The sequence below is a fragment of the Pipistrellus kuhlii genome, unplaced genomic scaffold (genome assembly GCF_014108245.1).
Source record: "Pipistrellus kuhlii isolate mPipKuh1 unplaced genomic scaffold, mPipKuh1.p scaffold_m20_p_7, whole genome shotgun sequence".
Taxonomy (NCBI): domain Eukaryota; kingdom Metazoa; phylum Chordata; class Mammalia; order Chiroptera; family Vespertilionidae; genus Pipistrellus; species Pipistrellus kuhlii.
In genome coordinates this window covers 15,931,947-16,220,304 of record NW_023425573.1, presented here as the reverse complement: position 1 = coordinate 16,220,304, position 288,358 = coordinate 15,931,947, and the positions used below count along the sequence as shown (strand labels likewise).

General features: G+C 43.0%; 1 protein-coding gene and 1 pseudogene across 1 annotated transcript; one reads left to right on the top strand and one right to left on the bottom strand.

The window, feature by feature from the left end:
• Nucleotides 1-53,631: 53,631 nt before the first annotated feature.
• On the bottom strand, nt 53,632-281,302 carry TMEFF2 (transmembrane protein with EGF like and two follistatin like domains 2). The gene is made up of 10 exons (XM_036421949.2): nt 280,720-281,302; nt 277,982-278,091; nt 268,342-268,471; nt 262,892-262,918; nt 153,674-153,770; nt 103,708-103,856; nt 102,714-102,773; nt 59,761-59,884; nt 57,518-57,676; nt 53,632-54,024 (listed from the first exon to the last, which is right to left on the bottom strand). Exons 1-10 carry the CDS (start codon nt 280,886-280,888, stop codon nt 53,928-53,930), a joined length of 1,122 nt encoding a protein of 373 aa, XP_036277842.1. The 5' UTR covers nt 280,889-281,302; the 3' UTR covers nt 53,632-53,927.
• On the top strand, nt 190,104-215,251 carry LOC118709161 (annotated as a pseudogene).
• Nucleotides 281,303-288,358: the final 7,056 nt, after the last annotated feature.

The window sequence follows — 288,358 nt, the reverse complement described above, 5'->3', positions numbered from 1 at the left end:
GACCTCTCTCCCACACTGAGTTGGACTGTTCTAGCAATGCACTGAGGTTTGATGAAATAGGACAGCGGGGTTTTACCTAGCACCCTCTTTCCTGCTGGGTGACAGAAGGGCACCGTCTGAGGGAATGGAAAGCAGTGAGTGCCAGGACCTGGGTCCTCTCTTCAGCAGCCACACCACTGTTGGGGGGTCATCTTTATTTTGTTAGGATGGGAAGTTCTCTGTCCGTGAAACAAACAAACTTGAGTGAGGTCCTCCTTCCGGTTTGCTTGAGCAGCTCTGACAGAATTCTCTGAAATGTGGTGGCAGCAGGCCCAGGTGGGTCCCTGACACTGTTCCTCTCCTAAGCCCTTCCTAAGTCCAATGCGAGAAAGGCTCCTTTCTCCTTCACGCCTCTCTTCTCTCAAGGAGTGTTTTCTTGGGAAGACGGTTTGGATGAAGAATTGGCAGTTAGGGCTTCTTTTAACTCAGACCATGAAGTCATTTTGAAATAAACCACCATTAGAGAAGACATGTACTTGTGGAGCATGAGTGTCTCCAGCCAGAGCCTTTCTATAGACAGAGGCTATTAAACAACTTGGATTCTGCTGGCTGATCAGATGTCCTTGTGGAGGAACAAATAATTAGAAAAGTGCAGCATTATTTAACCTCCAGAACAAGCAACAACGTGGAGCGCATGATCTAATTCTTTCCTTGGTGCCGAACTGAATCTATGTCTGTACAGGTCATGCATGTTTTGAAATTTTCTAGAATTCTTGATATTTATCTTAGAATCTGAACATTGTTTCAGTGACTTACTTTTTGTATGTATTCCAGTGCAAATTTATTTCAGTGCATTGCATAATGTCTCATTTTGCACGAATGAAGTGTGAGGTAATATTTATTCCTATGTGTATGTTGGTATTAACTCATCTGCACTTAAAAAGTGCCTCATGCCCCAAAGTGGAATTGCTGGATCCAATAGTAATTCCATTTTAAATTCTCATCAACAACACACGGGGTTTCAGTTCCAATTTTCCCACATCCTTCCCGACACTTGTTATTTGCTCTTTATTTTTAATATAGCCATTCTAACAGATGTGTTTCAATTCTCTTCTTATAAAAAAAAAAAAATTCTCATCCATGTTTGTGCCTCCATTTCTGTCTTCTTCCCCCCTTTTCTAAAGAAGAAAGCCAGGCTTCTCCTGATAGTGGGCCTATACTGCCAATTGACAATGGGAGACATAAAAACCCACAGGTCCCGAACTTGAGTGGGAGATATCAGCACATATGGACACATGATATATCTTCCACTTGTCTCAAAACACATATTTCCTGCCCTTGTTCCTTGTAAAGGCCTGGAACAAAGACCAATGCCAACAGCTCTTAGCTCTCACTACAGTGGAACCATAACTTCTTGGGGAAGAGGCTGATTTCAGGTCAGGGACAGGAAATACACAAGATGAACATGAAGATTTTGTCGCACTTGAAAGTAAAATCACGGTCAACGACGACTGAGACCATTTCAAAGGACTCGAGTGTCAACACGAGTGGGTTGACCCTAAAGATGAACTCATTCCTGCACAAATGAAAACAATCTTTTCTATGGATTAAAACATACTAAATATATTAAAGAGACACTAAAATAAATAAGAAAGAAATATTCCAAAGTTACCTTTGGAGGAGTCTGTGGATCCAAATTCATTATTTTGAAAAGCTGGTAAGTAAATGAATAGAATCAAGCGTTTCTTCTGCTTCTTCCTATACTCTAAGGATGAATAAATCTATTGCCTAATGGAAGCCTAGCTTTTCCAAAAATTTCACACAAAAGCATGTAAGCACTTGCCTGGTTCAGATTTTTGTCTGAGAGAGAGGTTAATCTTGGCGGCAAAGGAGACTTTTTAAAAGAAGTTGGCACTTTACATGTTGCCTATTATTTCTCCTGACGGCTTATCTTCTTCTCTGGCTCTTGGTTCTGTGGAGTGAGATGAAAGGAAATTGGGAGCCCTCCGCAGCACTGTGTGCTTGGTTTGAGTCATCTTGATTTGGTTCAGATATTTTAAATATTTTCCTCTCTGAAACAGGGAAAGGACAGAGTGAGGCTCAAATAAGGGGCCAGCAGGAAGAGGGGCAGTTAAATTGCACTCTATAGTATTCAAGTCTCCTGGCTACAGAAATAATCCTATTAACAGTCTTGTCCTCTGACCTCATGTAGTCTGGATTCTTTGTTCTCTGTCTGTTGAGTGCACCTCTCTTCCAGTGAATAGTAAAAATCTGAGAAATTTGAAATGCCAACTTAAAAGGTATTTGCTTTGCTTGGAAGCCAAGGAAGAATTCTAAGGGTTCTCCCTTATGTCAAGTCCAGGAATGTTTGGATATTATTTTAATGATTAATACATAATTCTTTTGGTACGAGTTTAAGCTGCAAACTGCAGATGCCTCGTTATGAATCCTCATTTGAAGGCAAGTTATTTATTGCTTGTTTTAAATCTATTCATGAATAATTCTTACTGCTTCAGATTTATTGCATGGTGTCCGTTCATTCCTTCAAACACATAACAATTATTTATGAAATATGTATCAAACACCAGCTATATATGATACTAGGTATTGTACTGGGTCATGGAACTATAGAAATGGACAAGATCTACACATTCTCCCCTCTCTAGGAGGTTATAGTTTTACCCTATTTATTTTCACAACTTTTTCATCCCCTTTGTAACTGACCCTGTGTGTTCAATCCCCTCTGTTTGAAATGCCTAGACAGCTCTCATTTCTTAGTTATTTCCTGACTGGTGGACCTGGTTTGAAAGAAGTCACAGGGAAGATTTTCCTAAAGGAGTGACATTTATTTTTTAAACAATATATTTTATTGATTTCCAGAGAGGAAGGGAGAGAGAAATAGAAACATCAATGATGAGAGAGAATCATTGAGTGGCTGCCTCCTGCACGCCCCCTACTGGGAATAAAGCCTACGTATATGCCCTTGACTGGAATCGAACGGGGACCCTACAATCTGCAGATGCTCTATCCATTGAGCCAAACCAGCTAGGGCTGGAGTGACAAATATTTAAACTAGCCCCTGAGAGATGAGTAGGAGCTATCTGAGATGGGCTGACTGTAGAACTGTTATTGGTACAGTAGCTTTTCTTTTAGGTGACCTGTGATTTTCCAAATAGCATAATGGCTCGAAGTACAGGTTCTGGAGCTGAAGTGCTCTGGGTACATACCACAGCATCTGCTACTCTCTAGAGATGTGGCCTCAGGCAGGGGATGAATGAAGTTCCTTGCACTTCTCTGTCCTCTTTTGTAAAAGAGTAATTACATCACTCTCCATGGAAGCTGTGAGAAGTGAAGAAGTTAGTGCATATAGACAACTTCCTGTTTGATGTTATCCATTTTCGTATGCATGATGCGACTCTGCAGAAGCTTCCCTACACTCATGCGCACTCAGCCTTCCGGAGAAGGGTATTGCAGAGGGGAAGATGACCTTTATTTTCATCTGGCATCTAATGTTTCAGGGAAGAAGTCTGAGGTTAGCTTGTCTTTTTTGTTTTGTTTTGTTTTGTTTTTTTGTTTGTTTTTGTTACTCATTCTAGGTCACCTTCTTTTTCCTAATCAGTAAAATCATTTTAAAAAAATGTTTCATTGATTTCAGAGAGGAAGGGAGAGGGAGAGAGAGATAGAAACATTAACAGTAAGAATCATTCATCGGCTGCCTCCTGCTTGCTCCCTACTGGGGATCAAACCCGGGCCTGTGCCCTAACTAGGAATTGAACTGTGACCTCCTGGTTCATAGATTGATGCTCAACCACTGGGCCAGGCTGAATGAGCAGTAAAATAGTTTTAAAAATAGTTTTTTCATAGGTTTGTTGGTGATTATGAAATTAGAAAATGCTTTGCATGTTCCCTGCCACATATAAAATATTCAATATACCTAAGTTGTTATTATTGTCATCATTATTATTACTGCCCAATATCTAAATTAGTAGCATATATTTTAATGCTATGTCTTCCTTATTTTAATCTAATAAATACACCTATTCCTTTGTAAGTTAAGGAATTTGAAGGAAAGAACCCTCAATCTGGGTGAACTTGACATTTAAGCTAGAATTCAGTTTTTAGAAGAATCAGCTGGAGGGATATGCTGGCAGCTTAAAGCTTCATTTCTTAAACGGATTTGGATTGGAGTATTCTATTTCCTCCTCAAGGAAGATCAGTTACCAAGATGTCAGATTTCTGCTGCTCGCTCTCCTCTCCTTTATCTCGGACGTTTTCATTTCCTTTTATTTACCTTTTATTTCTGGGAGTGCGTGTCCAGTCCCTCTTCACATCCCAGGGTTAATGTTCTGCAGGCCAATTTGGTTTTCCACCGCTCAGGGCGAGGTTTGAAATGCCGCTGAGCCATTATTAGTCACTTCGCCTGCTTTACTTCCCCCAACGCAGTCCCTCCCTTTCAAAAACATCTCCCCGTACCTTAGCTTTCATTTTAAATATCATAAAAGCAACTCCGTGAAATGCTGGACTGTTTGTTTTATGGAACAGAGCTTTGTTAAAGCAGACTCTCCCAGCTCTCTCCTGTAATCTTTCTTTCTTTTCTTGCCAAAACTTTCCGAAGGACTTAGACTGTTTGTGTGGACTAATCTCTGAGAGAAGGCAGGTCTATTTCGATCTATTTGAACGAATATTCAGAGGGCACATTCTCCTTGGGTCTGTTTACTGCTTAGCTTGACGTTTTTCATTCCTCCTTTTATGTCTTATGATGGTAAAGAAAGATAATATAAATTCACGTCAATTGCTTGGTTACTGGTCCGATAGAGAGAGTGTAGGGAGATTGGGGCCTGGAGAGTTCCAGAAGGAGTAAGCCCTTCAGACCCCATTTTCCATTTTCCGTGTCTGGTTTTCCCTATGGTGGCTGGTCTCTCCAGGGTGCCATCGTCCTGGGCCTGTGGTCCGTCTGGAAGAGGGCTCTGAGTCAGGCGCTCTGCAGTTGGTGAGGAGCTGCCTGCCTGCGCTCGCTTGCCTGCCCTAGGTTTCCTGGGCATGTTCTCCGCCCTGGAATGTTCTTCCTTAAGCACCCTGACTCCAAGGCAAGGAGTTCCTCTTTTCTACAATTTCTCCCTTCCTCCCCTCCTCCTTCCCCTCCTTTCTTTCCTTTTCCCCTCCTTCCCTTCCTTCCCTTTTCCTTCTTTTCTCCCTTACTCTAACCTTCCTTTTTCTTTCCTCCCTCCCTCCCTCCCTCCCCCCGCCCTCCCTCCCTCCCTCCCTCCCTCCCTCCCTCCCTTCCTTCCTTCCCGCTTCTTCCTCCTTTTTGCCTTCTCTCTCTCTCCCCTTTAGGAAAAATTGCCCTTCAGTAAAGTATTCCATCACATTGGGTGGGGGAACCCAGTAACAGGACATTGGGATCAGCAAAATCCCTGCCTCTCTCTACCTCACATCATTGGCTCCATGACCCTGACACCTTGGTGCACGGGGTCCATGCGCAGTTGTCCCTCTGTCCCTGCCTCATGTCCTTACCACTCGTCATGGCTGGGGAGAGCGCTTGGCTGAGTGGGGGCTGAAATTCATATTTTTGCTGACTGAGCTGCCTGAGCTGGACCAAGACTGCTTTCCCAGGAGGAAGGGGCCCTCTCTGAACTCATCGTAAATGTGTATGCACTTGACCAGGCTGGGGCCGGTCCTGGAGGGTGGGAGGTTTGCGTTCTCGTTTGCAGGAGACTTAGATGGCTATTTTATTGGTGGCCTGGTGACATTAGGTGGTTTGTGCGCTGTTTCCTCGGAAGGAGATCACCAGTTCGCTCTCCAGGACCCGCTTTGCTCTGGTTCTGCCTGGGCCATCTCTGGGAGAAATCTCTGGACATGCTTTGCTTATTTTTCAGCCGGGATGAAAAAAACAGTTTTGACCCACTTTTCTGTTCTCATCTTTCTGAGAAGTCCTTACTTTATTAAAAAAAAAAAAAGTATCAATTTATTGAAAAACTTAAATAGACAGTCGTTTACTTTATTAGTAAATGATGATCTTCCCATCCTTATGCCCCAATTTGCTGAGTTCTTACCATACTGCCATAAATAACCACTTTAAAAAAATATATATTTTATTGATTTTCCACAGAGAGGAAGGGAGAGGGAAGAAGAGCTAGAAACATCGATGAGAGAGAAACATCGACCAGTCACTTCCTGCACACCCCCTACCAGGGATGTGCCTGCAACCAATGTACATGCCTTGACCGGAATCGAACCTGGGACCTTTCAGTCTGCAGACCGACACTCTATCCACTGAGCCAAACCGGTTTCGGCAACATATTTTTTTTTTTTGTTGTTAATCCTAGGATATTTTTTTCCATTGTGTTTGAGAGAGAGTGGAAGGGAGGGAGAAGAAGGGTGAAAAAGAGAGAGAGAACATCGATGAGAGAGAGACACATCACATCGATTGGTTGCCTCCAGCACATGCCCCGACTGGGGAGGGGTTCAAACCTGCAGCCCACATACGTGCCCCTGACTGGGCTCGAACCTGAGACCCTTTAGTGCCAAGGCCAACACTAACCACTGAGCCCACTGGCCAGGTTGGTAACCACTGTTAATAGTTATGTGCCCTTTTATAATTTGTTTGTGCATAATACACAAACAAACACAAGTATTAATTTTTTGTATTTTTCTCCCTTTTATTCTTTTAAATAAAAAGGATATACCATGTGGACCACATTTGAATTTTTGCTCTCATCTAACAATATCTTCAAAGATTCTTCAGATGTGAAAGCTGAATGGTTCCTCCTTCTTTTATCTAGTTGCATAATAGTTTATTGTATGGATAATTGTTTAACCGGTCTTTTCCAGATAAACATTAGGGATGTTTCCAATCATTTGTTCTCAGAAACAATGCTATAATGAATAGCCATGCAAGTTACTCATTTTGCACACGGGAAAATATGTCTATAGGATAAATAGCCACCAGCAGAGGAATGGTGCCAAGCATGTTTTGAATCTGTGATATTGGTAGGCATTGCCAAATTCCCGCCCACACGGTTTTACCAGTGGCGTCTGGAAAGGTGTGCCATTGTCTTCCTTGTGGACTTGCTAGAATAGTGTGCTCTTGAGCTCTCAGTGTTAGCCATGCTGAGAGGGGAGAGGGGCAGAGCAGCATCATTGCCATTTGCATTTCTCTGACTGAGGGAGATGGCTATTTCTTCATAGGACCATGAGCCATTTTTATTTCCCTTTCTGTGAGATATTGTGTATGTCCTTTTCCAAGTGGGTTATTGGTTATTAATTATTTAAATCAATTTTTAGGAACATTCCATATATTAATGTAGTTCTTCCTCTGGTACATGAGTTGTAAATACTATCTTTTGTTATCAGTTTGTTTTGTCTTTATTTTATTTTGGCAGGTAGAAATCTTTTGTTGTTGTTGTTTTAATGTAAGCAGAATTATGAATATTTTTATTTCTGACTTCTGGATTTTGAATATTTTGAAAGAAATCCTTGAAACTAAGTTTATAAGAAATGCTCCATTAACTCCCCCTATGATTTAATTATTTGCATATAAATTTTGATTGATTTGGAACTTTTCCTGGTATAAGGTATAAGTTATGGATATAATTTTTTTTCCTAGATGGCTACCCATCTTAATGCGATGTCAATTCCCACTGTTGCCACTTTTCTTCACACTTATTCTGGAAATAATCACCCAGCATTTGGACTAAAAAAGGACAACAGAGGTATAAACATATTAAAGATGGTTAAACAGTTACTATTTAGAGGTAATATGATTGTATACCTGAAGAACCCAAGAGAACAAACTAAAAAAGGGATACTAAAACAATCAGATATTAAATAAGATAATGCAGTAAAAATTTAATACCTATAAATCAATAGTGTCCATACACAAATAACATTGTTAAGATCTATTATAATTTGTAAAAAAAAAAAAAATCACATATATAAAAGCAGCATTAAAAACAAAATACCTTGGAATACACTTAAGTAAAGTATGTGCATGATTTATATTTTAAAAGTTTAGGACACTATTATAAAAGGCATAAAAAAAAGAAACACCACTGAACAAATTGAAAGACAGATCTCATTTTGGATAATAGTCATCAAAAGGACAGTATGCTAATAATAATTAGCATGCCAATAGAAAGACCAGCAGAATATATTTTTTAAAATATATATTTTATTGATTTTTTTACAGGGAGGAAGGGAGAGGGATAGACAGTTAGAAACATCGATGAGAGAGAAACATCAACCAGCTGCCTCCTGTACACCCTCTACTGGGGATGAGCCCTTAAGCAATGTACATGCCCTTGACCGGAATCAAATCTGGAACCTTTCAGTCTGCAGACCGATGCTCTATCCACTGAACCAAACCAGTTTCGGCCAGTAGAATATTTTTTTAAACGAACATATTGATGCAGAAGAATACTTGGGAGAATGAATGTGAAGAGCTAGGAAAATTCTGAGAAAGAAGACCCCCGAGGGGAACTAACACTAGCAGGTACGAAACTCATAGAGAGCCTCTAACACTCTTTCTGTATGACCAGTGTGTAAACAGAGCAGAAAGTCCAGAACAGACTCTAAAAAACAGTGGGAATTTTGTGCCTGATACAGGCCAGTCTCTCAACCTAGTGGGGAGAAGATAATGTTGGAACAGCTTGTTTATTTTCAACAGTAAGTTGAGAATCATCCGATAAACCATACAATTTCTAAAACGCATCACAACGGCCCGAGTCCTGGAAACATGAATGAGAGGGAGGATGCGCTTTGGGTTCTGACTAAACCCAGGACATCAGCAAAGAAAGAACTTGCTTCTGGGCCGAAGGGAAGCAAGGGGCCCAGTTCCATCTCCAGAGATCAGGATGGAATTTCCATGCGTGTTCCCCGTCCCCCAGGATGTGGAAACAGGGAAGGGGAGGACGCAGACTTTGCAAAGGCTTAGCCAGTTCGTATAGCAGGACACGGGAAATGGACATCAACTCCCGCCCCTGCGGGAGGACAGGGCAGCGTAGGCATGTGTGCTACCGCCAAGGGCAAAGACAAGGGCATCACTTACAAAACTGCTTTAAAAGAGCCCAGGTGGTACTCTTCACCACCTGTCCCACTGGGTAGGACATGTGCCTAATGCAGTGGTTCTCAACCTTCCTAATGCAGTGGCCCTTTAATACAGTTCCTCATGTTGTGGTGACCCCCAGCCATAAATTTATTTTCCTTGCTACTTCATAACTATAATTTTGCTATTTAGGCGACCCTGCTAACAACCCCCACATTGAGAACAGCTGCTGTAGAGCCTAAGACCATCGGAAAACACAGATATTTACATTACGATTCATAACAGTAGCAAAATTACAGTTGTGATACTTCATCAAAAATAATGTTATGGTTGGGGGTCACCACAACATGAGGAACTGTATCAAAGGGCAGAGGCATTAGGAAGGTTGAGAACCACTGGCCCCACGTCTTAGGGAGAGTGCCTCTTTCTGCTGATGCTGCCGCAGAAGAAGACCTGCAGGCCATGGCCGTGGCAGCTCCAGCCCCGGCGGCAGGAAGCGGGGAGGCAGCTGTGTGGGGGCTAATTGCTGTGATTAGCCCGGGAATCTTAGGGAAGGCGTTTGGCTTCTCATCTCCAGGTGTTATTCCAGGCGTGCTGCTTTATCGCCTTGCTTACCTAATTTCCCTTGCCCCCATTTCCAGGTTCAATTTGAATAGCATTTCTTCAGAGCTTCCTGAGAAACGGGGCAAGATGTGCTGCCGAGAGGAAGGAATTCAGGGTCTCAGAGCCATTTGATTCGGGGTGCAGTGTACATGCAAAGCAGGGCGCACAGCAAAGCAAAATGCTAATTGCGGCAGGGGCGGCAGCTGCAGGTACCGGATGGATGTCCCCTCTTGGTGTCCCGGACTGGCTCCTCGGGAAGACGGGGGCCTGTGGATGGTGTACACGGACTAAAAGCAAATCATTCAAAAGAATAAAAACCATCGAGCAGGCAGACCTACAATTACCCCCAGAAAAATGAGAATGCCACTCCCTGGAAGGCAGCCAGGGGGAGCGGGCACTGGAATAGTGGTAAAATATCGGGTCCAAAGAAAATGTGCGAGCGCTGATGAATTATGCTCCTGTTTGTTTTCTTTGCACATTGTTGCCCGGTGTAATAAGAAGTTGGAAAACCACTTCGAAGACCTGGACATGATTCAGTCTAAGTTATGGGAATTTTTCAAGATAACCCCCCCCCCCCCCCAACGTGGGCCCAGGATTTCATAGCAAAAAGGGATGCTTAGTTTATCAGTGATTTATTATGTTCTGCGAAGACTAGGTAAGCACGAAAGAGTTCATGGAGAAATGGAATTGCTCTCAACTAGCTTCAAGATGAAGTGGGTCTTAACTTACGTTGGATCGCCTATCCCAGAAGGTTTATGCCCAGCAAGAACACATTAGAGGAAATGGCCGTCAGTTCAGGCCAGCAGACCAGCTGAAATGGAAGCGACGAGGGTGAATTCAGCCTCTCCCACCTCACGTCAGAACATCCCGAGGCTCTGTCAAAGGAGCCCTAGGAAGTTGCGTGATTTGTGCTTATCAGGAAGGAGGGAGCAAATACTCCAAAAGGGCGCTGATTCTAAATACAATTTAATACATGGGATGTAACAACGCAATGTCCTGCTTTTGCTAACAGCTTAATATAAATGAAGAAGACATTTGAAATATGAATTTGACTCAATTCCGAAGATCATAAAAAAGAAAAGAGATGGGAAACAAAAAACTCTACAAGGTTACCGATAGTTAGCGCTGGGTCTGGTTAGCTTGCAGGGGCATTATCCAGAGAGACACTGCAGAGTCCCCAAGGACCAATGTGAATACGGAAGCAGACAAAAGCAAGGTCTCTGGAGTGGTTACAAATCCACTCTCCGTATCATCCCAGCTGGTAAAGGAGCTTTAGAGTAGGATCATTTGTTGAATATTTTTCTTCACAGGCTTCGTTACCTACTTCTACAACTCCAGCTGTCTAGCATAATGCCACCCATGATATGTAATATTTGAACTATCCCTTTGAGAAAAATAGCAACCCCTAAACACAACAGGATGTACTGTGATGAATTGGCATCTTCAGGGACTGGACAGAGCTGCCCACACCAACAAATGGTCAGTGAAGGTGGCAAAGAGGAGGCAGACTCTCTTCCAGCCTCTCCTCTATCTCTCCTCTCACACTCAGCAGAGGAAATAGAAGCTGCTATTTAGAAATAACTTTTACTTATTTTTTTAAAAATGTCTTTATTGATTAAGGTGCTACATATGTATTCATATTCCCATTACCATCCCCTCATGCCCTCACCCCCACCCCCACCCCGGGTGTCTGTGCCCATTGGTAATACTTATATTCATGCATACAAGTCCTTTGGTTGATCTCTCTCCCTTACCCCCACTCTCCCCTACCTTCCCTCTGAGGTTTGATGATCTGATAGATGTTTCTCTGTCTCTGGATCTGTTTTTGTTCATCAGTTTATGTTGTCCATTATATTCCATAAATGGGTGAGATCATGTGGCATTTATCTTGTTCTGACTGGCTAATTTCACTTAGCATAATGCTCTCCATGTCCATCCATGCTGTTGCAAATGGTAAGAACTCCTTTTTTACAGCAGCATAGTATTCCATTGGAGATTGACCCTGTGCTTAATCTGGGTTTTTGATCAAATGTATGCTTTTCCCTCTTTCCACAACACTTTCCCCTCACACTGATTTTTATTTTGAGCCAAACCTTATTCCTTACTTAGGTCTCCAGTTCCATGGAAACTCTTCTTAACGGCTGGGCCCGACCGGGGTTTGAGCTGGCCCCTGCCAATGCACTCTCATCACATGCTGTCGCCCCCAAACTTGGCACCCGCCATCTGTGTTATTTTAACTTCCTTTTGCGTGGCCTCTCTCTCAGGATAACGCTGTCCCCGTGGAGCAGAGCTCACTCTGTCTTGTCCACATCAGTATCTCCTACGCCCGGCAGTGGGTGTGCTCAGTAACTCAGTGCCCCAAACCTCACTTTTCTTCTGGCATCATCTCACCAGAACAGAGATCACTCTGTGTAAGAGTAAATTCATCTATTTAAAAAGTGCCATCTATCTTTTTCCTTCTGACATTAAGGTAGCTCTGCCTTAAATGCCACTCAGACCCAAAGAATCACTAGCTTGGTCTTTGCTGTTTTCAAATTCAAATACCAAAAATGAGGTAACATTGATTAAAAGTGAGTGAGTGAAAACCTCTTCCAAATGTGATGGGGTTTTCTGTCTGCTGAGAGGAGAGCCAGGTATGAAGGCATTGTTCTTGAATCTTTTGTCTTAAGTCTATCCCAAGGTCCTGCACAGGAGGCATCTTATTTATTTATTTATTTATTTATTTAATATATTTTATTGATTTTTTTACAGAAAGGAAGAGAGAGAGATAGAGAGCTAGAAAAGTCGATGAGAGAGAAACATCGACCAGCTGCCTCTTGCACACCCCCTACCGGGGATGTGCCCGCAACCAACGTACATGCCCTTGACCTGAATCGAACCTGGGACCTTTCAGTCCGCAGACCGATGCTCTACCGCTGAGCCAAACCAGTTTCAGCAACAGGAGGAATCTTAAGCTACGACCAGGAGCCTGTGAAACCAGAGTCGAGGGACAATGACCTGTTCTCCTGTATATGAAGCAGCTCTTGAGTTTCCGACTTGAGGGCTCCTGGATGACCCCTGATTTTGTTTGGCAGTTGGGTGCTGAGATTTCATCACTCTATTATAAATTCCTAGAGGCCTTGTGCATGAACTCACACTTGGGTGCGGTCCAGTCAGCCCACCCCAATGGGCCGATCAGAGCTGGGCCAGCTAAGTGGGGAGGGAATGTGGGAGGTTGGCTGGCCAGTCCCATCCCTGATTGGGGTGGGGGGGCCTGATCAGGGGCAGGCTGTCTGAGGGGAGGGGCCAAGGGAGTCATGGGGGGGCCAACCAATGACCTGCATTGCGCGTCATAGCAACCTGTCATTCCGTTGTTCAGGCCACTTGGCTTTTATATATATAGATTCCACAGACGCTCATAAGTTCTTCCTAGGAGGTTTGGACTAGCACCTATAGAGGCATGATGTGATAAACAAAGACAAAGATATGGTCCTGCTCCACAGAAATACAACCCAGATGCCACCTGCTACTCTTAAGAATCTCGGTTTGTCACCTTAAAGGAAACACCATTACCTGCCCCGGGAATGTCCAGGGAGATTGGCTTTATCTCATCATCCTGGGCTCTGATTTCTACAGATTATTTTTCGTTTCGTGGCTGTTCCTTTATCTCTGTCCTGGGGTGGGGGCAGAAAAAGAATTTTTCCTCCAACTTCATTAAGTTCTGACTGAACTAATAACATGAGACAGATTAATGGAAGAAAACACATATTTATTACATAGGTAAAAATAGGGGTCCCCAAGAATATATGAGACCTGAGGACACTTTTGGCAGTTGAGACTTCTTCTTCTTCTTCTTCTTCTTCTTATTATTATTTATTGATTTCAGAGAGAAAGGGAGAGGGAGGGAGTGATAGAAACATCAATGATGAGAGAGAATCCATGATTGGCTGCTTCCTGCACGTCCCCTACTGGGGACTGAGCCTGCAACCCAGGCATGTGCCCTTGACCAGAATCAAACCTGGGACCCTTCAGTCCACAGGCCAACGCTCCATCCACTGAGCCAAACCAGCCAGGGCACAGATGAGACTTATAAGCCATCTGGAGCTAAGGAGAAGTGGGCAGGGTGGGTGTGGTTCAGGACTTCAAAGGGTAGGAAGGCAATTCTCACGGAGATGAAAAAGGAAATGTTCAGTGAACAAATGTCTGCTGGGCCATATTTAACAATGAGACTCAGAGAGGACTTAGATCAATGGCTCTTGCTAGGTTCCTGCCCGTCTGTCACACACTAATTTATGTGAAGTTGTAGGTAGTTCCCTTCCTAGAGCAGGTCCTCTATTTAAATTTCTTTTTAGGTAGTTAGAGGAAAAGCTCAAGGTTTTTCCTGCATCTTTTTTGTTTGTTTGTTTGTTTGCTTGTAAATAACCAACTTAAAACAGTCAATATTCCCAAGGACATATATGTGTGGTAGGCAGTTAGACAGACACAAACGGAGTAGGAAGGATAGACTAGGAATATAACATCACCAGGCAGAAAACCCACTGTGTAGCCACACTGGGAAAACAAGAATCTCACCCCAGGGTAACCTCTCTTCTCTGGTATGTCACTGGTCATGCATGTTTGACCCTAACCTTTTCTATCACTGGTCATGTGGTTTAGACCCTCCCCTGACCTTTCCTCCCCTGGCGTGTCTCTAGTCATGTGTAGAACCCTTGGAAGAGGAACAGGGGGCTGGAGAACAGCTTCATATGACTCTCACATGAGCCCTTGCATGACCACACCCTTAAGTGCTAAGCCCGCAGGACAACGAGGTTCTGGCCGCATCAAATAATGTCGGGAACACAGTGTTGAGTTTGTTGTCTAGAGACACAGAGTTTTGGTCACACCAGAGATGACAGTTTGGCCTCAACTGCATTTCCAGTCCAGGTCCAGAAAAGCAACAAAACCAGATGGAGTGAAAAATCAATAATATATATATATATATATATATATATATATATATATATATATATATATATAATATATTTTATTGATTTTGTACAGAGAGGAAGGGAGAGAGATAGAAAGTTAGAAACATCAATGAGGGAGAGTCATCGATCAGCTGCCTCTTGCACATCTATGTGCGCAACCAAGGCACATGCCCTTGACCGGAATCGAACCTGGGACCCTTCAGTCCCCAAGCTGACACTCTATCCACTGAGCCAAACCGGTTTCGGCCAATAAAATGTATTTAAAAAAATAAAATAAAATAAAAACCTGAAGATGAAGGCCCCTGCTCTCTTTCTCTCACATACTGTGTTTTGCTTCTTTCTCCCAAATTCCAAGGGCCCTTCTTTCGCCTCTGTCACTGCTTTCCTGAGCCCACATAGCCCAGCTGGCTCCCTTCCTCCATGGCCACTTCTTCTACTCCGTCGACTTGCTAAGTAAATGTTTGCTTGGGTTCGAGTCTTGGCTCCGAATTCTTCCTTAGCCAAAAATCACGGATCCAGATTGCTGAACTGAAGTCCCATCATCGTGACATTCTGGTGCCGTCCCCCCACTGACACACTGAGGTGGCAAACTCCATTCCCTCTCCCTGGCATCAGCCCAGGCATAGGACACAGGCTCCAGGAGTCTTCCTTCCTCTTCTTAAAATAGCATTTGGAGAGCAGCGGAGCGTGGCAGCATTTTACTGAGGGAGTGAGTATGAGCAGGAAGTTAGATGGCATCTCACAGCCAGAGAGTCCAGAATGAAGCACTCCACTCTTCAAAAGTTTCCCAGCCATTCTCCCCACTCCGAATGTCAGCTAGTTGTTTTTTTGTTTGTTTTGTTTTGTTTTGTTTTGTTTAGCCTCTCCCTTTTTCCTCTCTGCACTGCCTTTCAGCAACTCCAAAGAGGAAATGATATTTTCTCCAGCTTGTTTATGCTGAACAACCTGGCTGCCTCCGTTTCCGACCCAGGACTGCGGGGCTTCCTCGGCGTGGCTGTGGTCCATCATTGTGCTCTGCTAAACAATGCGCTGAACTCCCTGTCTCAGCGCTCCTTTCTCCCTGATGATGTGACCTGTGTCAGTGCCACCACTCACTCTCCTGTTCCTCTGAAGGCACATGTGGAAAGAGCCACCTTGGTATCGATCACATTCCCCCAGCCAGCATGGCTCAGCAGTTGAGCATTGACCCAGGAACCAAGAGGTCACCGGTTGGATTCCGGTCAGGGCAAATGCCCAGGTTGTGGGCTCCATCTCCAATGGGTAGGGGGAGGGGAGGGTGTGTGCAGGAGGCAGCCAATCCATGGTTCTCTCTCATCACTGATGTTTCTACCTCTCTCTCCCTCTCCCTTTCCCTCTCTGAAATTAAGAAAAAAGTATTTAAATGACATCTTTACCATTTTTCTATGGAAAGTTGAGGCCTGGGGAGGATGTGGAATGAGGAGAATGTTTACTTGTGGAATGCTTTATTTCCACTCTTCAAGGACAAGGTCCAAGTCTTGTTCACCATGGTATCCCAGCCTCTCTTCCTTGCCCCCCCCCCCCCCCCCCCCCCCCCCCCCCCTCCAGAGCAGGCAGTCACTACGTGTTCATCCTGTGGCTACTTCTCAGTGTCCAGGAGCGCTGCTCTGGAGCTGCATGTGGGCCTTTCTTTACAGCTCAGCACCGCCTGACCCCTGGCCTCCAATAAGCATGGGATTCGAGTGTGTCTAGGGCACTGCTGCAGCATAGGTCTGCTCCTCGGCTTGCATCCTCCTCACAGCCTTCTCATGACATCAGAGGCCAGTGGTGAGGAGCTGCAAAGGGTTTTGGTCTGCAGACGGTGTTGTTCTCTTCAGGGGCAGCTGCAGCATCCAGAATGAGAGGAAACTTCTGAGTCTGTGCCACACGCAAAGCCTCAGCTGGTCCTGCAGGAGCAGCGAGCGCATGGGCTTGGGAGCCATGGCCATACTGAGGCCGGAGGCAGCTTTACCCCCATGGGCATCAGCAAGGGGCCTGCAGCTTCCCGCCATGGGCATCAGCGAGTGGTCTGCAGCTTCCTCCTCCATGAGCATCAGTGAGGGGCCTGCAGCTTCCTCTCCCATGGTCTCTCCCATGGGCATCGGCGACAGACCACCCTGAGCCAAGGCAGACAGCCACAGAGCAGGCTGTGATGCGCCGTCCAGCTCCCGGGAACCAGCTGCTAGAATCGCGTTTGACTTCCGTGTTGGTTTTTACAGTGTTGTCACCAGAGGTGGTCTGCTCTGTGTTTCCCAGCATCATGTCCTTGACAAGAGTTTCATCTCTTTACATCCTATTTTTCCCTCAGGTGAAATGATCTCTGGAAACCATTTTAACTTAAAGAAATGATTAGCCTGGGCAGAGGAGCTTTACATTGAATAGGGCATTTCTTTACTTCCGAAGTAGCTTCAGCGAGCAAACTGATGGCAAGGTAGCTGTTGGCCTTAAAGATGACATATTTGCATTTCCGTGCTGTGTAGTTTCTCAGGAGAAAGTTATATTATTTTCCTGGTCCTTTGGTGAAATAGTGTGGTCCCTCACACAGGTGGAACATGTTAGGGAAGTATTGGGGTCCTTCACTCAAGTGGAACATGTTGGGGAAGTATTGGGGTCCCTTACACAGATGGGACAGGTTGGGAAAATATTGGGGTCCCTCGCACAGGTGGAACACATTGGGGAAATATGGGGGTCCCTCACACAGGTGGGGCATATTGGGGAAGTATTGGGGTTCCTCACACAGGTGGAACACATTGGGGAAATATGGGGTTCCCTCACACAGATGGGGCATGTTGGGGAAGAATTTGGGTCCCTCACACAGGTGGGCCATATTGGGGAAGTATTGGGGTCCCTCACACAGGTAGGACAGGTTAGGGAAGTATGGGGTCCCTCACACAGGTGGGACAGGTTGGACGGGTGGGACAGGTTGGATCTTTCATCAATGGTGCCCCAGGTACTCCCTTACCTTCCACCGCCCACATTTTGGGGGGCAGCCAAGACTGCAGAACTGCGGTGCCGTTGGAGCAGGTTCTTTGTTGCATTCGCTTCTGGTTTGGAAACCGTGAGAACTGCTGCTCAGTGAAAAAGGCCAGGGGGCTTTGGCTCAGTGTTGGTGCTGCCACTCCAAGCAGCGACACTGCAGGTGCTCCGAGGAAGCTGTGGGGGACCCCACCCTTTCCTCCTGACCCCAGGGCATCAGTGTATGTCCTAGGCTCACGGTGAGCAGCCCGGATAATCCTCCCCCGGGCAGGTGCATTCTGGTGTGCCCCTGGAAAAGGAGACCTGATGGTGCTTCAATGGCCCTCGGTGAGCAGGCAGAGAAACACCTACAACAACAGCCTCTTGTTTGCTAAAGAGAGAGCATTTCCTGAGCCACATTAGAATACTCTTCAGCGACTTGAAGCCATTAGAGTGTTTATGATCCATTTATGATTTCGTTCCCTTGCCTTCCCTTTAATACATTATTTCATCCATTCAATAACTTGATCATCCTATGATTTGTGTGCTCTTTATTCAGGTGTTCTTTCATTCAGCACACACATATCAAGCATCTCGTCTGTACAAGTTGCAAGATAATTGATCCTGCCCTTCTCCAAAAACAAACAAAAAAGGAAATCACATAAAAAACTAAGTTGCCAACATCCATGGATTTAAAAGCCGATCAGGCAGTTAACAATGGCACGTGTACAATACTGGGTAGTTAAAAAGACCTTTATGCTGCATGCTTTTAAATTATTTTTATAATTTCCATATTTCTTCCACTTAGAGTATGCAACCTACACACTTTTACATGCACAGATCTTCATTTTTCCCTCTTGTAATTTTGACTTTGCCACCCTCGTGCCAACTGTGTTGTACTGAGCATTAACGTGACACTAAAGGTATATGTGTTTTCTGAAGATTTTTTTCAAGAAACGCATCTGATGGATTTTCTGTTGCCGTCATCATTCCCCCGCGTCATTGCGTGTTCAGTGTCGTGCCTCTTTCCTGGCCGCGTGCTCATTTCGCTCCTCTGGAGACCATCCGGAAGGCAGGGCAGATTGTAATTAGAACGAGAAGTGAGGATGCCAGACTGTGTTTCAGGCGGCACAGCAGCAGGAGACAAACAAAACATCCTGGGAGGGCCCCTAACTACCGCTTAAAGGATGGGCAAGGAGGAGCATCCTCCCGGGAAGAGAGCTGATTGACGTTCCAGGACGGACAGAGCAGCCTGCAGCAGCCTGGCCGTTCTGCCACAGAGGAGACAAGCATCCTCTCTCCCAGGTACCGTCCCCTCAGCCCCACACTCCGTGGCCCCTTCCAGCCCTGAAATTCTGATTCCAATTCTGTCCTCCGTGAAGGGTGTCACAACTTCTCCAGCACAGAGACCGTGTGAGTCACGGTGACATGCAGGTATGAACAGAACGATGGTCCAGCAACACCCAGATCTGCACACAGGGCGGATGGATGCACTGAGGCGACAGAGTGAGCTGTCACATTCGGAATGTGGGCTTTTTGGTAAAGCACTTGCATGTGTGTTATCATTTTGGTATCCTTACTGCCTGTGACCTGGGCCAGGTGATAGCATTTGAGTGACAAATGCACAAAGTCAGCAATAGAGCTCAGGGAGGCGGAGTCTCCACGCATGGGCTTCCCTCCCCTCCAGAGGGCGCCCTGGAGGCCTGAAGGGGGGCCGCCCACAGTGCACTTGCTGTCTGCCTCACTCAGCCATCACGGCTCCTCTCGGCCGTGTCCAGTGTAGCTGACTTTTTCTCATTGGTCTAGAAGTCTGTCTTTGTTGGTCTAGAAGGGCTGTAGATGCGATTGAGGAAAATCCAGGAGATCACTAGGATTTCTTCGGAGCCAGAGTGAAGGGGTCAGGAGAGAGCCACACCAGGGGAGTATTGCTTTCCCAACTAGTTTCTACCTCAGACATTTGGGACACACAGACCAGGTGATGGCAGCGTGTAGAGCACCCCTTTAACAAACCCTGAAGTCAGTGTAAAGCCCGTTTCCCAGTTCTGTGCATCTGTTTCCTAACCTGACAATTAGGATACTCACTTTTCATGTGTATTGTAGGAAAGAATCATGGCTACATGCCTTTCTGTATGTGGCATGTTTTATAAAGTGCTCTGACACACAAACCCCCCATCTTTCTCCCAAAGAAAGAATGCTGGCGAAATTGTGACTGCTAACTGGCCTTGGTCTCCTGATGGGGGAGTCTGAGCTAGCAGCTGGCTCACAGGGGAAGACAGAGGCCGTTACTTCTGAGGGACGTGGGATTTGAACAACCCAGAGGGTGGGCAGAAAGTGACAAGAAGAAAGTTGTGGTGGGGCAATCAGGACATTCTAAATGAAAGTGGAACACTTTTCCTCTGGAACATCAGAGTGTGGATGGGAGGAGGGAAAACCAGAGTCACAGGCCTGAGCCACATCACCAAGATGCCTCCGTGCCAGATTAACTGCCTGAGATGGAAGCATGGTCATTTTTAAGTAGGGGTAGGTCACAAGTAGATTAATGTTTTCAAAAGCAAACCTCATAGCAATGCATGTAACAGAAACTGACTAGGAGACTCACAAAACCCAGGGGAGGGTTTTGGGGCAGAAATTAGAACAGCAGTGGGTCCTGAGGTGCCAAGGAGAAGAGAAGTGGAGTCCCAAAAGTTGGAACTGACTGGGTGGAAACGTGGGGTACCCTGCACAGATTCAGGAATGAGTGGAAGGTTCTCGGTTAGCAGGGATAGAGACTGTATGTTCCCACTGAAATAATATCACAGTGGTCATGTTCCAGCTTTATTTTTAATGCACCACTTATCTCATGACCCCTAGCTAAGGAAAGCATGGGGAATGGCATTCAGGGATTAACGCAAGAGACCTGAGTGTTAGTTAATCAACAAAGTTCTCATCCAGTCGGGTGTGGGAGGCAGGAGAGAGTGAAGACGACGCCAAGGCTGGAACGAGGTGCATGAGGAGATAACGATGCTATGCGTGGAATTGGGAACTCAGGGGAGGATAGGGGGACAAGTAGATTGGTGGCTGTGGATCAAAATACGTCTCTAGCCAGGCTGGTGTACAGGAGTGCCCCAGGAGGTCAGTGAAGCTGGGGCCTGCAGCTGGGACAGATACCTGGGCTTTGGAGTAGTAAGTGGGCACCTTTGGTAAAGAGCAAGGATAAGAAGAAGAGAGATGGGGCCAAGGAGACCTTCGGAGGAAATAGACAAGAGTGAGGCTAATGAACCTCATGGGCAGGCTTTGTTACATGCGGAAATCAAAAGGGCACATGGAAATACACAGCTTCTCTGAGATCCTCGCATTGTGTGTGTGTGTGTGTGTGTGTGTGTGTGTGTGTGTGTGTGTTGGGGGCGGGCAGTAGAGGGAGTCAAATATGCCTGGGTCTCACATTTTAGAACAAGAGACCAGAGGTGACATGACCTGTAAGGTCCTCGGTTGCCAGGCCTGGTGTGTGTGTATGTGCAGCGGGTGCTGTTTTCTCTTGGGAAGAGCAAGGAGTGCTGGCTGCCCAGCTGTGCCCAGGGAGAGACTGCAGGTTTGTAAGATCGTGCTTCTCAGTTTTAGCCAATGGCCTCCCATTTGACTCAGAAGAAGGAGCATTCACTAAGGAACGAGCAATGACTCCTTTCTGGTCCGACTGCAGCCCTGGGCCGGTTCCTATGTAAAGAATTGCCTGGTGAGCAGGATGCTATGCAGAGGCTCAGAGGACTGAGCTTGCAGAAAGTGCTCTCAGGCATTTTTCTCAAGTCCATCCTGGCAGAGCCAAGAGTCCTGAGGGAAGGCGGGGTGCCAGAGGCTTCCCTGTTTCCTGCCAGCATCTTTGGGGAGTGGACCACTCTGGGCCTCCCTGGCCTGTGGAGCCCCCTGTCCTGGCCCCTTCTCTTCCTCCCCCCAACCCCCTGCCCTGGGGTGTTGAATGTGAAGACTAAGTAATGAGAGCCATGTCAGTTCTCCTGATTCCTGACAGAGATTCTGAACCCCCTCGCTTCCTTCCCGTTCCCTTCCCATTTGACTCCCATGGCTCTTTCCCCGTCCTTCCCCCCAGCGCCCCCTGCCCCCTGGCAGCCTCCTTAGCATCCTTCCCAAGCAGAGAGAGCCTTGCTCAGCAGAGTACCAGCTGGATTGGAAACTGGTCCCTCGGGCCCACGGCCAGTCCCTGAAAGCGTTTTCCTCGTATCCCTTGTTCCCCCAGAGAACGATCACTTCACAGACAGTCTCAGTGCCTGGCATTTCAGCTCGTGTCATCACCGCTGCCTTTTGCCAAGCCGCCAGGTGCCAGGAATCACGTCGGGGCGCTGGCAGGCCTGCTGGCCGCTGCCCACCCTGCAGTGCGCCCCATCCACGGCTGTCATCTTGGCCTCTGAGTTGGCGGTGCCTCCTGACATGGCACGGTGGTGGCCTGCAGTGCTGGAGTCCTGTTTGAGCTGCCTGTCACCCGGAGCTAATGAATTCTATTAGCATATCTGCCTGCCAGCCGGGGGGGCTCGGGGTGGGGGGGTAGCGGGAGCCAGGCGCAGTTGGCAGAGCTCAGTTCCTGCTTCAGAGAGCGCCTTGGCAGTGGCGGCTGGAGGCTCCCTTAACGGGCTGTGCAGACCAGGGATGTCTGGGCACTCGGAGGCTTACTTGTTGTAATGCACTCGAGCAGGGACGAGGGGATGAGAGATGACATTTTTTAACTGTGGGGCCCACCTCAGGCGTTTGAAAGGATAAGAGCCTTGAGAATGCCCCAGGCTCCCCTAATCTAATCTTACATTCCGTTCGGAATGAGGATGTATGGAAACAAGGTCTATTTTCCACATAGCTTTAAAAAAAATAGCTCGAGGTACTCATCTGATATTAATTTCATTTTAACCGTGATGACCAGTGATTGACATCATTGCTTTAATGACTGGGCGTCATTCCTAGGACGGCTGCTGGAGAGTGGATGGCAGCTTAATGGCCAAGACGACCCCTTCCCGGCCCTTCATTGAAATTCAGCTCCCCATTATAGCAAAATGCAGAATTATTAATAGCCAGCAAAGTGCATTTTTCTAGCAACAGAGACTTGAAGTGGATATATATTCCTGGCCAGTTTTATATTAGTGTTTAGGATAAGTGCGGGTCCAGGGTTGCTAGGCAACCAGTGGTGATTGTTATGCCCAATATTCAACTTATAGGTATGCTTTAATGAGTGTAATCTTCCAATTTAGTCTGAGATTAATTTTAAAATGTATAGCTTGAAATACTGTATGTTAATAAACTTAAATATTGCAACGTGGTATTAACGCTAAATGTGTGACAGGCACTGAATTCCAGAAAGGTTTCTTAAAACTGCATTAACTTGTGGTTGAAACTAAATTATTCTGCCCACCAAAATAACTTTTGAATAAATTAACAAATTAATTAGCATTAACCTCAAAGACTTTGTGAAAACCTGCATATTTCTGAGTAAAGGATTTCAGACAGAGCAAGTGTAATGATAAGAGCTATAGCTGCAAGTTCAGTCTTTGGCTGTTTTTTTTTAATTTAAGTTATTTGTCTCTTATATTAAATATGATCACTTTTCAATCTCTATTATCAATGAAAGAAATACATGGAGAAACTTGGACTTATTGTACCGAATGAATCATTGAGATTCTAATATTTATTTTGGAAAAGATAATCTACAACAGTTGAGCATAAGATTAAAAAAATATTTTTATTGATTTCAGAGAAGAAGAGAGAAGGAGAGAGAGATAAAAACATCAATGATGAGAGAAAAATCCTTGATTGTCTGCCTCCTGTGCACCTTACACTGAGGATTGAACCCACAAACCAAGCTTGTGCCCTGACTGGGAATCAAACAACAACCTTCTGGTTCATAGGTCGCCGCTCAGCCATTGAGCCACACTGGCAGGGCAAGATTTTTTTTTTTTACCCCAAGATCTTGGTGCTCAACATTCTTTATGATCTCATATTATTTTTCTTTCATTTGCTTATTTTTTTTGTTAAAGTATTATTTATCTGCTTCTATTTTTTTAAAGATATTTCTATTTTTTTTTTTTTTAAATATATCTTATTGATTTTCCACAGAGAGGAAGGGAGAGGGAATAAAAGCTAGAAACATAAATGAGAGAGAAGCATCGACCAGCTGCCTCCTGCACACACCCCCACTGGGGATGTGCCCACAATCAATGAACATGCCCTTGACCGGAATCGAACCTGGGACCTTTCAATCTGCAGACCGACACTCTACCCACTGAGCCAAACCAGTTTTGGCTGTTTCTTTTTTCTTAAAAGTAAATACCGTGTGCCTCTTGCTATGGCACAGAGCAGTTGACCTGTTGTTTATTTGACTTTTTGGAAATTGAATGAGTGCAATGAGATGAAGTTAAATATGCCATTGGCTATTGTAGACACTATTAGTTGCTTATTTAACAGCAAATTCTGCATGTGCTTCTCCATCCCCTAATTTTTTCTTCAGCACCTTGACTTCTTCATGCTCCTGGACGAAGCTGGACTTCCCTAGCCCCTGGGCATGGTGATCATGACTGAGGCAATCACAGTAAGTCCAGTCCCCTTGACTGCTATTGGCTTAGGACCAGGCATACGATGCCATTCTGGCTAAAGGGATCTGAAAAATATGAGAAAGAGATGTGTCCTAATTTCCCAATCTGACATTAGGATAGTATGTGATCATGTGGTATTACAACTCTGAAGGAGGCACACTGGTATAAAACCCTGAAGTTGACCAATAACAAAGATGTAATTGCTGAGTCACTGAATCTAGTTAACCTTAGAGCTTTGGACTTCTTCTTATCGGAGAGAATACATTTTCCTTTTTTGTGTAGGCAATAAACTTCCCATTTCTTGAAGCTGAGTAACTAACACTGCCTGGCACTACTTTTAGGTAGGATATTTGCTAAGACTAATGTTTATGATTTCTTTTATGTCTTTGCTCTTACTTTATTAAAATGGCAGACAATGTATAGTATTTTCCTTTGCTTCACCTGGTTGGCTCTCTATGGCATGTGTCCATGCTTGTCTTCAATGCAGCAATCAGAGGAACTGATTGACTACTTGTTCTGTTCATTAGTCATCAGTAGGCAAACCTCTCTTGCCAGAAACAGTTATAAATACAGTGCAATTCCTATAGTCGGAGGATATTCAACAAAATAAAACTATTCTTTGGGTGCACACTGAGAGTACATCTTTGATATACAGTGCAGGAGGAGGAAAGTCAGGATAAAGGGGGAGGAGAAAATTTAATTTGTATTTTCCGCAATGAAGCCCAGTTGGTAATTACATTTTCATAAAAACACATCGGCTCTCTCAGGGTCAATTTTCCTTTTATGTGTTTGCTAGGAAAGTGAGTGTGGGTCACAGTGGAGTACCCCAGGAGGTGAGCTGCGCAGGATGAGAGAGACAGCACCCGAAGATGGAGTGACAGTCAGAGCTTCAGCCAGAACTAGAGCTGGACCAACCAGGAAAGCCCATTCGTCTCGGTAAATAGCCCTCGATCAGTGGAGGGATGGATGGCTTGTACACTAACAGGACAGAGGCTCTGATCACAGCTCACTTTCCATTCCAACCACACTAAATTACTTACAAACAAATTTACAAAGCTAGTCCTCAAATACCAAGCTGTCCCCAAGCACTAAGCGATTTTATGCTCTGTAGCTTTGCACATGCTAAGACCTGCATATGAATTGCCCACTGTTCCTTGTTTTTTTAAAAAATATATATTTTATTGATTTTGTACAGAGAGGAAGGGAGATAGAGAGTTAGAAACATCGATGAGAGAGAGTCATCGATCAGCTGCCTCTTGCACACCACCTACTGGGGATATGCCCGCAACCAAGGTACATGCCCTTGACCGGAATCGAACCCGGGACCTTTCAGTCCCCAAGCCGACGCTCTATCCATTGAGCCAAACTGGTCCTGGCCCACTGTTCCTTGTTGACTAAATGTTGTAGATCCTTCAAAGGCCTCCTGGCCACTGATGGGTAGGTCATCACCTCCTGTGAGCCTTTTCTGGGTCCAACCCCTTAAAGATGTGCTCAGCCTGCTCTGTGCTGCTTGTATCTTGCATGGTAACATGCCCATCACACTTCATGGCAATGACTGGTTCCCACGTCTTTCCTCCTCATCAGCTTGGAGCTTCTTTGAGGAAGGACCATGGTTGGTTCCTCTCTCTTTATTTTTAATTTCTCCCCCCCACCCCCTTTGTATCTCCAATGCATGAAACAGAGCCAGGTATGTAACAGGCAGCCTTTATAGGATGCTAACATGGTCTTAAATGGGGGCACTGCAATAGTATTGTTGGAAATGAAGTTTCATAATTACATAGGCACATGCTCCCCCCCGCCTCAGACTACACAAGGCCAATCTGCAGATTCCACACCACCAGATACGTTGAACCCAGCCATTTCAGGGCATACTATAGGATTTATAACTATCAGAGCCATTTATCTTCTCCTTACTAAATATCATCTGGGAATTGTAGGCACTGAGAATGCCTGGTGATGACACAAAGAGGAAAGATGAGGCTCCAAAAAGTCACTGTTACCCTTCATGCTGTGAAAGGAAAAGTGAGACACGTCACAGCTACGGAGGGAGGCCTTGATTGCCTGTAGGGTTTCATGTCTTATTTCCCTCTGGCCCTGATGATGGAGATAATAGGGAAGTGAGAGCTGGGTTTTTACCAGGAGGTATAATTGGATGGGCCCCAAGGAGCTTCCCTTCAGCTTGTAATTAGGAGCCAAGGACTACTTGACCACTGCCTTCGCTCCTGCTGTTCCTGGGATGACCCCAGTGGACTCTGCCTTACGTAGTCTCTCCAGGATTTTGCTGAACGGTGCTGTTAGGCCTGAAGGAGCTGCGAAGTGAGTAAGAGAATATTGATGCCCTGCTATTTAATTGCCTTCTGAATCCATGGTAAATTTTTCCAGTGATTTTAAACTCTGAAAGAATAGCAGACTCATTGATTTTTATAATTCACTTATTTAGGGATTTCTATTATTCACTGCATTTGATTGATGGCTTCATGGCAAATAGCTGTGTGCTCAGCATATAGCAGCCCCCTGTACACTCACTCAGCCATAAGCAACTGGTTGAGATTCCTCGAGTGAAGGGAGTTAAGTGAAATTCCCACTTCGCTCCTTTGGAAGAGAAAAGGCTCTCGTGATATTTGGTCGTGGGCCCTGAGAGTTCTCAGAGTCCTAGTTTGAGATTCTGTGGCATTTGGCTCCAAAATGTCAAGCTCCCTCTCATGATCCAGAACGCAGTGGAGTCACTTGTCAAAAACAGTGGCCTGCCGTGTGTGCACTGTGACAGCTGAGTGCACCCCTAAGTCTGTGCCACTCGGACATAGGAGATGGCAAGTAGTGAGATGTTTTCATCAAAAACCAAAGCGCAGCCCCATAAATCCTTTCATCTTTTCCGTTGATTCACATGATAAAAGCTCCAGTCCTAAAAACCTGGACTGTCAGCGAGATATTCTTGACTAGATAGACTTCTTCCAGATCACAGAAATGGACATTTGTGATACCTATTTTTAACCCTTATACTTTGCCTGATTATAAGTCAATTAATTTATGTGAAAAGAAACTGGAAAATAAAAAAATATGTAAAAAAGGAAATTAAAATAATCAATCAAACCAAAACCAGAGATGGCCATTTTTAACATTTTAGCTAATGAGCTATTGTAAGTGAATACTTTTCTTCTTAGAACACCAAGCAGGCAAAGATTATTATTGGGCGAGGGTTACCGCTGATCCTAATGATGAGGTTTCTGTGTTTTTGCTGTTTATCTAACATCCACCACGGAGTGTAGAGACTGAGTCTGGGCGTTGAGTTGGGACATGGTGGCAAGTTGGTCAAGAGTGTGGCCGTTCCAGACACCAGACACCCTTCGCCTTCACCATCACCTGCTGCGGGAGAACAGGAAGTTTCACTGGAACCTCACTTCATAATTGATAAGTTCACAATGTAAATTCCAGCTACCTAGCCCAGTGGTCGGCAAACTCATTAGCCAACAGAGCCAAATATCAACAGTACAACGATGGAAATTTCTTTTGAGAGCCAAATTTTTTAAACTTAAACTTCTTCTAACACCACTTTTTCAAAATAGACTTGGCCAGGCTGTGGTGTTTGGTGGAAGAGCCACACTCAAGTCGCCAAATAGTTGCATGTGGCTCTCAAGCTGCAGTTTGTTGACCACTGACCTAGAGTAAAGTGAGGCTATGCACAGCAGAGCTGAAACAGATTAAGTCATGCTGTCTTGTTAGAAATGTGGCATCAGAATACTTACTCTTGTACTGTGATGACTGGTTGATTTTAAGTACAGATCATACAGGGTTAAAAAGTATTGCAATGGTTTTAGCACGAGATCATTAAGTGAATATGCTGATAGGCACCATCTTTATTGTCATCTAACCTATATTTTACATTAACTTCCTGGAGTGTTGGATAACCACTCTTAGTTATTTGATGAGATGAGCTAACCATTTCACACTCAGCTTTTTGGTATTTAAAAGACATGTAATGAGTAACATGTTGAAACATTAATTCCTTAGAAGAATATTATCTGCCTATTAGGATGAATAAAAAGGCAATGTTTATAAAATTACTATAGCTTTTAAGAAAAAATGGAATAAAATTATTTACAATACTAATTTTCTAATCATTGGTGAATAAATTCTGTATGAAAATAACCTAACAGATCATAATATAAATATTTGGGATTTTTAGGGGGAACTTTTTGCCACATGAGTTGTACTATCCTTTATCTTTATAATTAGTAAATTTATGGTATATGATATTTAATATCGACTTATATCATAATAGTTAATTTTTTATTATAATAAAGAAAAAAGTGACACCAATAAATCAAAGATGAAGTTAATCCAACAAAACTTCTAAAATTTTTTATGTCACCTAGCACTGTTCCAATTCTGAGAGAAGCACCAAAAGGTATTATAGCAAATTATTTTGTCCTTCTTAGTTTTCTCTTTTATAAAAACTAGGGGGCCAGTGCACAAATTTGTGCATCTTGAAAGGAACTGTGGGCCTTGAGGCTGTGGTGGGCACAGGGGCAGGTCTTGACTCATCCTCCATGCCCCTACTTGGGCCCTCCCACCGCAGCCTCCAGCCCCCTGTCTTTTGACAGCCCTGCTTCCACTGCCACTGCTCCCACATACTGACAGGGCCAGTCCCTCTTGCACCCACTGATGGTGCAGAGTGATTGGGGCTGGTACCAGCAGAGGGTGTGAGTAGGGCCAATGCTGTCAGTGGGTGCGAGAGGCTGCTGCTGCCCCAATCACCTCTCAGGAGCAGGGGGAGGGGGAGAAGCCCACAGGGGCAATTGGGGCTAGCAGCCGCCACTCACACCCATTGATGATGCTGAGCGATCAGGACTGGCACCAGGTGCCAACACCAGGTGCAAATGGGGCTGCCAGCAGCAGCAGGTGTGAGAGGTGGCTGCTGGCCCCAATCACCCCTCAGGATCAAGGGGAGATGGAGAAGCCCTGAGGGGTGATCGTGGCAGGTCCTAGGCACTGGCAGTGGGTGCGAGCGGGGCTGGTGCCAGCAGTGGGTGCAAGTGCCAGGTAGTGTGTGGGAGCAAAGAATTTTAATAACCATCAGAGACTTGCCCAGATGACAGCAACTGGCGCCCCACCATGGTCTGGCACCCCTGCTCACCTGCTTCACCATCCTGCCACGGCCAACTCCCTCCATGTTCTGCGCTCTGCCACTTGCTACCAATGTCCACCATTTTTCATGCGTGCCCCCTGGTGATCAGTGAACATCACAGCAACTGTTTGTTCCACTGTTTGGTCTATTTGCATATTAGCCTTTTATTATATAGGATGTAGATTTGCTTTCTAAATATCCATCAGTGATGCTCAGTAAATTGGACATACATTTTTCTAAAGTTTCCTTTAATCCCTTTATATTTCTAGTTTCACCCTTTCTTGGGGGGCTGATAACGTCACTTTTAGGTGTGCTCTCACTGCATAGTATCCTGCTAATTGTATTTGTCTAAGAACTGAAGTTTTAATATTTCAAGGAATAGCCTTTAATTTACACATTGGTGAATAAAGCCATAAGCTATCTACTTATATGCTTTTCCCCAGTAAACATTGATCATACAATATATTTCAAGCTTTGTAATTCTAAGCCAAAAATTTTTAAGGGTTTGAATCTATTTTGATCTTCTCACTTCCTTTACTGGTTCTTTAGGCTTCACTTCAGGTTAGATGTACTGTCACCGAGATGTAGTGACAGAAAAGAGCAGACACCTTGCTGCTGAGACATATCTGGTCTTGGAAATGTTCTATGTCTGAAACCCTTTTTCAGAAGCCATCAGCAGTCTTTCTCTTTAGCCCTGAGGCAAAATAAGCTGATGATAGGAGGAATGGTTCATAGTAATTCCTAACATTTTCCTAGAATTTTAGTAATTGGTAGGATCTCATTTCTTATGCATATACTAGAGGCCCAGTGCACAAAACTTGTGCACAGGTAGGGTTCCTAGGCCTGGCTGGCAATAAGGGCCAATCAGGTTCCCTGCCTCTCTGCCTCCTCCTTCCCTCATTTTCTTAGCATCTTGCTGCTGCCACTGGTTGCCTGCCATGTTCCCTGCCACTTCTTGTCATCAACACACATCATAGTGAGCTATCAAACTCCCTTCTTCTGGTCAAACTCCCAAGGGGACACCTTTGCATATTAGCTGTATATATGTATAATATATTATGTATATATACAAATATATATATATATACAAATATATATATATATATTTGTAAGATATATATATATATATTTGTATTCCTGTAAGAATAGGGCTTTCTGTGGGAGGAGTGAAGCAGAGAAGGGAGCGAAGCCCTCCATGGGCTTCACTCTCGTCTCTGCTGTCTCACTTCTCTCTCTTCTCTGCAGTGCTTGGCTTCCTTCTATGTTGTCTTCAGTCTTCGCTCCATGCCTGCATATGCAAATTAACTGCCAGCTTTGGTGTGTTAATTTGCATACTCACTCTGATTGGCTGGTGGGCATGGCGGAAGGACAGTCAATTTGTATGTTTCTCTTTTATTATTGTGGATAGATTTTTAAATTATTCTTTTCTAAGTAAATATTTTAATGCACATTCAGGACCCTCTATCACCCTTCTTTCCACTTAGGCAGCCCTGGAAGGGTGTGGGGCACTTTTCCCCTCATAAGCTTGGATGCTTCATGAGTGTCATGTCATTTACAAACTTGACTTCCCCATTGGTGGTGGTCTTCTTCTTCTTCCTCCTCCTCCTCCTCCTTCTCCTCTTCCTTCTCCTTCTCCTTCTCCTCCTCCTCCTCCTTCTTTCAAATTCTGTACAAAATTGGATCATCAGGGATACCACCATTAGCACTTTATCATCCAGAGAAATTCCTCTTCTTCTTTCCCTTTTGCCTTGGTCTATAGTACAATTCCCTCTCTGTGAGAAGCACCTTAATTGTAACTGGAAAAGCCCAGTGTGTGTGTGTGTGTGTGTGTGTGTGTGTGTGTGTGTGATGTTAGGGTGGAATTTGTCAGAGTTTTATAAAACCTAAATAAACAGTACTCGTTGGTTTCCCTTTGGACACATGCTCACATATTTCTCTGTTCTGTCCTTGACTAAAGTTTACTTTTATTATGGAGATTTTTCAAGCACACAAAAGTCAGAAGCAAAGAATAAATCACTGTGTATCCTTCTAACTAACAGTCTGGTTTTTCTTCTTGTTATAACTATCCTTTTTCCTAACTTTTTTCTTTTTTGGATATTTTCATGAAATCTCCCAATATTATATAATTTTATTTATAAATACTCAGGTTTCTAACAATAAACACTCAAAACAACAACAACAACAACAAAAAAAAAACCCAAAACTTTGCTTAGTACCTGGTTTAAGTTTCCAAAATTGCCTAAAGATGTCCCTCATAGATTATTAGTCAAGACTCCCCCTCATCTAAGCCACACTCTAATAGGAATTGCGTTTTTAATGTTTATGTAGGTGCCATTACCTTATCAAATTTAGAAATAAGACTGAGAGACTTGTTTCCAGAACCTCCTCTGGAGTTTTTCTGATGAGCATGAGTCATGCTGGCCAGCTGCCATGCTCCTCCCATCGTTGCTTAATAACAACAGGCCGTACATTGTGTCCACAGCTCCATAGCCCGCCCTCCAGTTCCTACGGAAGTCTTAGGTGGAAGCTGTCTGTCCTGGTGATTTATTTACATTTCGTTTGTCACTTTGGTCCAGAAGAATCTTGTGTTTTTTTATTGTTTGTTCTAATACCTCTGAACAAGATGGAGGGAGACTCTTCCTAAAGTCTTCTGCAGTGAAGACTAAGCCAATAACTAACAGATTCTCTCTACCACCACTTTCCATCTCAGGGACCTCCGCATTTGCTGGCTTCCTGACTTGTGGTACTTGAAGGTTTTGTGTGTTGGCTCTGGAGCCCTTGTGAGGTGTTTTTTGATTGCTCCATGGACCATTTGTTCTCAGTTTGTTGCCTATCTGCTCTGCATTCCTTCCCTTTGAGGGTAGCACGTTTTAACCTGAAATATTTGTATGGCTCTTGTACGTTACCAGTTTGACACGAGTGGCTTTCAATTCAGTGATGTCTATTTCAATGGGTGCCCACAGTTTTCCTGGCCTTCCAAGAAGGAGCTTGAACACAGTCTCCAGAGGGGGTTTGCTTACTTTGAAAATGTTTCCTACCCAAATATGTCCCTTCTACCCCCTTCCCTTGGAAGAATTGCAAGACCATGAGATGGAACTTGAGGCTGTCCCTGTCCCACTGGAATGCTGGCCATCAGTCCGAGGCTGGTAAAGAGTGATTCTCCCACAAGACACTGGGTTCCATGTCCCATCCTTGCCCAGGACTGCTTCCACGGCTGATTCTGGGGGCACCATCCCACCTCCTTCTGCAGCCGTGGGCCTGCCTGGTGGCAATTCCCTGGGAGCTGCTATGAAACTAACTTTCCACTCTGTCACTGAGCTGACTGGACAGGGTAGGATGTGTTTAGGAGTTCATTCAGAATTTAGGTGGAGCCAATCTGCCACTTATCATTATGTTTACTCTTTAACAACATGGATGATAGACAGTCAATATGAAGACACCTCACACATTGTTTAGATGACATAGAGCACCTGTGTCCAGTAGAAATGTAATGTGAGATACATTGGAAGCTAAAAGTTTACTAGTAAACTCTATTTTGAAAAATAAAAAGCAATAGATAAAATTAATCCTAATAATGTATTTATTTAGCCCACATAACCAAAATATAATTATTTCAGCATATAATCAATGTATGCATTATTGAGATATTTTGAATAGATTTTTAAAAATACATTTTATTATTATTATTTTTACAGAGAGAAAGGGAGAGGGATAGAGAGTTAGAAATATCTATCACTTGCCTCCTGCACACCCCCTGCTGGGGATGTGCTCTCAACCAAGGTACATACCCTTGACCGGAATCAAACCTGGGACCTTTCAGTCCGAGACTAACTCTCTATCCACTGAGCCAAACCAGTCAGGGCTTGAATAAATTTTTGAACTCCTGTGTGTACTTTGTACTGACAGCACATTTCAATTTCAAGGTCTCAGTCGCCACGTGTGACATGGCTACCATATTGGATAGGGCAGACCTATCTAGGGTCCTCCTTAGAAAACAGTCATTGAATGCTATAGACATATATTTAGGTGTTCTTTTTTTTTTTTTTTTTTTTTAATTTTACTGACACTGTGGTAGCACATCAGTGTAACAAACGCTGAAGGAGCCATTTCACCTGACAGGAAGAAAGCTGATGACTCTAACTAGCTGCATTACTCTAATGTACTTGGTATCTACCCTCTAATTAAAATAAGATTATCTTACAGCTTATGAAATGAAGATTTGGCATAATGGACTCAGAATGTGATGAAAATGTTTTCATTAAGTGCTAAGATACCCTGCAAGGCATGGCATTTTATCTCCAGTCTCTAATAACATTAATATACCCTTTTAATCTCCGAAGCATTTTAGACTTAATGGGAACTCTGTAAAGCATGCCAGAACGGTTAAGACTTGCAAGGCTACTTTAACATACAAGCACACACGATCCTCCATGAACTTGAGCAAGTGTCCGGTTCTTCGTGGCTGGAACGTACCAGGACAGCTTTGTTTACTCTGGAGCGAAACTCAAAGCCACATATGTACACAGAGGAAAGTGGGGTTGATGGTGGTTTCCGGGCTTTGTCCTCACCCTCAGCCAGGGCAGTGTGACGTGGCCGCCGGTCCCCCTGTGATGATGCTCTGTGTGTGTTAGTTGGCACCAGAGACCAAGTGATTGGGAATTTTATAATCACCTTTCTAAACGGTATGCGGGGAGATAGCAGTTACGGATGCTCCCCCTTCTCCCTCACTGCTACTGCCTGGACATGCACACTTGCTGCTTTCCCCGAGCAGAGGAGCTATGACAGAGAGTGAGTCCTATGTTGTTGCCTATATTGCTGCAGGTCTCATTTTCCATTCAAATCACTGAAAGCAATGGTGGGGAAGGGGTCGCTGAGAGTTTTAGGGAACTCACACTTGATGTCAAATAGAGCAATGACCTGTGGCAAGTCCAGGGAATGGAACTCCCTTTACTGACGATCAATGCCCACGTTGGGTGACTCTGTTTACTGTCTCAAATCTCATTTGTGCAATTATCCTAATGGACAGGGTAGGGTGGAGGGAAGCCCGTTGCTCAAGCCACTCGCGCGGGGTCTTCAGGTAAGTGAATGAGGAGAGTCGCTGCGGAGGTGTGCCCGCCATCGAGAGTCACTTCCAGGCCCCTCGCAGAGTCCAGCTCTGGCATTTTTGAAAACATGTTTTTATTGATTTTTAGAAAGAGTGAAAGGGAGAGGGATAGGGAAGATCAATGGGAGAGAAACATCACCAGTGGGCTGCCTCCCTCACCCCCCTCACTGGGGACCAAGGCCATAACCCAGGCTTGTGGCCTAGCCGGGAATCAAACCGTGACCTTCTGGTTCCTGGGTTGATGCTCAGCCTCTGGGACACACCAGCCAGGCAATGCCTGCATCTGTCACTAGTGCCTCGGATGGCGTCAGCAGCACAGAGGCCTCGCTCTGGGAAACATCGCCAAGTTCGGCAGAAAGACTATAAGGCTCTGTTGTCCCAACTCCTGGAGTCCAGCAGCTGACTGGTGCGAAGAGTGTTAGTCTTTGTCATGGTGTCTTTCCACTCCTCTGGTAACTGACACGGACTTCTGGGTCTCTCACTCCTTGTTCATTTTTTTATTGTCTCTGATGGAATGACAGTTCACTCTCTTTTCTGTTTTCAGTGGCCTTTGTACTCAGTGTGGAGCTCTTGTCCTCTGCCCCCACCCCTGCCCACATCTCTGTCTTGCCCTTGGAATCCTTGAGTATCCCTTTCCCCTTGGCCAGACACTTAGTCAGTTCCGTACGCACCTGCCATTCAATTCCAGCAGCTCCAAGCTAAGGTGTCTTGCCCGCTCCATCATCCTTGAAACCTACAGGGCATGGAAAGCCCATCACCTCAAGGGTGAGCATGGTAAGCAGACAGGTCAGCTGTGCCAAGCACAGGCTTTGAGAGACGCCTGGCATTTGAGGCTGTGGAGGAACAAAAAGAGGAAGCAAAGCCAGCATCTTCCAGAAACCCCTCTGTGCGCACATCATGAAGGTTAAGTTGTGCTGACACAAAGCCACAGCAGCAGGCCACGGCTCTTAAAGGCAGTTGTTTGATAACATCATTCTGAAAGCAACCAAACCCCACAGAGTTGGCACCAATGAAAGGATGCTATTTCGGCTCATTTTCCAAGCATCTGAACAGAAGCTGTTTCTTAAAACAAATGGTCCCCCCCCCCCATTTGACTAACATTTAGAGCACTTTTCCTCGCTACCTCAGAGCTTCACAGGCCTCGTTATCAAAATGCTCCCGGACCCATGCTGAGGGCACACATGCTCAGCCGGCCTCTCCTCCTTCCTGGTTTCCTTTGCTTGTCTGACCTGGGGCTGAAGCACTTTTTCACTAGAGGCAGGCCTCCAGGTCAGATGTCATTCCTTCCCAACTGTGGGACGCCATGGTGCTACAATTTGGTTCACAGGAATGAAGAGTTATTTCTGTGTTTATGTAGTCAAGAACTGACTGGTTCAAATTCTGGGTTTACTTCAATTTTCACAAAAATTTCAAGGTGTGGACAGGCAAGATGTCTTTCATCAGGCTCACCTGCAGTGACGATTACATATTGAAATTTGCAGGTCCGCTATGGATTAACTGGATCTGAATTTTGCAGTTTGGAGCTCAGGAATTTTTATCAAAAAACTTGTTCAGATGATTTTCATGCACACACACGCACACACACACACCAACAAACAAAACACACACAAAAACACACACCACAATAAAACAAAAAACATTGAGAGCCATTACTCTAGTTGCCAGATTTCCTTATTTTTATAATTTAAAATGCCTATGTGATGTTAGACAATGTGACACAGAGGACAGTAGCATCCAGTACACATTCTCTTAGCACAACTGCTCAAGCACATTTCAGCACATGTATAGCGTTCCCATTTGTGTACCTAATGATTTGTGTGAAACAAGCCATTCCGTGCCTATGAGGTACCTTTAAGAAATCCTCACTACTGCACTGCCCTTGGGCAGAACATGACAAGGGCGTTGTAGCTTCCTTCTTTCCAGGTGGTCATCCGCTGGGTAAACAAACGTTACTGAAAGTAACAGGATGCAAATGCGATTAAAAAGGAAAGTTTTATTTTCTTTGTTAATAGTATTGGAAAGTATCCCCAGGTAGCCTTTCTACTTAGGGTGCCCTGACCAAAGTGTGGCAACAGTGTGTATCAAAATGAGACAACTGGGTAACCACTGTAAAGCTTAACTAACTTGAAGTCCGTAAGTCATCCCAACAAAAGGCCAGATTTAACCTTTTATAATTATGTACATATATAGTTTTTTTTGGGTTTCAAAGTGGCTTGTGCACATTAGATGTAGGCGATGGACAGTATCGGTAAACTTATCTGAACTTCAGGGTAGTTTTAGACCATGTGGAGAAGAGCCCCCAGTATTTGGTAGGGAGTTATGACCCCGAGGGGTAGGATGAATCAGAGGAGAAAGATAAGACAGGGAAACCTTTTGGGAACACGTTATGGTCTGTTGGGCTGTTGGCATTGTTCTTCTTTTCTAGAATCTCTCTCTCTCTCTCTCTCTCTCTCTCTCTCTCTCTCTCTCTCTCTCTCTCTTGTTCTCTCTCTTAAGCATTTTTTTTTAATAGTATTACCAATCTGTTGCATAGTAGACCAGGGATAGCTGACCAAAGCTGGATAAATTAGGTTATCCAGCTTTGGAATATCTCTCAACAATATGGTATTTGGGGTTGGGAGACCCGAGAAGAGAAGTTGGTGGTCTAGAGTTGGGTTAGGGTGGATCTGGAGAAAGAGGTTCAACATACTTCTTCTGCTGACTATACAGGCTCCTGACTTTCCTAGGCCTTTTGTTAAACACTTGCATTTATTTTATTTTATTTTATTTTATTTTATTTTATTTTATTTTATTTTATTTTATTTTATTTTATTTTATTTTTTATTAAATTATTATATGTGTACATATCTTACCATTACCCACCCCCACTCTTTCCCCAGAGTTTTGTATCCATTGATTATACTTACATGCATGCTTACAAGTCCTTCAGTTGATTTCTTGTCTCCCCCATACCTCGCTACCCTTTCTGCTGTAATTTGACAGTCTGCTTGTTGCTTTACTGTCTCTATATCTATCTTTTGGTTAATCAGTTTATAATGTTCTTTATTATCCATAAATGAGTGAGGTCATGTGGTGTTTCTCTTTCATTGACTGGCTTATTTCACTCAGCATGAAGTTCTTCAATTCCATCTAGGTTGCTGCAAATGATAAGAATTCCTTCTTTTTCATGGCAGCATAGTGTTCCATTGTGTAGATGTACCATAGTTTTTTGATCCAATCATCTGCTGACGGGCACCTAGGCTGTTTCCAAATCCTAGCTATTGTAAATTGTGCTACTATGAATATAGGGGTGCATATATCCTTTCTGATTGGTGTTTCAAGTTTCTTGGGATATATTCCTAGGAGTGGGATTACTGGGTCAAGAGGGAGTTCCATTTTCAGTTTTTTGAAGAAGCTCCATACTGTTCTCCACAGTGGTTGCACCAGTCTGCTTTCCCACCAGCAGTGCACGAAGGTTCCTTTTTCTCTGCAACCTCGCCAACACTTGTCGTTTGTTGTTTTGTTGATGTTGGCCATTCTGACAGGTGTGAGATGGTACCGCATTGTCGTTTTGATTTGCATCTCTTGGATAATTAGTGACTTTGAGCATGTTTTCATATGCATCTTGGCCTTCCTTCTGTCCTCTTTTGAAAAGATTCTATTTAGGTCCATTGCACATTTTTTTAATTGGATCATTTATCTTCCTTTTATTAAGGAAGTTGTCTGTATAAGCTGTCTGTAGATGTTGGAGATTAAACCTTTATCAGTGATAACATTTGCAAATATGTTCTCCCATATAGTGGGCTTTCTTGTTGTTTTGTTGATGGTTTCTTTTGCTGTAAAAAAGCTTTTTATTTTGATATAGTCCCATTTGTTTATTTTCTCTTTAGCTTCCATTGCCCAAACAGTTGAATTTAAGATATTCAAGGCATTTGACCTCTTGCAATTGCAGGAGCTGGCTCAGCAGTCTCTAGAAGGCTGTGGACAAAGCACAATTACCTGGCCAGGGATTCAGACAGGCTGAAGGGGAAAATGCTGGGGCAGTTGGAGCAGATGCAGTCCTGCCATCCCTCATGCTGGTAGGTGCGCTAGCAGATCAGCAATGCTAATGTGTGTGCTACAGAATGCTGCTGCTTCCTTTTTCACATCCAACTTTCCTATGAGATTCATAGAACCCAGAACCAATTTGGACAACTCACCCTTAAGATTCGCTGGGACTACTCTCAGAATAAAAGTCTCTTTGTTATCTACTACTGAATAAAACATTACCCTAAATCTTGGTCACTGAAAATAAATATTTATTAGCTCATAGTTCCTGTGGGCCAAGGATCTAGGAGCTGTTTGCTGGAGGTTCTGGCTCAGGGTCTCTCTCAAGGCTGCAACCAAATGTTTCCTGCGACTGCACTCATCTGCAGGGTCAACCAGGAAAGCACTCATGTCCAAGGTCACCCTGTGGCAATCGGATGGCCTGAGTTTCTTGTCAACCAGGCCTTTCCACATGTGGCTGTGTTTTCCAGAGACAGTGATCCAAGAATGGATGAAGGAGACCAAGTGTTCAAATAGAAGACATTTAAAAAAGAATCTGATCTTGGAAGTGACATCTCATTACTTTTGCCATAGTCTGTTCATTAGTCAATAAATCTAGTGAACATTCAAGGACATAAGACCAGGAGTGGGATCCTGAGGGGTATTTGAGGCTTTGCACCACAACCTGATGTTTAGTATCCTTTTTTCTTATGCTAACTTGAACTGTTTCATTATGTAAAACCAAGTAAATTATCCTTAATATAGTATCGTTGCAATAGTCTAAGCAAGAGTTTGGTGTTCTGCAATATTAAGCACAAGTGAAAGACTAATACAAATGAATAATGATTTATGCAACAATAAAATATTATTGAATAATACAGTACCCTAAATATTGGACACTAAAAATAAATATAACTCAAAGTTAGTATTGATCATCTTGACAATATTGGGCACTAGTTCAGAGTTGGAAAAATGGGTTTTGCATTTTGGCCATTGCATTTATTAGATATACTAGAGGCCTGATGCATGAAATTTGTGCGTGATGGCAGGAGAGGGGGGGAGGAGGGTCCCCCTCAGCCCAGCCTGTTCCCTCTCCAATCTGGGACTCCTTGGGGGATGTCTGACTGCTGGTTTAGGCCCGATCCTGGGGATCAGCCTAAACCAGCAGTTGGACATCCCTCTCACAATCCTGGACCACTGGCTCCTAATCGCTCACCTGCCTACCTGCCTGGTTGCCCCTAACTGCCCCACCCCTGCTGGCCTGATTGCCCCCCCCCCCCCTACACACACACACACACTGCCTCTGAGGGCCAGCCTAATCACTCCCAAATTGTCCCCTCCCTGACAGCCTGGTGGTTCTTAACTGCTCCCCCCCCTGCCCCCGCTGGCCTGGTCACCCCTTACTATCTGCCCCCTGCCAGTCTGGTTGCCCCCAACTTCTCCCCTCTGCTGGCCTGGTTGCCCCTAACTGCACCCCTCTGCCAGCCTGGTTGCTCCTAGCTGCCCTCACCCATTGGCCTGGTCTCTCCCAAGTGCCCTCCCCCACAACTGGCCCTCCCAAGTGCCCCTCCCCACCGGCCTAGTCACCCCTCACTGCCCCCCCCCCCTCCAGCCTAATCACCCACAACTCCCCAGTGCATGAAATTTGTGTATGGGAGGGGGTCTCCTCAGCCCAGCCTGCATCCTCTCCAATCCAGGACCCCTTGGGGGATGTCTGACTACCAGTTTAGGCCAATCCCCTCTCACAATCCTGGACCACTGGCTCCTAATTGCTTACCTGCCTACCTCCCTGATTGCCCCTCAGTGCCTCTGAGTGCCAGCCTGACCACCCTCAACTACCCCCTCCCTGCCAGCCTTGTGGCTCCTAACTGCCCCCCCCCACCCTGCTGGCCTGGTCACTCCTTACTGCCCTCCCCTGTAGGCCTGGTCTCCCCCAACTGCCCCCCTCTGCCAGCCTGTTTGCCCCTAACTGCCCCCCACATCCGCTGGCTTGGTATCCCCCAACTGCTCCCCTTTCCCCTCCCCCTCCCCCCTGCCCAACTCTGCTGGCCTAGTCATCCTTCACTGCCTCCCCTGCCAGCCTAATTGCTTTCACCTGTGCGCCCCCTCCCCCCTGCTGGCCTGGTCACCCCCAATTGCCCCCCTGCCAGCCTGGTTACCATACACAGCCTGCTTGTTTAGCAGTTTGGTCGACCCTCACTAACCCCCCTACTGGCCTGATTGTAGGCAGCCATCTTGAGAGGGCATGATGGTCAATTTGCATATTACCTCTTTTTTATATAGGATGAACTGGGGCAAATTCTAAACTGATTTAAGTCATAGTTTCCTCACTATCAAAGGGCACCTACCTTATGATGTTGCTGAGAGGATGCTATGCATGTGTATCAGTCAGGGTCCCAGTAGGGAGCGGTTGCCCCATGTAAGTCAGATGACAGAGAAGGCTTTAATACAAGGAATGCTCATAGAGGTGTGGGCAGGAGTAAGGCAAAGCACAAGGATGGTGAAACAGAACAATTAGGCCTGAAGGGAGGAGGGGAGGAATCAGTAGCTATAGGAGAGGGCTGCTGGCTAGGACTTTCTTTACACAGACCCAACCAACCTTTTCTGTGGAGGGCACAGAGGGGATAACACCCTGGCCTCATTTTCTCCCTCCCATCTACTCCCTGTGACTTGTGCATGTAAGTTGAACCCATCAGAATTCAGAGAACAAGGGAGCCTAAAAAGTGTAGACCAGAATGGCTCACCTCCCAAGGCACATGGGAAGGCACCAAACAGGATGATGACACACGCAGAGTGGCTCTGAGGAGCAAATAAAACTTACTCAGTCTGGCATGGAAGGTGCTCAACACCAGTTATGTCAGAGAGTTAAGTGTTCAGTTTATGTTAGCTATTATTGTAATTATTATTGTCTCCTAAAGGGATATATGAATGGAGATAACCCCCAGTTAGAGAGTGTGTGGGGGGAGGGTAGAGAGACTTCAAAGACACATCATGTTTCTACCCATGGAGACAGGGTCTGGCCATCCCACCATCAGGAAATGTAGGTAGAGTGGAGTTTACTGAATTGCTGGGCATCATTTACTTGAGTTACAGCAGGAAAAAAAATCTTATTTATTACAATATTTCATCCACTGGCCCATTCAGAGGAGTTCTCATTTCTAATCCTTTTGGAATGACAGAGAGCTTCCCACTCTATGCCTCCTAACAACTCCAGAGACATGCCTTCAGCCCCATCGTTGAGAGTCCATCTTGCTGGGCATAGCGAGCTGCTCCAGCAAAGCTCTCCCACTCAGCTTTCCTCCCACCCATCATCCCTCCCACCTAGCATCCCTCCCACTTGGCTTCCCTCCCAGCTGGCTGCCCTCCCACCCAGTATCCCTCCCACCCCGCTGCCCTCCCACCCGGCTACCCTCCCACCCAACTTTCCTCCCACTCAGCTTTCCTCCCACCCAGCATCCCTCCCACCCAGCATCCCTCCCACCCGGCATTCCTCCCACCCAGCTGTCTGTCTCTCTGGGTCCCCCTCCCCGTGAAAGGGGCCTTCCCACATAGGCCAGCGCAGAGTATTCTGGGGTTTGCTGAGCAGCAGGGGGCCACCAGCAGAGATGGAGAAGCTGGGTCAGACCCAGAGGAGCTGCAGGAGAGGTGGCAGAGAGGCTAGGCACCAGGGGGCAGTGTGGGAGACAGAGGCCCAAGGGCAGGGAGAGCTCTGGTTGCAGAGTGGAGGATTCCTGCAGAGCCGCAGACCCTACACCCCCATTTCCAGCCTCCCTGCTCCTCTCCCCACTTTCTTGGGTAGTCGCGTGCCATCGTGGTCCCCAGGTCTGCTATCCATCGAAGGCTGAGCTCCCACAGCTCTCTGGTGCCGTGGAGGGAGAGACCGTGGCGGTGCAGATGGCATTCCAAACATATTTGTTTCCGTGTCATCTGCCGGGAACATAAATACCAGTTCGGTGGCTTCACTGTTGTAGGTGATAAGCTGAAACATCACCCGTTGTTTTTCAGTGAAATGACAGCAGCGGCATGGAAGTCGCCATTAGAAAGGCTGTCTGGGCGTATTTTCATGCTGTCAGAGAACACGGCTCTCACGTAGCATAAGGAGGGTCTTAAACAAAAACATTGCAGCTTTCCAGATCTGAGGAAGATCAAAAAATAAATGCTGAAATTTCATTTATAAAAAGAAACGGGGCTGTTATTCCGTCAGAGAACGTCACTGCGCTCTCCAGTGGCAGTTTTAATGGCATTAATTCAACGTGGTCATTTGGAGTAGGAGTGACTCCGTCTACATAAACACTCCTGCTTTCCAAGTGCATGACATTGTCACAGTGGCTGGAAGGTAAGCGCACAGCGCTGCAGTAGTTAAATCTGATGGCGCCTTCTGAATCCTTTGTATTTACATAAATGATTTCTTATGATTATAGAACTTTACTTGTTGTTTTAATTTTTCTAAGCTCTGATCCACCTTTCCATTGTGAGAGCATTCACTTTTGAAAGCTCCCCCCACAAGCCATTTATAGTGATTTGGGACCCACCATGCATTTGAACAGCGATAAGGCCTGATTGGTCACACACACACACACACACACACACACACACACACACACACACACTCACTCACTCATACAATCTTCGATGGCTGATCTGAATGGCACCATTTCCGTTCTGGAAGGAGAGGAAATCCCCAAGACTGTGAAAGAACTACAAAGGCTGCGGTGAAAGCGATTCCTTAGGGGAGTCCTCTGCCTCTCTTCTTCTCCTTCAGCATTCGTCAGGATGGCCAGCAAACGCATCCTGCCTTCATAGCACCTTCTGTGAGACACTGGGCAGCGGGCAGGCCTGGATTCAGCAGGTGTGAGCAGTGGAGGCTTCCCAGCCTGAGGGAAACGTGGAAGACCTCGCTTGTCTGATGCCTGCCTCTTTGGGGTCACTCACAGGGGTGGGCCTTCTCCTGAAATGTGAACCTGGCCCAGCGCTGCAGGCAGGTGCTTCGCCCCGCTCCGCCCCATCACTTTGCATGCTTCTGGGATTGCCCCATCCTCAGACTCCTGTGTTTCTTCGCTGATCTCACACCTTCAGAAGCCAGCAGGGCACTCGACTGGCACGGAAACAGCCTAACGCAGGCAGCTGGCGCTGCACCTGGTGCTAGCCTGCCTTGCCACATGCCCTGCTGCCCAGAGCCAATGCTGGGGTCCCTGGCCACCAGAGCTGTGGCCATTGGGGGCCCAGACGAGAGATTGGTAAAATCTGTGCCAAATTCCCCCTTCCCAAAGCAGGTGTGTGTGCTTCCAGATCATGGTCCTCTGCTTCCCTCTCCCAGCTCACCCCAAACCCCAAACTCAACACTCGTACCAAGAGTGGAAACGAGAAAAACTTCAGCCATGCACATTTACAATTAGTCAGGAGCTACCTATTCTGTGAGCATTGCTGTTCAGCTGGAACACTGTGGAGATACACTGAGTGGCCAGATGATGATGATCTCTGAACGCATAATAATCTGGCCACTCAGTGTATATCCTATAGCACATGTGTCAAACACAAGGCCCGCGGGCCAAATCCGTCCCGCCAGGCCTTGCAATGTGGCCCGCACCGCGCTGTCATCACTGCACTCCGCTGCGTTTCCATCACAATGACAGTTTATGACTGTTCAGAAAACCATTCGGCCCGCGATTTAGGCTGGATTTTAGATTTTGGCCCCTTCTCTGATTGAGTTCGACACCCCTATCCTATAGAATAAAAGGCTAATAAGCAAATTGTCCCCTCGACCAGGAGTCTGACCAGCAGGCAGGCTGGCCAACCACCCATGTCCCCTCCCCCTGGCCAGGCTGGCTGGACCCCACCCATGCACAAATTCATGCACTGGGCCTCTAACACACACACACACACACACACACACACACACACACACACTGAGTGGCCAGGTTATTATGCGTTCAGAGATCACCATAACCTGGCCACTTTGTTTTACACAGAGTCGCTGTGCCTTTCTCATTCACGGCTGGGCTTCCTGGATTTCCTTTCCACATGTCCTCAGAGCCAGTCTTTCCTGCAGATCAAAGGTGCCGCTGCCATGGTGCCCGCCCTCAGAGCGGAGGTCCTCCCACTGGCCAGTCCCTTACCACTCCCTCGGGCTGCCCTGGCTCTGGATTTGTGGCTCCTAATATCGTTTCATCCTGCAGCCTCTTCTTGGACTGGTTCATGGGGCCCAGGACACACTTGAATGGACCCCGTTCAGATGACAAACATGGCGCAGCTAGCTCTCCCTGGACCCTGGTTATTCTTCTTGTCCCCAGGAAGGAGGGAGCCATCCAATTGAAATAATAAATGTGTGGACATACGACCGGAATGTGGGCAGTTAAGACCGGTGCAGTGTCCTGGAGTGTTGCAGGGATTTTTCTCTTCAGCACATTTCGGGCCTGTAGAGATTCAGGGCTGTGGCCTCCACCTAACTGATCATCGTTATTAACCGTTAACGAGGCAGGTTCTTTTCATCTGAAAAATTTTAAAAAAATATATTTTATTGATTTTTCACAGAGAGGAAGAGAGAGGGATAGAGAGTTAGAAACTTTGATGAGAGAGAATCATCGATCAGCTGCCTCTTGCACACCCCCTACTGGGGATGTGCCCGCAACCAAGGTACATGCCCTTGACTGGAATCGAACCCGGGACCTTTCACTCTGCAGGCCGACGATCTATCCACTGAGCTAAACCGGTTTCGGCTCATTTGAAATTTTAAAATCAGCAGGGATTGCCATAGAGATCCTGGGAATGGGTCATTTAACATGCGTTTCGCCCCTCACCCTGCACTGCCCCACAGGCTGGAGCTCAGGGGGAAGGCATGCTCTGTCTCCAGAGAGGGCTCTGTGCCGACCTCTGCTGCGGTCATTTCCTCGGAATCCTCTTCCTTACAGCTGACCTGCCCGAAGCAGCCTCATTTCACAGTTTCTGCCTCTTAGCTTCGGAGCATGTTCTCCGAGAGCTACCCTTTTCCTCTGTCCCTGCGTCCCCGCAGGGAAGGGCGAATGACAGAACCCGGACCTGCGTCCTGAGCAAATGGAACCAGACGCGGTGCCCTCGGTCCCGTCGAGTCCTGCCTGGATTAATGTTTGAATTTTGTCTTATGTACCAGCTCACCTCTGGGCCCTGCAGAGCCCCTGGACAAGTTTCCCGTCTTTGAGAAAAGGTTAGACATGGGCAATATTAATAAGACATAAAGCAAAGGGAGGTTCCCGCCCTGACTACTCAGAGCGTCTATGCGTGCCACTTGGGGGTTCCAGTAATGACTACGCCTTCCCGCATGTTCTACCTGGGCTTTATGATTTCTCATCCCGTGTTCTTAGCCAGTGCCGGGGGCCACAGGCCGTGTTTCCTTCTGCTGCTTGGTCCCAGGTGTTAAAGGGACACAGTGAGAGGCAGGGAAAGAGAACAGCTTCCACAAATGAATCTTAGGATTCCAGTGCCTTTCAGAAGGAACAAGTGGTTCTTAATTTGATGATTTTTTATTAAATTGATTGAGGGACAGAATGTACCCTGGAAGTGTCTGACGCACATGAGGTGACAAGCCAGGTGGGTGGCAAAAGGCACTGAACACCCCTCAGCCTGCCTGGGAGTGGATGCCCTTGGAAGCTCTCAGAGAGGAGGTCAAGCTCTCAGCCCGGGGTGGCTGCTGGGTTGTCATGACGGTGACGTCCAGCACACCGGCTCCGTCACACCCTTTCCCTGCCAGAGTGCGGCCTGCAAGCTGGTGAGGCTCTAGGGCGGGAGAGAAGGGGAAAAGGAGAAAGACACCAAGACCCTTTTAGCAGCTCTGCTCTGTCTGCTTAGATGGTGGAGTCTCTTGTGGAGACGGGCAACTTCCAAGCCATGTCTTTTCCAACATCTGCTGATTCATGCGTAATGTAAGGTGACCAGACGTCACACTTTTGGCAGGACAGTCCCGATTTTTAGCAATTTTTCCCGCGTCTCGCGGTGCTTTAAAAAAGCCCAGATTTTTGGAACGATCTGGAGTTTTTTAAAACACCAAGGGATGTGGGACAAATTGTTAAAATCGGGACTGTCCTGCCAAAAGCGGGATGTCTGGTCACCTTAGCGTAATGGCTTGTTATGTTTCCCATTCACATAGTCATTCATTCCAGGGAGGATGGCAGAAGCTCATAGATGACTTATTTCATTCATTCATTCATTCATTCATCCATTCAACAAGTGCTCATTAAGAACCTACAGTGTTCTAGGAACTGTCCTAAACACCAGGGTCACATGAACAAGACAGTCTTCTTCATCACATGAAGTTTAACACTGGGAAAGAGAAAAAAAAAGAGACAGGAAAAGAAGTAAACATACATGATCCAGACAAAATCTGGTGTGATAATCACCCGAAATTATCTTGTTCACTCTCCCCTGACTCCTACCCAGGGTGGTGCAAAAGTAGGCTTCCCATTGTGAGTATTCGAAACACAGAATTTATTCTTGTGTTATTATTTATTGTGTTACTTTTCCACAGGAACAACTTTAGGTAGAAAGGGATTTCATTAAAACGGGGAGAGTGAGGTAGAGGGGAGAAAGGAGGAAAAGGTAAGGCCAAACCGGCAGTATTTTTATGATACATTGAGACAGGTGTTCTCTGTGGCTAATATGTTATCTCTGAGGATCAGTTCCACAGCAGAATTCCACAGTGATTGGAGCAAAGGCAGCACTATTGGAACAAGTGTTTGGCTGGCCCGCAGGTTAGCTTAAAACAGTGTTTCCCAAACTTCTCTCATGATGAGAATCACCTGGTGGAGTTGTTAAAATACAGATTCCTGAATCCCAACTAAGAAGTGATAAACTAGAATTTTGGGGAACATATAGGTAAAATTGTATACTTAACTTAGTACTCTAGTTTATCACTTCTTAGTTGGGATTCAGGAATCTGTATTTTTAAAAAAATATATATTTTATTGATTTTTTACAGAGAGGAGGAGAGAGGGATAGAGAGCTAGAAAGATCGATGAGAGAGAAACATCGACCAACTGCCTCTTGCACACCCCTTACCGGGGATGTGCCCGCAACCAATGTACATGCCCTTGACCGGAATCGAACCTGGGACCTTTCAATCCACAGACCGAAGCTCTACCACTGAGCCAAACCGGTTTTGGCGGAATCTGTATTTTTAACAACTCCACCAGTTGATTCTCACCATGAGAGAAGTTTGGGAAACACTGGCTTAAAAGATAGTGGTTTCTGACACACGAGTCTAAAACCAAAAGTAATGAACCAGCATGATGCCACGGAGCAGAATAGGTTCTGGTCTGATCAAATGTTCACCATGACGCATTGTAGCTCTCGGACCTCAACCAAGCTATTTACTGCTTTTCTAAGTTACTTTACAGTTAAGTCATCAATAATAACCCACACAGACAAACAAAACCCAAACAACCTTCTAATAAGTGTCTCAGAGGCTCATGGTACAAAATGAGCAAAACAATGTTCATAAAGTGCCCCAAACAATACCTCGCCTCTAAAAGATGAGTTGAAAATCATTATGTGTTTACTGTGTTTTCATCTTTAGTCATAAGTTATCATTTCATTTACGTCATGCATATCACAATCAATCAACAGACCATAATAACAATTCTTAACATCGTCAGACGTAACCAGAAAGAAAAAGTCAGTCCTTTAAGGGCAGTTTTATTCTATTTCCTTCAGGTAAAAAAAAAAAAAAAAAAAAAAAAAAAAAAGGGGGGGAGGAAAGGGGAATTAATCTTAAATATAAGGAGCTTCAATTTTGTATGTCAGGGTCAAATCTGGCGTAGCGTTCCTTTAGTGTGGTCACTGTTCAAATTCTAGCTTTTGAGGCTTTTGGACACTGAAACGACCGCTTAATTAAGGATCAAAGGAAGGAAAAGTCAAGGTTGATTCCTAGCACCGGGCACAGTGGGAAGCTGCTGGTGCCAGGGAGGCGGGACGCAGGAGAACAGAAAGACCTGGATTTCAAAGAAGGGAAACAAAATCAATGACTTCATCTCTCTAAAGCCTTGGATCCTGACAGAAACCGTTTCAGTGATGAAAAGAAAGCAGCACATGCAGATGGCTGGGCCAGTTCCCCCCACTCTCAGTAGCTGCGGATCAGCTCCTGCCTTTCTAAAGGTGTCATGGGAAATCTCCCCCATGGAGGACATCCTGGGCGCAAAGACTGGAAGGTCTCTCCTCTCTGTTTTGCTTCTGAATAACCAGGCAGGGAAGAGCAAGGATAATAGTTTTGAACAGTATTATCATGTGCTTCCAAATATGAAATGCCATGTTTGCTTAATGACCTTTTCACAGAAGTTCGTGGTGTGATAAGGTATTTAGTAATTAGGCATCATGTACGGGTGTTGCTTAAAACATTAACTCAGGTTCTAGGTTAGGAAGGTATTTTCCTATTTTCCTATTTTTCTTCTTTTTTATTTTTATTGATGTCAGAGAGAAAGGGAGAGGGAGAGAGACATAGAAACATCAATGAGAGAGGATCATTGATCGGCTGCCTCCTGCATCCCCCACACTGGGGATGGAGCCAACCACCAGGGCACGTGCCCTGACCAAGAATTGAACTGTGACCTCCTGGTTCAATAGGCCAACAATGAACCACTAAGCCACACTGGCCGGTCTTTTATATTTTTCTGAAAATGACATGTAATTTGCCTAACTTCAATTTAAAAGTTGGAATTCTTTACAAACTAGACTTCCACGCAGTCTGGTGGAGGTTTAAGATCTTGCTCAGCATGAGTTTTTCGAGGCTCTCACAGGCTCTCTGGTCTCTCCCCCCTCAAAGCCCTTCTTTGTGGCATCTGGCTCTTCCTGCACTCGGTGGACAGGGCGTTGACTGTGCCGCGCCAGCACAGCCAAGGGTGACCCTGACTGGGGGCGGCTGAAAGGCTTAGAAACGACGAGAGAATGAAAGCTGGGTCTCGATAGGATGCTGCTTCTCAGATGGAGAGACAGTGCCCACGCTCACAAGCCGTGTCTTTATTTTATAGCCGATGCCACGAGGCACAGTGAGGGCGTGGTCAAGATATTTCCAACATTCTCCTGGGTTTCAATCCTACTCAACTTCCTGCACCTGAACTCTATCAAGCCCACATCACTTAGGCACCTGGGACCATTTATCAGCCCACACCACTCAGGCACGTGAGACCACGTGTTCGGACCATAGGTGCAAGCTTACAGCTGCAGCTGTTGGCTATAGTGGTGCTGGGAGGCTCTGCCCTCCAGGCTGGGACTTGCACGTGGCTTTGCCACGAGAGGATTGTGCCCTCTCTTCAGTCTGAGGCTTGGACCTGTCCACACACTGTGGCCGCTCTCCACAGCTGACAATGTAGCAAAAGAAAGTGTCCATCTGTGGTGGCTGGCCAGCGCGTGGGCACTCAGCCCCCTCGGTGATTCTGTGCAACTTCTCCGGGCGTTTTCAGGCCCCACTGAGCTTCAGAGGATGGACCGTCCACCTGCTGCCGCCCATCACTTCCTTCCTGCGCAGGCTCAGCTCAGGACTCGCCTTTGTCCTGGGTTTCTGGCATTGGGTCTGGCAGAAGCTGGGGGAAAAAATGGCATTTTTGGTGTGGGCTGGGGGAAGCTCACTTTCAGTTCCCTGTTAATGTGCAATCAATCTGCAGTCTCAGCCGGGGAAGCACTGTGCTCATGTTTGTGGCAAAAGGGATGCGGAAAAGCGACAGCTGTGCAATGAGAAAAGATGTAGTCTTTCCTCACTTTTTGGCCAGAGCAGCTTGGGATCCAGATCGCCCTTTTTAGAACGCATTTTCCTAGCTGCTTCTGGAAGACGAGAGGGAGAAGGAGAGAGAGAGAGAGGGAGAGAGGGAGGAGGAAAGGGATGGGGAGAGGGAGAGGGAGAGGGAGAGATGATGTTTTTACCCAGAGTTAAACTCCGAGAGGAATGCAGAAGTTCTGAACCCAAGATCCTTGCTACAAAACACTCCCTTGAGACACCCTGACGGAGGGAGGAAGCCTGCGACTGGCCAGGCCCAGTGCAGAGAGGCTGTGCGTCCCCATCTGCCGTTCAACAAGGAAAAGTCCTTTCCTCTTAACCCCATGCAGCTGCAAGGAAGCAGGAGAGTTAATTTCCTCCCAATCACACATCATTGACCCTGGACACGAACATGCATGAGCATCTTATTTCGGAGGGAATCTAATGTTACTCTGGGGACGCGGGTGGGTGAACCCCAGCCTCTGGGGCTCATCCTGGCTGTCCCCCAGGCCTGGGCAGTGGGCTCTGCTGGCCTGGGAGGAACTCAGCCACACACTTGGAAAGGCTGAGAGGGGTCACGGGACTTCCGTTCCCATTTCTTTCTGTTTTAATTTTAATGATTTCAGAGAGGAAGGGAGAGGGAGAAAGAGATAGAAATACCATTGAGAGAGAATCATTGATTGGCTGGCTAACTCCTGCTCGCCCTCTACTGGGGATGGAGCCCACAACCTGGGCCTGTGCCCTTACTGGGAATCGAACCGTGACATTCTGGTCCATAGTTTGACCCTCAACCACTGAGCCACGCCTGCTGGGCCCATTTTTCTTAACCTCCACTTGCAGAGCAGTTGTTTCTCCTTCTACTCGTCCTTTCAAACTAAACCGCACTTTCCGAAGGTTGGCTCCACTGAGCAGTCCTGGCCCTTCCTCCCCGGGCACTGCAGAGGCACTGTGTCCTGCAGGCAGGGCTGGCGCTTCCTGTGGTGGTGTGTCCTTCCTGCCGCTGTCCATGGCTGCCTGGAGACACGGACTGTTTTCCAGGTATGGCCAGATCACCTGCTCCCAGCAGCCTGTCTGTGATCACCCCACCTCCACCACATTGGGCGAGGGGAGGCAGCTATGGGAGGAGCTGGCCATTGCTCTCCTGCCGGGTGACCTGCAGGCTGCAGTTTTGACTTTAACTTAGGATAAGTAGCAACAAAAGCGAATGTGGTCTTAGGTAGCAACAGTAAATAAAAGTATGGCTACTGGGTGTGAGCCTCTAGAATCTTGGAATTATGGAGATGGAAATGATGAGCGAGTGGAGACCTGAGATGTGGAATGACTTGCTCATGGTTCCCATAGCAAAGCTGTGGTCCCAGCAGGACATGAATGTAGAGATCATGGCTCTCAGTGAAACTGTTTTCTGCAAGTTTGGCTACATTCTATGCTGGTCAGACCACACCTGTGGCAATCCGTGCAGTTCTGAACTCCACACCTGAAAAAGTTGACTGAGGAGAGGTTGTCCGAGGAAGGCTTTTGCAGGTGCCAGGAAGATGTGGGAGTCACACACAAACGGAGATCAGATGAGGACATTAAGAACATTTCATCTGAAGAAGAAAACACTTGTAAACAGGTTGTGGGGGAAAGTGGGAAATGTGACATCTGAGCTGACATTTTAAATACATATTTCATATTCCTTTGCTCCAGAGAGAAAAAAAGAGGAGCCATGGGCAGAAACTGTAGAGAAATAAATTTCAACTCACTATGAGGATAATTGCTCTCAAAATAAGAATTGTCCAAGAATACCCCACAAAAAGTGCCAGTCAGTGAACTGGAGTTTCTTTTAAGGCTGATAAGCCCCGTGATGTTGCATTTCTGCTCTTCCTTTAGGAGAAGGGCTTGTTTGCTACAAGTCCTGTCTTCTAAAGGAGACCAGGGCTGCTTACACTTCTGCACCTGTTTCCAAACCAAAATTCCTCACAGACGTTTACATGGAGTGTGTTTTGTACCAGAGGCACAGGACTAGTTTATGGGAACAGCTGAATGGTGGCTATGCCAAGAGATTCACACTTCTCAAAGTGAACACTAACCCAGTTAAACAGGCTTTCACAGAGCCCCAGCTCCTATGTAGGTTGTCACCTTTTAATGTTTTAGCAAATATCTTAAATATCACGGGAGGAAACTTAGTTTTCACTGAATATTTTATATTCAGAATGTGTTGCTTTGATCCTTGTCTTCTTTTTTCTTTCTTTTTTTCTTTTTTTTTTGACATAGGAGTGTCTCTCCCTTTAGTCCATGCAGAGGTCATTTGAAGGAGACAAAGAAAGCTTTGTTATAGCTACCGAAAGCTATAAAGAACTACATAATAAAAAGGCAATTATTTGATTTGTTATTTTCATGTTTCTTTGATACATTTTTAGTTAATTTCTTCCAAAACGAATTAGTCCTAGATATTTGTGTGCTTCAAAATCCACCAACTTCCCACTAAGCTCTTTCAGATGCTATGGGATTCTTTTTTAAAATCTCATCATATAAATATGCTTAAAACATATTTTTCTATTTTATAAAATACTAGAGGCCCAGTGCATGAAATTCATGCACTTCGGGGGGGGGGGGAGGGTTCCTCAGCCCAGCCTGCATCTTCTCACAGTCCTGGAGCCCTTGGGGGTTGTCCAGCTGATGGCTTAGGCCCACTGGGGAGTGGGAGTGGGCCTAAGCCGTCAGTTGGATATCCTTAGTGCTGCTATGGGGGCAGGAGAGGCTCCCACCACTTCTGCTGTACTTGCCAGCTAGGAGTTGGGCTTCTGGCTGAGTGGCGCTCTACATGTGGGAGCACACTGACCACCAGGGGGCAGCTCCTGCGTTGAGCATCATAGCAACTGGTCCTTCCACCATTCAGTAGATTTGCATATTAGCCTTTTATTATATAAGAATTTCATCACCTTAGTTCCATTTCATTTCAAATAATAGTGATACATTAATCATAAAACTATTCATGAGGTATTTGGTTGTGATTCCAACTTCTTTTGAAGAACTATATACTACAAATATAGCTAGGGGCTTCAAAGAGTTCATGATTTTGGTGTTAAACATTTAATGATGCTATTAAAATTTCCCCATAGTTGCTAATTCCACTCGTAAATGGAATAGATTGTGCACTCTGTGTATTCCTAACATGTAATGTGTTTAGGACCCTCGGATATGTGCACTTACTGGGAGATTCTGAGATGCTTCGCAAATAAAAACCAATAAATGCTTCCCCTCTCTGTTATGAGTGATAAAACATTTTCCATTCCTTCTTCTTTGATTGAATTTATATGCCAGAGATTTTTCTGCTCTGGGGATGAAAATGGAGGACCAGGGAAGAAAGTTGATAAAATAGAGATGATTCAAAGATCTGAAATATTTTATCCTCACTCAATATAAAGTAAATTATTTTTTCTCTTTTCCAATAACCACTATTTCCCTTGATCTTGGAATCACTCAAAACCTAGCCATTGAGTCCTGTCTAAATGAATGCTCTGCCTCAAGATGTGGAGAGAGATGAAATACTGGGCCTGCCCAGATCGCACTGGCTCGATCCTATTTACAGTTATGAAGTACCGCAAATTTAAGAATGCCATTTTTTCTCATCACTGAGTATTTATTATATATAACAAATACATGGGAAAGAAAAAACTATATTGTGTGATATAAATAGTTTATTTACATTACAGAAAAACATCAAGACAATGTATACTATTTCAAATATATCCATACATAATCAAATATAGCTGTAGGACGTGTTTTCATTGGTGTAGATTACCACAAATGCAAGGCAACATGTGTAGATCTCTTGTCTTACTCTTTTGTCTAGAATACTGTATGTGTAGTCCAAGCTCTCGGCAGTCCGGCCACGCACTGGGCGACATGCTCCCTTCAGATCAACCGTGTGGATGCCCTCGTTGTGTTGTCCGAACTGTAGTGCCCTGTGTTTTGCTTCTGCCTGTGAATTCTGTTGCTTCTGGGACATTTCCTAGAAAGTTTGAAAGTTTACAGACTTAGTCCAGTGCTATCACCTGTAGTTTGGTCCTACAATCTCACAGCGAAGTTATGGATTAAGTAAGTTATTGAAATAGTTCAGAGGAAAGAATGTACTAGTAGTACCGCAAAGGTGCAGTCATCGTTAGGTTCATTGAAGAGTTGAAGAGAAATGCATTTAGTAGGCCTTCAACTGCTGACTCACCAAAGCACAAAAATGACTCAGCACGTGCAATCAAACGAATTGTGAGCCTCTCTGATCTCACTTGAAAGGTCTTCGACAATTTTGTACTTTAAATGTCCTAAGGATGAATGTTATTGACATTTCAACGCTGCAAGTTTAAATCTCATCAAACTAGAGAATGAGCCAAGTGCTAATATCTGACATATAATGGGAAGAGACATTATACTGCTTCAGCCTAATATCATTTTTCACATTAATACCATATGCCAAGGACATAAATTGGTCCCAATTATGCAGCCTCTATGAAAAGCTAATATTCAGTCAAATTATCTGAAAAGCTCTGACCTAGTACCTTTTGTCATGTAATACAAGAATGCTTTGATGATGCAAATGAGAACAACAAGGTAAAGTTCATAAAAATCCTATCGTAATAAGCTGTGGGTACCAGAGTATGTATGTGTGTGGTTCTTTTGGAGAGGAGGATGGTAAAGCTATCCAAAGCCAGAGATTAAAAGGTTGAAAACCCATCTTCTCAACAGAGCAACTCTTTCATGTCTCTAGATGTCTTATTTTTTAATAAAATGTTGAATTTAGGAGGAGGGCAGGTGCTTAACTAAAATAGTAAAAACGAGGGGAAGAAATCAGAAAAAAAAAAAGAAAGAATGTGGGATGAGGAGAAAAGGAAGAAAAGTAAAAAACAGGAGAATCCAGGTGATAAAGAGATTTTTTTTAAAATTGAAAAGAAAAAAGGGATCTCTGCTTGGTGCAATATTTTAAATCTTTTAGCAACTGGATATTTTGGAGGAGATCTTGACACACACATGTGTCCAGGTTACCAAAAAGGGAGGGTTTGGTGTGTGTGTGTGTGTGTGTGTGTGTGTATGTGTGTAGGGGGGGTCGGGCGTGAAGGGGGGGTGGCCTAGTTGGAAAGCCTGGCTTTTGAGCAGAATATTTTCACGTGATTGAAATAACCCACTCTGGGAACAGTGTAGTTTGCTGACTAGTTCGACTCCTGGAAAGACTTTGGAAGACTTCACTACCATAAGACACGTTTATACAAGGCATTACAATAATGCTAACTGAGTTCATGTGCTATTTCTCTTCTTCAAAAGTAAACAGAAGTTAAGTTTTGCTTGTTTTAACACGGATCATGATAATGACCTTGCCCTGAAGAAGTGGCTTGCTCTAATTTGGAGCTCAGTTGAGGTTGCCGTGATCATTAGAATATGGGGCACTGTGACCAGCAAGGAGGCGGTATGAGCAGTGGGCAAGTGCACAGCTCTGACATGAGGCAGCCCTCCATTCCCATCCTATTGTTCAGCTGTGTATGCTCAGCAAATTGTAAGTTCTCATATCTTAGAGTCCCGCTCTTGAAAGTAGTGATACTTACACTTTCTTCATAATGCTATTAAATGTATGCCTCTCGCTTTCTCTTTTTGTACGAGTGTATATACACACATAATATATACACACAATCCCTGGTGTGGTAAGGACCCTACGCATTCCAGTTGTGTTTATTGTGTATGGGAATGGAAATGTGATTAAAAACAGACTCAAAAATATCTGCTAAAGTACTTAACATTCTCATTTTTGCGAGTACAGGAAGTAACAAATTCAATTGTTATCAGATTAGATCTACTAAATATAAATGTTGTTTTCCATATCCTGATATCGCTTAGCTATTAGGAAGCTCAAAACCCTCAGAGTAATATGGTGTAGTGGGCTGTGTTTTAGGTTCCTTTCTATCTTTTCTACTCAGTGTTTTGGTTTCTTCAGTCATCTTTCTGGTCCCCAGGATCTATTTTAATATAATCCACTGACTCACTTGGCATCTACACGTGCGAGTCAGTTGATGAACCCAGCTTGGCTCAGAGTGGCACCGAGCTCCAGTAGATGATCTCCCTTAAGCTTTTAGGCCGGGCAAGGATTTATGAACCGTATTTTGTCTTTTTCAAGAAAAAATGCCACACTTATCCTCAAGAAGATAGTGTGCTACAGAGACTGAGATGTGTCATGGTCTTTATTTTCTAAAGATATGGTACTGCCTTTCATTTTCTCCCCTTTTGAAAAGAATCTTTTTTGGGAAACATTCTGATTTACAGTAGAGCTGTGCAAACACATGACAGTCTAAATGCCCCGTGAATGTGGGAAAAACCTTGAAAACATCCTGAGAGATTTTTTCTCCAGGAGAGGAAATGGGGATGAAAGTAATATCTTCAATCATGTTTCTGTTGGATGGGACATAAACCGTGTGCTTTTGGGTTAGCAGCTAATTCTTGTCTTGGTTACCATGGATTTATATGCTAGTCAAGTTAAACAAGTACTAGGCCTCCATCCTTTGCTCCAAGCCCATGTCAGGCATCACTAATTAATCATGGATTTCTCTCCTGTTGAAACTGGATGAAATCTCTGCATCTCTCACAATTTTGCTCTCTGGGAAACAATAACTATTTGATTGCTCTGGGGGTTTTGATATTTGCTGCACGTTTCCAGATATCAAAAGTTTTCATGTACCAGAACATGACTTTTCTCATTTGGACAATTTTCTTTGAGTTTTGTGATCAAAGGCTATATTGTTAAGATAAAAATGTACTTGTTGTTTATATCAAATGTGTGAAAAATGATTATATCTAAGAATTACACTAGGAAATATAAGTGCCATAAATGAGAGATATAATTTAATACTTTTCTAAGCCTTGCTTAAAATCTATTCTGACCTCATTTAGCATATTGACCTGGATAAGTAAGGAAACAATGGTCATTTAAATAAGTCTATTAATAGTGTCAATGAAGACTGACTTTTTTCCTAGTAAAAATAGAGTATATTTATTTTTTAAATCCTCACTCGAGGATAGTTATCCATTGATTTTTAGAGTGGAGGTGGGGGGAGGGGGAAGAGACAGAGAAATATTGATGTGAGAGAAACATATGGATTGGTTGCCTCCTGCAGAAGCCCTGACCAGGGCCCAGGCCAGGGAAGAGCCTGCAACCCAGGTACGTTCCCTTGACCGTAACTGAACCTGGGACCCTTTGGTCTGCAGGCCAACGCACTACCCACTGAGCCAAACTGGCTAGGGTTGAAGAGTATATTTACACAAAGACTGGCATGACACATTAGAGAGGAGAAAGACCTTTGCTTAGAAAATAAATAATTCTCATCAAAATGCAGAATGAGAGAAATAATTGGTGCTACTCCAGCATGAAAACCAATGCCTCTCCATGTGGCTGTGAGGCAGACGTGGCCGAGGTGTCCATGAGGGGGCGGGCCATTACCTGGTCTGGCGTCCCTCCCCGCAGCACTGACCTTGTGATGCACAGCACCACCACGCAGATGACGGCGATCTGCACCGTCCCGATCACAGCCGCGATGAGCACGTACTGGAAGCGCACGGGCCCAGGCACCACGTACAGCACGCTGTAGTCCTTCTTCTCGCAGTGCTGCCCCGTGTAGCCGGCGTCGCACCTGGAAGACAGGACGGCCGGTCACCGAAGCCACCGGGCTCAGCATTGATCGTCATCACCAAACAGGGCTCCGTTCCCTTCTCTAGGAACACGCAACTGAGCAGACATCACTTCTCCCCTCCTACTCTCAGAAAGACCTCTCCGAGCTTTGGATTTCAAAGATAACGTGGTTTCTCTTTATGCACACAATAGGAGAGTTTGAGAATTCTCCCTTTTATGTTTTTTTTTTTTTTTTCCCCCCAGGTGAACTTTATGTTTTATGTAACGTGTTCTTTGAGCAACCTGCCAGCATGATTCCCTGAAGACGGGCTTCTTTCTGCTGACACAGGTAACGAAAGGGGCTGTTGAACTTACACTTTGTGGGGAGCATTTTCTATGCTTCCCTTGGCACACAGGCTGAGGCATGTTGGGCCAGGCACACCATGTGAGCAGTCGCTTTAGCTGCTGCTTGGACGTGGCCTCTGACACCAGGGAGGCAGCTTCCAGGATGCAGATGCTGATGCTGCAGGGATGGGGTCTGCCCAGCAAGCGGCCCGTCCCGAGCCTGAGGCTGCCCCCCTCGCCCCCTCCAGAAGCTCAGGCAGCACCTGGGTCAGAGGCGGCTCTGATAGTGAAGCCAGGAAGCAGCTCCCGGACAGCAACCCCCTGGGATTGGCCTGTCCTGGACTTTGTACAACCAATTAGTCCTTCACTTGGAACTTCTCCCAACTCCATCCTGGGCCTTCCTGTCTGCCTGGAAGTGTTTTCTCACGGCTACTGGGCTGAGGGGGAGGCTGGGGGCGGCTTCTGGTGAGGCTCACTCTGCTTGACTTGGGGGGGGAGGAGGGGCAGGTGCTAGTGACTCAGGGAAGGGAAACGGGAGAGGAAGACAGTTGTTGAGAAGAGTGTAGAGGGGCAGAGAGGAGAAAAGACAGAGAGAGAGAAACTCCTTTCTTTATAAAAAAATATTTTTATTGACTTCAGAAAGAAAGGGAGATGGAGAGAGATAAAAATAACTAGGATGAGAGAGCTGCCTCCTGCACGCCCACAATGGGGATCCAGCTGTGACCTGATCTGGAATGGAACCGTGACCTCCTGGTTCATAGGTCGACGCTCAACCATGGAGCCATGCTGGCGGCCAGAAACTCCTTTCATTGTATATCAGTACACAACCTATTTCACCATATGTCACGTATGTATACCTTTAATAAACCAGCATTGGTTTTTTATTCTGGCTTTACCATCTCTGGAAGAACACTGCTCTGGGAACACTGAGCAGATGTGTACATTTATTTTTTTAAATTTATTTATTTTTAAAATATATTTTACTGACTTTATACAGGGAGGAAGGGAGAGGGATTGAGAATTAGAAACATGGATGAGAGAGAAACATCGATCAGCTGCCTCCTGCACAGCCCCTACTGGGGATGTGCCCGCAACCAACATACATGCCCTTGACTGGAATTGAACCCAGGACCCCTCAGTCCGCAGGCCAAGCTCTATCCACTGAGACAAACCAGCTAGGGTAGATGTGTACATTTACTAAGTCCAGACAAGTGGTTTCTCTGTGTCTCATCCGAGTTTGGGTCTGTGGAAGGATAGCTATTGCCTCACCATACAAGGCTGGTGGATAGCAGAACCACAGAAAAGAACGCATGCCTGGCAAGACTAAGTGCCATGACCCCTATTCTGAGGCCTCAGGGACTAGGGAAAGATGGCCTCCTAGAGGCAACTAGGTTGCCCTGGGGCAGGAAGGCTCCCCGCCCGCTTGTTTGAGACTGAGCACCTACTATGAAGCACCTACTATGTGCCAAGAGCTGTCCTAAGTCCACGGGGAAGAGGGAGAATAAAACAGAGGAGCCTGAGTCTTTAAGGAGCTTGCAACACCCAGAGTATGTATGTAATGACGTGTTACACAGCACTTGGGTGTGCAAGGCGCACACGTTTCACAGGTTCCTGGTGGGGCCTGCGTGGGTGGGAGAGGCAGAGGCCAGTCTGGCTGCTGATCACCAATTCGGGCCTCACGGCGTCCCATGCCCTGCCCAGGTCCAGCATTTGGGGTCCCCGTGCTTGCCCCCACCTTTCCTGGGTGAAGGTGAGCGTTACCTGCAGGACGGCTCCTGCGTGTTGATGGCGTGCTCGCACTTGCCGTGCATGCAGAAGCCGTTGTAATGTTCCGGGCAAGGGACGTGGTGTTCTCTGGCGCTTTCTTCCAATTTGTTAGCATTCTCTGTGGACACAGATCAAAGCAAGCGCCCTGTCAATACGTTTCTGAGCTGGGTAAGATCAAGCAGGACATTAGGAAGCAAAGGTACAGTAGGTAAAGAGATTTAAAAGGGCAGGAACTGAAAGGCCACACTAACGGAGAAAGGGAGAATTGAAAGACGGACGTGCCTACAATTGTGTTTGGAGAGGGAGCTGGAAATCACCCCGTGCTTTTCATGCTTTTATGCAGTCTCCTGCATCTTCAATAGCCAGTAATGTGCCCATGAGTTGGCCGACAGCCTTAATGTTTTTGTGTGGAGACTGTACATTTATCACAAAATAATCCAAGAGAAAACAGCCTATTTTTTGAATATGAAAGCCTCGCACAATGCCCCTCAGAGAAAATTGCTGCAATACGTTGATACGTTCTCAATGTGGGAGCTTAAAAGTTAAAATGTGGCTGCATTCAGTGGTTAAGCAGATGTTTTCCAAAACTGAATGCAAATTTCAACAAATGTTTCCTTTCGGGTTTTTTTTTTTCTCCCATCTACTGTGAACATGAATTTTGCTAGCACCCATACAATTTCTTAATGCCAAAGTAAAGCGATCGAAAGAGCGAGCGTTATTTCATAATCGCTTATGTAGACATGAACACAGAACATACCCAATGCTGTAAGTGTGTGTAATGCGTAACATTTGGCCCATGTTAACAATGTTACGTGCAATTTAAACTTGTGATAAAGAAAAAAAAATCTTGTGTTTTAAAATAAACTCTTTCCTTTGTCATTAAGAAGTTTTGTTTTCTCATATTTTCCTAGAGATATTAAAATGTTTTTCCGACGTATGTTAATCCAAATACTTTTGCTTCATATTTTGCAATGTCACCTCTAAGCAGTCTTTTGATTCCTTATATGTTCATTTTATCATAAGGTTTTGCCTACTTTGAGTCTTTTCTATGACCTGAGACCTGACATACTTTAAAATTCTTGCCCAAACACAAAGGAAATGTAACTTTCTAAATGTCAATCTAAAATATCCTTCAACACCACAATAACTGGCCAGCAGTAATGGAAGACTGAGAATGAACTACTAAGCTTATGAATAGATTATTATTTCTAAGTATATTTTTTTAAATTATAGTGTGTTTCTAACATTTTTACTGACATTCATGGATGATAAGTCTAATCTTCAGGAGAAAGAACATACCTTTGGTATTAGTGAATCAGACAAACGTATTATTAATGTTTAAGCAAAGTTGTGAACTATCTACCCTAATATACATTTCATGATCTAGGTGTCCACTGCAAAACATTAAAGTTTGAAATAAATTATTAAATAAGTGCTTTCTTGTGTGGAAATATTTTCACACTTTGTTATGAGGGGCCATATTTCAAATTACAGACCCACATTCATAAAGGATCTCCGATGAGGATGGTGGAGAGGCTGATATTATCCATTGTTCTGTGTCTGAGACCCTTTACCTTACAGGTGACCTTTTGTTGGCGCTGTGACATTTTCCATTAAACTGAAGGCAACACTTCCACGGAAAGACTAAGCATAGGCATAGGCATACATTTCTTTTCTTTTCTTTTTTTTCTCTCCCATTCTTCCAAACTATTTTGGGATTTTGTGTCAATTGCAGCTGCAGTAAGCAAGCACCAAACTGGAATGGATTTGTGCTGAGTGAAATGTCCACTCTGGGTCTCTGTGACCGAGGCGGAAGTAGGGCACCACGGTGTTTAGATGCACCTTGTGATCACGCATGAACCCAGGGTGGCCGATGTGGCTCATTCTGGGGGGCTGCGAGCCAAAGTCAGACCAGGGACCTGCTGCTTAAAGACGGCCTAGCGGTGGGGTTTGCTGGCCCCACTGCTGAGGTAACGAGCCAGCACTGATTTCCCCTCGTATTTCTGGATCTGTCCCCATAGCAAACTATTAAGCACTTCTATTTAGGGTTCGTTAGCAACCCTCCAGTGCCTCCATGCACCTGCACACGGCAGTGTTTTTGGTATCTCCCTGCCTTTCAGCCCGGCCGGGATTTCAGTCCCGGAGTCCTTCATTGGGGCGATTTGTCTTTCTGTCAGTTATTAAGACCAAGAACTGTCTTAACTGAAAATCTGTTTTGAAGGCTATTTTATTCTCAACTCTGACCCTCACCCCATACTGTTTGTTTCTGGATTTGTACCATATTCACGATTATGAGCTGAAGACCAAGGGCAAAACAGGAGCTTGTTGGGAGTGAGTCTGTTGCCTCGGTGTGGTGAAAGCTGCATCTTTTTACAAAGTTCATTACCCAGCCAGGGCGAGCACCTGGGAGGGGGAGCTTATCCAGCATCAAATCTGCTAAATAGGTTACACCATCCCTCATGAGCTCAGCGCGCTCTATTTGTGGGATTCTGTCAAACACCAAAGTAGGGAGATTGAAAATAAATGAGTGGAAGAAATGATCCCTGGGCAAGAAAATGAGGAAACATCAATATATGTCAACAAATTTATAGTCAATCCAACCAAGTATACCAGCTGATTGAAAACCTGAATATATAACCACTCCTAGTAATGCGGTAGACATATTTTTAGAAATGAAATTTAAGTATATTAGAAAAAATAGAGACACAGAAATTTAATATTCCAACCGAATATGTGTAAGGACCACTGTATTTGTAATTCTGTTCATGCATAGGTATTCAAGCAATAATAAAGCATTTAGAGCTTTATTATTATTATAATTATACTCTGGAAGTCTGTATGGTATGTTCCCTCCAGTGGCTGATGATTTTGACATCAATTTCTCTGTCTTCCCTATAAAAAGAGATTTAATGTAAGGGTTGTGCTCTTTCCTCTGAGAGAGTGATAATGGTAGAAACTCTTCTGTCTTTGTTGAAAATATCTGACTGATTTTCTATTTAAATGTTTATAAATGGTTTGTTCTAAAAGATCCTGACTCTAGCCTGGGGCATGGCTTAGTGGTTGAGTATTGACCTATGAACCAGGAGGTCACTGTTTTTTTCCCCAGTCAGGTTGTGGGCTCTATCCCCAATAGGGGATGTGTAGAAGGCAATTGATCAATGATTCTCTTTCATCATTGGTATTTCTCTCTCTCTCTCTCCCTCTCCTTCCTCTCTGAAATCAATAAAAATCTATTATAAAAATCCTTTTAGGAAAACAATTTCTAATATAATCTGAGTGGACTAGCCCATTCCTAGTCAAAACTCAAGTCAAGAATTATAGAAGCTGTGTGTGTGTGTGTGTGTGTGTGTGTGTGTGGTGGGTCTCTAAAGCACAGCTGTACCTATTGTTTCTGTCCCGGTGCTTACAGGGAAAGAGGCAGGAGGGGCCATAGACAGCGGGCATGGCAATTACCCTCACTATGGGCTCACCTGCTCATAAGTCAATTAAGGTGAGGGGGCAGAGCCAGGCACAGCATTTTAGAGACTAAATCAATTCAGCGAGGGCTGTATGTGTATGTTTACTGTTACTCCTGACTTTTTCTCTCCTAAAAGCTTGGAATAAGATGCCATTCAGAGAACCTACCAAAGCAACACACTGCAGATCAAAGGAGAGCTATGTCGGTGTAAAACTGGACTAACCGTTTATCTGGACAAAGAACGTTTACCTCTGGACAAGGGCTACAGCTCGGGAAAAGAAGCTCCTGAAAGTCAAGTCCACGCTATCTTCCAGCGTTCTCAGGGTGCCCTGTGGTGGGGAGCCCCTCTCCCTCCCGAACCAGGAAACCCGGAGTCTCGGTTGCAGAGGTGGACACGCTAGACTATCAGTATCTGACACTGTTAAACCATTTCTTTTGTCCTCATGCTCTGCTCTCTAAACAGCCTTTAAAGAAGCTGACTTCTCTGTAGCCTACACATTGGGAATGGCTTTGGCAGTACCACCTGAGGATCTCATCAGTTTGACTGCAGCAGTATATTTTGTTTGAGTGAATTAACTGATCCTGAATTTCTGTGCAGTTTTTTGGACACAGGTCAGCTTCTTCAGCCCACTCAATTCGGGGGCTTTATAAAATCTGATTTCTGCACCTACAGGCTAAAGGACTGACCCTTCCCAGGGTGCACTGCGGCCTGGAAGGCCTTGGCAGGACAGGTCAGATGATATTCCTCGGGATAGACCCACGCTTTGTGTTATTTCAGCCTTTCTTGCGAATATATATACAAATCTCGTGGGCTGCTGCTTCTCCAGTGGGGTCTGATTCTGTGCAAAAATTTCAGAGCAAATTGGAAAGATCCTAAATTAGAGGTAACATTGGGGATTCAGTGAGTGTTTTAGGGAAGCAGATTGCTACTGCACATCTTTAAGCAGGCAGACAGGTTCACTAGGGGAAGAGTTATCTAGTGAAGACGTGGGTTCCTGCTGGAGTTGGAAAGGAGCTGTGCTGGTATTAGTCAGGGATATTATAGAGTGCTACTGTGCAGCAGGTTAGATTATTTCAGACCCCTAGGCTCTTTGAATTCTAAGAGTAATACTTGAGTATTGCTAATACTTATTTGTGGCAAGTTACTAATTCAGTTTACTAATATTTATTGTAAAATATTATTTTTTATATTCTCTGAAAAAGAAACGGAGAAATAGGGCTCCTATTTAGACACAGTAAATAAAAGAAATCCCTTTGCTTTAATTACGGGAACATTTTACTTTTACAAAGGGTATAAGATGTCTTGAATATTGACTCTACCTATAACTCAGACATTCTTGCATAAAGTGATCTTCATTAATTGCTGTCTTCCTTGTGGAGAACAACATGTTTATGGATCTAAATTTGATTTTAGCATCATGCAAATTACCTTGACAAGGCCATGGGTATGAGAACAGTGTGGCTTATTATCTTTTCAACTATCTTTTCCTGTGGGCACACAAAATGCACCACATTTTCCCAGTAAACTAGTTATTTTCAATTGAATATACTTACATAATACTTCTATTTTCATATTTAATAACAATACAAGGAAACGAAACTATGTGTATACTTGTACACCTCTTGTGAGTACTCCATTTTACTTCTCCCCTACTTACTGCCATATCTCCAAAGCAACTTGAAAATATTTTATTTAACCAACTAGGAAAAGGAAAACTATCTTTCTTTCTATTATGTTTATATTGTGCTTGGGGCAGGAACAAATTTTGAATTTAGAAGTAAAATCATGATTGTCCCTGTTGTTGATTAGAGTTGGTTTCAAAGAAGATATATAATTCTTATGATTTCCTCTCCTTATCTTATCAGGCATGAACATTCGCGGTGGCGGTAAAACCTCATATCTAGCTTGAATTGCAATTGAAGTTTTTTCAAGGCCAGAAAAGCGTTCCTATTGAGCGGGCTCTGAATGAGATGCTATATGAGTTCTTGCACGTTAACAAATTCCATAATAGCTTCGCCGGCTGTCACGGTTTCTTCAAGGCACAGAGGAGTAGATGAGAAGAGTCTCCTTTCTAAGCCTCTAGGACAAAGACTCAAATGAGAATGCGAGGAAAGTGACAGCCTTACATGGGGGACATGGAGGCATTTAAGGACACAATCCCTAAAGTTTGGTGAAGAGCAGAGACCCATCAAAGTGTGCTATAATAGTTAACTGAATCTCTTAAATATTTAGAAAAATAACTTCAAAACAGAGAGCAAGTCCTTCAAATTCAATATCTCTTCTGAAAGTAGAACATTAGCCTTTTCTCCCTTCCAGAATAGTACTTTAATGAAAACTATTTGAGCCCTAGCTGGTTTTGCCCAATGGATAGAGTCAGCCTGTGGACCGAAGGGTCCCTGGTTCGATTATGGTCAAGGGCACATACCTCGGTTGCAGGTACCGGGCCCTGATTGGGGCTCCTGCAGGAGGCAACCAATTGATGTGTTTCTCTCACATCGATGTTTCTCTCTGTCTCTCCATCTCTTTTCTACTCTCTCTAAAAATCAATGGGAAAAATATCCTAGGTGAGGATTAACAAACAACAAACAAAAACCGATTTGACCCTCAACTTTGCTACATGGGCAGGGGTGTGGGTTGTGAGCGGGATTCAGAGAGAAATTTTTTCCTATGCCATCATCCATCAGGCAGTGATGGATAATGTGAAATGTGATTATCCCTATCATTACTTGCATATATAAATATTATAATTGGACACAAAATTAAAGTGAAAGAAAACGAATTTCCATGTTACTACATTCTCAAGCAAGGGCTTAATGACATTATTCAAGAACAGCTGGAATTAAAAAAAGAAAAAAGAAAAGACCAGCCTCTGAAATAGACACAGTTATCTGGGGCTGGAGTGATTGAAATGCAACACTAGCGGGTGATTATTTGCTTGGGCTTTTATGATCTCTGTTTCCACTGGTGAGATATTTACACAGAGAGAAGCTGAGAAATCTGTGGAATGTTGGGAGAGACACTTACATGTAACATTTTAACTGACGATGTCCACATACAATTATTATGATTCAAGAATTTGGCATAACAAGCCTCATACAGAATCAGTTATAATTCTAGACTCCAGGTTGCGGGGGGGGGGGGGGGGGGGGGGAGAGAAGGGTTCTTTTTGTTTGTTTATTACTAAGAGCTAACGAAGCAGGCCTGCTGTTGTCTGCTCCAGCCTCTGACTCAGAAGCGCCACCTGCTTCAGCTGGCAGACCCTGAAGAGGGAGGGAACGGGCCACAGACCCTGTGCTTGGCCCCTCCTGGTTCTTTCCAGCTCCCCATCCCATCAAGAGCCCATTACTCTCAGCAAGTGGTGACTCCTATAGGTTTAGAGGATTTAGCTTGAAGACTCTGTAAAACGATAGTATTTTCTGGAACTTCAGAAAACACTTTGCAAACATCAGACCATGTGAAGAGAAGGGGCTCTTTGGATCCTTAGCCGCCGCAGTCCATGGCCAGTACTGCCAGAAGCTTCTCAGAGCAATCTGCTCCAACTCTCCCTCAATCTGTCCCAGCTCCCCCTCCTCAGTCTGCCCCAGCTCTCCCTCCTCATCTCCTCAGTCTGCCCCAGCTCCCCCTCCTCAGTCTGCCCTAACTCCCCCTCCTCAATCTGCCCCAGCTCCCCCTCCTCAATCTGCCCCAGCTCTCCCTCCTCAATCTGCCCCAGCTCTTCCTCCTCAATCTGCCCCAGCTTTCCCTCCTCAGTCTGCCCCAGCTCTCCCTTCTCAGTCTGCCCCAGCTCTCCCTCCTCAGTTTGTCCCAACTCCCCCTCCTCAATCTGCCCCAGCTCCCCCTCCTCAATCTGCCCCAGCTCTCCCTTCTCAGTCTGCTCCAGCTCTCCCTCCTGCACTCTGGCTGTGGCGACCCTTCTCCTGTGGTGCAAGCTGCTCTTGGCAGATGAAGTTTACTATCAACCTCACAGAAAGGAAAACCGGTGGAAGCACTGTATGCCAAGCATATTCAAGGATAGCCCCCTCTCCTGCTTCCTTTTCTCTGGAACCAAATGTGTGCATTCCTGGGCAAACGTATTTGCTTAGTGGCTGATCTGGGCATCCCGTCTTAGTAGAGCTCCTTTGGTGCCAATGCTGAAAACGATACCTCAAGTGAGAGGGTTCAGGTTCCGTCCCCTTTGCCTCTGGGCTCTGTGGGCTCAGCAATTGTCCTGTGCCCGAGGGGCAGAGGTGGAGACAGAAAGGAATAGGCAGCTGAGATACACCTTCTCAAAAGGCATTGCTTTCCTCTGTCCCCTGAGGTCGCTGCCCAGCAGAGAGTCCGGAATGCACACTGCACCATGCACAGCCAGTTCCGAATTCACAGTGTGATTTGGCCATTCACACTGTGTCTACAGTATTGCCCAGAAGGAGAAATGCTGGTTAAACTCTTTTAGGACAACAGGAAAGTAGCTTTTCTTAAAAAACAAAACAAAACAAATAAAACAGAACATTTGCAAATGAATTTTAACACAGAAACGAAGATAATGAAAGAATAAAACTTTTCCTTGTTGTCTGCTTCTGAATATAGCCATGCATTCTTCTCATGCTGAAAATAACAGGTGATAAACACCCAAACTCTACCTATAGATATACTTAAGATATTGCAATGACTAAAGCTAGCGATCACCTCGGTTTCCTACAAGAGCCCTCTACGAAGAACAGAAGAGCTTCCAGAGACTTTAAATTGAGGAACAAAGTAACAGCTTTTACTCTTCACACCCTTCCAAGAGCAGTCTCAACTTGCTTGAGAAAAGACACTAGGAACAGTCAGTGTACAGTCACCATAGCAACGGCTTTACAACTGGACCTCTCTTCCGGACAAAATAAAGAGAAGTACATAAGCTCCATAACATTTGGGATAAAAGCACTTCCAGAAGCCAGAAGTGCTACATAACATTTAAGTGGCATATTTAAGTTTCTGCAATGCCAAACGCCTGGGCAAATTTCGAGATACAGAAATGTAGATTTTGCATGTCATAGAGAAGACATGTTCGATGCTTTGATGTGGTCACAGAAGTGTGTGCATACACGTATGTGAGTTTTGTATAAATATAATTCTATGCTGATCTCTTACGAATGGCAGATTTATGGAGGAACGGAAGTGGCTTAGGATCCTAAATTCTTCCTTTAAGGGGAAGGCTGTGGTGCAGACTCTCACCTTCAGCGCTTCTCAAAACTGGATTCCCAGGGCTTGGTCCTGATCCCCCAAATCAGAGTCACCAACTGAGGAAAGGCCTGAGTCAGCTTTTTAAAAGTATCCCAGGTGATCCTGCTCATTTTGGTCACACTACTCCTGAGCCTGCGCAGTCAGCTCTCCTCACCTCTGCCTCTGGCTGTCTACTGCGAGGTTTTCCTGCTCTGTGGATCCCGCTTCCTCCCCTGGTAACTGCCTTAGAGCTGGCCCATCTCTCCCATCCCGGGTCTATCTCAGCTTCTCTGTAAACCCGGGTCTCAGCCTGCTATTTCCTGTCCAGAGTGTGTGAGCCCTTCCCAGGCCACCCTGGCTGTGAGGAGAAGTCCTCAGCCATCAAACCTTCCTCGGGTTTGGTTGTCAGCCTAACAATTCACTTTATTTTAGAACGTCTTTGCCTCTTCCGAGAACACAACAGTTAAGAACAGGCATGTGTCTGTCACAAACGCTAACATCCCTGAGACTTCCGTATATTGTCAAATCTCAGGTATCTGGAGACCACCTTTTGCAAATCTCCAGCCTCCCGTAATGGCTTTGTTAGAAAACTGGCAGGAACTCACTGTGTTAAAGCAAAGGAAGCATTCTCTTGGGTCGAGGAACAAAGAGAAATGATGCAGATTATACCAACGAGTGTGACTGGTTCAATTTCCACATGGGAGTGGAGTGTTGGTCCACTTACGATATCCTTACAAATTCAACTCTTCTGCAGGAAAGATAATGTCATAAGAGAAATGATGGGGGCAGGAAAGAAGGCTCAGACAGGGAAATAAATGGAAGCAAAACCACCATTGCAGAGGTGCAACAAATGGGAGAGACAACGTTACAACGAAGAGCAGGTGTTGACAGCCCCAAGAGAAAGAGCGGCAGGCAGGGATGAGTTTTTAGTGTCAGTGGGCAGGACAAGCAGCCACCTGTGCTTTTAGATTGCAGGCTTTACAGACAATGGCCATCCCTCTAGACCAGAGTTTCAAATGGGGACGCATGACTTCTGGGGCAAACTGCATGGACAAAGAAGTTCTATAGTCAAGTAAGTTTGGCAGAGACCAGGTTCTATGGGTTTCTTTACCGCTGGCTTTCTGACTTCTTAAAAGACCAACCTGTATTGTGAGATGCCAAGAAAGAACACCCATCATGGAGTGTCCCTAAACCTTCTTGTCTAGGGAAACTCCCTGTTTCTTTTAGGAACATTTTGTGGGGCTTTTCTACCAGACCCCCTTCTGGGAAACACTGAATTAGACCATCTCCAGATTTTTCACACCATCACACACGCAGAAAATGTTAATATCTGGTTTTAGATAAAAGAACAAGACAACCAGCCTGGAGGCTCAAGCTGCCCAAATCATCTGAAGGCCAAGATGGGTCAATGAGCTTACACACTTGTTACCTATTCAGGACATGCCAGACAGCTTAGCACCAGACTCTCTTTTCTCTTAGGGCCCAGACTGTGTGTTGTCCACTGCGACCTCTTTAGGGTGTAGAACAGGAACGAACACAAAGTGGGTGTGTAATAGGCAGCATGAAGGAATATTCTAGACATAGGCACTGTATTCTGCAGTCACCCATTCCTTGCTAGGGTGACTTTCAAAAAATTAATGCCTGTTAGTTGTTTGCATCAAAGAATCAACTGAACTTCAGTGATGTACCCAGAAAGGCACAGACAATCCCACCTTAAGGGGCAAAGTGAGGAACAATATGGCAGAGAACTCCAGTCCCCTCAACAGAATGTGTGCATTCAGTATGACAGGACTAGATGTGCAAGTAAAAGTCATATTTGCACTTCAGTCTTCTTCAGGGAAAGAGAAAGGATGGAGGGCAAAAACGTGTGGCCAGTCATAAAAGCCAGAGAGATACCTACAAATGAACCGACAGTGCAAGTGTAGGCCCTGATGGGCTGGTGGGTTTGCACATTTCTCCCATATGAGGTCATGGCCCACAGAGGTGGTTAGAGAATGTAGAGTGTCGGTTTGGATTCACTGAAAAGTTGGAGTACTGCCCTAGGTTGGCACCTGACTGCATGAATGTAAATGACTGCCATGGAAAGGGTTAGGAGGAATATGATCTCTTCCAATATTCAATCATAAGACAAAATAATTAAAAAAAAAACAAATTTAGCAAATTGGCTATGAGTACTTCAGAAGGTTGGGTTGACATTTCAAATTAGCATTCTAGACAAAATTAGTAAAACGTCAGAGTCAACTTTAAGACAGAACTTTGTAGTTTTTACTAAGATATCATTTCTGAATGAAGTGTAGCTCCTGAACAGTTCAATGGCGTGAAAAAATTATACTGTTTTGATGATAATTCTCAATTATATCTTGGCACATGTCTGGAATCAAGTATCTTTGTGTTTAAGCAGAATGAGATTCTTATTGATGGTGGTGTTACTTTTAATAAAACTTTTAATGATGTGATAATTCATCATAGAATCCATATGGTCTCTCCATTTAATCTGTTATTACAGAGGCATAATAATACCATTAAACATCTTTTTCATACCAAGTATTGTACTATTTTTAAACTGTCCATAAAACCTTATATTTAAGTGATTATCTGATAAAACAATAACAAAATATTTTATTGGTTATGGTACTGGATATGAATTAGTGTTTCTCCAAAACTCATGTCTACTTGAAATCGCAGAATGTAATTTTATTTAAAAATAAGTAATTAGCTCAGATGATGTCACACTTGATTTGAGTGGGCCCTAAACCCACTGACTGGTGTTCTCATAAGAAGGCCATATGAAGACTCACAAGGAGAAGGTCAAGATGGAAGCAGAGATTGGAACTAAGCTGCTATGAGTCAAGGAATACAGGAGCCACCAGGAGCTGCAAGTTGCAAGGTAGGATTTCTCTTTAAGCTTTTGGAGGGGGCGTGGCCCTGCCAACGGCTGAATTTTAGATGTTTTTAGCCCCCCAAACTGTAAGATAATAAATTTCTGTTAAGTTGCCCAGTTCGTGGTAATTAGTCATAGTAACCCTAGCCAAATAATATAGTTACTATTTAGCAATGAAACTCTTACTTTGATGAAATACACTTTGTAGTAGTCCATATGAAATCAATGGAAATGAGCTGAAAGGTTGGTTTAAGCTAGGATGTGAGCTGACCAGCCTTGGTTTATGTGTAATTAGGAATAGTGCTTCCTTTCACTTTAAAGTTACTTTGGGTGAAAAATTATATTATCACCTCATGTAAGCTTATGGTGAAGTATCCGTGGGTCATGCATTTGCAAGACAAACAGTATGTGTGGCAGGTGCTGATTTGTCGACAAATGCTAATAACCACAGTAAGGAATTTTTGAGAAGATAGAAAAACCGTATAGAAGGTTCTATATTCGGTTTTTATATATGAATTCATTTTATTAAAAATGGCAGTTATTATATTGGCCATTTTGTCATGCAACAAATAATGCTGCATTTTTTTCTTTATTATAAAGAAGCAAATGACCAAGAAGAAAAATGACATCAATGACCTTTCAACACAAACATTCCAAGTAGCATCTGGGGTGTGATCTCCACTTTATTTCTACCTGCATTTTCAGAACGCCCGAAGCTGATGTTCTTATGGAATTCTGACTCATTAAGAAAATGCTAGGGGTTATTTAGCTTCTTTGGTTTACGAAGAATGGAATTTTAGTCCGTCCAGTGTGGCTCAGTAGTTAAACATCAACCCTTGAGCCAAGAAGTCACTGGTTTGATTCTGGTCAGGGCACATGCCCGGGTTTCTGGACCCATCCCAAGGAGGGGGCATGCAAGAGACAGCTGATTGATGATGTTTCTTTCTCTTAATTCCACTCCTTTCCTCTCTCTCTAAAAATTAATAAAAAATATTTTTAAAATATTTTTTTAAAAAGATGGAAGTTTAGAGTACTCCATTAAGAAAATATGAACATTTACTGTCCTTGTATTTGAAGTATTACCCTTCAGTTAAGAGCAAATCTTTTTAATGTAGGGCAACTCATTCCCCCCAGGTATTCTAAATAGCTCTATAGTCAGTCTCTCTCTCTCTCTCTCTCTCTCTTTTTTTTCTCCCCAGTTTTGAACAATTGATTTGCTTCTGGCATTTCCTTAATTTCTAGTCAGTGATAACTCCAAGTGCAAAAAGCTGCTCTAGAAACATTATGGATGAGGTGTGTCTTAACACTTTCTTTCCACTTGAACAGCACTTAGGGCTTGACATCAGTTATTAACTAAATGGTACTTTGTGGTGTCATGGTGTTAGTTTACCTTTTAACAGGTCAAACACTCCCAGTGTATAATTTACACTTTTTAAGTACATAGTTAGCCACTCAAGAAATCAATAGGGGTTATAAAACATGTATAAATTTGAATTTGGAGAGTCAAACACCTATTTTATCTATTAGAAATAAAACAGCTGACATTTAGAATTGAAACTTAGAGAAAAACCATTTATTCTGAATAAATAGAAAAAGCACAAGATGGCTAAATCCAGAGATGGGGGTGGAATATGACACAGATAATTTAAACAAAGCCCCTCACTTGCTTTGTAGTGAATGCTGTCATTACTAACCCACAACTTTCAACTTTTGGTGTGTAACTATGTAGACTTTTGGGTCTAGAGAGGGTAAGAAACATATTTTTAAAATATATTTTATTGATATTTTACAGATAGGAAGAGAGAGGGATAGAGTTAGAAGCATCGATGAGAGAGAAACATCGATCTGCTGCCTCCTGCACACCCCCTACTGGGGATGTGCCCGCAACCAAGGTACATGCCCTTGACCGAAATCGAACCTGGAACTTTTCAGTCCGCAGGCCGACGCTCTACCCACTGAGCCAAACTGGTTTGGGCAGAAACATATTTTCTTTTATGAGGCTTCAAAATTACTGGACTTCGGCCCAACCTCTACCTAATTAATTCATCAATTTATTCATTCGCTTAAAAAATAATAACTCATCTCCTCTTATGTGCCAAATATTACAGATATAGGGTGTAGAGTGGTAAATCAAAGGTCATCTGAGTGAGACAGGCAAAGTATAAAAACAAACAGAAACCTAGCATCTACTTTAGTAATATTATGGGGGGAAAAGGAGTGTTCTGATATAGAAGAGTAGGGTGGGAAACTGATTTTAGAGAGACAAAGGCAGGGACTATGGCGGGTAGGGTAAGAAAGAGCTGGTGAGGCAAAAAGGGCCAAGGAGCCCCGACTGTGTGGACAGCACATGTGGAAACAGACTCTACTCGGGAAAGAGATGTCCCAGGAGCCATCACTGTGGTTGGAGCCAAGGGCGCCAGGGACAGCAGAGAGAGGGACAAAATGAATTGAAGAAGGATTTCTGATGGAGCAAAATCCTTCCTTTGTGGAACATACTAGCCAGGCAAAGGAATATCAGTTTAAGCTCAAGTGCAACGGAGACCATTTGGGTCATTTCCCCAGCAGACCTGCCTGACAGGACAACGGATCCTTGAGGGAAACAAAAGAAGCAGGGAGAACAAATAGGACATCACTATGGTAGGACTAGTGAAAGACAACTCTGAGTCGTGGGTTTGGGTAACAGCAATGGAGGTGGGCTGAGCATGCCTTGGCTAAGTATGGCATGTGGGAGGAGCAAACTGGGGATGCCTAGGGTTTTAGCTTGACCATCTGGGCAGTGCCCTTTTGCATAATGTGGAAGACGAGGAGAAAACAATTAAGATCCAATGTATAAACATGACAGAGATCCCTTCTCATGATCTTTCATAGCCTAACAAAACTTCCATGCTTATGTTTGGGCATGTCTGTGATGGACTGATGCTAACTGGAAAGAATTCATGGTTTAGTAGGAAAATTATTAAGGGGTAAAGGGTCCATTAATAAGATTAAGCAAGTTTATGATTACAAAATTGAAATCTTCAGCTACATGATGTCTAAATGAGGAGGAAAGGCATTTATAATGATCTGCACAATTTTAGAGGAAAGATAAGAAACACGAAATGAAAGGGAAAAATTAAACTATGGAGAAACATCAGTGAGGAATGCTTTTAAGCAAAGCATTTCCTTTCCTTCTGAAAAAAATTATCACAAGAAAATAAGAGTTATTATAGATAAGAAGTTTGTGCTTTCACTCTTTTCAATTTCCATTACATAACAGAGGTCCTATTTCGGCCAAAATATTATTAAATCATATCCTTATTTTACTTTATTTTATGTTTACCTTTCCAAATTTTTTGTAGCTACTATTTTATTTGAGACTACAAAACTCCTAAACATTAGGTAAGTTCAGTATGTGTGTGTGTGTGTGTGTGTGTGTGTGTGTGTTGTGTATGGTGTTCTTTGATCTATTAAGAAGTAAAGACCAGAAATAATCCAATTATTCCCTGTTGTCACACCGGGGCTTACAGGCAGAAAACTGGCTCCAGAAGCCATGTGTCCTCATTTAAAAACACACACACACACGTTTTACTTTAAAAAGTTCAGGTTATAGAAAAGTTGCAGAGAACAGAGAATTCTCCTACACCTGCACCTACTTTTTCTGTGTATTCTTTTTAATCTGGTGTTTTCTTCACAATTTTTCAATGGTAAAGAACCGTCTTAGGGTTGTACATTTAGTGATAGGAGGGGAATGAAAGAGGCAGCCATCTGGATAATTCCAGGCCAGAAAACAATTTTGTCTGAAAGATACAGATAATTGAGACAGAAATGCCTTTTTGCCGGGAGAGAGCCTGTGATTGCCTCTGCCTCCTCTGTGTGTGGGTACAGTCATGACCTGAGGTGTTTCACTTACTAATAGGAATCACTCAATGCGAAGGCTGTGAGGTTTCAGAGGGGGCTAAATTGCTTCATTGTCTATTTTTTTTCTTAAAAATAAAGTGTATTGGATATTTTTCATTACAAAAGCAATTCACACTGACTTAAGAACAGTAGAAAATACACAAAGTAAGAGAAGGCTAGAAAGTCTTCATCATATACAACCAAAAGAAAAACCATGTTCAACATTTGATGTGGTTCCTCCCAGTCTTATTGCTACATATCTTGTCTGGGTTTGTTTACTTAGATTGGACCAGGCACAGGGCATGGATCAGGATCCATGTCTGAAAGGCAACCTCACGTAGCAGGACTGTTAAATCGGTTAGCATTGTGCCTATAAGTAAGCCACCCAGTCACTCTGGAAAGTACTGCAGAGACACTGGAAGGCCACATTTTATGTTAGTTGGCCAGGGGCTGGTGGGGGACAAAAATCTAAGATATAGTCCATGAGAAAGAAAATGACACAAACTCTCAAAAATTAATATGGTATTATACACACATAGCCTCAAGAGCAGACCAAGATTCGTAAGGCAATGGCAACATACTATATAAAAATGAAAAATGAGAATTTAATCAAACGTTCGGCAATACTATAATATAGTTAAGTGAATTGCAGTGAAACTAAGTGATAAACTATTATTTAACCAGAAAAATATTATGAAGAATTTTGATGACACAAAAAAATGAGTAGGCTACAAAAATATATAATATGTGAAAAAAAGAAAAACTCTGGCAGGGGATTCTCCAAAATATTGAGTTTAATGACAATGATTATCTCTGGGAGAAGTAATTTTCCATAATAAATACGTTTTACTTTTTATCAGAAAAATTGAAAAATAAAGGTCAGCATGTGAGTCTTCCTTTTTGAGGGGTTGTGGGAGGTCCTAGAAAGGAATGCTCAGGTCTTTAAAGTTAAGATTTGAGTCTTATTTGATCAGTTTAGGTGAGGTGTATTTATTTATTTATTTATAAAATATATTTTAATGATTTTTTACCAGAGGAAGAGAGAGAGAGAGAGTTAGAAACATCAATGAGAGAAAAACATCAATCAGTTCCCTCCTGCACACCTCCTACTGGGGATGTGCCTGCAACCAAGGTACATGCCCTTGACTGGAATCGAACTTGGGATCTTCAAGTCCGCAGGCCGGTGCTCTATCCACTGAGCCAAACCGGATAGGGCGGATGGGTACATTTAGAACGTGTTATCACTTATTAACACCTTCTTCTGGTGGAAATGTAAATCTCACTCCCCCAGCTTATTAAAACGCTATCCATCATCACCATCATCGTCATGTCCTCATACTGTGGTTCCCAACCTGACTGAGTGCATTTCATTCTCCGGGAGCTGCACAATCTTCTCCCTCACGGCTGGCAACGCTAGGGATGGACTGATTGCTCTGGAAGGTCAACACTTCTTTCATATTTTGATTGTCTTACGGCTGTGGGTCCTGGAAACAAGCCCTCGCATGACCTGGCTGTGGCTAGAGGTGACGGAACTGTCTTTGCAGAGCCCTGCAGCCTGGGACTCCTATCACGTTGGGATCTTTAAGACTTGGGACAATGAATCTCCCACATGAATTAGGGGAGCTGAGTTTACCCAGAGAAGACGAAGCATGCCCTGCAGAGGAACAGCTTTGCAGAGTCTCCAGACCCATCTGTCTTTCTGCTAAGCCAAGAGGACCCACAGCCCTTTATCATCGTCTCCTCCTGGGCCAGTCCGAAGAAACAGAGCAAAATCTGAGCTTTAGAATCCCTTCTCTCTTATTCGCTCAGTGTTCTCTGAAGAGGATGGAACATAGGCATGTTTGCTGTCATTCTCATAATCGATAAGTGGTAGGAATCACCTAGTTTTCATAACCAGCAGTGACTTTTTGCTAACACTGGAAATAACTCCGTTTCTCCTTTGGACAAGGAGTTGTGTTAAACTGAGCTCAGAATGCTCCATCTACCAGCTGTGAGATTTAAAGCCAGTCACATGCCCCTCTGTGGGACAGTTTCCGCATCGGAAAAGTGGGGGTGGTAATAGTATTTGCATCACAGGGTTAGAGTGAGACAGAAATAAGAATGAATCTTCTGATCAATAGCTAGCAAATAATTGGCACTTAATGTGATAGTTACTGTTAGTTATTGTTGTCTCTTGCCATCATCGTCAAGTTTTTAAATGCTAAATCTAAAGGAACCAAAGAAGAATGAAGCAACAGGCCCAGCTGGTGAGTGTGGCTCCGCTGGTGGGGCGTCCCCCCATGCAGGGAAAGGTAGGCGCCAAGAGGCAGCCAATTGATGTCTTGCTCTCACATGGAGTTCTCTTTCCCTCTCCCTTCCTCTCTCTATAAAAAGCAATTAAAAATCTTTAAAGAAAGGACTGAAGCAATACACCTATAAAGAAATGGGGTCTGTGTCCTTCGTTTTCCTGGGAGTGTGTTCTGTGGAGAAGCGCTCGGCTCACTCTCCCCGGCCATTGTCCACCAGCGGGAAACACACAGACCTGGCAGGACAGAGCCCCGCTCCAGGCCTGGCGTGGCCGTCGCAGACGGTTAATGGCCTCTTGGCAAGTTACTGCACTCCCCAAGGCTTCCGTTTCCTCACTGAAAAAGAAGGAACTTAGAAAAACAAACAGGCCAACACAATGCTACGTGAGGAGTGGGTAGTGATGGGGGCCAGAGAGCACACAGAATTCACCCCAAGCCCCAGGGTGAGGCTGGGAAGCGAAGGCTTCCGTTTCCTCACTTTTAAAACTGTCGAAATAATGGAAGTACCTGTTAACACTTGTGGGGCAATAAGACCTCAGGCGTGGGAGCCTGACTGTCTGGGTTCAATTCTGCACACTCCCCCCCCCCCCCCCCCCCATGCCCGCAACTCTGTGACCACAGCCAAGTTATTAACCTTTATACACGTCTGTAAAACATTGATAACAATGTCTGGCACCCAGTAAGTACTAGATAAATTACGCCTATTTTAAACGAATATGTGTAATGAGTCAACTAGATTTTGAATGCAAGGAAACATTTATTTAGCAGCATAGTGCCTTCTACTTAGTAAAGACTCAAATCTCAAATAAATGAGAGTCAAAATCTTCCAAATCTTAGCTATTGTAAATTGCTCCGCTGTAAGCACAGCAGTGCATGTATTCTTTCTGATGAGTGTTTCGAGTTTCCCAGAGCCCACCCACCAGCAGACGAGTGGATAAAAAAGCTGTGGTAAGTTCATTTACACAGTGGAATACTACCTGGCAATAAAAAAGAAAGAGCTCATACCATTGGCAACAGCATGGATGGACCTGGAGAGTATCATGCTGAGTGAAAGAAGCCAGTCAGAGAAAGACAAGTATCACATGATCTCACTCTCACTTATATGTGGAATCTAATGAACAACATAAGCTGATGAACAAAAACAGACCCAGAGACATGGAAGCATGGAGCAGAGGTGTGGAATCTCAGAGGGAAGGCAGGGGAGGGTGGGTGGGTGGGAGGGAAGAGATCAACCAATGAACTTGTATGCATATATGCATCACCCGTGGACACAGGAAATGGGGGAGGTGAGGGCCTGCGGCTGGAGGAGGTTAATGGGGAGGGGAGGAAGGAGGAACTATGTAATACTTTCAACAATAAAGATTAAAAACCAAATAAATAGAATAAAGAATTAAAGAAAGTCTTCGTCATTCCCAGACAGAGGACATCTACGCTGAAACATGAAGAATGAACAATGTTAGACAAACGAAAGATGAGTAAGAGAGTTCCACGTTGGAAAGTACATACAGAAGCTGAGATGAGCTAGAGCATGGCCTGCAGGGGCCTGCCAGCCTCTGGGACACAGTGTGGGAGGAGAGGGAGGGAGAGGGCAGTAGGCGTGTGGTGCACACCATCAAGGCATCGCACCATCCTGCAGTAATGCTATCTCTACCTGGCACTCCTGGGAGGCAGCCTCGCCAGCAGGGCCCCTGATGCCTCCTTAGCCAGCCTTTGAGTTTGTGCGCTCACTGGCACTTTAAGGGAGGGACTCCGTTATAATTAGTGGCAGATTCCTGCAGGAGCTGTGGGAGCTGAAGGAGCCCTCGGTTGAGACGGAGCAGAGGGACTGTAGGGTCAGGAAAGGAGCACTTCATTCTGAAAATCCACAAAAGGTTATGAGCACCCGGGTGTCTCTATCTCTAACCAAAGGCTCTCTCCTCCATGAAGGCTGACAACAGAAATGGAACCGTCTCTCTGCACAGCAAACCTATCCCAGGGTTAGGTCATTTCTCAAACTCAAGGCACGATTCGAGGTATAATTGGAGACATGTATTAATAATAGCCAATCTCATAACTTGAAATGTATTCTTATCTCTTAGATGCAAGAGTTGCTGACTCCGTAGGGTCTATTCCGGGGGGAAACATGGAGAGTTACAATAAGAGAACCCCCTGTTTCTTTTTTACAAATGACCTTCTGTTTGATGGATGAGGTCCTGTAATGCAGTAGAGAAACAACCACGTGGGATATGTATCCACTGTGGCAGAATTGCCTAATTGCTCCGCTTTCCTTTATCATTAATAGGAGACTGTGAATAACAACATCCTAATACCCACCAGATGTTCAGAGAAGCATACATATCTCCACATGTCAGCACATTTTAGCAACAAGTCAACAAAAATTTTCTACTTCTTTTTCCTTTTTTTCTTCTTTTAGTGTTTTGAACGTGTGCGTGTTTAATATGATATTTTTAATCCTCATTAGGGATTTGCTTTGGTTCCTGTAACATCTGCCACTGGAGACTCACTGTATACTTTCAAATGTAGCCAGCCTGCATCTGGGCACCTTTTCTGATATTACTCTTTCTATCAGGAGGCAGGCTAGTGTGGAGAAAAGAGATCAACCAGCTTTGTGGGAAAGAGGTATACGTTTACGAATATCCTTAGCTTCTTCATAGTAGGTAACCTGGGGGAAATGGCTTCAATTTTCTGAGCCCAAATTTCTTTCCCTTTACAAAAGTGGCAATTCTTTCATTGAGAGTCACTTAGAAGAGAAACACTCATAAACTGCTAAGTATTCCGTCATCTATAGTAATGGAAGTGTAATATGCTAATTAGACAGGACGTCCTTCTGGATGACCTTCTGGACGAAGCCCCGCTGTGAGGGAAGCTTGTGCCAGCAGCTGGGGGAAGGAAGGCTACTCTTGCACGGATTTTTGTGCATCGGGCCTCTAGTATTCAATAAAAGGCAGCATTGACAGCATGGCGAGTGACTCAGTTGGTGGAGCATTGTCCCATGCACCAAAAAGGTTGTGGATTCGATTTCTGGTCTGGGCACATACCTAGTAGCAGATTGGAACCTCAGTCATGGGGTGTGTGTGGGAAAACTGATCAGAGGCAACTGATCAATGGTTTTCTCTCATATCAATGTTTCTCTGTCTCATTTTCTCTCTCTCTAAAATCAATAAAATTATCCTTGGGTGAGGATTAAAAAACTTATTTTATTTTTAAAAGGCAGCAATTGCATTACCCATCTGAATACCATTCTGATTTCTTGGTTTCTTTTGAATACTGGATTTTCCAATTTTCTTCCTCATTGATACCTTAAGCATATTAAAATTTCTTTTATCCTAAAATGTTCATGTTTCCTTTCAGTTGTCATTCTAGAAGCATATTCTTTAGTCCCAGCCCCTTATAAATATGCTGTGCAAAGGTGAGACAGGCTTTGCTATGCTTCTTAACACCCAAGATGAAACCATGGGGCGGGCACCACCTGACGATTGCAGAGCTGCCCCTACTTCAGACATGCAGCTCCCACAGGAACTCTGTGGAATGACCGGCACACATTGCATAAAACACCTCATTTAAAAACTAGAGGCCCAGTGCATTCAACTCGTGCATGGGTAGGGTCCCCTAGGCCTGGCCAGCGATCAGGGCCTATCAAGGCCTCCCAGCTGCCAGCCAGAGCCTCCCTTCATTCCCCACTGCCTGCTGGTGGTTAGAGTACATCAAGTGATTGAACTCCTGGTCTCCGGTCAAACGCCCAAGGGGACACTTTGCATATTAGCCTTTTATATATAGACTAGGAGCCCATTTGCAGGAAGATTCAACTTAGATAACTTCTTGTGGTGCATCCCATAGTCTCAATGTAGAAAGGAGCAAATGGCCTACTGTAAAAATACTTCCTGGGCACCTGGTCCCTGGGAATGGGATGCCCACTTGGGCGAGGATAATGGTTTACAGAGCGGTACCCTGCATCCAGAAAGAATACAGATTTAATCAAGAGGCGCTCTTTACCCCCCTCTGGTGGTTTACATGTTGTGCTTTCCCAGACGCATTCTCCCAGGTGTCTATCCTGCACCAAGGCAGTGGAACCAATAGGACAGAAGAAAGGTAAACATTAAAAGTCCTTGTTCTTTGCCGAAACCGGTTTGGCTCAGTGGATAGAGAATCAGCCTGCTGACTGAAAGGTCCCAGGTTCGATTCCGGTCAAGGGCATGTACCTTGGTTGCAAGCACATCCCCAGTAGGGTTGTACAAGAGGCAGCTGATCGATGATTCTCTCTCACTGATGTTTCTAACTCTATCCCTCTCCCTTCCTCTCTGTGAAATATCAATAAAATATATATTTTAAAAATAAATGAAAATCCTTGTTCTTTTAGTCCACTCTTTACTATCTCATCTCAAAAACAATCCTGACATAGAGGCTAAGCATAGAACACATCCTGAGGCCCTTGGTTTCCAGGTCAATATTTATTTATTTTTAAAAATGGATTTCAGAGAAAAGAAGGGAGAGGGAGAGAGAGAAACATCAGTGATGAGAAACATTTGGCCGCCTCCTGCAGGCCCCAAACTGGGGATCGAGTCCACAACCTGGGCATGTGCCCTGACCAGGAATCAAACTGTGACCTCCTGGTTCACAGGTCAATGCTCAAACCCTAAGCCACATTGGCTGGGCTCTCTGTCAATATTTAGAGAGAAGCAAATACTTGATAAAAAAGTTGTCACTTTTCATTTTTGATCTGTGAACACCTTTTCTGCTTCATGTCTGACTCTGCCACATTAAAGAACTACGTGGCTCCTTTGGTTTGCACTGCGGCCGGGTAGCCTTTCACCTGGAGGAAGAGGTGGTGACTGGACTCACAGTTAAGCTCTCAGTTTCCTTTGATATAGAAACTGACTAATGTCACGAAGTCTCCCTTCTCTGGAATTCAGAAAGCAGCTCTGTCTGTGTGGATGTAGCCGTGTGACATTTCCAAATGCCACCCATTTGCATACGAAGGTCTCTTCCTTCCCCTTTCGGTAAACACTCTGCCATTACTTCCAAGGCGATGTGTACAATTACATTTTCCATATGGAGCTTTCCTTCAAATGCCTTTAAATGCCCAGGAGAGAGAAAATAGGAAACCTTCCATTTTTAGGGCCAAAAACTTACATGCGTGTACAGATGGTACATGGTAAGGCAAAAGTAGGTTTATAGTTATATGTGGAACATAGCTTATTCTTTATTATTCTTTATTAATTATTGTATTGTTTTTATATGAACAACTGTAAACCTACTTTTGCTCCACCCTCATGTATGTATGTATGCATGTATATATGTATATTTATGTGTGTATATATATATATATATATATGTGTGTGTGTGTGTACTTATGTATATGTACTAGTATATTTTAGCACCTTCTGTTTCTTTGGCTTTGCACTAAAGTGTGTGTAAAATTAAAAAAAATATATCATTATGGCCAAATTTTCTCTGGAAGAAAACAAAAATGACATTCATTTGCTATGGAGTTGCCTTTAAAATCCATATAGCCTGGTTTCTGAATTTATTATTCAACAAACAATTCCTGAGTGTGTCCTATAAGCCAAGGCATTTCCCCAGAGACTGTATTTACAGTGGGGGCCAGACACACGCCCTGCCTGGTGCAGGTTACATGATACCAAAAGAAGACAAAATAAAAGGCAAAAACACAAACACATGAATAGGATTCTGTTCTCATTCCACACCAGAGAAAACCACAGTGTTAGCAGAGAGGACGTGCGGGGCGCAGGTAGGCTTTAGCAGAATGAGCAGGCAGGCTTTCTCTGGATGGTGAGGGTCCTCCTAGGGGGAGGGAGAAGGAGGGGCACCTTAGGAACAGAGGAGGCTGGGAAACAGGGAGCGTTAGACAAAAGCAAGGCTTGCCACAGGAAGGCCATTCTAAAACACAGCTCTGAGAGGGGAAGGGGCACGCATTGGCATTAAGTTCCCTGGGAAACCTGATGGGAGAAGGAAGGAAAAAAGGAGAGAAGCTACTGTTCCCGCCACTTCCCTGGGTTCCCAGGCTCCTTGTGATCACGTGTCCCAGGGATTTCCTCTTGGTCTTTCCCCTCTGCTGTGTTCCCTGACACCCTCAACTCAGCCACCGCTGGAGGGTCACACACAGGACTTCTGTCTGCGCTGGTCTCCAGACCTCCAGCGACCACATGTTCTTTCCCATGTTGCTGTCCTCACACAAAACAGGCGAAAAGCCGACTCAGTATTTTGCTCCCAAACCTGCTCTTCCTTATCCGGCTTCATCTTCTCTGAGGCCAGAACTCTCCTGCCCCTGGCCAGCCATGCCAGGGGCCTTCCTGGCCCTGACCTCCCCTTCTCCTGGCGCAGACCTCTGGCCATTAGCAAACCTGGTGACGCCTCACTCCCAAGTCCACGCCACGTCTCTCTCCCCCTCTGTCATCACCACCACCCACAAGCTCATGACTTGCTTTCTGTGAGGGAGCACAAGTTTCCTCGCTCATCCTGCCTCCTATTCCTTCCCTGCTTCTCCTTCCCTTTGCTGGCAGGCTGCCTTGCTGCCTCTGCTCCTTTGAAGTCCTGGCCCTGCCCGCCACTTCCAGGGGGTCACAGTTACACTCAGAGCCCTTGGTAATTTCTGGAAAGATCTAGTATTTCTCTAGGCATTATGTTGAGCTCAGGCAACCACGATGACTACAGCAAGAAGGGTTTAGAAGAGACACTTGATTGTTAAGCTTTTCAGGGTTCTAACACATCTCTGCACATTCAGGGGCCAGTCTCATTGGGTCCGCAGACTGAGCGTTCAGCCTGTGGCTGTAGGTTCCATCACCACAGAGCAATGGATGAAACTATTGTTGGAAACAGACATTGAGGCCATCTCTCTGGGACCTACGATGTACAGGTAAGAAAATTTAAGGTTCACGGAGGTGCTGGTCAAAGGTAGGGCCTACTGCTAATCTCCCTGGCCAGAACCAAGGCTGCAGGCAAGCCCCATCCTGAGATTCAACCCTCTCCCCCCGGGTGGAAATAGCTGTTATGCAGACACTGCACCACTGTTAGCAGGAGATATTGGGAACAGGTAAACGGGGGGAAATTGAAAGGAGGCAGAGAGTTATACCAGCTTTAAGATAACATTAGATGTTATTTTAACATAAATGTTAACATTATTTTAACATAAAATAAAAACGTTAAAAGGATGTGAGATGAGTGAAGCATTTGAATGACTGCCCACTAAAGTTTCAAGAATTATGACTTTCATGCTAAGAATAATAGATGAGATGCATCAACATAGTATTTAAGTTTCTGCTGTGAAATCGTATTTTTTTCCATCAAAATTTCTATTTAATTTTTAATGTCCACAGAACACAGTATTTCTAGCCAATTGAACAGTAAAAGTTTTATGGGAACAGTTTCATTTTTTCCTCACAGCCAGTTGGCTTGGAGATCAATGCTTCCCAGTGATATCAACAATAAGTAAGACTTAACAAGACTGCACACACAGCCCACAAAGGGCTACACCAAGACTGTCCACCGCAGGTAACTGGGAAGGCTGTGCTACTGAGCTCTACCAGAACACCTAGCACACAAAACTATTCCATCAAATCAGGGAAACAACTAAAATGCAGACAAGAGGCAGGACACAAAGGAAGGAGATGGAGGAAAAGAAAAGATTGGACATTGAGTTCAAAACTACAGTTATAAGGTTTTTCAAGAATATCCTAAAAAAGGCCGATAAAATAAATGAGACCTATGAGGATATGAAAAGGGATCAACTGGAAATAATAAGGGATCAACTAGAAATAAAGAAAACATTGTCTGAAATAAAAGAGACCTCTTCATTTTAAAAGGTTCTCTAGGTGGAAGATGTGTTTTTAATCTCTGGTAGCCATTTCCCGGGAGAAAGATTGTGGATTTTGTAATGGAAGCCACCAGAGACCAAACCTCATTTATGCAGGGAGGTGGAAGGGGACCATGCAGAAGGCAGGAAGCCCAAACCCCTGCATTTCCCATGAGACATGAGGTTACAGTGAGCACAGTCCTTTCTCAGTGAGAACTCTGCCTCCAGTGTCCGAAGCCTCCTATACCCCAATGCTCTAGAAACACACGCAGAAGGGGAGTGGTCAATGACAGACACCAGTAGGTGAGGGTAATACAGCCATTGGGTGACCTGACAGGCGGGGGGGGGAGGGGGGGGCACACACAATTTTCACGTGACCCCAAACAGAGCGAGAATGCTAGAACATCGGCACTCCTCTGGAGGCGGTGGTTCTGTGTAACCTGCAGATTTAGACATGTGTCAGGGCTACTGAGAGCTGGTGTGGGCGACCGTTTCCTTGGCACTGTGGCGGGGCAGTTGGCATGATAGATGACGCCTCTTCATCTTTTCTTTCCTCCTAGGGGCAAACACGGACAACCACGGGATGTCAGAATTCTGCCTGCAGGGTGAGGCAGGAGAGCGTTATTCATCTGAAACCCCATCTCTCTCTCTCTCTGTCTCTCTCTCTGTGTGTGTGTGTGTGTGTGTGTTTAAAGAAATAGTAGTAGAATATACAAGTAATCTTGACATACGAGATGACAATGGGCAATGCTTAGTAGGATGATAATAACATGCTTCTTAAAATTTTTTTTAAAAAAATTGATTTCAGAGAGGAAGGAAGGGACAGAGAGATAGAAATATCAATGATGAGAGGTAATCACTGATTGGCTGCCTCCTGCACATCCCATGCTGGGGATCAAGCCCACAACCTGGGCATGTGCCCTGACTGGGTATCAAACTGTCACCTCCTGGTTCATGGGTCAACACTCAACCAGCCGGGCAATAACATGCTTCTTATTAATGGCGTTCTACCCTAGGGCAGGGAGCCTGGCACAGGCCTGGGGTGTGGAGTATAGGATGTGAGCTCCGAGCTCTGACAGGGAAGTGAGCAGTGGCTTTGGGATGGGCCCACCACTCGCAGAGGGTGACCGATAAGACCTACTGTGAGAAACAGCACAAGGCCCAGGCCGGAAGGGAGAGCGAGAGCATTTCCCTAAGGTTTATATTCATTTCAGGCTTTCAGAGGCAATTTCCTGAATCAAATCAATCCAATATTGTTTCTAAATGCTGAATCCAGTGAGAAGAGGTTTTTATTTTCTAAGAATAATAATGTTTGCTCAGGTGTTTAAAATGTCACATAGAGTGGTGAATGAACTATGCTATTTCCAGGTTCAAAATTAAATACAAAGTCTAATAATAGCTTGTAGCTGTTTTCTACCAAACTCTGAGTAATATTAAAAATATTATAAGTCAAGGTAGATATGAGCTATGAAGGTAAACTAGAGTCTCTTTTCTGTCTTTTTTTTTTTTTTTTTTTTTTTTTTTTTTTTTTAAGAAATAAAGAACAACCATGAAAATCAAGTCCCAGTAAAAGAGAAAAATAGCTTTGTTTATTAAAATAAAGCATTTTCTTTTTTATATTGAGGGTTATTAACTAATAGATTAGGTCAGTGATTTTCAACCTTTTTTTTACCTCATGGCTCACATAAACTAATTATTAAAATTCTGCAGCACACACACACACACGCACACACACACACACAAATTATATATATATATATTTTGCTGATCTGACAAAAAAAATAGATATAATTATGATTCATTCACACCAATGACTGTTGTCATTTTTTTTTTTTTTTTAATCTGACAATCTAAGGGAAGAGAGAACAGTGCCTCCTGATTACACAGTCAGGTACTGCATGTGTTTTAAAAATTCTTGAGGCACACTAGTTGAAAATCACTGATTTGAACAACAAGAAAACGGGCAATCTACTTCTCCAAGACATTTAAATACAGGCTCACATCTATGGGGAGGAGGGAGAATTGAATCTGCATGAACACAGTGACTAGGCTGTTTATTTCTTTATTTTCTGTTAGCCCCAAAGAGGACAGGAGCTACAACTTAAAACCCCTTCTTGCTGGTAGCGGGAACATCTCTGATTGTGTTTACTGATGAAATTCCCAGTGGGTCAAACTCACAAGCAAAATGTGGGAATGATGGAATGTGCCCTGTGGAATAAGCTCTTGACATTTTTTTTTTTTTTTTTTTTTTTTTTTTTTTTTTTTTAGCTCTTGACATTTTTAGCTTGGTGTTTTAATCAGTACAGAAATTCTGTACGAAAGCACTCTTAACAGGGCTAAGCCAAATTACTTTAGAGTCATTTCACTCAAGTACTGGAACATTTTATACATCTTGAGTACAATGAACTCTTCCATTACTTAGGAACATGTTGAGGAAAAAAACCCACTGCAACAATAGGAATAGTTGCCCCCAGTAGCTCTTATGCTTTTAGAACATAGAGCTTGGACAGGATTTAAGTCAATCAGAGGGGAAGAGAAATGCCTGGGACATAAATTCAAAGCTTTATACACAGTCAAGGGAAGACTGAGTCCAACAGCCTTGCAACTTATTATTTTTGAATCTGGAAAATAATGACAACTTTGCTGACATGTAAACGGTGTTAGCAGAAGAAACACCCATAACCAAAATTTGTGCCAATAACAATTTCTTCTACCTGCATAGCAAGTCACATCTCACAAGGCATTTCATTCCAAAACATAAAAAAAAAAAAGACAGAAAAGAGCCTGCCCAGTGCTGGGCAGTGGTTGAGTGTCAACCTATGAACCAGGTCATGGCTCAATTCCCAGTCAGGGCACATACCCAGGTTGTGGGCTTGATCCCCAGTGTGAGGTGTAAAGGAGGGAGCAGCAGATCAATGATTCTCTTTCATCATTGATGTTTCTCTCTCTCTTTCTCTCTCTCTCTTTCTCTCTCTCTCTTTCCTTCTCTCTCTCTCTCTCTCTCTCCCTTCTTCTCTGAAATCAATAAAAATATATTTTAAAGAAAACAGAATCTTCAAAGGTTACAATTTTCAAGATTATATAGCATTTGTAAGCTGAGTAACTAGTTTTAGAATTAGGTCTTTTCATAACCTATGCTTTCCACAAAATCAAAACATTCAAACCCCACATAGACTAACATTCAATAAATGGGTGGTAGATACTTGCATGTTATTTCATTTGTCTGTATGAGAATGATTACTTCATTTGTTTCTTTCAGTGACTAACTTTTGGCATAAAATTAGTACAGATGAAAAGAAAATGGTCTCACCTTTCAGAGATAGTCTATTTCTAGAAAAGGACATCAAAATTCTTTCAAAAATTAACCCATCTCTCAGATCAACCTCTCCTTTTTTTTTAATTTATTTTGTTCCAGTGAAAAGGTAAATGATACACATACTATATGAATCGATAGCATAATCCAAGACAAAAAATAGCATTGCCACAATAGTTTTCAGTTGTTGCAATACTAAAGTAATTACTGTAGCAAACACTTGCTCATTTATCATTTCCTGTTGTCTTTGCTATTTTTTTCAAGTTGTCTTTTTAAACAAATATCCTACTATCCTCGTTATAAAACCAACAACTTTATTTCACCAGTTCTGGCAGCAAACTAACGCAGCAATGTTTATCCTGTTCCAAGGTGGATCTGCACCCAGGAGCCATTAGATTTGTCACATAGCCCAACTTGTGTGGCTAAATGGTTGAGTGTAGACCCATGAACCAAGGTGGTCACGGTTTGATTCCCAGTCAGGGCACATGCTAAGGATTCTGGCTTGATCCTCAGTAGGGGACATGCAGGAGGCAGCCGATCAATGATTCTCTCTCATCACTGATGTTTCTATCTCTCTTTCTCTTTGAAATCAATAGCAAAATATATTAAAAAACAAAAACATGACACCATCAAGGTGAGCACTAAATTGCTACTTAAGAGATAGTCAGGTGCCCCTCCGTTTGAGCTAGGAAAGTTTTCTCAACTACTTGAGTTTTAATGCCACATCAAGCTGTTTTTCGTGAACAATAGGATTTCAGTGTTAAGAATTGCTGTTGGACACTTTCTTAGGATTCAGCTAGTTGGCTTTAAATACATCCATATGAACCAAAGTCTACAAAGATTTATACTGTGGAAGTGCCGGATAATAAGGAGCTTTGAAAGGGTTGCTGTTGCCTCCTCAAAGCACATCATTAACCATCTTTCAAACAGGAAGTGTTTGCTTCAGCAGTTTAGTCAACATGTGTAAGGAGTAGCTAGACAAACGAAAGATGACACAGCTTTGAACAGAAGCGAAGCAGGGACCCAGGTTATAGGAAATATAGTTAGGAATGCTGAGTAGGAGAGCCAATTATGGCCAGGAGGCATCCTCAACCACTAAGGCTATGACAACTAAGTAGAGCTTCCTTTATAGAGGAGAATGTCTCTCTCCCCAGAGCTGCTTCTTCAGAAACAGATTCCTTCTCATTAGTGCGCCTGAAAGAACAGCTCTACTTCTGGGGCAACCGTCATTTACAAGTCAGTGTGTGTGTGAAGCACTAAGATGGAGAAAAAAAACAAAACCCAACTTGGGCTGAGCCAGTGATCCACGGTCTGGGGTTGTGTCTCCACCGAGGGCACAGGAGAACTGAGAAGTGATTAGGGAGTCCCGCTCAGGACTTCATAGACCCTCCTTATTTCTAGATTTCATGTGACATGTAGGTTTCCGTAATTTCCAACACATCAGGGAGGATTTCCAAACCTTGGAACTACTGGCATTTTGGCTGGGTAATTCTTTGTTGTGGGGACCATTCCCACTAGACACAAGTAGCACCCCCCCAAAAAAAAAAAAATTCTCCAAACATTGCCAAGTGTTGCCCCAGTTGAAAATCACTGTCATAGATGATGGTCGACCACTTTCCCTCAAGTTCCTGATTTCTGAACTAAAGCTATATTCCTGGCCATGGAATCCTAAGCCCCAAAATGCATCATTATAATCCGATCTTATTTCCAAATGTTGCTGATGAGAAAACTTAGGCTTGAGAGGCTAAATATTTAAGTTTCCATGAGTTAGCTTGGAATAAACATGAGACTGAACCAAACGTTTCTATATTCCTATTCTAGGCTCTTCCTCCTATAATATGCTACTTAGAAGTCATTTGCTCTAAAATTCAAATGAAAATAAGAAATAAATATGACAAGCCATATCACTGGAGAATAGCCTTATAGAAAATTCAGAGCAATAAATATAATTTCTAGTTGATTTTGCAATGAACTAGGTGACCTAATTCCAGTGGTATGATTTTTCTGGTATGATGATGATGACGTTGATAGTCAAGATTGTAATGAAGATAACAATGCTTTTCTTGGGAATCACATTACAATTAGCTGTGTTTCCTAAGCACATATAAATCCAAGGCTAAAGGGAACAGCTAAGCAGCATGCCAAATTGCAGAAAGCAGTCAGCCTGCATGCTAGAAAATAGCCCCAATGATCTACCTCGAGAAGGGAGAGCCAATGGTGGTCTAGCTTGTTGACAAGGTATCATGCTTGCTATCAATTGTTCCACATCTGAAGGACAGCATGGGCACTCCATTAAGGCTCCCTCTCAGCTAAGTTTTTTTGGAGTGCTTCTTGGTCCTTTCCCAGGCCCCCATAGCTACATTTCATTACAAATAGGAAACAGCCCTGGCTGGTTTGGCTCTGTGGATAGAGTGTTGGCCTCCAAATGGAAAGGCCCAGGGTTTGGTTCCCATCAAGGACACGTACCTGGGTTGTGGCTTGATCCCCAGGAGGGGTGTGCAGGAGGTAGCTGATCAATGATTCTCTCTCATCATTGATGCTTCTATCTCTCTCTTCTCCCTTCCTCTCCGAAATATGAAGAAATATGTTTTTTAAAACAGGGAAACAAAGGCAGAGATGCCACCTGTGCAGAAGGGCGAGTGGCCAGGGTTGTGGAAACCGGAGTGGGATTTGCTCAGAAAACCTTTAACTTCCCCGGGACTCTGTAAACAACAGAAAAATACATTTAAAAAAACCCAAAAAACAAAAAACAAAAAACCCCAGTGGGGCAGAATTTGTAGAATAATTGTGACAGTACACGACCAGCCCTTGTGCAGAAGTGAATTTGGATGTGTACTGCCTGACAAAAATACTAATTGAGTATTGGTTTAAAGTCTGGAGACTAATAATGTGATCTTTCTAGAATATTTGATTTCTGGAGGATAAATGGAACTTGTTTTGTGATTCATTTTTAAAAATGATTTAAAAAATTTATTTAATATTTTTTTCTTTTAGTTCAACAGACATTTCTTTCCATTATTAAATAAACATTTTAAATGAAATACCCTTGGGAGGGTTTTTTTTCTAATCTATAATATACACAGTTTTGAATCTTAGGAAATATAAAGAAGATTAAGGGCAGTAGATTTTTTTTTTTTTTTATTGGCCTCAGTTCTATTTTACAGAAATAGCATGTAACACCATCAAACATGGATAATGCATTCACACTTCCTGCAGAACTCCTCAGCTCCTCCTGGGCGGGGTAATTAATAAACCCATTCTGTTTAGGTTGTATAAAATGAAACATTAGCCGTATCACCATCAAGGGTATTTATTAGCATCAATGTTAAGAATTAACTTAGGATGTCCCCCAAATAGTAAATTTGCTTTCTAAGATTTATTCTTGTTTTCTTTGTTATTGCTTAAATCCTTTTTGCATCATAGATTAAAGAATGGCTTTCAGGGTTGTTAACTCGGTGTAAACATTTCTGTAGGCTCCACAATGTTAGAAGGACCTACCAACACTGTAAGGCTAATGCTGGTGTTATGTACTTCTACGTCATTTCTTGGGGGCTCCTCAATGAGATCCCAGGGGAACTCAGAAGCAAGGAGAGTAAGATTGCCCATGCTTTTCCTAGAATTCCTGGAACTCCTAAAATGGCTCTGGGAGAGCAGGCCTCAGCTTCACCCTGACTCAAATGACTATAGTAGGAAAACAGATACATTGGACAAGCACTACCCAGAAGTGGAAACTCAACAAAGGGGAGTCAGTCACAGAGGCCAGTAGTGGTAGGGCAACCTCTGCCCCTGGGAGAGGAAGTCCTGGCCAAAGGCACTTGTCATCTCTGCTAGCTTGAGGGCAGGAGTTCCCCTACTGTGTGTGCATTTGCATGTCTTAGCTGGATGCTTTAAATACCTAAAGAAGATATGCCCTATTCAGGCTCACTGATGGTCTCATTATACCAGGGCTCCTCAAAGAGTTCCACTCTAAGAAGAGAATGCAGGGGTCAGAGGACCCAAGTCATCTAGGTAACTTTCTCCTTGCAAATCAACACACAGACACTGAATTTGGTTCATTTGAGTTCACCACTGAGCAAGAGCTCATGATTGGTGTGTTTAAAATTTAGATTTCTGAGTCTACAAGTCCAAGAGCTTGTATCATAAATTTAGTCAATAGCCACTCTTGCCCCGCCCTGTTCCAATTGCTCATCACCACTGAATCAGCATATTCGTGATGTGCTGCCCTTGTTGGTTTTCTGCCTTTGACTAAGCCTATCCCTCTGCTACCAAATTTCAACCACTTCCCAAAGCTCCCCCAGAACTATGCTCCATTATCGGCAAATTCCCCGGTACCCTAAGGTGCTTCACTGAAATGCTCATCTCTATTCTTTTTGACATTTTTACTGGTTTCAGAGAGGAAGGGAGAAGGAGAGAGAGAGAAACATCCATAACGAGAGAGATCAACTGCCTCCTGCAGGCTCCACGTTGAGGAATGAGCTTGAAATCCAGGCATGTGCCTGGACTAGGAATAGAACTGTGACCTCCTGGTTCATAGGTCAAAGCTCAACCACTGAGCCATGCCAGCCAGCTCATCTCTCTTCTTCTTCTTCTTCTTCTTTTTTTTAAAATATATTTTTATTGATTTTTTACAGAGAGGAAGGGAGAGAGATAGAGAGCTAGAAATGTCGATGAGAGAGAAACATCGACCAGCTGCCTTTTGCACACCCCCTACCGGGGATGTGCCCGCAACCAATGTACATGCCCTTGACCGGAATTGAACCTGGGACCTTTCAGTCCGCAGATCGATGCTCTACCACTGAGCCAAACCGGCTTCGGCTCATCTCTCTTCTTGCATACCGCACCACCAGCTTTCCCTGGGAATACAAACCCCTTCTGACCAGGTGGCCAGGGCCTCTGCCCTCCTCTCCTAGACCTCAGGACTCAGGTATGGGGGGGGGGGGGGGGTTGCTGTCCTCTCCGAACCCTGTGCTACTTTCATATCCTTGGACTGCCACATTTCTCAAGCCTTAGCAGTGATTCCCATACATTGGTGTAAGTGGGGTTTGGCTCACAGATTAGACTTCTGCTGATTACATTTGAGTTCACACTAAATGTCTGAGCATTTTCCTTGTGTTCATGAGCAAATGGAAGCTACAGGGAACAAGCTATGACCCGTGAAACAAGTAGCACTGCTTGAAAATGCAATTTCTCGGGGAGATTTCAGTTTCACAGATATTTAAAGACATTTTAGTTGATTACATTTGTACACAGTCTCAGATCATCAAGATGTGAGAACTGAATTTTAATGTGCTTGAGAACGTGGGTTCATATGCTTGGGGCATGTCAGGCTCATTAACAAAAGCAGCAGATCAAAGTGATCTGGATTTTTTAAAAAAATTGCTTGAATTTTATTTATTAGCTTTATGGAGAACCATGTGCTTAGAAATTCTACAGAGCGTGTGGACTTATTCCTACTCTTCGTTCAGTGTCACACATTCTACCTATACTTAGAGGAACAGAAAGAACATGCTGGAGGTAAGGAGGTAGATGAAGGTGGAGAGGAATATCAACTTCACCCATGACAGCGAGATGTCTGTGCTCAAACAGCATTTCCTCTGCCTCCTGTGTTTAGTAGTCTTGTGTTTCCTTGATGACAAATTTTTGTTGAGAATGGTTGCTGTGACCTTGATGCTTTACCTCTTTTAATGTGTGTGTGTGTGTGTGTGTGTGTGTGTGTGTGTTCGCCCGCATATTGATTGATGATATGTAAACATTAACTTTCTGAGTGAAAATCATGTTTTGCATAAACAGAAATGACTCTTATATGCCATGTTCCTGTTGCTTTTGCTTGTGGTCATCAGTATGTGGCCACCCATGATACAGGCTTCTTTCTTTTTTCAAATATGTTTTTATTGATTTCAGAGAGAGGAGGGAGAGGGAGAGATAGAAACATCAGTGAGATGAGACAATCATTGATGGATTGTCCCCTGCATGTGCCGCCCCCTTTCTTCCCCCCCCCCCCCCCCGTGGATGGAGCCTGCAACCCACGTATGTGCTCTGATGGGAAATCGAATCATTAACCTCCTGATTCATGGATGGATGCTCAACCACTGAGCATTACCGGCTGGGCTATAGGTTTCTTTTAAGTAATAAATATGTAGGTCCTTCAAACATGTATGTTGGGATATACATGACTAATTTAAAGGTCAAATAGGAAACAAATATAACTACTATCATAATCTTGCAGTTCTGTCAAATGGTATGTCTTCTCATTAAATTTCTATTTAAACCTCATGTAGTAATAATCTGGTTATCATATTACTTTAAAGTGATCAAAATATACCACGCATAAAATTATGTTGACTGGTGGAAAACTGCAAATTAGCCATGTGAATATTTAGACATCTCAATGCACTGAAGACTGGTAATAGTAGGTGCTCAATGAATATTTCTTCATAATGACTTAAAAAGTCAGTCTCTGGCCAACCGTTTGTTATATGACCTGAGCAGAAGATCATAGCTCATATAACCTGTTACATTCCCACAAAAATAAAATTTTCAATGGTCAGACCAAAAGGAAAATAATAACAATAGCTCTCTTACTGGGTGCTTGCTAATGCCTCACTTATGTCTTTTCACACCTCAACCCTATGGCAGTAGGCTTAACGCCACTGAACAGATGAAGAAACTGAGGCTCAAAAAGGTGAACTAATGGGCTCAAGGTTAACTGATCAATACAAGCATGGCCTGTATTTACACTCAGCCCTGTCTGATCTTTTAGTTGGGTTCACCTCTGATTGCCACCTCTTCATGGAAGAGAAAGGTGGATAAGCAACACCTCAAGGGGAACAATTTGTTTCCACAAGGAGCCGTTCAAATAGGAAAAAGTGCACATCAATGACGCAGGATGAGCGTGTGACCTGGGGCACAAACACCAAGTTCTCCGGAGCGTCTCCCATGGCCCAGGGCAAGTCTTCAGTGGAAAACCGTCATCTGATTCGGGAACAGCACTCAGCGTTTATCTATCACTGTGGGCACAATGTAATAGCCAGAGGACTGGCTGCATGATTTCATAGGGAGCACCGTGCAAGCACAGGTGTGCAGGAGACCGGAGGAGTGGGGAGTGAGGGTGCGCAGAAAGCTCTGAACATCTTGCAGCCTCTACTGCAGTCCTGGAGGGGGAAACACTTGAGTTGAGACACTTCCTCAGAAATCTTGACATCTTAATTTGTTTCCCCAGCTTAAATATTCCAGGCTGGCCTGGTGGCACTGTAATAGCCTGGGCAAACCTTTTTATTTATTTCGCTGTTGATACCAATATTTGTGCTACAAGCTGCTGCCTGCATTTGCTGCTATTTATTTATTTCCTGCAGATCAAATTATTGGCCTGGATGGAACACGCGCTCTGGTGAAGGGCTCCTTGGGCTCAGGAGCGAATGGAAGAAGCCTCCGTTTTAAATGTGTATTTTTGCCACATGGCTGAGTTAATTCACAGTGTGAATCTGATATGTGAGCACTTGGCATGCCTGTCCGTGCGTGTGCAGAGGCACAGAGCAGATACATCAACTCGTGCCTTATTCGCATGGGTGGCTGGCCACTGTGTCAAAATACTGTGTCCAGTTCCAGGTCCACCTCTTAGCGTTTTAATTTTTTTGGTTGTTTGTTTTTTGTTTTGTTTTTTTGACTCAATTTTATTTCCCCTGGTATTTGTAACCCAGTTTTACTGCGTTGACATTAGAGCAAACAAGGCAATGTGAACGGATTGTTACAAAACCGCAAAGCATCACGCACACATTTCCCATCAACATAGGATTTACTTGGAGCAAGCCCTGTCCTCCTTGGCTCTGCCTATCTTGGGGGGAAGGAGGACACAGAACAGGATAATTTCAAATCCAAATGCTAGCGCACTTTTAGGGTGCTGATGAGAGGGGACACCCGTTTACAGAGAAGAGAAACTCCTTGCGGCACCTCACAGCCATGCAGACCCTGGGGAGACGGCAGGGAGTCTGAACTCGGACGGGGCAGAGGGAGCCCCAAAGCCTCTAGGAATGGGGGGCAGTGACACGTCTCCCGGGCCCTCACCGCTCGCTCACGTTTTGAGGGAGATGCAATCAGCACTGGTGGTTTGAACCTCAGCTCTGTCACGCAGCCTTTTCACTTAACCTCCCTGACCCTCAATTTCTCGCCTGTCAGATGAGTAGGATATCTCCCTCACATTCCTGTGGTCAGGACTGAAGGAGACAAGCCATGTCAAAGCCTCTGAGGATTGCAGTGGTTTCTACAGAGAACATGTGACTGTGACAATTAATTCACTTAGACTGTGTGGTACCCTTTCAAGATGTAGTTCATATATATACATTTTATGTATATATAAAAATTATATACATATATATGTGTCTATATAACACACACATATATGTATATAATTTCAAGAGATGTAAAGCATTTGCTATTTTAAACTTTCCTCTCCATGTGGAAAGAGGGGTTTATGGGTAAAGAATGGGGTGGTTAGAATTTGGTTGAAATGTGTATTTCTGATGGCTTTCTTCCATATTTCAGTCCTTACCTTAATATTTAAAGGATTGCTTAATGACGATAAGGTCCAGGTTTCTAAAGAGAATATTTCCTAAACATTAATCCTCCCTAAATATTCTAAGAAATGAGGAACAGCCACAAGGCAGTGAGTGGCAGGAGACACATGGACCCTGCCAGCTGGGACCCCCACTCAGCTCCCTCCCAGGGCCCAGTGACTCAGGGTTTATCTCCCTCTCAACAGCTCAGAGAAACAGGGACATTTCTTTTTCCCAAACACATACTCTCCTCTAACATAATTTTTATATTTTTATCTTTCCTTAGGCTTCCTAATTGTTCTGTTACCCACTCCCTGTTGAACCTGCAGACAACGGTGAAGACAAGTCCTCCCCCCACCCACATACACACACACACACACACACACACACTGCCCTTTCCCTACCATAGAAATACCATCATCACATTATACATATTTTCGTGCTATGCTCTAGTATGTTATAAAAATTGATTTAAAAACCTCCCCAGCCATAGGAAGAGCTTCCTGGCATATTTTATAAAAAATTACGGTTGGAGATAATATCCATTCTATGTTCCCGGCGCTACCTTATAAAAAGATCCAGGCTAACGCTTCCTTTTGGAAGTTAGTGCTAGAGATGTTGCCTTTGGTCTCTGCGCCGATATTCCTTTTTCTCAGACAGCGGAAAGCCAGGCTCCATTTAGCAGAGACCTGGGCGACGAGTTCACCCCTCGAAGCCCAGGGGGGTGGGTGCATCCAGTAGGGGCTCTGTGGCTATTTCCTGGGTAAATGGACTCAGCCATTGCATTGGCAAGAAAGCTCAGGGCCAAATGCAGTCACTCGTAACAGCCTATGTTGTCGATATATTCATTTTCCCTTGACAATTCTGATTTTATGTTTTCAGTTTTTCTTTAAGCATTCTTATTGAGTATGTTTTAATTATAAGCCACTGGAAATCCTTTAGGAAACTGATACAGAATGTCATAAAAGAAAATACACTTTATTTTCTAGGTGATAAAAGACAAAATAATTTAACTTCATGTTTTTTTCCTTTTTAAATCTAACTTAGAAAATTAAGTATGTTTGCACCGGAAAAATATGTAGCCACTTCTTTTTTGAAGCATGACCAGACTTTTAGGGAGAAAAACAACAAAATAAGAAAATATATATACGAGATAATGGAAACAAAATAAATGACTTCACTTTTTCCCCACTGTAAGACATGCGGGAATATATTTATATACAATTGCAAGATTTAAGAGATGTAAAACAATTGCTATTTTAAAACTTCCAGAAAGTTTAACATTAACAATAAAAACCCTCACAAATCCTGGCTTTGTGGTCTTTAAAACCTGTATCTCAGACTGTGAAACCTCAGAGGGAAGGCAGGGGAGGGTGGATGGGAAGAGATCAACCAATGACCTTGTGTGCATGTATGCATCATCCGTGGACACAGACAATGGGGTGGCGAGGGCCTGGGGGGAACGGGAGTGGCCTGGGAGGGTTACGGGGTATAGGAGGACCTATGTAACACTTTCAACAATAAAGATTATAAATAAATAAAATAAAGATAAACTGTATTATTTAAACCTTTCTGCAAGTGAAGAGAAAGACCTAACTCTAAGCCCAAATTTTAGAGCCAAGAATGCCATTCAGTGGGCTGTTTAGCTTATCTGACGGGGATCCTGTCCCTCTGCCTGGAACAATGTGATCCACAGCTCCCCATTCAGGGCTCACTCAGGCCTTGAGTTTCTTTAAAGGGCAGAACAGAGACCCAGTCAGACACAACCAGGAAGCAATGCCTCAGGGATGCTCTGGAAAATGCTGTTTTCCTGGTGCCAGCTGCACTTGCCAGGATCATGGAATCCACAGCTCTACCCCAGTGAGTATTCTCTTTGGAGGCAGAGGCTTCCTTATTTTGTTTTTATTTTTGTTGTTCTTGTTTTGTAAATCACCCCCTGATGGTCCCTACTGGTCCCTACTGGAGTCTTGCTTTTCAATGATATAAAAAATAAGAGCATCTTTAAGATGTAGGCTTTCTTCAAAGTGTATTTCCATTTTTGTAATCAAAATGCGCGTTGTTGGGTTGATAGCTTTAAGGTCTGCTCTGAAGGAAAAAGGTTGTGTGTGGGGTACTGGACCAGGTTTTTAAGCTCTGGTATTGGTGACATGGACGGGCCCAATGAGCAAGCGTTAATATCAGCATTTCCCTCCTGGTGGGAGAGTCCTGAAGGTTCTGTCTAACAAGGGAAGAGACTGGCATGGAAGCAGCTGTGAGCACGGAGGACTCTAGGAATATGAGTCACACACTTCCTGTCCCCCCCTGAGGGCGTGGAGCCTGTGAAACTGACATGAAGAGGACAAGCTGTTCTGTCCTCGACACGTTCTCCATTTGTCAACCTCCGTGTTGTTGTTATTGAAAAAAAATAAATTTATTGGTGTGTTGTAAAATCATGGCAACTTATTTTAGTTCTTATGTTACTTACTCTTATTCTAGGTTTTAGTAAAATTATTTGGGATAAGTGAGCATGCACATTTTCAGTAGAAGCATAAGGGAAAAGGAAAAAAAAAAAAAGAATCTCCAGGTGGTTCTTTTAAATTTTTTCAAAGTTTAAATTGTTCCAAAATTCAGGAAAACGCTAATACTCTTGGAAGCTTGGACATGTTGAAGAACATGGTTATTTTTTAACTCATGTCTAAAAAGGGGTATACATTGCATTTTAATAAGATCACCAAGAAAAATAAAGGCATCTAAATGACATTCAAGGAAAGTTGTTAGGTATGCAATCAATGTTTAATTAGGATTTACAAGCTTCAATTGACATTATCTTCATTTCTGTCTTAAACCAGGATTTCAACAAATATGTGTTGTTAAAGTTCACTTTAACCTTAAGTACATCTGATGTCAAACTAGAAGACTTTGAAGGACACTAAGCAGTTTTCATTTGCCTGTATTCAAAGATAAATTCTCTTTCCTTTTCACATTGGATAAAGTGATAAGATAAAAAAAAAAGTCAATCAAAAGCATTGATACTGACAATCAGAGACTGAAACCAAACTGAAAAATGAATTATTTTTGGAATAAAAACTTAACCCCCCACAAAACACATCTATTTGTGTGTTGGCTATCATCAATATGAAGAGTTCTTTGTTTCAGGGACAAAATTCTCAGGAAGAGGTTTGATTTTCCTCTGAGTCTAATGATAGATGGGTAATTGGGGAAATATTCATAGAACATTAAATTTTGAACATTTCCTCCTCATATGAATTAGTTTTCAAAACATGTACTAAAGTATTTTAAGCACAGGTAGTAAGCTACTCCTGGAATGGAAATAAGATCCTTATAAAATTTAGAATTAATTTAGGCTACAGTAAAATTAAATGTGCCAAGTGGTGGCTTATAACACTGTAAAGATATAGTTATTGTAAGTAATAAAGCTATAGAAATACAATTTTATTTCATTTAAAGTATAAAATATGTATTATTAGCCTCAGAACTTAGTTTTCTATTATTATCCTTTATTACTTTTAATATTTTCCTGTAGATCAGCATATTCTAAAATGCATTCTTGGGAACACTGCTACTGTAAAACTTGCCACACACCAAAAATTGCCCTGGCCAGTGTGGCTAAGTTGGGCATCAGGAGTTTCGATTCCTGGTCAGGGCACAAGCCCTACCTGCCGGCTTGATTCCCGGTAGGAGGCATGCAGGACAGAGTCTATAGATGTGCTCTCACCTGAGTGTTTCTCTCTCCATCTCCCTCTCTCTAAACATCAATAAACTATTTTAAAAAAGTGTTATTCATTATACACATTTGATAAAAGTTATGTATTATAAAGATATATTCATAAATATTTTGGGTGTGATGACATTAAAATATTGCTTACAAAAGGATTGATCTTTTAAAGATGCAGGTTAAAGTATTTGTGGATGAAATGATGCCATTTCTGATATTCACTTCCACATATTTTTAAAGTGGGAAAAATGATAAAAGTGGGAATAAGGATTGGAGAGCCATGCATGGGCTGGTGCTATGAGTTTGAGTGCATGTGGGTTCACCATACTCTCCAGCCTACATTTGTTTGTGTTTTGTGCTGATTAGAAATTCTCCATAATAAAAAAAAGAGTAAATAAAGAAATAATAAAGGATGCATCTCTCTTAAAAAGTTTATGGTATACATAGGAGTTGTGAGGAATCCTGGGCAAAAAAAAAAAAAATAATTTGTTTATCTGTGCCCTTCCCCAAAGTACTGATCATGAACAATTCTTTTCAAGGAACACTTATTACTATCTCTCCTGGACACTGTGGGAACAGCTATACAATAGTACAACTAACGTTTTTCTATGTATCACTGCCTATGACAATTCTAAAGTTTTATTTACATGTTCAAAAACTTAGATAAAAATAAAAAAATTTAAAAGAAGTCTTACTATTTTTAAATTCTAAAAGGTCTGAAGTATCTGTAAGTAATATATATGATTGACCATTTTTTTTTCAGTTTCATCAAGATTGACTTTGTATATAAATATAACATCAGGAACATTGTTAAAGGAAATGCAATTTCAAAAAGAATGATAGTGCATAGTTTGAAATGTATGAGGACATCTGAAATAGTGTCAACATTAAAAAAAAACATTATAAAAATCCACTTTACTTGTGTATAGTTTTGAAAGCAAATTACAAAATGCTTTCTTTCACCAGTTCTTAATAATAGCTCTGTAAGGTATAATAAAGCTTTAGCAAATCATAAAAAGAAGCAATAATAATAGCCTTTTTTATTGAATATTAGCCATAAATCTAGTTATAAGTTCTTAATAGCTAAGTGAAAAAATATTTTAAAAAATCCACATATTGTAATCAACTTCAATGATTCCATTTTTATATTTTTAATCCTGAGTTCTGTATAAAATTCAAGGATCTGTTTAGTCCCATTTGAATATCTAGAAATTATTTTACAACCTAGGAAAATTATATTTGGTAGAAATATTCCTTAAAATTATATCCTTAAAATTGCTAAGTAAAATTTACATTTTTATATAATATGCTTTGTAATTTTGCATTGTGTCAGAAGATGCATTTAACTTTCTAAGTAAATTAAAGAAATTTATTATTTTTAAAAACAAATTATACATACCTTTTTAACTTCCCTTCTGAATAGAGGCAGCCTGCATTACTATTTATGGCTGTCCCTTATTTCCAGCTTTTTCAGAGCCTAGCAAACATTTTTATTGTTGACTTTTATGAAAATTCAAACGAGAACATTTGCATTCATTACAATATACTGCCAAAAATGGCATTAATTTCCACGGATACCCATTAATTTGATGAATGTTTTGTCATTTGTACCATTTGCACTGTCAAAACAAGTTAATTATATCTTACTGACATTTTTGACAATTGCTTTAACTCTGGCAAAAAAAAAAAAAAAAAAAAAAAGGGTCTTCTTTACTTCAAAAAATTCACTCTTGCCTATTGAAAGATTGAATAAAGCAAGAATAGACCTAGCACTTCAGAAACACTGCAACATAAAACTCAGGACCAATGGTGAACAATGAATCCTCAGGACTATCTATAGCCATGCTCACGTCTTGTCTTAGAAAATGTTACTTACCTGCATAATCTGTTCTTGCATAATGTCCATCTTCAGATTTAGTAGTTGTAGTTGTATTGTCTGTGTTAAAAAATTAGCAATAAAGATTGGTTAACTATTTCTTAACATCTAATGTCAACTTTATATTACTCCCCCCGCCACCCCATAGCACTTTCATTGCAATTAAGGTATTTTTACAACTACACTTCTAAGCAACCATGATATAAAGACAGATTGACAATGTCAGTTTCAGTTTGAGAGCGAATAACAGAATGATACCAGTTTTCTAAATTTTAAGGCAAGGAGAAGGTTATCAATATAACTAAGATAATTTGGGTAAAAAAAATAAGTCAAAAATTAACAAAATATTTCTGAACAAGAAATAAAATAGAACATTCTGCCTTAAAAATGTACTTGAGATATTTCTATTAAATCAATATATGAGTAGTATTTTTTACTTTTAATTTCAAAGATTCTTTGCTAAAATGATTTTGACTTTCTTTTTGTCCTCTGCAGGGAGAATGCCTGTCACCTTCTGAAAACTGGCTCTTGTGTTTCTGTGTTTATGGCCTGGTGACGGTACAGTCCCATTAGACAAAGATATGGGCCTCTGTCCACAGGCCCTTAAGCTTATAATCAGCACAAACACTACAGTCGACTCTACTAGCCATTACACATCAGAACTGCCTTTTGGAATGAAACAGCTGCATAATAAGAAGCTTTCTTCACTTTTCATTTCTATGCAAAGACTAAAACATCCTTTGAAATGAATTTTTAAAAATATTTTTATTGATTTCAGAGAGGAAGGGAGAGGGAGAGAGAGACGGAAACATCAATGATGAGAGAGAATCATTGATTGGCTGCTGCCTTCATGCCTGCTATTGGGAATGGAGCCCATATGGGTGGGGCATGTGCCCTTGACTGGGAATCAAACCCGGGGCCCTTCAGGCCGAAGCTCTATCCACTGAGCCAAACCAGCCAGGGACTTTGAGATGAATTTTAGTATGAACATTACCTTGACATCGACCCAGAGACAGGACTTCGATTTTCTCCTGTTTCTGACACGACGCCTCCTTGATCTGACAGGCGTTATCGTAGGACTTCCCATCGGAGGCGCAGAGGGGGTTGAAGTTGGTTTGAGAACAGTCAATGTTGCACACACACCTAAGGGGAGAGAGAGCAAAACACGTCACGTCAATGGGGACACTACCACGTTGTAAGCACACCACCACGTGGAAGAATGGCGAGGTTGGCAAACAGTAAGTTGGCCAAACGGAAGTGTTTCCTTCCAGGGAAGGAACTTTCTACCTGATACAAAAAAAGAACCAATCACAACCATTTCAAACGATGGAGCCATGGGTGACAGATACACAGGGAAAACTCAGAAAGGAACCGTCAGTGGATTCCGGCAGCGGGGACTTCGCAAGCCTGCACAAGACCTTGACCCTGAGCCTGCAGCAGCCACACAGGCTGAGCAGCCCTGCCAGCGCTGTGCGTCTCCTTCAGCGAACCCCTCTGCTGGTCCCTCCTGGGGGTGCTGGGTGGGGAGAGCCGGAGGGAAAGGTGCCGGTGACATTTAACCGGAAGCAAACAAGGAGACTATGGAATGCAATCAGAAGTTCTAACCCGGAATCCTCCGTGATCCTTAACATGTTGGGGGGCCGCCAGACCCTGGAGAATCAAACGAAAGGTGTGGATCTCTCCTCAGAAATACCCACAAACAACTCTGCATAATGTGTTGGGGGCTCCATAAGCCCACCGAGGCCTACCTCTTGGCCCCTTCCCCAGATCCCCTGTTCTTTTTCTAGTTCACTTTTACATAGTAAGTTGATTATCTCTCATAATTTTAGTATGTTTCTTAGTATAAATACAAATGGGGTGAAAGAATGAGAAGTAGGCCATCTGAATTAGAAGAATTTTTTAAAGCAAGATTCTAATGATTTTTTTTCTATGTTCTTATAATTCCCTGTATTGTACAATGTACTTTGTTACTCAGAATGTTGTGTTGTTTTGGCCTTCAAATATTTACTCTCTTCAAATATGAACTCATCTTTAACATTTTTACCAATAGTCATAATATATTTCTAAATAGGATATGTGCTCCTCAAAGTGGTGAAGCACATATTTTACTTCTGTGTATCTTCCTTAGAGCGGGGCACAGACTGTACTGATAAAAGCACACAGCTCGCTACCTGCCAGGCTCTTTGCATACTTGGCATTATTTCATCAACACTACAGCTTTTTACAGACCGCTGACATTCTATAAAGTCAGAGAGATAGTCAATGTGGAGTGAGGACCCTCTCTGGATGTTTAAAGCAAAACCCAGCCCTTTCCTCTTGCCATGGAGTGTGTGTTAGAATTTTCCAGAAAACTTTAAAATATACTGATTCATGCCCTAACCAGTATAGCTCTGTGGATATAGCGTTGGACTGGGGACTGAAAGTTCCCAGTTCACTTCTGACCAAGGGCATGTACCTTGGTTGCAGGCACATCCTCAGTAGGGGGTGTGCAGGGGGCAGCTGGTCCATGTTTCTCTCTCATCAATGTTTCTAACTTTCTATTCCTCTCCGTTCCTCTCTGTAAAAAACTCAAGAAAATATATTAAAAATAAATAAATAAAATAAAATATACTGATTCATAGGCAAGCTTCAGGGGTGGAGCCTAGAATTCTGCATTCTCAGGTGGTCACCCCTGGCAGAGATCTCACCTCCTGGGAATCGGGGCTGAATCCCATTGATTTGCTGATGGAGAGGGGGGGGTGTCTGCACCCCAGTGTTTCTCAGAGTATCCTCCTGCAGATCACCATATCACAAAGATCTGGCCCTCTGCTAAAGAGGCCCGCGGGAAAGGGGCGGATACTCTTCCCTCTTTGGGGGCAAGAGAACTGCTTTAGGAACTCTGGCTGTTTACACTCTGTTCAGGGCCAGTGAGCTGGGATACAGGTGACCGTCTCTACATGCTCGTCATGGAGGACTGGCTTCCTGCCTTAGCGGTGACGGTGCCAGGTGGCCACACCTATGGGATCACGCTGTTGCTTGAAATGGGATCAAGAACTCCGCAAGAGTCGGAATTTGTAGAAACCCATGTTCACAGACAGAGGGGTTTTGTGTGCTTGTATAAGAGAAGGACTGTGTCTGTGTGTGTGTGCATATTTAAATGGGCTCCTTGGTGGCATTCACTGCATTGCTAACGGTTCTATTTGCTAGTTTATATCTTGACTTTTCTACAACCTTCTCACCAACAGCATGGCTTTTTCATGTCGATTTCCTGGTACCTGGTACAGCGCGTCAGAGCAGGTTTTCAATAAATGCTTGTTGACTTAATTATCATACCTAATTCAGAATGGCGGGCGGCTGGTGGAGCTAAAGAAACGGTCCTTGTCCTAGACATTCACACACGGAGAGAGGTGGTCCCATGCTCATACACCCTCCCCGACTCTGCGCTAAGGGCAGGGGATCCCTGGAGGAGAGGCGGCCTGGGGGAGCGAAGGCCCTGCCTCCTCTGCTTTGTGGCCACACAAAGGAAGCAGCACTGGCCTTCCGTAGCTCCATGGCATTGAACTCCAACTGTGAAAAGATGGGTTTGCCGGGCTGGGCTATTATTTATATTTTGTGATGCAGATTCGGGGAACCGATATAATTTAAACATGGCAGTGACTTAGTTTATTGCTACCTCAAACCACTAAAAACTATAAGGCCCTGATTAAAAAAAAAAAGTGACAGAATTATCATATAGTGTGATGGTGACACTGTAGGTCACCCTGGATTAATTTGTGTAGTTTTCATAATTATGCAAATTAATCCAGGGTTTGTGTTGTTGTTTTTTTTCCTCTTCCTACAGAAATGAAAGGCAGGCATTTTTAAAACACAGAAACGATCCCTTCGTCAGTGCCTTTGGCAAATAATTGCATTATTATTCATTCTGAGAGGAGTCACTAGTTAATTACAGCGTGTCACAGTATTTATGTGAGCCAGGGATTTGTTAGGCTTTGGACTGCATGGTGGCTTTAGGGATTTTTTTTTTTTTTTTTTTTTTTTTTTTTTTGGCGCATTTTCTTCTTCTCTTTTCAACCTATCTCAGTCTTTTGATATTTTGGCACTGCGGTTACATAGATTTCTTATCTTCTAGGCTATGGAGAAAAAAGAATAACTCTCATTTGAAAATAATAATTTTAGGGGTCTCTGTGGAAATAGAGCCCCTTAAGATCCCTCGAAGAAAATTAATATGGACTGAAAACCTCTGCTCTCTGAATCGTAAGAAAGAAAAGAAACATGCAATCATGTTAAAAGATCACCTGATGGAGTGAACAATCTAAATTATAGGAAGTGGAAGGTGGCGTCTAAGACACCTTACAGACATTTATAATTACCTCATGAATACGTGGGCAGGGGGCTTGACTTAACTGAGTTCCCTGCCCTGATTAAATGGCTCTTTCAAACGTATTCTTCAGTGACTTAAGTAGGCTTTTCTCGACTATATAGGAACAGCTCATCCCTGGCTGAGTCTGGGTACGGCTGCTAATGCCGCCAGGCAGTAAATCACCAACTCATACGTCTGGTTTGTGGTTGCCCGCTCACGTCACTAGATGTTGTTCCCTTTATCAGGCAGGTCTGTCACTCATTCCTCCCCCAAGCCCGGGGTCCACTCTGAATTCCGGCCCTGGCCCTGGGCTGGATGTTTCCCTGGCGCCTGGCCCTGGGGAAGGGGCAGACCCGCTCTGGTGCGGCCGGTCAGTGAGGTCAGGGCTGCTGCCTGTGCTCTCCATCAGACCCGCAATGGAGGAGCTGCCTCCCATTAATAACAGCAAAAACAGGGCACCTTCCACTCAAGACTCTTGTGATAATTTTGGCCCATTTACTCATTAACTCCCACACCACTCCTGTTGATGGAACGTGATTACAGCATTTTATCTGTAAAGAGACGGCAACTCAGGATTAACTGTGACCGGTGAGGGGAAAATGAGATGTGAAAACCCACTGAAAACTTAAATCCCCTATGCAAAGCATGTGAAAGCACGGGCTGAGAGGTAGACTAGTAAGTTTCCCATGTTGTTACTCGGTCATTTGTGAGTTTGGGAATATGCACGGGAGAAGGGCAGCCCTTTTACTGGTAGCTTTGAAACCTAAGGAAAACAATGCCCTTCTCCAGACATGTGACCCAGGACTGCAGTGAGCTTTACCAGGGGGGTCTTGGCTTACTAGTATCTTGGACATGGAAAATGTTTAGCTGCCATTAATACCTACCTCTTCATAAGGAGGAAAAGCATAGCAATTGGCCTACTTAGATAGAAAGTTCTTGGGAATACTGGGGCAAGGCCCAGGACAACAAATAGCCACTCACTGGGTATCTACAGGAAGGAAAACAGAGCTGGGAAACCCTTCCGCCGGCAGGGGAAGAGACACACGGAACTTCCAAAACCAGAATCACATACTGAACAGGGAGAACCATGCCTGGGGAAGCTACTGACGGTCATATCCTTATATAATAAAAGCCTAATATGTAAATCGACCAAACAGTGGAACGACTGGTCAGCAGGGAGTGGGGCTGGCGAGCTGGTGATGCCAGGCCAGCCAAGGCTGGTGCCAGCCAGCAGGCAAAGAGAGGGGACAGGACTGGTGGCAACGGGTGGTGGTGGAAGGGCGATCAGGGAGGGACTCCCAGCCGGTGCTGTCCTTCCCCTTCCCCGCTTCTCCCCTCCCATCGCCCTGCTGGTCACCTCCTGCAGAGGAGGCCAGACTGCAGCTTAGGCCCACTCCTCACGGGGAGCGGTCCTAAGCCATCAGTCAGGCATCCACCAAGGGCTCCTGGACTGCAAGAAGGTGTGGGCCAGGCTGAGGCCACTCCCCACTCCCTCCCAGTGCATGAATATTTATGAACCCGGCCTCTAGTATTGAAATAATGTCTAACACAATGACACGGGTAGATGGGAATGTGACTGGAGCTTGGAATTTGGTATCAGACCCGTGTCTAATTGAGGGTCAATCATATACTAGCTGAATGGCCTTGGACTAGTTCCTTAACGTCCCAAACACAGGGAAACTGACACACTGATTGCTTAACAAAGTCTCTGAGAAGCTGTAATTACCCAATCAATGCTGATCATTAATAACATTTGATTCAGTGGTTTCCAATCCTGGACGCAGACCCAGCCTTGGTGGAGTATTTCACCCTGGGCCCATGCTCTCGCCAAGGAGCACTAGGTGAGGCCCAGGGGAGTGCAGCTGTTCATCATGCCACCGTGATGCTGGGGTGCAGCTGTTCATTACAGGGGATGCCCTCACCCTCTACGTCTCAGGCACTCCCACACTCACTATGGGTGAGATTTGCCATGAGAGAGTGCAATGCAATAGTTCTGGGCAGGACGCAGAAATTGGCATTTTACACAAGTCCCTTAGCGTTTTCCAAGGCAGGTGACATGCATAGTCTACGGAGAAACTTCAGCTAGTCTGGCTCCAGCCGCACCCTTTACTTAATATTCTTATTTAATGCACATGCTCCAGGGACATGCAGTGAAATGCCTTCCTCACATGGTACCTGTGTGGTGATGGGGACAGGTCATTAAATGCACGGACTCGAAAACAGCAGGGGCACAGCAGCTGGCACAACCAATTCACCAAGTAAACCAAGAGCGAGTGGTGAGAAAGGAGGGCTCCTCTGTGCCAGGCACGCAGCTCCCCTGCATGACTCTCAGGTTTATGCTCACAAGATAGGGGGGACGATGGAGACAGAACGAGGATGGGGAGGCCTGAGCAGAATCGTGGTGAGGTGAGCGACAGGGGAGATGTGTGGAGGAGACAGTGCACACAGTGCTGTGCGGCCGCGCATGGATCCGTCTGATTGGAGTCAGCTCTTCCCGTCAGAAGAGTGGAGGCCTGCAGCACTCCAGACTGCAGAGGGCCTTGATGCCGGTCCAAGGAGTGGCCTTGCCTTCTAGCCCAGTGGTAGGCAAACTCATTAGTTAACAGAGCCAAATATCAACAGGACAATGATTGAAATTCCTTTGGAGAGCCATATTTTTAAACTTAAACTTCTTCTAACGCCACGTCTTCAAAACAGACTCGCCCAGGCCATGCTATTTTGTGGAAGAGCCATACTCAAGGGGCCAAAGACCCACATGTGGCTCACGAGCCGCAGTTTGCCGACCACTGTTCTAGGCAATGGGGAGTTCTGAGAGCTCTCTGAGCACGGGGTGATGGAGAAGGTCACATGATGGAAGGGGTGTTCTGGGATGAGTAAGCTGGTGGTGGAGGGTGGGCATGGTGAGCAGTCACCAGGCTACTGCCATCAGCAAGGGACTCCCAGGCCAGCAGGAGTGAGGCATTCACATGAGAAAGAAAAGGGAGCACCAGCAGGGCTCAGAGACCTGATAGGAAGGCACAGCACAGCCAGCTGCTGAGGAAAACATGTCCCACCGTGCTTCCTTCTCTGCCCTTTCCTGCTCTCTTCCTGCCCTGTGCTGTGTGCCAAGGAGGAGAATGAGAAGGGAGCGGCGGGCTCAGGGGCGCAATGATTTCTTCCTCTGCTGCTGAAAGGGGGGCAAACGGGGCTCCCTCCCGACCGTGGCAGCACTTTTCCTATAGGCAACAGAGGGCTGCTCCTTGTACCAGCGCCCGGCTGGCCTGATTGACCTAAGACACCAGCGCAGCAGCTACTTCTGGTGCCAGGGCTTCTTCAGCGTCCTGGATACAGAGGCAGAATCTGCCTCATGTACCACAGCTGCATTTTCTCTGGATTTCTTTTTCCTTTTGGAAGCAGCTGCATTTACAGCAAACAACTATTCTCCTCATATGCGTTGTTTAAAGCAGCTTGAAACAACAATCCCTCCCCAGCATCATGTGTAGGCTCTTGCTCACTGGGCTGGAGAACACTTCTAACAATGGAGGGTGACTGTGATCACTAACGGGAGGTCGCCCTGTCTAGATGGGCCTTAATACACCACCAAGTCAGAAAGCATGGAAGCCCCACCATTAGTAGCTGGATGGGGGAAAAAAAACAACCCATAATAAATTGGGGGCAGTGGGGGGTCCCATTCAATAGACTCAATCCTCAATCTCTTCTCTGGTCACGTGTTCCCCTTTGGGCCCAGCGGTGGGACTGCCACACCCAGCGGAGTGCCTTCATGTTCATGTTTCACCAACTGACCCACTGGCAGGCTTTCCTTTGACAAAGACCTTTCAAGCGTAAACGTTCTGAGCAGCATCACAGTCTAGGCTGCCCACAAAGCCTCAGTTTAACATCACACCCTTGGATTTATCCACACGACGTATGGAACAGTAGATGGAAAACGGCTCTGCAATGAGGAAAAGTGGCTATTTTAAAAATATTGCCCATTCCACTGTATAGGTCATTTTGATTTGCTTAACTTTTATTCGTTTTTCTGTAGGGATAGTCATGATCATTTTTTTCAGGGGAAAATGTGGTCTTACTCAATGATCTGGCTTACTTCCTTTGGTTAGATAATGTGAGCTTCAGACCTGATATGTTGTCCTTTATGTCTTGGCTCTCAGGGAGCTCAGAGCTCAGCAATGTGTGTGTGTGTGTGTGTTTGTGTGTGTGTGTGTGTGTGTGTGTATGGGGGTGTGTGGGGTGTGTATGTGTGAATGAATCATGGGTGGCACATGGAACAACACAATATCTGTCCAACAAGCTTCAATCCATTTTATTGCTCTTAGGATATAAAGGTAGGAAAATAAGATGACGTTTGTATACTTAAAACATTTCCTTATGGAATTAATTCTGTGTTTTTGTGACATGCTTTTTCTACACTGATAACAACACAAGTTTATGCTGTTATAGTTCATAAAAATAAGCACTGACTCAATTATTCTGGCAGGAACTAATTCTATTCAATTTAAAGCTGGATCAAATGATCTCCGTTTATGATTACACCATTCTTCCTTTTTTACTAATTTAAAATGCCACTAAAATAAAATTTAATACATACTGTCACATGTTATCATAAATTTCATTATTGGAATAATGACAAAAATTATAATAAAAATATTCATAGTGATTCCGTATCCTAACTTTGGAAAGAAAAGATGGGGAACATGATTAACGAAGGAGGGTGCCTTAATTTTATCTGTAATGTTATCTTTTATGTTTTTCTTAATGTTATTTATCTTAGAAAAGATCAAAAGAAAGTATGATAAAATGTTCATTTATTAAAACTAAGTGGTGGATGCATAAGTGTTATATCATCTTTGATAAATTCAAAATATAATAAAAAATAAAAAACATTAGATTTGAGTCCGGCCAGTGTGGCACAGTGGTTGAGCATCAACCTATGAACCAGAAGGTGACTGGGCTCAGTGATGCTTCAATGATATTTCTATCCTTCGCTCTTCCTCTCTCTAAAACCAACAAAAACATTTTAAAAAAATACATTAGATTTGACAATTTGCTTAAAATGATGACATTACCAACCTTGGTAAATTTATTTTACATCGGTTTAGAGCTGGATAATTTATATCTAAATTATTTAAACCAATTTGAATATATATATATATATATATATATATATATATATGTAAAAATTCCAGTGGAATAGAATGTTTTCTTGTAAACAAAGAAGATTGAACTTCTGTCTGTAAAACACAACTTTCAAGCAGAGCCTTCACGTGAAGGAATGTCCCCGTCTCCCTCCCCTTCTTCCACATCAGCCACGGGAAAGCTGACCTCGCAGACACGAGGTGGCCTTCGAGCGGCCCCGCAGCACCCACAGCGGGTGCTGGCTGCGTCCAAACAGGCTGTGTGCAGCGTGTGGGCAGGAATAGTCGTGAGCTGCTCCACACCCTGGGAGGAAGGCCTTTGGGTAGAAATGTTGGAAAACTTTGCCCTAAAATAAGAAATATTCAGAACATTCTAAAAAATATTAGGCTTTAAAAGGGAGCCATGAGCTCCCCATAGGTCTACTTGCTAAAGGTGTTTGGAGGGCGGAAGCTCTTCCCAATAGACAACCTGTTTTTCACTTCTAAGCACACGCTTTCCTTTCTTTCCTCCTCCTCTCCCTCCTCCTCCTCCTCCTCCTCCTCCTCTTCTTCCTCCTCCTCTTTCTTCTTTTTTTAAAGGATCATCATTTAAAAAATATATATATTTTATTGATTTTTTACAGAGAGGAAGAGAGAGGGATAGAGAGTGAGAAACATCAATGAGAGAATCATCGATCAGCCGCCTCTTGCAGACCCCTAACTGGGGATGTGCCCGCAACCAAGGTACATGCCCTTGACAGGAATCGAACCTGGAACCCTTCAGTCCGCAGGCCGACGCTCTTTCCACTGAGCCAAACCAGTTTCGGCATAAGCACACACTTTTCATTCATCATTTCAGTCCAAGCCTGTAGCACCAAATACCTACCAGGTGCCAGGTATGTGACCTAAGCATCAGGCTCACGGAGCCCGTGGAAGCAGTGATCACAGAAAAAGAGACACACCAGCATCCGTGACAGGTGGCCAGTGGGCCCTGTTGGCACCTCACTGTGTTTTGTGAGCAATGAGGAGGAACAGAGCCTTCTACCTGCAGGGGCTGGCAAGGATTCAGACTTCTCTCCTGTGTGTTCCTTTAAGAAATGCATGATAACTCAAAACTATCCTCTTGCATTTCTGTGAGAAATGGCATCATATGTGTCCTGTGGGGACACAGAGTCACAGAGGCTTCTGGAAGTCAGGCCCGGCCAATGAGGAACCCAGTGGTGGAGTCAGGGCTCTAGGACCTGAGCGGGCACTGCCTCTCCAGCCGCTGGAAGCTGGCCCAGGACCATGTCCAGGGTGGTCAGTGCTAAAATGCCCAAATTGGCTTCCTGGGCTCATGCTGCCAATCACTTCCATTTATCCACTCATCCTGTCTTTCTACCATCCTCTCAGCCTCTGCGCTTCTCCTCTCTCTGTCTAAATGAGTGTGGTAACCGCCCTCCCCTCCCTGACCCCTAGGCACTGTGCTTGCATGCAAGATACTCTGCATATCCTGGTCAATGAGTGGATGGATGGATGAGCATTGTGCCTGATTTCTCAACATTCCCTCCTGGCCTCCGTCAGTGGGGTCCTCATTGAGTCCCACCTACCCAGGCTCCACTCATGTTCCTTTGTCACGAGAATGCTTCCTTCCTGGGGCTGATGGCCCGCCCTCTACTTCTCCTGGGGAGCTTGCAGTCTCATCATCTGTAGCCATACTCATGTGCTTTCTGTTCTGTCCTGTGTCACCTGAGTCCAAAGTCTAGTGGGAAAAACATGGGCCTGTAGATCTTGTAATCAGGGCCTCAGCTCATTTTCTGTCCCTAATAAATGCTCACTGAGTGAGTGACAGGCATGCGTCATAATCCCAATTCTTCAAGTTAGTTGAAGCATCTCTAAAATGTAGAAAATAGCTCCTTGCTCATACTAACCCCACCTCAGAAGGTCATCTGAGGGTGGGAGGGAAGACCAAATGGAAACATCTTTGGGTGATATTAGGTGGGCAGGTTATGTTGTCTTCCTGGCATCTGGAGCTGGGTCTTGATCTTATTATATTAAATCGGTCTAGTCCATTCCAGGTTGAACATAACTACATCACCTTCCCACCTTCACCTTACCCATCAACTGCAAATTAAGCTTTGACTCAATGCAGACAAAAGAACTATTTGGCATGCATATTTATCTAAAATCTATAAATTGATGTTTTTCTTCCATATTTGGAAGTACGAGAAGCCTACTGTTTCTTTCAATTTTTTTTTTTTTATAAGAAAGAAAGAAACTGGTAACAGATAACATTTCCAGTGTATTCTATTTTAAAGATGAGATATTTGGCTCTGTCCTATACATTTTACAATTTTTTTTTATTCTATGTATGGTAACTTTCAAAATATAAAAAGCACTTGTTATTTATCTGGTTTTCCAAAAATATTACAAATTCTTGCAAAACCTGAGAATATCACTGTACTGAAGAATGCTAAAAATAAGTTTTTCACACTGACATTTTCCCTAGCCATTGTTATGTGTCCTTCATTCCTTCCTTTTCTTTTTTCCTCCTTCCCCTCTTCCTTCCTTCCGTTCTATCTTCTATTTACTTAAGTCAACATATAATTTTACTACATATGAAGAAAAATTCCCTGCTGCTTATTGTGCTTACTATCTAGCATACACACACTTACCATTTAGAACATGGAAAGGGTCAACATTCTTGATAATGTGGAAAAACACTTTTTAATATTGTCTATAAAGTTGATATAAATGTATTTATTTCATTTATAAATATAAATAAAATGAGAGAAATCTACTTGTACTTTCGAACACAGTAGAAACAAACTTAATTTATAGATTTCAGATAAATGTCCACAGCAAAACCCATAAAGCCATTTTGGATTATTTTTTGCTCTCATTTAATTTTTCATGCTAGAGTTATTTGTTAATGGTGCTATTCTTTTTATTTTAATGAAAATGCCTGCATTTCTTTTCTTAAGCTTGGCTGTGCAAAATAGTCCCACTCTTGGCTTCATCTCAGAAGGCTTTTTAAGATGCACGGCCAAATGAATGTCAAGACTTTTTCTTTTAGTCATAGTAGGGGACTGTTACAGGAACACAATATGCTTTTTAAAAGAGTGTTTTGAATTATAAGAGGAAAAAAGCCAAGACACTATTGGCTATAACAAACACTACAGTTACCTGAAATTTGGCAGTATTCTCATGGTTTTAACTTTGATGTGACTATATATTTTAACCATTTGCCTGCCATAAGCATTTATAGACCAACTTTATTCGTGAGAATTTTCAACTGAAAATATTCAAGAACACCCAAATTGTGAGTAATATATTTATTTTTATAATATTGATTTTTTATAATATTTATATTTATTTTTATAATATTTATTTTTATAAGATTGATTTTTTAAATTAAATTAAAAAATATCATGGCATGTGGGGATAGTTTCCATTTTGGACATATGGCAGTTAACTGGTTAAATGGTGCATCTAAGGAATTTGATTTATCCACTTCACAAATTGCCAGTCTTCTATCTTAAGCAAGCTAACTTATAACTTCTTTGAATTCAAAACAATATTTCTTATCATTATCTTTTAGTTTCCCTCCCCCAAATAAGTACCTGTAAGTGCCACACTATAAAAGTGGGCATATAAAAATAAATAAATTCTGCTCAAATAAATTAGCCTATAGTTGATTACAGTATAAAATCGTTGGGTGAACACTTTTGTTTGTGAATAGGGGTATCCTACACCTTTCTCATTCATAACTGGTCTTCCACGACTTGACAGTTGTCAGGCAGGTGGGTTTCGGGCTTGCTGAGATTGTTACAGATACATGTCAAGGCACCAGTGGGAGCAATGCCAAGAACCATGCAGCATGCTCTCACCACTCATCCAGATGTGGTACCAGGCTGGGGCCTCTTCAACATCTGCTGCAGTGCAAGCTCACATTTTCCCTCGTAAAATGCCAGCCCTCAATACATGCCAGTCTGTTCGCTAATGGGTGATTTTTCTAGTCTGAAAAAAATTACTTTTTAGACTTAAAGTTCTAATAAAAAACATTATATAATTACAAATATATTGTGATCTAGGAAGATTTGGGATGATTTTAGCTTTTTACTCATACTCAGATGGGAGAGTATTTTTGGATCATAAGAGCTTGAAAATATTGTACTGAAAAAAAATTGGAATGACAAGATATATTAGGTCTAGTAATAATTAATGTCGTTTTCTAATGATAGAAAAATTATTGATAGTAAACGCATAATATAATTAAAAAAAAGAATATTTGGAGATTATTCCAGAATTAGGATACTAAGATCATAGGAATAAAAAATACAGCTACAATGAGTTTTTTTTTAATGTATATATATATGTGTATATATGTGTGTGTCACATAAGTCAGCTGGGAAATACTGCTACAATGAGTTTACAGTAAAATTCAGCTACAATGAGCTTATATACAATATATGTCTGGGTGTGTGTGTCTATACATATAAATCAGTAGGGAAATGAAGGCGCCTCTGAATGGCTTTCCTTGTTTCCCAAGAGCCAGCTGACTGCATAGCCAGGGCGATGCTCTTAACATGCAAACAAGACCGCATCATTCCCTTGCTCCAAACCCAGCAAAGCCTTCCCAGGGACTGTAGGGTAAAATCTGTGGTTGTTGCCAGGTTGATGAGGCCCTGCACAATCTGGCCCATAGTGACCCCTCCAGTTTCATTTGTTCATCAATCTTCTCCACCCCTTTCTATGTTTCACAATTACTGACTTTTTTACTGCTCCCTGGACATACGGTATATACCCTTACCTCAGGACTTCCCTGGCTGCTCCCTCTGCCTGTAATGTTCTCACAGCATAGAGTTGCACTGTTTAAAGATGACCTTTTCAGAGAGGCCTTCCCCAACTACCCTGTCAAAATCAACACACTTCCATCTGGAGTCCAGTCATGATATTACACACTTGAGTGTTAAATGGTCTGTCTTCTCCGTTTCAGTATGCACTGTGTGCAGAAAGTGACCTTGTCTGTTTTGCTTGCTGTTGTACTCTTCACGCCTGGAACAGTATCTGGCACATAGGTAGGCACTCAATAAATATTTACTGGCCATGTGGGTCAGTAAGTGAATAGGTTCCTGACCTAAAATATGCTTAGATGTCAGTGACTTATACCAGACAGTTTTATTTTGAACTGTATGGCTAATTAGAGAAATTCATATTAGTTTGCTTTGATTACCAAGGAAAGAATTCATTCCCACCTACAATAAAAAAGTCTTCATCTTTTTGTTAAATGCTTAGCTCATAGTGGATATGCAATAACTACTGACTGAGGAAATGGAGTGCTCACCATGTATAACTTACTAGACATTTTGGTATTGAATTATCCCAAATGGGCAAACAGTCCTTTCAGGTGGCCTCGGTTATTTGAAACCAGATGATGAATTTCATGTTGCAAGGACAGTCTTGGGTAATCAGTATGAATCATAAGGGTCCCTAGGTCACATGTAGTGCGTATAGGTAGCCTTTTCATTAACAATGCATATTTTTTCCCATTAAAAACCATAGTATGTTATTCTCAAGATCCAATATTATGATGAGCAAAAAAAGTCAGACAGAAAAAGTTAAGAAGCATATAATTTCCCTCAGCTGTGATACATAAAACTGAAAGCAACAAATGAACAAACAAGAAAAATAAACAAAAAACCCTCAGACACAGACAACAGTGTAGTGGTTACCAGTGAGAAGGGGTATGGCAGGGAACAAAAGGTAAAGGGGGGTCAAATATATGGCTACAGAAAAAGATTTGGCTTTAGGTGGTGGGCACAAAATGCAATATACAGATGATGTATTGTATCATTGAGCCCAAATAACCTTATTAATCAATGCCACCCCAATGAATTTAATCCCATGTAATAAAAGCCTCGTATGTTAAGTGTCTGACCATTCGTTCAATCACTTGACCAGTCACTATGATGCACGCTGACCACCAGGGGGCAGATACTCCGACCAATAGGTTAGCTTGCTGCTGGGATGCTGGGGTCTGGCCTATTGGGATTGGGCAAGATGGGCCAGACATACCCTAGAGCAGTGTTTTTCAACCTTTTTTGGGCAAAGGCACACTTGTTTCATGAAAAAAATCATGAGGCACACCACCATTAGAAAATGTTAAAAAATTTAACTCTGTGCCTATATTGACTATATATAAAGTAATTCTCTTGAATAGGAATCAAATAAACACAAAGAAAGTATTTTATAATTACTTTATTATGAAATATTAAGTAAACAAAATAGTGAAAAATTATAAAATTCTTGTCTTGTCTGCACCTACGGCACACCAGGCAACATCTCGCGGCACACTAGTGTGCCGCGGAACAGCGGTTGAAAAACGCTGCCCTAGAGACCGCCCATGGTCCCTTTCCGGCCCCGAATGTGCACCAATGAGATCCCTTGGCCCGGCTATGCCTTCTTGCTACCCGGAGAGCCAGTTTCTGCCTGATTCCTGCAGGCCAGGCCAAGGGACCCCACCGATGCATGAATCTGTGCATCAGTCCTCTAGTTTATAAATAAACACATAAATAAACCATATTATATAATTTCTCTTTTTTTCCATCCTGATACTCAAAATGGTTTAGACTCCTCACTCCCCATCATCAGAATGTCCTTATTCAGAGCGAAAACTCAATCAGCCTCGTTTCTCTTAATGATTATTAAATTTGTGCCAACCTCTGTACTGCTAGCCTCGAGATCGCTGATCCTTCAAACATGCGTCAGTGTTTACTGCAGAGGTGGAGAGTGATTGAAGGTTACTGTCTGCTGTAAGCCTTTGCCAATCAAGCTGTTTCTTCATCTTTAGTTGGTTTAGTATGTGTCTGATTTAAGTAATTTGATCATTTAATCATGCTGATCTGACTTCCAATTATACTTGTATCAACAGATCTATTTCATTTCAAAGAAGCAGAAGCAGCTGCTGGAAACGGAATCAACTTGGGCCTGTCCTGGTGGATACTACAGGCTTTCCGTAGATTCAGAAACGTAAAACAAGTGGGGGAACGTACATCCATTTAATATGTACGTTATATGAACGTATTACTAAATTAGGAATTGGAATCGGAAGGCATGTTGACTCTGAAATACTTATTTTGGAGCGAAAGATTTTGCATTTTTCATGGGCATTTTTATTTTGACTATGAATTTTGGAGACTGCTAGGCAGAGGGTATGTTCTGCATAAAAATGGATAATTAGGCAAGCAATTCAGAGAGAACGACACCTCTTTTGGCCTAACAAGCATTCTCAAGCAGGAAGGCTCCTCTTTCTGACCCTGAGGCTGTGTGGGGCAGACAGCGTGTCAGGGTGGTGGTGAATTAATAGCAGGGGCTGGACTATATGTTGCTATGTCAAGTTTCATCTACACAGATGATTTATAAAAATAAAATTCAAGAACTATGGTTGTGACTTGCCATTGGAATATTTCTGTGGACAGAGGGGACATTAAAATGGCTTAACGGCATTCCATGGGCTGCCAGCAAAGCCTCTTTGCCAGGCTGGTCAGAACTAAATGCTTCCTGGGTTCTAGAAGCCGGCACTCTTCCAAACTCTCCAGCAACGCACTGCACCCAGTCACACCACTAATACCATCTCAGGCCCAGGCCTGGGCCACGGCGGCAGTGACTGGCTTTGGACCCTGCTCTCAGTGGTGAACTCTGGCTAGGACCCCATGAGTCCACCCAACAGCCTCTCACCCATGCTCCTGTACTCGCTAGCCATTGGACAGCCAGTGAAACTGGACTTTCTCTCTTTTGCCTCTTCATAAAATTCAGAGTCTAACGGTGCTTTCTTCAACCAGAAGGAGGAAACAGAAACCAAGCTACATTTCCTTTAACATTGCCTCCTCCAACTGGGCAGTAATAAGACAGCAAGGCAGAATGCTGGAAAAGAAAAATTACGAATGGCAGCGTTTAGGTAATTTACTCAAAAGGTCTGTGCGGGCCGTCTAACACGTGGCAGCTCTGCGGTCTGAGTACAGAGTGAATAGGATGCTACCTACGGTTAAAGGGCCCAACAAATCAATTGCGGAGTGTAGTTTTAGAGGCACAGCAAGGCTGGGAGAGGAATGGACTTGGAAGTCGAGAGTGTGGAGGCTTCTCAGCGGAGAAATACAAGTGGAACAGGACTTGGTTGGGCACAGCAGTGGAGACAGATCTCCGCAGTAGAGGGAAGAGGTTGAGCTGACGCAAAGAGACCTGAAGCCTTTGTCCAAGGGGCTATGATGGCTTGGTGGACCGAGAGCTCCCGTGTGCCAGGGAGGAAGTAGACGAGCCGGGGGAGGTGGGGAGCCAGATCATGAAGTAGATCTGTGACCTGCTGAGGATGATGCGCTTTATTGGGAGGCTCAGGAGCTTGGCGGGATGGAGGCAGAGGAGTAATGGATTGGGGCAGCTGGGCCAGAAGAGGGCGATCAGTTCAAAGGCCATGTGTCAATCTAGAGGTGGAATGGTGAGGCTGGAATGATCTGGTTACACTCACGAGCAACGTTCACTCTAGACCAGCTGTCGCCAACGGGGGGTCCATGACCACTGGTGGTCTGTGAGGTCCGGGAAGGCTGGTGACCGCTGCTCTGATGACATTCTTGTCTTCTTCCTGCTTGTTGTGTTAATATCTTTCCAGTGTTCCCTGTGCTTCTCTGGCTGTCCTTTACCACCCTGCTTGTCTCTTTGTCCTTCACGCTCTGCAGGCTGGTGTTCTTTAAGCTCGACCTTAATTTCTCCTTTCTTCTATTTACAGTCTTACAAATTAAAATGTATGTTTTCGGCACAGAATCCACTGTAATCCAACCACTGGATTACAACTGTCTTTTGGCATATCCACTTGGGTGTCTCTTAAGCACTATAAAGTAACATTAAAAATTGAACTCTAACCCTAGCCAGTTTGGCACAGTGGATAGAGCATCGGCCTGAGAACTGAGGGGTCCCGGGTTCGATTCTGGTTAAGGGAAGGGCACGTGCTTGGGTTCCCGGTTTGATCCCCAGTAAAGGGCATGCAGGAGGCAACAGATCAATGATTCTCATCATTGATGTTTCTGTCTCTCCCTTCCTCTCCTTTCCTCCCCGAAGTCAATAAAAATATATCTAAAATAATTAAACTCTTATTCTTTTCCCAGAAATTTACTTCCACTTTATTTTTCCCAGGTCGGTGATTGGCAACTACATCTACCACGTGGGCAAGCAGGAACCTGAGGGGTAAGGCTGGTGCTTACTCTCATGCTTCAAACGTTCCATCAGATCTGCTCCTCACGCCTCTCCCCGCAACTGAAGGCGACACGGTTACCTGTAGTCACAAGCTTCTGGCTTGTCCACAGAGCAAGAGCGAGGGGCCGGGGGGACCGGGAGCAGGGGCAGGATTTCTGCCATTGGAGTGGATGAGGATGGCAAGCTGTATCAAAGTCTGGGAACATGCCAGCCTTGTTGGAGGCAGTGTTGTTTCTACGAGCCTAGGGTGTCTAGTTCTGTCAATACACAGATACTCTTCCTAACGGTTCAAGTCATTTGAGACAGCAGAGAGAGCATTCTCTCTGGTAATGTCAGACTCTTTACACAGCAAATGCTTCCAAGGAGTTCATTTCCCCCCTTTGCTTTTAGCTTCTCCTGATTAAAGTTTCTTTTTACCCTTGCACGTTAATACAGCATCCATTTCCACTTCCCCATTCTCCCTCCTTCTCAGTTCTGTGAGCATTTTTTGTTTATTCATGCTCATCTTGGAGCATTTAATCTAGTGCACTTGTCTTTCTCCCTCTCATTTTTTTATTTGGTCGCTGTTTAAAAGAGGATTTGATTGACTTTGTCCTGTGGAACTGGCATCCTGCAGCCTGGCAGCGCCAGGCGGGGATCAGCTGGGAGTGGAGTTGGGTCTTTTATTCCTTTCTCTCTCTCTTGCTTTTCACCAGTCAAGTCCCCTGACGATTTCTTTATAAAACTCTGATTCAATACATTTCCATGTAGCAGTAGTATAATTATTTAAACACTTCAAAGTCATACATTTGAAAAAAAATCGTAACACAAAATTACAGTTTTCCCATGAATTTAGACAAGTAATGTTTTTGGTTTATTTGCACTATTTTTCAAGGTAGCAAAACTAACTTTGCTACATTTATGAAGTAGTCAGAATATTCTAAGGTCTGATTTCTAATTCACTGTACATATGTGATCAAACCAATTCCTTCTGACAACAGTAACAGCAATATTTTTGCAGAATATTCTTAGTTTCTATTACACATGTTTATGCAACATCTACTGTAATGTTTGGTATTTATTTAAAGGCAAAACATTCTTGGAAATAATTCTTTTGGAAGGCATAAATTGGTAAATCTGGTATGTTAATATTTATTTATTACTAGAACTCTTAAATATAAAGTGTATTAACAAATTGCAGAGCACATCTTCATTAGAATGACTCTTGACAAATATGAGGAGTACTTTTACCTAGATAGTTTATACAGATTTTGTCTTTTCAGCTCACAATGTGCTCAAATGTATAAATAAATTGGCGTGCTGACCTAACTTTGGCTAAACAATTTAAATAAAAAATAAAAGTACACTGAACACCAGGAAATTAACTTTGACAATTCTGAACTTAAGGAAGGAAAAGATAACTCTGCCATAATGGGTGCATATGTTAAAAAAAAAAAAAAAAAAAAAAAAAAGAATGTCAGTGTAAAAATAGCTTTGAAAGTTTGTTTTCAGAATTGCTTCCTTCCTCTGAAATGATGATTATAACGTGCATAAATACTGCATTTATAAATATTGTTTATGTTGTTTTTTTCTTCTCTATTCAGGATGCTTCTATTTTGCATTGGCTTTTCACAATGGTATATATTAAATTTGCACTTTTTTTTTTTCTTTTTTTACTAAGAATAAAAGGCATTAGTCAAAAGATTAGGTTAGTTAAAAGATTTGAAAAATCCATAAACTGTGCTCTAGATCAGGGGTGGGAGCGTCCGGCCCGCAGGCTGTAGCAGGCCTGGGAGATCACTGGATCTGGCCAAAGCATTAGGAGTGAGTTATTTAAATGCCTGACCAAATCTAGCAGGCTGCTTTCTAAGTGGATAATTGTGTGGGTCCATGAAGGATGCTATAAATATCCAAATGGTCCTGGGCAGGGCCAAGCTTCCCCACCCCTGCTCCAAATGACCAGAGCATTGCACGCAGAGCTGACTTTGCACAGTGAGAACAATGTGAAAGGCCTTTAGGTTTCATAATGTGGAGAAACTCCGTGTAATTATACTATTTTTGTTTGCTCACATGGAGACGGTGTTCTCTTTTGCAGATGGGTCTGAGCAGATGCAATAAAATAGGAGACTTCATGCTATGCTTCTAGGAAACAGTGCTGCTGAGAGCTCACCCAAGGTATTCTGCCATAAGAATAAAACCAGCTTTTCTTTTCCAATTCCCTGATAATAATAGGTAAGAAAATGTCCTGATTTGAAAGCCCCCTCGCCCCCACCCGTTTTTCAATTTGTCTGTTGGCATGGCTGCTATAAGATGATAAAATGGCCTGGCCAGTGTTGCTCAGTGGTTGAGTGCCCATCCATGAACCCTTAGAAGTCACTGATTCAATCCCCAGTCAGGACACGTGCTGGGTTTTGGGCTTGATCCCCAGTAGGGGGCGTGCAGGAGGCAGCTGGGCAATGTTTCTCTTTCAACATTGATCTTTCTATCTCTCTCTCCCTTTCCCTTCCTCTCTAAAATCAGTAAAACTTTTAACATTTAAAAAAATGACAAAATGAATGAACCAAGAGCACATAAGAGATAAAGCTTGTACTTGTTAATTCTCAAATACATGTGGTGAACAATTACTTTTTATGTATACATATAAAAGCAATCATATTTCAGCAAGTGAATTTCTTCCATTTCTTTCAATCAATTAAGATAGCATTACTTCAGGGAAATCTGCAAAAATATTATAATTTTTAGATGTTTGTGTACTTAAGCATACTGAGAACAACTGAATTAAAATTTTAAATTTATTTACTATTTCTAATTTTTTAAGTGGGAACTGTGATCCCAAGATTTTCTGCTCTATTTCAGAGTCATGATTAAGTATGATGATTATACTTGATACTGTTTGGGCTCAACACTTTTTCTGAAATAGCAAGAAAAATGCAAAGAAGTCAGAAAACACATTAGCCCTTGTCTGCGCTGGAAAAGTTATTTTCAAAAAGCTTCACGTTAAGTGATACATACCATTAATGGCCGCACATCTAATCTAACTTGAGACCTTGAAGTCGGTCTCCAGTTTGTATTCCATTAAGTTTTTTAATAAGATTTCAACAACAACAAAAAATAATAAAAAGCATTCCATTTCACCTTTGCTTCTCCTTAACAATTCAGAATATCAGTTACAACATAACCTTCATTTGACTTGCAACCATGCCTGTGCTTTCAACAGAATATTGAATTGTATGCTAACACTTTAAGGACAAAAACTAAGTGTTCTGTTTTACTTTTTAACTTTTGCTTGACTTTAAAGTGACCTACTAAATGTGTAATACCCCAGTTTTACTTTATCTATTAGACAGTATTTAAAAAAATATATATATTTTATTGATTTTTTTTACAGAGAGGAAGAGAGAGGGACAGAGAGCTAGAAACATCAGTGAGAAACATCGACCAGCTGCCTCTTGCACACCCCCTACTGGGGATATGCCTGCAACCAAGGTACATGCCCTTGACTGGAATCGAACTTGGGACCGACCCTTCAGTCCGCAGGCCAACGCTCTATCCACTGAGCCAAACCAGTTTCGGCTAGACAGTATTTTTAAGCATTTGTTTTCTTACTCTCTAATTATTTTAAGTAGCAGAAAATCATTTAAAAAGCTTAGGAATACATGTTCCTCATTCCCATCTTTAAAAAAATATATATTTTTATTGACTTCAGAGATGAAGGAAGGAGAGAGATAAACAACAGTGAAGAGAGAGGATTAGTGATTGGTTGCCTCCTGCAGGCCCCACACTGGGGATCAAGACCAAAACTTGGGCATGTGCCTTTGACTGGGAACCGAACCATGACCTCCTCCCTGATTCATAGGTTGATGCTCAACCATGAGCCACGCTGGCCAGGCCTCATTCCTATTTTAAAGAAAGACTGTATCTTTTCAAATCTAGATGTGCTATTTCTTTTGAAATGACCACACTCATCCTACTCTGGATTGGAACAGTTGCTTCCTCACTCCCTTTTATGTTAACAGTCCCTTTCCTAGGACAGATCACAGGGCAAAATAGGCTGAAGCCTGAAGTTAAAAGAAGAAAAAAGGGTTTTGATGACTGAAGGGTCCAGAGTTCCCCATCACGTTAAGGAAGTGCAGAAATTAAGAACGGAAAGAGAATACAATCTGAAGAGAAAGAGAAATGAGAGTATCCAAGAGAAGCTCAAGGATAAAATGGGTAAGATATTTGGGGCCCACAGGACTGTAATTTTCAAAGCAGACTCAGCAGCTCTTGTTCCCTGTAGATCAGTCAACAAATACCCCAAACCCTCCTTCACAGCAGCGTTTCTCAGAGACTGGTCTGCAAGGTGATCTGAGGGGCCCCTGGAAGTTAGGGAGTGATAGAGTGTGGGGTCCCTGGCCAGTTCACCGACCCAGTGGAAGCAACAGCATGAGGCATGGGCTCGAAGCGCAGAGAGTTTGCCTGGAGGACATACATATTTAATGAGATCATTTTGAATCGACTTCCCACACATGAGGATTTTCTATAATTGATTTATCATAAACACTAACTACTAGTTTTTATCATAAATACTAAAAGTGAATTGTATGGACACTTCCTGCTCTTCATTTTGCTATAAGTTGCATTAAGTCAACATAAACTTTGTTAAGCCAACCTATTTCAATGTTAATATACCATGAGATTGTATTCTGTACAACATTCATGAGGGCCCTTCAGTATTAAAAAGAAAATTAAAATAACATGGGTTCTTGTCTTTTCATGAGTGAAATCAAAGAGAAGCTGGAAACTGGTCAAATGAAGTGGGCTGCTTCCTCATGTGAGTGTGGTACACCACAGAACTGTCAGGCATGTAGAGAACACTGGTGTCTCTTACATGGGATTTTAAACAGTTAGTCAACAATAACATTTCAATCTTTGAGTTAGAATATATCAATTGTAGACTGTGAAGAGCAGATCTATTTTCTACGTTAAAGACACGAGTTTTGAAGTGTGTGCCCTCAGCGCTCCCTGTGAGTTTTTCCGTGTTAAGAACAAGGAAGATGGATGCCAGAGTTTTAAGCACTTCATTTGGAGTCTGGCCTGTTTTGTTTACCGTTGGCTAATGGTTCCTGCAAACACATTTACATTCAGTGTCTGTTTCTACATTGAGAGGCGCCAGCACGAGAGTAAACATCACTGGCCTCTGAGAAGAAGGATGCTGCCATCTCTCCGTGCAGCAGCCTTTTCTAAATGGAGTTTGTTGCGTGGATAATTCCCTGCAACCACAGGGGGCAGAGCTGGCTGTCTGACTGGGAGAACATGAATGGGATGCAGACTGGCCTGAGCAGAGAGGAAGGAATGAGGACCACTCTTGCCTAATGTGATGGAGATAGAGTGATGCTCAGATGAAGGAGGTGATCAGAACTTGACTCAGTCAGGACTGAGCAATTGATTGGGCAGTCAGAGAGACACACAGACCTCAAGCTCTCCAGCGTGCTGTTGCATTGGTGACCGAAACTGGTGAATGAAGCCCACTTTCTAGGATTGTTCATGGGGTTCAATGTCAACGTCAAGCACTTCTATTGAGTGTTGAACTGCTGAGCAGGGGATGAGGACAAATGGGCGTACAATCAAGTGTGATGTGACGGGTTAATTAGTGCAAGGCAAGGTCTTAACTGAGGAAGCAATTCAATCTACAGGAATGCCTTTCATTTTGATAGAGGTTTTCCTCGTTGCAAAAAAACCCAGGCTGGATGGGGAAGAAGTGGCAAACACTACAGTTCAAACCCAAGAAGTTGGCAAACTCTCACTGTAGGCACAGTTAGAAAGACTAGATAGGCTTTTCTGTGGCATGAAAAACAACATTTCTGTTTTAGTCTATCACCGTGGGTTTAACATTCAGCTCTTGCATCGTCTATGGGAAGAGATCTGAAGATGTGCCACAGTTACAGGAAACCCTGTCAGAAGCGACATACCTATGATTGGCAGATGCCTTTTTACAACTGGAGACTCAGGCAAGCACATGCTCCCTCCTCTCCAGGCGTTAGTCTCCGAGGAAGTAGGACTCAGGGGCATGATCTAGCTGGAAGGGGGGGGAGGGTGTCTGAAGGCAGCACAACTCCTTTTGTAGCTTTGTACAAAGAGACAAATGCACACTTGACCGAACTGTTTAACCAACACACTTATTTCTAAACTGCCGGCTGAACTGATACTGGGTTAGTCATACACCCCTACACAAAAGATGATGAAGACACAGTGTATTTGTAAGATGCTGGTGAGAAACTGGTAAAGAACTGAATCTGCGTTGCTTGTGGACTTCTCTCCCCACCCCCATCCCAAGCCCCTGTGTGCCCTCATTTTGCTCAGTTCACAGCGCCTTGAATCTGAAACAGTGGGTTCCACCCCGGTCCTGGTCACACGTTGGCCAATAGGCTCTGTTGTAAGGAAACAGGAGGACACGAGTGATTTTCCTGAGAGGACTCCCCTGGGCTGCTGGGTAGGGCACAGTGTGTTGTTTTGTTCAGGCGGGGGAATGGGGGGAGAGGGGAGTGTGAAGACAGAGGCTGGGAGAGTCCTCACCCCACGGGCTCAGCGGGTACTCTGCCGCTGTAATAGACGGCTGTGTGTCCGTGCCCATTAATATCTGATGCGCATCATCATATTCTTTGTGTGCACTTTCACGATATTGCGAAGCAGCCAGGCTGCTGCAGACAAGGATTTATACGGCCCAGTGCGTGGATTTTCCTTGGGAGATCAGCACACACCCCTCCTTACAATGTCAGGAGGGTGGCTGCGGTTTGTGTGGGATAATCAGGCAGGGTCCGGGTCCAGCAGATGGGGAGACACTGCGTCATCTCCAGCTCACAAGCAAGACGGTCAGAACAGGGTCTCTGAGTGGCCCCTGGGTGCGTTGTGTGCTGCTCCTTGGAAACTAAGAGCTTCTGTCATTACAAACCCCGAGCCGGTCAGGGAGCTAGAGCTTGTGACTGTGGGATTGTGGGCGGGACATGCAGAAAACCGAAGGACATGCTTAGGTATAAAAGGTTCCTGCTCATTCTTCTTTTACTTTTTCCCCTGGAAATGGAATGCCAGCTCTGGGAAGCATGACCTGCCCACGCAATGCCCAGCCTCATGTGCAAACCATCACTGGGCGGGGCACCCCTGCCATTTTGATCCGGCCCCAAATAAAGGTGTATCAATGCCAACAGGATGGTTTCTCCAGACATGCGCCAGCTGACCCAATAGCACTAATTCTCCTCTCAGTCACAGTAAGCCACCATGACAATGACCAGAAGAAGACTGTTTAGAGGTCAGAACAAAGCCCCACTTGCAGAAGTTACAAAGAGAAGTCAGCATTGGTGCTTTGTGGAAAGAGAATAACCTCAAATTGGAAAGGCAGCCCAATACAAGATCTTGAGACGTTTCAGAAAAATATTCAAGTCAATTTTGTTTTTGTTTTTTTAATTTTCAAATTTGATTATTTTTCACAAAAATCACTGGATGGAATCTAAATGAAACTTTCGACGCTTCATTTATTCACTCACTCAGTCATTCATGCCCTCATTCCATGAGCATATATTCAGTGCTTGCAATGTGCTAGATATTACACATGATAGAGGATTGTACAACATATATTAGAGAGGGACCATGAGGAGGTGAGGTCAGGGACAGTACCTGAGATTACTAGTATATACACGGAGTGTCCAGATTATTGTGATATCGGAACGCATAATCATCTGGCCACTCAGTGTACTTATGTATAAGGGAATGCTTGCAAATCTTGATATGTCAAGGGACCAGGAGATAGTGGCCCCCAGCCTCTGGCTAGTAAGTTCTCTGCTTCTTTCTGACTACCCACAATGCAGTTCTTATACATGGAAAACCCTTATTTTAAAATCCCATCTCTGGGGTTAGTCTACACTGAGTGGCCAGATCATTATGTGGTCAGAGATCATAATAATCTGGCCAAAAAAAAAAAAATAATAATAATCTGGCCACTCAGTGTATGTAAAAGGCCAATATGCAAAGTGCCCCCATGGGAGTTTGACTGGAGACTGGGAGTTCTATTGTTCACTATGATGTGCGCTGACCACCAGAGGGCAGCGCAAAATGAAGGGAGGCCTCGGCCAGCAGCTGGAAGACCCCGATTGGCTCTGGTTGCCTGCCAGGCCTAGGGACCCTACCTATGCACGAATTTCATGCACTGGGCCTTTAGTATGCACACAAGTCCCTAGAGAGCACAAAGGAAAAAGGAACAAGTCAGAAGAGAACAGTGATATTGCATATGGTAATCGGCATCCAATATGGCCCTCAATGGCCCCTTCCCTCCTGGTATCCATGACCTTGTGCATCCCCTTCCCTTGGACCCAGTCACTCCTCTCACACAGCCAAAGTGGATGCACTGGGTTGGCCCCACAGACATGTGACCTGTCCATGCAGGCTTCTGCATTTGGTTCAATGTGACAGTGGAGCATGCTCCTTAGACAAAAAGACTCACGCGGCATGTGTGTCTGCTTCCTTTCTCAGCCACCTGACTCCCACCTGGTCCACACCCCATGAGCCAGGGTTTCAGCGGCTCCGTGGTACACGGGAGATCAGTGAGACCAAGACAAGTCCAGAGGAAGTGGGTTACGTCTACCGCTGAGCCTGAGAAGACATCCTTTCCACCTACACCTGAACCTGCTGAGAGCACAGGAAGAAGGCTCCTGCATCCTCAGGAGCCCAAACAACTAAGACACTCGATCATACTATCTATTTTTTCCCTCATGTTACTTCCCTGGATTAGCCAACCACTTGTGCTAAGGAATAACCTAGAGTTCCTTTTTTTCCCCAGCCCTTCCTTACCCACAAGTAAAGTGCAGGGAGGGAAGGTTGGTAGGATGAATGAGAATCAAGAAATGAAGCAAAAACAGTTAAATTCTTTTTGTACAGCAGTTGACACTGTTTTGATGAGAATGAAATGTATATGCACGTACGAGCTACAACGTACAATTGTGTAATTTTAGCGATTCTGTACATAAATCACATGTACTTTTATTTGCATTTAAACCTAGCTTTGTATAATATAAAAATTAGCAGTAAAATTCCTACTGATGATTTAAAATGTTCATCTTTCTCTACTCAGAATGACATAGCAAATAAAAATCACCATGACAACCCAAGAAAGAGAAATGAACAGAAGAAAGAAAAACTCCGTTAACAGAACTGCCTCCACGCCCCTGCTCTTTGAGCTAGAGATGTCCCATATCCCTTTGTATTGGCTCCCACAAACAGCAGAGCCTGATGATGAAATGTCACTTTTAGATTAGGCTATAAAACTCCTCTGGCTCCCATAAATCTCTCTCTCCCATCCTTTCACCCTCCCTCAACCTGAAATCTTTCTCAGAGGGAAGAGATAAGAGCAAGCCATCATTCTGTAGGAGTAATTGGCCAGGAGCCAGAAAGGACCTGTGTCTCCACAACAGCCCCCCTGAGTGAGCCTGGGGGTGATTTCCCCCAGCTGAGTCCTGAGGTGACTGCAGCCCTGGCTGACATCCGACGGCAGACTTTGGAAGGACCCTGAGTCAGAAGCACGAGGTGCAGACATATCCAACTTCCTGACCCACACTGGCTGGGAGGTAATACATATGATTTTAAGATGACATATTTTGGGATAATTTGCTTTGCAGCAACAGAAAACTAGTGCAAATGAACGCACTGCGATTCAGTAGAATCAGAACTTATGTATCAGGACTGGGGAAGGTCCTGACGTTGTTTTACCATAAGCACCACTGGTGAAGGCCAGGTGTTGCAGGGAAAGGAGACTAGGGCTTCACTTTTCAAACCTTTTAATCTCATGATTCCTTTTTAAACCCTATAACATATTGAGTACCTCAAAGAGCTTTTATTTATGTGCATTATGCCTACTGATATTTATCATAATAAGACATAAAACAGGCATTTGAAAATCTGAACTTATTAATTCATTAAATCCCGCCCCCCCCGCCCCCCCCCCCCCACACTAGATGCCCAGTGCACAGATTCATGCACCAGTAGGGCCCTTGGCCCGGCCTGTGCCCTCTCACAATCCAGGACCCCTCAGGGAATGTTGGACTGCCAATTTTGGCCCAATTCTCGCAGACCAGGCTGAGGGACCCCATCAGTGCACAAACCCATGCACCAGGTCTCTAGTATGCATATAAAATCTTTGGTTAATCTCTTCCTGCCCTCCCCTCTCTCCCCTTCGTTTTGAGATTCATCAGTCTTTCCATGTTTCCATGCTTGTGTGTTGAGCATCTGCCCCCTGGTGGTCAGTGCTCATCATAACTACTGGCCAAACATTTGAACAGTTAAATTGTCACTTAGGCATTTATACACACACACACACACACAAACTCTGAGTGGCCAGATTATTATGATCTCTGAACGCATAATAATCTGGCCACTTTGTGTGTGTGTGTGTGTGTGTGTGTGTGTGTGTGTGTGTGTATAAATGCCTAAGTGACAACTTAACTGTGAAATGTTTGGCCAGTTAAACATTTATATATATATTAGAGGCCAGGTGCATGAATTTGTGCATGGGTAGGGTCTGGCCAGCCTGTCCAAGAAGAGGGAACATGGGCAATTGGCCGGTCTGCCTGTTGGTCGTACTCCTGGTTGAGGGGACAATTTGAATATTAGCCTTTTATTATATAGGATATTCACTGAGTGGCCAGATTATTATGCGTTCAGAGATCATAATAATCTGGCCATTCGGTGTGTGTGTGTGTGTGTGTGTGTGTGTGTGTGTTTATAAAAATGAATATACTTTCTGAAATTAAACTTAGTGAGCATGGCAATGTGTACTTTTTTGAACACACCCTTAAGCTTGCTTTAATAGATGCCAGCTAGGTTCCAATAACTGCTTCTGCACTGAAACTGTCAAATAACACACAGCAAGTTTCCCCTGGACAAGTCTACTGAGAATCTGTGCAGGGAGGAGGATGAAAAGGCAAATGATATCTGAGTCCCTGGACCACACCCTGAGGACCACTTATCTAAGGCATGGAGGCGGGAGAGTGCAGAGCACACAGAGGCTAGAGCTGCAGGAGGAGAAGTCTCAGCAACATGGAGCTCAGAAGCTTGAATATCATAGCCACAGTATCAGTAGAGGGCTTGGCAAAAATGGATTGTTGTCCATTCAAAAGCCATTCCTGCTCTCCCTCCGTGCTAAAATATTCACGATTCTCTGTTCAGACACTGAAAACTTGTGTGCTGAGGAGGTGCTTGCTGATTGGTTCTCCCCTTTTCCAAGATGTTTTAAAGCACAAATATGTGACATACATGGCCATAAGAAGTCTGTGTTGCAGGTGGAACTGGCCATGACTTCGTTTCACTGGATGCTGTGCTGTAAGAAGAGATGTATTGCTGTGCATCCCATCTGTGCTTGCTGCAACCTTCCTATGCCAACGACGAGAAGGCCACAGAGCTGACCACAGCCTGCATCCATGGGGCCACTGCACAGTTGAAGGTTTTGGAAGCATGAACTGACAAGCTGATTTACGTCCATGAAGACTGAACTGACTGTCATGTATTGGACTTTGAGGCACCAACTTGGTGGTTACTAACATAGTCCAGGGAGAGCTAACATGACCACACATTTATTTCATTTAACACAGGCTCAGTCTCAGCTGGTTTGGATCAGCAGATAGAGAGTCGGCCTGTCGACTGAAGGGTCCCAGATTTGATTCCGGTCAAGGGCACAATCCCCAGTAGGGGGTGTGTGTGCAGAAGACAGCCTATCAATGATTCTCATCATTGATGTTTCTACCTCTCTCCCTCTCCCTTCCTCTCTGAAATAAATACAAATATATTAAAAAGAAAACACAAAACAAAAACAAAATAAAACAGGCTCGGCCTCAGGATGGTTTCTTCCTTCTATGAAAAGCAGGTTATCAGAGAAGACAGGCATTCTCGTGGCTTTGCACCTCGTTGTTGCATTTTGTTCATGGACATGAGACAGAAGAACCAGATGAAAATGAGCCTTTCACGGGGCATTCAAATTAACAAATGTTAAGACTTCCCCCATTAGTTTGCACAAATCCTAAGAACGCGTTTTAAAGGAGAATGTGCTATTATGCTGGGGAAGGATGGGAGTGTAACCTTGGGCAGATCGTTTAACTTCTCTCTGCTTTATGTTTACAAGCGGTAATGCAAACAGACAGGATTATATGATCTCCAAGCTCCCATCCAGACGGGCTGAACACACTGATTGTTGGAGAGACAATTGAGAGCGGCAGTAAGGAGCCAGGGCTCTGCAGCAGACTGCCTCCGCGTAGATCCTGCTTCACTTCACCGGTTATTAGCCACACGATGTGACATGAGGTGCCTCATAACCCTTGGACCCTCTGTTTCCTCTTTGGTGATATGAGGAGAGGAAGCCTCTTAGGGCACTTTTGGATATTAAACATAATCATTGTCGTAAACTAATTGGTGTTGGATTTTAGTTAAGGAATCAATAAATAGATATTGTGAAAAATTGTTACTTATTTTGTTTTAAATTGTACTTTTATTTTTTACCCTCTAACAATGGCAACAACAAATTTCCTGACCATTCAGGATAGCATAGATTTTCTTGGTTTGAACTCTTTCTAATTACTACCTGCACTATTATTGAAGTATGAAAAATAAGTCAAAGCATCCATGTAACTTACACAATTCCAAACCACTGATTTGGCTGTGTTCACTCCCCCTCTCCCCCCAGCTCAGCAGAATAAGGTTAAGATTCAAGGTCTAGTCAAGTGGAAGCTCTGGAAACCTACGAAGAATGTCTGAGATAAACCAGGACGCCCTCCCACAGGTCACCAATAATGAGAGAACAAGTGGTATTTTCCCAGATCCCAGTCTGAACAATAAGGTATCAAGATGTGGACAAAGAGAAACACTTTTGAGATGTTTGTAAATAAGAAACTCTGAGACAATTGAGGTTAGTAATAATAATGTTCTATCTTCTGAACGCCCTCTTATAATAGATGTGAAAATTCTCTGCATACGAGTGAGATCATGGAGACTCAGGAAGGTTAAGGAACTTGCCTAAGGCCACACAGAAGTGAGTGGCAGGAGCCAAACGAAGCTCAGGCAGCCCGATGTCAGCATTTCAGCTCCAAGTTAGACTGCTTTAGCAATGGCCCCTTTGTGCAGCTCTATGTTCTCCCAAGACACCCAGCTACTTGGTTATATTCCTATATGCCCATCCATCCATCCACCCATCCACCCACCCACCCACCCGCTCATCAAAGCATGTCTTTGTCTATTAAAACATAATCATCAGGACTTGAACCCTTGGTTCATAGCCCATGAGTAAGTGAGACAGCTTTGTTAGACTTGACTTTGATATACTGTGATCATCACACACCTGGGATTTAGCTCCATGGCAAATCAAGGATTCCTCTTGGTGCGGCCTTTGTTTGTTAGGCAGTGAGAATTCTCTTCTTGTCAAAGAAATTTCCTAACAGAATGAGTTTGACTAGCTTGTTTCTCTTCCCTCTTTTAGAGAAGAAAATAACTTTTCCCCTTTTTATAGCATGATTGTGAGTTTTAAAAATAAATAGACGGTTTCTTAAAGTTCACGATGAATCTCAGATTCTATTTAAAATATTAAAAACACGACCTTCAATATATTTTTAAGTATAATTCCTCAAATTTAAAATTAGGTCACTATTAGTAGTGAAATATTGAGCTAAAGAAGATATTCATTTTTTTTTCCCTTCCGCCCTCATCACCTTTCTATGGGAAAACAATTCACTAGTACGTTGCACACTGTAGGAGCAGGAATGGGTTTATTTCTTTTTGTTCTCTTCTTTTTACTAGTCTATTTGTTGGCCTTATATGGAAAATCAATTTCAGCTTTAGTCTCCTAAGCGTGGCTTTATCTTCCTAAATATAGCCTTCTTGTCAGGATTCAGTCAAGCACCTGGCTCTTCCCATTTGTAAAGCCTTGTCCCACTTTGTGCTTTGGCTTCTGATCACCTGGTTCTTTCTTCTCCTGTGTCATGGGCAGTGCAGGCCTGGACATCTGGAAGCACACCGAGTGTCCTCTCCACGTCCCGCTCCTCGGAAAAGTCAACCTAGTTCCTGTTGGCTGCGGGGAGGAGGCAGGGAGCTGGCCTACCCGACTTCTCACGGCTGGAGCACAGGTGGCTGAGTGAACATATCCGTGGAGAAGTACCTAGGGCCACCTCACTGCAAGGCCTTTGGAAGAATCTTAGTCCATTGAGGCTGCTATAAGAAAAATGCCATAAACTGGGTGGCTTGTAAACATAAATATACGTATTTCTCACAGTTCTGGAGGCTTGGGGGGGGTGGTGTCCAAGGTCATGGTGTCAGCAGATTTGGTACCTGGTCAGCAGCTGCTCCCTCATAGATGGCTGTCTTTTGCTATCATGTTATGTGATGGAAGGGATGTGCTGGCTCTCTGGGGTCTCTTCCATAAGGACACTAATCACATTCATGGGACTCTACCCTCATGACCTCATCACCTCCCAAGGGCCCACTTCCTGACACCACCTCCCCACCCCCTTCGGGGTTGTGTTTCCACATATGAATTTGGGGGATACACAAACTTTTAGACCACAGCAGCCAATGTCATTTATTAAATCTGGGTCTCTACTTTCACTGGTGAGCCTCAATTTCTTCACTGTTTCCTATATCCGGAGCCACTCTTCCTCCACATTTACCTGTTCTGACGGGTACTGAGTTCATCAGTCAGGATAAGATGCGATGAAGATGCTATGCTGCAGCAGTAAACAATGTCAGCATCTCAGGGGCTCAGAACAGAGATCTCTCTCCTGTCTATGGTACCCACCACCCACGGCCATGAAGCAGTCTCCCACCTTGGATGCTGCCGGGCACCACACCAGAGAGAAAAGAACTCTGCAGAGATCTCCATTGACCATGCAAAGCTCAGTCAAGGTCTGGAATCATACACCTAAGGTCCCCCAATACCAAGGAAACAAGGAAGTACAATCCTGTAACACAGCCCTCTTCCCCTGGAGGGGGAATCGGAATATTCAGTGAGCAGCAGGGCAGTGATTTCATCTTTTCATTAAACAAGTGGAGGACAGCAGCTCCTTATGTTTCTTCTTCTTTGGCCTGTTTCCCATTTCTTGCCTCTTAATTAATATGTCCCGATCTCTTTCTATTTCCCATTACTCGGTTTGCCCTCTCTTTCCAATATCACATTATTTTCAGTAAATAGTTGGTGTCCTTTTACCCAGCAGGCTAGCGTTGGGCTAGCCCAGTGCCTATTCTCATTCCTTGGCACCAAGTCTATTTTTTTCATTAGATAACTCTGAACTCCTACAGCTCATTCTGGCTGCACCACACAACCTAACCATTGATTACTTGCCTATGGCTGTTCTGCTTGGTTCTGCCTTTTGCCAGCTGGAGCAGAGCATATCTTTCACCACCCTCCTCCTCTACTCCAAATTGACTACCTCCTGATCCCTTTTTCCAATGTCATTCCCTTTTCCTTCCCAGCATCGGCATTGGAATCTTCATTTCTTTTTGCTCCTCTTTCTAATCTCTTGCTTCTCATAACTGAGCAGTTGACAAACTCAAATGGCCATCCGCAGAGAGCCATTACCTACACACCCAATCTTAAATAGCACCCCCTCTCCCAGGACCCGGTGCTTCAGCACTCTTGTTTTCTTTGTAAAAAAAAATGTATCAGAAATCACCATGCTCTATCATTAGGTTCTTTCTCCTTAACGCAACTTGTACTGTGCAACATATGTTCTAGGCAGAGCGATGTATGTGGAGGTGAGGACTGCCACTTCCAATACCAATACCCATGTAGGATCATTTCTTCCCTTTTACTTTCTATTAAATGAAGGAATGGGATCTCAATGATCTAGAGAAGGGCAGACCCATGATGGGGAAATGGACATGGTTCCTAAAAGACCATGGGTGAGGCTGGCTGATCAGAACACTGACATTGAACTACAATGAGAGCAAGACATAAACGTGTATGTGCTAAACCTCTGGGAAATGGCACTTCTCTGTTAGAACAGGTCATGCTATTTACCCTAATTTACTGGACAACTAAGCATTCCATCATTTGGCTACAGGTGCTTGTCAGTTCTTCAGGTCTGATACACAGCCTCAACCACAGGCTATCCTTTCACCCGAGAGGACAGTGTCTTTACTTATTCTACCCCAACGCCTGGCCTTTAGCATTGTGCCATGAAATGGGCGAGGACCTTACAACTACCTTAGACAAATCGAAGGATGAATTTAAGAACGCCTCCTACCTATCAACCTACATTTGCATGTTATTTATCTCCATGACACTCAGTATCTTCCTTTGTGTGAAAGTAGGAAATAACTTTTTAAAAAAATATATTTTATTGATTTTTTACAGAGAGGAAGAGAGAGGGATAAAGAGTTAGAAACATCGATGAGAGAGAATCACCGATCAGCTGCCTCTTGCACACGCCCTACTGGGGATGTGCCCACAACCAAGGTACATGCCCTTGATCGGAATCGAACCTGGGACCTTTCAGTACACAGACCGACGCTCTATCCACTGAGCCAAACCGGTTTTGGCAGGAAATAACTTCTAACTCTCCACACTCTTGCACAGGATTAAGTGAGACGGGGCACTGGACTTCCACAGATGATGCCTGTGGCTTACATGCTAATAAACACATTTCCTTCTTTGTTTTCCCAAGTGAACCTCTCCCCCTTCTCCACACCTGCAGCTCTTCTGCGTCTTGCAAGTTCTCTACTTCCCCCCCTCCCCCCAATTTTCTGGAGTATCATGTTCACAAAATCGGCAAGAGTGTGACCCCAGGGTTTAAATCTTGATTTTGACCCTTGATTTTGACCCAAGTGAAGTAAACTTAGACAAGTTACTTAACACCTTTGTGCCTCACTTTCTTCATGCCTAACACTGATATAGTATCTAATTTGTGTGCTCTTGTGAGGATTAAATGAAGTAATAAATGCAAAGCCCGTAGGGGAGTGCAGGGCACACAGATAGTGCTCATTATTGCTTAGTTGTTATTGTAAAATTATTCTCTCCAACCTGTCAAGCCTAATCACCCTGCTGGTCCTGACACTGACCTTCTCTATACATAAGCCACGTGTTGTATCCATTGTATTGTCTTATTTCCTGTTAAAAAGAAAGACTTCCCAACCAGTAACTTTGCAGGCTATGGTTTTTAATATCCACAGCACGCTACACCAACCCTTCCAGCCAATGTTATAGGAGCAATTGGAATTAAACAAAATTACATTTAAAAAATGCAGGGCTCCTGCCCTTGTAAACTCAACTTTATTACCATGTGTTGGTTTGGTCCCTAGTGCTGAAGTTTCTCCCCCCTCTAATTCAAACAAAACAAAAACAAACTCATAGATACCCAAAGCAAATTGGTGATGGACAGATGGGAGGAAAGTTTGGGGGGTGGGTGAAAAGGGTGGGAGGGGTTAAGAAGTACAAATTGCCAATTATTAAACTAGTTAGAGGGATGTGAAGTGCAGCTCAGGAAACATAGTCAATAATATGGTGATACCTGTGTACGGTGTCAGGTGGGTCCTAGACTTATCAGTGGGATCACTTCTCAAGTCATAGGAATATCTAAGCACTGTGCTGTACATCTGAAACTAATATAATATTGTATGTCATCTGTACACAAAAAATTAATATATACATTAATAAATAAATACATTTGAAACTGTACTGTGAGTTGGTACAAACAAAACTTGGAGAAAAAAGATGCAATCTACACTAATAAAAGAGTAATATGCAAATTGACTGTAACTTTGTGACACCCATCAGCCAATCAGGAATGAGCATGTAAATTAACCCAACAAAGATGGAGGGTTAATTTGCATACAAAGGTACTGAGCAGCTGGGGGCAGGGTGGGACACTTGTTTCATTGCTATGGTGATGACACAGGTGTTCCACACCACCCCAGCCACTCTGGGCCTCTGAGCAGCATGGGAAAGTGGAAAGGTGGCTCTGGCCAGAGCGAAGGTGGTGCTGGCAGGCAGGGGAAGGAAGGCCCATTCTTGCACAAATCTTTGTGCATCAGGCCTCTAGTAGATAAATAAGTAGGTTAACATTTCCTGAAGTTTATACTAATAAAGGACTATAAATCTCAGTATGAGGATTTTCAGAAAACACAGAGACAAATATACGTAACACAATATTGATTCTTCATTGATTGATTACCTGAGTCAAAAAAAAAGAGAGAAGACTTGATAGTAGAAAGACTTGTAAGTAAATATATCTTCCAGTTACATTTTGCATTCTAAACCCATAATCATAATCATTAGGCCCTACATTATGATTTATTTTTATCCTTTCATTTGTACTTTTTAACCATTTAACAAACAATAATTAAATCAAGAACTTTTGTCATAAAAATCAGATCAATGTTTCCCCATTTTGCACATACTTTCATATTCCAGGACCACCTAGGACTATGGCTGCTGCCTCCCTCTGCCACATGAACTTTCAATAACTGCTTCATTTTGATACCTGCATGAGGGAATTATAACCCTAAACACGTACATGAAATATTTTAGGGCTTCTGCCTAATTTCTAGCTGAAATAGCTATAATTAAGAAAGCAGATGATTCTTTTTGTTTTCACCCTGTATTGAGTTAGATGCCATAACAGTGCTGTGTCTGGATATATTTGTTCAGGTCTCAGAGAATTACCTCTGCAGTTATATTTTACAGTTGTAGAATTTTATCATTGATACATTACATTAAGATCCAATACAACTAATTTTAGATAATTTATAAGCTAGTTATCAGGGAAGCTGTCTTTCACTTCATTAGAAATGTTATTAAAGGCATGCAGTATTAATTCTTGTGGAGCTCAGAATTAAAGTACCTTGATAAACTAGTTGTCTTTTCTAATTCTACCATAAGAATTATTCCTTTCCTTTTTTCCCCCCTTGAATTTCAGGATACTCAGAGATTATGTTTGATTAATTGTAGCAGTTTCTCTTAGTTTGATTTTTCTTTATAATTATTTTTTCCTATCTCACTTTTCTCTTTCTTCCTTCTCCTCAACATTGTTTTCCTGTTCACTTCTTGAATTTCTTCTTATTTAAATAGTGTCATTGTGTTTTATCTTTTGCCATTGCTGCCCCAGACACTGTACAGACCCTTCTATTTTTCTGTGCTTTCTAAGGAGGTGACCAGCCAATAGAAAACTTGCATTTCCGTTCATTTCGGTCTGAAGGTTAAAGTACAGAGTGGTAAATGCTGCTTTCTGGACACAATAGAGCATCTCTTGTAACATAAACATGCCTTAGTGGGCATTTCAGTCCAAAGGGACAAGAGGAACAACCCCGCGGAGACCACCAAGGAGGCTGCAGAACTGGTACTTACAGACACAGTGATAACTATGGACGGTGTCAGGCAGGCACTAGACTTATCAGGGGTTCACTTCATAGTTAAATAAATGTGTAACCTCCATGCTGAACGCCTGGATTGAACATAACCTTGTATGTCAATATTCGCTGATATCCGAAGTCAAAGGCATCATGAAAATCATCTAGATCAACACCATTATTTCCCATATTTTACCTATGAATATGAAGAGTTAGCTCTGGCATAAGGAAAGGCATGTACATTAATGGAAGACAATGAGAGTTCAAAAAGAAACCCTCATATATAGGGTCAATTGTTTTCTACAAGAATGCCAAAAAATGTTCAATGGAGAAAAAAATAGTCTTTGGTACTGGAACAATTGAAAATGTTTTGGAAGCCCATGCCTCCCTCCATATACAAAAATTAACTCTAAATTAATCACAGATCTAAATATAAGAGCTAAAACTGCAAGTCTTATAGAAGAAAATACAGGAGTAAAACTTTGTGACCTTCGGTTAAGCAAAGCCTTCCTAGATCTGAAACCAAAAACATAAGCCAACAGAAGAAAAGACAGGCAAATTGGAATTCGTAAAAATTAAAAACCCGTGTTCTAAAGGTACCATCATACAAGTGGAAAGACAACACCACAGGAAGAAGAAACTATTTGCAAGTCATATATATTTGTCAAGAGGCTTATACCTTTAATATACTATTAAAAAGCTCCTACAATGTCATAACAAATAGGTAAATAACTCAATTAAAAAGGGGAAAAGAGCTGAATAGATATTTCTCCAAAGAGGTGGTCCAAATGATAAATAAAGACTCAACATCAGCCATCTGAAAAGTGCAAATCAAAACCACAGTTAGATGCCACTTCACACCTACTTGGAGCACAATACTAAAAGTGATGGCAGTAACAAGTGCTGGCAAGGATATGGAGAAATTCAGATCCGCATGGACTGCTGGTGGAAATATAAATAATGCAGAGAATCTGGAAAACAGTGGACAGATCCTCAAAGTGAATCGTAAGGTTACCATTTAACCCAGCAAGTCTACATTTAGGTCTATGCCCAAGAGAAAAGAAAACATAGGCCCGCCTTGGTCACACACGCAAACCTGGTACACAGATTTTCATAACCGTATTATGCATCGCAGCCCAAACTGGAAACAACCCACACGTCCCACATTTACTGATAAATGAGTAAACAAAATATAGTATATCCATATAATGAAATACATCCTGCAGATCAAAAGCATAAAATGCCATACATGCTACAATACAGATGAACCTTCAAAACACCATGCTAAGTGAGAAAAGCCAAGCACAAAGGACCACAGATTGAATGGTTCCATTTATATAAAATGTGAGAACAGAAAAATCTATAAAGTGGATTAGTGGTGGAGGAGGGAAACAGGGGGGAGGGGGAGGGGCTGCTAATACCAAGTTTCTGGAATGATGAAAATATAAAATTGATTGTGTTGATGGCATCACAACTAGTGAATATATTAAAAATGTTGACTACTTTAAATGAATGAGTTTTATGTGAATTATGACTGCAGATCTATTTATTCTCTATCGATCTATCAAACACCTATCTATCTATATAATGTACTTTATCTATTAAAAACACATGCACACACAAAACAGGGGCCAAGGAAAATGATGTGATTTTATCCAAAATGAGAACTCAGACAGACATGAGCAGAGTAGGAAGGATAAGCCAGGCATAGATGGTTACCAGGGCAAAAGCCCCAGGTGCCTAGCAACATGCAGGGCAGGACCTGGTCCCAGGGTCGTTCCTCTCCTAGCACAAGCAGGTCATGCAGTTCAGACCCTCCTCTGACCTCTCCCTCCCTCCTCCCCCTTGACTTGTTGCTAGGTAGACTCCCTTGGAGGAGAAGCAGGGGGCCAGAGAACAGCCTCCTGTGACTCCTTGCACTCGCACTCCCTGAAGCATTAAGCTCTAGAGATAACATCTAGGCCTCAGTTGTGTTTCAGTCCAGGCCCAGAAGAACAGGAAGGCCAGGCGGGTCAATGCCATGGCTGACATCAGTACCAGCTGCATTGCCTCATGACCATCTGCCTGGCCCTGATCAATCGGTGTAGAGACCATGAACCTGAAAGGACACACCTGGAAAGCTGATGAATCTTCTATTGTGATCTTCCCCTTAGACCTTCCCTGAAATCCCTGCCTTTGGGAAACATAATAAATACCACTTAAACAAAGGACTCAGTGCACTTCTTCCTCCTCCTCCTCCTCCTCCTCCTCCTCCTCCTCCTCCTCCTCCTTCTCCTCCTACTCCTTCTCCTCCCTCCCCTCCCCTCCCCTCCCCTCCCTCCTCTCCCCTTTCTTTCTCTTCTCTCTCTCCATGACCCTCACCCTGTGTGATTGCCTGTTCTCTCTCGATAGCCATGTGGCCTTTGCCTGGCTGCACAGACTTGGGACAAGGCTCTAGGTGGAGTCCTGGGCACAACAGCAAAGCACCAGACTGCAGCCTGAAACTCAGGCTCAGCTTGCCAAAAGCTGGGCTGAACCAAGCTCTCCCAGGGCCCAGGACCCCCAGATGTTGACTGCTGCTGCCCTGAAGACACATGGCCCGGCAGATGGAGGGGGACATCGGAGGGGCATCTTTCTTATTCTGTTTCACAAGTGAATCTTGCCACCAGACCGCCTCCTCCCTTTCAGGTCCCTTGAAATGCTTTTCCTCATGACACCACAAGAACTCCACTTCTCCTGGAAACAGATATATTGTCTGCCCCCAACCCCCTGCCCAAGTCTGACTGTTCAATGTCACTCTAATGCAGACACCTTTATTGCATTTTATTTTACTCAAATCAACAAATTTGCTAGAGAAGAAAAAAGATATTAAAAAAATTAAGTTGTATGCTTTCATTAAATATATGATTTATCTCATTGTCATAATTAATACTTTGATGTTATATTTAAATTTGACGTTATATAATAATTTGATGTTATATCTTAAAGTACCACATTTGTGATATCTACATATATTACAGAAATGCATCACTGTTTCTTTTGCTAATGCAAAGCTAATATTTTATTTCATTTCTTAGTTGTGCTTTTCCCCCAATTGTTATGTTATGCACTTCTCCCTGATATTCGTCTCTTAATGTCTGCTGAGGCAAGGCACTTATGGCTAGTTGGAACCTAGTATTGCTTTTATGACCCTGGATAATATTATTTTGATTGTAGAAAGCTCATTTTGGGATGAGCTCTGAGAAGAGGGTAAACTGCTGTGTCAAAGACACAGGAACGACTGCAATGAATTAAAAAGAGCTGGTGTAAAGAACCTTCAGAAAATCGTCTATCCCGAGGGCATCATCCCCATTTCTTAAGTTTCATTCCTAGCTTAGTGATAACTGGATGAATGGATGCAATTTAACTTTGCACTGGGGGGGGGGACTAGAAAAATCGGATATTTGTTTTAATTTGTTTTGTTCTTTGTAGTAAAAAAAGCACTTACATTTCCAGCAGTAATGATTTTTTAGTGGGTGTTGCACATAATCTTACGATTTGTTCAATCACTTATTGGATATTACACATCCAGCTTGTTAGGGAAATGTGTCTGGAATACACCGATGTGGGCTGCCAAGGAGGGCTTGCTAATGTTTTGTTGTTGTTTTTAATTATTATTTTTTATTATTTATTGAATAAAATATTACATATGTCTCCCTTTCCCCCAATTTACCTCTCACTGGCCACCCCCAACACCCAGCATATGCCCTCACTCCCCTACAGTCTGTGTCCATTGGTTAGGCCAGTGGTCGGCAAAACGCGGCTGGAGAGCCACATGCGGTTTGCCTCTCTGTTGACTGAGTTTGCTGACCACTGGACTAGACTAAATGTTACCATGTAGTTGGAAGCTGTAAGGACTAGGCAATTGTGGCATATTGTGTGCAAAGAGGTTAAGGGTAGTATATGACTGTGGTCGGCAAACTCATTAGTCAACAGAGCAGCAAACCGCGGCTCAAGAATGTGGCTTGTGAGCCGCAGTTTGCCGACCACTGGGTTAAGCTTATAAGCATGCATACAAGTACTTTGGTTGATCTCTTACTGCCACCACCACCCGCCCCCCCTGCCTTCCCTCTGAGGTTTGACGGTCTATTCGATGCTTCTCTGTCTCTAGATCTATTTTTGTTCATCAGCTTATGTTGTTCCTTATAGTCCATAAATGAGCGAGATCATGTGATATTCATCTTTCTCTGACTGGCTTATTTTGCTTAGCATAATGCTCTCCAGGTCCATCCATGCTGTTGCAAATGGTAAGAATTCCTTCTTTTTTATAGCAGCGTAGTATTCCACTGTGTAGATGTACCACAGTTTTTAATCCACTCATCTGCTGTTTGTCATTTAGGCTGTTTCCAAATCTTAGCTATTGTAAATGGTGCTGCTATGAACATTGGGGTGCATATATTCTTTCTAATTGGTGTTTTGCTAATTTGTTGTTTAGCTGAATCAACACATACAACATGTTGCTATTTGAAGTAAACCACTGACCAGAAACAGTTTTATCCAACTTAAACCTCCTTTGGGAGGACAGATTCTTAGCAAATAATGCGTATGCCTCAGAAACCTACTTGTTCTGAATTCTTTGGGTACAGACAACGGAAATGGTTTTGGTGTCACACTGTTTAGTCTCTCAGAGTTAACCAAGGAAAATGTCTAATGCTGAGTTAGAGAGCATTTAGGTTTTGGTATATTTTTTAGATCACAGTGTGAGGACAGTACTCTCAAATTCATTTGTCTTAAAAAAAATGCAACATTTAGGGAGAGTCATTAGAATTTGGACCACAGAAGTTCTGTTCAATTATAGAGTATTCACAAATTTGTTCAACATTCATAATAATCTCCAAACTCAGCCTCAAGATTAAGTAAAAAATTTAAAAGTAGAAACTTTGTGGACATGTCAAATATGATCAGACTCATTAGAAATACAGGCATACATACACACACGTGCCTGTGCACACATGTACACATACAGGGAAGGAACATATACAGTGGGAATCTTGGAGTGATGGGATGACATTGTAATAGAGTTTCCATATTTCTGGTCTCTTCAAATTTCTATGACAAACATGTACAACTTTGATAATCAGAGAAAACTATAAACATTCAATTCAGTGTCATCATCAAACATATGAACTGGGAAATAAGAGGCGTTGCCACTAAGATAGGGATTATAATGCCCAGCATATGAGCCACATTTAGTTGCCATTTCACTGGGCGGTTCTTTCCTCTTCCTATATATCTCGTAATTTCTATTCTGGCATTTGTATTACACTCTCCTTTGCCACTTGGAAAGGGGCATGCAGCTCGTTAGTCCCAAAGGCAGCAAAGAATGAATTCCACCTAGCTTAGCCGATGGCTTGCAGATCAGTGCCCTCACTGTTTTGGGCTCCTCAGGGCTCGGCATTTGCAAAACCCCCTGAAATATTGCATGACATGCCAGCATTACAATGGGCAGTCTCTAAACCTGTGTAAATATATGAAAACTATCGCTAGTTATAACAAATAAATATTGTTCACCCTATTCACAATCGGGGTTGCATTGTCATTTCAAAACAGCTAACTTCAAGTTGAAGCTGCTCAAAATAACCACGTTTTGGTGAAGATATGTCTGCTTTCTACAGCCTCCTGGCTATTTTCAATCTATTGTAATTGACACACACATAGTCCTAAGAAAGCCATTTTCCATAGGAAATTGTGGAGAGCGGCTACAGTGATTGGATAGGTTCAAGCCTCAGACTAATGAGAAGGCACAGTCCTCTCGGGGCAAAGCCACATACAAGTCCCAGCCTGGAGGGCAGAGCCCTCCCAGCACAATGATAGCCAACAGCTGTAGCTGTAAGCTTGAGCCCATGGTCCGAACACCTGGCCCCATGTGCCTGAGTGATGTGGGCTTGATAGAGTTCAGGTGCATGTCATGGAGTACATTGGAACACTGTTAATATCGTGACCACGCCCTTACTTTACCTCATGGCATTTGCCTATAAAATAAAGACACGGCTTGTGGGCGCTGTCGCTATCTCTCCACCAGAGAAGCAGCGTCTCACCCAGCCCCAGCTTTATTTTCTTGTCTGTCTTTTCTCAATCCTTCACCCTTGGCTGATGCAGCACAGAAAATAGTTCAATATCTCTTAAAAAACAAAAGTTTTTGTGGGCAAATGGAAGCTTCGAAGGAAAGAGAGGTGTCTTTCCCCGTCACACCCACCCACCTGTACAGACAATACTGTGACCATTTCTCAGGTGACAGCACGGGCTTCTTGGGGTGGGAGTGAGGAGGCAGGTCCCGGAGGCAGGAATCTCAGCACCGAGAAGGTGATCTCCTAGGACCTAGAGCCTTGCATGCAACAGAACCCTCGGATCTTCTAGCACCATGGTCGGCAAACTGTGGCTCTCAAGCCACATGTGGCTCTTTGGCCCCTGGAGTGTGGCTCTTCCACAAAATACCACAGCCTGGGTGAGTCTATTTTGAAGAAGTGGCGTTAGAAGAAGTTTATGTTTAAAAAATGTGGCTCTCAAAAGAAATGTCAATCATTGTACTGTTGATACTTGGCTCTGTTGACTAATGAGTTTGCCGACCATTGGTCTAGACCACATGTGTCAAACACAAGGCCCGCGGGCCAAATCCATCCCGCCAGGCCTTGCAATGTGGCCCGCACCGCGCTGTCATCACTGCTCTCCGCTGCGTTTCCATCACAATGACAGTTTATGACTGTTCAGTAAACCATTCGGCCCGTGATTTAGGCTGGATTTTAGATTTTGGCCCCTTCTCTGATTGAGTTCGACACCCCTAGTCTAGACTCTAGACCAGTGTTTCCCAACCTTCTCTCATGATGAGAATCACCTGGTGGAGTTGTTAAAACACAGATTCCCGGATCCCAACTAAGAAGTGCTAAACTAGAATTTTTGGGAACATATAGGTAAAATTGTATACTTAACTAGTGCTCTAAGACAGATTTTATATACAGAGCACTAAGTTAGGTATGCAATTTTACCTATATGTTCTCAAAAATTCTAGTTTAGCACTTCTTAGTTGGGATCCGGGAATCTGTGTTTTAACAACTCCACCAGGTGATTCTCATCATGAGAGAAGGTTGGGAAACACTGGTCTAGACCAATGTTTCCCAAACTTCTCTCATGATGAGAATCACCTGGTGGAGTTGTTCTAAGAGCACTAAGCTAAGTATACAATTTTACCTATATGTTCCCCAAAATTCTAGTTTAGCACTTCTTAATTGGGAGTCAGGAATCTGTGTTTTAACAACTCCTCTAGGTGATTCTCATCATGAGAGAAGGTTGGGAAACACTGGTCTAGATAGACCTATGTCCTGTTGTGATGCGTGTTTGCATTCTCTCCGCGAGTGAAATGTTAGAAGCCAGAACCGATCAGGTAGCCACATGTATAGTTCTCAGGTGAAAAGCACAGGGAATCGGTAAGGGGAGCTGACTAAACTCTTAGTCCCCAAAGGTTGGTAACTGACCAGCACCCTTTTCTTTAGATGCCTCCGCGCCCCCCCCCCCCCCCCCCCCAATGCAGCCCGGCCCATCTCCTTTGTGCTAAATAGAAACATTTGGAAACCTTCCAATCGCAACACAGTTTTTTTGTTCCATCTTCGGCAGCAGTCCTTTTTAAAGGGCATCCCTTTCTCTATTGTCTTCATCATCCCTTTCCCACTCATCATTTGGATGCACTCCAGCGGGGACCTCAGGCCTGTTTGCTTACAGGGATGGTGAAACCCAGCGCCGAGGGTCGTCCAAGGTCATGGCCCGGCTTCTAATGTTCCCGATCCCCCCCAGTCTCCCGTGCATTAAAGGTGGGAACCCTGCCAGCCTCACACGTCTTCCCAGCCACAGGAGCCCTCTCCGATCAAAGGTGCACAGGGTGAAAGGCTTCCGATGAAACCGTCTTTGTGAGGGACATTCGCCCAAGGAACGCCAGCTCCCGCATCCCGCTCAGCTCCAACATCAATGAGGCAGAGGAAACAGATGCCCATTCATTCTCTCCTCTGAACCCGTTTCACTGCAGCCACGATGTTTTCTCCTTTCTCACCATTGCGGCCCAGCCAGGATATTATGCACGAAAATGGAAAACATCGCTAATGTTTCTGAGAGAAAATAAATGGCTGCTTGAGGAATTAATAGCTATTAGGCCGCTGTGACTTGCTAATGGAGCCTGAGTGCATGCAAAAAGAACAGGAGCGCGGAGTTAAGTGGAAGCGAGACTCTCCAGCCACGTGAGAAGCACGCACATAGCATCATCGAGCCGGCCCTCCGGGCCAGTGGTCGGCTTACTGCGGCTCTTTGGCCCTTGAGTGTGGCTCTTTCACAAAATACGACGGCCTGGGCGAGTCTATTTTGAAGAAGTGGCATTAGAAGAAGTTTAAGTTTAAAAAATGTGGCTCTCAAAAGGAATTTCAATCGTTGTACTGTTGCTATTTGGCTCTGTGGACTAATGAGTTTGCTGACCAATGCTCTAAGCCACGTGTCACCGGCCACCTCTGCTCCTACACCTGGGCTCCCTGGGTCCATCCGGCACCCTGGACACGGGAGGCACACAGGCAGCTCCATGCTCAGCTGTTCCTTGGATCAAACCCAGCTACCAACTTTATTCTTTTATTAAGTCAAGAATCAACCCCTGGGCGCTGAACTACCTCTGATCCACAGGACCGACGGAAAGTTCCAATCTAATTACTTCTTAGGAGTAGTTCCCAGCGCCAAAAGTTCCTGTTGACCTGCTTTGGACTTCCTGGAATAATTTATGAGGTACGATAATTAAGGGGACAGAAAGCTGTTTCTAAAACCAACCAAGTATCAGAGATGTATGCTGAGTCCCTGATCTTCTCAGCATATCAGATGGGGCTGTATTACTCTGCGGCCAGCCAATTGTATCATGTCCGACTTAGTTACCTGCAATTCTTTTTCTTTATAAACTATTTTGACAGGATGCATTTGAAAGTCTCTTTGATGTGTAAATGTATCTGGTTTTGACTTTTCTTTTCAGTCTAGATATAGAGAGAAAAGATCTTTAAGCCTTTCTTTTCATTTCTTCTTTTTAAAATGTTTTTATTGATTTCAGAGAGAGGAAGGGAGAGGGAGAGAGGGATAGACACATCAATGATGAGAGGGAACCACTGATCAGCTGCCTCCTGCATGCCATCTATTGGGGATCGAGCCTGCAACCCAGGCATGTGTCCTGACCAGGAATCGAACTGTGACCTCCTGTTCATAGGTCAATGCTCAATCACTGAACCACACTGGCTGGGCTCATTTCTTCTCAACCCCGGCTCCACAAACAAGCCACATACCCCTTCCCTTTGCAAGGTGTTCCAACGATTTTGAAGTCAATGCTTTGTGAGAGACTTACATGAATTTACAAATCACATAGTTTCCCCAAATAAAGGTATTAAGTGTAAGTAAAACAGGAGGACACGGCTGATCAATGCTGCCTCTAATTACTATTTTTTTCTCCTTTTTCTCTACTCTCCTTACTCCTCTCCCTTCTCATTTATTTTTTCTTCCTCACATCCAGTGAGACCTGCTTCTCAGCCAGAAGACTATGGAGACAGGTCAGCGGACTGTGCTGGCTTCTAACTCGAACCCAGACTCAGCACAACTGGAAGGACCTGTGCACCTTTGCCTCGCCAGCCTCGGTCCTGCGGCCAGAGGTAAAATATCAGCCTCTTGGGCCGGGCGCTAATGCTGCGGGTGCAGTAATGACTTTATTTCTCGGTGGAACTTCTTCATGGCTTGTTAGGACTAGCTCAAAGTCACCGGAGGGTGTTAGCCTAACACAGTGGTCGGCAAACTGAGACTCACGAGCCACTTGCAGTTCTTTGGCCCCTAGAGCGTGGCTCTTCCACAAAGGAGCTGGGTGGGCGCGAGCCTGCGGCTGAGTTCCTGTGGGAGCAGAAGGTAACATAGAGCAGGGGAACCAGCCATGGCTTCGCCCAAATCACTGGCACCTCAGAGCTCCCTGCTTAGGCAGCAGGATGCGGGTCAGGCCACTCCCCTACTGTTTCCTGGCTTTCTCTGTAGCCTCTTTCTTCCACGCCTGTTTGCCTGTTTAATTGCACTCCTGCTTTATTTCTGTGTCCTTCGGCTCTCTCCTCTGCTCTTCATGGCCATCCCTAAATATAATTTGTTCCCAGACAAAGGCATTTATGCAAATGAAAACTAATAGGCTTATCACTGCAACTCCCTTCCTTGCTGCTTGTCTTGGACACGGTAAGGACCTTTTATTTAACGGCTAACAGCTCTTCCCTCCTGCTTGGCTTCCTCCCTGCCACCCCCGGCCTGCCCCGCTCTGCCTCTTAGCCCTGGGGAGGCTCGCCTTACTCCCCCTTTGGTAGCCAGTCCTGCCTGGAGGCTGTGGGTGTAGAGATGCCCTCAGCCAGGAGAGAATGACCATCCAGGCAGCACGCTGACACTGACCTTGGCCTTTCTCTCTGAAGTCTAGGTGCTGGCCTCTCCCCTGGTCCCCGGCTTGTTTCCTACAGCAGCTCCTGCAAGCGGGTGTCCCCCAGAACCCCCCCATTTGCCAGGTTGCCTTTCCTGATTGGTAACCCGCTCCTCACCGACTGAGGGTCTGCCCTGCCCTCTCCGTGGTTTTGAACCGAGTTTCTTTTTCTAAGTCCAGGTGCCCTGGGTCTTGCCCATACCTCCCTGCACCACCTGCCTTCAGATCACACGTCCTGTCTTTGCTGGGACACCAGGAGGGACACTGCCTGCCTGCTGTTTTCCCTCAGCTGGCTGCAGGCACCGCCCCGTCACCAGCTCGCACCCTGTGGGTTCTGAGTCCTGCGATCTGGCCATCATGGCCATCCCATGACTGCAGACAGGACAGGGAACAATGGGATTTTAATTGCGTCTTTGCTTGAGCTGTTAGGCTAATGACCTCTGGTGACTTTGAGTTCAGAGCTTCCTCTTGGCTCTGCCACTTACACACTGAAAAACGAAAGCAGAGCCCTCACTGTAGAGCGAAATCATAAAGGAAGACACCCCCGGGCTTCTCCTGGAAATAACTGAGAGAAATGTGCCTACACATGAGCCAGCCCGCAGTAAGCAGTCCCTAATCTCCACCTGCTCAGTCTCCACCTGCTCGCTCAGCTCAGCTCTTGTCTTAAGTCTCTGCACTTGTAAAGGGGACGATGTCACAAAGATGATCATGAGGGAGGGGAGGAATCAGGGGAATGGAAATTCTTAAGGAAAAATTAGGGACTCATGTAGACCTTTTTTAAAGTACAGCATTGATAGCAAGATTTCTAACAGCTTTAAAAAATAATGCTGAACTACAGATGCAGAGAGAAGCGAACATTAAACATGAGATCGTTAAAAAAAAAGTGTATTTCCTGTCAGTGTGTTTTCACATACAGAGCCCTAATGCACTGGGGAGGAGTGAGATTCCAGGTCCCACGTTTCTGGAACACGGAGCCCCTGATTCACCCCAGAGCCCAGTGTTTCCAGCTGGCATCCTCAACTTCTTCTGCACTCAGACATGTGTAAAGATTTTAGGTGCAGACTGTTTCACTCTTACCAAAATTATGTTGCCTTCATTGCCTCTTCCTGTCCCTTAAAATGTCCCCTCCACCCACAAAAATGTGATCAAAATGATTATTCTTTAAAAATTGAGATAGAATTGATATATAATAATGTATAGGTTTAAGATGCACAGCAGGCTGATTTGTTACACTTTTATATTGTAACTAGAGGCCAGGTGCATGGATTTGTGCACTGGTGGGTTCCCTTGGCCTGGCCTGAACTCTCTCACAATCCTGGATCCCTAAGGGGATGTCAGACTGTCGGTTTCGGCCCAATCCTAGAAGATCAGGCTGAGGGACTCCATAGGTACACAAATCCATATGCATATAAGATCTTTGGTTAATCTCTTCCCGCCCTCCCAGTTTCCCTCTGAGATTCATCAGTCTTTTTCATGTTTCCATGCCTGTGCATTGAGCAACTGCCCCCTGGTGATCAAATGGTTGCTTAGACTTATATATATGTATAGACAGGATTACCAACATCATGTCAGCTAAAACCACCATCCAGTCACAGAATCACCCTCTTTTGTTGGTGAGAGAATGTAAGATTCACTTGGCCACTTTGATCAAAATGAGTGCTAAAAGCTCCAGGCAAGCATGAATGCATTTTGAAGAAAACAAAGGGCACTTGGCTTTTTTCCTAAAAGGTACAGGTCAAAGCCAGTGAGGGAAAAAGCGAGAAGGAAGAGGTAGAGCAGTGAGAGAGAGGGGGGGATGGTGGTGAGAAAGAGAGTAAAAGAGAGAGAGAGAGAGAGGCTGCCTCATTCCTCTATCACAGCACAAAGACCTCCTCTGGATTCTAGGCTGGTCAGTCTTGGTATGATCAGGGAAGAACCAAACACATGTTCATGCCCTAGAAGGCTAGCATTTTGGGACCCATTCATAATCAATATCACTCACTATGGCTTCTGCATATCTCCAGGAGAGGCTGCGTATTGCTAGGATGAAGGGGAAGTTGATCCTATAGGGCGGCTCTGGTAATTCTTTGCTTTACCATCTTCTCAGCTCCGCCACCAGCACCCAGAGGCAGTCCCTTCAGTAAAAGCTCCAGACCTGCCCTTAGAAAGCGGATCGGCAGGTGTCCACTGGCTCCTGAACACACTTCATGAGAGATGTTCTGGTAAATGTGACTGTTCTCTCCCTCTCTGAACCCTGACAATCCTGGGGTGTCTCTGTGATGGCTTTTTATCCCCTATCAAAAGAAGCAGGGCAGCTGGCCCAGCCCAGCTCTCAATTCAGCTTCAGAAATTCCTGCCGTTACAACAGCCCTCATATTCTCCCCTCCCTGCATCCCACCCACCTTAGGAACTAGATAAGAAAAAGAAATGCCGACCACATCTTCCTCTGGAAACATGGGAAGGAGTAAAAGGAAGTCAACGTTCATGGTTTTGTTGAGAAGCGTCAGGGGGAGCACCGTACCAGACATCCTCGGCGTCCTCGTCGCATTCCGCCCCGAACTGGCAGATGTCACAGGTGGAGGTCTCCTTCTGGCTGGTCTCACCCGAGCCTTCGTGGACTGCAGGGGAGAGGAGGGAACAGACTAATTTAGACAAGTGTGCAGACACCAACAACTCTAAGACTGTCAGATGCGGCTGCTTTCCCAATGGCCCTATTTGCTATCGGGGCTTCATAGGAATAGCATCCTCTGCTCCTCCCTCCCCTAAATTTAAGGGCAATCTAACAATAACATGCCACCCATTGGTATGTAACGGGCATTTCAATTTAAAAAAATATATATTTTATTGCTTTTTTACAGAGAGGAAGGAAGAGGGAGAGAGACTGAGAAACATCGATGAGAGAGAAATATTGATCAGCTGTCTCCTGTGCACTCCCCACTGAGGATGTGCCCGCAACCAAGGTATGTGCCCTTGACCAGAATTGAACCTGGGATCTTTCAGTCCTCAGGCTGATGCTCTCTATCCACTGAGCCAAACCGGTTTCAGCACATTTCAGCTTTTTACTAGCAACATAAAACAAATGACAGGTCCACTGGATTTATGAAAAGTCATTGGCTCATAAATACATTACATGAAAGAGTGATTTAATGAAAAGGGATTTAGATTTTTGTTTTCCTTGCCTAGAGGAAAAATCTAATGTCCACTAGACTGTAGATAAATACCTAACATTGTCTCATTTCTAAGTTGTATACTTCTTTTTCACTCGCAGGCTTTTATATATAATCTTAAGAATCTGAATGGGCAGCCTTGACTTATTAGATGTATCTTCTTTGTCCTCCCTTAAAATGGTAAGTGCTTATAAGAAAAAAAACACGTTAATTATAAATTTCTGGAAAACAGCTCTTAATGGGTTTGTACAATAATTTCTTGATTCTTACATAAATAGTTCAGAACCCTATCATAGTGATTTCTTTCCTGAGGATTATGACTATATATTTCATTTTGAAAATATATATTGCCATAGATGATGATTATTGGCATTGTTCTTTCTTCCTCATAAATTAAAAGTACAAAAGTATGCAATTTATAGCCTAATTATAAAAATCAACTGCAAAATCAGGGCACATTAGTATAAATCAAGGAAAACCTTATAGCATTTTCAGTCCAAGTAATGAAAATCTGAGCAACACTTTTGAGATAATGAATTATTGTTTGCCCAATTAAAAAGTAGTTGATAGCAAAAATGGTTTTTCTTGTAGATGAAAAATTGCCACAACCGAACTACCACCTAGATACTCTTACTCCTTGGTCAGGTCACACACTTAAAAACAGATATTTACATCAGGGACATCTTAAAAGTGCACTCCTGCTGAAGGTCAGCATTTTCAGTCGGAAAAGAACCCAAGCTGTTAAGCATGGCGTGGGCTCCTAACTTTATGAACCCGGAAAAGACACAACTTTAACAGTGACATAACTCATTAACACGCACCCTGAACCTAACAAATCCAACCTCACTGATCTCGTTTTAATAAGATACTTTCTCATCGTTTCTTCTTTGCCTATTTACAAGAGTTTTTAACATTTGCAAAAGCCGAGGCCCTTATTCTTGATTTTTAAAAATTTTCTGCTGCGCAGAGAAGTGACACATCTCTGAGAGGACTCAGTTTTTCAGGTTTCCCAGGAAAGATGGATTTATTTTTTTCTAGAGCAATTTTCCCCTGTGCTTCATTTTTTGCACTTACATTAAAATAGGTGTGAATTCCGACAGATTCACTTCAACCAAAAAAGTATTCATGATACAGTTTTAAACTTAGAAGTCAAAAAAGAAAAAAAAAAGAAAAAAGAAAGAAAGAACCGGAGTTCCTCCCCAAGAAGAAGGGATTTTGAACTCTGAGAAAACAGACATCACTTAGCATCCCTGTGTTCCTCTCACACAGACCAGGCCATTAGAGAGGCCGTGGGGAAGAGCATGGGGCTGGGGCCTCCCCTCCCGGGAGAGCCTGCAGCTGAGCCTGCTCCCTTATTCCTTTCTTATTATTAATGCAGCACGGAAGCTGCTAATGGGAGAGCCTTTTAGTGTCAGCGAGATCCGAAGCTTCCAGACTAACTTCGCATCACTCAGGAAACATACTGAGGCGGGGGACGGTCCTTCAGGAACAGTCACAGCCACTTAGGGGCTGCCCCTTCTCTTCCACAGCTGCGACCCTTCCTTAGGGACCTCCTGGGGGTGACCCGGGGCAGGAATTGTGCTTGCTCATAATTATACTCAAAAGTAAAGAGCACAAGATAGATACACTGTCATTCATAGGATCATATTTTTAAAAAATATATTTTATTGATTTTTTTATAGAGAGGAGGAGAGAGGGATAGAGAGTTAGAAACATCGATGAGAGAGAATCATCGACCAGCTGCCTCTTGCACACCCCCAACTGGGGATGCGCCCACAACCAACGTACATGCCCTTGACCGGAATCGAACCCGAGACCTTTCAGTCCGCAGGCCGACGCTCTATCCACTGAGCCAAACTGGTTTCGGCCATAGGATCATATTTTAATATGTATGATGGTGGTATTATAATTACATATATAGCATTTTTAATAGTTAGATGAAGTACATATTACATATATGTGCTATGGTATATGTGCTGTACTGCAATATGGTATCCGTGTTCTCATGATGGGAGTTGGAGGAAGAGTTCCCACTTCCCCTACTTTATGAAAGAGTTTGTCTATGACAGTATCATCATTTGATTCTCCATAAAAGCTATTCAAATTTTCTATTTTATTGATTTCTGCTTTTATTATTTCCTTGGTGTTATATAGCCAGGGTTTAATTTATTATTTTAATAGTTTCTTAAAATGGAAGAAGTACTTAATTTGACACCTTTCTTATTTTCTAATGTATATACTTAAACCTATAAGTTTCCTTGTAAAGACTGCTTTAGCTGCACCTCACAAATATGAATACTGTGCTTTTATGATTTCTGTTCAAAATGTATATATATTATAATATCCTTTGAGATTTCTTCTCTACTTCGTGGATTATTTAGTGAGTGTGTTTTTTCAAATATTTGAATAAATATTTGAGGGTTTTAAAAAGTATATTATTTTTGCCAAAACCGGTTTGACTCAGTGGTAGAGTGTTGGCCTGTGGACTGAAAGGTTCCGGATTTGATTCCGGTCAAGGGCATGTACCTTGGTTGCGGGCACATCCCTGGTGGGGCGAGTGCAGGAGGCAGCCGGTTGATGTTTCTCTCTCATCGATGTTTCTAGCTCTCTATTCCTCTCCCTTCCTCTGTAAAAGATCAATAATATATACATATACATATATATATATATATATATATATATATATATATATAGTGTATTTTTAAGTATATTATTTTACTCACCTATAATATAACTATTATGGTTAGAGAACATGCTCTTTAATGTAAGTCCTTTGATATTCATTGAAACTTGTTTTATGACCTAGAATAGTGTCCACCTTCTTGAATAATTCATGAGCATGTTAGAAGTTGTAACCTCCTGTGGGCAATAATTTTCTGTAAATGTTAATTAGCTTTAAGTAGATGGTTAGTGTTGTTCAAATCAGCTGGAACTGTACCAATTTTTCAATTGATCTGCTACTGAGAAGGAAGTGTTAAAATCTCTATCAGTGAAATGAAATTGTTCCCAGTTCTCTTTTGTTTTGTCTTGTATTTGGAGCTTTGATATTGGGTGCAGAAACATTTAGTAGTCTGATGTCTTCTTAAACAAGTGACCCTTTTCTCATTATAAAATGCACCCTTTGGATGTCTAGCAACATTAGTCATCTTGAAGTCCGCTTTGTTCTGATATGCAGAGACACCAGCCAGCTTTCTTGCACTTATTATTTTTATTCTTTTTACACCAACCTGTTTGTTAACATGTTTAAAGTGTGTTATTGACAGACTCGTAGACAAATAGAGTGGACTGATGGTTTCCAGAGGAAGGGGCGTTGGGGACTGGGTGAACGAGACGGAGGGATTAAGAAGGACAAGTCAGTAGCTACCAAACAGTCCTGGGAAGTCCAGCACAGGGAATAGAGTCAATACTATTATAGAAACTAAGCTCCGTGCTGGGGGCTCTGATATCAAAGGGAACACTTGGCAAAGTTTATGACTGTCTAATTACTAGCTGCACACCTGAAGCTAATACAAAATAACATTAATGAAAACTAATTTAAAAAAGTGTTTCTTGGAAGCATATAGTTGGATCTTGCTTTTTTTATTCAGTCTGAATATGCTGACTTGGATCAGGGCATTTAGCCCACTTACTTTAATGTAATTAATCTTGGGGTTATCCTTGTATTATTACCTCTGTGGTTGCTTTAATGACAGTATGTCTTTAAATTCTCCTAAGCCATTACTTCATGAACCTTTTAGAGCTTTATGACAATATGTTTTTAATTACCACTGCTCCCTCTTTGCATTCTTATCGTCATATATCATACTCCCACCTAAGCTGCTAAGCTCAGGCTCCCTTTTAAAGTTAGTTTTACTTAAACAGCCATCCTATTCTTCTGGGCTCATTCAATGGCGAAAGCCAGAGATGCCGGTACTAATGAGGACTCCAGCCTCTTCCTGCTAACTGAGTGTTTGACATGCATTTGGCTCTATCTTTTCAAGACTTATCTGTACTCTCACATTCTCCATGGAAGACAGTATTGACATGTGACATTTACAGTAGATGACATTATTTTTCTAATTAGTTTTTCCCCTCTCTCCAATAAATCATAATTAGTTCCTCTCTACAGCCATATGACTTGAGTTCCACGCTATCACCACTGGTCTCATGCTTTCCTTTTGCTACTTAAATGTGAGTGGAAGTAAGAAGCTATAGAAAAGCCATGAGAGCTGTCCCTTCCACCAATCCAGACGGAGGAGGTGCACTGAGCTGAGCCCCCCGCCCCCCAGCCCAGGAGCAAGACTTTTGCCACTGACACTGCAGCCTCTGAGGGTGTAACCATGGAGACCAGGTGTAACCATGGTTTAGCCTAGTGAGAGATGACTAATAAGACCTGAGTTAATGTTATCAATAACTTCTAAGAAAGCATACTCTCACATAATTTTCACATTTCAGAATCTGATTGCATTACATTTCCTCACAACCTTAGACCTGCTTTTAATTTTCTCCAAGTCATGCTTCAAATTTTTATTTTTTTATTTTATTGATTTTTTACAGAGAGGAAGAGAGAGGGATAGAGCTAGAAACATCGATGAGAGAGAATCATCGATCAGCTGCCTTCCGCACACGCCCTACTGGGGATGTGCCTGCAACCAAGGCACATGCCCTTGACCTGAATCAAACCCGGGACCCTTCAGTCCGTAGGCCGGCACTCTATCCACTGAGCCAAACTGGGTTCGGCCATCCTTCAAATTTTTACTACTTCTTTTCCGTACTAGAATGTATTGCACAATATTTAAGGCGCTTCTTCTATTATATTTTCAATTTCCCCAACAGAACACACCTTTCCTAATCTTTGCATGATTACCAGTTTTTCCCCTCTCTGTGTAAATACAATATATAAGGTGCCCTTCAAATTAAGCAGAGAATAATGGTTTAACATAGTACAAACATAAATGAGCAGAAACCTCCACATGCTTCATACCTGAAATAACGTAGGTGGTCCTAGAAATCATCAGATTTTATCAACAAAGAGAATGAGATTCCTAAGCTTAAATATGACCAGTAGATACTGGTTCCACACTCTTTAAATTATTATGAAGTTGAGAAAAAAAATTTATAGACATTTTATGTAGACCTTAATCTGAAATTTTTCAAAATTTAGAAGACATTTTTCTCTTTCTGTTTTAGAGTCAATACTAATCTAGTAGTCAGTGTTACTTTATTAAATTAATTCTTGGTACACTTTTCCTTTTTCCACTTTATTTATATAGATAAAGGATTTATCAGTGATGATATTCAATGACCTGTTATAACTAAAATTACTTTGATAATAAAATTATAATAGACATTTTTATTTTTAAATAACTTGCATAAATTACTATTTCATTATCATCAAAAGCTGAACTTTGAGCTTATGTTCCAATAAAGAAAAATATTCCACTTAAAGAAAATTTTACATCAAAACTCTCCACTTCTTTCTTTCTTTACTTATTTATTTTTAAAATATATTTTTATTGATTTCAGAGAGGAAGGTGGAGGGAGAGATAGAAACATCAATGATGTGAGAGTGGCTGCCTCCTGCACGCCCCCTATTGGGGGTCTGAGCCCATAACCTAGGCATGTGCCCTGATTGGGAATCGAACTATGACCACTTGGTTCATAGGTTGCCGCCCAACCACTGAGCTACTCGGGCCGGATTCCATTCTTTAGTTTGGATAACGTGTTGGCTTTGTCTTTGTGTGTGGGCTTTGACTCTCATATGCTTCTCCCACGTGTAAGTTGAACATAAATGATGGACGTGTCTGGAGGCTCAAACAATGCTAAGCTGTTGTTTTTGAGCCTCAATCATGTTCTCTTTTACATTTTCCAACATTTCCCTAGAAATACTAATATGACTTCCAAGAAAAATAACAATAAGGCATACTTTCCTTTAATTCATATTATAATGTGAGGACATTTTAATAATAATTGCACTGTTCTATTATTGAAATGCTAAAACAAGAGACTTAGCAAACTCTGCTGCTTACAAAACTAACAGATTCATTCTGTGTATGTGTCAGTGCCACAATGCAGTAATATGTGCTCAGACTTTAGGGGGAAACTCATTATCTTAGTCTTTTGAATTAAAAGAAGTACAAATCTATTGTTAACTTTTAATTTTTAAGTGACTTAAATGCTAAAAACTAAAGGAAGACTAAAATGACATATACCCATAATGGTTTAAAGCCACGTGAAAAGTCTAAGAACCAAGTTTCAAGACCGAGAAAATGTAATTTTATATAAAACACTCAAAAGAAGAGAGCATTACAGAAAATTTAATTTTTTATCATTAAGCTAGTTAGAGCTTGACAAAGCTTCTTTAGAAATCACATATAATTTACCTTCTACACAACTAAAAATAATTTAAGAGATTAATACAATGCTATTATATTGAAACACAATTCTATTGTCATTTAAGTCTGACTGATTTCATTCTAACTTAGAACTGAAGATATTCAGTTGATTAGAAAAAGAGAAGGAAGGAAGGTTGGAAATAAGGAAAGAAAGGAGAGAGAAAGTTTATTCAGCTTGATGCTCTGCATGGCAAAATTCCTCAGAGAGAGTTAATCTGCCAGATTTATGAAACTCTTCCACACCAATCTGTGATAAGCCAAAATACTTGTATTCTTCTCAGTTTTATTAGTTTGAATTACCATAGGTAAATTTATAGAAATATTATTTTTCCTTATCAGACTCCTAAAAGGTTAAGAAATGCATTTTTTTATTGGTAAGTTATAAACATTGGCGTGGGTGACATGGGATACTATAAAGCATGGGGAGGACCACATCCTAGTTGGAGGAAAGTGAGAATAAACTAAAAAGTTGGTAAATGGAAAGAATAAATGTGGGTGACAGTAGTGCATAGATTCCAGATGAGAACAGAGAATGAGGCATTAGTAGTAAGGCTGTAGCATCAAGAAAATATTTTGATGAAAGGGTGCAGTTTAGGCTCCATTTTTTGCTGAAATGATGGAGCAGAGAGAAGCAAACTGAGGCAGGAGGGAAAGCGGATAACCACAGAAGCTGTGCCCCTGAGAGCTGTGGTTTACACACAGGTGAAGTGGTTGATCTTACAGGTAGGGGACACAGCTTGTCCTGCAGGTGAGACGGCAGAGCATGTGTGTACAGATGGAGGGAGGTGATGCTGGAAGGGGAGGATGGCATAGATCTTGGCTACATTTCTTGCCTCTGTTTTATTTGTACTTAAGAGGGACATCATCCTTTGAGAGAATGTGCTACAAAGAGAGATGTGAACATTGTAGGAGAGTGGATGTGAATGAAGAAAGATGGAAGCTTTCTCAGCCTTTTTAGACTAATGTATTGCTTGTCAATTTTGTGCTTAATTCTTCTAATTAGCAAATCGCTAATACTAAAGATATGTCTTTGTTAATTTGCAGTTTGTATGTCTTTTAGTATATGACTCTTGGTGTTGATAACCTAAAGGCATTTTGTGAAGTAGAAAGTTTTATTTGAATCATCAAATAAAGGCTAAATTGCCTGTAGAGTGAACTCTAACCTACTGAATGTCTGTTATGGTAGAATGTCTTTGAAATCTGGTCACATCTTACATGTCATATTTGTTTCCTAAATACTTTTCCATCCCATCAACACTGTACTCACGGAGCCTAAGCTTCTACCACCTGACCTGTATACTTGCAAACGTGCCAATTTTATTTATTTGCTTATTTATTTTTTTAAATGTGCCTAGGTTAACTATATCGCCCGTGCATCTTATGAAAATGCAGATCTGATTATGTGTTTCACAACTGACAGTGACGTGAAGTAATCTAAAGGCCGTTGCAGGGCAGACACAATTCAGGCCTCGCGCCGGGAGAGCGGGATTTGGGTTGCCGATTCTTTCTTTATCCCCAGATTTCTCATTTGTCAACTGAGATCCCTGCCCTGCTTCGCTTCGGGCTGTGGTGCAGATTAAACAGGAGGATGTGTGAACGTTCCCTGTGCCCTCTAAATTGGTCTGCCACCCTAAGGTGCTAATGTGACGAGAGCGCTAAAGTGGAAATAAAGTCACGTCTTATTCCCAGTGAGAGGCTCTTTGAAAGAAGGCCGAGGCGGAGCATCACAGATGTGGGCTGCGGGTCCTGGTGAGTACTGGTGAGCGCCTCATCACCATGCTAACGTCTCTGTGGGTGCAGCAAAATGAGAATCACACACAACACGACAAAGCAGAGAAGTGAAAAGATGAATGGATTTCTCAAGCTGTAGTGTTAGCCACTCCTTCAACCTTGGAGAATCAAAATAAAAATAAAGAGTTATCTAACAGAGTCTTGGTAAATAGTGGGCAGTTTGAAGGACCTTGTCAGTAAGAACTTGATTTATATCTGTGAAGCTTTTCTGAATATTCCTATAACTATCTATTAATAGTTAGAAATATCCTATCTAATAAAAGGGTAATATGCAAATGAACCATCACTCTGTCACAAAAGAAGGCGGTGCCCATAGCCACAAGATGATGGCACCCAGTCCCTTCAGCCTAGCTGGAGTCCCCCAGTCCGGGGGGGAGGGGGGAGGCGGGAGGAAGGGGGAGGGTGCCTGCTGCTGAGAGCAGAGAGTGTGAGTGACCAGGGCAGGATGCTTGCTTTGTTGCCACCTGATGTCCCTGCCGAGGAGGGCCTCTGGGGGACAAGGGGGCCAGCCTGCAGCCTCCATGGCTGAGCACAGGCTCAGAGAGGAGATGGCGGGCCCACCTCCCACTGAAGCCACGCAGCTCAGGTGGAAGCAGCTCGGCTCCCGGCGGCACACTGCGGTTCCTGACTTAGTGTGAGCGATATTGCGTGATGGGCTACTAGTCATATATAAAAACGTTCTTTATTTCAGAACAGGTAAAACTCCCAGTGGTAAGAGAAGATTTAGGCAACGCTGAAGGTTTCTTGTTGTAGGGCAACATAACTCTGATTGTTGGGTATCTGAAAGGTCCTCTGAAATCACTCATTAGAGAAGTGAGTGGGCAGGCGCCAGGAGGGGGGCCTGTAGTTCCCTCCTCTTTGCTTTTTGACACCAAATCTTTCTTCCAATCATCATGGGAACCTTGTCATGTCGCCTGGGGTAGCAGGTCCGAGCCTGACTAGTAGCTGCCCTAAGTTTCTGCTACCAGTTCTGAGAAGTTGGACTCACCTAAGCAAAGACTATATTGGGTTTCACACTCACAACCACACATTATAAACCCTGAGCTACTGAGGAAAAGGTGGCAGTGAGAAGACTGGGAATGAGTTTTGTCTCTAAATTTCTTGGAGGAATTTTATTAAAACTTAAAAAAAAATCCAATGTGGTGGGGTTGTCTTTATTCTGTAAATGTTTATTGAATGATGATGAATCAACATTTATTTTATAATCTTTTTGCTCAATATTTGGCTGAAAGCAACCTTTTAAATTTCTACCATAAAAGACAAATCTTTCAAAGACGAGAAGGCATATGCTCTAAGCATTGTCTACCAGGGTACTCATAACTGCTTAACATCATATTCATTAAAATGAAATGGAATTACAAATCCAGGTTCTCAGTAGCACTCACTATATTTCAAGAAATTAAAAACAACATATGGCTGGTGGTTACGGTATTGGGCAGGCCAGATATGGGGCATTCTCACCCACATAGAAAGTTCCCATGAAAGATTCAGCTCAAAACCAGCACATGACAATCCTTAGGATTCAGCACTTCCATTTAGAGTGATTCAACCTATAGAAAACAGGATCCCGTGTGACCGCCATCTTCATCTTCCCGGGAGGTGGAGAGAGTATTTTACCATGACCCATGCATGTGTGGTGTGACTACATGTGCCATTTCAGCATATAATGTACCTGGATGAATAATTAAACACAACAGAAATTCATAATTTAAAAACCTTGTATTCTTACTCTTATCTCAAGTGCTTAAAGCATAGCTATCTTCTTTCCAGCTGGCATGGCTCAGTGGTTGAGCATCGACCTAGGAACCAGGAGGTCATGGTCATGGTTTGATTCCTGGTCAGGGCACATGCCCGGGTTGCAGCTAGATCCCCAGTGGATCTGTGTATGAGGCAGGCACACACACACACACACACACACACACACACACACACATATATTTATACACACACACACACACACACACACACACACACACATATGTGGCTTTAAGTGCTTACACACACACACAGAGCTACCTTCTAATTTAGTCTCTAAACACCCTGATAAGGAGCATTAGTATTGCTGTGGCTTGAAACGCAACAGAGTCCATGCACGAAACTAGGCTACTTGCGTTTGTGATGAAGCCTGTTTGTCCTCATCCAAGGCTCTGGCTGCCTCTTGCCATTATGTTTCTGGTGTGGGTTAGCGTGCCTACCTCATACACTGAGTAATTATTGTGCTGGGCGTACAGCACCAACATATATTATCTGCTTAGAGTGTATTCTTGTAAAACTGTTGTCTTTTCATGGGGTCCTGGTCCCTGCACACACACACACACACTTAGCTGTGTGAGTTTAACCAGGTCATCCTGGAGGCTTGAGCAGTGTGCTATTTGGAACAGCCAGATCTAATGTTTGGTGGCTAAATTTCCTACCAGGGAATTACCTTCCTAACTGAAGTCAACAGGCCCCTCATTGCCAGGGTTTAAGAAGAGAGACTGAAGCCAAACAAAGACACAGAAAGGCTTAATTCTGTGTTCATGTCCAGGAGCGGCGATGAGCCGGGATCTGCCATTACCTGGATATTTGGGAGATAAATGAAAATCTGAGTAAACAGAAGCCTTCAGTCTCTGCAGCTGTCACTAACATATTTCACCCTAATTGCAAAGTATTTATTTTAAACACTGTAGTACACATTGCGAAAGCTACCCGCAGCTGGTGAAAAGGAGATTTTTCAATTGCTAACTTAATTCAAATACTGTAGGAGATGCTGAAGATGCCATTTTATTCTTTACACTTTTGACTTTGTAGTCTGTATGTAAGTTAAGACAGGGAAGATGAAAGGAATTACCTCTATGGTTTCTCTGTGAGTAAAAACTGCTTTATGCCCTAGTACCCACATTTAATTGGTTCACAGTAAGGCACGTAGGAAATATTTATTGAAAAAAACAAACATTATATACGTGTGTGTGTGTGTGTGTGTGTGTGTGTGTGTGTATATATATATATATATATATATATATATAGAGAGAGAGAGAGAGAGAGAGAGAGAGAGAGAGAGAGAGAGAGAGATATTTTACAATTTTACATCAATCATATTCCCTATATTTGGGAGTTAGCACTACAAAAATATTTTCTTTAAATGTTTATCTACAAGCATAATGACACCAAGGAATTAAGATGAAACTAGATATTAAATTATTCATTCAATGATATGGACCAATTTCTCTAGCATATTAATTAATTTTACCAGCATTTACTGAGTACCAACTATCTGGTAGTAATTGGGATCAAGTTGTGAGCTAAATGAAGTCTCTGCCATCATGAAGATTAGACTATTGTGAGGAAACACTTTTAATCATTTTTAAGTAATTTAAGACTGCATGCTTTCTCTTTTAAAAATCAGTAAGTTCATCTACTCATTTAGTCCAATTCACTCCCCCCCATCAGTACAGGCATGATGTTAGGCAGTGATGAAAGGGAAGGGAATTGAAGGAACCAATTTCACAAAACTGGGTGTTGATATGGTGGAACCTGGGCTCTGGGGCCCCACCCCTAATAATGGGGGGACATGTGGTGAGCACTGAGCAGCCGGTGAGCAAACAAGTCTGACCAGAGGTGCCCAGATGTGTTGTTAGGGTGAGAGTGAGGAGCAAACTCCAAGGCAAGTCTTCTGACCACACACCACTTCTTACCATTCTCCCAACTGGGCGATTTGAGCTACTGTTTGACCCCTTTCCTGCTCTTTGCATTTCATTTTCTTTCTCAGAGATATCTGGCATCAGAAAATGATATCTAAATAGTAACGTGTCATCGAGCTGATAAGTAGGGTTACAAGGCTTGAGACGGATAGACAGAAGCAAGAAAGGCAGCTAGATGACTGATCAAAGGCGTTTGCTGACCAGGAGGAGGAAAATAGGAGTTGGGAGTTTTAGCAAATGCACTTAAGAATCCAGAAGAGCTGCTGAGGCATTTATTAGAAGCTATTTCAAACCTTTAGGGTTATGGAAGATTTCGCGAAAAGCACCTCTTAACTGACCAACTGTCAATTAGCAAAGAAGAAAATGCCTCAAGTACTCCATTATGATGATGATCAAATACACGGCTTTCATTACTATAATAACGATAGCATAATTTATAAAAAAAAAATTCTGGTTTTAGATACGAGGAGAATTTAGAACTGCTGATCATCTGTAAAATCTACTGTGGAAAACTACAAGTATAATTGCCCAGTGATGCCAATTCTTTTTCTCCCTCCAACTTTTCAGGTGATCTAAAATAATGAGAACTAATAATCATTAAGGTTTGATCATGATAATCTAATTTTCTGGATGGCTTACTAACCTTTCAAGGATTTCTTTTTTCGACTTCTTGATCATTAGATCAGGCAATTATTAGGGCAAGAATGAGGAATGTCAATTACATAATAAAGGGTGACAATATACAGGAAGATATGAATATTTAGGCTTATTGTTCTCAAGTTTGACTACAGACACGCATGCATACGCACAACTTTCTGACTTCTTATAAGAGGTTTAATAAAACATGTATTTCAAAATAGGATTTAAAATTTTTTACTAAGCTAAATCTGGCCCCAAGTTCATGAACTCCAAAAATAAACAGCAGCAAAAAGTAGAGTCTGCATTAAACAGTTCTGCACAAAATTCTCTCGCCTCAATTTGTTCCAGACTAAAGTCCATTGGGAAAAGCAATCATTTCCAAATATGACTAAAGGAAAAACCTCTTACGAAGAGAAAATGAATATTATTCCAAAGGATTGTTCCTTTCAGAGAAACAATGACCTTATTGGAAATCCCACCCTTTGTGACAGCATGAATGGACCTGGAGAGTATTATGCTAAGTGAAATAAGCCAGTCAGAGAAAGACAGGCACCCTATGATTTCACTCAAGTGGAACCTAGTGAACAAAATGAACTAACAAACACAACAGAAACAGACTCATAGATAGAGAACAGACTGACAGCCGTCAGTGAGGAGGGATGTTGTGGGAATGGATGAAAAAGATGAAAGGATTAAGCAACAACAACAACAAAACAAAACTCATAGATACAGACAACTTCATGGCGATTACTGGGGGAGGGAGGGTGGGCTGTTTAGAAGAGGGGATAGGGGAAAATGGTGATGGAAGAAGGCTTGATTTGGGTCAACATACAGATATACAAATGATATGTTAGAGAACTGTGCACTTGGCACCTACATAATCTTACCAGCCAATGTCACCCCAATGAATTCAATTAAAAAAAGAAAAATGATGGGTGCGGGATTCTGGGGATGTGTTTAATGCCAGTTGAAGTCTATGAGTCACACAAATGCCTCTGAACAATGACTGACGCTCTCTAAGCCTTTGTTCCATCATCTGCAAGATGGAGATAATGATAGCCATTTCCAGGATGTTCCAAGATCGAGTGCAACATATGGAAAGACATTAGGACCTTCAATGAATGATAGAAATTATTATTCTTGACCTTCCTGGATTGTGAGCTATTTCTTCACTAAATTCACTTACTGGATCTAGATAAAAATATTTAGATTTAACTCTTATCTTTTCTGTTCCCTTTCATCTGAATTACTTTCAGTTATGGGATCTGTATAGTAACGGAGAGTCAATTTTTAGCAGGGGGGCGAGACATACACTGCAGAGGTGCTTTTGATGTGAATCAGGACAATTAACCTTGCTGTGGCTCTACCCAGAGTCCCAATTGCTTGTGGTGACATGTATGGGGGCCCTCATTAGATTGTTCTAATTTTTTCCCCAGTAGAATCTCACTTCATATTTAATGTAGTGTCAGCTTATAAATAAAAAAAGCAACTCACAAATCTGACAACAAAGTGGACCCTATAACCAAATATATGAATTCTGGTCTGAAAAGGAGGAAAAATATCTATAAATGTTGGCGAAACTCAGAGTGGGCATGGCACTACCTGCGGTGACACTGTCCTCCTCTTGGCAGGCTTAGCGAGATCCATCCAGCTGCTGACTTAGCACTCCTGGTATTCTGTTTCTGCTAATGAGATGTGTGTGGGCACGGAGAGCAAGATCTAGATATAGATCTATGCACTGTGTCAGCTACTAGTGTTTCTTAAATCCTCTCTCCTTTTGCTGCATAATAGGGCAGCTACTGTGGTACCCTCCTCAGACCTCATTTTAAGGAAGAACTTGCTACTTAGCTACAAAACATGCAGTGAGCTGGGAGCCTCCAGCTGGTAGCGACATCAAAGTTGCCAAGCCCAGGCCACCCTTGTTGTGCAGCCGCCACCAAAGCAACAAACAGTGAGAACAGTGGGACCCAAGGGCCCAGCGATTCTGGCCCCACTTACAAGACTCCCCTCATGGGCAATATTTTCTCTGGGGAGGCACAGAGGTTTGACCTATCTATTTTTGGCCAGATTTACATCTTGGCTTGAGGTTTGCTCCACCCAGTTTTGCTTCCCATCTTTTTTTCCTTCCACAGGTTCCAATTTGAGGACGCAGTCAGCCCCAGTCTGCTTCCGCTACATTTTCTCTTTCACTCTCCCAATACACAAAGCGTGTGCACTCTAAATTTGTCTCATGTCTTCTTCCCAGAGGACCGATCTGACACACAGTAACAGGGTTTTAGCAGGCCACATAGGAATCTACTGAGACTTCACGTGCCAGCCCGCTGTGGGCCTCGGGCATGGCCTTGCCGCTAAGTGGTTGACAGTGGGATAGACTGTGCGTGATGTGGATAACCGTGCCTCACTTCCTGACGAGGAAATTGCTCGCCTTCTACTTCCACTGTTTTCTTGTTCCCCAAATCTGCACATTGATGTGGCCTTGACTAAGCTTCTAAGATGCAGGAAATCCCCTTAAAGGTGGGGTTAGCCAACTACAGCTCACGGGCACAAGCTGGCTGGTGGCCTATTTTGTATGGTTTGTAAGCTAAGAATGGGTTTCCTCTTTGTAAAGCACTGTGAAAAGGATGAAAAGAGGCAGAATAGGTGATGAGAACCATAGATGGCCCATCAACTCTAAAATATTTACCATCTCGCCATTTACAGAAAATGCTTCCTGATCCCTGTTTTTAGGGAATTGTAGGTCGACACACCAAAAAGCCTGGGCTTCTGAATGATCACGTGGAACAAAGCTGTTCAGGGGCCCTGCAGGCCTGGACTGCATGGTGAGAGCAAAATAAACCCATCTTCTGAGCCACTGTATTATTTTTGCTTTGCTGTTATGGCAACAGACTCTTGATAATATACATACAAATAAATAAAAGGTTAAAATGATTTCTATCTCTTCTCCCAATTTTATATGACTCAGTCATTTCTTCATCTAAGCCTTGAGCAGTTTTTAAAAAAATAAACTCTTCATTGGTTTACTAGCTTCTAAAGACCTAAAGCATTTGGATTGCCAGGTACTTGCATATCATGTTGCAAAAATACTGCTTAGGAAGATAGGAAAATATTAATACATAAACATGAGATACCAATGTAAATAGAAAGTCTACTTGATTAACTTCCCTTAACCAAGGCATCTCAACAGTATTTTTAGAACTGTCCCCTGCCTTGCACAAAAGCATGATGATGATGATAGTGATGAGCAGAGATTCGAGGAAGAAAGATAATTTTACAAATGGTTAAACAATGATTGTATATGCTATGGAGTAATCTTGCATGTATATAAAAGCCTAAGCAACCCTTATGACCAAATGACCAAAATGACCAGTCACTGTGATGCACATTGACCATCAGGGGGCAGATGCTCAATGTAGGAGTTGCCCCCTGGTGGTCAGTGTGCTGCCACAGCAGGAGCACCACTTCAGCTGACAGACACGTCCTGGCAGCCCACCAAAGTGCTGCAACCACTCCCTCCATCAGATGTCCTACAGATACAATCTCTGGAGAATGGGCCAGGCACTGATGGACCAGTGCTGCCGGCACAATACCAACAGCACTGCCAGCCTCCTGAAAGTTGGCCTTGGGCACTGCAGCCACTCCCCCTCCCTCGATGCTCCACAAGGAAGCTCCCGACTGGTGCAAATATCAGCAGGAAGTATATGGATCCCGGGCTGGCAAGAGTGTCCCACTGCCTGCCTGGAGGTCTGATCATGTCCTGGCTCTCCCCCATTTCCCTGGAGTCCCCATCCATGCACAAATTCATGCACCGGGCCTCTAGTGTATTATAAACATAGGGTAAATTAACTCACAGCAATTAGACCATATTATGACAAAACCATTTAACGTCATACAGGCTTTCTATAGTCAGCCATTAAGAAACTCATGCAGCACACATTTCTAGGACACTTTTGTGAGCCTCGTATTGAAGTAGAGAAAGTAAGTCAATTTGATTTCCAGATACACAGCCACTGCACAGATTTTATACACAGCAATTTAAATGGACGGTTTTGTTGCTCTATAATTCCTTTTGACAGCAATAAATATTTCAACTATCCTATATAATGAAAACCCAGTGATGGTTATGGCATAACGACCAGAATGACCAATGACTAGACCACCAGCTGGTAGCTATGATGAGCACTGACCCAGAACTTGCTGTTGGCACCCTGATAGCCCCGAATCTTGTTTGCCCGCACCCCAGACCCTGACAGCGGGGAGGCAGGAGCCCCATTCTTCTTGGAATCGGCCTTGATCAGCTTGCTGTTGGTGCCCTGACAGCCCTGAATCCCATTCACCCACATCCTGGACCTTGACAGGAGGGAGTCAGATACTCACACCCCGGTCCCTGACAGCAGGGAGGCAGGAGCCCCATTCCTCGTGGAAACGGCCATTGGTCAGCTTGCTGTCCATGCCCTGACAGCCCAGAATCCTGTTCACCCACACCCTGAACCCTGACAGCAGGGAGGAAGGAGCCCTATTTCTTGCAGAATTGGCCTTTGTCCCTTATAAACCATGTTTGTACCTTAAATATGACTGTCATATAAATGTTGGTCTGCGCACTGATTAAGAGTGTTATTTTTTTTAATATGTCTATAAAGCACACGATAGTGCCAATATTCAAATTTCTAAAAAAAAAATATTATCAATTATGATGAAGTACAGGACTTCATTAACTCCAGGTATGTGAGAGCTCCTGAGGCTGTTTGGAGACTTTCTGCAATGCCAATGCATGACCAATCTCATGCAATCACAAGATTAGCTATTCATTTGCCAAATGATCAGAATTTGTATTTTCATTCCGATAATTTTGCTGAAGTAATAGACAGGGATAAAAGGTATAACTCGACTTCGATGGCTTGGTTTTTATTGAATAAGATTCTGATACAGGTAATTATTATTATTGGGAGATTCCACAACATTATGTGTTTAATAACTCTTCATGGAGAAAATGCTGAAAGGGTGGGAATAAAGTATTAGGAAGAAAGTTCACTATGAGCTTTAGAGAACCAGAACGATATTACCCCATCTTTTGCTTCTGCGTGCAAAAGGTGCAACTAAGTTTTGAAGATCTGTGAACTGTAGGAGGTATAATTTATGATACATTTTGTGAAGCTGCTAAACGTAGAAGATTTTTAACTGACGACATTATCCTTAACATGCCCAAGAAACTATGGCAACTTTTTGCATAGATATGCATGTTTGGATGTCCTTCTGATGCAGACAAATTATGGGATGTGAATAAATCTCATTTTATTGAAGATTTTTGTTGGAAATTACACCAAAGAGAAGATGCCTATGTGAACTATGAAATGCATGCCCTTAATGAAATTCAAGAAGTATTCACATTGCATGGAATGAAATGTTTGCATTTCAAACTTCCTCACTATCCTTTATTAACGAATACAACTACAGGCAGAGGTTTTTGATAAATTCTTTTTTTTTCTTTTCTGAACAATGAACAATTAACAGCCTTTCAGACTATAACTTCTGCCATCAAAGATCAAACTGTACACCCCAAATGCTTTTTCTTGGATGGCCCCGGTGGTAGGTAGTGGAAAACATAACTTTATAAAGTTTTAATATATTATATTAGAGGTCATGGTGGTACTGTTTTACCCACAGCGTCTATAGGAATTTGTGCAAAGTCAATTCTTGGTGGAAGAACCTTTCATTCCCAATATGAATTACCAATTCCATTAAATGAAACTTCAATTTCTAGACTTGATATAAAGAGTGAAGTTGCTAAAACTATTAAAAAGACCAAACTTCTCATTATTGATGAATGCACTGTGACATCCAGTCATGCTATAAATGACCTAGAAAGATTACTAAGAGAAATTACAAATTTGAATGTTGCATTTGGTGGGAAAGTTCTTTTTGGAGGAGATTTCTGACACTGTCTCAGTATTGTGCTGCATGCTATGCGATCAGCCATAGTACAGACAAGTTTAAAGTACTGTAGTGCTTGGAAATGTTTCAGAAAGTTGTCTCTTAAAACAAATATGAGATCAGAGGATTCTGCTTATAGAAAATGGTTAGTAAAACTTGGAGATGGCAAATGGATAGCAGTTTTCATTTAAGAATGGATATTATTGAAATCCCCCATGTAATGATTTGTAATGGATCTATTATTGAAGCTATATTTGGAAATAGTATATCTATAGATGATATTAAAAATAAATCTAAACATGCAATTCTTTGTCCTAAAAATGAGCATGTTCATAAATTAAGTGAAGAACTTTTGGATATACTCAATGGAGATTTTCACACCTATTTGAATGATTATTCCATTGATTCAACAGATGATGCCAAAAAGGAAAAATTTCCCAAGGAATTTCCTAATAGTATTATACCTTCAGGAATGCCGTGTCATAAATTAAAATTGAAAGTAGGTGCAATCATCATGCTACTGATAAATCTTAATAGTAAATGGGGTCTTTTTAATGGTACTAGATTTATTATCAAAAGGTTGCAACCTAACATAATCGAAGCTGAAGTACTAACAGGATCTGCAGAAGGAGAGGTTGTTCTGATACTAAGAATTGATTTGTCCCCATCTGACACTGGCCTCCTATTTAAATTAATTTGAAGACAGTTTCCCGTGATGTCAGCATTTGCAATGACAATGAATAAATCACAAGGACAAACTCTAGACAGAATAGGAATATTCCTGCCTGAACCTGTTTTCAGACATGATTAGTTATAGGTTGCTTTCTCTTGTGTTCAAAAAGCATGTGACGTTAAAGTTGTAAATACTTCATCACAAGGGAAATTAGTCAAGCACTCTGAAAGTGTTTTCACTCTTAATGTGGTATACAGGGAGATATTAGAATAAGTTTAATCAATTAATCAGTCATTGTATCACTGTTGTTTTTCTATCATGTTTTTCTTGTTTGTATATCATATCTTTGTTATTGTTATATCATGTTGTTTTTGTTTATTTATTAATAAGTTTATATATTATTTTCATATACATTTTACTACTTTTCTTTCATCTCTGACATTTCCATTATAAATGTTGAAGAATGATATTAAAATACTTCTTCTAATTAATTCTCTTTTAATGTGCATGAATTCATGCACAAGTTCACTAGTATAAAATAATTTCTTTGTAGAACTTAAAACATGTGCTGTTATATAAACCCCAGAGCTAACTTGCTTGCTAAATTCTCATCTGCTCCTCATTACACATAATGCTTTGCAAAATATTTCATCAAATAGGTGTGATATTGACAAGCAACTCTTAAAAAAATGATTACCTTTTATAACTTTTGTGCTACCTGAATAAAGTATTTTTTAAATTAGCATTCATTGAGATGATATTCAGAACAATGGTATATGAATGCTGTAACAACAGAATTTTTTCTTGTTATGAGAAACAGTGAAAAATGAAGAAAAAAAGAAATTCTTGTGCTATATAGATGCAATACTAGGGCTTTTACAAAACATACCTAAGTAACTGAAAAGTAAAGAGATACGCTTTGTTTTACTAGCAGTGTCATGGTGCACAGGTTATTGCTTCATTACAAATCTGAAGAAAATGCAGTATGCTTCATAACGGAGTTTTGAAGCTCTCTTTAAATTCTTCTTTGCACAGAATGCTGTCTACTTTGATATTAAGGCTGAAAGGTAGGGCTTCACTCTTAAGTTTTTCTTTGCTTAATTCCTAAATCTCCCTGTAGAGCGGTACTGGGTGGAAGTCATTCCTCCTAGTCATATTAATTCTAATTTAAGAAAGAGAAAACAATCATCCTGACAGCCTGCCAATCTACTCAACTGATATACCTGAAATTTAATTTCCACTGAACTAACTGTGATAAATATCAGGTTTCCACTCAAAAGAATCAGGAAACCAAAAATATATGGAGAAAATATCACAGAGGATGTAGGAAAGCCTTCTCCATGGTCTGTTAGAGGATAAAAGCCAATGATGAGCTGCCATAAGGTATTAACCTATTCTACTTGTTTTGGTGCTGTCTTTGAGGGCACATTATTGTTCCAGTGACATTAGTAAGTTCCTTTGCTTTTAGCAGCATTGGTATCTGGGCGATTACTTTAGGACAGTGGTAGGCAAACTCATTAGTCAACAGAGCCAAATATCCACAGTACAACGATTGAAATTTCTTTTGAGAGCCAAAGTTTTTTAAACTTAAACTTCTTTAGCATTTTTTAAACTTCATGTCACATTTCTCATAAAGTTGCTGCATTTGTGTCCCTTGTACCAAGGTAAACTTCCTTCTGTACGCCTGTTTACCCATTACCTTTACTCTGCAATACATATTTATAAGAAGCGCTTTGCCTATTTGCTAGAATTCTATTGACAAAGGGCCTTCCTTCATAGTCAGAATTAGATCTTTTTCTCTCCATCTGGTCTTCATATTTTGGTGCTTTCCCTCAAACTGTTATTCCCTAAAACATAACTTTTATTACGTTGAGTAACATGTTTTATTTTTATCTGTAAAATATATTTTCAATTAAATAAAAACAGACAGTAAAAGATGTCAAAATGCTACACAGAACACTGTTAATTTATCAGTTGTGTTTCTAGCATTTGGGAACATGCCAATGCTAGCAAGATTTTTAGTGAGTTTTAGGAGAAAAAGTTGTTTCAAATTCAAAGGTAGCAGGATAAACCCGCTACACAGTGGTTACCACATGGATTTAGACAGCTCCTCGGCTCTCAAAATGCACATCACAGTCCTCCACACCATCACCACCACCACGATCCACCCTCACTAAAAATGCCCAGTGTTCTTATTGTTGCTTGGATGCCCTAATTGTAGTTTCACCTTGAAGACCTTGTTCACTCTTTATTCACTTCTCCGACATGTCCGTTTCCATTTCCAAATTTCTAAGATCTATTTTGACTATGGGTTCAACTCAAGTTATTAGAAAATTAGTTGGTTTCCCTGGTCCCAGGAGTTCCCAAACTGCTCTTAATATTGCCATCACTAGAACCACCGTGTGACTGAATTGTGCTCATCTAGAGGTAAACCCTGGAGTAGGCAGTACATCCATTGCTTAATTTAGCACTTAAAATAAGTCCATGGGGAAGGTACTATAATGCTTACTCAGATATGCGGGATCAGACAAGTGTGCTGACAGACAGGCAGCTGATAGTGGGAAAGATGAGATCTGTAAACAGGTCCATCGGAATCCCAACATTAGCCTCTTCTATGGCCTCCATGATTGTCAGGAAGGTTCATTTTTCTTTCTTTTTTTTTCTGTCCCATTATTTATTCTCATCTAAACACCAACATCATTTCCTGTGTGATGACACCTTCCCTTCCTTGCAACAAAGATGTATGCTTGTATCTTTTCAGGTATGCTGTTTCACAACCAGATTTCAACCTCCTTGAGAGAGGAGATGATGTTTACTTCCCAATAGTGGCGATCTTGCTTCTTTGCACATAGAGAGTGCTTAAAAAATAGTTTTGCTGAGAATAAGTGTTAACCTGGGCATATGTGAAAGAAATGGGAATGTTTTTTATAATGAAAAGAGGAAAAGGAGACGAACAAGGGAAAGAGGAGGAGGAAAAGGGCGAGGGGGAGGAGGAGTGGGAGGAAGAGGAGTGGGAAGAAGAGGAAAAGGAGAAAAAGGAGAAGGAGGAGGAGGAGCAGGAGGAGCAGGAGGAGAAGGGAGAAGAAGAGGAGGAGGAGCAGGAGGAGAAGGGAGAGGAGGAGGAGGAGCAGGAGGAGGAGGAATAAGAACAACAACAGAAAGAAAAGACAGAGAGAAATAGAGATCAAGAGAAAGCTCATTTCTTGAACAATCAGAAAAAGACAAAAATCACATTTTATAATTTCTCTCTTTTATTCTCACATTTCTTCCTCTTGACTGTAATCATAAACACACTTAGATATTGAGTTTTTATTTCTTGTGCTATTACTTTGCACTGGGACCTAAGCATGTGGTTACTATTATTTAAATTCTCTGTTTAAACAGAAAGTGAGAGCCTGCCCAGCAAGGGCAGTGATGCTCTGTGTTGAAGATGACAGAATAAATGTGGGAGTGGGTGTCCTAACGTTGATTTTTTTAAATGTAGTTTTACATGAACTTCCCTCTGGAGGGGATTCATTAGGTACTGCCACTGAATTGCAGGCACTTTTTCATTTCCCTGCTCTCTCTACTGCTAAAAACGCAATGGTAGCTATTCTTAACCATAATGCTGCTTTGTTTTCCTTTAAGTATTTTAAACCGAACACTGGAATAAAAGCCCTTTCAAGATGAACCAGCTTCCAGTACAAGGAGAGATTTAACGTCGTTTCTGGTCTCCTTCTCAGAAATGAAATCTGTATTCAGGCTGTGAGGCTCCCTCTGAAGTGCTGGGAGAATCAGAGAAAACGGCCCATTTTCATTTTAATGAATCATGCTGGAGAATAAATTTACATGATGTTAACGCTGAGACCTGGAGGATGGTGAGGTTCAATGCTCATCAGAAAGGATTTCAGAGCCATGGCGGTCTAGGGGATGCATTCTGGCGAGTCACTCAGGGGGGACACTGGATAAGGTGCTTGAGCTCCTGGCTCCTCGGTAAGTGGAGATGGAGCGCTCAGGGGGAGAGCACATCGCTGGAAACCAACCCAGTGAGGCCAGCACTGGGTGAACAAGGCTTAGGGGCTCTTCTCTCCTATGCACTCCAGGGATTTCTGCACACAAAGCAGCATCAGGAAGTCAGGTGTCACCCACATGGGCTCTTTACATGAAACTGACTGAGCTGGAGGGCTTTGCTGGGAGAAACTGAGGGACGCAAACCTGAGTCAAAGCCGTAGAAAGAGGTAGACTGAGAGGCCGCATTCCTAAACGTGTACACCTGGCTCCATCTCAATTGGGGAATCTCCAGCAGCTTAGAGACCGATAGAGACCACATAAAGAGGACCTCGCTGTGGGGATGGAGAGAAGCCCAACTCATAGAAGGAGAGAGAAACAAGGAGGGAGTTTCAGGAGTCTGTACAGAACGCCAGATCAAAACAATCTGGTGTGTGAGTGTCCGCATCCGATCACAGAGCTCTGGAGAGGACTCTCACTGTCACCTCAGCACCCGCCCTACCACGCAGTGGGCACTCTGGGCAGCCCCGTGTTTGGATGGACTTATTCCCATGGACAGGATCTGTTTCCCACGTGTGACTCAGACATGCTTAAAAGGGTTATAGTAGGTTGTTTTCTCTGTGTGTGTGCCCGTTCCCTTAGGAAAATGAACCCTAAAGGTGCTAATATATGACCAAGGAAAGCTGTTATGTTGGTTAAACCTGCATCCCTGGCCAATCTAAATCATCAGTGATATCAGAAAATAAAAGGGATTATTTAACGAGCAACTGGTTTTAGAATTCATTGACAACCCTCTACAACTAAGACAGTCTAAGCTTTTGGTCCATTCAATTATTTGTTGGGTATTTTCTTTGCCTTCGTAATTGTTAGGCAATGTCGGTGACCATGACAGCTGTGTAAAAGTATATTTAAAGTTTTTCTTCCTTTCAAAATTGCACATGGATAAAGGTGACTCTTATTACCCTGTAGTCTTTCCTGGTTTCTTTGGGTAGCCTTCGGATTAGGTTTAATCTACAAAGTGTATATAAGACTTATTTCAAATCACTGATTATGGAAATTGCTTCAGTCTAGTTGCCCATGAAATATTCCTATTGTAATTGTTATCTTTTTTGTAGTACATGCTCTGTACCTTGCATTTCCTTGGTAACATTAGCTGAGAGATGAGGTGGTATTCATGGGTTATAAGTTTGCGTTATAAAAAATATTCTTAGTAATGATAAAACTTTATGGGCTATCCATACGATGGTAGGTGCCAAGCTAATAGAGAATTAGACAAATCTCCTACCAAGGATCAGGCAACCTTAAGTTCACAGTTCTTTTCTTCCTTGTGGAATAGAACTGCCATTTGGGTTTGGCCTGTATAAAACCTCTAAGGACACTTCCTTGAAATATTTTTACTTTGTTAGCACATAGTGCAGCCATTTATAACCCAGCTGTTGCACATGGCAGAAAAATATATTAGAAGTCAATTTTCTCTTTTAATGTGACATATATAATAAAAATTAGGCATCATTTGCTAGATGGGACTCAGGACGAAAAGAATTGAAATATGCATCTTCTTGACATTAAATAAAGTTCCACACTATACATAAAGCAAAACTCTCAATGTGGAGGCTCATAAAGAAATATTTATAACCTACTCTGGGCAGGAACTCTAGGGGAAAAACATACAACCAATACATCAGCGAGAAGGACTTTGCCTGTTTGCTCATTGGGAGAAACTATGCTCTAAACCAGCGTTTTTCAACCGCTGTTCCGCGGCACACTAGTGTGCCGCGAGATGTTGCCTGGTGTGCCGTAGGTGCAGACAAGACAAGAATTTTATAATTTTTCACTATTTTGTTTACTTAATATTTCATAATAAAGTAATTATAAAATACTTTCTTTGTGTTTATTTGATTCCTATTCAAGAGAATTACTTTATATATAGTCAATATAGGCACAGAGTTAAATTTTTTAACATTTTCTAATGGTGGTGTGCCTCGTGATTTTTTTCATGAAACAAGTGTGCCTTTGCCCAAAAAAGGTTGAAAAACACTGCTCTAAAGTTTAGAGTCTAAACCATTCATTTATTTTCTAACTTTGTAAAACCTTTAATGCCGCGCCAGTGGCTCTAGGACAGCATATGCCACACTTTGAGAGGAAAGAGCCCGAGTCCGTGTAAGGTAAGTGTCAGGATGGGGAAGCCATCAGGGAGAGAGAGTACACTGCCCAGACCCCAGAGAGAAATCTCAGGAGCAAACATGGACCCCGCAGTGTGGGTTCCAGCTGCACAGCCCTGAGCCCCAGGCCCGCAGAGTGGAAAGCCACCTGAGGGTTGATGCTGCAGCTGCAGACTTTACCCGAGGGGCTGGCATTTAGAGACAGCCATCCAGCCTGTGTGTGCCTAATCGACCCCAGGCACAGTGCCAAACCGGCGAGATGCACAGGGCCTGTGTTCACTCAAGCATGCCACCAGGGTGGAATGGAAGGAGAAGTGGAAAGGAAGCTGACCCGCTGTACCCGGGTGCCGTGCGGGAGACCACGGGTTCTCTGAGAGACCTCTCTGTTTGACAGAGAGAAGCACACGGGATGCCACCCACCGTGCAGTGTGTGCCATAATGACATGTGACATTCCTGAGGAAGGTCTTTCTAGCATTCCCAAGGGACCCAGATGCCTTTTTGATGTCTGTTGACATCTTCGATTAATGCTTTTATTAATAAAACCATATATTGAATCCTTCCTTATCTTTCTATATTGTATACATTTCAGCTGTATGTTTGAATGCAAAAGAAAAAAAATAGCTTGCTTACTAAACCCCAAATGAATTTAGTTATAAAGTAAATTCTGGGAGGCGATACTCTGTATAATCAGTTCCTGCTCCTCACCTTGAGCCAGACATGAACGCAGGGAAGACAGACTCTTTCCTGCGTGGCTCCTACCCCTGCAGCTCCGTGATTCACTAGGGACTCGGGTCTCAGTGCTGGGGTTTTCTGTCTGCAGCTCAACACCGAGAACATGGTTTCCTGGTAGAGGGTCTGGGAGGCAGCATAGGTGTAGGCCTCCAGCCCCTTCCATCACCTCTAGAAACTATGAGCTCAAAGCAAGTACGGCTTTTCCCCAGCACATTCTCAGGTAAGAAGGGACTGACACTGCAAAAGCAGGTTGGAGGGGGAGAGGAAGGAAGGGAAGTGGGGGGGAGGCTCAGACTTTTACTAGCACTGCTGACAGGCTCAGAGCCTGTCTGTCCACCAGCCACAGGAATATACAGCTCATGAATTTTTCTGGGGGAGTTCTGCACTTTTCCAGGCCTCCACCAGCTGCAGAGAGAGGAGGGTCTCGTCCCACCCGACTGGCAGAGCAGGGAGTGACAACTGGGTCAGAGCAAGCAGGCTCTTAGGCATTACTGATGGGGTCAGCATCAGCTCTGAATAAAACAACAGATTTGCGGCCTATAGCTCAAAATTGAATCAACGGCCCTGCTCCTTTCGGGGATACTCACGTGACTCTTGCTCTCTAGGCCAACCAAGCACTCAGTTGGTTGCTTACTCATCCTGGATTCTATTCCACCCTTCAGTCTTTTAACTCCAGAGATTCCTTCTGTTCCAAAGAAGCCTTCTTCCCTCTGCATCTCTGAATGCCCCAAGCCTCTCCCACAGGTTAAATGCCACCCCCCAAAACGCCCGGTGTGCGAAGCCTCCCCCTGCCCTGGACCTGCTTCCCTGGAGTCAGCCTTTCTCTCCTGAACTTGGGAGCACTTCCCCCAGTTTGGGCTATCACGTTCACCTTGGCTGTAGGGTTCACTGTGGCTATGTGGTCCCAGTACTCAGTGAACGCTCTGAGGGTGGGACCTGGCTCTAACTTATATGAGTATCCCTGAAGCCATTACCATACTAGATCACACACACACATTGAAATCGAGACAAAAGAGACACTCGGGGACTGGATTAGCTAATTGCTCCAATTTGTCACTGAATTTACAGTAGCGAGACAGGACTCCAGCTCCCAGGACTCCAGCACAGCCTTTCCTAACCTCCCTTCCTTGTTCTAAATCCTTCCAGGCTCAGGTAAAGCGCTGCTCCCCACCCTCACCCATCCTTCTTCCTCCTGCTTGACCCAGTTCCTTTAATAGACAAACTAGAGCGACAGTCGAGGGACCAACCACTCCATGCTTTTCTTATTTCCTCCCCAAGGAGAGGAGGATGGAATCCGGGCCAGAGAGCAGCCAGGACTCCTGCTCTCGAGGTTCCTTCATAACTAACTCCAAAGAGTGTGTGACCTAAGGGGAACGGCCCTCTCCCTCCCACGAGTCTCCAGTCGAGAATCACTTCCAGGGTGAATCCTGCGGTCTCCTCTGACAACCCCTTCATCCCACATGCAGATGACCCCGGACTTTGTCCCCGAGAGCAGCATCTGTGACGGGGCCCACCCTGTGCTCCCACAACCAGCACCCAGGCCGGGCCTGCAGCACCCACTCGGTGCCCACGCTGCTCTCGGGCCGCAGACCACAGGTACAGCTCAGATGGGCTCACGTCCAGCTTATCCTGCTTCCACGCTCTGAGACTTTAGAGATGCTGCCTAAAGCTTTTGTTTCCTTCTTTGCACAACGGCAATGAGAATTCTATTTGACGGCCAGGTTCGGGAGAGAAAAGGCACGTACATCAGCAGGCACAAGGCCTTGACATGGTAACTTTCATGCTCAAGAAAGAGTCTCGCCTGTTCCCTGCGTAACCACATTCTTTTCTCCTATGCATGTTTTCCCCATTCAAGTTCCCCTTCTTTCTTTTTTTCCTAATGAAATTCATTCATCCACTCATTGACTCTCCAGCTATCATGGAATCGCTACTCATCTGCTTCTCTTTTCTGTACACATCACTTCCTCGTATTTCCTGTCGCACACAGATTGGAAGTAGGATGTTTTCTTCTGTATTCTTTCATGTTTTCTCACATCAACTTGACAATCAGATCTTTAAGAGCAGGGTCATGTTTATGGTCAAGAGTTCTATTACATGGGCTCAGCCTAGAGCTAGATCATAAGAAGTAAACAGTACACACTTATTGGTTTGACAATAAAAGGAAATCCCCAAAGAAAAAAGTGTGCCTTCTTCAGTGGAGTGACTCAGCTTTCCCAGAAGTGTTTATTCCCTCTCTGGCTTGCTAATTTCCAGTGTGACCAAAATGCACTGGCCCATTCATAAAGCTCCCTGGCATGGTGGCATGTCCTTAATCTTCTGTAGTTAAATGTCATCACAGCCAAATGCAGTGATATAATAAAAAACAATCTATTATCGTAATACATTGCCAGGGGTACAATCCGTCAAGATGGCAGTTCTCTGACATCTTGCCATCCCAGGCTCTCTCTCAACAATGTGGCACCTCAGCTAATTTACATGTTTTCTCGACAAAGACGATGCACAGAGTTGGATAACGGCTGTAGAAACACTGGGGATAGCTTTAAGAATGGTAACATCAAATTCTCGCACTTCCGCCAAGATGCAGCTCAGACATGGCATTTGTATGTGAACTCATTACATATTAATCAATTCTGAAAAATAACCCATCCTCACAGTCCGGGCACTACAAGGGGGTGAGGAATTGAAGAGAGACGTCAGATGGCCTGGGAGTCTCATTAGTTACCCTCAGACTTTCTATAGATGCCGCTGTTCTAACAAGAAGCTATCCATTGACATTTAAAACAGGCAAGACCTGGCCAATTCCAGGGATCCGGCCCTGTCACTAAATGGGCCACCGACTCGAAGGCTCCGTGGCAGTGTCGTCTGTGGGCAATGGTGGAGCAGCATCTGTCTCCCGGGCCTGCTCTTCGCCTCCTGTCTTGGACTTGGCTGTGGACTCCCCGCCCCAAGCCTCCTGCTCTAAGGGGTGTCACACTGGCTGCAGGGATGAGGGATGCTCTGCGGCCAGCTCAGCCGCACTTGTACTTGCACTTCTGTGCAGCAGTTTAATGCTTTGATGGATTTAGTGGCTCCTCTCACACACCTGTTCCTGAATGACATAACAAATCCCGGCCTACACAAAGTCACCCGGCAGTGGACACTACACGTCAGGGAGCCATAGAGATGGCTGGGGCAGTGAAGTCATTACTGAACCGTAACCTCCACACCCTCCTATCTTACCCCCACCCCCACCTCCACCCACCGCCCCGCACCTCCCCACCCCAGGCTGCCTACTAAGTCGGGAGTTGCATGAAAAACAAGGATAGAGTATTAGCTTTGTAAAAAAGAGAAAACAATATTTACTTCTTTGCCTGTCTGAAGTCCAGTAAGAATTTATTCATCCTTTTAAATTAAAATCTTATTTTCATAGCTAAACACCCAGAGCAAGCAGCTCGGAAAAGTGGGCTGTCTCCGTAACATTTGCCAGGCGGGCTTTCACGCTATAGTTGGCATTCTGGTTTAACTATTGTCACTTTATGGACAATAATATCAGTGTTTTTCTAATGCAGTTTATCTGAAGGGAAATATTAATGTGAAGATTATCATCACAATACTGAACTTCAGAGTAATCCTCTAACTCACTAAATCCATAAACTGCCAGGGGCACTTCATGCCAGTGTCCAAGACTGGGAAGTAAGAGAGGAGGATGGCATTCCTCAAGTCCAGTGACATCGATGTCCCAAAACTGCGCGGTGTGTTACTACCTCTTCAGGATGAGTTACTTACTTATTTATTTATTCAATATATTTTTATTGATTTTAATAAAAGAGAGAAAGGGAGAGGGAGAGAGAAAGAAACAAAAATAAGAGAGAATTATTAATGGGCTGCCTCCTGCATGCCCCATCTTGGGGATCAAGCCTACAACGTGGGCATGTGCCCTGACCGGGAATCCAACCCTGACCTCCTAGTTCATAGGTTGAGGATCAACCACTGAGCCAACTAGCCAGGCTGACTTATTTTTTTATGATAGTTTGAATACTTCTTAAGAGTTCATTGTAAAAACATGCCTTGTTTTCTTCATCAGAAACTTAGACATCTGAAATCCAGGTACTTGCCCGTGTTTAGAACCTCTAATTTTCTGCTCTCTTTCTTATGAAAGCTCAGTGACAAGAAATAACAGGTACTGGTAACCCCTGCTGCACCTGTGTAATGCTCTTCTCTGTTGGTGATAGGATCAGTGCAAAGTTGAATCATGACGAAGTTCTCTTCAATATTTTCCTTCACCAATTTTCAAATAGGTAGGATTCTGTACCTTTATTTTCAAACATATGATTGCTTTCTATTACCATGTGGTAGTTTATATTTACCAATTCTATAGTATTAAAGATAATTGATAGGTTGTCTGGAATTTTGCGTGTGTGTGTGTGTGTGTGTGTGTGGTGGTGGTGATGGTGGTGGTGGTATTAATGTGCCCATCTCAGTCTTTATCTTGTCTTTAAACTATTTGTTGGTGAAGAGAATGCTACTCAGATAGAAAGAAGAATGTTTATACCTGAAAAGAGAAGTCTAGCCTTAAAGCAGTGCACATTTGATTAGAGATCATGTTCTAAAATTGTCTGATTTCCTATAGGCTTAGCTGAAGCCCTTTAAATGCACCTAATGGTTTGAACATGTGGTTAAGAAAGTATTTGCAAACATCTTACTCTCCCTCTCTTACCAGTTAGATTCACATGTAAGAATGATTGTACTTTCTATTTTTGTCCTGATTTGCAAAGGACATGATAATCAATAATAACTGCAAAATAATGTGGAACAATTAGTTTTTCTTGCATGCTCATAATTTCTGTTGACATCAGCTGGCACTGGTTCACATATATATTGGAGAAATTAAGCTGAGAATAATCAAGTTTCATACTGTTATAAATAGCATTTTTTTTTTTTAAAAAGGAAAATTTGTATTCAAGCACCTCACTAGCAACAGAAATGGATGTATTTTCTCCTGAAACCCAATGACCTTCCAAACATAATGACTCTTTAAAAAACAGTATTAGTCTAAAGTGCTTTGAATTTTACCAGTGTAACTACTGGATTCATGCTGCTCTCCACACCCTAACAGCTCCTGGCAAAGTCGCCGAGGAAGGCAGAGTTCACATTTACACCGGGACAATATTTGGTCACAAAAACTCAATTTAAACATCAGGGCTGAACTTTCCTCAAATGCACACAGTTCCTCACAACCTGGGGCGTCTGCCATGGCCATGATCCTCCTCACCACTCCTTTCTGGCCTTCATCATGTCCTTAGTAAGTCTGCTCTTGCTTTCTTACTCTCCCTGCATTTACTTGTTGTTTTTTCCCCAGGTGGCTGAGTCATCTTTTCTTTCCCTGCAGACAGAACAGTCCTCTTAAATGTCTCCCTTCAGATTCCACAAAGGCGGGAGGTTGGAAGGTAATTTGTGGGGGTGACAGAGGCACAGCTGAAGCCATAAAGAGGTCCATGCTTTGTGGCTCTGTGTCTGGTCCAACAACACTTTACAACTAGCCTCCAGAGCAGTGGGATTTATTATCTTCAGGGTCCTATTTAGGCTCAGAACTTGCTGCTTATTTTGCCACTGAGCCCAAATCCTCGGTGATCAACAATAACTCATGATGAACAGCTTAAAGAGGAAGGTAATTTAATTTCTTCCAGCACCACATTTATTGAAGACCATGAAAAAGTGTGGAAATACAAATGGAGGGAGTGGAAATTGGTCCCAATGAAGGACAGAGAGGAAAGGAAACATCCCCTCCAGCTCGATGATGCTTTTCTCTGTGCTCCTGTGTGTCATCCCAGGTGTATGACCAGGTTGAGTCCTTGAGGAAATTATGGAATAGCAGCATCATAGAGGTCAGTGAGGGGGAAATATAGTTATCCTTCTTACCTTGAAAATATATTCTATAATTTTTAATGCCAAAGAAGGTTACATACTATTTTAATTTTATTTTCAAGGCAATATTAAAATCATAAAGTTATAGGGAAACTCAAAAAATCAGACAGTGTTTCTATAGCAAAAAAAAAAAAAAAAGAAAAAAAAAGAAAAAAATTCTGTGGGAAACAATTACTTAAAACAAAAACTAAAACAAAGACAAAGGACAATAACAACACAAAAGAGATACAGAGAATCATGCCCCTATTAAGGTGACCAGATCGTCCTGCTTTTGGCAGGTCAGTGCCCATTTCCAACAATTTTTCTCCCGCCCCATGGCATTTAAAAAAAGTCCCAATTTTTCCAAAAATTGGGACTTTTTTTAAAAAAATGCTGTCGGACATGAGAAAAATTGTTAAAAAGCAGGACTGTCCCATCAAAAGTGGGATGATCTGGTCACCTTACACCTAACTCACATTAGAGGCAAAGATGGAAAGACTTTTCCTGATACTGGAGATAAGCTAATAGCAAAGGTAGTATTTAATATAGGGCTTCTAATTCAAGCATCATGCTTCCTATACTCTGGGAATAAAAGCTTTACATAACTTACTTTAAACATAAAATCTCTATATATAAAAACCTAAGCAACCATTATGAAGGAATGACCAGAACGACCAGATAGGATGTGTATTGACCACCAGGGGGCAGACGACGCTCAATGCAGGAGTTGCCCCCAGCTCACAGGCTCCGATTGCCAATGGGGCCTTCCGGAAAACTTTCTGGTCCCTCCCCACAGCCGGCAGGCCCTGATCACCTGATCAGGGCCGGGCCCCTGGGCAAGGTCAGGGAACCAGGGTGAGTTGCAGCAGATGCAGCCCCTTACCCAGGGGAGCTGAGGGCCGGCTCCCTCCTTGGGGCCAATGGCCAACCTCCTGGATTGCTTCCCTGGCCCTGCCCCCTGACCCGCCCACTGTGGTGGTGATTGGTCCCTCCTTCAGGCCAGTAGGCCCCGGTCACCTGCTTGGGGCTGGGCCATGGGCTGGGGCAGCGAACTGGTATTGGGTGTCCTTGGATGTGTTAGGTGAGGGAAGGAGACAGCTGGGAGGCTGGGAACCTGATCTGCCTGATTGCGGGCCAGGCCTAGGGACCTCACCTTGCATGAATTTCTGCACCAGGCCTCTAGTAAAGAAATAATCAACTGTCAAAGCATTTAGAAACCACAGCAAACAAATGACATGTGTGGAAGATAAATAAGCTTCAGGGTTTTTAATTCATAATTTGAGGTTAAGCCCTAGTCACTTAAAAGTGACTCTGACATTTGTCACGGTTTAGTCTTCGATTCTCACCCCAAAAGTGGCGAAGAGGTTTTGGTAAGAGGAGTAGTAGAATGGGATCTGGAGACACTGCCCCAGAGAACAGGGAAGTGGAGTTGGTGAGGGCTCCACTGCTCTGAGAGGGCAGCCTTGACACCACTTAACATTCCCTCCTGCTCAGGCGGGAGTTTGTCATCCAGGAACAATGAGACCAGGGGAATGTTAATTGGGCCTTATTCATTCCAAAGGACAGCTGGGACTTTTTACACAAAGAGATTTTCAACTAAGACGACAGATTGAACTTAAAAATTTTATAGACATAAATGTAGATGAAGCATTAATATAAAACAATAGGAATGTGACTGTATTTATTAGACAAGTTAATTTTTTAATGGGTCAAGGAGTTTTATTCTAACAGCTTCTCTTTTATATCATTTAGAAATTCAATACTCACTCTGCATATAAGGAAATATTTTTTGCATGACTGCTTTCTTTCAAATTAATCCTCTCTATAAACTTAGTTCAGTTTGCAAAGGTACTCATTATTCTGAAAATTATTAAAAGGAAAATATATATTTTAAAATTTAGGTTTGTCATTTAAAGGTGTTCTCAAATCACAAATACATTCTTGCATCCATTTTTTAAAATATTGTTTCTTATTTGCATATGTAAATACTGTATTAATAAGGGGTTATTGGATTTGTGTGTACACTAAATTTATAGGTACACACATTTTAAACAATTTAAGGAAATCATGGTGACTTTCCCTTAGGTGTTTACGAATATCGCCTGCCCGTTTCTCTATGTGAGAAGCTCCTAAATGTTTACCACAAGCACACCACTATCCTGTGCACAGCATACCTTGCAAAGGACTGCAAGTAAAGACTCTCACCATAGAGTTATGTGGCTTTAGTTGTAACACCAGCTTATTTCTTTCTTAGTTTGTGTATCATATCATGTTATCTACTTAGATGATGTTTATAAAGAGCATATAACTTTTAACATAGTCCCTTTTGAGCTCTGCTAACAGAATCTACTGTTAGTTTGGATAGCAATCACCTGTCAATTTAGACAATCATTCACTCATACATTTCAGACAGATATTTTAATACAACAGATACTTTCAGTTGATCTACCATATACGCTTCCCTCCGAGAAATAAGCATATGACTAGCCATTTTTAACCTAACCATTGGACCAGACCTTCATTGCAATGTGAAGTACAGCCTTTTGCCCTGTGGTGGGACAGAAGGAGGGAGACAATGACAGGCTATCATGTCTCAACTGTATTTCGCTGGGTGCTCTGTGACCTCCATTATTAGCATCTCTGAAGGTTTTTACATTTTTATTTCTACTGGGTTATGCAAATCTCTCATTGAAGAAAGTATGTTCACATTCAGAGCTTATGTCAGCCTTAAAATCTTTTAAAATAAGGGAAGAAAGTGTGAGGCTGGGTTTCTAGGTACATTACATGTGCTGTCACATTGAGACTTTACCAAAATGGTAATAACAATCTCTGTTTAAACAAAAGCTTAGCGGAAAGGGAAGATAAAGAATAGAAAAGTCATAATCATTTGGTCAATGACAATTACATTTGCCTCAGTTAACCAAAGCAAGGGTGGAATGTGTATAATTCTGTGCTTTTATTTAACTAGTGGCCTGGTGCACAAAATTGGTGCACGTTAAAAGGGAATTAATTAAAGGAAATATTTTAATATTGTTATTTGCCCTTTCTCAATAATAGAAGTATCAGAGATGAAAGAAAATGAGTAAAATATATATGAAAAATCCCCTTTCTGTCAGAGTCTGGGCGTGCCTCAGGACCCAGAGTCAAGTCCCCACCCAACTGTGTGCACCTTGAAATCACGTGAGAACCAGCCCCAGCCCCATCAAGCCCCTGCAGGGTGGGGGCCACAACCTCAGGTCCCCTGGCTCAGCACAGGGCGTGGGGGGGGGGGGGGGGGGGGGGCCGCATAGTCTCAGGTCCACTATCAAGCCCCACCAGGCAGGGGGCGCAGCCTCAGGTGCCCCAGCCCTGGTGCAAGGACATGGACAGGAGGGCACGAGGGCTCGAGGGTGTGATGACCATTTGCACATTAGCCCTTTATTATATAGGATAGCATATGTCATCATTTGATAATGCTTTCGCGTAGGAAGTAGTCCCCAAAATAATAACCTTCACCTTGAATTTGACCACAAGAGCACAATAAAATAAAACCATTACATATATTATTTAAAAAACAAAGTGACTTTTTAACCAGAGAGAAGTGTCAAGGTTAACATTCTACTGAGCAAACACTCTCAATCCAAATCTCACCTGAATGGAACCCTGAACTCCCCGTGAGAAATCACTTTGCTTTTCTATGTTATCTGTGTGTAATTTTAAGACTTTTTGGTCAGTATACAATCAATGTTTTCAAATGGATGCATTTGCCTGCCATTCAGAATTGAAATAATTTGGTGTGAAAATTCTCCTTATCTGAGGTGACCCGTGGTGCCACAGTGACACTAGGCAAAGTGCTAAACAATCAAGTCTTTGGGGAAACACGCTGAGTTTCCGGGTACATGATTCCTGGCTAGCCAGGAGAGTTTTAGGAGCCAGGGAGAACCAAGGTTCTACCATGTTTCCCAGTTTTGTGTACCGCACGTCAGCCGAGCTGGAGGTGGGGCTGCTCTTCTCTGAATGGGATGGTAAGTGTGAAGTTTGAGAAATAAAGACAAATTAGCTAAATTGCCAGTTCAATGCAACTGCAATTGAGGATGTTTTCTTTGGATTAAACAGCCATCCTATGAAGGGCGGCAGGACAGACTCTCTAGAGCAAGTCTTCTGACAGCTGATCACCCATTACCTGTGGCAACCCTTAGTTATGTCACCTTGACTGTGAAGCATTAAACAAGAAAACTGCTAACATTTTCTAGAGTCCTGATGCTGTGGCATGTGTCAGCTGTAGCAAATGTGTATGTTGCTATTTTCTCTTTTCCCCATCTAAATACATATTCACTTTTGTAACTAACTTTGGATGCTACCTTTTAAAAAGTGACCACAAAATCTTATAGGCTTCGATCCAACCTCAGATATTATTATTTTACAGAGAAACCGAAACAAAACAGCGGAGTCCTGCGAGCCGGGCAGAGGCAGAAAGCTGTGTTCCGATGCAAATGCATCTGTGCTGAGTCACACTGATGCTGCCTCCCGGCAGGACTGCAGGCTGCACCCACATCTGAGGATGCCCACTGTCTGCTCACTTAGTCATCTCTTCAAACGTAAATGGTGCCCTCTCTCCTCACTAAATGTCAGCCAACCTCAAGAAAGCGGAAGAGGAATCCCGGGCCTATGAGAACAAGTATTATGTCAACCCTCCTCACGGCACAGACTCCACAATTCCAAAGTTTTCTGCATTTCAGTTTCCTGGGACTAACATGGCAATGACAATGACCGCACAGAAAGCAGATAGTGTAGTACCTGCCATGTCCAAAGACTCAATAAATGTAATTTAATTTAACTTGAGGGCAACTGATCTAAGATTAGAAGGTACTGGAGTGTCAACTAGTAATAGCGTGCCAGGAGAAGTGTAGAAAGCACAAGTTACATGCGTTGTTGAAGTAAGAGGTTATTATCCCATAAAAAGGAAAAACTAAACTAAAATCTCCACTTTCTTCTCTTCTAGCTTTTAGCTGGCCAGTTGGCAATGGTGAGTCTGTAATTAAGGTCATGCTATGAGCTTATCACCAGTAGAGAGGTCATACCTGCTTCTGTTAAAAAACAAGTAAAGTAGTGGCCTCCTATCTCACAGCACATGACAAAGTTCCCACCATGGCCCCACAGACTGTACCTGGACCCCCACCTCATTTTCCATGTTCCTCCTCCTTCCTCCCAAACCCCCCTTGTCCCCTCCAGCTGCACCTGCCTTCCTGAAGTCCTTGTGATAAGGCCTGGAATGCTTTGCCCATTGTCTCCATGGCTCCCTCTCCCTCAGCTCTCTAAGTTTTTCTTTGAATGTCACCTTCCCAATAAGGCTTTTCTTAATGATCCCACTGCAACCCCTAGCTTATTGCTAAGATGAAGCTCATTTTTCTCTGAGCATTCTGTGCTGTGGGAGATGCAACTGGGCTACTAGAGTTTCCCCCTAATCACTTCTGGACTTAAGCAATGGGAATAAAGATGGTCTCACTAATCCAAGATTGGAGCTGGTTGCCCACAAACTCGGACACTGAATTATTTTCTTCTGTTAATTGTATTTATTACCCTATAACTCAAGTTATCACTGAACATGGCCTTTCTGGATCTTACCTTTTCCTAAAACTCTGTTTTTTAATGGTTATCCTTAACCTCAAGGGACATCCTTTTCCTCAATATCTGCATCCCCAAACAGGTGCCATTTTTATCTGAATTCCTTTCCCTATGCCCATGGACCAGCTCAGACTCGTCAATCAGAAATACACTCACCAATGACATCATGGTTAGATTTCCTCCCATATCCTGTGCCACTTATGCTTGGATTGTGGCCAGTTGGACATTTTGGTTTTGGATTCACCGTCAAACATGTGTTGTAATCATCCCCTAGCATATTTGGTCTTGGTCTTGCTTCCCTTTTAGAACTGCAGCAATCTTCTAGCTCAGGAGGAGTTGGATCTACCTTTTGTACCCTGTCTGGTTCTTTTACCAATTAGTTACATATTAACGCAACCCTAGTTATGACTCAGTATTGAATCTTAATGACATAGGTTTTAAGGAGGCAGGTAGTCTGCTCTCAACTCGTCAAGTCAATACCTGGTAGGGGCCAGTTTGGTAGCAGTTAGAGATGGAGTTCATGGTGCCTTTGGTGAAAGTCAAATCAATGGTGGGGTCATGAATGGAAAGAGAAGGAATATGAGAAATTCATGTCTTTATAAGCAGAGCTGCAGTAGTGATGAGGTAAGAACATACTTGTGTTTGAGGAAAGAACTGAGGGAACAACAACAACAAAAAGTGGTAGAGGTAAAATTGGAGGTGTAGCAGAGGATAGCTCATTATATTGCTGTGAAGTTCATTATAAGACCTTTGCTTTTCACTCTGAAGTGGAAAGCTATTGGGAGATTTTAGTTGAGTGAAACATTCTGATTTTTATTCATAAATGATAATTCTAGCTGTTGGAAGAGACTGTAGGAAAGCAACTGATATAGAAAGGGAAAACATTAGAGACAAATAATGAGAGACAGAGACAGAGAGAGAGAGAGAGAGAGAGAGAGAGAGAGAGAGGTAGGGTGACTTAGGTAAGGGTAGTTACAGTAGGTGAAAAGTATTCTTGGTGTATTTCATAGGTAGATTTAGACAACGTTTAGTGATGAATAAGTTGTGAACTTTGACAGAAAAGAAGTTCAGGGTTCTGGGTAAGACTATGAAGATTTTGGTATGAACAATTGAAGAATGCTATTAGACACAGAATTGAGGAGAATACTGTGAGTCAGATTTTCAGGAGATTCAGAATACTTTTCAGTTAGGTTACTTTTTTTTGAGTGAACACATAACCCACCTATATAAGAGATTTTACCTTAATGTCTGAGAATGTAGGTCAGATATTTAACCCTGCAAGCTCATTATATTGTATACTTTAACTGAATCTTCTAACTTATATTCTGATATAAAACCATTAAAATAGTAATAAAAAAAAGCAAAAAAAAAAAAAACAGAAAGTGGTTATTGGCAAACATTTTAATTCAAAAACCTGACAATTTAAAATTTCTCCTATTCATGTAGCATTCATCATGGATAATTTAACTGGTTGAACTAAAAATAATATAAATTATTCAACCATAAATGATTTAAAAGCAAACAGCACATTCATTTCATCATTTTATTTTTCTCAGAGCCTTTCATTAAAATTCAGCCTTCTGCAATTAATTATCACAATTTTCTGGCAAATACATTCATTTTCTATCACACTCAAAGGAAATTATTTGAATTTTTAAAATCTTACGCTACATGTAGTTTATTGAACATTTCAAGTCTTGACAGTTTAATGCTATATTTGCGCTTAGAAAGGCAGTGCTTTTCGTGTTATCTGTCTGATTTCTTTAAGTTAGTTATAGGTAAAATTATACCTTAACTGCTATCTATGTTAACTCAAGACAAGAAAATATATATGAATATTGCAAAGATATTTAACCTGGAAACTTTTCATTTATTGCAAAGGCTGCTTTTGGATTTTAGCATATGAATTATTACCAGAATCCTTTAAATATTCATAGAGAATCTAACTGATGTTGCAATGTTGAGCAACACACACTTTTCCTCTGACATATTCCCAAAGGACACCATTTTTCTTTTTCACCAAATTGTTTCAAGGTAATGAGAGGGAGAGGTGGGCTATAGAGGTATTTCATGAAGTGTTCCTCAAGTGAACATACAGTTCAATGGTTTTTGCATGTCTCCACTTTAATATAATTCATTCTACAATAAATAAAACCATTTACTGAATATGTCTATCAAATGCCTGTATTTTAGGCAGCTGTTTTCCAAATACTGTAGGTAGAAATGATTACAGTTGCTATTTTGTGGAGATGTTCCTGTTGGTAGGCCCTGGGCACCAGACCTTAAACGCACCATCTCATCTAGCCCTCACAACCACCCTTCAAGGAAGGTGCCTCTTTGTGTGGCCCAACATCCCCCAATGGCAAGTGGGAGGTGACAGTTTAGGAAGTATGACTCCGAAACTGGGAAGCTAAAAGACAATGTGCGCTTCTGTAAGTCAGCTGGCATTTCTGGACTGGCAATATCGAGTCACCATATTCCACATGCCCTTGTGTGTCAGGAAACAGCTGACTCGCACCATGTCTTCAGATATGTAGAAAACATCAGATAGAAGAGAGCCTATGTTATTACCTCCAATCCAGCTGTTTTTCCTTGAGGGAGGACCTCATGTGATGTCTGCCAAGCAGAAAAAAATTGTGGCACGTCGCAAGTTTGAGGAATACTGAAGGAAATGCATTCTGAGTCAGAAACAGGGTGGCTAAGGAAGTCACTATTAGGCACTCTAAAACAGCGGTCACCAACCTTCTGGACTTCATGGACCACCCGATGAGCACAGAGATTAAATCACATGATGAAAACTCAAGTGGTTTAGATATAGTGAAAAAATATTGTTTGAAATGTCCAAGTTTAGGGTTTATAGAGACATGGGAAAAAAGCTAAGCATGTGTTAAAAATAATGCTTGAGAACCATATTTATTGACCTAGAAAGAAGACCACGACAAACTATTATTAGGAAAACACAAACTACAGAAAAATATATGAACTATGCTGCCTTCAGGGGTGGAACAGTATCTTGATATATGTGGAGTTTACTTTGGTAATGCAGGTAGAAATGGTTTTATTCATGTGGATTTGTGTCTCATTATTTCTTAAGGTAAACATATGAATTGATAACAAAACCAAAGTTACTGTTTTAAGCAAGTCACCATTTCACATTTCTTCCTGTCATGAAGCACAAACACTGCTAAGCTTGTATAAGTGCCAATGCTGCAGTAGAATTGCTAAGACTGTTAACATTTCCTATCCCAATAAAACTGCCTCAACATGGCGGTAGTGTTACCTAGTCAAGGACTCACAAGCAATGAGGGAAATGAGATCATCTTATTGCTCAGCTCCTGTTCTCTCCCTCTCTAATTCTCCATGAAAGACAGAAACTATATGACTTATTCTTTAGGAATTAAAACACAATTTCTCACCCTAACCAGTTTGGCTCAGTGGATAGAGCATTGGCCTGCGGACTGAAAGGGATTCCGGTCAACAACCTTGGTTGTGGGCACATCCCCAGTGGGGGGTGTGCAAGAGGCAGCTGATTGATGTTTCTCTCCCATCGATGTTTCTAACTCTCTATCCCTCTCCCTTCCTCTCTGTAAAAAAAAAAAAAAAAAAAAAAAAAATCAATAAAAAAAATCAATAAAATATATTTAAAAAATAAAACACAATTTATTTTGAATAATGTCATTATGAATATCTGTTATAAACTAAGTTCACTGATATTTGATGGATTAGTATAAAAGTTAAAACAAAGCTTTCATGCTTCTGGAATTGGGGGTGGGGGATGGGGGAGCAAATAGTAAGCCAGTCACCCAATATATGTGATAAATTATCTTAGCCAGCTCAGATAGGTCAACCTTGAAATTGATTTTCCTAGCAGGTGATTAACTGCTCATTTCCACCAAAGGTCACTACTAACCTAGCCAGCAAGCTCAAAATGACTAGTTTTGGTCAAATAAAGCTTGAATACAAAACAACAGAACAGGCTAGATCTAAACAATTCTTTGATCATAAGAACAATTTAAATTGCATGCCATACTCAAATGGATTGTTCATATTATCTACCTCTATGAAGGACAGGATTTTATTTAAACATGAAAGTAATTTTTTTTTTTTGTAATAAAAATGAATGCTAGCATTCTTTAGACTAAAAGATTTTCCAGAACATTGTGCTATGCCTTATAACTTTTATTTTTAAGCACCCTTGAAAGGTTATCAATGAGAAGAACTCTTAGACATTGTAGGTGGGGATATAAACTGATATAGCTGCTGTGACATAGAGTTAGGCAATTCCATAAAAAGTTAACCTGAATTATTATATGACCTACTGATTCCATTCTTTGGTATATACTGGGAGGAATTGAAAGCAGGGACTCAAACAGATACTTTTATACCAAAGTTCATTGCAGTATTATTGTCCAAAGTCAAAAGGTAGAAACAACCCGAGTATCCATCAACTAATGAATGAATAAACACAATGCAATATACAGTGTACACAGAGATGGAATATCACTCAGCTAGACAAAAGCAAACTTCTGATACAAACTACAATATAATGAACCTTTGAAAACATTATGCCATGCGTACTAAGCCAGACATAAAAAGTTCAATACTGTCTGATTCCAGATATATGGGATATCTAGAATAAGCAAATTCACAGAGACAGGAAGGGATGAGAGTTTACCAATGGGAAGTTATTATTACCTAGAGCACATGTGTCAAACACAAGGCCCGCGGGTCAAATCCGTCCCGCCAGGCCTTGCAATGTGGCCCGCACCGCGCTGTCATCACTGCACTCCGCTGCGTTTCCATCACAATGACAGTTTATGACTGTTCAGTAAACCATTCGGCCCGCGATTTAGGCTGGATTTTAGATTTTGGCCCCTTCTCTGATTGAGTTCGACACCCCTAACCTAGAGGCCTGATGCATGGGATTTGTGCACTGGTGGGGGTAGTGGCCTGTGGGGATAGGTCTGCTGTGGGAGCGCATGGGAATGCACTGACCACCAGGGGCAGCTCCTGCATTGAGTGTCTACCCCCTGGTGGTCAGTGAACGTCATAGTGACTGGTTGTCCTGCAGTTCGGTCCGTGGGCTTTTATTATATAGGATGAGCAGTTTAGTATGATGAAAAAGTTTTGAAAACAGAAGTGGTGATGGTTGCACACTATTGTGAATGTAATGAACACCACTGAATAATACACTAAAAATGGTTACTGGTGCACGAATTCCTGCACATTGAAGGGAGATTAATTAGAAGTATTTTAGAGGTTGGTGAGGGACCACAGAAGATTGGCTGGCCAGGGAGGGACTGTAGGAGGTCTCCAGGGCAAGTCTGGCTTGTCTCGCCCAGTTCCCATCCTGATTGGTTGGACCCCAGCAGCAAGCTAACTTACTGGTTGGAGCATCTGCCCCCTGGTGGTCAGTGCACATCATAGCAATTGGTCGAAGGGTCAAACACTTAGCATATTAGGCTTTTATATAGAGAGATGTAGTACATCAATGAGAGCCATGTGTAATAAATAATTAGTATGAGTCTATGTATTATCTTCTAATTTATGGGTCCTAGATTTTGCTTTTAAAAAATCAATAGAGCCATATTAATTCATTTATATTCAATCTACTACCAGCTAAATGCTGGAAATCCTTTTCTGCTATATTGACACATTGTTGGTTGCCACTTGTTATCAATTTCCTATCCCCTCAAGATATTTTTTTTCCTTTGGTACATTGATCCTCATGGCATTTATTTCTAACTACTTCTACATGACCAGGGCATGTTAAATTGCTAACCATAAATAAATGGTTGAGTTTTTAAGATGGCTCTGGACTTAATGAACACTTTCTTAAAAATATTATGTCTTCATTGATAAGAAGAAGAGGAGAAGTGGACAGCTTTAAGACAGACTTTGAATGATAGGTACATGGTACCTGATGCTGGACTGCATATGGTAGGTAGGTGTGAGGGAGAGATAAATACCATAATGACTTCTAGGTCTCTGGCTTGCAGAATTGAACTGAAATAGAAAACTCTGAAAAAACAGGTTGTGATGTGTGCATTAGTGTGTATGATGCTATATGAGAAGATAATTAATTTGATTTGGAGCATATCTACTTGTAGGTACTCTTAAAGGTACTTCTGTGTCACACCTAAAGGTCATGTTGTATAAGCAGTAACATTTTCAATTTTGAACCTCAGAGAATTCTATACTAGAGATATACATTAAGAAGCCAAAATCTCAGAGAATTCTGTACTAGAGACATACATTAAGAAGCCACTAGGATATGTCATGATAAACTCATGGTAGGGGTTATATGACTTATGGGGGAATTTTAGAATAAGAAACAGAAATGAAAAGAAGGCAGAGCGAGAAGAGAAGAGAATCCGTAACTGCCCATTGAGAATGCTAATACTTAACGTCTAAATGAGAAAGATCAATCAGCAAAAGAGACAAAGAAGTTGCTATCAGAGCCATAACAAGAAATTAGGCCAGGCACGTTATAGATACTGAAGAAATAGAGGGTTTTCAAAAATCAAGAGATCAATGAAGTCATCTCCTTCTAAGCAGTCAAGTGGAGGACTAAAAAATGTCCACTGGATTCCATGGCCCAGAAATCAATGGTAACCCTATGGAGATCTGTCTATGTGGCAAGATGGGGTAGGCAACCAAACCGAAGAGGGATGAGTGATGAATAGAAAGGGAAGTAGAAGAATTAGAGATCATGGACTATTCTAAACTAGGAAAAAGAAAGTTAGTATCTAAATGTGGAGGGAGGTTTTAGCTGGTATCCTTCATTTTTAGAATAAAAATCCAACTATACTTCTTTTCTGTCTAAAAATTCCTTGCTTACCTCTTCCCATATTTCCCAGGATATATAGCACTTATCAAGTATTTACTATATGCTAAGTGGTTATAGAATTTTAAGACCTGTTGCAATTCTTGGATATCCTTTTTTAAATTAAATTAATTTCTCATTTGTGCTATCACTTTTTTTCTAACATAGCTGAATCTGTTTTTTGTTTGTTTGTTTGTTTTTTAAGATGCTTTGTCTGTAATTCTGCATATATGTAGCTTTTTGGGATAATAACTGAAAATATATATTCTATGTGTTTTAACTTGCTTTTCTTAATGCTGAAGGTTGTGTAAAAGCACTTAAAATGAATATTCCTTTTTTTTTTTTTTTTTTTAAATCCCTCACTGAGGGCATGCTTAGAGAAACAATGATGTGAGAGAGACAGATCAGTTACCTCCCTTATATGCTCCAACCAGAGATCAAATTCGAAACCGAGGTATGTGCCCTGATTAGGAGTTAAACCATTAACCTTTCCAGTGTATGGAGCAACACTCAACTAACTGAGCCACTCTTCCCAGGCACTTGTTTCTTTCAAAATGTTTAGGCTTATGCACTATTGAAAAAAATATTGACATTATAGCAAAAGTTAGAAAGATTATTTCAGTTCTATTATTCTTATTTCTATGAGCGATTATTATAAATAAAAAGATTAATAATTGGACAGTTTGAGTAGACGAAGAAATCCTCACCATTATATTTTTCAGGTAAATAACAATGTCCTATAGAAAGATGAAACTTTTTAAAAATATATTTTATTGATATTTTATAGAGAGGAAGGGAGAGGAATAGAGAGTTAGAAACATCGATGAGAGAGAAACATCGACCAGCTGTCTCTTGCACATCCTTTACCGGCGATATGCTCGCAACCAAGGTATATGCCTTGACTGGAATTGAACCTGGGACCTTTCAGTTCGCAGACTGATGCTCTATGCACTGAGCCAAATCAGTTTCAGCAAGATTAAACTTTTTAATACTTTTTTAATGTCTTGGTTATCATATCGTTAAAATGAAACCAAAGAACTAATCTACATGAATTAACACTATCTTGTAATTATAAAAATAAATGGATGCAAAGACTATTGAACATATTTTTGTCTTTATTATTCATTAAGAAATTTCCTTTCTCATAATAAAAATGATATTTAAGCATTTAATGGTATTTAATTAAATTAAATCCAAACTGCTTAGATTTTGAATATATGTGATGATAAATATAATTAGCATTGAAAAGAAATATTTTTTTTCAATAAATTATAAACATAAAATGAACACAATACAAGCTCTAAACCAGCGATTTTAATATGAGCAATTGCTCAAATGTAGTTGACAGGAGTAGGTAACAGTGCTTGAGTGCTTAGTACTTCACCAGACACTTCATCTTATTGTTCTATAACCTGCTAATGAGGAAAGTGTAATAATTATCTCCAAAACATTGAGAATTGAAGCCTGGAGAAGGCCCATCACTGACTAGTGGTCCAGCAGGGATTTGAACTTCGATCTGTCCAACCAACTTCAAAGCTTGGCTCTTAATTTCTGCACTTGAATAACATCCACCACCCAAAGTGACAGGGGGCTTCTACTTGGAATTACTCTTCTCCCAGAGGACAATACAGAATCAAGCCTGAAAAGTGTGTGTGTGTGTGTGTGTGTGTGTGTGTGTGCTAGCGCTTCACCAATTCTGAGTTTGGGGTATTCATCACTAAAAAAACTCCAAAAACTCCAAACAAATATCAAACTCCTCAATGTGGAGAACATGAATAGAATCCTAATTCAGAAGAGTTATATTGCTATGTGAAAATAAACTCATGGAATGTTACCTGTTTTTACAAAAGGTAGTTTCACTTCATCAGTAGTATATTTAAAATTGAATCCTAACATATACTTGGAGTGAATAAAATAAAATTAAAAAGTAAAAATATAATGATTTACATGAGCTTAATTTAAAATGTACGTTAAATAAAGTAAATCACAGGACTTGCCTGATAAAATTCATGCTATTCAGTAAGGAAAATTAATCAATCAATTGAATATATAGACAGTTCAGTTCCTACAGTTCACTAATAGAACGTTAAATGTTGATATTAGTCATTGGGTACAACCATAAGGGAAGTGATTTTGCAGCTTTTGTTGTAGATGTTAACAATCTGCACAGATTCACAACACAGCAACGTGACTTTATTCAAAATGTGACTAATTATACATAAGGAGGTGTTCCCTGGGAGCTGGTCTGAATCTGGGAGACTGATCTTCTAGAAATCTTTTAATATAAGTTAAGGTTGTTGCCAGTCCCATGACGAATGAAGGAATTTTCACTTGATCAAGTTTCTTAAAAATGTAATCTCAGTGTAGCACGTTATGATTGCTGATAAAAATTTATATACCTTTTCAGCAAGTGATCAAATGTAAATGTCTACGGCTCTTAGTCATTCAGAACAATAATGTATTATTTCTACAGATACTGCTATTGAAAGAACATTTTTTACCTTCATCATTTATCTAACAGCATCCTTTTAATAAACGCTACCTCATATATTTCTAATAGATGTTTTGAGGCTAAAAAGTCATTCTTTTTCTTAGTTCTGATATCTTTTAATTTTTAAAGCCATCTATTTAAAAAAATTAGACTTTCAAATGTGATTACCATTAGATGGGAGCTATCAGATAACGGCTATCATTTGAGGTGGTAAAATTTTATTTCTTTTGAAAATGTTATAAAAGTGCAGCACTGTCTCAAAATTATGAAAAGCGACTTTTAATGTAATTTTCATAAACTATCTATGTTAGAATTTATTTGAGACCTATAATCAGTTCAATAGTAAGTAGACAAAATTATTATATTTAATGTCAAATTGGCATATATTCATATAAACTAGTCATAAGAAAATTTAAAACACTAGTAATAGGTTAACTACTAAACAGAAGTGAAGATTCTTAAAATGAAGGGATATGGCAATTTATTTAAAGCAAGCCAGGGATACAAACAAAATATCCAAAAAGAATAGACGGTGTAAGTTAAAAAGTATTTAAGCATATGGAATTTTCTTGATTTTTACTGACAAAATATTGCCTTGGAATAAAACTAATCTACTTGAGAATAGTTTGTTATTCCTTTATGATTTACACCTTAAAAACTATGATCATTTTCAGTCTCAACTTTGTAAACTCAAGCATGTTCTCATCACAATGGAAGGCTGTGCAGCAAGAATTTCAGAACAGAGATCATTTTATAACCTATGTGTGTGCCAACAGGTGCCTCAGTCCTCCTCATCTGCCGGCCTAGTGACTGCCAGCCTTTTATTTTATTTTATTTTTTAAATATATGTTATTGATCTTTTTTACAGAGAGGAAGGGAGAGGAATAGAGTTAGAAACATCGTTGAGAGAGAAACATCCATCAGCTGCCTCTTGTACACCTCCTACTGGGGATGTGCCCACAACCAAGGTACATGCCCTTGACCGGGATCGAACCTGGGACCCTTCAGTGTGCAGGCCGACGCTCTGTCCACTGAGCCAAGCCAGTTAGGGCAACCACCAGCCTTTGAACACGTTCTCCGATGATTGTGCTTTTAGCAGGCAACCATTTCACAGCAATAATTCCGAACCACATATTCCTCCACCAGAATAGCTCTCAGAGAAGCCAGGTTTCAATCCAGAAAACCCTCTGTCTTGAACAGATATATGCAAGTCAGAGTGGAACAAAACACCTCTCTCTTCCAACTCTGAAGAGCCCTCCCTCTGTGCATGGCAAGGCCTGCATCCAGGGGAGGCTCTGGGTGGGGAGAGGCCCTTGCTGTGTGAGCTTCACTTTCTCCAGGAACTGGGATGTACTCAGCACACCTGGATGGGGAGGCTGGTGCAGCTTTTAAAAACTCAGAACAATTTACTGCTTTTTCTTAAAAAGAAGATGAATTCCCTGGAGAGCAGGTTTCTTTATTCAGTAGGTTTAAAATGTTTATAAAGTAAATTCAATTGTTCAGATATCCTTTGTTTATTTCCATTTTTTTTATTTTGCTTCCCATACAGTTTTCATAACCCTTTGTCTTGCAGATAATTCTCAGAAAAAAATCCAAATACATCTTTAAAAACACACACATTTTTATTTTATATACTTTGCGAAGGTTCTTTAGGAAATATGTCCACATACTGTGACAGCATCACTTCTCAGTTGGCGAAAATGTCTACATTTTATGCCCAGATTAGCTAAACATGGAGGCCAGCAAACTTTCCCTGTGCAGTGCCAGACTATATATCTTAAGAGGCAAGATCAAAGACAATCTGTAGGTACTTCTATGACAAGACAGAACCTACATTTCTACAATGTTTTAATTGATGAGATTAAAAAGATAATAAAAATGAGTAGAGTTTTGTGTAACACAGATCAATGAATGAAAACTATAATTCTTCTTTTCAGGGGGATAGCATTTGCTTAACGGAGTCCCAAAGTTAATGTTTTCTATCGTCAAAGCACATTGCAAATGGCTTACTGCAATATGATTTTATATAGTACTTTTTCACATGTCTTTCTCCCGGGGGAGGCAGTGCCAAACACGGATATAAATGCATGAGCTCATGGTTTTAATTGAACATATGTATCGCTTAAAAATAATTTATAGCATTTTACTAGATCATTTCGATATTTGCCTTTTAGCTGGTCTTTAAGTTATAGATTAATGACTTGCCATTGAAGGTGGCATTGAAGCTCCAAACTGCATGTTAATGCATTTGAAATACACAATCCCCTGTACACTTGCACCCAGGCCTGAAGAGTATGATGGGTCTGTGGTTTGCCTTCAGAAAATACATCTCCTGCAGATGTGTGCGGGAAAGCAGACCTCACTTCCCATGCTAACTTTGCACGTCTAAAGCAGCTTGACCGTACGTGTGATTCAAGCAACTTCAATTGTTTTTGAAATTTCACCTATAGACTCTGTTTGCCTTATAGTTTCCAGCCAAATTTATTAAGAAACTAGAGGCCCAGTGCATGAAATTCGTGCACGGTGGTAGAAAGATCCCCTCAGCTCAGCCTACACCCTTTCCAATCAGGGACCCCTTAGGGAATAAGTGGCAGTCAGACATCCCTCTCATAATCTGGGACCAACTGCTGGCTCCCAACTGCTCTCCTGCCTGCCTGCCTGATTGCCCCTAATTGCCCTCCCCTTGCTGATTTGTACAACCCTAACTGCCCCCCTACCAGCCTGGTTGCCCCTTACTGCCCCCTCCCCTGCTGGCCTGGTCACCCCACATAGCCTGCTGGTCAGTCGTTTGGTCATCCCTTGCTAACCTCCCTGCCAGCCTAGACACCCTATGCAGCTTGCTGTTCGGTAGTTATTGTGAGGGTGTCATGACCAATTTGCATATTACCCTTTTATAGTATAGATATTATCAACTCTGCAGTAGAAACTAATTTCCAAAGCCAACTTGGCTTAAACCAAAGTGGCTGAGGGTCCCACTGGGCCCTGGTGATGCAGGCTTTGGATCCCTGTTCTAAGGGATGCCAAAGGCACTTGTTCCATTGTCTCACAAAAACATTTACTGTTTTTTCATTTGCCTTGACAGCATCCACTCACTAATGGCTGTCTTGAACAACCATTTGTCAAGGCCCCACATGCTATCTGTGTTCTACTGGGTATCAGGGAACTAAAGACATAGTCTACTGAAGGAAAGAGACATGTCAGCAGGCACTTCCAACTTAAGTACTGTACTAAAAGTGCACATATAAATGTCTCATAGGAATGAAGAGGATAAAAACGACTAATTGTGATTGATTATTAGGTGCCGCAATTTGAAAGGAAACACCAGATGCAAAAGGATTTGGCCTTGATCATAAAGCACCAGCAGTGGTTTCTTAGGTAGAGAATTTGGGAAAGAAGATTCTGAACAAAGAGACCACTTTACTGTATTTATAGACGAGAGGTCTGGTGCATGAATTCAAATTCATGCACCCGTGGGGTCCCTTGGCCTGGCCTGTGGGATTGGGCCAAAACTGGCTCTCTGACATTCCCTGAGGGGTCCTGGATTGCGAGAGGGCACAGGCCAGGCGGAGGGACCCCAATGGTGTACAATCAGGGCCGTGGAGGGATGCAGGAGGTTGGCCAGCCAGGGAGAGATCGTGGGAAGGCTCCATGGAGTATCCGGCCCACCTCATTCAGTCCAGATTGGCCAGACCTCAGCAGCAAGATAACCTACTGGTCAGAGCATCTGCCCCCTGGTGGTCAGTGCATATCATAATGAGTGGTTGAACAACCTTAGCATATCATTAGCATATTACACTTTGATTGGTTGAACAGATGACCGGACACTTAGCATATTAGGCTTTTATTATATAGGATCATCCTGTATCCAGAGAAATGAGAGCCGGTGAAAGCAAGTTGGAAGGAAGGAGGGAAAAGAAGGTGGTGGAAGGAGGTGGCTGGACAGGCTAAACAGGACCAGACCAAGGAGGCCTTGGAACCAGGGCTTCATGAGCTTTAATGCGCAAACAAGTCAGCTGGACAGTCTGTTGGACAAAATGCAACTTCCTTCCCGTTCAGCTGGAGGGGCATCCATCCGGCATCTCTAACAAGCTCCCAGGGGGTGGGGATGTACTGGCTGGAGGACTTCCCTGGAAGAGCAAGACTCTACCTATCTCTAAGGATTTTAGCTCTCTTCCTTCTCCTGGTAGTAAATTCAACGCTATTAACGTGTTAAGCAGAGAAGTGACACATCAAATTGTGGAGCATCAACGGTAAAGCTGTAGCTCCAGGGAGGTGGACTATACGTAAGCAATTGCGAGGAGAGGGAAGAGTTGTGAGCGGAGCTTGTTCAGAGGAGAAGCTCTACAGTAAGTTATGTAAGTTTACCAAAGCCTGCAGTAAGCAGCCATAATGATGCTAACATGGTGAAAAATATGCAACAGGTGAATATGCAAATTATGTGGAAAGGCTGCATAGGAAGAGTGAAGTAGCAATAGCTCTGTTCCCTAAAAAATATGCAAGAGGCAGCCATTTAAAACCTGGCCTTGCTCCATGCACACCCCTGCACTCTCCAGCGAAAAAGCAAAGACAGAATTTGCTTTCCTTAGTGCTAAAAAAAAATCCTTCGTAACAGGACTCATTCCAACAGGAAATATACAAGAGCAATATTGTGGTGTATAATAGCTAACCTCCCCTCTGCTGAAACCGATGTCAGAGGAATTTAGCGGCTGCCAATGTAGGAGCTTTATTTGAAGGCTCCCGCAATAAAGTCAGATGGTAAGTTATGTGGGTTTTCCTAGGAGGGACAGGCATTTCTCCTTCTGGAGTGGTGGAGGCCTGCCAAAGACTGTGTCATCTCTATGATCCTCTTAATATAGCTCATGTATGGTTTCTGCAGTGGTCGACAGGCGATGAAATCAAGTGAATTTATGGAATTAGTGGCTTGCATCTGCTCTGTTCAAAGACTAATTTAAGTAGAACAATGAGATTAGGGGGTTACCTATATGGAATGGATGTGCATATACACACTAGATAGAAATAAAAATATCCTCTATTTTACATGCCTTATATATCAATAGAATGCTATGTGACTCAGTGGTTGAGCATCAACCTATGTGAAGCAGGAGGTCACAGTTGTTTCTCTGTCAGGGCACATGCCTAAGTTGCAGGCTTGATTGCCAGTAGAAGGTATGCAAGAAGCAGCCAATCAATGATATATATATATATATCTCCCTCTCACTTCCTCTCTGAAATAAGTAAAAATATATTTAAAAAATAAAAGAATGCTATCAGGTAGCAATAGATTGATAGAACTTTATAATAGCCTTATTCCATGTGTTTTAATCATTTATAAATACAAAAAACTCACAAATTAAGGCATTTTCATTATTTTAAGATGTATATGGAACAACAAGGCACATGGATTGGGCTCTGAGCTTTATTGCAGCCATATAACAGATAAATCTATTTGTGTACTATTCCAGGTGAGTGTTGAAACAATTTCTCCTTCACACCAAGTGAGAGAAAAAGGATTAAACCACCATACAGGTGTATGTGACATTCTATGCAGGGAAACATGACTCATCAGCCTTTGACAGATTACTGTAGGTAGTTCCTGATGTGCATGGCTGCTGTCTGCTAGGCCCGCTAAAGGTGCTTCTTTAGTGTGTTTACTGTGGCAGTAATTGTGACCTCTGCCAGCATCTATATTTCCCATTTATTCATCTTGTGCTGAACTTCTGGTGTGATGTGCTAATTTATTCCCTCTTATTTGTTTTGATAAACATACAGCTTTTCCTAGAGTCAAAAATTGAGGTAATTTCTCCAGGTTTAAGGAAACGGCATTGAAATTGAGTGAGTCATGGGATGTCAACAATCCTCTGAAGTTTGAAAGCATGATTTGCAACGTGTGTACAGCTTGCTTCCCCTAGTGCAGTGGTCGGCAAACTCAGTCAGCAGAGCCAAATATCAACAGAACAACGATTGCAGTTTCTTTTGAGAGCTTAATGTTTTAAACTTAAACTATATAGGTAGGTACATTGTTATTAACTTAATTAGGGTACTCCTAAGCTGGCCTTTGCTAAAAACTCAAGGGGCCAAAGAGCCACATGTGGCTCGGGAGCCACAGTTTGCCAACCACTACCCTATTGGAGTCCCTGGCAACAGGCAGAGTTTGTACCACGTGACCAGCATTAGGGGGACGACTGGGAGATGTATTATACCTGCTATTAGGAAATCAGAGTTGGAAATTAACCTTGCTATCTTGGCACTGACTTTCTACTCCACCACAACCAGGGAATCCTTAATGCAAGGTTTTGACGTCTATATCAACTGCTGTTCTCCACTAAAACGTATTCTCTTAAAATCAATATTCCTCTTTATAAACTAGTTCTCTGAGTTATTACAACACACGATGATATTTAGAACAAGCTAATGGTCAAAAGCATGTTAATCGATTTTCCTATATGGAAAAAAATGTGTGCAGATAGTGGCCTTTTATTCAAGATCGAGTTGATTCATTTGTCGGCATATTTAATTTTGACTCAGAAGGCTTCTGAGAAATAAGGAAATGTGACTTTTCATGTCATTCCTCTTTGTTGTGACATTCTGTTCTTTCATTCCTCACCTCCATGAGTTTGCCAACTGGCACTGACAGGCGTGTGAAGCCACTGCAAATGGTGGCTTCAGTGGGCGCTGCCTGCCAAGACGGATCAATGGCTCCTCTGAGCGCACCGTCCAGTCCCTCCTGCCAAAGCTCTCCCAGCCCAAGGGCTGTGGCGGATACATCTCCCCTGCAGCACCTGAGCTCTATCACCTGACCTCCAGCACTTGGAGAGCAACATGCCTGGATGCAATCATGAAAACAAACATCTAGTCTGCAGATTGGAAGGAGCGCTAGGGCAGGACCACAGGGAAAAGCTTTCACACTATCTTCTGTTTTGGCTTCCTCTGCGCTGATTTATCCATCTCTTTCTCAGCGCCCCCGGCTCAGCAGTTATAACCCATCACCTTGCCTTCACCTGAGAATGCAGTCAAGCTTCTCCCTGTTGAAGACCTTTTAATGGGGCTCCCAGGGTCACCTGACATGGGGCTGGCTGAAGTGATGAATGCCTCCTCCTTTCTCCCGTGGATCTAGAGGCTCCGCGCCTTCCTGGGTCAAAGGAAGACCCTGGAGAATAATGTCTGGATCCCCAAAAGAGTCGTGAAGCCGTCAGGATCTTCTGGATGAATATGATCAGCGAGCTTTGCAAATGTATTCAGCCAACCTCAGAGAAGCAGACTGAACACTTATAAAAATGTTCAGATGACAGAAAACACAAGCAAGCAGTAGAAGATGGGCTTCCTGGCTGACACTTGGCAAATAGAATTTAAACATGTAGGGATAGAAGAATCATTCATATTGATCATAAACCCAAGAGGGAACACAGATACATTCTTCCAGCATTCCAAACTCTGCACACGTCCTGGGCGCCTCCTTATTTCTCATTATCCAAAAAGCACATTGCCCAACAAGCACATTCCTCTTGAAGACTCGATTAGTCAATCTAGATCTGCTTTGCCTCTTACAAATAGTGCTGTTTTTACTTCTCACTTGTAGGTCAAGAATGAACTCTTCCTTACTAGCTACTAACGCCTTGCATCCTCTGAAAAGCTGCCACCACCAAACTGCTCTAAAAAGAATCACTAGTGAACTGGGAAAACACACTCTGAAAGAGCTGGCTCCACTCACGGTCCCAAACAAAATCACTGTATGACACTGGATAGCGCAGACTATTTTTCCTAAGTTTTCTCACTTGGAAGGATAAACATTTGGAAACCAGTGTGTATCAAAGGTTTATAAAATGTGCCTCCTTGTTTTCAGTCTAATGGAGTATTATTTTAAACCACTGATCAACCAAAGAACTCGTATGCACACATACGTAACTCATGGACACAGAAAATAGGGTTGTGGAGGCCTGGGGTGGGGGTGGGCTAGAAGGGGTCAATGGGAGAAAAAAAGGGGACAGCTGTAATACTGTCAGCAATAAAGTTAAAAAAAATAAAAGTCACACCTTAGAAAATATGTAGTAGAAAGGAGATATGCAAATAGGTAAAACAGATAAAACTCTCAAACTAATATGTAAGAAAAATCCTCTGAGTTAAAAATATATTCACTACAGTGCTAATAAAAAAGCATACCTCATAATTTTTAAAACAAATACTACAGAAATATAAAGGTTCGTGTATTATAATCTACTTTATATTGTACCAAGTTTCTATGAGACATATTTTTAAAGGATTAATTTTCAAAGTCACCAAGAATTTCCTTAAATTTAAAGTATGTTAACCATTTCACTTAAGAAATGGTTAACATACTTCAGAGAGAAGTAAAATATTTTAGAGAGAGTAAATTTAATACAATCTTGTTAAAAAAAATACCAGTACATGGACATATTTACTAAAATCCAGACATAAATTGAAAATTTCGGTCAATTATTCACGTTTAAAAAGAAGTAATACTTTTGTTTTCCCACCAAACAAACAAAAAAGATGAGGTATTTGTAAACATTTCCTGAAATAATTTTTAATCTGCATTCCTTACATCTACTTGAATATTTCTTTACACATAAAGCAAGAGCCAACTCTGCGTGCTAATGAATTAGGTGACAGGGAAAGCAGAATCTGAATTCTTTTCTAGGGAAACGTTCCCACGTGCGAATCCCTCGCCTCATCTCTATGCAGGTGGGACAGCAGAGAAAGCCCTACACAGGACTCAGGTGACTCACCTCCAGCAACCACCTGAAGGAAGATGCTGTCTGCTCTCTTCCAGAACAAGGGGCTGGGGTGCGGCTGAGAGCAATAAGGGGTACAGGGGAGCATCATCCCCCACAAAAGCTCTGGCTGCCTCTCAGGGCTGGACATGCGGCCTGGCTAGTGACCCACCATACCGAGGAGAAGGCACACTGGCAAGTGAGAAAAAGAACTAGAACTCACTGCACCAACTGGTGTTTTACACTCAGGGCCTCCCTGCCTTCTCCTCACAGTCCTGTGAGGGAAACTGAGGCTCCGGAGGAAAACCCTTTGGGGTGAGACTCCCAACACGGTCTCTTTCTATACGTGGAGTGCTCGCTGTCAGAGCCCCTTCCCTCTGCAGGCAGCGCGTGCACTCATTTCCTGTGGGAGTTTTATTTCTTCTTACTAACAGTCTGGCTGGTGTTGCTCAGGGGGTGAGCATGGACCTATAAACCAGGAGGTCATGGTTATGAACCAGAAGGTTACAGTTATCAACCAGGAGGTCATGGCTATAAACCAGGAGGTCACGGCTATGAACAGGAGGTCATGGTTATGAACCAGGAGGTCATGGTTATGAACCAGGAGGTCACAGCTATGAACTAGGAGGTCATGGCTATGAACCAGGAGGTCACGGTTATGCACCAGGAGGTCATGGTTATGAACCAGGAGGTCATGGTTCCAGTCCCGGTCTGGGCATATGTGATTCTCTCTCACTGATGTTTCTCTCCCTCCCTCTTCTCCCTTCCTCTCTGAAATCAATAAAAAAATATATTTTTTAAAAAGCTGGCTATGGAAATATTTAAAATAAATAAATATAGAGTAATTATTGTTTTGGGGGGATTGAACTTCGCTGTTTTCCTAGCTAATGTAGAACCCCATGTTGAGTGAAGCGTGTGTCCATGAAGATCCTGACTGGCCACTAGCATGTGAGTACATGGATGTGATCATTCTGGTCAGGCGACTTCCCTCCACCCGGCTCCCTGCTCCGTCCTGCCGGAGCCCAGGCACTGCTGGCACGGGGTGCCTGGGACCCTTTCCGAGCGACCCTCTGTCAGCGAGGAGGCATGCTGTCACTCATCAGGCTGCCACTCTGTAAGTCTTCCAGAGAGCCACACCCAGGCTGAGCACACAGCACACGCCTGGGCCAGGAAACCGCCCTGCCCGGTCACAGCTGCCCCTTGCCCGTGCCCACCATCCTGAGAACATCTGCCCTGCGGTCAGGGCGAGAGCTCCTCTGCCTCTCTCCACCCCTCCCTTCCCTAACTCCGAAATGTAGAAATTACTCCTGGGGGGACATCCGATAAATCAACGGTGTGGCTTTCTGTTTGTTGAAACTAGATTCCAAGTCCCTGTGTTTATTTTGGAACAGGCATCGGCTGCCTGGCTGGCTGGCACGGGACAGTTATTTGGGGAAAATGTTGAAATATGTGCTCCCAGGGCGAGACGAGAGCAGAGTTGACTGTGTCTAAAGTCGAAGATGGAGCCACACAATTTTGTCATTTTAATCAGTTTTACATTAATTGAAAAGGCCAAGCTTCTCCACGTAAGCCCCAAGTATGCCAATTCAAGAAAACTGGGGCAATTTATATAATTATCTCTCTATAGTTATATGTTGTTCTTCCTCTTAATAGTGAGCCGAACTTAACAAAAGTCCTTCAAACTACAAAAAGAGACCCAACGGACACTTCTGAACCTCCTAATCTTCCTTTTTTAAAAATATATTTTATTGATTTTTTTACAGAGAGGAAGGGAGAGGGATAGAGAGTTAGAAACATCAATGAGAGAGAGACATCCATCAGCTGCCTCCTGCACACCCCCTATTGGGGATGTTCCCGCAACCGAAGTACATGCCCTTGACTGGAATTGAACCTGGAACCCTTCAGTCTGAAGGCTGATGCTCTATCCACTGAACCAAACCAGTCAGGGCCTAATCTTCCTTTTAACAATGATGGCATTTGCACGTACTTTTTGGCAACCCCCTAATTGAAAGGTTAGAGATATGTAGGCCTGAGCTATTTTGTAATATTTCTTAGCACAAAGCTACACAATTCTACTGTGTGAAAGAGTGAGATGATTTGTTTTTCTAGCCTTGATTTGCCACTGCAACCTTCAATTTCAGATCATTGAAGTTGTCAGTCTTTTTCATAAGTTTAGCTTTTCATTAATTAAATTTAAGTCCAATTATTAAATTGCATCTGTCACAGTGATTTGTCATTTTATACAAAACCTATTTTAAAAAGTTAAAAATACTATTTTTATTCAATATATATATATATATATATATATATATATTTCTCATTTTTTGAAACAACTCCATTTTTAAAATATTTAAAAACTGATAATATGAAGTAGCAACTCAGCATTAGCATAATGTAATATTCCTAGTTGTAACTCAGATTACTAACAAATATTCTAATAAACCACTTTAACTTTCAAGTTTACTTTTAACGTCACCTACTACAAACATACCCAGATTGGTGCTCCTTTAAGATTCTTACACAATCAGATATAATCTTCCGAGGCAAGAAAGGAGATGCTAAAAGTGAATGCTTTAATTTGCAGATAGAAAATTAACTTCCAAACAAGTTTGCCATGACTGCCTTATCTCAGGAGAAAAGCAGAGAAACAGGAACCTTTTTGTTCTTGGGTAATGCAATGCTAATAGGAAGGAAGTGCTGATATCCATGTGGGTCTATTTCTGGACTTACATTCAGTTCTATCAATCGCTATGACTTCCTTTCATCCACATCACACCATCTTAATTGCTGTAGCTTTAGAATAAGTATTGGAATCAGGGAGTGTTAGTTCTCCAACATTTTCTTCTTCAAAATTGTTCAACTATTCTAGATCCTTTGCATTTCCATACAAATTTAAGAATTGACTTGTCAATTTCTACCAGAATCAAAAAACAAACAAACTGGTGGGATTTTGATTAGAATTGCATTGAATCTAAGGATCAATTTGGGCAAAATCCACAATAGCATTGAGTTCTCCAATCTATGAACACAGTATCTATCTTCATTTACTTGGGCCTTCTCTAAGTTCTCTCAGAAATATTTTGTAGTTTTCAGTGTATGAATCTTGATCACGTTTTGTAAAACTTATCTTTAAGTATTTCATATTTTTGGTGCTATTAAATTGTGTTTTTTAAAAATATATTTTTATTGATTTTTTACAAAAAGGAAGAGAGAGGGATAGAGAATTAGAAACTTTGACGAGAGAGAATCATCGATCAGCTGCCTCTTGCGCACCCCCTACTGGGGATGTGCTCGCAACCAAGGAACATGCCCTTGACCAGAATCGAACCCCGGACCTTTCAGTCCGCAGGCCTACGCTCTATTCCCTGAGCCAAACCGGTTTTGGCTTAAATTGTGTTTTTTGAAGTCCAGTTTCAACTATTCATTGAAAGCTATAGAAATACATTGTTGTTGTAAAAAAAAAAAAAGAAGGAGGAGGAGGAGGAGGAGGAGGAGGAGGAGCAGCAGCAGCTGCTGGAGAGTCCACATTCTTGAGGCTGCAAGAGTCTGAATCTGCCAGTAGCCCATCAGGTACAACACACTCCCTTCTTCCTGGCATGTATGAAGTCTGAAGTGCTCAGAGATGGACTCTGATAACACACCTGTTTCAAACGTTAGGAAAACCCTGGTTCTGGGTGCTCGGCAGCTTCCCCATGCAAAAGACGCAGGCGATTGGTCACAGGGGCTGCTGCTCGCAGGAAATGCATTTCCATTTTAAGTGCTGTGGCAGCTCTGTGGGCACTCAAAAGGCGGTGCCACTCCGGGATGGGCGCAGACCAGGCTTTCCGGTGGTTTGAGGTCTGATGTGAACTGCCATAATGTACCTCTCCACAGTACTTCCGCTGGGACACTCCTGAATGCCCCATCGGAGTCCGTTAAGCACAGAGAAATCTTGGCACGTTCCGGCCTGGGGCTCCTAGAGGAGGTATTTCAGCTCTGGTGCCAGGTCATATTCCTAAGAGCCGGCCCAGGTGGGCTCCAGCCGCATGACCTACGCAGAACCCTAGGACCCTCAGGCAGGCCTTAAAATTGGCTCCTTGAGGGTTTTCTAATCGTTTATTCTGTGTCGATTTTTTTTTAAGTGTCTAACAATTCTCTCATTAGGTAACAATTCTCTTATCTTGAAAATATAACCCAGTAGAGAATTTGAAAGAGAAGAAAATGAAATATCCTGACACTTTCTACCAGCATGTTAAAAAAGAGAAGGAGAGAAGTAGATTTATCCTCAGATAACAGTAGCATCCTTCTGGCCAAGGAGTAGGTGGTTCTGGGGTTATCCGAGGAAAAAGGACGCATTTGGAAGAAAACATTTGAATACGTTAGCTCTTGTCACCCTGAAAAATCCTACACGCAAGATTCTGAAGACCTCATATTTGTTCTTACATTTCAGTTTTAAGATGCATCCTGATCTTTTAAATGTCAACCTCCACAATTTGAGGTTTAGACCTTAATTTTGAAGAGTTTTCACATAACTTAAGGAGTATTTTTCATTTTTTTAAAAAATAAATAGGAATCTACTAATTAAACTCAGTATTTCATGACCTATTAATTCAGCAGTTATTATAATCCATCTTTAATTGGATTAGCTATAATTACAATTAAACTGCTCTCTGAATCATAAAAGGTTAAGTACAAGTAATTTTCCATTTAAAGACTTAAGTGTGAAGGAACAGATACTTCATCCTAAGGTTAACTGCTGAGCCCTTTTCCCCTGTTTTCATGGAATTGGCTTCCTTGCCTCTTGCTTTTCTGATTCATAAAACCTCGCAACTCTCCAGCTAGGAAGGCAATCCAGTTAGAGTAACACTGGCAGCTTTGAATATGTCTGTACAACCAATGGGTTTCCCTTGGAGGTTTGGAAATAACACCACTGCTGGCCCAGAAATAACGCCAGTGGTCTTCATGGCTGTGGTGTGGCTTAGGGCCTGGGCACATTAGTGTAAGCACTTAGTAACTGTGGAGGGAAATGCAGAGTCAGAAAATGGAGAGGAGGGTGCTGTGCAACCCCTTAGTATCCCTGGAAGCATCCTGGCTCTGGTAGCAATGCTCCACAGAGAAAAGCAGAACATCATGCTGATGGAGAAGGTGGTAAGATCATGGTGATGAGGATTTTGATGAGGAGGAAACTGAAGAGAAAGCTCCAGTAAAGAAATTTGTAGGAGATGCTCCAGCCAAAAATTCACAAAAATCAAACCAGAATGGAAAAGACTCAAATGTCAACCCCAAGATCAAAAGGTCAGAATCCTTAAAAAACAAACAAACACACACACACACACACACACACACACACACACACACACACACAAAACAGGAAAACACCTCAAACACTGAAAGGACCTAGTTCTGTATAAGACGTGAAAGCCCAAATGCAAGAAATAAAGCTCACGGGGTAATCCTGGCACTATGGGTAAATTAAGCACAAAGATGGGTGGGGAGGAAAAGGAGACGGAGGGTTGTACTGAGTCTCAACAACCCAGACTGCCGCCTTCTAATTTAACCTCAATCCCCTTTCCTGACTGCCCGTCAATGACCCCATAGGGCAGGAAGAAACCCCACCTGGACCTCCTAAAGCACTAGTTTCTCTGACTGCGGGATGCACTGCACCTTCTATCTGTGCATTGGCCTCACCTCTTTGACCATGTTTCAAACTCTAGTTTCTCAGTAAATATTTGAATGAATTTTAAAAAGTCAATAGAAAAGGCAGGACATTCTCCTCTGTGGAAAGAGGATGTACTGTACATTTGCTTATAAACCTGTGATGTGGCAAGGCAACATCTGAGCCAACCTACGTGCTGACAGCTGACACTCTGCATGAATGTTTTACAGCTGTTTTTCTCCAATGTCCGTGGCAGGACAGTTACCTGAGGGCTGACTGACACACGGGCTGCTGAGACCCACCTCCAGAGTTCCCGATACTGTAGGTCTGGCTGTGGTTTAGAATTCACATATCCAATAAGTACCTGTATGACACAGGTAGTTTATTACACAAATCACGCCAGAGTTAAAAGAGGCAACTTACCGGAAATTCCACCACCTGGACATTCACTAGAAAACCCTTTCTCCATGAAGGAGAATCTGAAAACTGTGCTGTCTGCTGATACAGCATTCCTCAGGTGAAAATATGACAATGAAGGAAGTTTCTAGTACTGATTTTTTATTTTATTTTATTTTTTACCAGCAAAGAGGAGCTTATCCCTGAACCTGAAATAATGGAAATGTTTAGGGAAAGCATCCATGATATTTTAGCATTTGAGAAAAGGCTACTGAAGCATACCTAAGTTTTTAAGAAATTATATATATATATATATATATATATATATATATATATATATATATATATATGACAACAATTTAAGAGGCAATGGCTGTCATAGTTCCTCCAGCAAATTTAAAGACGGTGCAGAGTAAAACTTGAAAACCTGATAATACTATCACAAATGATACTGATGAGGAAAATATAAGATTTGGTATCCAAGGAAACCAGCATGGTTGCTTAGGGCTCTCTTCTAATGAGTTCCTAGTTAAGCAAAATGTGCAAAATATGAATAAAAGATAAATACAAAAGTGAAGCAACAATCTTTAAGAGCAGGACCGAAAGGCTGGAATAGCTGATATTTCTCATCTATACTAAGGACACTACAGAGTTTTCATTGAAATGTGCATAAAATATGTGCAATATAAACAGGGTATAAGAGTGAAAATATTTTTTAATTGATGCATGCAATCACTGCTTGGGAGAAATGATATACTGTTAGGAGTGATAAAATGGTGGTTTACTTCAATTTCTCTCCATTGGGAGAATTAGTTTCACATTAGGAAAGATAGCATCATAAAGAGGTAATTGAAGCACAAAATAAAAGCAAAGATTATGCGAGCATTTGGCCTCTTTAAATGAATGTTCAAGTCCAGAGGCAGACAGATTGCGTCTGAGAGGTTATCATACTGGCTAGTCACTGGGAAATAATGGTGAACAGAGGAAATCCCATAAGATTGGACATGAGCAAATGGCCCAACATTAAAAAGTGGATAGATGTCTAAGTATGGGGTCCATAAGTCGTCAGACAGTTATTAACTTTGCCAAATTTCATAAAGGGTTGTTAGAGTATTAGTTCAGAACTTCTAGTAAGTGGCAAACCCAAAAAAACAAACAACACCAACAGCACACTCAGACTGAGGCACACCGAGCCAACCTCACATTTCAGGTGATTTCTGTCACAATCTACGACACTTCCTGGAATTTCATGATGCTCCTGGAGCTGTGATTGAGAATGTACAGCAAGCACTAGAACATTTAGGTAGCAGGCTCCATCCCCAGTAAGGGACGTGCAGGAAGCAGCCAAACAATGATTCTCATCATTGATGTTTCTCTCTCTCTCTCCCTCTCCCTTCCTCTCTGAAATCAGTAAGGATATATTCCACTGAGTGGCCAGATTATTATGATCTCTGAACGCATAATAATCTGGCCATTCAGTGTGCATGTGTGTGTGTATATATATATATATATATATATATATATATATATATATATATATATATATATATATGAGTGTGTGTGTGTGTGTGTGTGTGTGTGTGTGTGTGTATTAGAGGCCCAGTACATGAATTTGTGCATGGGTGGGGTCTGGCCAGCCTGGCCAGGGGGAGGGGACATGGGCAGTTGGCCGGCCTGCCTGCTGGTTTAACTTGTGGTCGAGGGGACAATTTACATATTAATATTAGCCTTTTATTCTATAGGATATACCCTGAGTGGTCAGGTTAGTATGAGTTCAGAGATCGTAATAATCTGTCCATTCAGTGTAGAGGTTAGAGAAGTTTGGAGCTACCACAGAGCCCTCCCTGAGGGGGTTTAATTATGCATCAGTAGAAGGATCACTAGAAAGGTTGCTTCTCTCCTTGGCTCTGTTCCATTCAGCTCAACAGTCTTTCTATCAGTGTCTTGGCTGAAAATTAAATGGTGTCCTTATCACATACGTGGTTAGCTCAAAGATGGGACAATGCACTACTATCACTGACACCGGAAACAAGATATTTAAGTGCTCTTGACAGGCGGAATGGATGAGGCCAACCCAACAGAGAGGGATTTAACTGGGAGAATGGCTGCGACAAGGCCAGCAAAAGGAAATTCGACTGGGATACAAGGAAAATCTTAGATTTTTGTTGGAATAGCAATTATGAAATAATATGTTGAGGACAGTTCTTTTCTTGACAGCTATTCACATGGCAATGACTTAGGAGCTTTAGCCTATTACAAATGTACTGAGACATCATACGTGAAAGGGCTTGTGGCACCTGGCAGCTAGCAGTCACTCACTACACATGTGTGTGCCGCTGAAGCTCGCTCTACGCCCAACACGGGTCCTGGCTGCTGACACTGACTGTAGGCAGGAGTGTGGCGCTCACACCGAGGGGATATTCCCACTGTTCCCTGGACTAGTCAGATCAGATCATCCACGAAGCTCTTTGCTAGTCCATTCTGGAACCCTTGCTGAAAGAAGCAAGCTGATGACATTTAAAAGGAGACCACCGACCAGAATGGTGTGGGGGTGAGAGACGGGTGAAGTTTAACAGAAGAGAGTGACTAGGGTAAGCACTCTGTTAACATTTTAAGGGTTGCCACGTGGGAGAGGGGCACTTTTAATATTAAATTTCACAGGAAGGGCTGAGAGCAAGATGGAAAAACAAGGAAGAACTTTAGAATTTCAAATTTCCAACAACAAAATGAATATGTCAGGAGGTGATGAGATTTCACGTTTCTGCCCGAGGTTGGGCAGTGAGAGGGGTGTCAAGGGGATTTTTGAAATCGGGTGAAATATGGTCTTAATGGTTCTTGTGTTTCTATCCACTAAGTCAGTTCAGTGTTTGCTGAATATTTACAAGTGGAAGACAACGCCCCCGTTCTGCGGGGGTAGGGAGGAGGGGTAGACAAAAGTACAAGGGGGAAGGTTTAATCCTAAGCACACCCCTGATTCTGTAAGAGCAGAGGCAGGTACTGTATTAAGACCATAACCCTGACAGATGTGACTTCAGAGCCACACGGTGCTCTGGGAATGGAGGATTGGAAGTGGCATGGAAATATGTCAGGGTTGAGTAAGATTTTTATGAGATATAATTGGTGAGGGAAAGAGGTAATAAAATGATGCCAGGATGATGGAAAAGTGTAGCCAATATACCAGTCTGGGAGAGAAGCTTAACAGAAAGTTGTTGAGTTGGAATAAAGCCAGACGAGAAAGGGGAAGCAATGAAACAGGTACACAGTGGTCCTTGAAAGCTTTATCCAGTCTTCCAGGGGCGGGAGGAATCCATAGCACACACCGGATGTGGAATGACCATATGGGAATTTTGTTTTAGAAATTGGCATGAGCAGGTAAGTTGATAAAATAGGTGTATTTGGGAAGAAAGTGGCCCCTAAAAGAATTATCAAAGGATATTTGTGTTTATTGGCTAGCATCTATAGTCCAGAACACTGAGTGAGGCCCTTTACATAAAACATCTAAATCCTCATAGATGTAACTAAAAAAATTCGATAGAATCAAGTTTATGTTGTTACACTGTGATCATCTCAACCAGAGAAAGCTTTCCATTTCAGGTGACAACATTTTCCCATGAGACATAGGAAAGAACCCATTAAGGTACTTTTGGAAAGGCCCTTTTTGGCGGTTCAAAGGGAGAAAGAAAGTTTCATGTGTGCCATTATATCTAGAATCAAAATATGATAACTTGGATCTTCTATGAGAACGCAGTTTGTAAATGTTAAGCATTGTATACATGTTAGCCATCATGTGTTTGTTACATGTAGATGGAAACCATGGACGGTCTTAGCAACGGGGATCCTCATCAGGCAAATGGAGATGATGCTGGTGAATGTTACTTCTCAGAGGACCAAACACAATGCCTTTTGGGTTTAAGATTACATTTTAAAACACTGAAGATACTACCCTTATTTTTCTTATTCTAAAGCCAAAGGAGTGAGTGAGTGTACCTTAATTTGTATCAGAAAAATAGTGGCTCCTTGCTGTTACTCAGGCAAAAATTCTGTCTGAGGATAGGCAAAGGATGAGAGCAGCAATTAGTCAATTCTCTGACTGAAGCTCATTTAAACTTCTATTGTGACCCATAACAACAGTTAATTAACTATGAAAAACAGTCCAAGGTCTAGATGACAAGAACTGACAGGATGTGTCAGGTCTGCCCCTGGGAGCTAGAGGACTCCTGAAGGACAGACTTACATCTACAGACAAGAGGAGGTGCCATATACTGGAAGCCACACGGACAAAGCACGATGGACTGCTTCATATTCCTAAACCCGTGACTGAGGAAACACCCCGAGATTCCAACCAACAAGTTCCCTCTCTGATGAGATTTTAGCCTTCTTACTAAGAACATGTCTATATAAAGACCTCTAAGAAAGGCCTGGCTGACATGGCTCAGTGGTTGAGCATTGACTTATGAATCCGGAGGTCACAGTTGGATTCCCGGTCAAGGGCACATGACTGGGTTATGGGCTCGACCCCAGTGTGGAGCATGCAGAAGGCAGCGGATTCCTGATTCTCTCCCATCATTGATGTTTCTATCTCTCCCTCTCTTTTCCTCTCTGAAATCAATAAAATATATTTAAAAAAAATTAATTTAAAAAAGACCTCTACGAAAGTTAAAAAACAACAACTAGTTTCTCATGGCAGTAACTAAATGATTTCAATGTTTACATCACTTGCCCACATAGAAAAATTGGGAGTTTTTGTATAAAAATCTAGATCTTCAGCTTCCTGTGAAAAAATGAGATCTAGCATGTGTAGGTTCGAATTCACACAGGACAACTCTTAGCCAATGTAACCTGCTCATTTAGACAAGGCATGGACTCTTTATTTGACCACAGACCTTACTAACCCCTGAAACCTTTTATTTATTTTTAAACACCCATATTGTTCACTGACTTGCCTGATCTGTTTCTCTAATGTACTCTAGCTCTGCTGTTTCTCTGACTTAAAGCTAGCAGCAAAGCAGGGCATGTGCAAGCTGCTAAATCCCACCCTGAAGGTGTGGTCTACTGCTCAACACTGGAGCAATGTTTTACACATCATGTACTGTCCAATGGATGTGGCCCATTATACCCACTTTGATTTATTTTGTTCCTATTAAAAAATGCAGCCATAGCTGGTTTGGGCTCAGTCAGCTTGCAGATCCAAGGGCCCCAGGTTCAATTCTGGCCAAGGGCACATGCCTGGGTTTCAGGCTTGATCCCCAGTAGGGGGGTGTGCAGGAGGCAGCTAATCAATGATTCTACCTCATCGTTGATGTTTTTATCTCTCTCCCTCTCCCTTCCCCTCTGAAATCAATAAAAATATAAATTTAAGAAATGCAAAATAAAGTAACCAAAAACAGCCTTTATTTTTATAAATGTACTTGTGTATTTATTTATGTAAAACCACATTTGAAAATTAAAGTCATTAGTAACTAAACTTTGCTGAAGACTTCAATGACAAGATTGGCCTAATTTAAATATATTGCAAATTTGCTATTCATCTATTTTAATATCACGGGTGGCTAGACATTTGCATAATAAATATGCTTTAACCCTGCATTAGTTGAACTTCAAGAAAAATTATTATATTCATTATATTCTGCTTTCTTTCTTTCTGTAGTTTAAGTATCCCCATAACAACCACAAATTTTTGCTAATTTCTGAGTAGTAGAAGCAACCTCGTGTAGCATGGTCTGCATTTATCAAGTGGTTTCTTTGACGAGTAAAAGATCTCCAGTCTCATTTTAGTGATAATTTTCAACAGTCCCTTAGAATGAAAGATCATATGTACATTACAGCTGATTATTTCACATAATTTTTTACTTCATCATGTCCTGTTCTTAGGCCAGTCTGTATCCCATTAAAATATTTTTTAGCTAGGTGTTTACACACTTCTATTACAAAATAACTACATGCATTATTTGATTACTTGGTAAACTCAGTTGATATCAAACCACTTATAAAATTATAAATCTGGCCAAGACTGGTTTGACTCAGTGGATAGAGTGTCAGCCTGCAGACCAAAAAGGTCTCAGGTTCCATTCTGGTCAAGGGCATGTACCTTGGTTGCGGGTACATCCCCAGTAAGGGGTCTGCAAGAGGCAGCTAATTGATGATTCTCTCTCATTGATGTTTCTAACTCTCTATCCCTCTCTGTAAAAACTCAATAAAATATATATTTTTAAAATTATAAATCTGATTAATCCAGTAGGTAAAATCTAATTTGAGGGTAAGAGATTTCTTTTCAAGTACACTAATGTAAACATAAAAACTCTCATTTATAAGGGCATACAGTCTTTCCCAAATTGTTACCATCAATATCACCTCATTTTCTGATTTCATTATTAAATATAACTTGGGAAAGTTTCTCCTCCTTTTTCTGTTCTTTTTTAAGAATAAAATGTATTGTTCCTAATTGTCAAGGGCATGAAACTGAAGAATTGTTAAGTGGATTTATCTGGCATTTTAAAAATGTTTTCCATCCTTTTATTCTCATTCCATCTTCTGCTTTCTCTGAGTATCCCATTCTCTCTGTCCAGTAATGGAGAGCTTACCTGGCTCTCCTCCAACAGTACTGTTACTGAATTGTTTCCCATATTTCTTTTAATGTGATTACATCCTTTGTTTTATAAACAATCAAAACACTGGCCACATTAACATATTTTTGTTGTGGCTATGTCTGTGCCTGCCTCTGTGTGTGTATATTTCAAGGGAGATCTGATAATACTTTGCATCTTTTTCAGAGTGAGAGGAAGTAAATGACAAACAGTAAGTCACTTGTTTAAATGTAGTGAGGACAAATGAAGAATCGCTTTGCTTTCATTTAGCTTCTCTAATTCAGTGGTTCTCAATCTTTCTAATGCCACAACCCTTTAATACAGTTCCTCATGTTGTGGTGACCCCCAACCATAAAATTGTTTTCGTTGCTACTTCATAACTGTAATTTTGCTATTGTTATGAATTGTAATGTAAATATCTCTGTTTTCTAATGGTCTTAGGCTATACAGCAGGGGTTCTCAACCTGTAAGAACCACTGTTCTATTTACTTATTGGGAGAGAAAATCATGTTTCACATGTCAATAAGTAGGTGGTTTGACATATAGTTTTACTATTAAATGTGATATTCATTTGTGGGATTCCTTCTAATTTGACTTTATATAAGTCAGCTCTTCTGATGGGATGATTATAATAATTAAAGGCCAAATAATGACTAATTTACAATTTAGGAGCTTTCTAGCATTTAAAAAATACACATTTGAGAGATTTTTAATGAATATTATGAGCAAATATACTTGAAGAAATCATATAATTCTCTGAAATAATCTCTTTCTCTTTTTAAGGGAAAACCAGATAAATATTTTTTAATAGACTAAAACTCATTTTCTAAAGACATAAAAGTACATGTATAGTGCCAGTCATAGCACATAGAACATTAAATTATTTAACAACATTTAATATTATTTCACATTGACATTATTTAACACAAGAAATTTGACTTTGTTTTCTGAAAATTAATTTTAAAACAAAATTTTTCATTGTAAAACACATAATTATGTATGAATTTTTCTGATTATGTATTCTCTAAAATATTTATTGAATGGAATCTATTGTCACTGTATATAGGAACTTCTAAATATACACACAGTTCATTTTACTATAAAATACTATCCTGAAAAGAGAAAGCAAAGAGCATATGGTAATGTACAGTGCCAATTTTAAGGCATGTTTTCTTTTCAATATGATATTTGTTTTGAACATTTAAAAAAATCTATATTATGCTCAGAATCAGAGTGATTCCAATAATAAAACCTCAGCATTTTTAAAGTAGTAGGTCCATCATATGATAAAAAAGACAAACACTCATCTTAACCTTTTGGGAAGGTCTCTTCTGTATAATTGAAAAAAAAACCACATGAGTAAGCTTCTGTATAAGAGAGAACAGAGTCGTGGCGGAGGCCATAGATTCTAGACACCATTGGCTCATGTTCAAATCTTGACTTGGCCCCTTCCTAGATGTGCTATTTTGGAGACATTTCTTATCTTCTGTGTGCCTCTGCTCTCGTCTATATATTTAGGGTTGTCTCAGTGATCAAAAGTTTCCTTTTACCTCCAGAACTTAGAATAGAGAGCATGATGTAGGAAGTGTCCTATAAATGTGTTATTATGCCGATGTGACACTGCTGGAAGTTGGAACCCTTCTTAAGAGAAAAGAAGAAATGGAAAAGCGGCTTCTCGGTTGGGTAAGTCCAACAGTTAAACAAACAGCCCGCTCAACCAAGTGGTGGCAGGTGAGTCTCACAGCAGGTTTACTTCTGTGTTTGCTATCATGTGACATTGGAGAGAATGAGTTCACAAAGGCAAATACGTGACAACAAGGCCATAAAGCTTCTGTGCAAAACTGTAAACATCACACCAGACCAAACAAACAAAATCCTGCCACTGTGCAAGGACTACCCCCTGTGAGAAAGGCTAAGGTCTTTTTGGTTAGGAAAAACCCGACTATTCTCAGAAGAGAGGCTCCTGGCAAGTATAAGTAGTGTGGGAAAATAACGGGAACTCCAGGTCGATCTGGTTTTTAGAGTCCCTGTAACATATATATATATTTTTTATTAAATATATTTTATTGATTTTTTTACAGAGAGGAAGGGAGAGGGATAAAGAGTTAGAAACATCGATGAGCGAGAAACATCGACCAGCTGCCTCCTGCACACCCCCTACTGGGGATGTGCCCGCAACCAAGGTACATGCCCTTGACCAGAATCAAACCTGGGACCTCTTGGTCCACAGGCCAACGCTCTATCCACTGAGCCAAACCAGTTAGGACCCTGTAACATATTTTTGATACTGGGCTAGATTACAACACAACGGCGCATGGGTGTGGAGGAAGAAATGGATCCGAGAACTAGAAAATTAATGGCCTGAGAAGTTTAATTAATTTCCCACATTGACTTCCTTTAAGTGATAATTATGCTAGGTTTTGGAGCCTGATGTCAGCGCTTTCCCCACGGCCCGATTTTCGAGCTCTTCTCCTGAGTCTGCTTAGTCATCTGCTCAGCCACGTGGATGCCATAGTTTGAAACCATTGAGAGAATGTGAATATCCTATTTTCTGAATTTTAAGTTTTCTAAAGCGCCACGGCGACAGCCTGTAATTTGTGTGTGCGCCTGCATGTGTAAATTATTTTCCAATTGCACATTTTCCAGCAACTCTCTCAAATCTAAAAAAAAAAAAAAATCTTCCTTATGCTGTGCTGAGTTTACTGGTAAGAATATTATTATTATCTTGATACTACCTCTCCAGGGTGCTCTGAGCAGACGCCGCTTATGGTTAATGAGAGAGAAGCGGAGTTCAATTTGGCAGAAGCACGGACCTCTGGCATCTCTCTGCCCAAACATGGGAGCTTCCACTCTCCGTAACTCAATGCTTTGTAGATACATCATTTGTGTGTCACGTCGTGTGCTCACATTTTTCTCGTTTTTGCATTGTGTAAAGAGTAAAAAAAAATCTCAAAAAATATAAAATACATCTATGTTGCTTATAATTAGTGTATAAATATTTTCTAATCGTCTTCATGGATGGAGGGGGACAAATGGGTTATTTAGAGTTGTTGTGCTTTTTTAATGTATTTTTATTGAGTTCAGAGAGGAAGGAAGATAATGAGAGAGAAACGTCAACCATCAGAAGCATTGATCAGCTGCCTCCGGCACACCCCTAATGGGGATCCAGCCCACAACCAGGGCCTGTGCCCTGACCAGGAATTGAACTATTACTCTGAGTTTATAGGTCAATGTTCAACCACTGAGCCATGCCAGCTGGACTAGATTTTTTTTTTTTTTTAGTGACTCTTAGTTTCAACAAGTAACTAACTGCCCATCAAATCTAAAACCACTTCCATACATTTTTACTTAGCGGTTCCTAAAAGGAATGTCTCTATGTGTAATTCTCTTTCTCCATTAGAGAGAAGTACGGCCTGGATCTGACTAAAATAAAGGGCCGGCCATCCTTTTGGAGCTTGTGATTATGGCTCTGGTAGACATCTTCAGCCTCCAGGTCAGACTCCCATCGGTGCTTGCATTGGGTTCCCATATAAAAATGCTGAGGTTCCCTTTTAGCACAAGTATCCCATGGTCTCCTCCCAAATCAAGCCCTACCCTTCCTCTTGGGTCCCCTGGCTTTGCCTCCCTCCTGCTGCTTTGCCCACTGTGAATACGGTGGTAGAGGGGAGACAGTAGGCACTGCGCGGGGAATGCCAGGCCGCTGTGGGGACCCGGCGGTGTGTTTGGCCAACAATCACCTGGTCGCTTTTTCTGGATACGGATGTCCCATGCACTAGCTGTCGCAAGCTAAAATGTAAGGCACTTGTGTCTGTGCTTCTGTGTGTCACTGTCCGCCTTTGCTAACTGCTTTTCTTTTTCCTGAAAACGCAGCCGGCCGCTCCATCAGGGGAAGGGCCCTCCAGGCACAGGGGCGAGCAGGCAGCAAGCGTAGTCAAGGACCTGCACCTGCACATCCCCGCTGCCTCCGGGGGCCTCTGCCACCTTTGGGAAGTCAGCTTTGTTTTGGTTTGGAAGCACAAATGATAGCCTGACTTCACAGACACCTCCCTGGGTGTCAACTGTAGGAAACTGGCCTGTTGCCGCCCAGGCTCACTTGGAACATTCTGCATTTTTATTTCAACAAAATAAGTGCTATTGGTAGGGACAGGCCAGTAATCGTGGGCAGAGCCTTTAAGTCAATCGTCATTTTTAAATTTTGAAAAGTGAAAATGTGAGAGGTGACCCATGAACAAGGGACTGAGTCGGAGGATTAGGGAGGACTGTCCTGACCAGCCCTGGAGGGTGCAGGCAGGCTGGGTGGGGAGCATGCACCGTGTTTCCTTCTCATTCATCAGCAGTGAGGGTGCCCCTGCTCCCTGTTCCCCGCAGACGGGCACCCACCGGCTCTCAGGCAGTTACAACAGATGCAGGTTTCCTTTTGCTTTCTTTTAAATTTTTCATTGTTAAGATTTTATACCACATCTTGTTTAATGTCCTATGACTGGTAGGAGTGTGCTACCAAAAGGCCTTTTTTCTCAGTTTAAGAAAATAAAATAAAAAAGAAGTCTTCAGGGAAACTGTTGGAAAATAAATCCTGGCTAGAGAAACTTGCAGAAGCGCACTCAATGGCAAATTAATGATTTGGTGATTACCCCTGAAGCACTTCCCATTTACAGGCTAGTGATAGCTAAGCAATGTTGGTGTAATTACAATAAAGAAAACATAAAAGCATTTCGGCTTTAATTTTCCAGGCCTCATATGCAGTTTTTATTTTTAACCAGAGGACATACCAGGAGGCATCATTTAGATAGTGTGGATGCATAAAGAGATCACAATCGGACTCCACTTTAGGTTGCTGCTTTGGGGGGTGGGGGTGGGGCCTTCATCTTTAAAATAGCTGCAAGACGCCTGGCTGGTGTTTCTCAAAGGTTGAGCATCAAACTATGAACCAGGAGGTCACTGGTTCCCGGTCAGGGCACATGTCTGGGTTGTGGGCTCCATCCCCAGTGTAGGGCATGCAGGAGGCAGCTCATCAATGAGTCTCATCATTGATGTTTCTATCTCTCTCTCCTCCTCTCACTTCCTCTCTGAAACTTCATTTTTTAAATATATTTTTATTGATTTTTTACAGAGGGAAGGGAGGGATAGAGAGTTAGAAACATCAATGAGAGAGAAACTTTGATCAGCTGTCTCCTGCACAACCCCTACTGGGGATGTGTCCGCAACCAAGGTCATGCCCTTGACTGGAATCGAACCTGGGACCCTTGAGTCTGCAGGCCGATGCTCTATCACAGAGCCAAGCCATTTAGGGCTAAAATATATTTAAAATAAAATAAAATAAAATAAAATAAAATAAAATAAAAAGCTTCAAGACTTCTCATTCCAGTATTACTGGTAGCAGTAGCCCCAGAAACAAGCAGGAGCACTTATAAAAACTACAAACTGATCTAATAGTTCTGGCAAAGACCAAATCCCAGAGGGCACACACTGTGGGCTGAAAGGAGCACACCATCGTTCAAAAGGCTTATGATGACAAGCACTGAACTTCAATGATCTTCCTTCATGTTCTATTTTCAACAAACAATAAAGAGAATTAACATCCAATTGTGCTGTATCTTGATCCAATTTCCACTGACCCTTCCCCCCTCATTACAACCAACCCCATCCACGGGCCTGGGGTCCAGGGGAGGCATCGCCTCACTTCCTGTCTCACGGCCATTAGCTGTGGATGGCGATGATTTCTCAAGCCGTAAGCAGTTTGCTCTGTTGTCTTACATCCCCAAGGTGCAAATAAGTAGACCCAGTGCTGCATTAATGCCTGTTTTACAAAACAGCTTCCGTTGTGATATACATTTTTAATATAACGAGCTGACTGCCTTATGAAGAAAAATTCCAGAAAGAAACAAAGTCATGAAAATTCATCCGTAATGCCTGTTCCTCAATTAAGGAGAGCCTGTCTGTGCGCGTGGGAGGATGGCTGGTAACGAGAAGGCGGCCCCATAGCTGCCCCCCCCCCCCCCCCATGAGGCCCAGGAGCACATGCGGGCAGATGGCGTTCTCCACGGGGCTGTTTCAAGGCCAGGTCCCTCGGACCCGTCTGCTCTTCCCAGCAGCACCAAGAAGAGAATAGCTGATTTTAGGATTCTGTCCCCACTGCATTTGGGAAAGCAGCGTGCCATGTGCCCAAGGACAACACCCATTCGGAAGACACAGTGACGGACCGGAAAGGCTGCCGGCTCCCACTATAAATGCTGCCCCAGAAGGCGAAGGCGGGGGTTCAGGGATTACCATCTTATACCTGGTCAGCGGTGCAGGAATGGACTGGAGGTTTCTGTGTCCTGGCCCTGGCCTCCTTCGCACACCTGACACGTTCCAGAATTCAGACACGGGAAGGACACCTCTGGAGCAGTGGTTTCCGGGCCTGTGATCCCCTTGTCCATGTGGGACTGGGTAGCCTGTCTGATCAGTGGTTAGAGGCCCTCAGTCTGAATGACTGCAGGTTTAATTCTGGCCAAGGACATGGGCCTCAGTTGCAGGCTGCAGGCTGGATCCCTGGCCCTGGTTGGAGCATGTGCGGGAGGCAACCAATGCATGTGTCTCTCTCACATCCATGTTTCTCTCTGTCTCTGCCCCTCCCTTCCACTCTCTCTAAAAATCAATGGGAAACATCCTGGGGGTGGGGGGGATGAGGGGGTGAGGATTAACAAAAAGCAAACAAACACTTTGCTCTTCGTTGTTATGGAAGAATGCTACAGTGAGTGCTGGGAGGAAGTCCCCCTGGCCAAAGGACACGTTTTAAATGTGTTTTGTTCTAAGGCCAAGCAGGGTGAAAACAGCGGAAATTAACCTGGTCAGAGAGAGAGGGCGGCAGCACAAAGCGTCTGTCTGCCTCCAGAATAAAAGCCCTGTGCATGTCCCGACTTCATTTAGGGTCCGTTCCTGGCACGGACCCTAGGCTAGTCATGGCTGCCCAGAGCCAGCACACAGCAGCCTCCTGCAACAGATTCCCTCCAGAGAAGACAACGTCCAGCGCGGATGTGGGTTAAAAAATTTAAACAACTGTATTTGTAGACTATCTCCTGTGTCCAGGAGGCCCCTCAGTCCCACCGCCTCTCCAGCTTTGTAGAATGACAAGAAAACCACAAAGAGGAGAGAGAAGAAACAGGACAGTGACTTAATTCCATGACCACAGTCCACCAATCCCTCTGTGACCACAATATGCAGGCCCTGATTCTGCCTTCAAACCCGTTCACTGTCTCAGAGGTTTGAGGGGGTCACGTGCAGGCCTAGGGGGATAGTGGATGCTGCTCCCTGGGGATGACATTCCGTGGAAGCTTTTCCAGAAGCACTTGTGAGCTTCTTTCAGCTTCCTGTCAACATTGTTGTCTTCCTTGCAATTGAATTTGCACAAAAAGCAAGCAGAGCTCTTCTGCCTCCGAAAATATACGGGAGTGGGTGTGTGTACACAGGAGTGAGCGTGGGGCTCAGGGCGGACAGGAGGGGGACTGGAAGCAAAAGCTGAAAGTATGCTTGTTCTGGCTTTTAAGCTTCGTTTGGGCTTTTTCTTTATTAGAGAAAAAGACGCTTCCGGTGGATTTTTTTTAACATTTGAAGCAATAAAGCTTGGAAGGAAGATGATGGGGAGGGAAGGGCAGAGGCATATGGGAGCTCAGAGTGAGAGCTTCGTGGGTGAAGTCCCTGCTGCACTTGCATCATGAATGGACTCAAGGTCGGTGCTTATGGTGATGCTGGCAATGGTTACCATACCATCTCCTACCCATCAGTAAGTCGCCAAGGTGAAGTGTGATGCCATCACACACTCCAATGAGAGGAGGTGTAATGGTAAGTACATCACATGCTTCTCATCATATTCTTGGCAAAGGAGGTGACTTGATCCAATGAAAGCAAAATATTACATAGTTTTGTGGCTAATATTCAACTGCAAAAAATTAGTATTTTGGTGCCTCCATTAAGTACTACTTTTACCTAATGTTGACTGGTCCTGAAGGTCCCTCGTAGGGCAATCCCACTAAAAGCTCTGGACACCAATGTTTTTTTTTTTTGCCATACACTAGGAAGAGCTGATGTGTGTAACATCCAGTTGTGATTTTTCGAGACATTTCCTGTTCATCAACCATCTTAAATCAATTAAAAGTTAATTAGTGAGGAAATAAGCCAACAGCATTACCTTTTGTATTTTTTAAAGTCTCTGTGTTTTTCCCAGTGGAAACTCAGTTCCCAAACTGTGTCTTTAAAATATATATATACAAGAACAGTGACCTGTAGGAATTGTGATTATGGACAATAACTCAGAGGCATACACTGACCAAAGGAAACAGGGCGTGGCCTGGTGTCCTCCATGCCCCTGGACACAAGGACCAGCCTGGTAACCACATTTGTCTTCATTAAGCTCTGAGTTGGCATCCTGACAAAACCCGCACTGACTTGGCCCCACACTGTCCCGTGGGAGGCCCTTTACAATGGTTAACAGACTAATCTCAGTGTTGGAAACTAAAACCAGCACTGGCAGGGTGATTGTGGTGTATCCCCTAGCACATAACTATTCCACAGTGATCCACAGAACAGGTATACCCACCTGACACAAGTGCATCCCGCCTTGACACAAGTATACCCCTCCCTGACACAAGTATATCCCACCTTACACAAGTATACCCTGCCCTGACACAAGTATACCCTGTCCTTACACAAGTATCCCCACCCTTACACAAGTATACCCACCCTTACACAAGTATCCTCCACCCTTACACAAGTATACCTGCCCTTACACAAGTATACCCCACCTTACACAAGTATATCCCACCTTACACAAGTATACCCTGCCCTGACACAAGTATACCCTGCTTTACACAAGTATACCCCACCCTGACACAAGTATACTCCACCCTGAAACAAGAATATCTGCCCTGACACAAGTATCCCCCACACTGACAAGTACACCCATCCTTACACAAGTATCCCTGCCCTTACACAAGTATCCTCGCCCTTACACAAGTATCCCTGTCCTTACACAAGTATCCCCTGTCCTGATACAAGTATCCTCGCCCTTACACAAGTATACCTGCCCTTACACAAGTATCCCCTGTCCTGACACAAGTATCCTCGCCCTTACACAAGTATACCTGCCCTTACACAAGTATCCCCCACTCTTACACAAGTATAACTGTCCTTACACAAGTATACCCTGTCCTTACACAAGTATCTCCACCCTTACACAAGTATACCTGCCCTTACACAAGTATACCCACCCTTACACAAGTATCCCCCACCCTTACACAAGTATACCCACCCTTACACAAGTATCCCCCACCCTTACACAAGTATACCTGCCCTTACACAAGTATACCCTGTCCTTACACAAGTATCTCCACCCTTACACAAGTATACCTGCCCTTACACAAGTATCCCCCACTCTTACAAAAGTATACCTGACCTTACACAAGTATACCCTGTCCTTACACAAGTATCTCCACCCTTACACAAGTATACCCACCCTTACACAAGTACACCTGCCCTTACACAAGTATACCCTGTCCTTACACAAGTATACCTGTCCTTACACAAGTATCTCCAACCTTACACAAGTATACCCACCCTTACACAAGTATCTCCACCCTTACACAAGTATACCTGCCCTTACACAAGTATACCCTGTCCTTACACAAGTATCTCCACCCTTACACAAGTATTCCTGCCCTTACACAAGTATACCCTGTCCTTACACAAGTATCCCCTGCCCTGACACAAGTCTCCCCCACCCTTACACAGGTATACCCACCCTTGCAGGACATCCTAAGTTCTTTGCTCCACTCTCAGTTTTTACTGATTGGGTCATCTGTCTCACTCAAGCCCTTGAAAATGCTCCATAGACACTCCCGCCTCCATAGTACTGCGGTGGGCAGGTCTCACATGCCTTTTGCATTATATTATAACCTCCCAGCGAGCAAGCGGAGGGAGGAGGAGAAGCTCCCTCTGCCTCTCCATTATCTTCAGGTGCCAGTCCCGTCCTGCTCCCTGGCCCTGGAGAAAAGGCTGATTCCGCACAATGCACTGTCACTCTCTTCAGAGAGTTCAGGGTGAGGGGCCCCTCACACTATTTCCTGAGTTTTTCTCCCCGAAAGAGGACTTATGACCTAGGCTACGAGCGCAGGCATCAGCTATCTTTGAAAGGTTCTCCAGGGCCCTCCACATCCAGCCACATGGCAGACCACCGACCACAAGGCCAATGCCAGCTGCCACCGTGACTGTGGAGGGAGAACTGTAGTGAGAGGCCAAGCATTCTGTTCTCACAGCTGAACTGTCAGATACCTGAAGCCTGAGTCTAGGAACAAATGTGCTGATTGAGAGACTGTAGGGGAAACAGAGAAAGGCCAAGATTTTAAATTTGTTAGTGGAAATAAAAATGGAGAGGACTGGAGTTTTGAGGTTAATGTCAAAGGTGAGTTCTCTGGGCCAGAGGTGCAAGCAGAAACTAAAGACTGACTGCTTCACATGCACTCTCCTCTGGTCCGTGGAGATGCCAGGTGACGTGGCCCACTCCTGGGGGAGGCTGCAGCTATGAGAGCTTGCAAAGGCTGACCGTGGGGGCAGGGACAGGGGGCAGCACGGTTCGGGGAAACTGTACTCCCGGCAGGCCTGCTCCTGGCGGCCTGAGCTGGGTCTGGCCAGACAGAGCTGGGCCACGAGAGGAGGAAAGACGGGGACTGTTCTATGTGGCTGCAGGTCAGGGCTCAGAAACCTGTGAGCCATGTCCTTAGGGCCTTCTTGAGTGGCTGGGGAAGATGTGTGCAGGGAGGAAGGAGGCTGGAGGTCCCATAACAACAGTTAGGGGGTGCTGACTGGAGAAACGTGTTCCCGCAGGAGAAGGATGCATTCATGCGTGATCTAGAATGGAGTGCATCAGGCGGTTGCCCATCTTTATGTTATGCCTAGCCCAGTGACCCACCCTGGCTGGCTCAGGACAACACTGGGCGTCCATGAGGGACCTTGGAGAGCTGTCCTTTGCATTGGCAAACACTAAAGGCGAGGCTTGCTTTAAGATAGACTACGTGGAAGCCGGTTTTGCTCAGTGGTAGAGCGTCGGTCTGCGGACTGAAAGGTCCCAGGTTCGATTCCAGTCAAGGGCATGTACATTGGTTGTGGGCACATCCCCTGTAGGGGATGTGCAAGAGGCAGCTGGTCAATGTTTCTCTCTCATTGACGTTTCCAGCTCTTTATCTCTCTCCCTTCCTCACTGTAAAAAATCAATAAAATATATATTTAAAAAAAAGATAGACTATGTGGACAAGGTATCTTTGCCTCCATATGAGTCCATTTTTATTTATTTATTTATTTATTTATTTATTTATTTATTTATTTATTTATATTTTATTGATTTTTTTACAGAGAGGAAGAGAGAGGGATAGAAAGCTAGAAACATCAATGAGAGAAAAACATCGACCAGCTGCCTCCTGCATACCCCCCACCAGGGATGTGCCCACAACCAATGTACATGCCCTTGACCGGAATCGAACCTGGGACCCTTCAGTCCACAGACCGATGCTCTACCACTGAGCCAAACCGGTTTCGACTGAGTCCATTTTTAAATGACTAGGGTAGGCACTGGAATCAGAGATTTCCCACCAGCTTGTGTACAGGCGTGGAGTTACCTGGCGCATGGCTGCTGTCATTGTTTCCAAAGTCCTGCAGAAAGGGTTTTGTGCTGCTGTCAATGTCATGAGCGGCCTCAGAGCAGGTCGCTCTTCTCAACGGCAAAGCGTCTTATTCAGGGCTGTTATAAAAACTGACAATGATAGCATCCAAGAAGGTAGCTAGAATGGTGTCTGCACCAAGCAGAGAGTCACTAAATAGTTATTTTAATAGAAGTCAGAATACATTATAGGTTAGCAAAAAGGAAATGTATTTATTAATCCCAGAATGATTTAATCCATTAATGATGCCTGGTTTATTTAACTAATAATTGTATTTGTCTAATATGACCAAAATAACTATGTTGCAATAACCTACAGACTACTGATATTAAATAAACAGGGTATATTAAAACTATTTTCTAACGATTATTATAAGCAGAGACAACTACACATGGAAAGTTCATCAGAACCTTAGTGCAGGAGATTAATCAGTACGCACGCTAAGGATGAACTGGTCATCGGTAAGTTGCCTTTAGACCTTACAATTTTGAATCTTAGGCATAAAAATATTACCTTAATATCTCATTTACACTGTATGTCAATGTTACCTTTAGAAATTACTTCAATAGTCACTAGAGAGTTACATTTAAATATTTGAATTATTACTCTTAGTAATATTATAAGTCTAAGAATTAGATTAGCTTATTTGCTCAATAGATATACTAGGCCACTAATATATAAAAGAAATACATTTTACCTATGAATAAAAGTTAGAGACTAAACTAAATTATATTGTCATATAATTTTTAATGTTAACATATATAATTTGAGTGCATTTTATACTGCATATGCCTAAATAATAGTATTATTATTTTAAATATATTTTTATTGATTTCAGAGAGGAAGGGAGAGGCAGAGGAAAAGAAAGATAGAAACATCAAATGATGAGGGAGAATCATTGACCGGCTGCCTCCTGTACACCCCACACTACGGATCAAGCACACATCCAGGCATATATCCTGACCTGGAATCAAACCGTGACCTCTCGCCTCCTAGGTCAGTGCTCAACCACTGAGCAATGCCTGCCAGGCAATAATGGCATTATTTTTGAAATTTTTTTTATTTTCATGGGTAATTTTGCACCGAACTCCCCACTACATTTTCCCTGGCACATATTCACTTTGCATCTGCTGATGCATTTGTCATAGCCAACACACAGCACTGTGGACACACTAATGCGGGCCAACGGGCAGGTGCCAGTGTCAGCGTCGCCCTGTACACGGCAGACCAACCGCGACTGAGCAGGCTGCCCATCATGCATTCTGCCAACCACGTGACATTCTAATTAGACTATCTAAAATCAACATTCAGAAGACAGATCATAACTCATGATGGCTAAGATCTGTTGGTTTACCATTCTCGTGTCCTGGGGGAGAAATCCACACCTGTGCTATGAAAAATGCACACTCTACGGTCTACAGTGTTTGTGTTGAAAGATGCTGACCTGCCTCCGATGCCGAGGTCCATTCCAGTGCTTGGAGCACTGTGCACTCGAGTAGGGCAAGAATGCTGATGCGGCTCGAGTGTGCAGGACACGGCCGATGCCCATGGGGAGACCCACCAGACCACTACCCCACATCCAACGGGGAAATTCACATACAACAGCTTCCTCGATTTAGATACAATTCTATCAAATCCAACTCATCTTCCTTCACGGTGGTGGGGAGGGGGAACACCTGCATCTTAAACGTGAAGGCAGAAGGAATTACATGCAATGCTAATCCCATGAACCAGGCTTTGCTTAGAGACCTGGTTGCTTTGAAAATGGGAAGGTTTTCTATGTGCTCTCACGGACTCTCTAGGGTCCTTTAATTCGAGGAGTCGACATACCTGACTCGGCCATGTTACATTTCAGTGTTTAGAATCCAGGTTTATGACTCGCATCAAACAGAAATGTGAGGTGTACAAGGGTGTGTGTGTGTGTGTGTGTGTGTGTGTGTGTGTGACCAAATAATACATAACAGTGTGTCAGCTATCTTTGATGGACAGGGCAGAGCTGTGGGTGGGGAAAAGATGGGTCTGGTTGGGGTATGGCATGAGGACACAAGCATGTAGTGTGAACATGAGCATATGCTTCCCACATTCGTGCAGTAAGCACGCCAATATCAACCTCTGATTGAGATATGACTGGTATTTTCCCCTCAAATTCCACAGATTCAGAAGAGTAGAGAGTTTCTACTTAGAAATCACTTCAGTGACTGTGTGTCTTATGAGGACCACAGGCAGAACTTCCTATCAACTTGAATACCTTTTAACATCTATTTAATTTGTTTGGGAGCAATGAGGAAATCAGCATCTCTTTCTAGTAAGCCCTGTGTGTTGCATGTGCCTCCATATTGCTGATAGTATGACACTGGAAGGCACCTTAAAAATCAGTAAGTTTGTGACTCAGAGCGTACTGGGAGGATTAATTTTATTTCAATAACCAAAGTGACTGTCCTTGTCCCCCTGGCAAATGAACAGTGATTTGGGAGCAGTGTTTGCGTAGGAAAGAATGAAGAGGAAAAAGCATGGGTGTTTAATAAAATAAGATAGCCCTAGTCGGTTTGGCTCAGTGGAACTGAGGGGTCCTGGGCTCGATTCTGGTCAAGGGTCTTGGTTGAAGGCTCCATTCTTGGCCCTGGTTGAGCAAGCCATACCCCAACCAGACCAATCTCTTCCCCCCCCCCCCCCACACACACACCCATCGCTGTGTCTCTCTCACATGGATGTTTCTCCCTCCCTCCCTTCCACTGGCTCTAAACATCAATGGAAAAATATCTTCAGGTGAGGATTAACACTAGATAAGTAAATAAAAATAAAATAATGATTGTGAAAATCCTACAAACACTTGGGTCACATAATTGATTCTGAAACATTATTATTAACACTAAGACTGCGTGTGAGATTTTTATCAAACTCAAGATTTTTCAAGACAGGCCTACATTTGGATCCACAGAGGAGGCTGACTCCCTAGAATCTATGGTTCTAGGTCATGGCTTCTAGTCCAAAAGGGAGAGCGGAGACCTGTTATATTTCTGGAATCCCCGGATTGCTGTTCTCTTTGAAATCAGTTTAAATCTCCCGAGGGAGCTGGCAGTGCGGCCCAGCAGCTGCCCAAGCAGCAGCTCCGACAGCTGGCTCGGGACAGCCGCCGCCTGTACAAAGGGGATGCCAAGGCCCATGAAATGTCTACATAACTGGAGGTCTGATTTTTTTTCACTTGTCAAAAAGAAAAAAAAAGAAAAAGATGAAGTGCAATAGTTGCTCCTATCATAGCTAGAATGTTCAGATAGTTCTGTTTCCAGTATCAGGAAAAAATTGGAATGGGAGTCAGTCAGAGACCAAAGCTGCTAGTTATCGCTCATTATGGTATATGATTTATGGCATATGGCGTAATGTTTTTGAACATAGTAAACATTAAAATTTCAGGGGGAACCCTAGAAAATTTGGTTCAGTGCATAGAGCATCAGCCTATGCCTACGTTGTAGATTCCATCCCCAGTAGGGGGCCTGCACTGCACGAGGCAGCCAACCATTGATTCTCTCTCATCATTGATGTTTCTCTCTCTCTCCCTCTCCCTTCCTCTCTGAAATCAATACAATGAAAAATAAATACATGGGAAAAGTCTGGAACAAAGAGGATAACAGACCCTTCAACACTCTTTACACTGACCTTTCCTTCATTCAACAACAGTCTGCTGATCACCTACTCTGAGCCAGGCCTTCAGGCCGGCGCTGAGGATATAGCTGTAGAAGACAGAGACAAAAGCTCTTGTCCTCTTGAAACTTCCCTCCAATCTCTTCCTTCACCCATTAATTCTATAGTTTCTTCCATTCCATTAGGTCCTATCATCCAAAATGCTAACAACCCCTACGGGCCAGGCTTAGTTCCAGGAGCTCTGCCCACATTGGCACCTTAATCCTCGCAGCAACACCCCCCTCTCACCCCTGGCGCAGTGACTGTCTCACAGTGAGAATACGGAGGCATGGGCACGGGGTCACTCAAGGCCCACAGTCAGGGAGTGGCGGCACAGGGAGCTGAACCCCAGATTCTGGCTGCAGAGCCATGTCCTGGACCCCGGGCTCCTCCTGCTCCCCATGCAGCAAACTTTCTGTAATGTTATTAACTCTGGCTACTTGGCTTCTATTGTTTTAAACATTAAACACACTGGGACTTTGCTTTTAAAGAACTATTTTCTGTTTATAAACTGGTTATATCAATAGTAATGAATCCCACAGATGCCAGACCTTGGGAAGCCTTAAAGAGAAATACAGAAAGCACAGTTCACCAGTCTGATTCTGAATCTGGCAGCTGTTAAGTAATCATACTTAAAGCCTCCTCGCCTCTGAGCCAGCAGGCAGCGTACCTATAGAAGCCAATGCTCTCTATTTAGAGCCTGTGCAGGATCTTGGAGCCAAGAACAGACCACTGGGATTATTAGTCCAGAATCTTCCTTTTGGAGACGAGGGGCTGAGATTGAGAGAGGCTTCCTGAGATCACATCTGAAAGCTTCATCGTACTCAGAGATTTTATAAAATCCCCATTTGCTCTTTAACCCAACTTTAGGATTCATTGGCCAAGGTGGGGTGTGTACCAAAAGCTGAAGGTAAGGTGGCTATGAAATTCTCAACCTAGCAACTTCCAGAATGGGTCACGTGGATATTTTGGTTTAGGGAAGTCAGTGCCAACATCCAATGCTTTGGGGCAATTTAATGAAGGATTTACATTTTCTTCAGAGCACGGAGTGTCACACCCAAGTATGACCTAGGTTAAGTCTGACTCAGGGAAGTGGCAGCTCAGTATGAAACATTAACCTTGGCATCAAATGGATCTGTGTTTAAATCTCCATTTTGTCTCCTAGTGGCCTGGAGATCTTGGGAATATTTCTGCTCTGGGCCTCAGTTTTCCCATCTGTAAAATGGGGGGATGACCATCTATCAGTTAGGTTGTTGTATAAATTAAACAGGCTAATGAGTTTCAAGTATTAAAACAATACAAACGGCAGAGAAATGGTGTATTCTAGGGCCCTCTGTGGTTTTCTTAATTATTCTGACCGAAAAGAGAAAGAATTAGTTAATGAAAAGAAGACATCACTTTGACACCTCCCGTTGCCCTTCTAGGCTTATTTATTGCCTTTGGACCTCCTGTCCTAAATCTCTCAAATTTCAGTAACAGTGTCCCTGAGCAGCTTACTAGAACTTTCTTCCTGACGATGGCGGCAAGGGCAGATAACAGCTTTCCTTAATAATACAGAGACTTTTCAAGCTTAAGAAAATCCTTTCTCGTCCGGCTTGAAATAAGGCTCCAGCAGCCTGAGCGCCTTCCTCTCGGTGGTGCACTTCACATCCCGGTCATGCCAAGCCATCTGTTGTTCCCAAAATGCCAAGCTGTTCCCCACGTCCATGTATTTACATGCCCTGTCCTCCGTCTCCAACAGCCCTTTCCTTCTTGTTGGTTTGCCAACGGTTGCCCGTCCTCTTGCAGGCGTGGCGATCCTGAGAGGCAGGCCCCGGCCTCCCTGGCACAGGGCCTGAGCCGTGAGTGTGGGAGTGCCACACAGATGTGTGTTTCCTGAGCGGACCAGGTGGAGGACCACAGGGCAACCCCATCCTTCTTCCTTCCAGAGCTCACGCCGGTGGAAGGCAATGCACCAGGCAGTTCCATCAGACTCTTTAAGACTGGGGCCAGACTTACCAAGTCTCTGGTGGATGATGTTGGTTTACGGGCCATTACAGCTTCATGCAGGACCGAATTTAAAGGACAGCCCTTGTTGGGATGTATGTTTGAAAGGTCACACCTCTAACATATTGTGTGTCAAGACGTTTGCAAAGCTAGATGTATTGTGCTTAATGTGAAAACAAGACAGCTGGTACTGGCCAAGCATGTTAGCCATCACTTAAGTACATCACAAGACACATAGTAGGAGTTTATTAAGGTATTTTAAAAAATAATATTACGTGATACTCAGTGGAAGATAATACACTTGAAATTTACCTTGAAACATTTATATCAGAATATCACAAGTCATAAAAATCACCTATGGTTACATTGCTGAGGCTGAACACTGCTCATTTTCCCTCTCTTTGTGTGTCTACTTGCTAATATTCCCTCTCTTTGTGTGTCTACTTGCCAATTTTCCCTCTCATCTTGTCTGGCTATAGCTCCCTGACACTAGAATTTACTACTCCACTATTTCACACCTCCAGGGTCAGTGAGACTTAAAACTCCGCCTTTTAAGTGAGTCCTCTCCCAGGGCTAGAAAAATAACTAAAACTACTCATACCACGGTCAGCTGAGACCAGGCATGAGAATAATTGTGCACTACCATTTGCTCATAGGACATTTTTAGTTTGTGAAATTAGAAGGAAACAAATTAGAAAATGCTAAAAATGGCAATTTATTCAAAATCTAAATTATTCTTTTGAGTTGAACTCATGTCCTGTCTCCTTTCTGAGGGATTGACGACCCACCCTTTGCTCCATCACGCCTTTCTGCTGGCTACACGTGCGCCATGGGTCTGACTATTCCACACACACACTTCCAAAAGGGCCAGGCGCTCCTACAGGGCTCGGCACTCCTCCTCAAGAAGAAGAGATGATCTTAGAAAGAGTCTTTCCTACCACCATGGTGCCATCAACACAGCAGATACATAAGAAAATGTTGGGTGATTCTTACTTGTTAATAAATGCCAAGTGGGGAATTGCAGCTAAAATAATCGAGGTTCTTTCATGTTATTATTTGTAGTTAAGGAAAGCCCCAAGACAAGAGTGTATTCGAGAAAGGGCATTTTGGATGGTATAGAGAGGGGAGTAAAGACAGACGGACAGAATCGGGGACTAATTCTTTTTTTTTTTAAAAAATAGATTGTCTCCTATTCCCTTGACAGTCTGCCGATCAGCATAGATGAGCCACGTCACCAGACTGCTTCATTAAAGCACGGTCCCTTCAGCTCGCCATGACTCATCGTTTTGATGAAGCAGTTATTCTGGGAATCAAATGTGCTAGTTTCGCTACTCTCATGACACCCAAAATAATAACATGAAACTTAATTTTTAATGACTTTGTGTGCAGTTAACAGCCATTGTATAGCTCAATCTCATAAAACGTAATAATGTGAAGAATTATCACAGCAACCCCTGTGAGAAGTGATGGGCTGCTCTAAGTGCTCGGTATTGAAAGTTTGTAGATCTGGCTCAAGGAAATTCTCCAGATCATTAAAAAGTCCTTCTCAGGCCGTCTGTCTCTCCTCCCTCCCTGCCCTGCCAAACTTCATGCCATGTTAACATGATTATTGTCTGTCATTCCTTTCTGTATCCCCAGAACAATACATAAAATGTAGGAGTCATTTACCTTATAGTTCTTTGGAAAGCTCCAAGCCTAGGTCAAAGCCTTGAGCTTCAGTCTGTTTAGGATCAGGCCTAATGGTGAAAAGTAACAGGGCCCGTGAAACTACTGGGTCACCATTTCCTTTAGCAACAGCTTAGCCAGACTCTATGTATAGAGGCTGAGTATTCCAAGGACATTTTCCATTGTGGTATCACTGCCTGGGAAACGGGCCTTCTAGAATTTTGAGAGCCTTTGACCTCAAAGGTGGAACACATGTGTGTGTGGGGAAGGGAGAGAGGTGCCAGAGGGATGATGGGGGGCCTCGAAGTGGGTGGATTCGAAAGAACACCTGATTGATTTCAGAAGGAGCCTCATTTCAAATGTCTGCCAAGCCCAAAACACGAGTCTCTGGTGAGTTGTATTGATGGGGCACATCCCCATCTGGCTTGGCTCAAACACTGTGCACTCTGCTGACTACCATCCATGCAATGCCTACGTCATAATATCTATAGAGATTTAAGATGGCACACTTATAAAAATTGCTGACAAACCCTTGCTGAACTCTTTTAGAAGGCCTGGCTTTTCAACAATTCTGGACTCAGAAGCTGCTTGGGAGAAAAAAAGAAAATGAGGAATATTCACTCAGGAGTCAACCAGCACAGCAGCAATCCCCTTATAAAACCACAAAATAACAAGGAACTGAAAAGTGGACCAAAGATCTGGATACTGAAACCCATGGGAGAGACAGAGCCCCGTTTTTACATAGCCTGAGCTTTCACAATTTAGGAGGAATTTAGAGGAGGGGGACACTTCAAACACACAGTTATGTACAGAGGCTGGAAAGGGCTGTACAACGCTAGGAGCCCAGAAGGTGAGCTACATATGATGTCTGTCTATCTATTATCTATCTATCTATCTATCTATCTATCTATCTATCTATCTATCTATAAAAGGCTAATATGCAAAGTGTCCCTTTGGGAGTTTGACTGGGAGGATGGGAGCTTGATCACTCGCTCTGATGTGTGCTGGCCACCAAGAGGTAGTGCGGAACATGGTGGGTGACCAGCGGCAGGGCATTGAGGGAAGAAAGAGGTAAGGAGGTGGGGAGACTGATTGGCCCTGATCTCCGGCTGGGCCTAGGGACCCTACCCATGCATGAATTTTGTGCACCAGTTGGTTCATAATATGACAGCCTCTGCACATCGCCCCAGACCCATCTACTCATGGGAGACCCACAATGCAGAGAGGGCAGCTCTTTCAGGGAAATCCGAGTTAGGAAGAGGAAGACACATGAGAACAGAAGTGTAGACAGAACCAGAAAAGAGGTCACCATGGTCGCGATGATGCCACGGTGATTACGCCCTGAGGTGGGAACAATGAGCAGCAGTAATGCTGACAGCGAGAAAGAAGTCTCATTTTCGGGGAACAGAGGAGAAGAGAGCTCATTGTGTGGGAACTAAGGAGTTATTTAAGCCTCAGGACCTAGTCTAGGGCCATCACCTGTCGGGCTGAAGGTGTATCAGCCATAGGACAGCTCTCTCATTGCTAGGAGCTTGCTGGATAATTGTGGAACTCACCCTGAGGAAGCCGAGGAAATGCCTGAACATTTTACCATCTTCCAGGCTCACCCACCCCATCCTCCTCCCGTTCCTCTCTGCTCTCTCTCCCACCTACACTTCCACGCCATGTGAGTCTCCATGTGGATCCCACCCATCACACAGCACACTCACAAGTACAGCCCCCTCGAAGGCAGGCACTGGGCACTTCCACATTTGCCTGTGGACTGTAAGCCGTCAGTCAACTGCCTTCAGTCAGGAAGGGTTTAAAGTCAGACATGCAGAGCAGACCAGGTTTGAGAAAACCATGTAGGCTTCTTATATGAAAAAAACACAACAACAACAACAAAAAAAAACAGGCTTTAGAGCTACCCTTTCCCCAATATACTAAGTCCATGGTCGGCAAACTGGGGCTTGAGAGCCACATGTGGCTCTTTGGCCCCTTGAGTGTGGCTCTTCCACAAAATACCACGGCCTGAGCGAGTCTATTTTTGAAAAAGTGGTGTTAGAAGAAATTTTAAAAATGTGGCTCTCACTCAAACCTCAGAGGGAAAGTAAGGGAGGATGGGGGTAAGGGGAAGAGATCAACCAAAGGACTTGTGTGCATACATATGGGCCTACCCAGTGGCCATGGACAATGGGGATTGGGGGGTGGGGAGCATATCTAGGGAGGGGTTTGGGATGGGAACGGGGGGGGGGGGGATAATCAATTGTGAGACCATAATCAATTAAAAAAAGTGTGGCTCTCAAAAGAAATTCCAATCATTGTTTGATATTTGGCTCTGTTGACTAATTAGTTTGCCTACCACTGTGCTAAGTGTTGAGTCGCTAAGTTTTCTTTGTTAACCTCTGGTTTCTCTCAGGCCCACAAACCAGACCCAGCGAAGGCAGTGAGCATTTCTGTGAACACAACGCTGTGGGGATGAAAACACATCAGCACCACGAGGGGCAGGGTGCCCACCATATTCAAGAGTCAAGAACGACAGAGAGTACTTCAAAGGGTGCCGACAACTCCATGGCCAGCATAGCCACCTGGAGGGAGAAACGGGAGTGGGAAAGGAGCAGCCCTGAGCTATTGGTTTTGGTCAAAATGAGCTCACCATGATCCTGTGCCTGTGAGAGGACACTTGACACCCATTTAGTGAGAAAGACAAATGGTCCCAAAGCAAACTTAGAGAGAGTTACGAGAACCAACACGTTGAAGAGGGTTGGCGGTAACCCTTCAAGCCTAGGCCCCCTGCCATGCACATCCAAACTGCCATGTTGAGATGGCCCTCCAGGCCTAAAACAGACCAACAAAACCCTCTAAACCACATGCCATGTCTGGAGGAGAGGACATTGATGACGCACCCCAGGAAAGAAGTATTTTCCCATGTCTGACTTAGAGCCCCCCTACTTCAGCTCTCTGAAATGCTCACCCCAGCACCTGGACTCATGAACTGAAGACACCAAAACACTTTCTGCTGCTGAGATTTACAACTTCAGGAAAGTTAAACCTTTCAATGGGAGGAAATCACTTCTATACCAATACCAAGGCATAATCTCTGTGGGCCTTCCAGGTAAAATAGCTTCCCCCAAACTACACAAACCTCCAGGTCCCTTTTCCACAGCCCACAAAATAGGCATGCTGTGAGCGCCCCCTGCTGGCACAGCGCCGCTCCCTCTCCAGGAATCCTGCAAGGGCCTGAGTTGTAGGATGGCCATTGAGGGTTCAAGGGGAGGAAACACTAAGCAGCTTTTAAAAACCAAAACGGAAGAACAGCTCTTCTTACTGCAAAATAGTCCCTAAGGTGTTCATGAGAGGAAAACGCCAAGGACACCTCTGACAGCAGAGCCTGGACAGGCAGAGAGCACCACAGGGCTGGCACTCAGGCCGCCGGCCTCCTCATTGGCACTCAGCACAGGGACAGGCAGTTTAACCGCAGTGTGCCACAGGCCTCCTCCAACAGACACAGGATTTCTCCCTCTAACAGCACAAGCTGGAGGCTCAGGCTTTAGAGAAAGAAAATGCAGGAGCATCACGGAGGCGGGACACGATCTATTGAGGGCCTTGGGTTTTTCTGCATTTGAAAGAGACTCCTCCTATAGGCTGTGAACCAAGAAGCCAAAGAGGGAGGCCATTCGCTTTCTATTTTAATCTGCTCAGAGAAGATACTCGGAGAGTCAATGGCGAGTGTAAGCAAGTCCACTGCGGGCTGTTCATGCTGGCAGCGCCGGGGATGGCCGAAGGGGCTGCTGGCCAGCAAACGCAATGGAAGTGATGAACGCCCACTCCGGGTCAGCAGAAGGGCTGTTTCCTGATATTTGCTATCTCAGTGAGGCCGCAGTTTGATCAGATCTGGTTCCGTTATCACAATCTGTTCCAGATCCTACGTGGGATATAAGTACAGAAAGCCACATAAGGACCCCATGGCAGAGCTGACCGTTTCTGATAGCTTTCGCTGCCACCCCTGTGGTGACGCTGCAGCAGCATGCATTTCAAATGGCAAATGAAAAAAAGAAAAAAGAAAGAAAGAAAAGTGGAACTCAGAGCTGGAAAAATAGAAATGATGCCAAATTTTCTTAGTAGAAATGGTGGTGGTGGTGGTGATGTGGTGTACATGTACATAGCAGTATATGTCAAATATACAGAGGTGACATACAAAAAAATATGTACTAAAATTATGCAAATTAGTTTCTCTGAATAGAAAAGTTATGTTTAAATTCTTCTATTTTCTTTATATTTTCCATATTTTTAACTTTGAACTATAAGCATGTATCCTATATAATAAAAGCCTAATTTGCTAAAACAAAACAAAAAAGAAAAGAACAAGAAAAAGAAAAAGAAAAAGAAAAAGAAAAAGAAAAAGAAAAAGAAAGAAAGAAAGAAAGAAAGAGAAAGAAAGAAAACCAAAGGCATCCATACAGGCCAGCTGTGCTGAAAAGTCACCGGTTGGAAATCCCCAAAGTATTGTAAATTCACCTGCTTTTGGCTTCAAGTTGGGGAAACCGCCTTCAATGAAAACAGCAGGCTCAGTGCAAGATCTGTGATGCTTTCTAGGAAACACTGTCAATTCTAGAGTAAACTCTATACTCGCTGGTGGCCAATGTGGTGAGGGTTTGAGTAGTGCTCAGGGAAGGGACAGGATGGCTCTCATTCCCCACCCCCCCTCCACACCCCAGTGCCCGTGGGCAGGCAGCATTTTGCTCACCGATATCCACAGGAAGCGACTGGAAAGCAACGGAGGAGACACGGAGCCCAGCATGCCCGCACCTGCACATCATCTTCCTGGCCGCCAGGTCAGGGTTATCTGTACTCATTCCACTCCAGTGACCCGTTTGCTGGTTGCTTTGCTTCCTCTCGTTTCATCTATAATTCATCCCCCACAAAGCGGCCGGAGCAGTCTTCCAAGAACACAAGCCAGAGTCTCTCATTCCTCTGTCAGAGCTTCCCTGACACGACGAGGAAAACCCCAGTGCCTTGCCCAGTACCTTGCCCCGGCCGCTCTCCTCTCTGCCGCTCTCCTGCCCAGCACTGTGCTCAGCCACCTCCTCCTCCCCGGGCCTGGACGGCACTCCGGTCCCTCAGGCCTGGCGCCTGCTCGGCCCTTGGCTCTGGACACCCTGCCTCTGGGGCCTGGGGCACCTCCCTGGCTTGCAGTTCAGGCGTTCCGTGCAAGCCTCACCCTGCACAAACCCTGTCACTCCGAACTGGGTCACCCTGCTTTACTTTAATAAAAACCATCACTTCTGAAATGTTCCCGTTTCTTGTCTTGGTATGTCTGTTCCTTCCCTTTGGAATTAAGTTGCATATAAAAAGGTATTTTTTCCCCTGTTTCTCAGCATCTACTAGTAAGACATGGCTGGGACAAAGTGTAACAATGTTATGCCATGTTATCAATACGGAGAGCTAGGATAGCAAAGGCATGGGCACTATAATATCCATAAATGCTACAGGAATACAGTCTGAATAAAAAATATGCACTATGCTGCCATAAAAAAGAAGGAATTCTCATCATTTGCAGTGACCTGGATGGAATTAGAGAACATCATGCTGAGTGAAATAAGCCAATGAAAGAAAAACACCACATGACCTCACTCATTTATGGATAATAAGGAACATTATAAACTGATGAACAAAAGGATAGATACAGAGACAGTAAAAGAAACAGACTGTCAAATTATAGTGGGGAGGGTAGGGGGATATGGGGGAGATAAGAGATAACAGAATGACTTGTATGCATGCATATAAGCATAACCAATGGACGGAAAACTCCGGGGAGGGAGGGCATGTATGGGAGTGAAGGTGGGGTGGGGATTGGTAAGATATGTACACATAGAATACCTTAATAAAAAAAATGCACATGTGTGCGAGTGCGTGTGCACACACAGGGCATGAATAAGCCGGCTGGTTCGTCCACAAAACAAAAGGTGTAGATATTTCTCTGATAAGTGCAAAATTCCTACTTAAGAGCAGTATCACCCTTCGAATCGAATGAGTGCATGCTTAATATATTTAAAGCTGAGACTGGTGTTCGTTTTAAATCCCTACCTTTAAATTATATGGCGAAGGGAACTTTGGAGATCCAGGGACCTGGGTTTAAGTCCTGATTATGCCGCTGACAAGATGGTCCTGGGCAAGTCACTTAACTTTTGGGTCTTTTATTTTCTTCATTGGAGAAAATAGTCAGTTTAGCTCAGTGGATAGAGCATTGGCCTGTGGACCAAAGGGTCCCAGGTTCGATTCTGGTCAAGGGCACGTGCTTTGGTTGCAGGTTCCTCCCCTGCCTGGGCCCTGGTCAGGGCTTATGCAGGAGGCAATCATTCGATGTGTTTCTCTCACATCGATGTTTCCCTCTGTCTTTCCCTCTCTTCCACTCTCCCTAAAAATCAGTGGGAAAATATCCTAGGATGAGGATTAACAAACAAACAAACAAACAAGACTTAGCTAAGGCCCTAGCTGGTTTGGCTCAGTGGATATAGTGTTGGCCTGCTGATTGAAGGGTCCAGGGTTTGAGTCCGGTCAGTGGCACATACCCAGATTGTGGGCTCAGTCCCCAGTGGTAGGCATGCAGAAGGCAGCCAATCAATGATTTTCTCTCATCATTGATGCTTCTATTTCTCCCTCTCCCTTCCTTTCTGAAATCAATAAAAATATAATAATAATAATAATAAAAGAATTAGCTAAGGAGTCAGCTTTTGGACAATGTCCTGAGGAGCTGGGTATGTACTTGCATTTAAAAAAAAAAAAAGGAGGAAAAAAAAAAGACAATGGAATGATATGTCTTTCTGGAAGAGTTATAGCAGTTTTTACTGTAGGCCTCTAAAGTGCCTGACATATAGTAGGAACTCATGATAAATGTCTTAATTAGAGACAGTATAAATCAGTCTTCAGAGGGTTACAGTGGGCTTATCAATGATTGGGGAAGATGAGCTGCATGCACATTAAGTGATTTGTGTAAATCTCCATATGTAAATGAGCAGTGGCGTGTCTTTATGGGTGTTTTTGTGATTGCTGGATTTAAAAGAAACGTGCCTAAAAACAAGACACTACTGGAAGTGCTTTCCCATCTACCCCCTTTCATTCCAGTAACCTCAGGGAGTATTATGCAGCTACTGCATTTTTTCTTTTGCTTGGCCTTGTCCCAGAGGTACAAAAATTAGAAACTCTGTCAAAGGGAGTGCTCCTTCAGCATTATCAGTAAATACCGTGTGCTAGAAATGTCAAAAATAGGACTCTTTAATGCTCAGATATTTAGAGCTAAAAACCGCTCAGGAAAAGTGAGAAAAATATCTCCGGATTTAGAAAATTTAAGTCTTTGCTGAAACAAATGCGTTCTTCAGTGGAACATAACCTTTTTTACAGATGCATCCAGCCAGTCCTTTGGAGTCCACAAAAACGATCTATGCCTTCTGTGAGCATCTGCGGGGATAGGGAGAGGCACCTGTCCCCATTTGAGAGGCAGTGGCAAGCATAGTATATGCTCAACCAAGCAAGCCTTTAACTGCTGGTATAAAAAAATAAAAAAGGTTGGGCTCAGCCAGTATGGTTCAGTGGTTGAGCATCAACATATGAACCAATAGATCATTGGTTTGATTCCCGGTCAGGGCATATAGGGGGCAATCAGGGGTGTATAGGAGGCAGCTGATCAACCATTCTCTTTCATCATTGATATGTCAATCTCTCTCTCTCTCTCTCTTCCTTCCTCTCTGAAATTAAAAAAAAAAGTACTTAAAATAATAACATTCTGGTGGTTATTATAAAAAAAAATGGTTGAGTGGAACTAAGAGGCTCTGGATCTCAATCTCTCTCCCTTTGCAGACAATGAAAAGGTGTGTATCTCATCCTATCCATCTTTAACTCCTTGTCCAACTCTCCCATAGTATTGTTCCTATAGAGAGAGGCATAGAGGAGAGCTTCACGAATCTCTACGCTACATAATGGCAGCCCCCAAACTCTCCACTACGCTTTTTATTAATCACATGCATTGAGGTTCCTTTGGTTAAGTTTGCACAGGCTGCCCAACATAGAGTGGAGACTTATCCAGCATTATACAATAGTAAACACTAAAGAACTTAGAATAGAGATCTTTTCAAGACTTTCCTCGCAATGAATGCATTACATTCCTGTAGAGATTCCCTAAAGGTCTGCATTAAGACAGATAAATATTTGTGAAAGAGACTGAGAAAGAAGAATTATTTCAATGTATTTCTATATGGGAATTCTTTCACATTTTCAGTTTGAGGCTTCAGTCCTCTTAGTCTAAGGTTCAGGAGGAGACCCAAGCAGTCCAACTGGTAGACCATCCCTCACGTCTCCATGTCCTGCAACCAGCAGCGACAGAAAAAAAGACCACTGAACACATCACAGGGGCCAGGAGGCAAAGGGACAGGGCTGGAGCAGAGTTTCCCAAAGCGTGCACCGTGGATCACTTTTTAAAACATTTCTAACATCTTTGTTTAAAAAAAAAAAATGTTTCATGGTCAAGGTGTTCTTTTATTTAAACAGAGTTCAGCGTGCTCCTTTACTGTATGAGTTCTCAGTGTTTAGCGCGTAACCAAGGTTACCAATCATGACAGATGGAGGAATTTCAGTGCTAAACCCTAGAAAAGGGGCCGGGGCAAAATGGAACAAGTTGGCATCCTCTCTGTGACTTCACGATAAGGTATCCCCTCACATCTGGCAGAACAGCTAACGACCACAATCAACAAACAAGGGTCAGCGAGGACGCGGAGAAAAGGGAACCTTCGTGCACTGCTGGTGGGAATGCAGACTGGTGTGGCCATTGTGGAAACCAGTGTGGCACTTCTTCAGAAAATTAAAGATGGAACTGCCTTTTGATCCAGTGATCCCACTTCTGGGAATATATCCTCAGAGTCTCAAAGCACCAATCAGAAAGAATGCAGGCCCCCCCCTAGGTTCACAGCAGCATCATTTACAATAGGCAAGATCTAGAAACAGCCCAAGTGCCCATCAGTGGATGAATGGATGAAAAAGCTGTGGGACATCCACACCACAGAACACTATTCAGCAATAAACAAGAAGAAAACCATACCTTTGGCAACAGGATGGATGGACCTGGAGATTATGATGTGAACAAAATAGAAACAGAGGCATGGATACATGGACAGACCAACAGCTGTCAGTGAGGAAAGGGATTGGGTGGGGACGGAGGGGGACAGGATAAAAGAAGGGGAAGGGAAAAATGCAGCATTTCTCAGTCTCACATAACTGGTTATCCTCTGGTTTCATGGCATTCGGAGGCATTTAAGTTCTACAGAACACAATTTCAAAAGTGCTGGGCTAGAGAAAGTTTGTCAGCTCCCTTACTCAGCACTATGAAACTAACATTCATTCAAATGTAGTCTTGTCTGGCAAGAACCAAACCTATTTTTCCTAACGAAGTAGACTCCAGCAGCATGAAATGCTGTTTTAGATGGGTGAGAGTTAGGAAGAACGCTCACGTCTGGAACACTTTCTCTTTTCCTGGATTTTCTTCTCAAAACATATATGTTGGGGATAGAGAAACAACTGAGGGGAGAAATGCATTAAATAAGTGAACATTGTATGTATTCATATGGAAAGAAATGTTAAGGGGTGGAACGTATGAAAACCCATGCAGCCTACCCAAACCTGAAGCTGTTTAAATCCCACCTCCATTGCTCCTTGATTGGACCTAGCGCTCCTTTTCTACAAAATGCTGACATTGCTGTCCCATTTCTTCTGACATTTTGCATTGAGAAGCCCTTTCCCTCTTCCTAGCCCAGCAAACTCAATAGTCAACAGAGCCAAATATCAACAGGACAATGATTGAAATTCCTTTTGAGAGCCAAATTTTTTAAACTTAAACTTCTTCTAATGCCACTTCTTCAAAATAAGACTCACCCAGGCCGTGATATTTTGTGGAAGAGCCACACTCAAGGAGCCAAAGCATGTGGCTTGAGAGCTGCAGTTTGCCAACCGTGGGCCTAGGATCTCCACGGCATCACATCAAGGCTCCATCTTCATCCTCCATATACCACTGCATCGTTCCTACGGCAAAAGCTGGAACTCACAGAGGTCTATTCTTTTATTTCACTAAATTAGGAAACTTCCCATATGTGAGGAACTAATCTCCAGGGTCTTATTTCCCAAATAATATTCTCGCATGGCGAAAGTACATCTTATGAGGGGGCAATCCCTGTAATTCCTTGAAAACTCAAGGACCACAAGCTTTTGTCACCAGTTCTGGGTCACATTAAACGAAGGCATCAAATGAATTTCCAAATGATTCTATTCTCTGGCCAAAGCCATTTGGTATTTTAATAAGTAATTTGGATGTGGAATAAAGGAGTTGCAGAGGGTAAAATTACCTCAATTACCTACAAACTAACTAACCAAGGTCCTAAAATAACTTCAATTTGGTTTCCCTCTCCACTCTGCTCTCGGGATGAGAATGAGGGGGATCACGAGTGAAGATGTGATTTACTATCTCAGATGCCATGTGCTTCAAAAGCAAAGTCCACCTTTTATTCTACAAAGGATGGGCAGCCATTGTGGGGTTGTAAGCAGGGAAATAAAATGCTCAGTTAAGTATTTTCCATAAATCATTCTGACTGTGCAAGGACGAAAAAAAAATTAAAATGAGGGCAAGCCTAGAAGCAGGGAGGCCAGGGAGGAGGCTCTTGTACAGCATCATACGGACATGACCGAGGGCAGGTGCAGGGCCTGGGGGACGGGCTGTAGGCCGGGGTCTGAGAGCTCTTCATCAGAGAGAACTAACTTGCAGACTGCGCTGACCTAAAGGATGGACCGGCCTGATGTTCTGCCTCAGCCCATTTCACAGCAGAGCCTGGCATGGGGAGGGGAAGGGGTCTATCTTCTTGAGGCTCAGGGACATCCCTGAATCCACACGGGACCAGCTGGGGAGGCTGAGCTCAGGGCAGCGAGAGCCTGCACCCCAGAACATGGCCCTTGGCCTCGTCCCCCTATTTAGAATGCATTGGAACAGCTCTCCTGCTAATCCCCTTCTCCTCGAAACTGCCAGCTGGGTTTCTCTTCCATTCTATTTAAAAATAACACCTACTTGCAGAGATAACCGTGTTCAAGCTGCTATTATGGTTGTCTTTTGAGCAACTGAATAGCTTCCTCCACGATGCAACCTCTCAGACCTCCAAGGGTTAGGTGGCAAACTGCACCTCCCAGCCGTGGGTTCAGGAAAGATGACTGGACAGCTCAGCGTGTCTTCTCACCCATCCAGCTCCGGCCACAGCGCTGCCTTCAGGAGGTCTCCGTGTCCCAGGCCTGCTTGCCATCAGAGCCAGGCCCAGGACAGTGAGCCCTCTGCAGGAACTCTAGCCCTGTTCAGTGCTTACAGGATCATGTGAGATTTCCTTTCTTTTTTTTTTTTTTTTTTTTTTTTAATCCTTACCCAAGAATATTTTTCCATTGACTTTTAGGGAGAGTGGAAGAGAGAGGGGAAGATAGAAAGAAACATCGCTGTGACAGAAATGTAGGTATGGGTTGCCTCCTGCAGGAGCCCTGACCAGGGCCCGGGCCAGGGAGGGGCCTGCAACCGAGGTACATGCCCTTGACCGGAATTGACCTGGGAACCTTTGGTTTGTAGACTGATGCTCTATCCACTGAGCTACACCGGCTAGGGCCATGCAACATTTCTTAATTCAGCTGGGACCAGGTATGTGTAGGCACCTCAGCTTGGGGCAGACACCATCATAGAATGGGCTCCCTCTTTAACCGATTCCTTGAAATCCTTCTGTGTGTGGCCTTGACCCAGAGAGGTAATAAATAGTCAAAGAGCCACCCTGGCGGCTCAAATTGAGGCAGGAGGGCTGGAAAACGAGAGGGAACAGGAGAGAGATTCGATTCTTGAGAAATAGTGTTTAATCAGGAACGCGTTCAGTTTCAGCGATCCACCTGCACAACAGGTTGTGACGCATCGGGCCAAGCTCATTCAGAGCCCGATCCATCCCTGCTATTCTGCAAAGGAGGCGCAGCATGGAATACGAAGCCAGAAGATGTTCCAGAGCAAGTTCACTAACCAGCGCTAACTGGAATAATTCCCTCGGTCTGACTCACTGAGCCAGGATGCGAACATTATTTAAACATATTGTTTCCTACTTATTCCTAAATTAAAAAAAAAAAAATCCCAACACGATAACAAGTGTATAATTTACCAGAGAAGATGAAATTGCTCTTTGTTAAGTACACATTGGAAATCATATGCTGCAATATGGATTGTACACTTAGTACAGCAACAAAGCTATATTTTCAAACCCAAATTTGAATCAAATTAAATACAATTTGGCATGTGCTGCAGCACACAGAGAAAGTCCTACGTATTCAATACTATCGGGGAAGAAGTGAAATTTTCTGACTTAAAAACATCAAAACAGGAGGAGGGCATCTTAAATAAAACTCAAAAACAAAAATATCTTAAAGGAAAACTTTGAGCTTCACTATAGTCAACTCTAGGGATCTACTCAATACAGAACCACAGACAATGTCCCTCAGAGGGGAGCAGACTGGTAGATGTGAGATGGCAAGGAATACGCTAGCCCAGTGGTAGGCAAACTCATTAGTCAACAGAGCCAAATATCAACAGTACAACCACTGAAATTTCTTTTGAGAGCCACGTTTTTAAAACTTAAACTTCTTCTAACACCACTCCTTCAAAATAGACTCACCTGGGCTGTGGTATTTTGTGGAAGAGCCACACTCAAGGGGCCAAAGAATGTGGCTCTCGAGCCGCTGTTTGCTTACCACTGCACTAGAGAATATACCACAAACTCCCCAGCATCAAAGACAGCCAATGACACTGTGCCTTTAACTGCAGGAGGCGCCCCTGCTTTCTTCCTCTCCCTGACACAGTGGGTCCTCAACCCAGCAGCCAGAGTGATCCTGTGACATCAGCAGTCAGGTCTCAGCTCCAGCTCCCCACAGGAAGAGTCACCCCGCTGCTGAGGGCTCCAAAAGGTCCTCACCCCCCCCCCCCCCCATCTCCCTTCCACATCTCCCAGCATCCTCACACTCAGTCACCTCTCACCCACATCAGATCAGTCCCTGATCTTGGAATGCTCAGCTCTGTAGCTGCTGCCGAGGTTTGGTGGTCCTGGAAGGTCCTTCCCTCGCTTATCTGCAAGGTTTGCCCCTTCACTTCTTCCTAGGTGTGCCCAGGCCTTCCTGCACCCCAACAAATATGGAGCCTCACCTCTCACCTGCTTTCCCCCGCCTTCCGCCCACAGGGCACTCAGGATGGGCTGTGGGCCAACGTGTCCTTGTTTGTCTGTTTACTGCTTGGCACACTACACAGGAAATCAACTCCCCCATGGCGGGACTTCTGTGTTTTGTTCCTTTGTTTAAATTTTATAGGTTCCATGGAGCAATGTCCCCATTTCCCCCGGGTTGGCTGTGCTGCCCACAGACTCCTCACAGCCAAGTCCCTGTCCAGGTCAAGTCTGCAGCTGCAGACAGCCCCCCCTTGCCCAAAGGAACACCCCTCCTTGCGGTTGCCAACCTTAATGGTAGTGGTGGGTGCAAAGGCCCGGCCCCATCATCCCAAGTCAGCACAGCCCATAGGGACCATCCCACCCGAAAGCTCTAGGGGACCCCCCTGGCCCTCCCTTCCACCACACTGGTTCCTCGGCCCAGTTCTGCTCCCTTCTCCTCCATAGGTGCTGCTTCTTAGAACGCTTCCAAGGCCCAAACCTCAGCCTCAAGTCTGTACCCTGGGCAGCCCTGGCAGGGTGGCTGGTGAAGTCACTAAAAACCTGCCCAGGGCCACCCTGCTGGTAAGGGGTGGAGCTGGGGCCAAACCCACCCAGGTCAGCTCCAGGCCCGTTTTTAGCCACTACTCTTTGCTGGGGAGCATATAACCATACTCCCCCAGCCCCAGAATCTAAAGTCTATTAAATACTTTAGAAAAAACATGTGTGAAAGCAAAGGAATGAGGTGAGGCCTGGGGATGAAGAGGACATGACAGAAGAGAATAGATGGCCATCCGCATGTGCTATGGACTGAGGAGTGTGATGAACTCAGATAACAGACAACAACAGGAACCCACAGGGGTTTGAGTTCTACTCTGAATAGAAGAGATGATTTCAGAAACAAACATGAAGGCTGGAAGGGAGTCAGGAGATGGGGGAAGAATATCTCATGTGATTGCTGATAGGGTCTCTCATTTATATAAACCACAGAACACAGGGGTCTAGCATAGTGACCGCAGAAAGCCACTGAGAGAGGTAGGTAACCCTGTAGACTATGGAGGTCTCCTTCCTTCTTGAAGTTCCAGGACTGGCTTAGTTACCATATCCACTGTTGTTGGAACTGTGGGCAAGATGTTCTCTCTTTCTGAACATCATCCACACATCCAGAAGCCATTATTGTGATGAAATAAGGGGATACTACAATAGTGCTTTTTAGAAAACAGATTGTTTGAAAAATAACTATACATAAGGGTAAGCATCCTTCCAGATTTACCTAATTCTCATTCTATCAAGCAGAACTGTAATAAAATCTTCCCCTCTATTTTAAAAGAATCTCTCTTTGAAAAGCGCAAATCCCCTTAGAAAAACTTCACAACACTCAGAGCCCTAATGGAAATTCTTCCTTGTAAGTACACTGAATCTCTGGTATTGTAAATCCTTCCTATTTCTTCTTTTTCCTCTCCCCACCCCCATTGAGGAAATATGTCTACCAAGTAATTATTTAAGAGTAATTATTTGTTGTTTTAACATTTTAACATCATTTCATATTCCTCACCTACTTATGCACACATAGTTCCTCTGATAATGATATTGTGATTTTACTTCTTTTCAAGGCTCAGAGTGAGGTGCCTCCTTTAAATACTGAGAACTGAAATAGGGCTCATCAGTCCTTACTATCTCAGCATCAATACCATGGTAGAAATCACTAATTAAAAGATTCAAACTTCTAATTAAACTCTTCCGAGAAATGATATTCTCAGAGTAACCGGGACCAAAGAGCAAAGGTAATATAAATTCTTTTAATTTCATTTTTAATCTTCTAGAGTTCAAAGTTCTTTACATTAGTTTATTATAATCGTCTTTCCTAGAAGTAGATATTATTCCCTTTTACTGATAAAATAAGTGAGTCTCCAAGGAGACTGAGAGAAAAAATCAGATAGGAAGCCTCTGAGCCAATAAAAATCTGAATTCAAATCTCCTGATTGGAAACCCAAAGTCATTTCTGTCACTGCTCAGGGTACCCTTCTTTTCCTAGACTTGGTTTGAAAAACCCAGATGGAGGGTCCAGACAAAAGTCTGTAGAATCCACTTCATATTCCCAAGCAATCTTCTCTGGAAACTCAGGTAATTATTATTCTTCCACTAGGAGAAAAAAATAGGTGATTTTTATTTTTCAGACGGTGGCCACATGTGAAAACAAAGTACAGCCATGTTGATAGCAAAGGTTCCTTTCTCCTCCTTTTTCATTTTCCATCATTCCCACTTTGTTTCCCTCTTTTCTGTGTTCTTTTTCTATTTTCCAATTTTATTACCCATCATGTTCTCCATTCATTCTACTTCTATTTCATTACTGTTGCAATATTGTTTTTCTTTGGGGTAAAGAGAAAGCAAAATGGCCTGGCTGGCATGGCTCAGTGGTTGGTTACAGTTGATTCCCAGTCAAGGCAGAGGCCGGGGTTGCAGGCTGGATTCCCCAGTCGGGGGTGGGGGGTGGGGTGGGAGGGAGGAGGCAATCAATGATTCTTCCTCATCACTGATGTTTCTCTTTCTCTCCCTTCCTCTTTGAAATGCTTCATCATACACATATATATATAAAGAGCCACGGTCCGTAACATTCAAAACGACTAAAGGCTTAACCAAATGCCCAGGCTTCGCATGCAGAAGGCTCTGGTGGGTGGGAACTTGTGGCAGTGGGGATGGGGATGGGGGCAGGGGAGGTGGAGCCCAGCCAAGGGCATTGTGTAATCCCCACATGGCCAGGGCAGCTGTGAGCGCTCCTCATGGCCCACAGGTGCTGCTTCAGCTCGGCCTGCAGGCTCTGCTTGGTCCCGTTCACAGAAATGCAGGCACCACCTTCATGCCACACACCCACTTCCATCAGTCCCACGGGCCCTGAGGCGCCCTCCCCGAGTTGTTTCCAGGCAGATCCCACCCAAGCTGCTATGGATGAACACCTATCAGACTTTGTTGTCATGTGAACTCAGTGGAGAAAATACTTGGTGAGGCATATTGTGTTTGCCAGAACTTGGCCATGACAGTTAAGGTGAAGAAGGTAAGAATGAGGTCAGGAAAGGAATACGGCAACATGGAAACAAATTACCTCACCTTATGTAAGAATATATTATGAAATGAACATGTACAGTTCTCGGTTATTTACAGTATATTGAACGTCTTTCTTCTGCAGAGAATTGCTTTTCTTTTATAGTTAGAATAATAATTTTTCCTTTGTGTGCCAAGAAGAGAGTTTACATGTAATCTCTTTTAGTGTAAAGAACTGTGTCATATTCATTTTTACAGCTCCAAAAGTCTTGCCACAACACCCTGGATATATTATGCTTGTTAAATTTGATAAGATTTCTGAATAGCATCAAATTTACATTAGAAATAAAAGATGATTTTCAAGTTCTCAAACTTCTTAAAATACTGTTTTTAGCAATCCTCATAATCAACAATGGCAACCTAAGGTCTATAATTTGTTGTAAACATTTCATGTTCTCTCCAAAATGTATGTGAAGTGAATGTCTTAATTATGGACATCTGAGTAATACATCTAAAGAAAAATTGTATAGGACACTTTTGTATTAAATAAAAGCATATTGTAACTGGTTTTCTACACCAAAATTATCATAACAACTACCTGAATGATTAAAATAAAAATCAGGCTTTCTTTTTACAAGTAATGGACACAAGTGTAATTTGATCTATTGCTGTACATATCTGGCATTTTTCTATTAAAGAATTGTCTTAAAATTATGTACTTTTATAAGTTGCACAATAAAGCACAATGCTTCATTTTTCCTTATGAAATAAAAATATACTCTTTTATCTATGCCATGTATCTTGGATACATTTTATTTCTATAGACATTATCATAGAACTTTCCATGTGATATTAAAATTTGATTGTGAATTCCTCCACTTCTATAGCAGCACAATAGACATATATTGTTCTTTTTTTTTAATGTATCTTTGTAGTTGGAAGTATTATAGATGTCCTTTGTTTTTTTTGTGTTTTTTTTTTCCCCCATTGGCCCTATCCACCCTGCACCCTCCCCTCCCTGGCCTTCACCACTCTATTGTCTGTATCCATGCACTTATATTATTTTAATAGTTAAAATATAGTTTTCATTTTACTGGACTTATATTTTGTTTTTATGAATCTAATCTATCAAAAGTCAAATCCATCCAGAAATAGCTTTAAAAAAAGAGTAATGAAAGATATTTCATAGATTTGTCTTTATGACTGGAAGACTTAGAGAAAAGCAGGGGTTAAAAATTATCTTGTTACCTCCCACACATGCATAGATTTTGAGAGGAGGCTTCTTCAATACTTCTTACTGCAGTATTTGTTACTTAAGGAAGTCTGTGGGTGGGTAAGATGCTATTATCCCTCCCACACACACCCTTTTTCGTATTTACAACATTCAATCTCCATAGATATAAGTACACTAGAAGCCCAATGCATGAAGATTCATGCCAGAACGGGCCTTCCTTTCCCTGGCTGCTGGCAACACCTTCGCTCTGGCTAGAGCCCCCTTCCACCTTCCTATGATGTTCAGAGGCCCAGAGCACCCAGGGGTGGTGCAGAACATTTGGTGCCCATGTATGCAAATTAACCCATCATCTTTGTTGGGTTGATTTGAATACTCCCTCCTGATTGGCTGGTAGGTGTCAAGAAGGTATGGTCAATTAGCATGTTACTCTTTTATTAGGTAGGTGAGGCACCAATCCCTTTCTTTCAACTACTTTCTGAAGTTTTTGAAATGTGGTCCATATATTGCCACACATTACCTTTCTACAGAATGCACATATAGTCAGTCATAGTTTACCCTGAATTTTTCCAACTGAACACTTTTGTTTGCAAAGAGAATTCCATAAACAATAGATCTTAGGTTCAAAACTAATAATATAGAAATATTCTTTGTATTGGAGAGTTTTCTTAAACACTTAGAGAAGATGGGACCACAGGAGTGGGAAAGGCCAAGATCTGTATGCAGCATTAGTTTCTTACTGCACTACAGTGACCGTTAGGAATGAGTGCACATTTGCAGATCCTGTTGGAGACAGTGAACGATTTCCCTAAATAAAGTTAGCCCTTCAAATAGTTTCATCTGAATACTAGATCAATAGTTAAAGATTTTACAGGTTCCTATAAAATGTATACTAACAAGTTAAGATACATTTTATGAACCCTGTATATCCTTTTTATATTGTAATAAAAAGGTTTCCTCAAATGCAGTCAATAACAGGTGCGCTATAGAGCAGGTAAGTTCAACTTAAATCATTATTAACTAATCAGATCTTATCTTCATTGCTAATGCAATATTCATTCATTTAAAAAAAAGTAGAATGATCTAAAAAAGTAAAAACTGATATATTTTAAAGTGATTTTGGATTTGGAGGTTTAATGATGTCATTTATGATAATCACAAATATAAGTGTTTTGTAAATAAATCTGTTCACTTAAGTATTCAGATCAATGCACTCCATTGGGAATTATATGAAACTTGGTTAAAAATAGATTAAAAATCTAACCATTAACCATTGGAAGTGCTTGCAAAATGCCCCCATTAGTAATTAAACACACATTATTAAGAATACATCCTATAACGATCAGTTAGAAAAATCACAAGCGAGGATTGTGGGATTAACCAAACCCAATGATTAAATTAACCAATTCAATAACTTCTGGTTAATTCAAAGGAAATGAATTATGGCTCCTCTAACACCTTGCAAATAGGAACTGTCAGAACACAAAGGCAGATCCATCTCGTATAGCAGAGGTAGCGAGTCAAATATGCTTCATGTACCACCAATGTATACGTGAATTGGCATGGTGCAGGGTTACTCTAGCCTGCATTTCTAGATTCAAGTTACTGAATTTTTTTGGCATCTTGCAATGTAGTAAAAAAATTAAAGAAAACTAAATCCATTAGTATTTCAGAGCAAAGGAACACAAAGATTAAAAAAAAATCAGTTAAAATAAACCTTCAGTCTCTTATTTAAAATTGAGTTCATGTGACCAGGAGTAAATATTCATTAACACAGTTATAGAACAACTATTTTAAAAGCATATAATTCAGAAGTAAATGGACTAGATGCTTTGTTCTAGTTATCTCTTTCTTTCTTTTTTTTTTTTTTTTTTTTTTTTTTTAGCAGTTATTGCTTAAGAAGTTGCTCCCCTCCTCCCAAGCTATGGTAAAGCACCTATAATTGAAAGGAAGAGTAAAAAGAACAAAAACAGAAGAAAATAAGGAAAGCAAAGTGGTTCCAACTAGTGACTAAGTTTAAGTTATAAACATCATATTCATGAGATTAAGATTATTGTATAAACAAAATCACTTTACTCAGAATACAGGACAGCATAATGAGTCAAATATTTCCACAGAAAATGCAACATCAAAGAATGAGGTTGACTTCACTTTCACTGGAGTATGCTAATGGCGATGAATAAACGCTGGGAACTAAACATAAGCCACGTCTTGTTATTAAAAGGTTAAATATTAAAAAATGATATATGATATGAGAGTCAAACAGAAAAAAAGTATATCGTGCTGTTTTAAAATGATATATGATATGAGAGTCAAACAGAAAAAAAGTATATCGTGCTGTTTTAACAGAAAGAGCAATGAAGGTATTCTGTGTTCTGTAATCTGTTTTGTTTTCAAAGATGCTAAAATAATTACCAAGACTTGTTTTGTGAATAGCGGAACAGCTGAAGCTCAACACAATATTTGTAAAATTAGGTAGTTCCCTAAATAGCTGGGAACTAAACAGCATTTTTCATAGAAACCATTTCCTTAAAAAAGCAGTATTTTAAAAACTGATTCATTTCATAATATTCTAATAGTGAAATACCTAATCAAGGAACTATCTTCTTTCTTTTTCTATTTCTTTGAAATATAATTTGCTCTTCTACTAAGCTCTTCTTTTCAAACTGCTAGGGAAACTTTCTTAGAGATACTATATTCTTCATCCAGAGCAGGAAATAAAAAGACAAAACATTTCTTAGAAGTAGTGAAAGCCTTATCCGTACATCAAATGATTGTCCAATGCCACGTAATATTAAATATATCTATGCTGTCACTGTATTAAATCTTAAATCCTGTTTCGTTTTCGTCTTCCTGGAAAAAAACCTGTGCTCTAATCGGCTGCTCTAATTGTGTTCTCTGGGCAGTGCTTATTTGAACTATTTAAGCCTTTCATTACATAAGGCTACTTGATAATTTGTAATGTGCTGACTGAACTAGATAAGGTATGCCATAGACAGCAGATTCTCCTGAACCCAAAGCCCTCTTTTCTTTACATTATCAAACCCCACATTTAAGGACTAAAATTTATTGGGAATCATATATTTAAACATTTTATACTCCTTAAGCAAAGCCTTGAGAATATTTATGTTTTTATTCATTCTTTTCTTATTGTTCCTGTTGAAATTACATCTAATTATTTTTTTTTCTTCTTCTTGGCCATAAAGCTGGAATTTTTGCTTAATTTAATTTGAAAAGCATTTTGGGAAATGAAGGTACAATCCATATATAAAATCTTGTCAGTAAATACATGAGATCAAATTTTTGAAGTTTTTGGCTCTCTCTTATCCTATACACTTCCTTAAACATACAATTAAAGAGTGAAAACATACATGTATCTTATTTTAGTGAAAATAAATATAGATTTAATTGAAGTAAAGATATTATTCCTATGTTCATGGGTCTAAATTGTGTTTAAACATTCTTTTACTTTCCTTTTAGGAGCACAACTTCCTTCAGTTTCAAATTATTAATTTGATAATGTCAACCCTGTTTACAAGGTAGTTATATATGTGCTAATATTAATACCTGGTAATTAGTAGCAATATTATAAAAAACAATTATTTAAATTATTTTTTCATGAGTTCTTTTTGCCTTGACAAGTATACTTATCTTCTTTCAGTTAGTTTTGACATGCATATGTATATCTCAAAGATAACTCAGACACAAACAAATAAGCAAACAATAAGGATTAGCTAGAGATAGCATTCTTAAGTATAATTCCTAAATATACTAAATAACTTACATAGTATATATACTTACTTATTAAGGATAATGATATATTTTTGTTTTCTCCTTTACTAAAATGCAACTTCTAAATTCCTTTCAAATATTTATAATAGCAAATATATAAGTAAACAAGCACAAATAATATTCACATGAAAGTCTTCAAATATGTAAACAGGCAACTCCTACCTCCATCTCCAGATCCGGATCCTGCATCTGGGAGGAAGAAAGAAATATTTTATTTTTGCTTGAAAAACATATTTAAAACTATTTACGACATTTTTTTTTTTTAGTTCATGTTTCCTTTCTTCACTAAGACAGTAATATAATTGAGGAAATTACTATTATTTAATCTGAAAACGTGTATTCACATTGATTAAATTTCTATAGCACAACTTATAAAATAAATTCTCTATTACTTTCATACTTAAATTTTATTTAAAAAGGATTATCTAGTTTTAAAATAATTCCTAAACTTGACTATGTAAGACTCTCTCATTTTAATTTTAATCAGGATAAATCTGGTGGCATTAACAAAAACAAAAAGTTTGAAAATGAGATGCTTATGACAATCACTGAGATTTAGCATTTACATAGTCTAAGACATGTAGCAAGTAAAATCATAATTAAGCTTTATATTCTTGTAAATTGCATATGCACAAAGAGAAAAAACAGTTTAAACATAAATCTCTTTTTATATAAATGTTAATATGTATTCCAAATGCCACAATTGTGAATGAATCTATCAGCCACCAACAGCATTCCTTGTTTTTGAAATCAGTGGAAGAGTGACATTAACTTTGTGTTTGTGCTTAAAACTCAATATACCCTAGGTGGTGCTCGCAATAAGAAACAATCTCTCTTCTGCATTTTCCTTTTTCCATTCCTTCTCTCCCCTCCTTCCTACATAATTACAGCTGGTCAGAGCTGTCTATTTCTGACAGTTCCCAGAAGCACGCAATTTTCTAGTTGGAGTCAACAGCACTGAGATTCCATCTGCTCCCACCTGTTAAGTATATAGACATTGTCTTCCTTCTACCTCCATACTAAATGCACTGAGTTATGTACCTTTGATATTAATACTGGGAATAAGACTAGTACTGGTATTCTCTGCCTGATACGCCCTCATCTCACACAGAAATCTTCATCAGAGTTTAAGACCTATATCAAATGCCACTTCTATAAATTTGTGGTTGATGTTTTGTTCTAATGAAAATAAAACTTGCCACCATGACACCTTATGAAGAGGCACTGCACAGAAATAAGCAGAGTGGATGAAAATCCACAGAAGGCTGACACATATGGAAAATGGATGCCTCCTCAACAGCCTTCCTTGGCAAGTTACGCATTAGTAAGCCATGAAGAAGCAGTAGTTGGAATTGCCAGCCTTGGTGGGAACTCGTATTAATGAAATTCACAGGATCTAACAGTATAAAATGTCATTTTTAATTAACTGCTAATGTGACTAAGGCTCGTGTTTCTGGGACATCATATCCTTTCTTGAAAGATAAGCTAGTTGGTAAAACTATAATAATAAAAGTGTAATGTGCTAATTAGACCAGACAGCAAAATGACCTTCCGGATGACCTTCCGGATGAAGCCGCAGCAGCAGGGGCTGAGGCAGAGGCAGTTGGGGCAATCAGGCAGGCAGGCAGAGGGGTTAGGGGCAATCAGGCAGGCAGGCAGAGGGGTTAGGGGCGATCAGGCAGACAGGCAGAGTGGTTAAGGGCGATGAGGCAATCATGGAATTGGGCCTAAAACGGCAGTCAGATATCCCCCAAGAGATCCTCAATTGCTCAATTGCGAGAGGGTTCAGGCTGGGCTGAGGGATGTCTCCCAAACCCCGATCATGAATTTTGTGCACTGGGCCTCTACTTTAGAATAAAAACCCTTTGTAGTAAGTATAGAAAATAAGGATTTTTAAAAATTTCATCTTTACTGATGAAAGTATTACAAATGTCCCCTTTCTTTCTCCCATTGGCCCTCTCCACCACATCCCCCCACCTTCAGGCCTTCCAGGGACATGTGTTATGCATATATGCATACCAGTTCTTTGGGTAATCATATAATCTGACTGTTTAATGGCAACAGATCAAAAAAGGCTGAAGCATTTATCTCCAGAGTAGAACAGTCCTGTCCACTTAACTGATAGCCAGAAGCCATGGCACCATCACTTTTGGACGGGACAGTGCTTAGCAAATCTCCTCTTTGTATACCTTCCCAAGTAAAATTTTAACCAATTTTATTTAAATGAATTTGAAAGCTTAGTTCAATATTACTACTTACAATCATCAGGGGCTAACAACAGGTTATATGATTTCAGCACTAATACATTTTACCTGTGCTTTAATTGAATGTGTACAGTTCCTTATTCTTTTCCCACTAGACCATACGCTTCTTTAATTCAAGGCCCATATATTGTTTAGCTTTCCATCCTTACATGGATATACGAGGAAATGTGTGAAAGCTTAAGGATTTCAAGCTCCAAACATCAGAATGTTACTCACTAGATGACATAAGGAATGTTATTCAACCTTCCTAAGCTTATTCATCCTCTATTCAATGGCTATAGTAAAAGTGTATCCCATTGGGCTATTCTGAGACTTACTACACAATATCATATTGTAAATGCTTACCTTGCATCTGAAACACAATAAATAATTAAATTTTTGAGTAAACATATTGCCTATTCATCTATAGGTTTCCTTATAAATATACGTTGCTGGGGGGAAATCAAGAAAATGGCAGTAGAATTTTGGCTTGTATTTGCCGTGTATGTTTCAAAAAATTCATGCAGTTTGGTTCATAAGCTAATTTGCATTTGATTTGACCCATATTGAGTATGTAGGAAAGAAAGGAACAACAGATTTTAAAAACAGTCACTGAAGTTCATGGCATCATTATGAACTAGTGATGGAAAGCTTTAATGATTACTGTAAGATGAGTCATTTTGGCAAACAAGAGGTAAGTTAGCCACTAAAACGTTATTAGTGAGACAGAAACACCTAAGAAAAAAGGCATGTGGTTGGACTTGAATTTGGGCTCCTACTCAATGCATTTCTTTTAAGGCAAAAAAAAAAAAGTGAAATAGACAGGGAGGCTGTGGACCAGACTGCCTGACAGAAAACCATTTTCTGGACCAAAAATTATGTTTACGTTCAATGAAATAAGAGATGGGCAGAAGTAGATTTACAGTTGCTCCTATGGAAAACGACATGAAGGTTAGGCTTATTAATTAGCTTTCTTACTGGTGTTTCTGCATGCGCATGACTGTAAACCTATTTCTGCCCACCACCCCGGTGTGATGAAGATGCAGCTACATCACTTACTGCCTTTTATTCCTGGAGACCACATCTGGCCCCCTCCACTCAGTGTCAAACAGCATTAGGAAATAAATGGAAAATCCACCAAGAAGAGAATGCGGATCTCCTTTAGACTGAAAGTCAGAATTCCAATTTATTTAGAGTCAGATCTGGTTAATCAAAGCTACTTTGGTCCCTCCGTCACTATCCAGATCAAAGCCCTTTCAGATTTACAAGTCCATGGAAGAGGTGTTCAGCAGCCCTGGCTTGCTAATTAAATCCTGGAGAAATCTAAGGCTATGAATGGGCTAGGGTTGGAGAATCCACTGTGAGTAAGTTTTCTGCATGGATAGGTGTTTATTTTCATAGTATGAACCAACACAGAAGGGACCAGAATGGGGAGATCTGAATGAATCAGAAGAATGCAACTGCACATGCCACCGACAAGAACTCCGAGGCTGGCAGGTGAGAGAGATTTTGTTACGTTGTTAGCCATGCTCGTAGTTTCATGAGTGCTCCTTAGGAGGACTGTCCCCTGGTTCTCACCTGGCTGCTGTCAGGACAGCTGTCCTATATGGTCCTGAATAAGCAGACATCTCCCTTAGTCCTTGCTGGTATTGGACTACATGGGACTTGGCTTCCAGGAGTCAGCTGTTACTTCCTCTTCTCTTTGTCTATTCCATTTGCCCTGTGTCTTATTTTCACTTTTTCTTCATCAGACATGGGAGATGGGTTGATTTTTCATAGTTTGTTTGCTCTGTGCCTTCCTGTCTAGCTCCCCCAGCCCTGCTCTGAGAGCAGCATATTGATCCTCTTCCTCTCCTCCTGGGGAAGGTGGTCCAATAACTCTCACTTTTTGCTGTCACTTCCACTCACAGGTGGATGGCAACGATCGGTTTGCTCTGGAGAAGAAGTGAGTGCAGCACCGACTAGTCCAGTCCCCGTCCCCTATAGCCCAGTCACTCTTCCAAAAGGACATTCACATCGTGAGGCACAGAATCCCGGAGGAGAAAAACTACTTAGAAATTAAAACCCAAAACAGAAAACCTACATTCCTCTCCCTGAGGATGGATGCTTCTCTCTCCTGCTAATTCTCAGAAACTTTGGGAGTCACCAGTGCAATATCAGAACATTATCAATTACTAACAATCGATCAACGATAGGCTTAAGAGAAGCTTTTAAAGAATGCGACCTTCTTTTTTCTCATTTACCACCCTGCCCCAGCCAGCATGCACACAACTGTTAACAGTTCCCTAGAATGGAAATACCTGTTATCCAAGAGGTATTTTCAAGACACTAGACTTCTCCTGGTACTATTCCATGATTGCATCTTCAAAGGAAGTTCATAAATATTTTATAGCAATATTATTTTTCCCCTGGCCATGCCTCTATCATCCTCAGAAATGTTGACTTTCCAGAAAGATGCATATTTGCCTTTAAGGACAACTACCACAAGACAACTACCAAGCGTGTGATTTCATTGTCTCACAGCTACTGTGCAAACGTGGCTCCACTGTAGGCACTGCTTTAGGGAGTCAGCTCTGCTCAATGGTGGGGTGTTTTCCCTGCCTGCAGTGCTGGTCAGCTCTGAGAGCCACCGCACACAAAAGGGAGACCTGACAAGCTAAAGAGCATCATCTGTGACTTTGTAAGTTATTCTTCCCCTCACTTTCTGTACAGTGTTTTTCACACTGTAGCTCAGGGCGCTGTGTGTCCCAGGCTGCCTGTGTCAGGGAAGACAGGGCCATCAGAAGGAATGTCCACCACCAGTCCAGTCTCCAAAATAAGCTACTCAATGGCTTGAGGGCATTTGGCAGAGCTGCTAACATTAGCATCATCTTGCCTTCCAAACCCAAATCCAGCAGAAGATGCTATTGCCCAAAACATACAAATGTATCCGAATAGATAGGTGTCTGTATATTTGAACCGGGGTGCTCAATCTAGATTTTTAATTATATTAGTCAACTGTCTGCACTTCGTTGAATCACATATGTATTAAAATCTACCAGTATCACCATGCTGGGGAGGGTTGCGGAGGGGGCGGGCGTGGGGCATAGGGGGTCAATGAGGGAGGCAAGGGGGACATCCATAATACCTTCAACAAAAAGATCAATTAAAAACAATAAAATCTACTAACATCCTGATGGTAGATTTTCTCTTCCGGAAATGATTTGAAATGCAAAAAGGCACAGACTGAGAATAATGTATCTTTGTGCAAAGAAATAGAGGCTTATCTAGCCAATGTAGAGTCTGAAGATAACAACAGAAAGCAGGACATGGTTTGGGGATGGGGAACCCTCCAAAAGGTGCGGGGAGCCGTCAGGGTCACGGGCCTACCGGTGGCGCAGGAGCCTTCGGCCGCCACGAGGATCTCGCTCTGCTGCTTGCAGGCCGCCTGGCGCAGGAAGCACTCGTTCTGGAAGCTCTCCCCGTTGGAGCCGCACACGGGCACATAGTCGTTGTTGCACTGGGGGGGACACAGAGAGGGGCGCCTTGGTTAGTACTGGGTCAGACAGCTCCGACTTCGGGAACAGGAAAATGCATTTACAGCAGAAAGCGCCTGTCTTCCTTCTCAGTGGTCCTCCCATCGTCTTTGACCTTGTGAGGGAATCATTCAAAGGCACACAAAGCAATGCCACGTCAGCCAGCCCGTCCTTTGATTCAGATTGAAAAGGAGCCTTCTAAATTGATCGGGCAGTTCGAGCAAAGTGATCAGACAAGCAATACTAAAAAGAGATAGCAACAGATATTACCAATACTGTAGAGTACTGTTTTTCTGATATATGGCCCATCTGGCTCGGTGAGGAAAATAAAACATGCTACAGTATTGAAAGCTGTTAGTAAACAGGTAATGACTATATTTGGAGAGCAAATGTGTATAAGTGAAATGCCAGAGAATTCAGCCACTCTTTAGCATGATTTTCTGTTGATTTTTAATCTTTATAAATTTCCAAATATTTGATAAGACACTTGGATTACCACTTAATTTTTTATATTATTAGATAGGGGATGCTATGTAGATACAGTGTTGAGAGAAATGAAATACAGGGGAAAAAATTTAGCAACTATTGAAATACATGTAAACTTTATTGATTATTCAAAAATATGACTATTACATATTTCGTAAAGAGAAAAGTTCAGTTTAACGGCAGTCTTATTATGAAGTACACATTTGGCAACCTGCAGGGGACACTCATCATAATATAAACACAGCCTAAGGCCATGGAGGTACTTGGCCATCCCGGGCCTGCTAACCATGCCAGAGATGATTATCACCTGATGATTGCTACAGATGTGCTTCATTGTTTAATCACAACAAATATAAGGACGAAGATGATTATTTACAAATACCTCGCCTATGCCAAAAACTGAGTAGAGCCAGTCAGGCATACACAGGTATGTGAAAACACTCTGCTGTCTTCTACTTCTTGTTAAAATCTTTGGATTTTTAATGTGTCGTAAATGCATAACACTTTGCAACAAACCAATGATCTAGTGAGATGGCTAGGAAAGGTTTAATATATATGGTAATAAACCTAAAACCCTACCATAAGGTAAATTCAACTCAAGGATTTATGCAACAAAAGAGGAAATGCTCAATAAAGTTACAATCTGGTGATAAAAACCTGAGATTTACTCTATTTCCTTATGATATCTGTAATTTCTCCCTCACAATCAACCAGTTAACTCTTGCTCTTTGCCTTTATGTAACACTAGAGGCCTGGTGCACAAATTCGTGCATGGGTGGGGCCCCTAGGCCTGGCCAGAGATTGAGCCTATCAGGGGGCCAGTTGGCTAGGGGTGGGATCCTGGGAGGTTGGCTTTCTGGTTCCCAGATCAGGGCTTATTTGTGTAAGGTGACCAGATGTTCCACTTTCGGTGGGACAATCCCGATTTTTAACAATTTGTCCCGAGTCCAGAGGCATTTTAAAAGAGTCTGGTCACCTTATATTTGTGGGGGTGGGGAGCACCAGAAGGAGGGAGGGATTGCGGGAGGTTGGCCAGCCAGGGGGAGAGGTCTCAAGGGGATGGCTGTGGGAACACACTGACCACCAGGGGGCAGCTCCTGCATTGAGCATCTTCCCCCTGGTGGTCAGTGAGCATCATAGCGACTGGTTGACCAGTCGTTCTGGCCATTCAGTTGTACGGGTGGCTTAGGCTATTATATATATAGATTGGCTTAATCATCCTAACACTTCACAATGATACAAGTCAATGTTCTCTGAAAAGACATTTTATTAGCCATATTTTGTATCAACTAATGAAAACTTAAATATAGTTTTTTACTAACAGTGATATACTTTTCTCCTAATAGTAAATCCAAATTCAATGACACTAATATTAGAATCACAGTAATTGCTAATATGGCGATTTAGACATTAAATCATATTCATTTAGCAAATTAATATTATTAAAGTGATTTAAATATTTAAAATATGGCATATTTTAGAAATCTTTATTTCAACAATTTCTAATTTAGTCATTCTGGATAACACTCTCTATAATAATTCCTTCCCATGTTACACTATTGGCTCAGTCTGTCTACATGATTATATTTTACAAACTGTTCTGATTGAAAATTCTGCTAATAAGAATCTTTAACTCAATAACTAATTCTGGTCAATAACTAAGTCTGGTCACCTTACACTAAATCTTACACATCATGTGTAAGGCAGCCTTCCATATGTTTTCCAAATACATACATATAAACATGTATATTAGCCTACATCTGAAAATCGACCAACCACAGCACTGAACGTCTTCATCCTTACTGAAGAAATAAGGCAACAGCACATGTCAGTGAAAGCTGAATCGTCCAGTGAGAGGTGCTGAGGAGACATGCAATGAGTGGGGCTGGAGCGCATGTCATTGGCATGGCCAGGTGAATGATGGGAGCTTGACAAAGTGGTGTGTTCAGGACCAGGGGCAGGAGAACCTGAAGGAGATTGATGAGGACGCACCAACACTGCAATGGTACCTGAACTAGTGCAGGAGACACTGTGAAGAAGTAAACAGCTGGTATTATAGTCAGTAGACCTAACCAGGCAGATGACTGGACTAGTTAGTCTCTTGCTAGGGTCCTAGTATTCTTGTCACTGGTTACCTTGCCATCTCTACCTCCAGCCCTGGTTACAATCCTTTAGGCATTGATTATTGGGGTCCAGGTTTCCTCTCTCTGATTCCTTGTTTCCCTATTTATCCTTCTTCTCTACCTCCGCAGATTACTCAGATGTAGGAATGGACTGGGTGTGAGCTGTGGGAGGTGTTTATTTTCTCTGTCAAGTGCTAGTCCACAAGGCTGGCATGCATCTTAAAATATCCAATAAACCGATAACGTGCTCATATGCCACGGCTGAGGGGAGTGGCATGCCAAATGCGAGCAGTGCTAAAAACTGAGCTCGAGCTCCCTGCACACACATGCCGGAAGGCAGAGGAGCCCGGAGCGGGAGAGAGCTTAGCTGCAGATTACCACAAGATGCTGTGGGCCCTTTAGAGCCAGGCCTTGCACTCACTGATTAGAATCACACACGGAGGGGGCACACTCTAATCACTAAGGCACAGGAGTGATGTCCAGTCTCAGGCAATCCCATTTCTCTCACGGCCTTGATATAGGTCAGTGGTTGGCAAACTGCTGCTTGCGAGCCGCATGCGGCTCTTTGGCCCCTTGAGTTTTTAGCAAAGGCCCGCTTAGGAGTACTCTAATTAAGTTAATGACAATGTACCTACCTATATAGTTTAAGTTAAAAAAATCTGGGCTCTCAAAAGAAATTTCAATCGTTGTCCTGTTGATATTTGGCTCTGTTGACTAATGAGTTTGCCAACCACTGGTGTAGGACTTTGTGTAGAGCACTCAAGGATGACATATTTAACAAGTTCATACCTCAGTTTCCCCATTTGAAATGGTTCATTGGGGCATTCAGGAGGGTTAACAAAGTCATGTTTTAAAAACACTTTGCACTGTTTACTTATGAAAAGAAATAGAAACAATTTGTGTTTTCACTGGCAGAGTCATCACCATCCCACATCGACTCTTAAACATGCATGTCTAAAATTAGAAAAATAAATTACAACAGGAGAAGCCTAGCATAGAATAAGCTAACTGCTACATTAAAATATGCCAAGTTGTTTGGAATAGCTTTTTCCGGGGTAATCATAATACTGCTCAGTTGAAAAGGAAGGGCCATATTCAGATGGTGAGTGACTTGCTGAAGGCTACAGAGTTGGCTGGTAAGAGAAGAAATAAGACTCAGGCCCAGATGGTTAGGCCCATAAATGTATGTGTTGTACCAACTTCCTCTCAGGGAAACAGTGATTCTATTTCTTGTAAGATGTTTTAGACTCTTAAGTTTATTTCCCAAATATGTGTTTTTCAGTAGAATGGTCTTGTTCCAAAATGCCCACATTGCTGGAGAAAGCAGCTACGCGCCACACTGGCAGATTCATGAGTTGACACTAGAATATGTGGAACTCATTGCGCTATAAATGGACAAAAGTGTATGTGAGACGCTTCTGTGTGCGTGATCGCTTGTTTGGTTAGTAAGGATTTCATGGAGCGGAGATTTCAGCATCTAGGAACGATGCGCAACTTCTGCTTTACATACTGTCTGCACCTCCCCTAGAATCTGGCTGTAGAAGGCTCTCCACAGATGTTAGTGAACTCTGCTACATGCCCAGTTGTTACAGGCTTGGGAATGATTTCTTAGACCTGGTGTGCTTCTCTTACAAAAGAGAAAAAGCCTGCCTTACGGCCCAACCCTTTGATCATTTCATAGTTATCTCTTACTTCTCTGTGAGTGATTTTTTTTTAATTATTTTATTTTTTAAATTAAAAAAAAATGATTGTTGAAAATATTATGTATACCTCCTTTTCCCACCCCTGCCTTCCCTCTGACATTCCACAGTCTGTTCCATGCTTCTATGTCTCTGGATCTGTGTATGTTTCTGTATATAGAAACATTTTTATGATTTTTAAGAGTAAGCAGGCCTGTGACCATGGTGATAGTGACTCTGTGACTTCTGAGACTAAGTCATTAAAGGATCCAGCTTCTATCTGGTTCTTTCTCTCTCTCTGGATGCTTGCCCTTGAAATCTCGCCCTGAGGAAAACCAAACTAGTCCACACAGAGAAATTCACAGAAAAGGACCAAGGCTCCCAGCTGCCAGTCAGACTTGAGTGCATAACCAAACCTTTCCGTCCCCTTCCTCCCTCAGCCAGCGCCAGTGGAGAAGAGATGAGCTGTCTCCATTAAGCCATGTCCAATTACAGGTTCATAAGCAAAATACTGTTCACTGTTTTGTGCCACTAAGTTCTGGAAAACTTGTTATGCAGTCCTAGTAAGTGGAATAATTGCAGATCTAAAGCATGGCTTATTAGGTTAAAAAAAGTTTAATGTTTGGGTGAGTAATATCCAAAACACATTAAGGCATCATCATATTTTTAAATTATAAAGTGATAATTAATCATCATTTGTACAGCATTATTCCTTCCTTCCTTCCTTTCCTTCCTTTTCTCCTTTAATCCATCCATCTATCCATCTATTCACTCATCTATCCATCCCTCCATTGTCTCTAAATTTTCCTCCCCACAAATGATTTATCAGATGAACCAGCACACCACTTGGTATATGGATAGGAATGTAGGATACAGGAAACCGAAACTCATTTCTGGAACTCATATCATCACCTAATAATTAATTGTACTACTTTTTAAGAAATAGTTTTCATTGATTTTAAAGAGAGAGAAACATCAATGAGAGAGAAACACCAATTGGCTGCCTCCTGCATGCCCCTGCTGAGGATCCAGCACAAAACTGAGACATGTGCCTAGAAGGGGAATCGAATTGGGGACCCCTTGGTGCATGGGGCAATGCTCAACCAACTGAGCCACACTGGCCAGGGTGGTTGAACTACTTTTGACATTAAGAGTCCTCCACAATAAACGTGTACTTTTGTAGTTATTACTATTACTTTTATTTGCATGTATAATATTCTAAGAAAATATTTGGTTTGGTGTCAAAGGACTCCATTCTTGCTTTAGGATCACCACTCAGTGGTAAGTTATTACATATTTATGGGCCTTAACTTCCTCACCTTTAAAGAGAGAAAATAATGATTTCACGCAGTTGTGAGAAATAAATGAGAAAGAGAAGTCCCTCCATGACTTCAGTTACCAGCAGTTAATATCAGTTGGAAAATATTAAATTGAAAATTCTTGAAATACAAGTCATTGCTTTTAAAGGGGGTGCCTTTCTGCTTAGAGTGATAATAGCTCACACCCACCCATGCCATCTCACCGGGTATGAATCACCCCTTTGTCCGTGGCTCCCTATCCATTAGTCACTTAGTAGGGATCTTGGCTATCAGCTCAACTGCCAGGGTATCCCAGTGCTTGTGTCCAAATAACCCCTATTTTACTAAATGGCCTCAAGCGCAAGAGGAGGGATGCTGGCAATTCGGATACAAGGTAAATACAGTCCAAGACATTGTGTGTGAGAGAGAACACACATGAACATAACTTCTACCACAGCCTAGGCTTTAACTTTTCTGTTTTATTCTAGTCACTGCTGTTCATCACTTGCTGTGCCTGCTTATAAATTAAACTGCCAGAGGCGTGTATACATAGGAAAAGGCACAGTATGTAGGGTTCGGTGCTCTCCTCGGTTTCCTTCCCACTGGGATTAAGGGGCTATTGGAATCTGTCTAAAGGGGAGAATGCACTGATTTCAAATCAGAAGAGAGATGAAGGCTCTCTGTCTGCGCGTCTGCCTCTATCTCGCTGGTTGGTTCGCTCGTTCATTAGATTCCTCATATGAGGGCAATGATGTGGCGCTTGTCTTTCCTCTGACTGGCTCCTTTCAGAGAGCAGGCCGACAGCTGGGGGAGGGAGAAGGGGGAAGGCACTGAGCAAAAAGAAGGAATAAAAGAGAAAAAAAAAAAACAACTCATGGACACGAACAACAGTGTGGTACTTGTAGGGGTTGGGGGGCAGAGGAGGGGGGTGGTGGAGGAGGGTGTAGGGGGATAAATGGGGATGGATGGAGACTTGACGTGGGTGAACACACCTTACAGTATACAGAGGATGTATTGTAGAATCATGGATCTGAAACCTATATAATTTTGTTAATCAGTGTCACCCCAATCAATTCGATAAAATATATAAATATCACTAAATAAAATAAAAATTAAAGAAATGAAGGCCACTGTATGTTCACCTTAGTGCTCCAATAAAAATCTAAATTGGGAAACATTATAGATTATATACACATACACCCCTTCCTCTTTGAAATTTATCTCTCAGCCAAAAAGGTGTCAGTGTATATGTTATTTGAATGAAAGAATTTTGACCTTCTATTGTTCAGATAGTACACAGGACAATAGATTTTCAGGAAATCTCTCTATCAGATACCAGGGAATTAAATAAAAACACTCAAATCCATTGAAAAGTATTGGAAAAGCCTGACTCAAGATTCTTAGCCTAAAATAGCCTACCTATCATTCTTTGTACAACTTGTTCATTTTCTTTGATCTACAATTCAGCCATTGTAGAGTCTTGGTGGGCACAGAGTCTATTCCACCAGGAAAATGTCTCTTTTCTCCCGACACACTGACAACTATTGTAAAGCATAACCTAATGGCAGTAGTGATGTAGCAATAAACTTAAAATGCTACAGACAGTAGGAAAGGAACAATTACATTTCCTGTTTCCTATTAAAAGTTGCCATCATCCCTCCCTCCATCTATTCCACTCCAGGACTGTTTAATGACACATTTAGCTGGCTGACAATGCAGGAAAAACACAAATCTCTTTGTTATTAGAGGTTTTACCAAAACCCTCGGTGGAACCTGAAAACCGAGCACCATTCCTTTCATAAGAAAGTTGCACGTTCCCCTTTAGTAACGTGCGTCCTTCAGAATTTTGTGGACTCCTCGCCATGCCCCCCACTCCCCCTCCCCCTTTTCGGAATGTGCAGAATTATCACTCTCCATTTGAGGAGCATTCTTTTTGATTCATTTTACACTGTTTATGATCTCCCTTCTAGGGCTACCCTTGGTTATGAAAATAAGACACATTTATAGAAATCACACACTGAAAGTGGAAGAAATCCTCCAAATTCTGTGGGTCTTTAATAACTTCTCCAATTGTATTTCCCCTTCAGTTAACATTTGGGGAAAGTCTGAATTGAGAATTCTCATGCTCTATCTCTCTTAAGAGAGTATGTAGTTCATTGAAAGAACGCCATTACATTGTTCAATGTGCTTGGAGACCAGCAGGGTGGTGTCACATGCATACTAAATATGCACAAATATGTTTCTAAGACTATAGAATGGTCTAAAGATTAGGGAATGGTCATAGCAATGCTCACCCATCAGGAGGTAGTGAGCTTTAACAAGTATCAGTTTTATTGTTTTTGGTGTTTTTTTTAGAAAGAAGAAAATAATATCCAAGAAGCTTTTAGTTTATCTATAAACCAAAGTATAGTTAATTGTGAATTCTCTTATCTCTCTCACAGGAAGATTGAATTCAATCTAAAATATTTAAATTGCATCAATAATCTAAATATTACCCAACTATAACAAACATTTAGACCTGAGCTTGATGTTTAATGTTCTTATTTGTTCTATATCCTTTTTAATTGCTTTTACAATCTTAAAAAAGTTTCCCCCAATCCTACCTATATAGTTTCATTAATGCAAATATTTCCTGGTTGAACCTTATGTGAGAATTCATGTGTATTTACAATAATTCAGTAACACTCAAAAGATGAATATAAGACATTAGCATGATATTTGAAAGTCTGTATGATTATGTAAACATTTTGAGAGAAATAAAGGTTTATAATTTACATGGTAGGAAGCATTGTTAAATGACGACTATACTAATGACACTAATAGCTCTATCATTAATAATTACTGATAATTTAGTTTTGATGACAACAGTGCTGCAATATCTCTCTTTGAATTTGCATTTATTTATTTATTTATTTATTTATTTATTTTTTATTTATTTATTTATTTTAACATGCTGCAAAGGACATCTTCCTACTGCTTATGAAATCACCTGTGGCTATCTGTGCTCTTCTGGATTTCTGGGAGATTCATTTATAATTGCATATGGCACACATGACCCATTGACATATATTAGCAAGTTCCATGATTTCCCAAACTACAATAACACAATAGTTTTGAAGTCACATTATCAGGGAGTTCATTTAAACACTTAGCCAGATTGCCAGGACAATAAAACCGAAGACCATTCAAAGAGAATGCAATATGATCAAAGATGATAGCCCCAATCAAACGGGAATGTACATGACATTAAGCCAGTCAGAGACAGACAGATACCATATGATTTCACTCCTATGTGGCATGTAACAAACAACTGAACTACCAAGCATAATAGAGACAAACTCATAGAGAGGAGGTAGCTAGCTCCTGGGGCAAAGGGTGAGGGATTGAGCAAAAAAAGAAAAGAGAGAGAGAGAGAGAGAGAGAGAGAGAGAGAGAGAGAGAGAGAGAGAGAGAGAGAAAGAGAACTCATGAACATGGACAGCAGTATGGGAACTGCATGGGTTGGGGTGGAACAGGGCATAGAGGGGACCAGTGGTGATGGAAAAAATAAAACATTCTAAAAAAGGAAAAGAAGTACAAGCCCACACTTCCACTGGCTGTTGACTAGTACCCTAGTAGCTGACTTATAAAATGATGCCGGAAGAGACACAGACACAGATTTTCCTTTGGCTCAGCAGAGAAACAACCTGAGCTTTTGACCTCCATGGCATGTCTAACTGTGGCATATGCATGTCTCAAAGACAGATAACTAACTGAATACATGGTGCCTTCCTGACATCATTGCCTGTGTCGGTGCCAGTTTGCCTTTAAGCTGGCACAGCTATAAATCGCCCGGAGATGAGTTGTAAAGGGAGATCCTGGCTTGGCAGTCCCATCAATGAATGAGAAGATGCAAATATCAGGCTTACCTTGAACTGACAGACGCAAGTCACAGTGTCTCCAATCCTTAAGCACTCCCCATCGAATTTACAGGTGTTGGTGTCACAGAGGAAGAGATCATTTTCTCTGTCGTCATAGCCTCAGATGTAAAGAGAACACCCCAGTCATTACAAAATGTTATAGACTTTGACAAACATCGTAGTATCTTGAGGCTTTAAAAGAACTACCCTAAATTTTAATTTGGACAGCCACAGCTGTATTGCAAGGTCATTCTACTGATAACCTAAAAAAAAAAAAAAATCTAATTAAGGAAACAATATTTGTTTCTTTTTTTTTCCTTCATATTGCCTTTCTCTTTAATATCCTTTCTTTCTTTCTTTTTTCTTTTTCTTTCTTTTTTTGTGGTGCTCTTTTATTTTAGCGAGGTTTGACATTAACAATGCAGAATGGATATTTAACACTGGCTTCCCAGCTTCCTTACTGTTTTCTCATTAAGTGAACTATAGTTGATGACCCCCACAGGCCACATTTTTAAAGAGAACTGTGATGGTCTCCGAATGGCATGTCACCAGTGCTCCATCTTCAATCATCCTTTTGCTTTACGGTCTAAAACAACCCCTTATTTGGAGTTTCTCCAGACAAAGAGGAAACAAAGCCCCAATAATAAAGATAAACAGGCACAGTGTTTGCTGTGATGGTCTGTCTGGCCCAGAGGAAGATTGATCGTCTATAAGTGAACAGGGGTAGGGGCGGGGGGAAGGGGGGGTGCCCTGGTCTTGACAACCTGCCTGGAAAGCCAGTCCGTTCTCTTTAGCTTCTGCAGATCCCTTTAAGATATCCGGCTGATAATGAATTTCTTCCCTGCCAACCTCCATCTCTGAAACAATACTCTAGTTAGGGACGAAGTAAACTGGTCCTGTTGGACTACAAAGCTATCAACACCTCAAACAATTGATCTTGCAGCTGGTTTGATATTCCTATGATCAAGTGCCTGACAAGTGCCGGGGCACCTGCTAAGAGGAAATCCGTCTTTCAGACATGGCATGCATGCACACGTGAACCAGGCACGAGTAAGTTACAGAAAACATGATGAGTTTTAGAAAAATGCCACATTTAGGATCTGTTCACAGAACAAAAGCAATCTGTTGACCCACACCTAGCAGGGTTGCAGATCTCAACCGGTATCTGCAAAGCACAAACTACAGTGAGGCACAGTGACTTTCCTCGGGTAATTTAGATCCCCAAGAGCCCAGGACTCTGTATGCTTTCCGCCCTGGAAGTTACAGCTGGTCATTCCATCCTTCTCCAAGTTCCAGCGCTTCAGCTCCCATACATCCTTCAGACGCAGCTTCATTCAAGGCCAGAGAGAACCACAGAGGGTCACATCCACGGAGGATGGAAAAGACATACTCACTGGCTAAAGCCAGAACAGCCCATACCAAGGGGACAATACCCTGCGCCTTAATGGAGCTGACAATGCCAAAGGAATCGCACCGCCATCCCGTGGTGCGCTAAGGGCTGTCACCCCGAAAGGCTAAGCCGGCTCTGGGAGCCGCAACTTCCACCCGAGCGAGCTGGCTGGCGGGCCGGTGTCATCGGGATGCTTCAGCTCCCGCTCAGACTCCGAGGGCCCGGGAAGGCAGAGACTGCTCCGCCCGGAGGTCCGCTCAGAAAGGGAGGCGGCGCCCAGCCCCGGTCCCTGCTCTCTGCACGGTCGCGCGTGAGCCTGGCCGGCTCGGTGCTGCCCACGCCCGGCCTGGGAGCCCCTTGCACGAATGGTTCTTCCCTCAACTTCCCTGCACCACCAGGCGCTGTGGGGCAGAGCCCAGGCATGGTCATTGCAGCCAAGGAGAGACAGGGGAGGAGAGAGAGGGAAGGAGAGATGGGGAGAGAGGGAGGGAGAGTGGGAGAAGAGGGAGGAGAGAGAGAGAAGGAGAGATGAAGAGAGAGGGGGGAAGGAGAGGGAGGGAAGAAAAGAGGGAGGGAGGGAAGGAGGGAGGGAAGGAAGGAGGGAGGGAAGGAAGGAGGGAAGGAGGGAGGAAGGGAAGAAATTGAATGTCTGGAAACCAAGCTGCTTAGACTCTGCAGACCTGCCCTGGACCTGAGACCGGGCCCCTCACTGCACTTTCGCTAGGAACCAGCGCGTCCCCTGCGGTCACCATTTGATGGATTGCTCTCTCGCTGGTTCTCGCTCATAAAGTTATTTCTAGCTCATTCTAGCTGGACTTTTTTTCTCTGACGATATTAAATGTTTGTTTAGCGTTTCCCCACGGACGGATGCTCTTTTCAGCGAGTCCACAAGACCAACATGCTTCATCTCCCTCCAAAGCCACGCCGTCCGCATTCAGGCGCAAGGATGCTCAGGGTCCTACACCTGAGCTTCCCTTCCCCTCCCCACTCCCGCCCTCCCCGAGGCCCGGGACCGCTTCCCTGGCCCCTCCGGGTGGAGGGCGACGCGGCGTCTCCGGGGTCCGGGGCCGGGGGAGTGGAGGGCTGGGCGCGCGCCAGGTGTGGCGGTTCTGGGCTGGGCAGGCGCGCTCTCTGCCCGGGGTGCGGGGTCCGAGGCCAGGGTGTGGGGTTTGGGGCCGGGGTGCAGGGTCCGGGGCGCCAGGGTGCAGCGTCCGGGGCCGGGGTGCAGGGGCCGGGCCGGGACCGGGGTGCGGGGATCGGGGTCCGAGGCCCGGACGCGGGGTCCAGGTCCGGGATGCAGGGGCCGGAGCCGGGGCGCGGGGTCCAGGGGCTCGGGGGCCGGGGCGCCGGGACTCACCGGAGCAGTTCCAGCCCGTGGGCGTTTGGCAGTCGCTCAGGGAGGTGGGGAACGCCGCGAGCCGGGCGGGGCGGGCGACCAGGAGCAGCAGCGCGGGCAGCAGCAGCAGCCAGCACCAGCCCTCGCCCGGCGTCCAGCCGCCCGGCCGCGGGGACTCCCAGGGCCCCATGGCTAGTCGGCGCGGCTCCGCAGCGGCTCCGGGCTCGTCGGGAACGGGCGGTCGCGGGGGCCGGGCAGCGGGCTACTGAGCATCCCGCGGGCGGCGGCCCAGGCGGCGGGGGCAGGCGCGGCGGGCGGAGAGGCGGCGGCCGGGGCGGCGCATGGTCCCCGGACTTTCAGCAACATCCAGCGGCCCGGCGCGGCGCGGGCGGCGTCCGCGGAGAAGCCCCTCCGGAGCCGCGGGGAGCTGCGGCCATGGGGCGGGGGGCTCAGGGGAGCCGGGGGCCCGGGGGCCCGGAGTCCAGGGCCGCGGAGGGCAGCCCGAGGCGGCGGCGGAGGGAAGTCACGGCGCCCCGCAGCCACGCCGCCGCTCGCGCTCTGCCGCCCGCATCCCTCCGGCGCCGGGAAGCAGCAGGTCCTCTGCCGCCCAGGTCACGTGGGGAGAGGCAGGCGCGCGCTGATTGGCGGAGCGGGATGCAGGTCCCGGGAGGGCGGGGTCGGCGAGGAGGTGGGGGGGGGGGGGGCGGTCGCGGATGCCACAGATGGGCTCGCTCGCCAGGCGCTGGCCTGGATGGTGCCGGGCGGGGAGGGCGCAAGTGGAAACCGCAGGCGTCTGGGGGTGCACCCCACACCTTCCTATATGCACCTGTCCTTTCCGCTCTCTGCCTGCACCGAGCGCCCCACTTTGGTGCGTGACCGCCCGCGGGGCTGTGAGCGGCTGCGTGGCGGCCCCCGGAGCCGGAGCCGGGAGGGCGGAGGAGGCGGCTGAGCTGAGGGGGGACAGGGGAGCAGGGAAGAGGGCGCCCTGCAGGCGCCCCGCTCGCTCCGGGTGCGGGAGCGCGCCTCCTGCCTGTCACCGGATGCGGGCGGGAAGCGGGCTGGGATGCGGGCTGGGATGCGGGCGGGATGCGGGTGGGAATGCGGGCGGGAATGCAGTCTGGGACAGGGCGGGGTGCGCCGCAGAGACCGGAGTCATGGAAAGGGGGCCAGAGAAGGAGAGACGAAGTGTGGGGACATCCTGGCGGGCCTGGAGACTGCCACGGTTCCCCCAGGACCCTGAGACCCCAGGCCGCGCGCCCAGTTGATCGCCAGCCTCCCAGGCTCTCCCATCTCCTGGCTTCTCTCCCGACCTCCCTACCCCGCAGCCCAGGCCCAGCCTCGGGGCGCACGGCTCCAAGCCATCTCCCCGCATCCTGCTGCCCGGCCAGGCGCCTGTGTGCTGGCTGGGCTGTTAGAAGGTCAGCTCTGGCCGGAACAGGTGCTGAGAGAGGAGGGCGGGAGAGGAGGGGGGCTCCCGGGAAGCACCTCCGTCAGGAGAGGGGCTGTCAGGGGGCCAGCGCGGGAAGGGCGAAGTTGGCAGGAGCTTCTCCCTGCGTCTCTCTCCTGCAGCCAGTCCCGGCCAGGGCACCGCGGCCGCCCCCGCCTGCTGCCTCCCGCTCTGGTCAGACCCGCTCCCTCCCTGGCTCCTCGGGCCGGCGGAGCGGGCACCTTTCCTCCAGGGCCCGGGTCGGCATTGCGGTGTGAGCGAGTGGATGAGTTTTCTATGTGATTATCCAGGATTTAGTGTGCGATCGGCCCATGATTCAGGATTTTTTTTCCTGCTCTTCTGCACCCTCCCTCTCTATTCTTATCTCCATCCGTCTCTCCAGCTATCCCCTTCCTTCCTCCCTTCCTCCCTCCCTTCCTTCCTTCATCTCTCACTTCCTTCCTTCCTTCCTTCCTTCCTTCCTGCCTTCCTTCCTGTGCGGAGGAGCATTGTCTGCAGACAGTTCAAGGCAGCTGGTGCATCACCAATCACTTCAAAGAGGCGCCACTGCACTTGGCAAGCAGGAACTGTGTCCATCCCTGTGGCACTGCCAGGACACACACACACACACACACACACACATTCACACACACACTCACATTCACACTCACACAAACACACTCACACACAAGCACGCACACTCACAAACACACTCACACTCATATACACACACTCATACAAACACTCACACACACACTCATACTTGGACACACACACTCACACACTCATACACACACTCACAAACACAGTCACACACACACACACACACACACACACACACACACTGTACCCAGGGATCCCTCCAAGTACTTTAACCTTCAACCTCCTCCCACTTGGTGCTTCCTAACTTCTCTGAGATGCCATCTTGCAGTACCCTCAGTGCATCCCAGAAATGTTTTTTTGTTTTTGTTTTTGTTTTTTTCTATGTGAAAACCCTTCCTTTATCCAGCATTGCCTTGCCTCCTCCCAGGCCCCACCCACGCCACCTCCAGGGACTCCTGCACAGGGGCCTTCCCCTCCTGGCAATTAGGCAGCAGTCCCAGCACCCAGCCCTGTGGGCTCCTCACCCCCAGAGGCTCCATTAAAACAGATCAATCTGACCAGACATCGGGGCATCAGAAAATGGGCTTCTAGACAGCATGGCTAAATTCTTCAAGGATATCGGATGCCCATTAGACAGAGCTGCCAGTGGATGTTGGGAAAGAAAGAAAAGGAAGGAAAGGAAAGGAAGGAAAAGGAGGGAGGGAGGGAGGGAGGGAGGGGAAAAGGGAGAGAGGGGAGAAAAGAAAACAAAAGAAAAGAGGATAGAAGAAAGGAAGGAGAGAAAAAGAAAAGAAAGGAAGGAAGGAGAAAAGTGGGGAAAAAGAAAGGAGAGAAAAAAGAAAGAAGGAAGAAGGAAGGAAGGAAAGAAAGAAGGAAGGAAAGGAGGAAAGAAGGAAAGAAGGGAGGGAGGAAAGGATCAGAGATACCTTTCCCTGGCTCTGTCAGCAGAAAGAGCAGCCTAAGTCTGTGGTTAATGCAGATGCAGATCAAGATTCAACAACCAGGCTCAGAGTGAGAGCAGTCCTTTCCCAGGGCCGCTGGGCTGGTAGCTAACCAGGCTTATGGGAAGCAGGTCATGCTGGAAACTATAGGCAAAGTCCTTAAACGCGCCATGCAGTCTTCATGATAGGGAAGCAGGACTGCGCAGTGTCAGCCTGGGCTGCATCAGTAGGGTTTTACCCAGCCTCTCTCTGCAAAGCAAACTGCAAAGTACATTGCTGGCACGCTTTCTAGTAATGTGTGCTCTTCCTCAGACCTCCTGCCCAAAGTAACTTAAACCTCTGAAGGAGGTCATTACCAATTGTGACTGGTGAGCAGATGCAGGGGCTGCCATGGTTTCTTTAAATTATTAAACAGCGGGAGCAGAGCCTCTGCAACAGGAACGCTGCGATTGTGCTCGGATCCCTCCTAGTGGAGTGTGACAGGGCCGCTGAGAAACACCATCCGAAACTGGCAAGCACCACCAAGTGGCGGAAGAACATCACTCACGGAGCGGACCACAGTGCTCTGGGACACGTAAATATAGATATTATTTAGCCTCCTCACTCGTACAAAGGAGGTAGACAGGCATTACATTTTGCAGAAATGAAGATCAACTGAGTGAGGGCATTAGCACTTCAATTTCTCCCCTCACGGGGTCTAATCCTATTACTTCTTGGAATTGAATTCAAAACAAGGGTTATTAATTGTACTTTGCATTTGGGTGTTCCGTGATTTCTAGAAATACAACACAATCATATCATGGATTTGCAGAATTCCTCTCTCTCTCTCTTTTAAAATTGCACACGGTGCTGAGACCGGTTTGGCTCAGTGGATAGAGCATCGGCTTGGGGACTGAAGGGACCAGGGTTCGATTCTGGTCAAGGGCATGTACCTTGGTTGCAGGCATATCCCCAGTAAGGGGTGTGCAAGAGGCAGCTGATCGATGACTCTCTCTCATCGATGTTTCTAGCTCTCTATCTCTTTCCCTTCCTCTCTGTACAAAATCAATAAAATATATTAAATAAATAAATAAATAAATAAATAAATAAAATTGCACACGATATTTGTTTTCAAATTTCTGAGGTATCACAGTTTATTCATGGCATACACACTCTAGAATTGATTCAAAGGAGGTAAAATCTAATTGTCATATTTTTTATGTAGAAATAGCACACACATTTTTTCCCCAGAAAACTTAAAAAAAAAACTATATATTTTTTCACACATGGGAAGGGAATGAATGGGTGTTTCTTCATATTACAGGTTACCCAAGTTTCAGCAGGTAAAATGAGGGATTTTTTTTTACTTAAAGCTTTTAAAATAAACATCTCACAAAAAGTGCTCTTTGATTAAGATATTTAACCAAAACAATATGCAGCAAGTTAATGTTTGCCAATCATTTGGTATTTAATTTAATTACAGCCTTATCTTAGGGCTTATTTAAATAAAAAAAAAATCCCCTCAATCAAACCAGAAGCTTAAATCAGTTTGGGAAGAAATTGTTTTCATAGCTGACTTGGGCTGCTTGGACTTCTATTGAACTAAGCTAGAAGCAGACTACTCCCTGGCTTTTTGAAAAGCATGAGTCACAGTCATTCTTCCAATTTGTGTTATTGGCATTTCACTTATTTCTCACAGAAAGCCTCAATCAGCTGTCCCTCTGCAATCTGCCACATTGAATTTGTTTGTTTGTTTCTGACCTCCTATTCCTCGTCATGACATTGTAGGCCACTCAGAACTAATGTCCTCCATCTTTGCTGTCCCTCTATCCAAGGGTTTCTCTCTCCTCCCTCCACCCCCCTAAAAAAGAAAAAGCTGAAGGCAGTGGCTTCTGGTAGAAGATAAAGACCCCTCAGCTCACTGGTAGCTCACAATGCACATTTGCATTTTCAAGGCTCTGAGGAGGCTTGCTGTAAAATCAAGCCAAGACCCATCAAGTAAAACTAAACTCCTGTTTGGAAGATCAGACAGAGGCTGAAAGCTAGGGCTCCAAGCTTTATTAGGGGAAAGAGACCTGCTGGGCTGTCTCACAGGGGAGAGCAACAGCACATACAGGGGAGGAATGGGAAAGGATGGGGCTTAGGGGACTCGCATGCACTGATTGGTGGCTTAATGTATGGTCCATATAAGGTACATAGTTGGTCACTCAGTACTTAGGGACAAGGGCTTAGGGTATTTGGCAGGCGCTGATTGGTGGTTCAATGTACTGTCCATTTAAGGTGCCTGGTTAGGTGCTCAGGAATGTCCAGGCTGCAGGTGCAGGTAACATCATACTCAACCCACCAGTTGGAGGAAGGGAGGATCTATCACTGTTTAACTTTATTGAACTCAGATTTTTTCCAATATGATTTGATCATGAATGCTCTTTGAGCAAGAAAACACAAGCTAGCCGAAATCGGTTTGGCTCAGTGGTAGAGTGTCGGTCTGCGGACTGAAAGGTCCCAGGTTCGATTCCCATCAAGGGCATCATGTACAACGGTTGCAGGCACATCCCCAGTAGGGGATGTGCAAGAAGCAGCTGGTCGATGTTTCTCTCTCATTGACTTTTCTAGCTCTCTATCTCTCTCCCTTCCTCTCTGTAAAAAATCAATAAAATATATTTTAAAAAAAGAAAAGAAAACACAAGCTAGACTGTGATGATGGGTTTCTCCATCACACACCTTAAGGAATGAGGCTTTAAAAAATGTGTCAGCCTCTGAGAGGAGAATGCTGATCATTCCCCCGACTTCCATTTTCACAGAAACACCAGCACCGCAGCTCCCAGGAGGATAGATACTCCGCAGCGATGTGTTCCTAGGTGGTGTTCCCTGACACCATACACATCTGGGGGAGGTGATTAAAATGTCAGCCGCATCGACTTCCACCGTTAAAAGTTCCCACAGTACTGTCTTATGGAAATGCTAGATCAAAGCCTCCAATTTCTCTAGCAGCGATGGTAACACAAAATTGAATACATATTGTGCCCAATAACACTACTTTCTGAAAAGTTGTATCTAACACTGTGGAAGATGCAAAAAGAGTTTAAGTAAGAATCATTCACAAGATTTTAAAGAGAATTTCATTGACTGCTTCATGCCATCATACTCATTGCTTTGCTTTGTAACATAAATCTGGACCCTGAGCCACTCAGGGGCTATTCCTGAAGCTTCTGATTTAACGACAGGATAAGGCCATCAGGCAGAAAGGCATCTATGGACAATGGACCAGTCAGTTACTGCTTTCTCCAGCCTCAGTTTTTTGCCCTGGCCAGACGTCTTGTTCTTGGCCATAAAAATATTCCTTGTGGGGCTGCATGCGGCCCACGTGTCACAAGTTTGACATGCTTGCTCTAGAGTAGGGGTGTCGAACTCAATCAGAGAAGGGGCCAAAATCTAAAATCCAGCCTAAATCGCGTGCCGAATGGTTTACTGAACAGTCATAAACTGTCATTGTGATGGAAACGCAGCGGAGTGCAGTGATGACAGCGCGGTGCGGGCCACATTGCAAGGCCTGGCGGGATGGATTTGGCCCGTGGGCCTTGTGTTTGACATATGTGCTCTAGAGAGTACACGGAAAGATAGGGAAGTCACTTTGAAATAACATGAGAGCTCAGTACAGACCTGTTTTATTAAGCAAGACTTATTTTAGAATTAAGAGCTGGTATGAGAAAGTGATGCTTAGGGTAAAGGGAGGGAGCCCCTCAGCCGTGGACATTGGCCTTGAACTCCCATCTCTTCCTTCTGGGTCCTCCTTAAGGAGTGGTGTACATCTGGTATAAGTGGAGAGAAATGGTGCATCATTTCTCAGGTGGGCAGAGCTTTTCATTCATAGTCTCAGCCTATAATTGTGTCTTTATTTTTTGGCACTTTTGCATTTCCCAGTGCTTCAAATTACAGTATTAACCACCCAAGTCATCAAACCATAAAACAATTAAAACTTATCTTGATGTAAAATATTGTAGTGATGTGATGTGAAGAAAGAGGAAGGTAGGCAGCAGGTGATATTTCAGGTCTTTCTCTCTAATACACACACACACACATACATATAATATCTATATATATAAAACCCTAAGCTACTGTTATGGCTGGTCAACCAAACAACCAAAAGACTGTTCGCTATGATGATACACTGACCAACAGGTGGCAGATGCTCAATGCAGAAGCTGCCTCCTGGTGGTCAGTGCGTGCCCACAGCCAATTTCCTGTGGCCAGCCAACCCCCTGTGGTCCCTCTACCCCCACCAGCCCCAATCAGCCCTGATGGGCCCCGATCGCCAGCCAGGTGAAGGGACCCCACCTGTGCATGAATTCATGCACTGGGCCTCCAGTCCTATATAATAGAAGGCTAATATGCAAATAGACCAAAAGTAGAACAACTGGAACAACCGAACAACAAGTTGCTAAGGTGTATGGACCACCAGGAGGTGTGCATGGACCATGGCGGGCATTGGCAATGGCAGGATGGTAGAGCAGGTGAGCAGGGATGCCAGACCAAGGTAGGATGCCGGTTGCATTGGAGTGAGCCTCTGGTGGTTACTGAAAATTCTTTGCTACTGCATGCTGCTGTCCCACCTGGCACTTGCACCTGCTAAATGTCCTGGCCCTGCTCCCACCTGCTGCTGGCAGCAGCCCCAATTGCTCTGTGCCTTCAGTGGGTGCTGTGGGGCCAGTGG

Bases quoted from the DNA above. Each gene is read 5' to 3' on its own strand.
- TMEFF2 (XM_036421949.2), bottom strand. From the start codon at position 280,888: ATGGGGCCCTGGGAGTCCCCGCGGCCGGGCGGCTGGACGCCGGGCGAG. The intron at 268,472-277,981 runs GTAAGCCTGATA...TGTCCCCCCCAG, and splicing joins CTTGCGTCTGTCAGTTCAAG to TGCAACAACGACTATGTGCC. The intron at 59,885-102,713 runs GTAAGTAACATT...CTGTGTCCACAG, and splicing joins TGCAAGAACAGATTATGCAG to AGAATGCTAACAAATTGGAA.